Source organism: Hemiscyllium ocellatum, chromosome 30 (assembly GCF_020745735.1).
Source record: "Hemiscyllium ocellatum isolate sHemOce1 chromosome 30, sHemOce1.pat.X.cur, whole genome shotgun sequence".
In the NCBI taxonomy this organism is placed as follows: domain Eukaryota; kingdom Metazoa; phylum Chordata; class Chondrichthyes; order Orectolobiformes; family Hemiscylliidae; genus Hemiscyllium; species Hemiscyllium ocellatum.
Window position 1 is genome coordinate 39,804,345 of NC_083430.1, and position 288,358 is coordinate 40,092,702.

Consider the following 288,358-nt stretch of genomic DNA (forward strand, 5'->3'; position numbering starts at 1 on the left):
ATCTGTATAGAAGCATAGCTACATAAAGACAAATGTTGAATGTTTAGAGTTGCTGAATACTGCTAACAGCAAAGGAAAGGAATAATTAAACAAGTCACAGATGAAAACAGTGGCTAACATAATTAGCTAAAATTTTCCTCCCTGACTATTGGACAAAACTAAAAATGATATGTAGTAGAACTGTTAGCTTTTCCTGTTGCAACGGCAAATCTATGAAATGACAACAAACCAGAGCAGTTATGAGTAGCAACATTTTTATCTCTTTTGGAGAGAGAAATAAATGTGTTAACTCTAAATGCCTCACAGAACAAGGTAAAAACAGCAGAAATTTTGAAAGATTTAAAGACATGCTTTGAACCCCAAGTGAATATAACCTTTGAATGGTATGTGTTTAGTGTTGGGACCCAAGATTAAAAAAAGTGTCCATTGATCAAAATGAGACTGTGTAAATGCACCTCAAAGAACCCAGTGACTTTGTGCAATGAAAAACTTAATTAAAGTCTAGCTGTATTCGGCAAAAGCACCTTGACAGAAATTGAAGAAACCTACTCTCAGGAAAGCAGATGATGTGTGCAGAAGTGCTGAGAGTGTAAATCATAGGGACAGGATTTTATGGGAGAACAGATCAGACCTTGCATCATGCTAGTCCAGACTTCATAAGCAGAAATATTACCAAAAAAGAGCAGGTTGCAAATCTTGTGGAAGACATCACATAAAAGGAAAGAAGGTTTGTCCAGTCTGTGTAAGGAAATCAATGTTCTCTGTGCAAGAAGTTGATTGATTTTGCTGTCAATATTTGACCAGGAAGAAGCACAACAAGCAGGTACACATGGCACCTGAAGAGCTATCAACCAAAGACTCTGACAAATCTCTCTACACCACACAACAGTTGGTTCAGGAAAGGCAGGAAATGGCTTGTGACTATTGGAATGATGAACAATGTAGACCATCAAAAGTGAAGAGGGAGAGGGAGAGAGGTAAGGTCATCTACGATAATCCTCAACACTGGTGTCCATCAAGGCCATGTGGCTATGTAATCAGCCCTTATTATACTTCTTATACACTCATGACTGTGTGGCCACATTCAGCGCTAACTGCATTTACAATTTTGCTGATGATATCACCATAATGGCTCAGATCTCAAACAACAGTGAGACAGAATACAGGAAGCAGATAGAGAGCTTGGTGGCATAGTGTAAAGACAGCACTCCCTCCCTCAATGTCAACAAAACTAAGGAACTGGTCACTGACTTCAGAAAGTGGAGTAGAGGACATGTACCTTTTTGTGTCAATAGTGTTGAGGTGGAGATGGTCGAGAGCTTTAGGTTCCTAGGAATAAATATCACCAACAATCTGTCTTGGTCCATCCACATCAAAGCTAGAGTCAAGAAAGCACATCAATACCTCTATTCCACTAACAATCTGTCCTAGTCCATCCACATCAATGCTACAGTCAAGAAAGCACACCAACACCTCTATTTCCTTACAGAAAAAAAGGAAATTTGGCTTGCCAACAACGATTCTTGCCAATTTTTATAGATGCACCATATATAGCTTCCTATATGAATGCATCATAGCTTGGTATGGCAACTGCTGTGCCTAAGACCACAAGAAAGTAGACAGTTGTGAACGTAGCCCAGCCCATCATGAAAACCAGCCTTCCTTCCATTGATTCAATCAATACTTTCGAAAACATCAGGAAAGCAGCCAACATAATCAAAGACCCCTCCCATCCCAGTTATACGCTCTTCTACTGGATAAAAGAGAAAAATTTGAAAACATGTACCAACAGGTTCAAGAACAGCTTCTTCCCCACTGTTACCTGACTTCTGAACTGACCTCTCAAACATTAAAGTTGATCTTATGCTGCACCTTTTCTGTAGCTGTAAACTATATTCTGTATTCTGTTCTATTACTCTGATGTACTTATGTAAGGGATGGTTTTGCTGGATAGCACATAAAACAATACTTTACACTGTACTTTGGTACATGTGACAAGACTAAATTAAATCAAATCAAAAAGGGATTAAATAAAAATGAAGTTGGAGGAAGGAAATAAAGCACTGTATCCTCCACCGTGCCTGCCTTTCTCTAAAAACATTGAGATAATTGATAAACACTGTCCGTTCCCTCTCCAAGGGCATCCTGACATAAACATAACCATGGAAGAGAGGCAGACGGTTGACAGATATAACAACCTCTACAACCCACTGCCGGGATTGTTTATAGCCAGCCTCACAAGTTGCAGGAGCAGACCCGTGATGAAGTCGTAGAGTCATTGAGTCATTTGGCATGGCAACAGACCTTTCAGTCAAACTAGTCCATGCCGAACATAATTCCAAACTAAACTATTCTCACCTGCCTGCTCCTGGCCTGTATCCCTTCAAAACTTTTCTATTCATGTACTTATCTAAGTATCTTTTAAACATTTTAATTCACCACTTCCTGAGAAAGTTCATTCACATGTGAACCACACTGTGTAAAGAATTTTCCCATCATGTCTTTTTAAAATCTTTTTCCTGTCACCTTAAAAGCATGCCCCATAGTCTTGAGCTGGACACAGTACTCCAGAAGAGATCTCACCAATGTCCTGTACAACGTCAACATGACTTGCCAACTCCTATACTCAAATAGGACTGAGCAATGAAGGCAAGCCTGCTATGCCTTTGTAACCACATACCCACCTACACTGGATTCCTGAACATCAGGAATGTGTGGCTGAAGTGACACCAAAAACACACAACAAGTTTTCAAGTAACTAAACAGTGTCTGCTCTATTTTTGTTTCTTTTTCTGAGAACTGCTTTGACACACAGCTGAGTAAGTTTCCCACCATCTAAATCACCATGAATGATTCTGCTTTATCTCTTTTTTTTCATCCAGAAGTGCTATCATGCACAACTGAGTGACTTTCTGACTGCAAAATCACAGTGACTTTGTTTTTCTTTTGTAAATTAATAGCCACCACCAATAAAACACCCTTGTAACCAATTAAATATTTACATACAAAGCCTGCTGGTTTTGTTTTATTCTATTTTTCTAATCAACACGTTCAGAAATGTTATTACACACATCTTGGACTTGAACCCATGCCACCTATTCCAGCAGTATATATACTACTACAGAGCCACAAGAAAGCCCCAAGTATGGCTAAAATGAAAGGAGTACAATGCATTGGCTAATAAGGTGCTCAGTTGATGACTTCCAGCTGTGTAGGCCATTGCCTGTACTCGATGAGCTCCACATGGAGATTAATTAGTGATTCCCCATCCATCTCATAGGGGTTATCACATGACCTTTAAAAGGCCATTATTTGCCCACATAATTGGTATCTAGGTGAGAAAAGGAGAAAGTGAGGTCTGCAGATGCTGGAGAACAGAGCTGAAAATGTGTTGCTGGAAAAGTGCAGCAGGTCAGGCAGCATCCAAGGAACAGGAAATTCGACGTTTCGGGCTTATGCCCGAAACGTCGAATTTCCTGTTCCTTGGATGCTGCCTGACCTGCTGCGCTTTTCCAGCAACACATTTTCAGATCTAGGTGAGAACACATCAGGGAGAGACTGGAAGAAGGTAGGACCCCCTGTCCACCATTGCCCAACCTGACTATATGTGATTCATCCAGTACACTCTCTGTGGGGGAGGGCATTAAATATTGCTCAATGTTTCATGTCTGTGGCTTTTCACCAGCATCTAAATGCTGTCAGTCCTGCACAGAATTTCCTGCATTTCTGGTTACATCTCTGGAAGTACTTTCCATTTGGTCCCATTTTCTTGCTTTCCACCCATGTCATACATCTGATCTTTTGAAGGCAGTATTAATTTAATCTGATGTAATTCCCCCTACTCTTTTAATGTTTTCTCTTATCTGTTTACATTTTAAAAGTTACAACAAATTTTGCTTCTGCCACTGTTTTTTTTGGATATTCACTGTTTCAACACACTATCTTAAAAAAAATTCTTAACCTCTGTTATCATTATTTTCTTGATGATTTTGTAATGGATCAGGCCAGACGCCCTCAAAACATTTCAAAAAGGTAGCCCAGATGCTAACTTTTCTAGTTGTTTTAAGCAGGTGTTAGGTGGATATTCCAGGAGTGATGCAGGTGGCCCAACCACTTAGTTTTAAACAAAACAGAACTTATTTGCGAGATTACTGAATGAAACACACAAGAACACCAAATGAAAAAAACAATATAGAGTAACTGAACTATTTAAAAATGTCTTGCAAGAGAAATGTCAGAGAAAAATGGCAGAGAGAGTTAGCATAGAACCTCTTTCCACTGTAGCTGTTTCTTTGGATTCTCCAGTTTAAACTGACCAGCAGCTCTGAACAGCTAGACTGCTAAAACCAAAACCAAATCAAACTAGAGAAAACTGACCTGGGAGAACTGGCCACTGCCCTTTCATTGCACAAGTTTTTTTTTTAACTTGAAAACCTTTTATCTGAGGCAGTATCTGTTTACAGCTACAATCAAGTTGGCCTAAAAGCTATCCAAACCAGACACATCAGAACTTCTGCATTTATGACCCCTTTAAAAAACAATAAGGACAGAATAACCTTGTCAAAGGAGCAGCATAATCACATCTACCCCCTTCAAAAAAAAATGAACCGTCAATATCCAAATATGGCTTTATTTTAAAACCCCTTACTCTTACACTGTTAGTACATTACAACACCCATTTACACTGCATTGACTATAAACATGCAAACATGCACAGCTACATTCTGTTTCAGTCAGTTTACTCCTGCCACCGAATGCTTCCGTTTCTCATCCAAGTCTTGATAATGCATCGGCAATTATGTTTTCTTGTCTTCCACAAGCACAATTTTCAAATTGAATGGCCATTAGAACAAGTTGCATCTAAATGTTTGTCCTTAAATTTCACCAAAAACTTCAATGGGTTATGATCAGTGTATATGATTGTCTCAGATACATTACCGGTAACATAAATATTGAAATGTTGTAATACCAACACCAATTTCAAAGTCTCCTTCTCAACTGTTGAATATTTCTGTTGATGAATGTTCAATTTCCTGGAGAAACAGGTCTTTCTATTTTCTTGTTGTCTTCCTGTATGGGCACAGCACTGACACCCACATCACTCACATTGATAGCCACTATGAATGGCTTTGCGTAATTAGGTGTAGCTAATTAGGTGTGGTTAACACAGCTTTCAGGCTGTCAAATGCCTTCTGACAGTCCACTGTCCACTGAAACTTCTTGCATTTCTTTAGTAATTCAGTGAGTAGAGCAGCCACACAATTAAAATTTGGTACAAATTTCTGACAAAATCCATTCAGTCCCAGGAATCGTAGCACTGCTCTTTCTGTCAATGATATGGGAAACTCCCCAGTTACCTCTGTTTTTGCATTCTGTGGGGCCATCTGTCCATATCCAATAACATGGCCCAGGAAGGTGGCTTGGAGTTGGCAAATTGACTTTTAGCTCGGTTTATCACCAAACCTGCCTCCCAAAGATGATCGAACATTTCTGATAAATGTTGCAAATGTTTCTTTCAGTGAGACTAAAAATCACCAGGTCATCTGTATAGACAATACAATTGGGTAATCTGGAAATGATCTTATTGGTTAGTCTCTGAAATATGGCTGGTGCATTTTTCATACCAAATAACATGACTTTAATTTGATATAGTCTATTTGGCATTAAAAAAGCCAAAATTGTCTTCGCTGTTTTAGACAAAGGTACCTGCTAGTATCCTCTGAGCAAGTCCAGTTTAGGGATATAAGTTGCATGTCCCACTTTTTCAACACAGTCTTCCATATATGCAATCAGATATGCATCAGTCTTTGTAACTGCACTTACTTTGTGATAGCCCACACATAACCATTTTGTACCACCTGGTTTTGGCACCATTACTATGGCTGAGCTCCAGTCACTGTAACTCGCTTTGATTATGCCATCTTGGAGCATGTGTTCAATCTCCTTTTGAACATGTGCCAACTTTAGAGGGTTATGCCTATAAGGATGTTGCTTAATTGAAATAGCATTTACAATTCAATATCATGCATAATTTGGTCAGTACTTGCCAGCTTATTTCCACATTTCTCCCCACACAATAGCAATAACTCTTTCAGGTCATTTTGATTTTCCTCTGGAAGGTACCTCAATAATTAATCCCAAGTTTTGACAACTTACTCATTGTTCAACTTAATTTGAGGAATGTCCAATTCAGATTCTTCTGAACTTCTTCTTCACTCTGTGTTGTCACCAGTAACACAATCTCCTTTTGCTTTTCTTCCCTATCAAAATACCTTTTTGTCGGGAGTCCTTATCAAATAGTTCACCTCACTCAATCTCCTTTTGATTTGATTAGGTCCACTAAACCTTGCTCTGAAAGGTTCACCTAACACCGGAAGTAACACTAACATCTTATCCCCATAGCAAAATGGTGAGTTTTTGATTTCCTGTCCGCTTCCCATTTCATTGTGTGTTGTGATACTTTTAAATGCTACCTAGCTAACTCCCTCAGTTTATTTAATTGTTCACTAAAATCTGACACATAGTTCAAATATGTGGTCTCTGAATTATGGTTTACCAATTTCTCCTTCATTAATTTTAGTGGTCCTCTCATTTCATGCACAAAAACTAATTCAAATTGATTGAATTTGGTTGATTCATTTGGTGTATCTCTGTTGGCAGAAAGCACAAATGGAATTGTTTTATCCCAATCATGTGGACCGTCTTGACTATAAGCCTTTAATGTGGTCTTTAATATCTAATGGCATCTTTCCACTGCTCCCTGAGACTCTGGAAGGTATGTAGTAGATTTGAATTGTTTTGTTCCTAAGCTATCCATAACTTCCTTGAATAATTTTGTGGGGAGCCCTATCTAGTGAAAGATTTGAGTAACTCCTCTACAATCCTTTTGGCTCTGATATTGCATCATGGAATGGCAATATCTAGATATCTAGTGGATACATCCATTATTGTTAACAAATATTGATTCACACTTTTTGTTTTAGGTAGGGGTCCTACGCAATCAATTAAGACTCTTGTAAAAGGTTCCTCAAATGTAGAAGTAGGTATTTAAGGTGCAGATTTTACTACTGCCTTTGGTTTTCCAATTACCTGACATATATGAAATGTCTGGCAAAATTCAACTAAATCCTTGTGCAGTCATAGAACATGGAGAAAGGGAGGACTGCAGATGCTGGAGATCAGAGTTGAGAGTATAGTGCTGGAAATGCACAGCAGGTCAGGCTGTGGAGCAAGAGAATTGATGTTTTGGGCATAAGCCCTTCATCAGGAATCAGACCTGATGAAGGGCTTATGCCTGAATCGTCTCTTCCGATAGTTAGACTCCATAGTTAGGGGAACAGATAGGAGATTTTGTGGGTATGAGAGACACTCACAATTGGTGTGTTGCCTCCCAGGTGCCAGGGTTCATGATGTCTCTGATCATGTTTTTAGGATCCTTGAGGGTGGGGGGGAGCAGCCCCAAGTTGTGGTCCACATAGGCACCAACGACATAGGTAGGAAGAAAGGTGGGGATCTACAGCAGAAATTCAGGGACTTAGGGTGGAAGCTTAGAGCTAGAACAAACAGAGTTGTTACCTCTGGCTTGTTGCCCGTGCCACGTGCTTGTGAAGCGAAGAACAGGGAGACAGCAGAGCTGAACATTTGGCTGCAGGGAAGGTGCAGGAGGGAGGGTTTTAGATCCTTGGATGTTTGGAGTTCTTTCTGGTGAAGGTGGGACCTCTACAAACAGGATGGTCTTCACCTGAACCAGAGGGGTACCAATATCCTGGGGGTTTAAACTAATGCAGCAGATGGATGGGAACCTGAAATGTAGTTCCAGTGTACAGGAGTTCAGGGAAGTGAAGTCAGAGATCGGGTTGCAAGGTCGTGAGAGGGCACCAGCAATCAGGGTGTTGGTTTAAAATTTATGTACTTCAATGCCAGGAGCATCCGGAATAATGCAGCAGGGGTTGATACCTGGGATTTTGATGTTGTGGTCATTTCAGAGACATGTCGACAGGAGGGACAGGAATGGTTGTTGCAGATTCCCAGATTTAGATGCTTCAGCAAGAATAGAGAAGATGGTAAAAGAGGCGGGAGTGTGGCATGTTAATAAAGGGTAGTATTACAGTAGCTGAGATAATGTTTAAAGACTCATCCACTGAGGTAGTTTGGGCTGAGATTAGAAACAGGAAAGGAGAAGTCACCCTGTTGGGAGTTTTCTCTAGGCCTCCAAATTGTTCCAGAGATGTAGAGGAAAGGATAGCAAAGATGATTCTCGATAGGAGCGAGAGTAACAGGGTGGTTGTTATGGGGGATTTTAACTTCCCCAATATTAACTGGGAATACTATAGTTCAAATAGTTTAGATGGGTCAGTTTTTGTTCAATGTGTGCAGGAGGTTATTCTGACAGTCTGTAAACAGGCCACAAGGAGCAATGCCATATTGGATTTGGTACTGGGAATGAACCTGGTCAAGTGTTAGGTTTGGAGGTCGGTGAGCACTTTGGCAATAGTGACCATAATTTGGTTATGTTTACAATAGCAATGAGCAGGGATAGGTATATACTGCAAGGAAAGAGGAATAACTGGCAGAAAGGCAAGTATGATGCAATTAGGCAAGTTTTAGGATGCATAGCGTAGGGGAGGAAACTGCAGGAATGGACACTCTTGAAATGTGGAGCTTATTCAAGGAACTGCTACTGCAGGTTCTTGATAAGTATATACCTATCAGGCAGAGAGGAGTTGTCGAGAGATGGAGCCTTGGATCTTTAAAGAAGTTGAAGCTCTTATCAAGAGGAAGAGGAAAGCTTATGTGAGCATGAGGCTTGAAAGGTCAGTTAGGGGACTTGCCAGTTACATGTTAGCCAGAAAAGATCTAAAGAGAGTGCTAAGAAGAGCCAGGAGAGGACATGAAAAATTGTACGGATAGGATTAAGGAAAACCCTAAGGACTTCTATAGGTATATCAGGAATAAAAGAATGACTAGAGTAAGATAAGGGCCACTCAAAGATAGTAGTGGAAAGTTGTTTGTGGAATCTGAGGACATGGGGAAGCGCTTAATGAATACTTTTCATCAATATTCACATTGGAAAAAGGCAATGTTAGTGAGAATACGGAGATACAGGCTATAAGGTTGGATGGGATTAAGGTTGACAAAGAGGAGGTTTTAGCAATTTTGGAAGGCCTGAAAATAGATAAGACCCTGGGGCTGGAAGGGATTTATCCTCGGATTCTCTTGGAAGCCAGAGAGGAGACTACAAAGCTTTTGGCTTTGATCTTTATGTCATCATTGTCAACAGGACCAGTGCCAGAAGACTGGAGGACAGCAAATGTTGTTCCCTTGTTTAAGAAGGGGAGTCAGGACAACCCTGGTAATTATAGGCCAGTGAGCCTTACTTTGGTTAAAGAACAAAGAAAATTTACAGCCCAGAAATAGGCTTTTCAGCCCTCCAAGCCTGAGCTGATCCAAATCCACTGTCTAAACCTGTCGCCCAATTCCTAATCTGTACCCCTCTTATCCCCACCCACTCATGCATCTGTCCAGCCACATCTTAAATGAATCGACCGTACCTGTCTCTACTACCTCTGCTGGCAACGTGTTCCAGGCACCTACTACCCTCTGTGTAAAGTACTTGCTGTGTGTGCCCCCTTAAACTTTTCACCTCTCACCTTGAAAGCATGACCTCTTGTTATTGAATCCTTCACCCTGGGAAAAAGCTTATCTCTATCTACCCTGTCTATACCCTTCATGATTTTGTAGACCTCAATCAGGTCACCCTCAATCTCCTTTTTTCTAATGAAAACAACTCTAACCTACTCAACCTCTCTTCATAGCTAGCACCTTCCATACCAGGTAACATCCTCTGCACCCTCTCCAAAGAGTCCACATCCTTTTGGTAATGTGGTGACCAGAATTGTATACAGTATTCTAAATGCAGCTGAACCAATGTCTTGTATAATTTTAACATGATCTGCCAGCTCTTATACTCAATACCCCGTCCAATGAAGTCAAGCATACCATATGCCTTCTTGACCACTCTACCCACTTGTGTAGCAACCTTCAGGGTACAATGGACCTGCACTCCCAGATCATCTCTCTGCTTATCAACTTTTCCCAAGGGTCTTCTGTTTACAGTATAATTCGCTCTAGAATTAAACTGCCCAAAACGCATCACCTCACATTTGCCTGTATTGAACTCCATCTGCCACTTCTCCGCCCAACTTTCCTCTATCTATATTCTTCTGTATTCTTTGACAGTCTCCTATGCTTTCTGCTACTCCACCAATCTTATTGGCATTTGAAAACTTGCTGATCATACCAACAGTGCCCTCTTCCAGATCATTTATGTATATCACAAACAACAGCGGCCCCAGCACTGATCCCCGGAAAACCACTGGTTACCTTTCTCCATTTTGAGAAACTCCCTTCAACTACTACACTCTGTCTCCTGTTGCTCAACCAGTTCTTTATCCACCTAGCTAGAACACCATGCACACCATGTTGTGGGTAAGGTGATGGAAATGGTTATAAGAGATGGGATTTACAATCATCTGGAAAGGAATAATTGTGACAAAACAGGTGGATAAGGGTAAGGCGGTTGATGGGGTGTATATGGACTTCAGTAAGGCATTTGGTAAGGTTTCACATGGTACGCTATTGTGCAAAATAACAAGTTTTGGGATTGAAGGTGATTTAGCAGTTTGGATCAGAAGTTGGCTAGCTGAAAGGGGATAGAAGGTGTGGTTGATGGGAATAGTTCATCCTTGAGCTCAGTTACCAGTGGTGTGCCGCGAGGATCTGTTTTGGGGTCACTGCTGTTTGTCATTTTTATAAACGATCAGGAGGTGGGCGTAGAAGGATGGATTAGTAAATTTGCAGATGACACTAAGGTAGGCAGAGTTGTGGATACTGCCAAAGGATGTTGTGGTTTACAGAGGGACATAGAGAAGATGCAGAGCTGGGCTGAGAAGTGACAAATGGAATTTAATGCAGAAAAGAGTGATAGTTCAATTCGGAAGAAGTAACAGGAATGCAGAGTACTGGGCTAATGGTAAAAATCTTGGCAGTGTAGATGAACAGAGATCTCTGTGTCCAGGTGAATAAATCCCTGAACATTGCCACCCAAGTTGTTATTATGGTGTGTTGGCATTTATTGATCGCGGGATTGAGTTTCAGAGCCATGAGGTCATTCTTCAGCTGTACAAGATGTTGGTAAAGCCACACCAAGAGTATTGCATGCAGTTCTGGTCATCGCATTATAGGAAAGATGTGGAATCTTTGGAAAGGGTTCACAGGAGATTTACTATGATGTTGCCTGGTATGGAAGGAAGGTCTTACGAGGAAAGGCTGAGGGAACTGAGGTTGTTTTCATTGGAGAGAAGAAAGTTGAGAGATGACTTATATGAGACGTACAAGATAATCAGAGAGTCAGTGAGAGCCTTTTTCCTCGGATGGTGAAGGCTAACATGAGGGGACCTAGCTTTTAATTGAGGGGTGACAGATTTAGGACAGATATTAGGGTTAGTTTCTTTACTCAGAGAGTAGTAAGGGAGTGGAACGGCCTGCCTGCAACAGTAGTAGACTCGCCGATGTGTTAAGGGCATTTAAATATGCATTGGTCATGCATATGGATAATAATGGAACGGTGTAGATTAGATGGGCAACAGATTAATTTTGCAGGTCAGCGCAACATCAAGGGCCAAAGGATCTATACGGTGCTGTAAAGTTCTATGTTCTAAACTTTTATCTTCCTGCCGGGCCTCTGGTCCTCGCTATCACTCCTCCCACTCCAACTACTGCCAAATAGTAGTGAAGAACACTGAACTCCTGAAGTAAGCTTTTATATCTTTTAAGACTTTCCCTTCCTGTCGAGCCTCTGGTCCTCTTCGCTCCTCCCACTCCAACTGCCGCTGATAAAAAAATGAAGCTATTTACAGCGGCAGTTGGAACGGTAGAGTGACAGTCCAGGCCAGTAAAAACATTTTTCTATTTTAATGTTTGAGTTTTTCTTACCCCTAAATGACTCCATACTAGTTGTTCATGCACCACCTGCAACACCCCCTTTCTATAACCCATTGGCAATATGACTTGATGAATTTCTGCCCATTTCTCATCTGCCTGAATATGTGATGGTATCCGTTTCTTCATTAAGACATCATTTTTAAGGCAGTGGCACACTGGGACATATCTAGATTCTTCTTCCACATATGCTTTTTGATACAATTGATTTAGTTTTTCATCTTTTTGCTGTAACTCTGTTAATTTCTCTCAACTAAAGATGTCTACTTTGTCATCTATCCGTTCCTGTTTAGTGTCAACCATGTAATCAAACAGGGTCTCTGCTAATTCCACTTCAACTTGCTTATCTGTACTGTTTGATCTCTCCTGTTTCAACTAGTGATTTTGTGACTTCATTACCACACAGTCAGGAAAAATCCCAGGATATGCATCTTTTAATACTTCAATTGCCTGAGTTTCCACTTTTCAACCACAGTAGGCAGCACTCCTACTTGTGAACCAGCCTTAGAATTAGCAAGGACAAATTGTATTCCTGGAGTGGAGAGTTTGTCCTGTATTCCTACCATGACTTCTCCACTGTTCACTGGACACTCTAACTTCACTCTACATAATTGAGTGCTTCTTGTCTCACCATGATTTCCTATTACGAGCACTTTTTCTGGCAATTGTGCTTCAGAGGTACATATCTTTTCATCTTCCAAATCAAAGATTGATGGGATCCTGTATCTCTTAATACTGTAACCTCTTTACTTGCTGCTTCTCCTTCACAGGTATATGGTTGAAGAAGATCTGGCACTTCCTCCTTAAACAACCTCCAACCAGGTTGTACATTCTGGACGTTTGTACATTTTGCCCAACTGTGCTTTCCATTACCACACCAACAAAATTCACGGTCCTGGATTAGTGGTACTGGAAGAGCACAGCAGTTCAAGCAGCATCTAAGACGCAGCGAAATCGACGTTTCGGGCAAAAAGCCCTTCATCAGGAATTATTCCTGATGAAGGGCTTTTGCTCGAAACGTCGATTTCGCTGCACCTTGGATGCTGCCTGAACTGCTGTGCTCTTCCAGCACACTAATCCAGAATCTGGTTTCCAGCATCTGCAGTCATTGTTATTACCCCAACAAAATTCACAGGCCTATCCTGTTTTCCTATATCTGGCTTCTCAGTGCTTTTTCTACCAATACTATGATTTAATTTGGCCTACTTTATTGCAGTGAATACACTGGAGCTTTTTAACTTCTCTTTCCTCTTTTAAGGGTTTCCTTTTTAATTTGTGATATTATCTCTATGATCTTCACCAAAATCTACCTTTCCCTTACCATGTGAGGATTTCTCTTTTCCCCAGTTTCTATCCCTCATGGATTGAAATTGATTTTGGAAGCAAAACTTTGACTTATCGATCAACTCATAAACATCAGCCATTTCAGTTGTTAATCTTGTCGTTTTAACTCTCTGCTCCAACACATGAGTTCTCACTACCTTAGCAAGTGAATTTTTGAACTTCTCCAAAATAATTGTATCTTTAAGAACATCATAAGTTTGCTCCATTTTTAATACTCTTATCCACCTGTCAAAATTACTTTGTTTGATCCTTTCAAACTCAATGTAAGTTTGACCAGGGTCCTTAGATTCCTGAAACGCTGTTTGTAGGCTTCTGACACAAGCTCATATGCACTTAATTTGTCTTTCTTCACCTTCTCTTATGCCCCAGAAACTTCCTCTGATAGTAATACCTCATGTACTCTACCTACTGGGTTTTTTTTGGATCAATAGCACCCACATGGTCACTGGCCAATGCATTCTCAAATGAGATGAAAAACGCTTCCACATTTTTTTCCTCAAATTTAGGCAATGCCTGAATATACTTAAATAGATTCTCACCAAACCTTTGTCGGCCATGGGTTTGCTCACCTTCACTCTCTTCCTCATGAAGCTTACCTTCAGCCTTCATCTCCTTTCCTTTAAGCTGACTCTCCTCTCTAAGTGCGAATTTTAGAAGTTCAAACTCCCTAGCTTGCTTCCTTTCTTCTCTTTCTCTTTCTCTCTCTTCTCTCTTTTTGTTCTGCCAAAGCGATTTGTTCTTTTTCTCTTTCCTCTGCTTTTGATCGTAATTCAAACAGTTTCATTTCTTTTGCCCTTTCCTTTTCTTTTGCCTCTAACTCAAGCTGCTTCATTTTAAATTGAATTTTAGCCATTTCCAAAGATTATGATGGTGTTTCCAGCTATTTTAAATGCTGAGCTACTGCTGTAATTATCTCTTCCCACGGGAGGAGCAGCTTGGCTGTGAATTCCAGCAGCTTTTCCTTGTTCACCTTTTGTAAAGCCCCCAAAGTCACTTCTTCCACCCCCAGAAAGCTCTCAGTGACCGAAGGACCATAAGCTACCCCAAGCACTGCTTAAATCAACCAAAATCAATATCCAGAACAAAAGACACCAACACCTACCATTTGCTGCCTTCGAGTCCAACAACCCTAATCCCAAATTGGAACTAAAGAACGAATCCCACAAAGAACCCCCAAACTGTAATGAACCAGGCCAGACCATCTCAAAATATTTGAAGAAGGTCGCCCAGACCCTAACTTTTCTAATTGTTTTAAGCAGGTGTAAAGTGGATATTCCAGGACTGATGCTGCTGGCCCAACTGCTTAGTTTAAAAAAAATCATGTGGGCAGCACGGTGGATCAGTGGATAGCACTGCTGCCTCACAGCACCAGGGTCCCAGGTTTGATTCCACCCTTGGGTGACTGTTTGTGTGGAGTTTTCATATTCTCCCCTTGTCTGTGGGTTTCCTCCCACTGTCCAAAGATGTGCAGGTCAGGTGAATTGGCCATGCTAAATTGTCCATAGTGTTTGGTGCATTAGTCAGCGGGAAGTGGGTCTAGGTGGGTTACTCTTTGGAGGGTCATGTGGACTGGTTGGGCCGAAGGGCCTGTTTCCACACTGTAGGGAATCTAAATCTAAAAATCTATTTGCAAGAATACTGAATGAAACACAAATGAAAGAGAACAGTATATAGAATAATTTAACTATCTAAAAACTTAGTTGACTCTATCGCAACTTAATGATGCTGTTCCAAATACTTGCAATATTCCCCATAAACACTCCCTTGGCAAAAAGGTAAAATCAAACACAGGTTCTTACAGGAGAGATGTCAGAGAAAGATGGCAGAGAGAGTTAGCATGAAACCTCCTTCCATTGTAGCTGTTTCTTTGGATTTCCCCAGTTTAAACTGACCAAGAGTTCTAAATAGATAGACTGCTAAAACCAAAACCAAATCAATCAGAGAAAGGTTGAGCTGGGAAAAGTGACCACTCCACTTTCATTGTACAAGAGATCTTTTTAAAACTTGAAAGTCTTTTGCCTGTTAGCTATAATCAAATTTGCCCTAAAATCCATCCAAACCAGACACAATGGAACTTCTGCGTTTATGACCTGTCTCGAAAAAAAAACAAGGACAAAGTAACATTGTCAAAGGAGCAGTGTCGTCACAATTTTAAATTTAAATTTAGTTATTAATTGTTTGTCATTGGAAATACTTATTCGCAAATCAACTTATCAAAGACCATAAATATTGAACAGTTCTTTGTTCTAATTAAAACAGCCCCATAATTGAAACGTTTCACCTGCAATCTCATTGCATTAAATTTATTCTGTCTTCTGTCCATGGTGTTGATCTTCTTCTTAAAGCAAAACTGGATCCAATATTATAACCTTGCTTTGACCGATCATTTGTATAGATTGAGGGTTAGTATTTTGCCATTGAACTTCATACCTCTTGTTACAAATTTAAACTCTTAACAAGATATTCTCTCTAGCACGGTTTATTTTTACTGTCAAACATTGATATAAGACAGTGTGACCGAGGAGATTTAATGAAATTTCTCAATGTATGAACTAGATATGTAAAGGCAGTTCCAGCTGCCTTTCTTCCACTTTCTAGAAAGTGCAATAATGAGCACTGTCCGTAAATTAGGCCAACAAACTGGCTTGCATTTTTTCAATAATATATGAGCACAAAATCCCAGTGAATTTCAATGTATTTTGTAATTTTGTAAACATAAAACAACAAATATTATTTATGTTAGTGGGCTACCTTCTATTGACTAACAAATCTCTGAAGCTAATCAGTGCAAAACCTAAAGAGTGATTTAAACATGTTTAATGCAATATGTCTGCTTTTATACTCTATGCTTCTTTATAAAACAAAGGATCCAGGATATGTTTTAAACAGTCTTTTTCATTCCATCTTCAAAGGTTTGTGAACAAACTTCCTTTGTCCTATTCCACATTTAAAATTGTACCATTTAGTAGTGTATGTTGCCTTCCCCTTACTTCCAAAGGGTATTTTTCACATTTCACTGCATTCATTAATAAATCACTGTAAAGTCTGATTATCATGAGACATGTTTTCACACACAAACACCAACCAGATGTCAAATGAATATCAAATTAACTCAATGACTGATTCTTCCCTTTTAGTGACCTATCGATCAGTGTACTTTTTCACATCTACTTTCTATATTACTTTTCATTTTCCTATCAAATGAATAACTTGACACTTCTTTGCATTAAGTTGCATGTTTTGCACATGCCCATTTCACAATCTGTCTGAATTTTGTCACTAATCCCCTCACTGTTTATTATATTTCAGTGTTGTGTCATCTGCAAACTTCAAAATTGTGTCATACAACCTATTCCAAAGAACAGATCCTTAATTTCTTATTCATTCATAGGATGTGAGCATCGTTGTTTATGCCAGCATTTACTTCCCATCCGTATTTGCCCTTGAGAAGATGATGGTGAACTGATTTTTTTGAACTTCTGCAGTCTTTTAGGTTTGCGATCCCCCATAATGCTGTTATGAAGGGAATTCCAGGACTTTGACCCAGTGACATTGAAGGAATGTTGATATATTTCCAAGTCAGGGCGATGAGTGGCTTGGAGAGGAACTTGCACTAATGGTATTCCTAGATAACTGATGTCCTTATCTTTCTAAATGAAAGTGGTTGTAGGTTTGGAAAGTGATTTCTTCAGGTTCTTTGATGAATTTCTGCAGTACATCTTGGAGATTGTACACTCTACCACCAATACTCAGTAGCAGCAGAGGGAGAGAACATCTGCGAATGTGGTACAAGTCAAGTTGGTTCCTTTGTCCTGGATGGTGTCAAGTTTCTTGAGTATTGCATATATTATAAAGAGCAATAATCCTAATGTCCAACCAGGCAACCTTAGCTGTATACTCAATTCCATTCAGAAAGAAACAACTTCAATAGTACTGTGTAGTTAATTTGCCGAAGTCAAATTCAGTTTCACATTGTACCATCCCTTTAATTCCATGACTCAATTTTGCTAGCAAATGTGTTATGTGTACTTTATCAAATGCCTTTTGAAAGTTGACATAAACAACATCAATGCAGTATTATCATCAAACATCCCTGTTACTTCATCAAAGAACTCAATGAAGTTAATCAAATAAGTTTTATCTTCATCAAATCATGTTGGCTGTCAGTTATTAATGCATATTTTCACTGTGACAATTAATTTTGTCTGCAATTACTTTATTTAAAAGTTTCCCCAAGGCTTGTACTTTCCGATGACCTTCTAATTATTGGTTTTCTTTTTGTAAATACATTTATTCGCAAAAAAAATTTACAAAAATATAGTTACTAAAAATACAACCAGTAACAAATAGCAGTATAATAAAAAGAAAAAAACCCACAAATTACAAGACACCTACTGTCTACTAACCTACCCTACAATACAAAACAAAACCTATCACTGTGCAAAACAATGACTAATTGATCAAAAAATGAAAGAAAAACAAAAGAAAACACAAAAAAACCACAAAATAGCTGTGCTCGGCGCGAAGCTCCCAATCGAAAGAATGGGAGTGTTTTATATATATACCCGTATTAACTCAGGAGACCCCCTTCAGGGCCCAGGGCTCAACAAACCTAACTGTCCTGGCTAAACAAACGCCCTTGTTAAGATAACGGACAAATCTATACCTAAACAACATAAAAAGGACTGCCGTGTCCTATAAAAATGGTCTGTGTGTGGTGCACCATATTTGTAAATCAATCCAAAGGAATGTGCTCCATAATTAATTTCTGTCATCCAAACAAACCCGGCGGGTTTTCAGACACCCAGTTCGTCAGAATATTCTTCCATGCACAGTATGCAAGAATATTAAGTAGTTTCTTCCCATGCCCGTCTAAAGATGATAAATTTGGTAAACCTAAAAGGCGAGATATCAGGTCTACTTTAACTTCAGTCCTCAATACCCTCCTTATCTCTCCCCGCCACAGCACTCCAATAAACATGGAGCCTGTGGCATGTCCAGAAGTAAGGGGTAAGAGTACCTACACTTATTTTACATTTGGGGCACATTGAAGATGCCCCTTTTAAACTTTGCCAGACGGTCCAGTGCCAGATGAATCCTGTGAAACTTTTAACTGCATAGCGCATGTCCTATTACAGATTGAGGTCTTTCACACGTTCTACCAAGTGTTCTCCCAATTTTCAGAAAAGATCTCCACTCCTAGCTTTTGCTACCAGACCTCACATAACCAGTTAATATCCTGCCAGGCCCTGCCATTCAGGAGGCGATAGAGGGCACTAATCTAAAGGGTGCTTGTGGAATGTAGCAACAATCTTTCTGAATTGGGGTTATAGGGCTTGTAAGAAGCGTAGTCTTCTTCTGGATGAAATCACTAACCTGAAAAAAACAGAAAAGATCTCTGCTGGGCAACCCTTATTTAGTCAACATAACTTCCCCCTCAAACAAGTCTCCCGAGCTGGAAACTCTTCTCGCCGCCCATAGTTTGAATCCTGAGTCCATCACCTCTGGTCAGAACTCTGGCATACCAACGATAGGCATAAGTGGCAAAGTCTTGGATAAGTAACCCTCAGTCTGATGCATCACCCTCCATGCCTTGACTGTACTAATAACAATGGGGTTCTGGCAGTGGTCCCTAACTGTCCTCATTTTATCCATGAACAGCAGGTTAATAAGAGGGCACTTTTCCTGGGAGGCCTCGATATCCAGCCATATCGAGCTCGGATTGTTACCTGCCCAATTGCACACAAAGGACAACAGGGAACTCAGTTGATACCTCCTGATGTCTGGGAAATCAACTCCACCCCCTCCTGGAGGCAACTGCAATTTAGTAAGTTTGAATAGAGGCTGCCCACAATGCCAGACAATGGAACCAAACCAACCTATAAGTTTCTGCAAAGTTGACCTGGGAAACATTATAGGGAGCATATATATGGGATAAAGCAAACGAGGAAGAACATGCATCTTAATGAGAGATATTTGGCACAACCATGAAATTGGAAGAGCCTCCCATCTCTGGAGATCCCGCCTAATATTGTTGAGCAAGTGAGCAAAGTTAGTCCGAAATAACTGATCAAACTTGGGGGTAATAAAAATGCCTAGGTATCGGAACCCCGCCTGTGACTACTTAAAAGGGAACCCAGGGCGACCATCAACCTCTGGCACTTCTTTAAGTTTCCCCCAAAGGCATAGCCTCTGACTTTGCAAAGTTGATCTTATATCCTGAAACAGTCCCAAATTAATTGATACATTGTATCAGATGGGGTACGGAGGTCATCGGATTCGATAAAAACAGCAGGACATCATCCGCATACAGTGTAATCTTGTGTAGCCTCGATCCAACTTCCTGAGCGGTTATGTGGACATTCTGACGGATGGCCTCTGCCAGCTGTTCTATCACCAACATAAACAACAAGGTGAAAGGGGGCAGCCTTGACGACTACCCCTACCAATCCTTAAGTTCCCAGGCTTCACCCCGTTGGTGATGACTGCGGCCATAGGGTGGTGACATAAAACCTCCATCCACACCAACCCAAACCACTCTAAGACATCAAAAAGATACAGCCATTCCACCCTGTCAAATGCTTTCTCTGCATCTTAGGAAATCACCAACCTCTGAATTGATCGTTGCTGACAAGCTTAGACCATATTCAGCAACCCTGAAATATTATTAGAACTATGGCCCTTTATAAAATCTGTCTGGTCCTCTTTAACGATATGGGGCAAAACCTTTTCCAATCTCAACGCCAAGATCTTAGACAAAATCTTGAAACCTGAATTTAATAGCGAGATGGGTGTGTATGAGGCACAATCCTCAGGAACCTTCCCCTTCTTAAGAATTAAGGAAATATTAGCTTTTCTCAAAGATGGTGGTATGCATATAGGAGCGATTGTTCATCTCCAGCATTGGCCCTGACAGAATCCCTGTAAACTCCTTATAAAACTCACCCGGGAGAATTTCAGGGCCAGGCGTTTTCCCACTCTGAAGTTGCTTAGCTGCCTCCTATATTTCCTGAACTGTCAAGGGGGCATTAAGGAGAGAGGCCTGTTCCAAGGTTATCCTGGGAGGTCCAGGTTTTTAAAAAAGGTCCCCATTTTAGCCCACCTGTCCTAGAAACCTTCAGATTGATACAATTCAGAGTAAAAGCCTCAGTAATGCTTTGGTAAGGACCCCGGCGCTGTCTCTGATTGCAGTAAGGGATTGGCTAAATACTTCCTTGGCCTATCCCCATATTCGAACAGCCTTTGTCCAGCAAAAGCAAGTGCTTTTGTTGCGGTTTGTGTAGGTATTGAATTCAAGGCAGCCTGGAGGGCTGTGATCCGCTGTAGCTTAGTCACCAAAGGCCGCACAAAATGTGCCGCCTCGGTGGCTTTCAACCGCACCTCAATTAGACGCTGCTATTCCCCCTTCTGTTGTTTCCAGCGAGCCAAGTAGGAAATAGCTAATCCCCTAGCAAAGGCCTTAGCGATTCTCTCATAGCATAGACAGACTACTAGCCATGCCTGAGTTAATAGTCAAGAATTCCTGAAACTCTTTCAAAAAGTATTCCACAAATTTGGAATCCTTAAGGAGAAAATGATCCAGACACCAGTGCTGCAAACCTAGCCCCTCACTCTTGCCTTAACCTTCAAATATACCGCCACGTGATCAGAGATAGCTATGTTCCCAATTTTACAACCCACAATCGAATCCAGAAAGGACAAGGAAGCCAGAAAGAGATCAATCCTCCTGTGACATTTATGTGGGTTTGAAAAAATGAAGTCCCTGCTGGTAGGGTGAAGATGTCTCCAAATGTCCACCAGCCCCAACTCCTCACATAACTCAGTCATGTGCTTGGCCTGCGAATAAATAGTTGGGGGCCCACTAGGCATCCTTTCCACTGTTGGATCCAAAAGACAATTGAAATCCCCCCCTATAATAATGTGCCATGTTCCAAAGGCACTCAACTTAGAGAAGGCACGAATCAAAAATTTGAAACGATGTGCCGGAGGACAGTAAAGATTTAAAATGCCATATTCCTCCTCATGTATCAGGGCTTTAAGTATCACAAACTGCCCCTGCTCATATTTTACCTGCTCTAATAATGTAAACGGAAGATTTTTCTGAATAAGTACTATCAGTCCCCTACTTTTAATAGTAACGGATGAAAAGAATACGTGGTCATAACCCCCCTGTTGTAGCTTCAGGTCCTCCCCATCATCAAAATTGGTGTCCTGCAATAAAGCAATATCAAACGTTTCCCTCTCAAGGCTAGAAAGTACTCTTTTCTTTTAACAGGTGAATGACTTCCCTTGATGTTCCAGGTGCACTATTTAACAAGACACTTAGCTATATCCCCTTTCAGAGAACCTTGAACCCCTGGGAGGGAGAACCCCTACTTACAATGCGCTGAGCCCAAGTAAATAAAGACTCATAGAGTTATTGAGTCAGAGAGATGTACAGCATGGAAACAGACCCTGCGATCTAATCCATCCATGCCGACCAGATATCTCAATCCAATCTAGTCCCACCTGCTAGCACTTGGCCCATATCCCTCCAAACCCTTTCTATTCATATACCCATCCAAATGCCTTTTAAATGTTGCAATTGTACCAGCCTCCACCAATTCCTCTGGCAGCTCATTCCATACACGTACCACCCTCTGTGTGAAAAAGTTGCCCCTTAGGTCTCTTTTATATCTTTCCCCTCTCACCCTAAACCTGTGTATGCCCTCTAGTTCTGGACTCACCGGCCCCAGGGAAAAGACTTTGCCTATTTACCCTATCCATGCCCCTCATAATTTTGTAAACCTCTATAAGGTCACCCCTCCGACGCTTCAGGGAAAACAACCCCAGCCTGTTCAGCCTCTCCCTATAGCTCAAATCCTCCAACCCTGGCAACATCCTTGTAAATCTTTTCTGAACCCTTTCAGGTTTCACAACATCTTTGCGATGGGACGGAGACCAGAATTGCACACAATATTCCAACAATGTCCTGTACAGCCGCAACATGACCTTCCAACTCCTGTACTCAATACTCTGACCAATAAATGAAAGCATACCAAATCCCATCTTCACTATCCTATTTACCTGTGACTCCATTTTCAAGGAGCTGTGAACCTGCACTCCAAGGTCTCTTTGTTCAGCAACACTCCCTAGGACCTTACCATTAAGTGTATAAATTCTGCTAAGATTTGCTTTCCCAAAGTGCAGCACCTCACATTTATCAAAATTGAACTCCATCTGCTACGTCTCAGCCCATTAGCCCATCTGATCAAGGTCCTTGTAATCCGAGGTAACCCTCTTCGCTGTCCACTACACCTCCAATTTTGGTATCGTCTGCAAACTTACTAACTGTACCTCTTATGCTCGCATCCAAATCATGTAAATGACAAAAAGTAGAGGACCAGGCACCAATCCTTGTGGCACTCCACTGGTCACAGGCCTCCAGTCTGAAAAATAACCCTCTACCACCACCCTCTGTCTTCTATCTTTGAGCCAGTTCTGTATCCAAATGGCTAGTTCTCCCTGTATTCCGTGAGATCTAACCTTGCTAATCAGTCTCCCATGGGTAACCTTGACAAACACCTTATTGAAGTCCATATAGATTACATCTACCATTCTGCCCTCATCAATCCTTTTTGTCACTTCTTCAAAAAACTCAATAAAGTTTGTGAGACATGATTTCCCACACACAAAGCCATGTTGACTATCCCTAATCAGTCCTTGCCTTTCCAAATACATGAGCATCCTGTCCCTCAGGATTCCCTCCAACAACGTGCCCACTACTGGCATCAAGCTCACCGGTCTATAGTTCCCTGGCTTGTCCTTACCACCCTTCTTAAACAGTAGCACCATGTTAGCCAATTCCAGTCTTCTGGTACCTCACCTGTGACTATTGATGATACAAATATCTCAGCAAGAGGCCCAGCAATCACTTCTCTAGCTTCCTACAGAGTTCTGATCAGGTCCTGGGGATTTATCCAACTTTATGCATTTCAAGACATCCAGGACTTCCTCCTCTGTAATTTGGGCATTTTGCAAGATGTCACCATTTATTTCCCAACAATCTATATCTTCCATATCCTTTTCCACAGTAAATACTGATGCAAAATACTCATTTAGTATCTCCCTCATTTTCTGCAGCTCCACACAAAGGCCACCTTGCTGATCTTTGAGGAGCCCAATTCTCTCCCTAGTTACCCTTTTGTCCTTAATGTATTTATAAAAACCCTTTGGATTCTCCTTCATTGTATTTTCCAAAGCTATCTCATGTCCTCTTTTTGCCCTCTTGATTTCCCTCTTAAATGTACTCCTATTGCCTTTATAAGACCATAAGACCATAAGACATAGAAGTAAGGCCATTCAGCCCATCGAGTCCACTCCACAATTCAATCATGGCTGATGGGCATTTCAACTCCACTTACCTGCATTCTCCCCGTAGCCCTTAATTCCTCGAGACATCAAGAATCTATCAATTTCTGCCTTGAAGACATTTAGCGCCCCGGCCTCCACTGCACTCTGCGGCAATGAATTCCACAGGCCCACCACTCTCTGGCTGAAGAAATGTCTCCGCATTTCTGCTCTGAATTGACCCCCTCTAATTTTAAGGCTGTGTCCACGGGTCCTAGTCTCCTCGCCTAACGGAAAAAAATTTCCTAGCGCCACCCTTTCCAAGCCATGTATTATCTTGTAAGTTTCTATTAAGTCTCCCCTTAATCTTCTAAACTCCAATGAATACAATCCCAGGATCCTCAGCCGTTCCTCGTATGTTAGACCAAAAGTTTATACTCTTAAAAGGATTCACTTCATCTATTCTGTCTATACCTGACATATGCTTCCTTCTTTTTCTGAACTAAACCCTCAATTTCTTTAGTTATCCAGCATTCCCTATAACTACCAGCCTTTTCTTTCACCCTAACAGGAATATACTTTCTCTGGATTCTTGCTAACTCATTTCTGAAGGTTTCATATTTTCCAGCCGTACCTTTATCTGCGAACATCTGCCCCCAATCAGCTTTCGAATGTTCTTGCCTAATTGGCCTTTCTCCAATTTAGAACTTCAACTTTTGGATGTGGTCTATCCTTTTCCATCACTACTTTAAATCTAATAGAATTATGGTTGCTGGCCCCAAAGTTGTCCCCCACAGACACCTCAGTCTCCTGCCCTGCCTTATTTCCCAAGAGTAGATCAAGTTTTGCACTTTCTCTGGTAGGTACATCCACATATTGAATCGTTTGAAGAATTGTGCAAACAAACTACTCTATCATAACTACAAAGAACTATTGCTACCAAAAAACCACAAAGAAAACTAACTATAAAACCTTGAGCGGGACACTCTCTCCCCTGCCTATAGGGGCACTCACGTTACCCATCCCCCTCCTTCACAGCTCCTTCAATCCTGGATCATGCCCAGCCTTGGGGGAAAAACAAGAAGATGAGCCTTAAATGAACAAAAAAAAGACAAAGTCAGGATGAGCACTCTGCCCATCACTGGCTTCATGTCACCCCTACTTGTGACTAAAAGCGAGAGAGAAAGAAAAGAAAAAGGGAAAACACAGGGAATGAAGGAAAAGAGGATGAACATTAACTATATTCTTCAGACCAGTCTGTCTATTTTAAAGTGTCTACAAAGTTTTTAGCTTTATCTGCTGAGTCAAATGTATAAACTGAGTCCTCGTGGCTGCAATGGGCAATGTGGGGTATCTCATGGAGTACTGGATACCAAGATTCCTCAGCCTCTTTTTAACTTCATTGAAGGATTTCCTCTTTCGAATTGAAGTTGCTGAGATATTCTGAAAAACAGGACTTTTGACCCCTTGTGCAGCAGAGTCTGTGGGTCTTTTCCCAGTAATCTGGAGGCTTCTATTACTTTTTTGCTTGACCTTGTATGAGTGGAAGTGCACTAAGGCCGGGTAGAGGTGATGTACCGTCCCAGACCTGTGCACTGCGGTCCAATAAGCTCTTTCAATCTGCGGCCGGCTGCACTTGATTTGAAGGCCCAAAAACTTCGGCAGCCAGCTTTCAAAGAAGCTGACTGGCTACCCACCTTCTTCACCCTCAGGGTGCCTGACAATCTGAAGATTCATCCGCCGATCTCGATTTTCGAGGTCATCAACCTGGTCTCATAAGGCCGCACCTCTTGGTCTAGCACCTGGATCCAACCAGATGAGGACTCTATCGCTGCTTTTGAGGCCTTGGTTTGACCCTCCACTTCCTCCAGCCGCTCCCCGAGGTCCTGGATTTCCCATTTATGCTTCTGCAGCATGGACGCTGCAGCAATTACAGCCCCAAACTTCAAGTCTTTCCAACGCCGCTGCCAATTCCTGGGAATCTGTCAGGTCCTTGGGGGTGGGGGGGGGGGATGTCGGGAGAGGCTATTGCTGCTGTGGTCTCTGCTGTGCTCGGTGCTGCAGGGGACTGTCCTCCCTGCTGCTGTTTGCTCGCTCCCTTTCCCTTTGGCATCCTTCCCACTCCCAAATATTAACAAATATATGTTCTGTAAGGTTTTAAACAAATAATTTCTCCACATGGCCAGGGATGGCAAAAAACACCAATATGCCTTGGCTTTTAGGCAAAGCCGTCCACAGAATTGCCACCATCTTGCCGATTCTTAATTATTGGTTTTATTCCTTTCCCCTACTTTGAATAGGGTGGAACACTTGCACTAGTTTAGCTTTTTGGTGCTGCTCACGCTTTTAAGGAAGATTGAAAGATTATGTCTGATGGCTTTGCTATCACCACCCTTACTATTCTCAGTAAAGCAGGATACATCCCACCTGGATTAGGTGACAATTTTACTTTGAGCTTGGCTCATATTGCTAGTACCTCCTACTTATTTAGTTTGATGTTCCAATATTGCTGCTACCTTCTCATTCACTGTGGCTTAGTTGGTAGCATTCTAATCTCTGAAACAGAAGGTTGTGGTTTCAAGTTTCACTCCAGAATTTGAGTGAAACATCCAAAACTGACTGTACTGAGGAAATGCTGCACTGTCAGAGGTGTGCCGTGTTCACTTTTGTATGAAGATTTCAACTGAAGCCTTGTCCTCTCAAGTAGGCACAAATAATTCTCTGACATTATTTTATTGAAAGATCGAGGAATTACCTTTTCAAGGCTAATATTAATATTGGCAGCATCCTCTTCTCTTGAGAAGACAAATGCAAAATACTCATTTGTACCTCAGTCATGTCCTCTGCCAGAAGACTTCTATGGTTTCTGATCAGCTACACTCTTTCTTTAATTATCCCATTATTATTCAAATGTTTACAATAGACTTTTGGGTTTCCTTTTATGTATCTTCTCAACTAAGACAATACACTGTTTTGTCTTCCAATTTCCTCTCCCCTTGATTTTCTCCACAGTGTTTGTATTTAGCTTGGACCTTTATTTAGTTATGAATCTAATATTTGTCATAAGCCTTTCCTTTTTCATTTTAATCTCAATAGTTTTCATCATCTAGGGATTTGGATATCCTAACTTTGTCTAGTCTGCATCTAATGCGCTGTCCCTTTGAGAGCTTACATTGCTAATTTACTGTGTAATCAAACTTTGGGCACATTCCTTTTCAGCTCGTGAAATTAGCCTTCCTCTGGTTGAGTAATTTCACATTTGACTTTTCTTTGCTCTTTTCTATAATTCCTCTAAGCTAAATAATATTGCAATAATTGTTTTCCAAACACTTTGCCACTTTAATATACCTCATCTGAACCTGAGTCTTCATTCTTCTCATCGTTCCTCAAAATTAGGCCAACCATTGCTTCATCCCTTGGGTGGAAATTGTGCTGATGCCAAATATGTGAGATCAAGAAATATTGCAAATACTTAGCAGATCTGGTAACAGCTCTGGAGTGAGAACCAAAGTTAACATTTCAGGTAAATGATCTTTCACCAAAGAATTCTTTCTTGTTGGACTAGAAACATGCTATTCAAGAAAGTTCTCTAATACACATAGCAGTAACTACCTTTTTCTTTGCACTTTACTCTATTACTTCCTTGTTCTTTTTTCACTCATCTGTGGGATTGTGAATGGCAAGGCCAGCATTTGTTGCCTATCATATTTCATTCGAAAAGTTAAAGCCATAGAGTCATACAGCATGGAAAAACAAACCCTTTGGTCTCACCAGTTCATGCCAACCATGATCCCAACTAATCTAGTCCCACCTAAAAGTTTTAAAGGCTGTAGCCACACCTGCATCCACCATTTCCTCTGGAAATTCATTCCACACACAAACAGTGTAAAAAATTGCCCTCATTGTTTTTAAAAATAATTTCTCCTCTCACATTAAAATTATGTTCCCAATTGTTGGAATCTGCCACCCTAAAGAAAAGATACCTGCCAATCACCTTATCTATACCTATCATCACTATATAAACCTTACAAGGCCACCTCACCAACCTGCTATGCTCCAGTCAAAGAAGGATTCCTGAAGAAGGGCTTATGCCCGAAACGTCGATTCTCATGCTCCTTTGATGCTGCCTGCCCTGCTGTGCTTTTCCAGCAAACATTTTTCAGCTCTGATCTCCAGCATCTGCAGTCCTCACCTTTTCCATTCTGCTTCACAGGTCTTTGATCGATAAAGATACATTTAAGAGAGCAGATCTTTCTGCAAGCAGTCTGTCTAGTTGTTGGCGCTCGTTGCTCTTTGCCTCTCTGTCTGATATTTATACCCCAAAACATCAGATCATTTCATTGGTTTTAATATTGTCAAAATACTAAATTCAAACTTATTGGAGTTTGGTACCTTGGGGCATAATATAAACTGATTGGCTGTATTGAATTTTTTTCTTGTATCCAGGCAACACGACTCTTAGCTAGATGTTTCAACCAAATATTACATTGTTACCTTGTTTCGGACTCTCTGTGCTTGTCTAAGTCCTTGCTCGCTTTTCAAACCTCTTAAAGGTACAGTACCCCTACATCTCTATAATAATAGTAAGTGGCCATTTTGAATCATCTTGAGTGTATCAAAAGAGAATGTAACCATCTCTCTTTGACTCTTCACACTATTAACATTTCTGAATTCCTCATAATTGAGACGCTAGGTCAGGACTTCCCAAAATGGGGATTGGGATCCCAAAAGGGATCACAACATGAAATTTTAGGGTACAGAAATCTCGGGCAGCAATGGTTGCCAAGGAGCTCAACTATGTTATTAAGCTGTGCTTCTGATTTAACAGACACTAGCTCTCACAGGCTCCTCCTCCACTCCCACTTTCTCACTGAGTGGTTGCAACAATTTTCAATCTTGACATGGGGGTCGCAGTGGGAAAAGTTTGGGAGGCACTGTGTTGGTGGTGGAATTACCTTTGGCTACCACTCTGTTGATGGAGGGAACAAATAAACTAATGGAAAGGGTGCTGATCTAAAGGGCTGTTTGTCCTGGATGAGTACAGAGTATTTATCACGCTACTGATAAATGCCTTGTAGAATGTAAACAGGTGTTAGGGAGTCAGAAGTAAAGTTACTTGTAGTAGAACTCCCAACCCCACCAAGAATGGGTAGAGAAATTTTGACAATTATTTCCCTTCTGCACCTCTGAAATCCCACAGGTATTTATTTGCGATCCTATCATTTTCCTCATCGAAATGCTATCCATAGCAGACATCGATTGTAGGTCTAGGATTACCTTCCATGAGCACATTGATAATACCTCAGTGCAACCTCTCTTTTACCCATTTTATCCAACCATTGATGGACATGACTTCTGTGACCAGGCACCATTGGTCTGGCCTATATGTGACTCTGGGCCCAAATAAAGTGGATGACTCTGAAGAGCCTTAAGCAATGAGTTAACTGCATCAAACTGCTACTGCTACAGTTCAAGAAGAAAGCTTGCTACCACCTTACCAGGTGCAACCAGGCCTGGATATCAAATGCCAACCTTGTCATTGGTGCCTACATACCAGAAGTGAATAAAAAACATTCCCCTTTGCATTGGCTTGACAGGCAGGAAGTACAAATTGTGGACACAGAATCCATCTTCCAGATAACATGTCTTATGGTAATTGAAAAAGCAATAATCTCATTACATCAACTGATGCTACAAGTAAGCTTTGTTGGCTCAATAAAGCAGAAAAACAGAACATACAACATTATTTCCATTTTTATTCAGTAAAATGACATTACGTTATTATTAGGTTGAACAAGTTATACACTTCCTTCTAGATATTTCTAATCAACCTGTTCACATACGTTATGACACATGTCTGGACCTGACGAAAATTGAACCCAGATCTTCTGGATCAGAGTTGGGGTCAATACTATTGCACCACTAGACCACTTACAGTTCCTCCTCAAGCAATCGTAAACAACTAAACACCTAAAATTTTACATCCATTCACTCAGTATTAAAGTCTGATAAGACAATAATTAGTGTGATTGTAGTTATAGTGACCTACATTGGCTTCCTGTTACCCAAGCATTCAATATTTTGACCATCCAGGCCTGGAGGAAATATTCTTCAGAGAAATTTACCACAGATATTCTGAGAGTAACCTGTTTAAATGGCGACAGATAAAATTTCTGTTTGAGTGCTTGATGGTATGCAACATTTGTCAGAACAACATCATCCCTTCTTAGTAAGATTTAGCTTAATTCCATAATTAATGCAATTAAAGGATAACTGAAATATAATGGGATTACATGTGTCAGTACTGAATTCAGTGGAGCTTTCATATAGATTTAACAAAGCATAAAAGGATGACTGACTGGAGAACTATCAAGTGAAACCACTCTGCTCAAAAACATCCAGTGGCCATTGCTATATTTGTTTCAAAAGTAAGTAGAAATATTATCACCAACTGTTTCTCCACACCTGTGAAGTCATCAAGTGCCAATTCAATTCAATTCCAACTTGTGTTATCTATTTGATACTGACGATTTCTCAAAGGTTTCTAACCTCCATAGAAATTTACTTGCTATTTCAGCACCATTCCATTTGTGAAAATGATTTAACTATACGCAACACAATGCATTGTCCAGTTGTGCTTCAGCTTGAATCACTGCAGTTGAATCAATATAAACCTCTTCCAGAACAAAGCAAGATGTTCCAAGAGTAATTCAACTAAAAGATTCTCTCCAATACATCAAAACATATCAAAATTTCAATTATAACATTAAATTATAACATGAAAACAAACACTTTGCTCTTACCAGCCCATGTTGTCCGTTCCACACATGCAATGTCCAAATCCCATGGGCCCATCTTGTTTCAATATTCCCATGGTCCCATATTGTTTCAATATTCCTTCAACCAAGTGTCCACAGGGACTTAGCAGTTCTGAAGAAGTAGCATTGGATTTGAAAACTTAACTTTGATTCTTTCAACAGATGTTGCCAGATGTGCTGAGTTCCTCCAGCATTTTCTGTTTTTATTTCAAATCTTCAGTATTTGCAGTACTCTACTTCTATTGAATTAAATTCTAACTTGTTTTTAAATGTTGTCACAGTCTGTTGCAGCTGCTTTGTACTTTATGTGAACCTCACTTGGAACATTCTAGATACCTTTCCTTAGAACCTCTGGATTGTGGGTGTGTACAAATACACTCTTAGACGATGCTGGCTTTTACTAGATTACTAATTCCATGATCTCTAGCATCCCTAGTTCATCTTTTCCTTGAGTAAGATTCTCAGTGTCTTCAGTACTGCGACACTGTAGTGATCCCTCTCTCCTTGCACACTTCTTCTCAATTACTTTGTTCTTTTTTTGTTGTCAGAGTAACATTATCAGATACAGCATTGCGTTGTGCACATCAATTATACTTCAGCAATCACCAACTCTAGTGGACTCACAGTCACACAACTCTCCCTGTCAAAAACGATTTCTCCTGTTTCCTATCTTATTTTTGCCTGGCCAATCCAGATACTCAATCATTGGAAAATCTGTTTTCAACCACTTTGACCATTCCTTCATAACTTTAAACTACTAAATCAAATCAACCAGTAGTCTGCTCTGTTCTCATGAATACAGTCCCAACCTTTCCAATATTTCTATTTCATTTTCTCAAAGCAGAACAACACACTGGTGTATCTAAACTGTGTTCACTCTATTCAATATTTTTTGTGACAAATGTGGAACCCAAAATTGCATATAACATTCCAACCGTTGTTTATGAATGCTTTAGAAAGATAAAAATCATACAACACTAGGTGAGAGTCCAACAGGTTTATTTGGGAGCACTACTCCTTCATCAGGTGGTTGTGGAGTATAAGATTGCAAGACACAGAATATATAGCAAAAGTTTACAGTGTGTTGCAACTGAAATTATATATTAAAAAAGACCCGGATTCTTTGTTAAATCTCTCATCTTTTAGAATGACCCCATGTTGATTTCAGTTCTTTCCACAATTTTTTTTTAAAGTTACATTCTCAAGTGAACTTCAACAATAGGTGTCATTTAGCATTACATTTCAAAAGATTTACCATTACCTTCTGACTGTTCAATTTGATACATTTTAACAAAAAAATCTCAGATTCCATTGTTATAGCGACTTGAAGTGTCAATCTTATTGTCTCATGAACTTGAACGCCCAAATCCCACCACCCAACCCCTTCCCAATATGCATGTGAGAATCCCAAAGGAACTAAGATAGGAAATTGCAGGAAATCTGGCACAAATCTTCCAGGGATTGCTGATTACTGGAAAAGTAACTGAGGACAGTGAGAAGCATGTGTTGTTCCTCTTTAAAGAAAAAGCAGCAAAAAAAACCTGAGGAACTGTAAACTAGCAAGTTATATGTTATAGAAACTTTTATTACAGATTAAATCATGGAGCAGTTTAACAGAAATAAAATCATAAAAGATAGCCATAAAGGTATAGTTTCATGAAGAGGACAGCTTACAAGGTTTTTTGAGGTTGTGATAAAGAAGTTTGACAATGGTAATGCAGTGGATGTGCTGCACTTGGAATTGAGTAAGGTCTGTGATAAAGTTCCTCCAAAAAAGCGATATTGAAATCAAAGAAAGCAGAAGGATTGAAAATACTTGACAAAAAATATTTGGTTGTTTAATAGAACCCAAGGTTTGGTGAAACAGGGACTACCGTTAGCCTAGAAGATTTTACTTATGAGGTGCCATTATCACTTAGATCACAAGCTATAGTGGAGCAGAAAATTATTTATTTATTATTTATTAGGTGTTAGCATTATTAAAGGTGTTCTTTAATAGTGGGTATACCAGCATTTTCAGCCCATGATAAGTGACCTTCAGCACGAGGTGGTGGGCTCCCTCCTGGAACCACTGTAATTAGTGATGTAGATACACTCACAGTCCTGTTAAGAAGGGAGCACCAGCAACAATTAAGCTACAGGGTAATAGTGTTGTATAGGATGGGCTGATATTGATTATATTCTGACAGCTGCATGACCTTGAATGAGTCTGTGAACATTCCTATACATGCCAAAGATGGCATAATCAAACTTGCTTTCTGTACTGTTTTCTTTACTAGCTGTTTTGTTACACTGTAAAAGAGAGAGAATTTCAGTCTAAGTGGTCAGACTCGAGGCCAAGTTTCTGTGTTTATCAAGTGTACCGAGCCTTGTAGAAGTGTTAACTCTTTGTGGTCCAATTTGAATGCACTTTTGTTTGCTGGTTGCGAAATGTTGTCTTGTTCAATTTATGTCTTCTTAGAGAAAGAACAAGCAAAGTATGTTGTGCCTGAATCAAACAGAAATGTTTGACTTCAGTTTTAAAATATTATAAGATTATGTTCCATGGACTACAAATCTCTGGAATTAGATATGATGGTAAGAGTTAAGTTGCAAAATTGGATGAAATAAAGTAATTAACGGTGGAGACTGGTGGCAAAAGACAAAAAAAATTAGAATAATGGGTCGAAATGGCAATTGAAGTTTAAATGCATTTTAGTGAAAAAGAAGCTTAGATGAGAGCACTAAAATGATAGCTTTCTCTTGATGATGTTTGAGTCCCTGTGTTTCTTTTTAAGAAAGATTGACTTCGTAATGAAACCACTAACGAAGCATTGGGACCATATGTGGAGAGGTAAGTAAAACCTCATAGATCATTTGATGAGATCATGTGGGAGTCAAGAATGCGTGGCATGATCTTGAGACACCAATGTAAGTGTGCAAAAGTGAATGTTACCTCAGAGGTAACAAACATGAGGGAATACATGGTTAAAAATAACACTGAAGAATGGATCTCAGACATGCACACTGACTTGACAAAAGGATTAGTGAAAAGATAGTGACACAAAATCCATAGAAAAACCGACTTCAAAACAATGAAAGTAGTACTAGTGAACTGTACATAAGAAGAATTATGATAAAAATTAAAAGTTGTTTGGTTATTATGTCAAAATGTTACAGAAATGAAAGAATATGTCATACAGCCATACAGTCACGGAGATGCACAGCACGGAAACAGATCCTTCAGTCCAACTTGTCCATGCCAACCAGATATCCTACTCTAACCTAGTCTCAAATGCCAGCACTTGGTCCATATCCCTCTAAAATCTTTCTATTCATATACCCATTCAGATGCCTTTTAAATGTTGTAATTATACCAGCCTCCACCACTTTCTCTGGCAGCTCATTCCATACATGCACCACCCTCTGTGTGAAAAAGTTGTCCCTTAGGTCCCTTTTAAATCCTTACCCCTCTCACCCTAAACCTATGCTCTCGAGTTCTGGACTCCCCCACCCCAGGAAAAAGACCTTGTCTATTTATCCTATTCATGCTGCTCATGATTTTATAAACATCTATAAGGTCACCCCTCAGCCGCCGATGCTCTCCCTATAGCTCAAATCCTCCATCCCTGGCAACATCCTTGTAAATCTTTTCTGAACTCTTTCAAGTTTCACAACATCTTTCCGATAGGAAGGAGACCAGAATTGCACACAATATTCCAAAAGTAGCCTCACCAATGTTCTGTACAGCTCCAACATGACCTCCCAACTCTTGTACTCAATGCTCTGACCAATAAAGGAAAGCATACCAAACACTTTCTTCACTATCCTATCTACCTGCGACTCCATTTTCAAGGAAACATGAACCTGCACTCCAAGGTACCTTTGTTCAGCAATTCTCCCTAAGACCAGAGGAGTAATAGTGGATTGAGTGAAAGGGCCCATCGGATGATATACAGAACCCCACCCCCCCCCCCCCCAATCTGGAACACTTGTATGACTTGACCAATAAGTGAAATTGTAATGTGCTGGGACAGTTAGTATATGTGAAACAAGGCTGAGCTAAGACTCAGATATGTTGGTGTTTGTGGTAAAAGAACCCTGGGAAAAATAAAAGGCGAGAAGCATAAACTGAAGGTAAAGCCTGATGAATGTTAGAGCTGCATTGTTTGATATCGTGTATATTGTAGCTCACAGAGGGTACTTGTACATAGAGACAGTTACCACTCAATGATACAATCATTCATAAATTTGACAAGGAAAGAAACATACTGAAGAAGTATCCTCAAGATAAATACAGATGAAGAGAACTGGAGAAATTTTAAGTTGAGTTATTCTACTGTTATTGGGAGAAGTGATCTGTGGATAGGGAACTGGAGGATATAAAAAAACACAAATTAAGGAACCTGAATCTGGAATATCCTGAACTTTAGAGAAAATTATGTAAATAGACTAACTGAAAACAAATGTCGATAATATTCTGGTCACCCCAGTCTGGTAACATTATCGGAAATGAAAAAAAGGTTACTGTTCAAGGGATAAGACAAGACTCAGAACTATTTAACTATTGTTGGAAATTTGTAGAAAATTACAGTGAACTATCTGGACCCCTGCAAAAAGAGGTGTGGGCTAGGTCAGAGAAAATTGAATGGGGATCTGAGCAAGAGACATTCTTTGTCAAAATCAAACAGACATTGGCTTCACACCAGCACTAAGACTCCTGCAACAGCACTAGCACTCCCTGACGTGAAAAAGCCCTTTCACCCCTTTTGCAGTAAAAGCAAGAGCAATCAGTCTGCAGTAGTGCCACAGAGACACAGTGACAGGCTCAGGCCTGGGGGATACTATGCAAAATGGATCTGGTCATGATGGGTCAACATTTATGTGTTCAAGTCTTCCAATGTACTACCTAGTCAGTAATGACATCCGCCCCCTTGACACAATTGAGGGAGGATGTCCACTCCCCACATAGTACAGTTTAGCGATTGGAAAGTGGCAAACTGAGAAGTATTACAGACAGTTGGTGAGCCAATAGGGCAGCTACGCTGTTGCCAGGAGACAAGCACATGGAAGTGATTAAAGATAATTAAGAGAACCCAGCAAGCTATGTGAATCAGGAAGAAGAGACACCTGATTGTATCCCCCTCATGGAGCAGGAAGAAAAGACATGGGGTCAAGTTAAGAAAGAGCCATGAGAGGGGCCAGATGTAAAATGCATAATTGGGAGCAGAGGTACTATGATGGTGAGGCCCAGATGGGTGGGCCACGGTTAATTTGAAAGGGAAATTATTGGCAGGAGAGAGGATAGAAGGATGTCACTCCGCTCAAGTAGCCGAACTAAAAGTACTTACACACTCCAGCTAGGAAAAGAATAGTTAACATTTACACAGAGAGTAAAAGTGCCTTTAGTGTAGTCCATGACTGTATAATGGCATTAGCAAGACGAGGTTATCGAGTGGTAGTGTAGTTCAGCATGAGATCCTAGTGACATACCCAATAACAGCAGTAATTAAAATTAAAGCATACAGAAAGATCTAAACGCAAGAACAGAAAGGAACCGACGAGTAACCAGCTGGTCGGACACACTCCATTTTTTGCTCTGTCCCTCTTGTTCAGGATCCTCAGCAGAACAGGATCGTCAACCCCAGGACTGGAGCTGGAATAGATTAATTTGCTTGCATATATGCATGATGTAATTGCACGGCGACAGCAAATAAGGATATTACTGCTATTAACATAAGCATGAAAACGCTAATTTTCTATGGAATCCTCTCAATTTTGAGTTCATCGGAGGCAGACAGGTACGTGGCATGACGTGCTGATTCCATCATGGCCTTCACGTAGATCAGGAGTGGGATACACTTCGTAGTTGTTCCCCGAAGGCCGCTGCGATCATTTAACGATACACATATAGTTATATTATTCATAGTCATTATAGTTTTCAATGTAGTTTTAATCTTCTAGTGTAGGTTACATACTCATGCGGCTGTTGCTGGTTTGCATCTGCAGTTGTAATATATACTGCCAAATATCATAGGTGTGAATTGTATAGGATGGACTGAAGGGCTAGAATTGTTGGTAATATTTAACAGATGCAAGACTTTTAATTAGTCCTGTGAACATTCCTCTACATGCCAAATATGGCATTAAGAAACTTGTTTTCCGTATTGTTTTCTGTAGTAGCCGTTTCTAACACTGTATAAGAGAGAAAGTTTCGTTACAAGATTGGAATTACGAACGATGCCAGGAACAAACTTCCAGAGCAGTCTTCAATCGAGGGGTCCCTGACATGCAGGAGGGCGTGAGGCTCACTGGTTTCTTTTTCTTCCTTTTTTTTCATTTTTTAAAATTACTCAATAGATGGTCATGTTTCAGTCTTTCTCTCTTCCTTTTTTTAAAATAAATGTTCATATTTAAGCAAATTGCTATTGTTAAATCTTCTCTTAACTGAATCCGAGAAGAACCGCTTGGATGCAACCCTGTGGTCCAAGACAAGCGTCAAGATTATGTCTGGATTGGAGGGGATCTTGGAAGTGGCAGTATTTTGATGAAATCTGCTGCCTTTGTCCTCTTGGATGGTAGGGAGTTTGTCATGTCCATTGATTGTCATGGGAAATGGTTAGATAAAGTACCCTTTGTGAGTTCCTGCAATGCAATTTGTATTTAGTACATGCTGTTGCCACAATGCATTGGTAGTGGATGGAGGGAATATTTAAGACATAGTGCCAATCATGTGGTTTGCTTTGTCCTTGATGGTATTCAGCTTCTTGATTATTATTGGAGCTATACTTATTTAGGTAGTTAGAGGGTATTCCATGATATTCCTGACTTCTGCCTTGTAAATAGTTGTTATGCTTTTTTTGGTGGTGGTGGGGGCTGGAGGTGAGTTACTTTCCACTGAATTCCCAGCCTCAAACCTGCTCTTGTTGCCACAGTATTAATATGGCTGGTCCAGTTAAGCTAATGGTAACCCCTAGGGTGTTGATAGTGGGGATTCAAAGATGGTAATGACACTGATTTCATTTTATTCATTTATGGGATGAGAGTATTGCTGGCTAGTCCAGAATTTATTGTTTATCCTCAGTTGCCTTGAGAAAATGGGAGGGAGTTGCCTTCTTGAAGTGCTGCAGTCCCTGAGATGTAGGTCCACTCACTCATGCCTTTGCTGAGAAAGCAATTTCTGGATTTTGACCCAGTAACAGTGACGGGTAGTGATATAATTCCAAGTCAGGAAGATGTGAGGCTTGGAGGGAAATTGGAGTTGATAGTGTTCCCACATGTTTGCTGCTTTTGTTTTTCTGGATATTTGATGTTGTGGGTTTGAAAGGTACTGTCAAAAGAGTCACTGTGAGTTGATGCAGACCAACTTTAGATGGAACTTTCTCATGCCATTTTATGTCATTGGTACAGGAACTGAATATTGAAAGTGATGAATGGAATGTTAATCAAGTAGGCTGGTTTGTCTTGGATGGTATCAATCATCTTGAGTATTATTGAAGCTGCACCCATCCAAGCAAGTGGAGAATATCCTATTTAACTCCTGAATATAGATGATGAGGAGGTAAAGGGGAGACAGATGAGTCACTTGCATAGAATTCATAGTCTCTGCCTTGCTCTTGTAACCATAATATTTATATAGTTGGTTCAGTTCAGTTTATGATCAATGGTAACCCCCAAGATGTTAAAGTGGGGATTTAGTGATGGTATTCAAGTGCCATTGATTGTCATGGGAGATGATTAGACTCTCTTGTTTGAGATACTCATTACCTGGCACTTGTGTAGCACAAATGCTATTTGCCACTTATCAGCCCAAGGCTGGATGTTGTCCAGGTTTTGCTGAAAGTTGACACAGGCTGCATCAGTATCTGAGTAGTTGTGGATGGTGCTGAAAACTGGTAAATCATCAGTGAACATCTCCCCTTTTGACCTATAATTGTGAACATTGATGCAAATGCTTCAGTCTTGTCTTTTGCACTAATGTGCTGAATGGGGATAATTTGGAGAATCCTGCTCTGGTTTATTGTTTAATTCTTCACCACTATTCATAACTGGATACTTCAGAAAATCCTTTGTAAAGATACCACATGGTAGACTAATTAGTAAAGCTAGATCACTTAGGATTCAGGGTGAGCTTGCCCATTAGATACAAAATTGTCTTTAGAAGACAGAGTATGGTGGTGGACAGTTGTGTTTTGGACTGGAGGCCTGTGACCAGCGATGTTCCACAGGGATTGTATTAGGTCCACTTTTGTTTGTAACTTATATAAATTACTTGGATGTAAGTATTGAAGGTATGGTCAGTAAGTTTGTAGAAGGCACCAAAATTATCGGCATAATGAACAGTGAAGAAGGGTATCTAAGATTACAAAGAGATCTTGATCAATTGGGTCAGTTGACTGAGGAAGACGGAGTTTAATTTGGCTAAATGTGAGATATTGCATTTTAGTAACACAAACAAGATCAGAACTTATACAATTAATGGTAAGGCCTTGGGTTGTGTCGTAGAACAGAGAGACCAAGGAATTCAACTGCATAATTCTTTGAAATTTGCGAGAGAGAGAGAGGGAGACAGGGTAGTGAAGGTGTATAATACACTTGCCTTCCTTGCTCAGACCTCTGAGTATAAGAGTTGGGATGTCAGGTTGAGTATGTTGGTGAGGCCTCCTTTGGAGTACTGTGTGCAGTTTTCGTTGTCCTGTTGTAGAAAGGATATTATTAAACTAGAAGTGTTGAGAAAAAAACTTACCAGAATGTTACTAGGAATGGAGGATTTGAGATATAAAAATAGACTGGAAAGGCTGGGACTTTTTTCACTGAAACCTAGGAGGTTGGGGGGGGGGTGACCTTGTTGAGGTTTATGAGGGGCTTAGGTAAGATGAATCACAGGAGTCTTTTCCTGAAGGGTGGGGTAGTTCAAAACTAGGGGGCATATGTTTCAGGTGGAAGGGAAAGATTTGACAAGGACCCTGAGGACAACTTATCGACACAGAAAGTGATTTGTATGTGGAATGAACTGCCAGAAAAAATGGTGGATGCAGGTACATTTATAATATTTAAAACTTATTTGAATAAGTTCATGAATGGGAAAAGTTTGAAGGAAAATAGGCAAAACGCAAGTAGGTGAGACTAGTTTAGTTTGAGAACATGGTGTGTGATTTTTAACTTTTTACACTTCAGTCCAACACCGGCATCTCCATATCATGACAACATGAGGGGGAACTTATCAACAAGGATTGCCTACTCAAAGTTCTAGACCTGGGCTTGAAGACACACCACACTCAACATGCAAATATATGAACAGATCAATGGAACTCCTAAGAGCTCACCCATCTCTGGGCTCATAGCATAAGCAGTGATGCAAAGCTTTGAACAAACAGTCCTACCACAAATCCAACCCAAACTCTGGATCAGACATATAGATGACATTTTTGTTATCATTAAGAGAACAGAAATCGATAACACACACTGGATCGTCAACAACATACTCACAGGGATCAGATTTACATGAGAGGAGGAAACCAACAGTTGACTGCCATTCCTGGACAAGATGGTACAAAGAACACAGAATGGTGAATGCACCATAAAGTGTACAGGAAAGCCACACACTTCAAGCAGGACCTGAATTACAACAGCAACCATCCAAATGAGCGGTGGCACGGTGACTAGTGATTACCGTGTTTTTCATTGTATTCCATGAAAATCTGTTTTTCATTGTATTCCATGTGCTATTTCTATCAAATTCTTATATTTCCCCATTGTCCTAATTATGTACATATAAAAATACAAAAATGGTTAATTTTAACTCATAAGATTTGTAATATTAATTTCTGTTATAAAGTTAGTTATAAAGTTCAAGGTTTGAATAAAGATTTGTAGCTTGGGTATTGGTTGTTGTGGTTGTGGGTATATTCGCCAAGCTGGGAAGTTGATTGCAGATGTTCGATTTCGGGGTTCGATTCCAGTCTCAGGTGACTATCTGTGTGGAGTCTGTACATTCTCCCTGTGTTGCGTGGGTTTCATCCCACAATCCAAAGATATGCAGGTCAGGTGAATTGGCCATACTAAATTGTCCATCGTGTTAGGTGCATTAGTCAGGGGTAAATGTGGGGAATGGGTCTGGGTGGGTTACTCTCCATAGGGTCGGTGTGGATTTGTTGGGCTGAAGGATCTATTTCCATAACTGTAGGGAATCTAATCTAATCAAATACACACAAGAGAGGCTGCATTACCACCCTGTTCAAAAGGGCTACAACATGCTACTGCTCTCCAGATCTATGAAGGGAAGAAGAAGAAGAAGACCTTTACAGAGCATTCACCAAGAATGGATACTCCTGCAACTTCATCCGCAAATGCCTTAGAGACAAAAATGTAATAAGGACATGCCACAACCTAACTCACTCGCCATGCTATCTTACATTAAAAAAAGTCTTAGAATTGACAGCCAAGCTTCCTGACCACTGGGATTTGTGACAGCTCATAAACTGACAACCATGCTCAGACAACAACTCACCAGGACAAAAGACCCTATACCCATCATGTGCAAGACTAATGTAATTTACAAGATTCCATACAAAGATTGCATGAAACACTATATAGGGCAAATAGGCAGACAACTAACAATCTGCATTCACTAGCCACTAAACCCCATGACCAGCTGTCCCTAGTAGCCATACACACAGAATACAGAGATCACAAATTTGACTGGAACAACACAATGATCATAGGGCAAGCCAAATAGAAGACAGTCAGAGCATTCTTAGAAGCATAGCACTTATCTACGGACTCCATCAACAAGCACATAGACATGGACCCATTATACCGGCCACTACAACAAAAACAGGAACAAGCAACCGGAAGCAGCAGAAATGGAATCAAATAAATTCTAGAAGACACAGTATAGCTGCGCTTCACAGGAAGCTCCAAAGCACTGAAGATGTCATCTAGACAAGCAACAAACATCTGCAATCAACTTCCCAGCTCGGCGAATATACCCACAACCACAACAACCGATACCCAAGCTACAAATCTTTATTCAAACCTTGAACTTTATAACTAACTTTATAACAGAAATTAATATTACAAATCTTATATGAGTTAAAATTAACCGTTTTTGTATTTTTATATGTACATAATTAGGACAATGGGGAAATATAAGAATTTGATAGAAATAGCACATGGAATACAATGAAAGACAGAGTTCAAGCAGTTCTTAGAGATAAGTAAATCTGGGACACACCTGAATGAGTATAACCAGGAACTTTGGAATGCAAATTAATAGGATGCATAGAAAGATCCTAAGGCCTGGAGATTGCAATGTCTGTTAAACATCAAAAGAGCATGGAAATCTGGGGCTTTCCATAGGAATGGCCATCATTGATTAGGTGTTTCAGAGGATTGGGTGTATGGAATAAGGGGGAAGGACATAATGTTTGGCTCAGGTTGAAATAGTCACTAAGTGAATAGTCACATTTTCCCGTCAAGGCCAGATTTGGGGAAGATCCTTTGGACCTCTCATGCATTAACCAATTTTTGCTTGAATAAAAGTCTGCCACTTGATTGAATCCTGTCTGTCTCCTGAGTCTTTGTCCCCAGTCTTGTGGGGGGGGCAGTTACACGTTTACACCTGACAACATCCTTATAAATCTTCTCTGAATCCTCTCAAGTTTTGCAACATCTTTGCTATCTTTCCTATCGGCACTGTGCCACCGTGCCGCCGACATCAGTCCTGTGGGCGGCACGGTGGCACAGTGGTTAGCACTGCTGCCTCACAGTGTCTGAGACCCGGGTTCAATTCCCGACTCAGGCGACTGACTGTGTGGAGTTTGCACGTTCTCCCCATGTCTGCGTGGGTTTCCTCCCACAGTCCAAAGATGTGCGGGTCAGGGGAATTGGCCATGCTAAAATTGCCCTAGTGTTAGGTAAGGGATAAATGTATGGGTGGGTTGCGCTTCAGCGGGTCGGTGTGGACTTGTTGGGCCGAAGGGCCTGTTTCCACACTATAAGTAATCTAATCTAATCTAATTAGAATTGAACACAGTATTCTGAATGTGGCCTAACCAATGTCCTGTACAGCCACAATATAACCTCCCAACTTCTATACTCAATGCATTGACCAATAAAGGCAAACGTACCAAACGCCTTCTTCATTACCCTGTCTATCTGCAACTCCACTTTCAAGGAAATATGAACCTGCACCCCAAAATCTGTTTGCTTGGCAACACTCCCCAGGGCCCTACCATTAACTGTACAAATCCTGCCCTGATTTGACTTACCAAAGTGCAGTTACTTAAACTTCCCAGTTATATAAAGCTATTGAAGGTAGCAAACTGCAAAGCTAAATGGAATAAATTACAACAGGATTTGAATATAAATTGAACACCTTTTCTTTTGGACCTGTTTGGCAATAAATATGAGCTCTCGTACTAATATCTGTTCTTTCAACTGATAATTAAATGTTTCCTCCAACTCCTTCTGTCAATAAGATTTTTAAATTTTGGAGTCTGTGGTCATTGTTTATTAAGCATACACTCATGCAATAGAACCCAAAATACACTTAATAAGCCAAAGTAGTTAACCACAATCGGGTCTGGCAAGGATAGGCTACAGGTTTCAATTCATTACAGTCCTGAACTTAATTAGTATTTTAGGTCTTTTGATAGAATTTACAACAAGAAAATAGGCTACTTGGTCTTGCAAGTGTCAGATTTACACTTCATCCAATCTTCCACCTTTTATGCTATACTCATTTGGCCAAACTCAAGGCTGTCAAATTTCAAATGATCACAAACAAGTAATACTCAGGGAAAGATTGCTGAATGGTTGGAACATAGATGAGGCACTGTCACAAAGAAAGCAACGGGAAACTATCAACTCCTCAAGTCCCTGGATAAAATAAAAAGATGAAAGGCTTGAAGATATTCCTTTTGAAACAACTGTCTGATAAATGTATCACAAGGTAAAGAATCCAGGGAATGTGTAGATCAATATCTGGGGTTAGGAAGTTCAATAATATCCTCCAAAGCATTTCTATCTTCCTTGTTACTTCCCTCAATATGAATTTATATTTATATAGCACCTTTTATGTATGATTTGGAGATGTTGGACTGGTGTGGACAAAGTTAAAAATCACACAACACCAGGTTATAGTCCAACAGATTTAATTGGAAGCACACTAGCTTTTGGAGCACCGCTCCTTCATCAGGTGATAGTGGAGGATACAATTCTAAGGCACAGAATTTATAGCAAAAATCTACAGTGTGATGTAACTGAAATTATACCTTGATTGTCTGTTGAGACTGAACAGATAATCAAGGTATTTTTCAATGTATAACTTCAGTTACACCACACTGTAAATTTTTGCTATAAATTCTGTGCCTTAGAATTGTGTCCTCCACTATCACCTGATGAAGGAGCGGCGCTCTGAAAGCTAGTGTGCTTCCAATTAAACCTGTTGGGCTATAACCTGGTGTTGTGTGATTTTTAACCTTTTATATAATACTGCATTTTAAAACATTTCACAGGTGTGTCATAAAGCAAATTTCAATACCAAACCATATAAGGCAACAATTGGACATTAGGGACTGATCAGTCTATCCTGTTCTTATTTCTTATGATCTTTTTGGTTTGGAACTGTGAGTTAAAGTTGAGAATTAAATTTTTAACTTTGAACAGAAGCTTGTTTAAAAAGGAGTGAACAAAGGCAGATGTTATCTGTTAGGAACTAACCTAAAACATTAATGCAACTTAATTATTGATCCAAGGATGAATGGGCATTGAATTATTGCTCTCCTCATGGCTGGTAGCTGGTTGGATGTTAGTCAGTCGAGACTGAACCAGTTGTGGCTAGGTTGGCAGCTAGCAGTGTGATTTTTTTGAGACTTCCAGAGATGATGCTGATTGGTTTTGTTCTAGTTTCTCTTCAGTCATTGAATTGTTGAATGTTCTGAGAAAAGAATCCCAGTCTGTAAGAAGTACATAAATATTTCTAGAGGTCCGCTGAAACTGCATTGACTGGTGACTGGTGAACCTAGGCAAAGTATACAGTTCTACTTACCTGTCAACAATCTATTACCCAAGGATTTTTTGAAGGCCTTGTACCAATCATTTAAAACTTCTTTTTCTATTCACTCACGGGATGTGGGCATTATTGGCTGGTTACCATTTTTTATTCATCCCTAGTTGCTTTTGTGAAGGTGGTGATAAGCTCCCTTCTTGAACCACTGCAGTCCATGTGCAGTGCATATTTTATTGAACTGGCAAATTATAATTATTTATTGGCTTTTCAAAAAAAAATCCTTTACAGTGTATATTTGTAAGTAGGATTATGACTAAAGACGATTGTGCTTCAGACTGTCAATATTATCTTGTTGCCTTGATGTTTATCTGTATTCTGCTAAAGTTACATTATTCGATTCATAGAGATGTACAGCATGGAAACAGACCCAACTCATCAATGCCGACCAGATATCCTAAACTAATCTTGTCTCATTTGCCAGCACTTGGCCCATATCCTTCTAAACCTTTCCTATTCATTTACCCATCCAGATGCCTTTTAAATGTTGTAATTTTACCAGTCTCCACTACTAATAATAAATCATTAGCTTTTGTTTGTTCTAAACTTGATGTCCAAGATGTGTTATTTGCAAAAGCTGGCAGCTGAGCAATTTTGAAGATCATTGTATATTTTAATTTCACTCTGTTGCAAATCCAGTGATAGTGAGGCAGACTTTGGCTTGCTATTCTTGTGTCATATTAAGATGGGTTTTAAAGTAATTTATAAAGAAGGCAAGAGTTGTGCAGAGATTTAGAAATTTCAGAGATTAGGGCTGAGGCAATCATAGGAAATCAGGTATTTTGGAGGGCTCTGCATTTGGAGGAAATAATAAATTGAGGGGAAGAAAAAGCAATGGAGGAATAAGAATTATGGTTTGATTTTATGTAGGTCAGTAAGCACTGGAGTAATAGGTGAAAAAGGTCTTGATATAAATACACAGAGATGTGAGGATCTCAAGTTTCTAAGGAGTAGAATGTGGAAGCTTGACTCGAAGTACATTGAAACAGTCAAGTCTTGAGGCCTCAAAGGCATAGATGAAGGGTTTCAGCAGCAGATGACTTGAAAGCAGGAGAAATTAGATGTTGATTTGAAGGTGGAAATAGGCAGTCATGGCAATGAGGAGATGGCGAGAACTGCAGATGCTGGAGAAGTCAGAATCGATAAAGTGTGGCGCTGGAAACAGCACAGCAGAGGAGGAAGAGTGGGAGTTTTGGGTATAACCCTTCATCAGTACTGGGGAGGAAGAAGAGGGTTGAGAAATAAATTGGGGGTGGAGCTAGGTGAAAGGTAGGTGGGCAGAGGTAGGTAGGTGGGTAGAAGGTGATTGTGGTAGGTTGGTGGGAAGTGTGGAGTAGATAGGTGGGAAGGAAGACGGACAGGTAGGTCAGGTCAAGACGATGGAGCTCAGTCGGAGGGTTGGATCTCGGATGGGATGGGAGGAGGGAAGATTTGAAAACTGGTGAATTCAGTGTTGACACCAGTGGTTGTAGGCTCCCGATGTGGAAGATGGAGTGAAGGGCTTTTGCCCGAAACATCGATTTCACTGCACTTTGGATGCTGCCTGAATTGCTGTGCTCTTCCATCACCACTAATCCAGAATCTGGTTTCCAGCATCTGCAGTCATTGTTTTTACCTTGTTCCTTCACCAGTTTACAGGTGTCTTTGTTTAGGCAGTGGAGGAGGCCCAGAATGGACATGTCATCAGTGAAGTGGAAGGGGGAGTCGAAATGGATGGCCACAGGAAGGTTGGGTTGCTTGGTGTGTATGGACCAGAGATATTCCCTGAACTATTCTGTGAGTTTGTGCTCGGTCTCTGATGTAGAAGAGACCATATCGAGAGCAATGGATGCAATAAATGAGGTTCAAAGATATGCAAGTAAATCTCTGCCAGATTTGAAATGATCCTTTGAGACTCTGGGCAGAGGTAAGGGGGGAGGGAGGTGTGAGCACAGGTTTTGCGCATCTTACGGAGGCAGGGGAAGGTGCCAAGTGAGGAAAGTGGGCTGGTGGGGATTGCAGACCTAATGTGGAAATCTGGAGTAGTGGTGCTGGAAAAGCACAGCAGTTCAGGCAGCGCTGCCTGAACTGCTGTGCTCTTCCAGCACTACTAATCCAGAATCTGGTTTCCAGCATTTGCAGTCATTGTTTTTACCTAATGAGGAAATCGTAGAGGGAACGATCTCTACAGAATGCAGATATCACAATGACACAAATGTGTATTTGGAAGCTCATGTTGGGGTCAAATATGATTTCAAAAGTTGTGAATAGTTTGATTCAGCCAAACAGACCATTGGTAAATCGGGCAAGTAGGCAAGTAGTCTAACGATTTAGTGACAATGGAGTCACTGGTGAGGTAGAGTTGAGGATCATCAGCATGCACGTAAAATATGTGTAATTGTTGCCAAATTGCGGAATGCAGATGAAAATTGGAGGTGAGGCATGGGGCAAGTCTATATCCGTAGGAAACACCAGAACGTGTGAGAACAGGAATAGTAGCATTACTGGCGATACTCTGCCGTATATATATATATAAGCAAGAGCAGTTCTTAAGGAGCGTCACTGGACTCGAAAAGCTGACTCTATTTTCTCTCCACAGATGCTGCCAGACCCGCTGAATTTCTCCAGCAATTTCTATTTATATTTCAGATCTCCAGCACCTGCAGTTATTTGTTTTATTAAGTTCGAGCAGCTTAACCAACTAAACACGTTCAAGGTTTCGGAAAGGGATCGTGTCCCTTTGTCTCCGCCCCCTCCCTTTCTTTCATTTCATTTCATTCTTGCGACTTCTCTTTCCCACTTTCTGAAACACTGCTGTTTTCTTACCGCTGCGTATGGCTACGTTTAAACGTTTCCTTCCGTTTATACTCCAGCCCGGTAGTTACGAAAAACATTGGCATTTCAGATTTATTTTTCCGGGTACCTGACTACATTTCCGTGATCTGCTCGATTGACTGTATATTATCTGAACTGACAACAATGGTGACTAATGATGGAGGCGGGATTTCCGGCGCCGTGTGTGCGGGATTGTGACGGGAGAAAAACACGGCGCGAGCCGACTGAGGCCAACGGTCACTCGCGAGACAGCAGAGCGCGCGAGGGGATAGTGGGACTGTGCAGCTGGAGAGGAGTACCGAGTCTCTCACACACAGAGAGGGGGGTGGGTGAAACGGGTCGAGACTGGTGTGAAGGCAGTTCATTTTTTTTGAAGGGGTTGTCTTCGAAGAAGATCCCGTTGGGGTTTGGGACCCACCCTCGCTCTCAGTTGTTGCCTTGTTGTGCTGATGATCCGAAAGCTGTGTTCAGGGTCCGGGCTGGGGCTGGGCGGTCGCTTCGGGGGTGTTCGCCTCTCCAGGCGGTTCGTCTTCCTGATCTTGCTCAGTGCCTTGGTCACCGTGTGCTTCGGGGCCATATTCTTTCTGCCGGATTCCGTTCGCATCCGTCGCTTCTTCTTGCTGCCCTCCGAGCCGCAGCGTACGGACAGTGCAGGGAGTGGACTGGGGATGGCAGTGGGAGCGGAGTCGGGGGCCGCTGCGGGCTCCCGGTACAGGCAGACGGAAACGCGCGTTGGTCCCGCTCGGCGAAAACAGAAGGAAAAATTCGGCAAGGAGTCGGTGTCGCCGCAGATCCGCCGGGAGGTAACGGAAAGACAGCACAGCCTTCGGGATTCAGAGAACGGGGCAGAGGTACTGGATGCCAGCAACATCCGCTATCAGCCACTACCGGAGGCAGGAACAGAGCTGGCAGATCAAGACGTGAGGAGCCACCGGGAGAAAGTCAAAGAGGTGAGAATTGATCATATCCCAACCCTAAATCGGAACTAAAAGTGAACAGGGACGGAGTGGCTAACCAAACTACCGTTCAAAAATAAATTCCCCTGAAATTTTAGTTGGCTATCAATTTAGATCGAGGTTATACGCTGGAGTCGGCTCACATTGGGGAAAGTGAGGACTGCAGATGCTGGACATCAGTCGAAGAGTGTGGTACTGGAAAAGCACAGCTGGTCAGGCAACATCGAGGAGCAGGACAGTCGACGCTTCGAACTTCATCAGGAATGCAGAAACATCGACTGTCCTGCTCCTCCGATGCTGCCTTACTGGCTGTGCTTTTCCAGCACCACACTCTTCAACTCGCATTGGATTGTATTTACTATCCAGCTAGTTCTGGAGCTCTGGATGTCGTAGAGTTAGTATGGAAACAGACCCTTTCGTCAAACTTGTAGGCGCAGACCAGACGACCCAGTCTGACCTAGTCCCATTTTCTAGTATTTGGCCCAAATCCCTCATCCCTTTCTATTCTTATACCCATAGGTGCCTTTTAAATGTCGTAATTGTACCCATCTTCACCACAACAAGGCAGCCTGTTCCTTACATGCACCACCCTTTACATGAAAACGTTGTCCCCCAGGTCCATTTTAGACCTTTCCCTTCTCACTTTAAACTAATGCGATTTAGCTTTGGATTCACCTACCCTGGGAAAAAGACCTTGGCTATTCACTCTATTCATGCTGTCATGATTTTTATGACCCAAAATAAGATCACCCCCTCAGTCTCTGCTCTGGGGGAAAAAAAGCCTCAGCCTCTCCCTGTGGCTCAAACCCTCGAATTCTGGCAACATTCTTAAAAAGTTTTTCTGAACCGTTTCAAGTTTAACAGCACCTTTTCCAATAGCGGGGAGACCAAGAACTGCATAGACCATTCGAAAAGTAACTTCAGTAGTGTCCTGTACAGCCACAACATGATGTCTCAACTCCTATTCTCACCCCGTACAAATGGTTTTCTATTGGGAAACTGTATCAGATTAGTGTTGATACTTCAATAGGGATAATTGGATGTAACAAACTGGGAACATCAATTTGTTTCCAACAACAATTGGGAAAGAAACAAACAAATGGAATAATAATACAAGAACATTCAAAAACAGTGCCAAAATGCTAGTTGTTTTACTTCAGAGTTTCTATTATTTATAGGTTTTATTATTGGTTGGAATAACCTTCTCCTAAACTATAATCAATCCTTGATTATCCTGGGCCAAAAACAATCAAATGGTCCTTAATTTTCACACACCTAGTTGTAAACCCACACAATGCTAACAAACTCCCATGAACATTTCAGGGTTTCTTGCTATCTGATGACATTTACTGGATTAGATAGGTGTTCCAGAAGGACTGGCTAATCTGGTTCAAAAAAGGTTCTGAAGAAGTGTCACTGGAGATGAACAATTAACTTTGTTTTCACTCCATAGATGCTTCCAGACCTGCTGAATTTCTCTACTAATTACTGTTTTTGTTTCAAATTTCTCGTATCCACATTTCTTTGTCTTATTCATAACTTATCAAGTTTCTATTTTAAAAAATGCTTCACAAAAGTGAGCAGTAGTTTGAAATCCAATCCCTAAACATTGTGATTTATATGTGTTAACACAGCTTTCATCTTTGCATGATCTTCATGAGACAGTGTGATGACCATACCTTCCAATGATGTTATAAACAGATACATCTGCAACAAGTAGATTAAGGATGAGATCAAATAAATCATTCCCTTCTATTAGATCAGACGTGAATTGTTGATTTGGTTTATTATCTCGGTATATGTGACAATTTAGTGAAAAGTATTGTTTTGCATGCTAATCAGATACATTATACTTTACAAAAGTAAATCAGGGTAATAGAATAGGATGTTATAGCTACAGAGAAGGTGCATAGAAAGAGCAATTCTAATATGAGAGGTAAGTTGATAAGGCTGATAACTGCAGAAAGGAAGCTATTCTTGAATATGTTAAGTTTGAAAATATCTGTGTATCTTCTGCCTGATGGAAGAGAGCCTAACTGGAAGGGAGGGGTCATTGATTATATTGACGGATTTCTCAGGCACCAGGAACTGTAGATGGAGTCAGTGGAAGGAAGACTGGTTTTCAAGATGAGCTAGGATGCTTCACATCTGTCTGTAACCTTTTGCGATCTTGGGCAGAGCAGTTGCCATACCAAGCTGTGATGCATCTAGATAGGATGCTTTCCAAGATGCATTAATAAAGGTTTTTATGGACATGCTGAATTTTCTTAGCCTTCTCAGGAAGTAGAGGCATTGGTCTGCTTTCTTAACTGTAGCATTGACATGAAGGACCAAGACAGATTGTTGGGGATATTTACTCCGAGGCATCTGAAGCTCTCGACCACCTCCATATCAGCATCATTGATACAGACGGGCATGTTGTCACCCCGCTTCCTGAAGTCAGTGACCAGCAATGTTGTTTTGCTGACCTTGAGGGAGACAGTGTCTTTCCACCATGCCACTGAGCTCTCTATCCCTTTCCCTATACTCTGTCTCATTGTTGTTTGAGATCCAACCCACTACGGTGGCAATTGTAAATGAAGTTTCAGCAGAATTTGGCCACATGTTTGTGGAGGGTCTTAGTGCTTGACTGGGGACTCCATCAAGGCCAGTTGCTTTCGGTGGGTTCATTCTCAAATCTGATCTGATGTGTGTTAATGACAGCTGTGTTTTGTCGTTGTCTGCCAACTATATCAGTGGCTCTGTTAAGCCATTTTATGTGATCGACATTGACTTTTCTCCATTCAAATATATTGTGTCCTTGTATCCTGGTTATCTTCCAGGCGATACTCAATGTGGAGGTGTACTGAGGGAGAGTGATAGGTGTTAATAAACAGGAGGTTTAACCTGAAGGCATAAAATTTTGCAAGCTATGAATATACAAGGCTGCACTCACAGGACTGTACTACCATACCCTTACTCCTGTCTCACTTGTAGAGTCATATAGCATGGAAACAGACCTTTCGGTCCAACTCACTTGCTGACCCAGCTTCACAAATTAAATTAGTCCCATTTGCCTGTACTTGGCACATAACTCTCTAAACCTTTCCTACTTGTGTACCTATCAAAATGTCTTTTAAATGTTATAACTCTATCTTCATTCACGACTTCCTCTGACAGCTCATTCCATTCACGCACCTCCCTCTAGCTGGAAAACGTTGCCCCTGGGGTCCCTTTTGAATCTTTCTCCTCTTGCCTTAAAAATATGCTCTCTAGTTTTGAACTCCCCAACCCTAGGGAAAAGACCTTTGCTATTCACTTTATGTATGCCCCTCATGATTTTATAAACCTCCATAAGGTCACCCGTCAACCTTCTATGCTCCATTGGGAAAAAAAATGTCCAAGCCAGCCTGTCTTAATAACTCAAATTCTTCAATCCTGGTAACATCCTTGTCAATCTTTTCTGCATCTTGTCCAATTTGATAATATCTTTCCTATACTAGGGTGACCCTTTGGAAAGGGTATTCACTGCATTGGAAAACTTTCCATAATCTGTGGGACTTTTCCATCTTAAGTCTGTGTCCTCTTATTTTCGACCCATCCACGAATAGGAACAATTTTACTTTATCTCTACTTTGTCTACATCTATCAAGATTTTGAATTTCTCAATCTAATCTCTAATCTCTGAGCAGAACAATATCAGCTTCTCCAATCCACTCTCCAGACTTCTCATCACCCTCAGCCTTTCCCTCACCGGTCCCAGAGGTGGTGACCTCACCATGAAAAGCTACATGAGAAGGTCAATTTGGGATGACTTAAGAGCCTCAAATTGCCATTGTCACCATTTCCTGTCTTCCCAGTAGGTAAGAAAACTGGGTGGCGACTTGTCTACTAGATTTGTGCAGGGGGGTGTGGGGTAGTGGTGGGTTTCATATACCCAAATCTGGAGACAATCACTGGTATACATAATTTAAAAATCACACAACACCAGATTATAGTCCAACAGGTTTATTTGGATACTCTAGCTTTTGGAGTGCTGCTCCTTCATCGTGTGGTTGTGGAGCATAAGATCCTAAGATACAGAATGAAGGGGCAGTGCTCTGAAAGCTAGTGCTTCCACATAAACCTGTTGGACTATAACCTGGTGTTGTGTGATTTTTAACTTTGTACACTCCAGTCCAACATTAGTATACATGACAACAATGGGTGACCTCTGAAAGCCAGCCCCTGCCCAGGCTTTATTAGCTCCAAAGCACAAGAAGCAAATGAAAACCACTCATCATCTTGAAGTTGGATCCCCGATGAATTGGCCTCAACTGATGGCATTATGGATTTTTAATTGCATGGTAGCTTCTGGCAAGGCAGGACAACATTGGCAGGGCCTGAGATATGTCTGTGCTTCACAGACTCAGTTTTTAACTGGCATGTGATCTGGTAAGTATTTTCGGGACGAGGCCAGCAAGTCCGTCGCCACTAAGCAAACCTGCATCCAAATTTTGATTTTCTACAGAAATGGGTATGAAACCTTCCTTTAGGTGAGGAAGATTTTGAGACGATGGCTGATAGATATTCTGTGAATATCTCTGGCTGTTGTGTGACTGTTCTGTGGAACAGTGCTTTCAACATTAGTACCAGGTGTTAGTGAAGAAGACAGGTTGTGGGGCTTTGCTAGAAACTGCATTGTATCAGAGGGTAGTTGGTAATCAACTAAATCATGGTCCTGGAATCGCAAATATCCTGACCTAGCTTGGCCTGATGAATTTACTTCCCTAAAGGAAGTTTAGTGAATTAATTGGACTTTTATTATAATGTTGATAATTCAGTGATCACTTTTATTGATATCAGCTTTCTGTTTCAAACTTATTTATTTAGGTTTATTCTTTAAACTGAATTGAAATACATGAACTACTGTAGTAAGATTTGAATGTGGGTTCATTTCCCATCACTAGCTGAGGTTACCATGGTGGACTCCTCTTCTTAACCTCTCCCCTTGCATCAAGTTATGGTGTCCCTCAGGTTAAATCACCACCATCTGTTTACTGAGAGAGTAGCCCTATAGTCTAGTAAGACTATGGCAACAAAACACGTTCAGAAACAAACACTATGCTACTGTACCTATTTCAGTGAATCTGAAGTGTTAATTCTGCTTCTTTGTCTACAGGTGATGTTGTGAGTTTCCCACATCTAGGTTTTGGATGCATTTTTTAAAAAGTTTACTTATTTCTCTCACTAGTTCTTTTTTGTCTTTCACTAATAACTCTAATTTGACCATCTTCTGACCTCTATTTAATCACTGGTGTGGGAAAAATAATCAATGCCTATGGTTCTTTCACTCCTCACTCCATCCATTGGTTATGTGTATTTTCCTGGACATGGGTGTCGCAGGAAAATGGATTTTTCTCGGAGAGGGTGTTAACAGACATGGTTAAAAGACAGATAAATAGATTTGAGACAGAAGTCAATAATAATCACTGGAGTCATGGAGCAAGCTTGAGAGGCTCCTTAAGACGATAAAATGTAGGATCAGAAAGAGGTCAGTCAGCCCTTTGAAACTGCTCTGCCATTCAAAGAAATCATGACTGACCTGATAACACTGCACTCCAGATTCCAGCCTTTTTGCTATTATCCTTGATTCCTTTACTGATTAAGTATCTGTCAGTCTTGGCTTCCAAGCGTCTTATTTTTATTCATCTTTCCAGAGTGCATTTCATGAAGTATGTTGACCACTATTACTTGTCAACCGTGCTTTTTGGAAAAAAAGTGTAACAATTTTTTTGAAAATCCTTTGGTTTTTAAAAGAGTCCTTTTCCCAGTTTAATCTACAATAAAAAAATTAAAAAGGGTCTTCACACAATACTTTTCTCGTAGTATGGCATTATTTTGGGTTCAGGTGATGGAAGCAGTATGACTTGATAAAATCTTCAATGATTAGTTGAATCCATTTGTTGTCACCTAGTTCTCCTGCGGGAAAGGAAGTCACATAAACTTGTTTTTATTTATTGAAATCCAATGTTTTATTGCTATAGCCTTTTACCTTTAGTGTCGTCTTTGGTACAGTTTTGTCATCTCATCTTTATTTCAGATTTGTTCACCCTCAACTAAAGTCCTCTTTAGATTAGATTCCATACAGTACGAAACAGGCCCTTCGGCCCAACAAGTCCATATCGACCCTCTGAAGAGTAACCTACCCAGACCTATTTCCCTACCCTACATTTACCCCTGATTGATGCACCTAATACTATGGGCAATTTAGCATGGCCAATTCACCTCACCTGCACAACTTTAGATTATGGAAGGAAACCCACGCAGACGCAGGGAGAATGTGCAAACTCCACATAGTCATCCGAGACTGGAATCGAACCTGGGTCCCTGGCGCTGAGAGGCAGCACTGAGCCACCATGCCATCCTGAAATCCTGACTGGGAATCAAACCCTGGCAGTAGCAATGAAAGCACCACATCTTAATCACTAGACCACCAATGCTGCCAATTCAGCAGGAATTAAGTTGTGCTTTTGTGTGGCAGTTTCCCAGACTCTGTGATGTTGTAAGATTTTCTTTCATGATTCATTGGAATATAGTACCACAGGAAAATGAGTAGGCCATTCTGCCTCTTGACCCTCTTCTACCATTTAGTACGATCATGGCTCATCATATTCCTGCCTATGGCCCATATCCCTTAATATCTTTGCTTAACCAAAATTATCATCTTAGATTTAAAATTAACAATTGATCTGGTATCCTTTGCCATTTTTTGGAAGAGCATTCCAAACATCTCCCACCCTTTATGTATAGAAGTGCTTTCTAACATCTCTCCTGAATAGTCTGACCCTATTTATCAGAATATGTCCCTGGTTCTAGAATGCCCAACCAGTGCAAATTTTTATCTACCTTGTCTTTTTCTGATAACATTTTGAAGGGTAACCCACCCAGACTCATTTCCCTCTCACTTATGCACGTAACACTATGGAAAATTTAGCATGACCAATTCACCTGACCTGCACATTCTTTGGACTGTGGGAGGAAACCCACACAGCCACTGGGCGAATGTGCAAACTCCACACCCAAGACTGGAATTGAACCTGGGTCCTTGGTGCTGTGTGGCAGCGGTGCTAACCACTGAGCCACTGTACCAACATGTTTTGTTAAGCTTCTCATAGAGCAATTTTGACGTAGCAGATTCCAGCAGTAAAACACACTGAATAATTTCTATTTATTCAAATTCATTTTTCTATAAAGTGTGATCTCAAATTAAAAGTGTTTGACAAAGTTTAACTTTGAATTGTTTGAATTTTGAAATTCTTTTGTACCAAATTCTACTGTGTAGTGAACTGCTTGATTTCAGGGCCCTGGTATACTAAGCTGTTTTATTTTACAGGCAAAAGCACAGGGTTGCAGTCATAATCGAATTACAACTTGATCTGATGAAAGATAGTTGGCCTGAAACCTTATCCCTGCCTGACTGTCACCACGGATGGCACATGATCTACTGAGTGTTTCTAGTTTCAGTTCAGATTTCTAACATCTGCACTACTTTGCTTCCTGCTCATTTAGTGAAAAATGTAAAAACCTGCTATAGAATCTGTTCAAGGGTTCACACTGTATTTTGTACTTTGCTTTGTCTCTGATCTGACCATCTGCTTGTAGGCCTAACCAGTGTGCTCTCTTAAATTGGAAAATCTGTTTGCCATGAAGTGATGTGATATATTCCAGATATTAATGTTCCTACTTTAATACACAACTTTTTTTCCCCCACTCCACTCTCCCACCCACATGCTGCCATGGTAAATTTAATTATCTAAGGAGTGGATTTTAACTTGCAGGTAATATTTTTTATTTTAAATTACGTCAAGGTCCTATGTAACAAAATGGTCAGAAATTCTTTATACATTATTCGTTCAGGGCTGTTTCAGCCATCAGCTGAACTACTAGTACAAATACATGACTGGTACCTAATAGTTAAAGCCTGGTGGCCACAATTACATGGATGAATGAGAAGATATAAATAGATTATTGGCACTGGCAGAGTCAAAATATATGACCATTTTGACCAAAGATGCAGATTGTTAGAGTACTTTCAATTTTGCTAAAATTGGCTTCCATGAAAGCAGCTAACTTAAAAAATGAACTAAACACAATTAATGGATAATGTGGGATTTTGAATTACTGATTCTATGCAATATGAATATTTCCTTGATGTAATTTTCCTGAACGCAGTCAGCACATTTCAGGACCATGTGTTAATCGAATAAATAAATATTTTTATTCCATAATAAACATTTGATTTCACTAGCACAATGTCAAAGAATTATTGTTATTATGAGCACCTATTCTTAATTTGTTGCACTTAAAAGATTGTCTTAATTTCAGAGAGGTAACTGACCCAGTAGGAATTTGTTTTTGTTGGAAGTTTATTCTATATGTTCAGAACTATGATGAACCTTTTGTTTCAGATCTTATGTGAGCTTAATACTTGTGAAGGTCTGATCAGTAATTTTCGTAAATTGTTTATACTTAGATTATCCCCAATAGTCTTTCCTTTAAAGACATACTAAGGGATATCTAAACGACTTGTTTTGTTGTGCTCCATTAGGTAAAATTCTGAATCAGCATGTTCTGTTTCTGATTCTTAAAATATTTCAGAAATAATGCAGCAGGGATAGTATGCTGTTGGATGCGAATTGCAGAAGTATTCACTAGAAATTTAAACTCCTCCCTAGATATGGAAGCAGTCTCATAAAGCTGTAAGATTGTAATATTGCAGTTCAGAACGGTAGTGGGGAAACAAAAGTCTGGGGCTATATTTAATAGGCACTGGATAAGGGTATTAATCAAAACCAATACTGACCTGTTAAAGGTACATCATGCTTAATGTAAAGGTTTTGAGGTAACAGGGTTGATAAGGATAATGTGATTGTACTTTTGAGTTTCCAAAAGGCTTTTGCTAAAGTGCCATGCTGTAAACTTGTCAATAAAGTTGAGGTTTCTGGAATAGCATAGATAGCTGAAAATGTGTTGCTGGTTAAAGCACAGCAGGTTAGGCAGCATCTCAGGAATAGGGAATTCGATGTTTCGAGCATAAGCCCTTCATCCTGATGAAGGGCTTATGCTCGAAACATTGAATTCCCTATTCCTGAGATGCTGCCTAACCTGCTGTGCTTTAACCAGCAACACATTTTCAGCTGTGATCTCCAGCATCTGCAGACCTCATTTTTTACTCGGAATAGCATAGATAGGAAATTCATTGAATGACAGGAAATGGAATATGGGTGAACCATTTTGTAGACTGTTGGAAGGCATTTACACAGTTTCCCTGGAGTCAGCACTGAACCATTCCTTATATATTGGTTATACAGGATCTAGTTTCAAAATTTGCATATGATACTCTTACGACACAGGGTAAGCCCCTCTGCAAATTTAAACCTGACACACAGGAAACATGCATCCCGTGCTGTCATCTGTGAGAACTCAAAAGGCAAAGAACTACCCCAAAAGTCACTATTTTGAGTAAAAATTAACAACTTTATTCTCTGTTAGACTTTTAAAAAAATTAATGAATTAACAACTATTTGCAACTCATTTATCTAAACCTATCTTTTATCTCATCACCCCCCACCCACCCCCACCAACTATACTAGTCTGATAAAATCCCCAGTTAAGAATTACAGAAAAATTCAAATTTCAAAACCAGCTCGCTGTCAAATCTTCTTTTGGTATCTTCCTCTGTAGATTTGCTCTCCAAGTCAGTGTCGATCTTTTTCTTGTGCAGAATCCTTCTCCAGACAGGTACCTTTCAGAGTTCTTATGAGTAGCTACATCTTTGGTCTTTTGGCAATTATCACCCAACTGTTCAATTTTTTTTCTCTGGTTTTATACCCAAAAGCATCGGGTTGTTTCATTCATGTTAATATTGTCAAAATACTAAATTCAAACTTGATTGGAGTTTGGTATTTTGGGGCATAATTTAAACAGACTGGTTGAATTTGAATTTCTTTTTGTCTTCAGGCAACCCAGTTAATCTAGCTGTTCAACCAAATGTTACATTGTTACCTTGTTCAGAACACTTGGTGCTGTGTCAGGTAGTTCTGCTAGCTCTTAACACTCTTAAAGGTACAGTCCCCCTTACACCTTCATAACAATACGTAAGTGATATGAACTAGGAGGATAGTGATAGACTTAAGAGGGTCATTTTGGAATGAGAATGTTTAAGCATATATCGTCTATCCCTTGCTCTTTCTTCATATTCTATAGTGTTGGTGTTTTTGAAAATACAAATTAACAATTGAAACTTTAAATTTTGGATCTATATGGATTTGTATGAAATAGCAGACATTGTTATTCTGTTATATTCTTTGATATGTTTGTATTAACATGTTATACTATGTTGGATCAAGCTGAGTTGCTGCTTGTTTTTGATTTAAATCAGCTGATTTTTAATTATTCAATGAACACTTAATGGTATTTGTAAAAATTGGGGATTATCTGTGCTGCACAGAATATAAGCAAATTAAATAACAGTACAAAACAAAATACTAACCTTCCTCCATCATCAATTCATATATGGAATAAAATTCCCATTGATTTGAACTATTCTTGATAGCTGTAAGAAAGGATATCCTCAACATCTTTTATAAAACTAGAAATACTAACTGAATAGGCAAACCAAGGTTGGGGCTGATTTGGGACCAAAATGCAGCCATCTTGCAGAAGCAGAGGGCATAACTTCAGGACTAAATTAGTTGTTTGCATTTATTTTCACTAGCAAAGTGGATGTTGTCAGTATAGCCAAGTTAGGTTGCCATAGTCTTGCCAAACTATAGGGCTGTTCTCTCATTAGAGAGAGATGTTTGGTGGTAATTTAATCTGAGAGGCGCCATACCTCAGGCAAACAGGGAGATTTTGAAAAAGAGAGTCCTTTGTCTTAATCTCAGCTTGTGATGGGAATTGAACCCATGTTCTTGACGTCACACTGTTTTGCAAACCAACCATTCAGACAACTGAGCTAAACTGACCCCTGTCAGTATAGCAGTAAAGGTGGAAGTAGGCAGAAGTGGCATTGAATAGGTTGAAATAACTGAAGGTTGGGATACTCCAAAGAAGAAGGGCTTATGCCCGAAACATCGATACTCCTGCTCCTCGGATGCTGCCTGGCCTGCTGCGCTTTTCCAGCACCACACTTTTCAACTCTGGTCTCCAGCATCTGCAGTCCGCACGTTCTCCATACTTCAAAGATTGGCAGTCGTTAAGCTGAAAAGGGTTTGGAGCAGAGTGCTTGACCCATATATGGAGTTTTCAAAAAGATGTTTGTTGAAATATGAGTGACTTTAATTTTTCCAATATGCTTATGGGTCTGATGTTGAACAATGACAGTTCACGTATAAAATCGAAGTGTCACCAAGCAAAGAATAGTAACAGTTGAATTTGTAGTGGAGGGAGGTTTACATGGTGCTCCCCTACTGAACTTGAATACAATGAATATTTTCCAGCACCTCCAAATCGAGATTCAATAGGATCTATGTTGCCTTCACTGTTCGTCCCTATCTCCCATTTTCCTTGAATCTCTTGGCACTCAAGCCACTTGGTCTCAATCTTGAATATAGGCAATGACTGAGCAGTTGTAGTCCTTTGGGATCATATTCCAAAGATTTTGTATTCCTCTGAGTGAAGAAGTGTTTCCTTTTCAGACCTAAATGACTGAACCCCTCATCATCACTACTTGTGTATTCTGCACTCTCCAGCCAGAAGAAATAGCATGTAAGGATGTCTAGTCAATGTTGGTAGCTAGCCCATCCCTGGCAAAAGAAACCAAGGAAAGAATGAGTCAGAGAGCAGGTGAAGGTGAAAGCAGGATGGAAATTGATTTGATTTATTATAGCCATATGTACCGAGGTACAGTGAAAAGTTTTCTTTTGTGAGCAGTACAAGCAGATTGTAGCAAGCAATGACATACAGATCATAGAGTGCTTAGCCTGAGGCATGTAAGATTACAGCTGCACAGGACGTGCGCAAAGCAAGGTCAACATTAACTTCAAATAATGTTGATCTTGCTAGAGAGGTCCATTCAACAGTCTCAACACCAGGGAAGTAGCTGTTATTGAACCTGTTGGGTGCATGTGTTCAAGCTTGTGTATCTTCTACCTGATGGAAGAGAGCATTACCAGGGAAGGGTCTTGGATATTAGCCGCCTTTCTGCAGCAATGAGAAGTGTAAATGGAGTCTGTGGATGGGGAATTGGTTTCTGTGAGGCTCTGGACTGAGCGCACAACTTTCTGTAGTTTCTTAGGTCCTGGGCATAGCATTTGCCATCTCAGGCCGTAATACATCCAAATAGAACATGAGTGAAGTTGATAAACTTTTTCAGTTCTCCATGATAGGGAAGCAGCACCGTTTGATATCAATGTAGCAGAGAATGAGTTGTGGGTGTGGGCTGCTGTTGGTCTGAAACAAAGAATGTTCCATCTACACGCAGTCAGGTATAACTGGGGCCCATGTGGGTACCCACGGCCACACCTTTGACTTAAAGAAAGTGATAGGAATTAAAGAACAAGTTGTTCAAAGTGAGGACGAGCTCAGCCGCGCAGAGGAGGGTGGTGGTGGATGGAGGTGGTTCATGCCTTTTTTCTAGGAAGAGGCAGAGTACCCTCACTTCAGTACCAGTGCTGAAGATTGGGGAATTTCCACATGAAATTTATGCATATAATCTATTGAATTTCACTACATCCTCTTCATGATACTATCCTCAATCTTTCTAAATTTATCAAAATCTGGCCACCCTTCATAAAGAGCCAATAATCTTTTTTTGGAAAGAATTTAACAAATATATGTCCTAACCTTCATCTGCTGAAATCATCAGGCTCCAATTTCAAACAAATTACTACTTGCTCTATAACTGTATGATAACAAAAGTACCTAGCTGTACTGTTTTCTCTTTGGTAAAAAAGTAACCCAAGTTCACATTGAAACTTCATTTTTTTCACTAGTCATCAGGCTCGTTTGCAGAAAATTAGTCAGTAAACATTCTCCAAAACTTTACATTTTGACTCAACCATTCTTTGCTACCAGTGTTGTATACTAGAAGGTGATTATTTTAGGTATTTTCTAATCAACCTATTCAGAGATGTTAGAAATTAAGATGTTCTGACTCATCTCTGGAGCAGGTGGGACTTGAACCCAGGCATTTTGACTCCGAGGTATGGACAATATCACGGTGACACAAGAGTCCGAAAGCTGATTGTTTTAAACATCATCCAGCTTTGTTTCAGTCAACTGCACTTAATAAAATCCACATCCCATTGATTTCAGGCTCTCCATATCTATAAAACTAATTCAGAGCTAATTAATATATCTATCTCCTGATCCCACACTCCATTCAGTCTCCAGCATTCCTTCAGATAATAACATTTGATACACTAGTGGCATCATTACTCTGACAATTATAGCGGTGAATTGTAAACTTTGACTTCAAACTATTCCAAAAGAAATCAGACCCTGCTTCGGACTAGAATGGTTCAAGTGTTGATACCCAAACATTTTGGTTTTATTTCAAGTGTATTCAACTATTCTGCGTTTAGTATTGGTGTTCTTTTGGAGTTACACAATAAGATTTTTCAGTGCTGAGAAATGAAATGCTTCTATTTTTGATGTAACACACTTAGGGATTTTCAGCCAAATGTACAAGACTATTTGTTTCCTCAACGAGTCCTACCTTGAAGTTGCTTTCACTGCAATATCACATTTCTTTCTAAAGTGAGTGTGCATCGAATGCTGTGAAGTCTGATGGCAAGAAATTCTGAAGCTGCTGGATAAACACATCAACACTGTGTAAAGTTGAGTTAGTTCTTTACTGTAAATGACAGAGGTAAAACCTTGCAGAATCTTGTTTGCAGATATAATATTCTGAAATGCGAAGTTTTTTTAAAAAAAGATTTTTCTGATGTTTGTGATCACTTAGAGGACTTGCCAATTTTAGAAACAGGTATCTACAATTTTGATTCTGTGAGCATAGCTTTTCTTTGCTTTAATAGATATACGTATTAAAGCAGGAGGCTGGAAGAATGCAGCAAGCCAGGCAGCATCAGGAGGTGGAGAAGTTTCACCCGAAACATTGACTTCTCCACCTCTTGATGCTGCCTGGCTTGCTTTGTTTTTCTAGTCTCCTGCATCCAAGGAACAGGAAATTCGTTTTGGGCATAAACCCTTCATCAGGATTCCTTCCTCCCGAAACGTCGAATTTCCTGTTCCTTGGATGCTGCCTGACCTGCTGCGCTTTTCCAGCAACACATTTTCAACTCTGATACCCCAACATCTGCAGACCTCACTTTCTCTTCTAGTCTCCTGCTTGGCTAACTTGGATTCCACCATCTGCAGTTTTTTTTGTCTCTTACTGGATATAGGTCAACCAGTACGTTTGTCGAGCTCTGACAGCTGATTTACATGAATATGCCTATATAGTTGCTTATGTTATGGTTGCTTATCTAATTTTTTTCGTCCTTCCTAAGACTCGGCACAAGTTGAGGTACATTTATGTACCTGTTCTGACGTGCCAATGTTATGCTTGAAACTTAAGGAATTAATTAAACTTATTGTATATATCTGATTGGAAGTAGTGGAATCATCTGTACAAGTGTTCAAAACATCAGCATCAAAATCGCAAAAAAGTTTGTCTATCTTCTCCTATCGTTGTCGTACTTCGCAATGGTTTGAGATGATTTTTTTGTTTTTGACATGTTTTCTATATATGAATTTGAGACACTCTTGTGACTTTTGTTTAAAATAAAATCTAACTGCAGATGCATTTTGTGTTAATCTTCGCTCATTTGGGAGCATACAGTCACACCTGGATCTGAAGGTTGTGTATTCAAGCCCCTTTCTAAGAAATTAGTTCAACCATCTAAACTGACAAGTGTTGTACTGAGGACTGATGCACTCGAGTATTTTATTTCAGAAGAGATGTTAAATTGAAGCCTGCCTTCTTTTTAATATGGACCTAAAAGACCCATAATACTGTTTTGAAGATGACCAGGAGAATTATCCTTATGTCCTGGCCAATATTTAATTTTCAAGCCATATCACACAAACAGCTTATCCAACCTTATCACATTGCTGTTTGTGGAAGTTAGTGTGCAAATTAGCTGTCACACTTCCTCCAAGAGTGACTACACTTTAGTTGTGTTTCATTCTCCGTATGGTTGAGATGCCTATTGAGTGTGAAAGTCGATATTTTTCACTTGACTGCTTTTGCAGATTTTAACATTTGCGCATTTTATTGTTGCTCTTCATTGCAACTACTTCAGAATGTTACTTCTACACGTTAGATTACATATAGATGATACTAATGTCTCAGGTCCATTTGTGATGCACCTACCTGCATCATAGCATCTCTGAAAGAGTTGATTAGACAATATCTCCTATCTTGCAGCAAAGCCTTACTTGGCCAAATTTTATGGCATTTGGGTTCTTGTGGTCATCCCATATTTTTAGAAACTGTCCTTCATGGTATTTTTCACTTGGTACAACAAAATTTGAGGGCTGGATCATCTGGATCATGATGGTTGGCCCCAGCAATGACAGATCGGAGTGCCAAATTCCCAACCCAGTTTGGAAACTCAGGCACGTTGTGTGATGAGACTCTTCCTGAATGTAATGGTTGAATGCAAGCCAATGGAGAGCTTCAATCCAGCGTGTACAGGAAGGCCACCCACAAAGACTAAGTAATCAACTATTGCAGCAACCATTCCAACACCCACAAACGGAGCTGCATCAGATCACTGTTCAAGTGGGCTATAACATACTGCAGCTGGAGTTGTGCAAAGCAGAAGAACACCTATAAAGTCTTCACAAATGACAGGTACCCAAAAGGCCACCGATACCAACACAGCAGACCACAACAGGAAGACAACACATCTGGCCACACTAACATACATTAAGGACATATCAGAAATGACAACCAAACTATGCTGACCCCTGGGTCTCATGGTAGACCACAAATGAGCTACCACACTATGACAGCTGCTAACAAGTATAAAGGATCTCATACCCACAACCAACAGGATCCACGTTATATACAAAATATCATGTAAAGACTGCCAGAGGGCAAACTGGAAGAAAATTAGCCAACAGGGTACATGAGCACCAACTAGTCATGAAGAGACATAACCGGCTATCACTTATATCCATGCACATGGACAATGAAGGACACCAATTTGACTGAGAGAACGTATCCATCCGAGGACAAGTTAAACAAACTTGCACAGGAATTCCTGGAAGCTTGGTACTCAACCCAGAACTCTATTAACAAACCTGAAGAGTTGGACCCCAGATACCAACCACTCAGAAACGGAATCAGCAATAAAACAGAAATGACATCACCAATCCCAGCAGACTCAGAAAAGCGGGACAGACGTCAACGCTTCATTGGAGACACACTGATGTTACGTAGAATGGTGATGAAACATCTGTGAACAAACCTTCCAGTTCAGCAAGCAAGTCAACAACTGAGCTACAAATCTTCTTGAATACTCTGAACATTGTGAACTTACACATCATGTCTCATTTAAAGATGGTAATGGAAGGCCAGCAGAAGAAATAATTTATGATGTACCTTTTTCTGGAAGGGCATCTATAACATTAACAGTGCCTTCCAAAGTGGCCATGCCATCAAAAATGAGTTTATTGATAGGTCAGTTATTCTCCCATGAGATAAATACACAAGTCATGACTGCCTCTCTCATAAAGAAACAACGATTGTTAACAGCATATGTAATCTTATTTGAGGCAACAGGCCAAGGAAGGATTCAAAACATTTTCTTTCATAAATCTGTTTGAATGTGTTACAACACACACATTTCCCAGGGTGTGTTGAACTTTGATCATTTGGCCCAGAGGTACAGAAAAGTCCTCATGATCAGAACCACAATACAGATGCTTGCACTTGTTTACCTTCATGAAAAGTACTGTATGGCAAAGGTGTCCTCAACACCCATGCTATGACAGTACTTATCTAATCAACTATCAACATCCATCTGGCTTCCAAACAACAGCAGCAACATATGCCATGGTAAAATTAACATTGCAGGCCTCTGCCAAGACGATGACTCTTCTCCATCAATGCCTCATTGCCAATTTCCAGCCAATAAGAGTCATTGTCAATAGTGTCTTATGCCTAAAGCCATCTTAATGAGCATCTGATGAACAGAGTTTTAAAAATTAACCAGTGAGTTTATGGTGACGTTACAAGAAATAAGATTCAGAATTACAAGTAAACATTGAGAAAAGTGTTTTTTTTTTAATAGCAGTAATTTTAAGGATTTTCTTGATAATACTTGGATTGAAAAGTGGGTTGGTGTGGCCAGAGTCTTTGTTGAGATTTACAGGTAACGTGATGTTGTTTTACACCAGAAAGCTATGGAATTGATTCTAGGGTAAAGGTGAAAATTTCTTGAACAAAGTTACTGCAATGCATGTTATAAAATACTCTGCTACATTGTGTCTCTAGTACAGATATCTCCACATGAACATCTATGGATCAGGGAAATATGTTTTCTAAAATGGTACAAATATGTTTTATTAGTACCTTCTGAGTTTAAACATTCAAAGTGCCATATCATCAAGTATGTGATTGAGCTAATTGTGAAAAACTGCTAATAATTTAAGTCAATGAATCCTTTCTTAAATTGAGAAAATTAATGTGCTTTACTTAGCCCGAGCAATGCATTGTTTATTGTTCATTGTTTATACAGATGGCATTGATAAGATAATCAAATAATTAATACTGATGTGTCAGAACGCTGGTTTCTTTCAGGGCTTAATCCATTATAGTTGAATCACTGAAAGACAACTCAGCTGTGCCCGACACCATTGAAATGGAATTCTCGGACAAGCAATATTGAAACATTTAATAATGTCCTTTTGTTTTATTCTGGTGACGAGTATCCTTGCTGTGGAAGTGTACCTGTACAAATAGCTTTTCTGTCTCATCTGCTATGGTGCTGATCATAACTTAATTTATGATGCTAGATTAGACTGCTGAGGCAGGAATGGACATTTATTTGAGGGGGCAAACAAAAGGCCATTTCAAGTGGGAACATGTAGGTGAAGCATAAAGCTGGAGTGCATCTGACAAAGAAACCAAGTCAAACTCTGAGTGGAATTCTTGAAATCAGAGTGTTCTGAGTCAGAGGGCATAGGCCAATTCTCTTTTTGCAGCTTCTCCTTGGTATTTTAGCACCAGGTAGGTTCCTCCAACTCTGCCTTTGAGCACAGGCAGCGTGTAACACACAACCATTTGCCTTTTGCGCCCAAGGTGCCTTGGAAGAAATTGATTCTCTTCAGGTGGCAAAAGCAACATCCGCCATGTCCATCTCCAATTCAGAGGTAAGTTTAGTGCCTGACAAAGAGGGACAATCTACAGGTTCTGGAAGCCAGAAAGGCTATTTTGCTCCCACACAGTTCGAGTTTGCAGCTTTCTTATGGGCCATATATGTTTGTCGACTGTCGCACTTACCTGAACTTTGTATGTCTGTTATGGATCAGGCCAGATTCCCTCAAAGTCTAGATTAGAGTGGTGCTAGGCAGCATCCGAGGAGCAGGAAAAGCGACGTTTTGGGCAAAAGCCCTTCATCAGGAATGGTGGCAAGGAGCCTCCAGGGTGGAGAGATAAAATTGGGGGGGGAAGGTGGGTGCTGGGGATAAGGTAGCAAAGAGTCCAGTAGCTGAATGGGGGTGGAGATGGAGGTGATAGGTGGGAAGGGAAATTGGCAGGTAGCTGAAAATGTGTTGCTGGAAAAGCGCAGCAGGTCAGGCAGCATCCAAGGAGTAGGAGAGTCGACGTTTCGGGCATGAGCCCTTCTTCAGGAATCAGATTGGCAAGTAGGACAAGTCATGAGAATAATGCTGAGCTGGAAGTTTGGAACTGGGGTAAGGTGGGCGGGAGATGAAACTAGTGAAGTCCACATTGATGCCCTGGGGTTGATGTGTTCCAAGACGGAAGTTGAGGCATTCTTCCTCCAGGCGTCGGGTGGTGAGGGAGCGCCTCTGCGAGGAGGCGTCCAATCTCCTCAATGTAGAGGAGACCGCATCGGGAGCAATGGATATAATAAATGACATTGGTGGATGTGCAGGTGAAACTTTGGATGTAGAAGGCTCCTTTGGGGCCTTGGATGGAGGTGAGGGAGAAGGTGTGGGTGCAGGTTTTGCAATTCCTGCGGTGACAGGGTGCCAGGATGGGAGGATGTTGTTGGGGAGGCGTGGACCTGACCAGGTAGTCATGGAGGAGCGGTCTTTGCGGAAAGAGGTGGGAAGGGAAATATATTTCAGGTGGTGGGGTCCATTTGGAGGTGATGGAAATGTCGGTGAATGATGCAGTTTATGCGAAGTGTGGAAAGTGAGGACCGGGGGTTCTCTCTTTGTTACGGTTGGAGGGGTGGGGTTTGAGGATGGAGGTGCGGGATGTGGATAAGATGCGTTGGGGGCATCTTCAACCACATGGGAAGGGAAATTGCGGTCTCTAAAGAAGGAGGCCATCTGGCGTGTTCTGTGGTGGAAATGGCCCTCCTGGGAGTAGATATGGCGGAGGTGGAGGAATTGGGAATATGGGATGGCAGTTTTGCAGAAGGTAGGGTGGGAAGAGATGTAATCCAGGTAGCTGTGGGAGTTGGTGGGTTTGTAAAAAAAAGAAATCACTGTCAAGTCGGTTGTCATTAATGAAGATGGAGAGGTCCAGGAAGGGGAGGGAGGTGTCAGAGATGGTCCAGGTGCCCAGATCCCCTCAAAGCCTTTCAAGAAAGTAGCCCAGACCATAACTTTGCTAGTTGTTTCAGCAGGTGTAGAGTGGCTATTCGAGTAGTGATGCAGCTGGTCCAACCACTTAGTTTTAAACAAAGCATAATGTTTTTGCAAGATTACCAAATGAAACACCAACAAAAGAGGACAGAATGTAGAATAACTTAACCTACTGAAAACCCAACAGATTATCCCAATTTAATGATACTTCCAACAGTCCCCATAAACACCTCTCAGCAAAAATAGTTAAAATCAAACACAGGGTCTTAGAGAGATGGCAGAGAGATTCAGCATGGAACACCTTCTTCAATGTAGTTGTTTCTTAGATCAGCCGCCCCAATTCTGACTGCTTTCTAAAACCAAACTGAGAAAAACTGAGCTGGGAGAACTGGCCTCTTCCCATTCATTGTACAAATGTTTTTCTTTAAAACTTGAAGGCGTTTTATCTGAGGCAATGTCTGTTAGCCATAATCAAATTGGCCCTAAAACCCACCCAAGCCAAACCTCTCGGTAACTCTGTTTACGACCCTTCTGGAAAAAAACAAGAACAGAATAACCTTGTTAGAGGAGCAGCATCATTATCACGTGTCACTGGACCATGCACCTTATCTATGCAGGGCCCTTCTTGTGGTTCCTGTATCAAACTTCATTCCCTAAGGTAAATTGTCTCTCTTGCTTAGTGGAGTCTTCTGTCCAGCATCGGCTTCCTGATGCCGTTTGATCTCCCCATGAGTAACTCTGCTAGAGCGATTCCTGTATTTTCTTGAGGGGTGGTTCTTTAATCAAATAGGAACAAGGACAGTTTGGTTTTGAGTGAAGCTGTAGCTGTTCCTTTAAGCCTGCCGTCAAAGTTTAGACTGCTGTTTCTGCCACTGTTGGATGATTCATGGTATGGAGCTGTCCTTTTATATTGGACACCATTCGATTTTAGGAAATACTCAAATTCTCTGCTGGTTAACGATGGTCTGTCGTCTGTGACCAACACTTCAAGGAGTCAAGACATCTACAAGTGCTACTTGGCCTCTTGAATGATGTTAACATTTGTAATTACATCCACTTAGTATTAGAACCCACCGCTGAATTTGGCCTGATGCTACTGGCGGGACTGCCTTGTCTTGCTTAAGTAAACCTAGCAGGGATTTGTGGTCTCTTATTTCAAATTTACATCCGCAAAGGTATAGGTTGAATTTTCTGATTTCAACTAGTTCTGCCAAACTTGCCTTCTCGGTCTGAGTGTATTTATGCTGTATATTAGTCAAAGTCATGGAGGCATATGTTATTGGACACTCCTCTCTATTGACCTGACTTTGAGGTAATGCTACCCCAATGCCATATGATGTGGCATTGCATGTCAATACCAGATCTTGCTTAGGATCGTAGTGTGGCAACACTTTTGAGGGTGATAACTGTTTCTTTATTTCCCTGTCACCTGTGACTAGGCTACGCGACCATTTCCAAGGCTGATCCTTGCTTAAGAATTGATGCAAAGGAGCCAGGGTGGAAGCCAAGTAATGCCTGAACTTACCATAATAATTCATCAGCCTAAGGAAAGACCTAAACTCTGGTACGAGCATGGGAGCCAGGGCACATTTGATTGCCCTCAATTTAACTTCCAATGGATATAACCCGATCTTGTCAGCTTTGTATCCCAAGGAAGTCACTTGGGTGTCTAGATCACATGTTTTTCCCTTTTCAGGGAGAAACATCTAAGGACCATATTCAAATTCTCTAAGTGCTCCATATTCCCTGCTATTAGCACATTATCTCGCTAAGTGGCGACCTGGGGGGTAAACCTTATAAAATGTTACAAAGTTGGTTTGTGTAAAATTGTAAAATGAGGGAAAGCATTGCATGGTCCCTTTTAAAAGATAGCATTGTTTTCAGTGCTTAAAGTTAAAATGGATGTCTGAACAGCAGTTTAAAGTGCAGGTGCACAGAGAGCACCTGAATTGAAACATTTTTCTTATCAAACAACTGAGCAACATTTTTACCAAGACAACAAGTCTTTTAAAGTTTAGCCAATCAACTTAAATCAAATCCTTAGATATTTTTTAAAAATATAAATCTGATGGTTTTAACTACCTAGAACCAATCCTCTTATAACAAAATTGACAATCATCAAGGGTACATAAAAATGTTTTTGAAAATTGCTGAGAGTGCACTGCTATCTGAAGAGTAAATATCTGACTCTCTCAGAAATCTTAAAGCTCTGATTAAGTACCCTCCACAAGGTTTTACAGCACTCTTAACCAAGATTCCTGACACACGAATTTGACAGAGAGAGGCATTTCACTTATCAGAATTCAATGGAGAAAGGTGTTCCTAGTGGAGGATCATCGGAGAGGGTGAGGAGCATTCTGGAAGACTTATCCTAGCTGTAGTTTTGAGAGACTAAATTCTATTGTTTTGTTATTTAAGTGAGATTTGTATTTGATTAGAACAGCATACCATTAGAATTTCGTGTTAGTAGGGAATAGTTAGTAGATAGTGAGGATTTGGTCGGTTTGTTAGTAGTTCTGTTAAATTGTTCACTATTAGAGTTAGCTAAATAAATTGTTACTTGTTGGTTGTAGCATGAGTGAAAGAATTTCATTTCATTTAACCACCTATAACAGATTGAGACCAAGTGCTCCTTTTGGGCATTCAACTCTTAGCAGGGATGGGGGGGATGTGGATGGCGGTCAACCTGTGCTTTGTAACAAAAATGTTCTCCATTGTCTGCTTTAAAAAATTGACAATACCCAGAATGGCAGAATCATATATTGCTACAAATATTTATGGCTAATAATTTTAGCATACTTCTGGGGATCTTTATCTAACCACAGTTGCAAATAAGCAAGGCTCATATCCAGCTTAACGAAGATCATCCCCGCCCCCCCCCCCCCCCCCACGCCAGCTTTGTGTGTACATCCTCTATGTGAGGGATTTTGTAATTATCCAGTTGTGATTAGCATTTTACTGTTTTGTTTAAAATCCCCACAAAGGTGAACCAACCTAATAGCTTCAGTCAGTACTGTAAACTTGAGTACCCATTCTGCAAACTGGACTGGTGATGATTCCTTCACTTTCCAGCCTTCTGATTTTCTGCCTCCACTTTTGCCCCTAAGGCAAATAGCGTTGGGTGTGCCTTGCAGAATCATGGAGTTGCTTCCTGGTCAACATGCAAGGTGCCTTAGCTTCTTCACTAGTCCCTAGACCTTCCTGAAAAACATCCACGTATGTAATTAGGACTTCACTTGGACAGCTATCTTCTACTCAAAAAATGTTGATCCAGTCTAGATGAATCTTTTTCAACCAATTTCACTCCATCAAGCTTGGGTCCAAACCTTTTACTACAATCTGTAGTAATAGAACCAGCTGCTTCTCATTAGAGATTGATATCAAAGTTGTACCCTTAATCTGTCAAGGTTTCACAGTATAGATTCTCTATCTAGCTGTGGTCTTGCGCAAACCTAAGAATTGGAGTCCAGAGGGAAACTTATTAAAGACTGTTTCTGCGATTAACGAAATAGCCATGCCGATATCGATATCCATTAGAGCTGAGTGACCATTTAACCAGATGTTTATTTTGAATGTTGCGAAGCAATTTAACTGTTGCTGTAGACTGACCTAGAATCCCTTTGCTCAGGGTAGGTCCTGAGTGAGGCTATGTATGTGGTGTTCCCCTAAGCTTAGTCCGATTAGTGAGGGTGTCCACTTCCATGGGAATACCCTGCAACTCATATACTCATTCCACTTGCCACGAGGAGGTCTTCGGACTCATTGTATGAGGTCCACCTGGCTGACTTTGTTACAATCACTATAAAGGAGAAAGCGAGGACTGCAGATGCTGGAGATCAGAGCTTAAAAATGTGTTGCTGGAAAAGTGCAGCAGGTCAGGCAGCATCAAAGGAGCAGGAGAATCGACGTTTCGGGCACGAGCCCTTCTTCAGGAATGAGGAGGGTGTGCCAAGCAGGCTAAGATAAAAGGTCGGGAGGAGGGACTTGGGGGAGGGGTGTTGGGAATACGATAGGTGGAAGGAGGTTAAAGTGAGGGTGATAGGCCAAAGAGGAGATGGGGACAGAGAGGTTGGGAAGAAGATTGCAAGTCAAGAAGGTGGTGCTGAGTTGGAAGGTTGGGACTGAGAAAAGGTAGGGGGAAGGGAAATGAGAAAGCTAGAAACATCTGCAGTCCTCCCTTGTGGTTGGAGGGTTCCTAGGCGGAAGATGAGGCGCTCTTCGTCGAGGCGTTGTGTTGCCATGGTCTGGCGATAGAGGAGGCCAAGGACCTGCATGTTCTTGGCGGAGTGGGAGGGGGAGGTAAAGTGTTCAGCCACGGGGCGGTTGGGTTGTTTGGTGAAGGTGTCCTACAGGTGTTCTGCAAGTAGGCGGCCTGTCTCCCCAATGCACCCGATGTAGCCTCCTATACATTGGGGAGACAGGCCACCTACTTGTTTCAGAGAACACCTCTGGAACACCCGCACCAACCAACCCAACTGCCCCGTGGCTGAACACTTTAACTCCCCCTCCCACTCCGCCAAGGACATGCAGGTCCTTGGTCTTCTCCATTGCCAGACCATGGCAACACGACGGCTGGAGGAAGAGCGCCTCATCTTCTGCCTAGGAACCCTCCAACCACAAGGGATGAATGCAGATTTCTTCAGCTTTCTCATTTCCCCTCCCCCCACCTTTTCTCAGTCCCAACTCTCAGACTCAGCACCGCCTTCTTGACCTTCAATCATCTTCCTGACCTCTCCGCCCCACCCCCTCTCCGGCCTATCACCCTCACCTTAACCTCCTTCCACCTATCGTATTCCCAACGCTCCTCCCTACCTTTTATCTTAGCCTGCTTGGCACAACCTCCTCATTCCTGAAGAAGGGCTTATTCCCGAAACGTCAATTCTCCTGGTCCTTTGATGCTGCCTGACCTGCGCTTTTCCAACAACGCATTTTTAAGCACAATCACTACAAATCCAAGAGAAAAACTACTGGCTGCTTATGGGGCAAATTATGTTTGACTAACTGGATTGATGAGTTAACAGGATGAATAATGTGTATATGGAGTTTTCAAAACGGTAGATGAAATACCATAATAAGTTTGTTAACAAAAATTAAAACTCCTATAATAAAGTCTGCAGAAGCAGAATGGATACAAAATGAATTTAATGCCCAGAAAAAGTTAGCATTTGTAATGAATAACTGTTTTTCATGCAAATATGAAAGTAAGAGTTTAGCGGTTCTTGTGGGTCAGTCGTGTGTCCCTAGGCTAAAAATTCAGAGTTGAAGCCTATTCGTTGTGGTGTATCATAACATCTTAACAGGTCAATTAAAACTTGCTTAAAAAAATCACATTTTGCTGAATGCTTTTCTTGCATTCTTCAGAACAATTTGCAAAGAAATCGATTTAAGGAGAAAACCAACATTGCATTGAATGAGAATGCTGGTTCGTTTGCAAGTGGATTCTGATTGGTAGAGATATTGCCATGGAAAGTGCCTGGAGAGTAACTGTCAACCAGGAACTGGCACATTGTTTTAAGATTTTAAAAATTTATTTTATTCTTTGTTTTTGCTTGAAATTTTTGATCAAGGCACTTTGTTAATTTAAATTCTGTGCAGCACAACCTTAATTAACTTGCTCATAATCTAAATCATGGAGCATGGGTAGGTATCATTCTGATAAATCTACATTGCACTCACGTGCTAATACCTGCTGCTTAAAGTATGGCACTTCTTGAAGTACTCCCGCAGTTAATATAGATGTAGCATAATTTTTTTTGTCCTCCAAAGGTCAGTGTCCATTAACCTTCATGATTATTTTCTCTGTGCACTTGATATTTTGATGGTATGTACATGAAACTTTTAAGTCTGTTCTAGTTTATTTTGGAAAAATGCAATTGAATTTATATGATGTATACTCAATGAGTGGTTAAGGTTTGGCATGCATTGTCTGGTACGATGGATATTGTTTAAAACAATTCAATAGTGACCTTCAGTGGGGATTGGATAAATATTTCAAGAAGGAGAAATGACAAGAATTTGGTGAAAGAACAGAGGAGTGGAGCTAACTGGATTGTTTTTCAAAAGTGTCAGTGTAGACTTGATTAAATGGCCGCCTCTTGTGGTATAATACCTGTGACATTTGTGATGTGTGCATTCCTGTCTGCAAGCACTTGTCCACAATTGCAATGGAAACTGAATATCGTATTTTTTAAAAATGAGAATGCCGTTCATATGCCACAATGTGGAAAGTCAAATGTGAACATTTTATTGGAGTGTTTTATTGATGAGTCAATTTAAACATTATGCTATTTTTTTCCTGCAGCATTTGAAATTTCTAATGGATTACCAACATTTTAACCAAAATAAGATCAGTAAATTAAGCCATAATTCTCAGCAGCTGGAGACTTTGTAGTTGTATTATATTGGAAATTTGTTTGAACTGCCAGAAATTACTGAGCATTTCAGCACAATAGTTGGGGAGCATTTACACATTTGATCTTCATAGACCTTTGTTTTATGGAAAATAGGAATGTAGGGTTCACTTTTTCAAACTCTTACGTATTTTTAGAACGGTTGCAGTTGTAGTCTGAAACTGGATGATACCCAAAAATTGGATGCAACGAACTTCAACTTAAACCAGCAAATCAAATGTCAATTGAAATTATTTAATTTATGTTTCCCTTTGATCGTGCGGCTCATTTTCCAGCAGAAATGATGTGGTCATGCTTATAGAGCATAACATGGTAAACATTAAAAACTGAAGGTATCGGTTCTCTATAACTGAGTACATTTTAATTCTTTCTGCTCAGCGTCAAAAAAATGGCTTTTCATGAAAGCTGATCATATTTGAGAAGGGATCAAAAGTGTGGATGATGGTGAAAGAGTCAATCAATACTTCAAAGTGCAAAAAAATTGCTGAGGTTTCAAAACATTAGTTCAGTGCAATAGATAAACATAAACTAAGAGAGCCAAAAATGCCTTGGACAGAAAATTATTGACAACTGTTCAGGTTCAGGAACAATTGTGAAACTAAATTTACAAAATTATTTGCTGCATTGAACCTAGTAAATAGTAGGAGCTATATGTGAAAACTATATAGGAACCTTTCGTTAGAAGGAACACTGAATCCTTTGGGCTTCTTCAGCAATGTCTCTTTTTGTTTTAGAATTCTAACTAGTGTTCAATACACAATGTAGTTGCCAAATGTAATACTTGTGTTTGTAATTTGTTTGGTACCAAGTAAATGAATTTGTGCCTTTTAACTTTTGTATGTTGGACTATTTATTGGACTATTTCAGGAGTTATGAAAGACAACTTGCAAAATTCAAGTTTTTGCCTGAGACTATTGTTTTTGCCAAGAATGAGAACTTATAGCCAAAATATATTTCTAATCAGGAGAAATACACAGTTCCATAGGTTAAAGCATATGCATGTTAATGGAAGGACATGACATGCCTGAATTCTTGAGTGTAATTTTTTGATGATAGGCCACTTAAACTTTGGAATGAATCATTGAACTTTTTTGCTCAAAAGTTGATTTTCCTGCTCCTTTGATGCTGCCTGACCTGCTGTGATTTTCTAGCACCCCACACTCAACACCAGCCCTTCTATCCCAATTTCATATCTACCATTACAGAATATTTGCTTGCTGTTTGAACAGTATAATTGGTATTTTTCAGATATAATTAATGGATCATGGCATCATGTTATCGTTATTAGCGAAGGCAGTAAGGACTGCTTTTCCGATTAACCTTTTTGCAACTTTGGGTGTGAAACCAACAGATGACCTCTGCTCAAGCCCCAAAACTTAGCAATTCAAAGTTTCCTCAAATTATTTGAAGACCAGCCTTATAAGAGATGTGAAGTGTGCAGTCTTTGCATTGATGCCCGTATTTTCATTCAAACAGAAGAATTCAGGAATTATTTGATAGCATTTAATATTATAAAAGGAGAAACAGTAGATGGAAGCAAATTATATTTCCAGCAGTTGAATCTACAAGAGGAGACATGGACAAAAAATGAGACTTAAGATTTTTCACATTAAGGATCACGAGGCTATGGATTTCATTAGATTTGTTATTTAAAAAGAGGCCATACTAACATTTTTTAAAAGTTTAGATCGTTTCAGGTCTCCTGAAGCTTTGCTTGATTCTCAAAGAAAAAGCAAAAAATAATTCCCATATTTCCCCCTTTAATTTGCAGAAGATTTATTGTTCAGAAAATTGTTTGGTTAGGAAGAGATCATTGGTTTATGGTTGTAGGCTGTTCAACTCCTTGTGTCAAGCTGATAACCTATGGTATCCACAACCGGTCACAATTATTGTGCTGTTGCTGATTGAACTTGCTCTGCAAGCACACCCCTGTTCCATACCATCTTATCTCTCCTGTCCAACTGTTTGAAAAACAGCAGTGCAAATATGACTCTCGATGAGTTCCAGTAATTTGTTTTTAAAAGTGAAGCAATTCCTTTCATAGCCCTTGGTTTTAAAACCATTCTGTTCTTATTTGAGTTCACATTCAAAAATAAAGGAAAAATAAATAGATGTGGTCTTTACAGCCTGAACTGTAACCGCTGTCCCTCTTTGGGTAATCCCACTGATCTCTTTGTGTCTTGCCGGCATTCTCAAAGGAGCGTTTCGGTGTGCTTTCAATATTTTCTGCGAAGCAACAATTTTGCCCTCTCTTGTACTCATGCCCACTAAGCGCAATCACTTGGAGTTAATCTTCCTGACTGTTTTAGACTATACAGCTGATCAGCTATCGATACCTTTCCCCAATCCCCCAGAATGTCTGTTCACTTGAAAGTGTGGCCCTAAATTTTAGCTAATTTACATGCATTAACATCATTGTGAAATTGGAAACTTAGTACATGGGTGACAACCTGCACCTATGGACTCCTATTTTTGTGACCATACCTTCCACTACCAGGTCCACCCAAACTGTGGTGAAGTAATCCATGTCTTCTTTGGCCTGATCTAGCCCACCCCATCTCTGTAATCAACAATTCACTGAGAACTTTATATTGCTGCAACTCTGAATTCTTGTGATCTCCCACTTTCTTCATCCATGATTGGCAACCACGCTTTCAGCCAAGTAGGCCTTGAGGTTTGGGATTTGATCACTAAATCTCTCTGCCTCTCCTCCCTTAAGACCTTAAAATGCAGCTCTTCAATTAAGCTTTTGTGATCCTCCTAAAGTGGCATGCTTCTAATAGCTATGCACTAAATAGTGAAGTCAGTCTGGATCCTTGCAGCCAAGGGACACATGTGGCCAACTGTATCTCACTGGATGGCAGCAAAAAGGTCAGATTAGAGTTGAGAATAGCCCCACTGATTTCCTATTTCCCATTTCCTTATGTTGATGGAGGAAGCATTGTACATTTAAATTTGTTGTGGTATTTAAGGAAAAAGTGTAAGCAAAACATTTCCATTCATTTAAGTCTTGATGTTGGAATTCCTTACTGCCAAGGGAGTTGCCAAGAGTAAATCTGTCCAAGAATTGTAAATAATTACAGAATCAAGAAAGAACTAGTTTAAAATGCATTTTCCAGTCTCTGCTTCATTGATTCTTTGGAATTCACTTTTAGATCTGAGTTTGATTTCATTGTAGATCACTATTAATGCATTTCCAATATAAATGTTTATACCTACTGAAATTCACAATTACCTTTTGCATTTCTTCCATCATTTCTCGCCATGTTGTATATACCAAATACAGAGAAGGAATAACTATTTAATTGTTTTCTTGGTCCCTAGATGATGAAGTTTGCTTGGGATAACTACAGGCAATATGCATGGGGGACCAATGAGCTCAAACCATTGTCGAAGAGTGGACATGCAAGTGGCTTATTTGGTGAGTGATTTGTGAAATAATTACTCTGTAGCACAGATGTATTGTCAAAACAGTTGGTATGTTTATTAATGTAAGAAAATTGCAGTCAATTAAATAAAAGTTGAATATACATCAGTCCTTTTAGTGAAAAGCTTTGAAGATTATAATTCATAGTCAATCTGTTATATAATTTTCATGTTCAGTAAAGTGTACAGACTAAAGCAGGGGTAATATTAGAACTGGGCTCAGGTTGGGGACATAATTAAACCAATGTGGATGGGATGGGTGTGTATAATGGAATTATTGGGCAGGGGTAAGGTGATAATGGACCAGCATGTAGTATTGAGGATGAGTTAATGGAACCACTTTTTGGTTTGAAGAGAAAAATGCAATTACTAAAAGAATTAGAACTAAAATTATGATTTTAAAAATGAATTCCCAAATTTTGGAAGAAACCCAGTCCATCCTTTTGAGCAGTGTTTGTTAAAGGAGTCCAGCCCTCAGGTCTTGTCTTGCAAAACACTGTTAGAATAACAGTTTTGCTGTTTCTTTCAACCACATTTTTTAAGCAGTCTTAGTCACTGCTGTGCTGTTATTGCCTTGGCCAAATGTTGCATCCTGGTTTCTTGAGCCTTTCTTTCAAAAAGTAGATTCATCTCCAATCCAAGGGTCTCTTGTGCTTTCTTTAGTTTCAGAAGATTACATGGTTCTGCTTCTTCCATCGTCTTGCAAGCTGACCACTTTTTTGTAGTTTTACTGGCCTTTCAGAATCTATAATCTCAAATAGGCCCTTTCACTGAGCTGCTGGGTGTTGGAACAAGAAGCAAAACTCATTTGTCCTGATTGAACTCCCTTGCTGTGTGCTGTCTTTTATAATATATCCATTATTTTTCTGGGCCTTTTTTTTTCAAACATTCCCTTAGGAGTGACTACTTCTACTTCTCCCTTATTTTCAGGATGTGTTCCAGCACATTCCAAGAGGGCTAATGATTTCCTCTCATTCTTCCTTAACATCTAGAAGACCATGGGGTTGTTTCCCATAAGAAAGCTTCAAATGTGAAAATCCCCAGAGACCTGTGGAACTTTCTGAATTGCAAACATTACCTACGGTAATAAGACACCCCTGTTCTTGGCATCTTTTAAACATAGTTTTCAAAGTATTATTGAAACACTCTATCACTCTCATCAGTCAAGGAATGATGCACTGAGCTTCATTGAATAGTAATCTTGTCTTAATGCATACAGATCATAATTAATGTGAGACCTATGAAAATCTCTCCAAGAATTCCTACTCTGAAAAACACCTTTATGATTAATTGGCAATATTTTTGATGCCATATTATTTGAGGGATACCTAGTCATGTAATCAACTCTCAGGAGAATATACTTGCAATCTCCTAGCAAATCCTTCTCGAGACCCCACAAGGCTGATTGCAATTGTTGCAAATGGTAGATTGATTTATGGTTAAAGGGACTGATGGAGTGCAGAACTGAAGATTAAATCTTGCCAGTTGACATTCTGAATAAGAATTACAGTATGATTTGAGTTCTTTATAAATCCCTGGTCAAAATTTTTAGAAATATTTTCTGCAGATACTTTTCTATCCATAAGCTTATCTATCCAACAACCATTTATCGCTTCCTCATCAAAGAGATCGCAATCTCTATCACAGTTTCTTGCTGCACAGCAGAACTCCCTCCTAGAGTCTTGGAGAAGATTCCCGTTTTGATTGGGAATGATAGGGCATGGTGATGTACCGATATTGCCAATGGGCTAGCAGTACAGAAAACTAGACTAAATGCTCTTGGGGCATAGGTTCAAATCTCACCATGATGGATAGTGACATTTGAATGTAATTGATCAATCTGAAATTAAAAACTAACCCAGTAGTGACGATGAAATCATCGTGGATTTTCATTGAAAACCCATGTCATTCTAGTGGCATTTGGAGAAGGAAACTCTGCCATCCTTACTTACCTGGTCTGATTCGCATGTGACTCCAGGTGGCCTCGCGAGCCATTCAGTTGTATCTCACTGCTACAAAATCTGATAAAAGAAATGAAATTGGACGTACTATCCAGCATCAGTCATGGCATCAGCAATTATAATGGCACACACATTTTTGTCAACCCTGCAAAGTCCTGCTTTGTAACATTTGGGTGTTTGTGCCAAAATTAAGAGGACTGAATTACAGACTAATCAAGCAACAGTCTGACATAGATAATCTAAGACATTCTCAACCATAGCTGTCACACACAGACATTCAGTCCCACTGAGAGGGTAGAGCCGGCAGAGGCTGTGCTACAGTGGTATACCACAAGGAGAGAGTTGCTTTTGGAGTCACCCATTGGAATCTCATGCCATCTGTTCAAAAATGAGCAAGGAAACCTCCTGTTGATTAGCACCTATCACCCCAAGTCTGCTGTTGCATCTGATCTCCATGTTAAATGGCACTTGGAAGGATGTATTGAGGGTGGCAAGAATGTCCATCAGTATGGCTCAGTAGTGCCTCTACCAACCGACCTGGTCAATTCCTGAAGGATGTACTTGCTGAAGATATAGTCTAGTAGCTCTTGAGGGAACCATCAAAAGGGAAAATAGTACTTGACCTCATCCTCCCCAATCTAACTGCTGCAGATGCGTGGGTCCATATTATTTGTAGGAGTGGCAACCTTTATTAAGAAGATGTTCTGCCTTCCGCTGAAGGTACTCTTTAGGTATTTTTGAATGGTGTAGATTTAAAACAGATGTAACAACTCTAGACTGAACAGTCATGAAGTATTATGGGCTATCAGCAGCAGCAGCAGCAGAATTCAAACACAGATTGTAATTTAATTAACCAGCATATCCCCCATTCTATCATTATCATCAAGCTAGAGGATTAGTTGAAAGCAAAATATGGTGGATGCTGGAAATTTGTAATAAAAGCATAGTTGACATCCTGTTTTTAGGCGTGTCTGGTGCTGCTCCTGGCACATTATCCTGCACTCTTTATTGAACCAGGGTTGAAAAGCTGTCAAGGCCTTCCTGAGGCTGCAGAAGAGACTTACTGGAATAATAGCAGAAATAAAGAATGCAGCTACCAGTGGAGATGAGAGAAGTGAGGATTGTTTTTGTTAAATTGGTGAAGGTTAAAAGGAGATTTAATACAGAAGCTCAGAATCATGAAGGGTTTTGATAAAATTTAATATAGAGAAGCTATTTTTCATGGCGGAAGGATCAGAAACCAAGGGGAATTACAGTAATTGGTAAATTAACCATAAGCGAATTGAGGAGTCCTTGTTTTTAAATATTAAAAATTATGATATGGAATGCGCCATCTGAAAAAATTGTGTAAAAACTTGTAAACAAGTTCAAGAGGTATTTAGAAGGTAATTGATTCCATTGACTCCAAGGGCAGAAAACTAGAGGACTATTATTAGAAAGTAGGAGAATGAGATGAATTGGATAGCTCTTTCAAAGAGCCTGTGGCTGAATTTTGCATTTTATTTTTTGGCAGACTCCAAATTATGCCAGATTTTTGGGAGACTTTTTGTCACGTGGTCTAGTGAGCTTTCACACCACATCTGGCTGAAATCACTTCATTAAATACTCCACCCTTCTAGCATTCATTACATCTGATTTCAGTCCCTTTTTAACCATGTACCATTCCCAGAACAAGTTGCCACTTGGCAATACACCAAAGGACCCTTGTCCTTGCACCATTTTTTGAAAGGTTGCTGTGCAGCTGGGCAAATGTTAGCAATCTAACATCACCTCTTCCCAGCAATGTCAAAGCTTATCAGCCGCAAAGCTGCACTCCAATGGCGAGCACACAGCATGGCTGACTTCCCCTCACACATACAAGCCTCTTTTTTTTCTCACCGTTTGCTGTATAACCATTACATCACACACTATCTACCTGTAGCTTTATCTGTCTGAATATCTGTCTAAGTCAGCACTGCCCTATCCCCAATGCCCACTTGCAGTTTATCATTGTGTAGCAGAGGAATATCAAATGCAGGCAGGTAATTGGATGCATCAGTATGCAAATAAAATCAATAGAAAATGAAGTTTGCCCCAATAGTGCAAACCATGATCAATGAATATTTTTCAGTCCACAATTAGTGTGTTGCACCCAGTACTCATCTGTTGGAAGTCTGTGTCAGTGAGTTTCTTTCTGGCTTGCAGAGTATGGTGCCACTGAGCTCTGTCATGGATAATGACAGCCTCCTCTTCAACAGTGTCATAGAGATGTACAGCATGGAAGCAGACCCTTCGGTCCAACCTGTCCATGCCAACCAGATATCCCAACCCAATCTAGTCCCACCTGTCAGCACCCAGCCCATATCCTCCAAACCCTTCCTATTCATATTCCCATCCAAGTCCCATTAAATGATGCAATTGTACCAGCCTCCATCACATCTTCTGGCAGCTCATTCCATACACATAGCACTCGTTGCGTGAAAAGGTTGCCCCGTAGGTCTCTTTTATATCTTTCCCCTCACCCTAAACCTATGCCCTCTAGTTCTGCCTCATCCTCCTCCTCAGAAGACGTCCTCCAGTTTTTCTGGCACATCACCTCATTGTCTAATCGAGGTATGCAGAGTACAGCATACTAGGATTATGTGGCACACTCTGTACAGACTGGACTGGTTTTGGAGGGGATCTCCAGTACAAACAGTGGAACTGCATCTTCAACAGCCCTATCGTGTGCTTCATCACTGCCCTGGTCGAGGCATTGGTGGCATTAAACCTGCACTCCACATCAGTCAGGTATTGCACAATGCTGTTATGAGCCATAATTACTGTTGGTAGCTTTTGTTCCCCATAACCAGTCTTGTCAAACACCTGGACCCTCAAATGCACCAGATACTAGTGAATGCTTCAGAATGCAGGAGTTGTGGCAGCTGCCAGAGTAGCAGGCATACAAACCTGGGAAGTGATGAGTGATTATAGATCATGTGTAAATGGAGAGAAACATCTTCCTGTAGATAAGTTCGGCACATGTGATATAGCTTTCAGTGGCATGAGTGCAATTGATGGGACCTATACCTGGTGAACTCCACTATGTTCCTAGAGTCTGCTACCTAGCCTACAGCACTGGCATCATCATTAAAGAATAAAGTGAATCTGTGTGACTTTACACAGTTGACATCAGTCAGTGTCTTGATGCATTTGTGGGTGCATGACTGAAAAATCCCACATTGGTCATCTGTTGCTCATTGGAAGTAGCCAGTCGTGCAGAAGTTCAGAGTGGCAGTGACATTCACAGCCACTGGGAGAAACAATCCTCCAGCCCTCCAGCATTTGGCAGTATTCTGTCACAGTTCCATATGGAGCCAGTGTTGGTACTCCACTCGCACATTTCTAAGTAATTAAAGAAGGACTGAAAATCTATGGGCCTTCTGTACATTCCACATGTCCAGAGGGGTCCTGACAGATAATGACCTTCTCCTGAGTTAAGTGCTTCTTGTCTTTGCAGCTGCCTGGCTTTGCTCTTGGTCTAATATGCTCATAGGCACAGCATGGCAAGGTATGTAGCTAAAGGGATGCACGTTGATGTTAAGAAAGCAAGCAGGCATCCCTCAGAAGCAGTCTGCTCCCGTGCACAAAGTGTCCTTGCAACAGCTTTTCAACGCTAGTTGCAGTTGCTCCCTGCAGTTTGGCCCTGTGCCTCCTAAATGGTCATCCATTATGTTGGAGAAGTGTCATGATGGGGTTGAGTTCAACATGCTGGATGGACTTTGGGTGCATACAACTGATACCTGTGAATTGTGCCTCAAGTTGCAGTTTCGTTATTGACAGCTTAATTGTCGTTTGGACCAGGCAACAAGCTCTCTCAGCTAGGTATCTGCTCTTGTTTCTGTATTGCGTTTTCAGCTTGTTTGAATTTGTTAAGATAGAAACTCATATTAATGAATTGAGTTGGGCCATCAACAAGGCATTTAACAAACAATAACCCTTCCTGATTGGCAACTCACCATTGCCTATTGGGAAACTGCACATGCCGCTTGTGAAAAACATAAAAAGTGGAATGAGATGCTTCTGATGTCGAGATGGACTTTGCAGCACTAATCTAATTCTGTCTCAAATTTCACCATAGCCCATATTGCTCTGACTCCTGTAAGATTCTGTGTTATGATTCTAAAGATGAAACAATTTCTGGCATAAAGCAATGTATTCTCTAGTTAATAACTCTTGTCAGTAACTACAAGAGGAAGTTTTAGAAAATATAGCTGAAGTCATTACTCTATAAATTTTCTTATATTGTAATCTTTGCTTTTATAATGAGAACACTTGGGAGTTGTATCAATAGAGACAGGTGGCCTGATATGTATTTCTCCAAATGAGCATATAGAAGGAGCAAGGAAGGGATGTGTCAGATCTTTCAAATTAACCTCAAAACCTTGCCAAATCCAGACAATAGTTCATGACATCTTCGACTGTCTGTGAAGTATAAATCATTCAGGAGCTGGCCCAGCTGTGTGAAAATTACAGATAGGATATCTGCCTCTGCAGTGGGGCTAGATAGATTAGAAGTGTATGGTGTGTGCTTGCTATCTGCATTCTTATCCTATGCTGGTGAGACAAACTTGTCCCAATTATTATCTTTTTTCAGTTCTAACACTGACTGAGGAATGGAATTCTGGGCCTTTGCACCTCAGCGGTATATTTCATCTGGTTAAAGAGTCTTTTTGTTGCATGTCCGTTTCGACATATGCCATAGACCCCCTGTAAGGGAGTGCGCATAGATAAAGACAATAAATCAGAGACATCTCTTGAAAAACAAAAGTTTGTTCAGCTGTGAGCAAGATGAACTACATTGGATAACTAAAACCCAAAAGAACTGTGGATGCTGGAATTCAAAAACAAAAACAGAAATTGATGTATAAACTTAGCCGGTCTGGCAACATCTGTGGTGACAAAGTAGTGTTAACATTTCAGATCCAGTGACCCTTCTTCAAACTTGTTCTGTGTTGTATACTAGATAACTACTGACCAAGTGACAAGCAAAACTACCTGATCTTTAGTCCTGTTGGGTCCTTTACATTATTGTTGAGGAGATAGAGACTTTGGTTTCAGATTTCAGGCAGCAATTGTGACGTTGTAAACCTCTCTGCGCACTGCTTCAATGGTACTCCCTATGTACCATACTTTGCTCATTCAAGATTACCTCCTTTAGCACCTCAGAATTACTGCACCCAAGTGTCATATTTTGTAGAACGTTATAAAAGTCTGGGCTGGGATGAGGTTTTGGTAGAAGTCTGCAAAGCTAATCTCAGCATCTTGTTCATCTTTTATACTTTTCACAAGGGGTGTGGTGAGTTTGTCAGTAGGCAGTGACGAGTTGCTAATTAAGAGGGATTATTAGCTTAATTGCCTATTGACTGCCCAACTTGCCTTTATTAATATTTGACCTTCTGTCTTTGGAATTCACCAGTCTGGACATTGAGAAAGTTTGACATGGAATCCTAAGTAAAAACTTTGTGAATTGATCACACTGTTGCTCCATGTGGGGTACCAGGCCTTAAAATCTCTGAGCATGTTCAATGAGCACCAACCACATGGACCCAACTCTTTGGACACCAGCATCTGATATGTGCCAGCCTCTAAGAACGTTCATGGCACATCTCTCATCCACTCTCAGGATGCTTGTGCATTTCATTGCTGCACCAGCAACAATCACTGTAATGCAGCAGCAAGGACTATTATGAGTTCAGGGGTATGCACCAAGCTCATGGTCTGGACCAAGCTGCATCTCCAGGTTCTTTTTTGCTGTCATAGTCCTCATTGATTCTGAGCCTATCTAGATACAGTATCTTTGCCTTACATTGCTTTGCTTTTTTACACTGCCTGTTCAGTCAGAGATACCAGGCTCATTATTTCTGTCTTGTTTTGTGGTTTAGCTTGAACACAAGGGAAGGTTATCATGTTTGTTAGCAGTCCTCAGTAAAGTCAAGGGGGATAGCCTTTGGTCAGGGGGTCTCCGTACAATAAGTCAAGGGCAACCTCTGATATCATTCAAGGGAGTTGGAAGCAATCAAGCAGCCACTTGAGGTGGTTACAGCTAGGATGCTCTGCATGTAAATGGAAGAGAGCAAAATATGAGGCAGCCCATCACTCGTCTTTGGTTTTTGTACCCTATTGTGAGCCTGTTTTCCTCCTAGAATGAGAGGTAGGTAGGAATTAAGGCAGATAATAGTGGATGTCACAGCTGCTACATTTGGTGCAGGTGGGAATGTATTCAGAGTGAGTGATTAGGCAGCATAAAGGATGTTCAGTATTTGTGCTGTCAGGGATTGGGGTGGTTGAGAGCAAGTGGAGAACATTTTGCCTGCAATAATGTGCGGTATAGCATGGGTCTTGGCAGGAAATATGTACTGGAGCAGAGATAGTGATGTGAAGTATCAGATGATGGTGAGATTTAAGGCTGGTGGGGTGAAGAAGGTCATTGACATTTGTATAATAGTGGGCATTACTCCAAATGGCTGAAACTGTTCCAATCCATGTTGCATAATCTAGTGTTGAGGATTCCACTGTTGAACCCTGTGGAAGAGGAAGTCCAATCTCAAGGTTACCCAGACAGCAGAATCTTGAAATTCTTGCCCACACCACAGGTCTCCGATTTTTCTTTTTCCCCTCTGTGTACCATTTGCAGGACAGTTCTGGACTGACAGTGGCTGTCCAAATGCACAGCAGGTTTTTAGAGATGACACGGACGTATGGGAAGCCAGTGAGTTCAAGTATAACTGTGTGTTGAGTTGTTCTGGGAATGACATTTGTAAGATAGGGCAGGAATTGGACAGGAGAGGTGCCGTAGGGGCTGGGTGAATAGTTAATGTATTGTGTTTACTAAGATTTGGCGAGAAAACCTGCTAGGTCTCTCAGCAGAAATGATTAGCTTAGATTAGATTCCCTACAGTGTGGAAACAAGCCATTTGGCCCAACAAGTCCACGCCAACGCTCCGAAGAGTAACCCACCCAGACCCATTCCCCTACATTTACCCCTGACTAATGCACCTAACACTATGGCCAATTTAGCATGACCAATTTACCTGACCTGCACATCTTTTGGACTGTGGGAGGAAACCGGAGCAACCAGAGGAAACCCACGCAGTCACAGGGAAAGTGTGCAAGTTCCACACAAACAGTCGGCCAGGGCAGGAATTGAACCTGGGTCCCTGGCGCTGTGAGACAGCAGTGCTAACCACTGAGCCACCATGACGCCCTTCAATCCCTCAAATCCCTCCAAAATATTCAATATATCTTGTACTTAGCCAAAGGCGCAAGGATTCTACCCATAAACAAAAACTGAAATTGCTGGAGAAATTCAACAGATCTGGTAGCATCTGTGGAGAGATAACAGTTAATGTTTCAAGTCCAGTGACCCAACTTCAAAAGCTGCTCTGGAGCAGGGTAACTGGACTCAAAATGTTAACTCTACTGTTTTTGTTTGATTTTCAGTATTCACAGTTCTTTGTTCTATTTTAAAATTCTGTCCACTGTGTTTTGGACAGATGGTCATCAAATGTTATTCAGTCATCACTAATTACGTCAGATTTCATGGATTTATTTCAGTTTAAAATGTTCAGGGAAATCATGTTTAACTAACTTATTGGAATTTTTGAGGAAGTAACAAACATTAAGGATAAAGGGAACTTGTTTTGTACGTAGATGTCCAGAAGTCAAGGTGCCACATCAAAGAGTCCTTCACAATATGAATGCTTATGGCATGGGAGTAATGAATTATTTGGATTGCTTAGCTAACACAAAGCAGAGAAAATGCATAAATGATGCAAAACAGATTGATGAGAAATCTCAGCAGATCTGTCAGTGTCTGTGGAAAGAAATTAAAGTTAGCTATTGTATTCAGTGACCCTTCTTCAGAACTGGTGGTAGATAGGAAAATGTTTTTCATGCAGAAGAGGGGGTGGGAGGAGGGGGTAAGGAGTAAGGAATAGGTGAAGATGGAGCCCGAAGAGAGAAGAACAGTCAGCTGGATAAAAGAATAGATAATGGTCAGCCTCGGAAAATGAATAGCGACCACTGGAGACTATTAGTGGCTAACAGTGGCTCGTGTGTATTAGTGGACTGTGTGATAACAAAGTCTATGTGTGGTGGTTGGGTTAAGGGAATGGGAGAAAGTGGTTTAAGCCCTAAAATTGTTGAACTCAATATTGAATTCAGAGCCTGTAGAGTTCCCAAGTGGAAAATAAGGTGCTGTTCTTCCAGCACTGCAGCAAACCAGACAGATATTGTCCAGCGATGTGTGTTGAAGTGGTAGGCAACTGGAAGTTCAGGGTCTTTTTTAACAGTTTGTAGGTGTTCTGTGATGTGGTCAGATATACATACGTGGAATCATTTTCAAGATTGCATAATGAGATGAGGTTGCCGTAGGGAGGAATGCTTGGCCCGCAACTATTTGTAATTATATCATTGACTTAGTTGAAAGGACTTAAAGGCAGTCTTTTTAATCACCTTGTTCAGACATGTTATAAGAGATGTCTGGGGCAGCTGAGACTTTAATCCAGATCTTTTGCCCTGAGATAGGGACGTTACCACTATGCCACAAAAGCCATGATACCTCATTCCTTGACTGAAATTCTTGCATGAGGCAATGAGTATGCTGAATCCTAATACTGGACTACCAGGGAAGGTTTTTAAAGGGACAACACAGATGTCCCCAAGTGCACGTGTTCATTAAGCAAGTTGACATTGGTACAATTTGAACCTGGTTGTCCTTGGAGACTGGATCCTTAGTCTAGCACCTAAAACCATGTTTCCTTGCCTCCACATAATGGTTCTGTTCTGTTTTGAACCAAGGATGAATCACGTTTGAGGAATGTGATAACTGATACACTGCAGAATAACAGTGCTAGGGACCAAATATATTGTTGTGATGTTTGCTGATGAACAAAGGGATGTAAGAAAGAAGCTTGTCAAGAGAAGATGCTAGTCTGAAAAGGGATACAACTTAGGTGAATGAGTAAAAATTTGGAAGTTGAGTATAATGTGGGATAATGTGATCTCTTCCACTTTGACTGGGTAAATAGAAATAAAAAGTGTGCTTTATTTAAATGTGGAATTCTGAGGTACAGAGGGTTCTCATTGTCCTCATACATCAATCACAAAAGGTTGGTGTACAGTTACATCAAGTACTTAGGAAGGCAGTTGGACTGTTGGTGTTTATTGCAAAGGAAATATAAAAGTAGAGATGTCAACTCTGTTGCTCTTCATAGATGCTGCCAAACTTGCTGAGTTTATCCAGTATTTTTCATGTCTCTTTCAGGTTTCTACCAGCTGCAATATTTTGCTTTTATAAGAGTTTTTGTTGCAGTTGTATAGGGTAATGGCAAAACTACAAAGTACTATTGTGTAGAAATGATATATACACATAAGAGGCAGTTCAGAGAAGTTTCAATCAACTGATACCTAGAATAGGGAAGAAGTAGTTATCTCATGAGGAAATATTAGAAAGACTAGACCTGTGTCCATTGGAATTGAGAAGAATAAGAGATGATCTGATTGAGACATATATGATCCTGATGAAACTTGACTAGATATGTGCTGAAAAGATGTCCCCCTTGTGGGGGAGACTGGAACTAGAGAACATAGTTTAAAAATAAGGGGTCTTCTCATTTAAGACAAAGATGAGAATTTTCTTTCTTTTAGTTTCAAACATTATCAACTCTCACTCTTTCCCAGAGAGTAATGGGGGCAGAGTCATTAAATAATTTTAAAGTAAAGGTAGGTAGATTCTTGTTGAGCAAAGGAGTTGAAGGATGTCAAGGATAAATAGGAAAGTAGAGTTGAGGCCGCAGTCCAATCAACACGGTCTTGCCAGACCAAACTGCAAGTGGCCGAATGACTTACTCCTCCTTCTAATTTGTATGCTCATATGATTAGATTTCCTGTTTGCCTGCCTAATCATAATATCATCCACAACTATCATTCTTTCATATTCACTTAATTAGTACAAGTCCCTTAGAACTGCCACACACTCTCATGCTTATCAACTGGCTATATCATCATCATCAAATTTTTACAGGTATGACCCCGGGGATGTAAATTTAAAGCATGAAAGAAATTGTACCTGTCTCTTACCAAATTTGCATTTTTCTCCTCACTCTTTTGTGATGTCTTTCTATATTTAAAATGCTGAATTGTTTTCCTCTGTCAGTAATCTTGTGAGAATGTATTCCATCCTTTTTATAAAGTCCCATGCAAAGAAATTTCTATGAATTTGTCTTGACTTGTAAATTGGTGATTTCTTACCTATAGGATGCTGCTTTTACTTACTTCTCTACTCAAAATTTGTATTTTTTTTCAAGCTTTCATTTAATCTTATCTTCATATTCATTACTTATACAGTAGTTTACAATCCCTGGCAAAATCCCAATCTCTGCATGCTGTCAATAGCTTTTCTTATAGTTTGGATGCTCCAAATTGGGCATTAAGACTTCATTTTGCCTAACCAGCACTTTGTATGAATTTATCAATACTTCTTTACCCTTTTATTCTACAATGGTATTTATAAATCAACATTGTATAGGTCATTTTGATAGCATTATTGACCTGTGCTCATACCTGCAGGGAATTAGTTTTTTGATCTTTCTGCTCACCCATTGTAATAGTTAACATAACTTTACTAGATTTTAAAGCCTCTTCTGGATATGTCGTGGGACAAGGTACTTTGGAGGTGAAACGTGATAGAAAAATATATTATCCCAATTGCTCCAATTTCCCCTGGGGCCATGTGCTAGGAAGAGAGAACAAACTAAACATGTGCCACATCTGATATGAGCCTGCTTCTGTTTGTAGGCTAAAGATGTTTTAATGGCCTGGAAACTTGTAAATCATCCAAAGATAGAACCACCTTTATATCAGTGCCATATTGATTGAGAGAAGAGTCAGCTGTAATATTGGAACTACTACTGTAAATGTAGTCAGAAGGCAACCAATCGATCCTTAGTGCAGTTGTCCCTACTTATAGAACATAGCTGCAGTGAATTGGATCTATTGCATTTGGGACAATTTGAAATGGTTGCAGAAAAATGAGATGACAGAATTTTGAATGTGCCTTTCTATTTCATTTAAATGACTGAATCCAACTGTCCTCCCCTATGTTTTGAGAAAAACTGTTGTAATCTCAAAGTGACACAAAGAGCATGGTGACTGGATCTAACTGGTTTGTGATCCTGTTTCATGTGGTAGGCACCTAGGGAATAAGTGCTCTCTGAGCTCTAATCATAGAAATTAAAACTAATAATTTTATTGTACTTTGACATTATGCAATAACAGAGAAATATATTAACTATCATTTACAATGTTTAGCCTGATTAAGCAATAAGATACAAAGCTGACATAACATAAATGCAGGAAATCTGAAGTAAAATCATAAAATGTTGGAAGTACACCACAGATCTGCATCAGTGGAGAGATGAATAAAGTTAACAATTCAAAATGGTGACCTTGCATCAGAAATGAAAAAAGTTAAAGATGTGATATAGTTTGGGCAAACACAGAAAACAAGGAAAACTGGGAGAAAATAACCCGAGGGAAAGACAGTTATAAGTTGGAAGTTTGGAGTGATTTAGGCAAAACATTTTGGTTATTGGATGAGAAGCAGGATGGATGTGGGAGAGCTATAAATGGCAAAGATTCAGTTATTGCCAACAGCTGATAAAGGAATGATGGTTCTGTCTTGAAATTATTTAAGTTAATATTTAGTCTGGAATACTGTAGAGTATCTCATCAAAGGATTAAACCTCCATTCAGCTTCATCAAAACAGTGTAGATTGTCAAGAAAAGGGGGTTCGAATAGCACAGAATTACAGTATGTGACCAGAAGTCCAGGGTCACATTTTGAGGTTGAGCAAAGGTATTCTGCATTGCAATCATCCATTCTATTTCATCTCTGTAGTGTAGCAGAGATGATTATGTGTGGGAGATGGTTTATGGGAACAGGCTGTTCAAAGGCCTGGATGGTGGGAAAACTTTTGTACTTGCATGGAAAGTTGCGTTACAGACAGGAAGATGTGTTGGAGTGAACAAAGAATGGAGTAGAGGCAGAGAGAAGCCAGTGCTTTGAATGTTGAGAGGGGAACTAAACATATATTGTAATGTTGGAGCATAGTTTTATTTAACAAGAAGGCTGATGGAATAGATTGGGTCAGCCTGGAATTGCAAAATTGAGAAACAGCGGCTAAGCTTTTGCTTTGGCACTTTACAACCTTCCAGACTGAACATTTGAGTTCAACGCTTTCAGGTCATAAACACACTTTTGTGTTTAAAGAGAGCAGCTATCGATGATGATTCGGTGATTGCCATTTACAATTATTCATGAACCATTCTGGTTTTTTGCCCAGTCTGGCACTTCTTCAGAACTGTTCTGCAGAAGAGTCATACTGGACTTGAAACATTGATTTTGTTATCCTTATTGTACTTCAAAATATCGAGAGCAGTTCAATTTTGAGATGGTGAAAGATTGACAGTTGAATAGAGTTTGTGGTCAATTAAATTATACTGTATATTTCTGTCTTGTTTCTAGACTTAACCTATGCTATGCGCACTTTTATTGTCTAGTTTTTAAAAGTAAGATTCTGCTTGAACAGGGCATCTTATCTCGGTCCAAAGAGTTCCTTCCAACTGAAAGAAGACAGCTCATTTTTTAATTGAAGTTGCTTTTCTTTTTCTCTTTGTCAAATTTCCACTTCCCTGTTGCATTATCAATCTGATTATTTTTGAGGAAGGAATTATTCATTGGCAATTGGCTTGTTTTGATTTAATGTCAAAATGCATCGTCTATCTTAGAGATGAGAGATTTATGCTAAAAATTCAGTGTCAGCAATGGAATTATTTTGAGTTGTTGATGAACCCCAATTATTTTCTTATTGCAGGAGGGCTTCTGGGAGCTACAATTGTGGACTCTTTGGACACACTGTACATTATGGGTCTTCAGGAGGAGTTTGCAGAAGCCAGAGAATGGGTGGAAAACAACTTGGACTTTAATGTGGTGAGTTTGCTGAATTTGAAGCGGATCTCTCAGAAGAAATTCTAGTTTTCTTTCAGAATTTTATTATAGTATGGCAAAAGTGCCAATAAATTGCAAAATAATTTTTCTTTAAATGGAGGAAGGAGTAGGGCAGTTGACATACAGGTTGCATTATGACCAAGTTCTACAACTTTCTCATGTAAAAACTTATTATACTTTTCTATTATTTTTGCTGTGCTCATGTTTTCCCACATTATACACCCATTGCCAGGTATTTTGCTGTCTTCCTTAACTTCACCTATATCGCTTTGCAGACTCTGCTTCCTTTTGACAGCGTGCTTTCCTATTTATCTTGGTGTCATTAGCAAATTTAGGTACCCTGTGTTTGTTTCTTCATTGAAGTCATTGATGAAGTACCTGTAGTATTGTGTTCAGTTTTGATCACCTTGTTACAGGAAGGATGTTATTAAACTGGAAAGAGTGCAGAAGAAACTTACAAGGATATTGATTGGACTCAATGGTTTGAATTATGGGAAGAGGTTGGACAAGGTAGGACTTTTATCTTTAGAACACAGGACACTGAGGGCGGAACCTTTTACAGAAGTGTATAAGATCATGAGAGACATTGATAGGGTGAATGCACTGAGTTATTTTCCCAGGGTTGGGGAATCAAGGGCTAGAGGGGAAAGAATAAAAGGGGACCCAAGGGACAACTTTTAAAAAGCATTTGTATAAATACATGGATAGAAAATGGTTAGATTAGGTTCCCTACAATTATGGAAACACTCCCTTCGGCCCAACAAGTCAACACCGACCCTCCGAAGAGTAACCCACCCAGACCCATTCTCTACCCTATATTTATCTCTGACTAATGCACCTAATATTATGGGCAATTTAGCATGGCCAAGTCACCTGACCTGCACATCTTTGGATTGTGGGAGGAAATCCACGCAGACACTGGGAAAATGTGCAAGCTCCACACAGACAGTCAGCCGAGGCGGGAACTGAACCCAGGTCCCTGGCGCTGTGAGACAGCAGTGATTGCCACTGAGCCACCGTGCTGCCCGTTCAAAGGATATGGACCAAGTGCAGGGAAATGGGGTTAACATGGATGGACATTTTGGTCTATGGTAATTGTGCTCTTAACTTGTGTAATAATCTTTGCAGCGTTGCTTCAAAAATCATTTGGAAATCCAAGTACATAGTACATACAAGTTTCCCTATCCACCTTGCTTGTTACTTGCTAAATTTGTTCAACACATTTTTTCTTTCGCAAAGCCATGTTGACTCAACTAGGTTACACTATAATTTTGAGTATCCTGCTTTTACCGCCTAACTCGTATGTTGTAGCATTTCCTTATGACAGTTGGTAGCCAGCTTATTTTTCTTGCTGCTTTTCTCTATTCTTTCTTGAATGTAGATGTTAATTTAGTCTTTTTTCCCAGTCCCTGTGACCCTTCCAGAATCTAATGAGTTTTGGAAAATTATAACTAATGCATCTACCATCTTGAAAATTGATCTGAACAATTGGGAAACATCAGTGAATGTTCCATTCTTGACATTATAATTAAAGAAATTTAGTTGATATAGTAATTGATGCAAGTTGGTTAATGATGCTGTGGTAATGTCCTGGGCTGTGTTAATTGGCTTTTGATGGTTATACTGTTGTCATAGAGTCATGGACATGTACAGCATGCCCCCCCCCCACCCCGCAGCCCCGGCCCCAGTCCAACTTATCCATGCTGACGAGATAACTAAAATAACTTTCGTCCCATTTCGAAGTATTTGGTCCATGTCTCTCTAAGCACTCCCTAGTCATATACCAATCCAGATGATTTTTAAGTGTTATTATCATACCAACCTCCACCACTTCCTCTCGCAGTTCTTTCCATACACGCACCACCATCTGCATGAAAACGTTTCTCCCTTCAGTCCCTTTTAAATCTTTCCCCGCTCACCTTAAGCCTGTGCTCCCTGGTTTCAGACTCTCAATTTTGGGGAAAAGACTTTTTATCCTAAAAAGACTTTTTAGCCCTTCATGATTTTATAAACCTGAATAAGGTCACCCCTCAGCCTCCAATGATGCAGGGAAAATAGGTTCAGCCTATTCAGCATCTTTGTTATCAGATATTACACAAGACGCTGGACTGACTTCCCTTTAAATCCTATTGATCATTAGATTTGCTAAGGTCTCTTTAGTGTCAATTTTGGTTAGATGCTGTCTTGATATTGAGGACAGCTACTGTCTGATTTCCTCTGACATTTAGTCTGTTGTGTTCCTGTTTGGATCAAAACTGATGTTCTTGCAGAACATGATCCAACAGGCCGAGGAGTGACAGATAGAGCTCAATTTAAATAAATGTGAGGTGTTGCATTTTGGTAAGGCAAACCAGGGCAAGACTTATGCACTTAAATGGTAGGGTTCTGGGAAGTGTTGCCGAACAAAGAGACTTTGGGATGCAGGTTCATAGTTCCTTGAAATAGAATCTCAACCTTTTCCACACAAAAGGTGATGTGTACGTAGAATGAGCTGTCAGAGGAAGTGGTGGAGACTGGCACAGTTACAACATTTAAAAGGCATCTGTATGGGTGTATGAATAGGAAGGGTTTAGATAGATATCGGACAAATACTAGCAAATCGGGAGCAGATTAGGTTAGGATATCTGGTCAGCATGGACGAGTTGGACCGAAGGGTCTGTTTTCATGTTGTACAACTCTGACTGTATAACAAATGATGTTTTGGCAAGCATTTTCAGATGCACTGGTAGTAATTTTCCAAGAATCATTAATTCTGGAAAAGTTCCAGAGGGTTGGAATATTGCCAATGTAACACACTTGTTCAAAAAAAAGGGAGGGACACAAGAAACAAATTGGCCATTTAGCTTAACATCTGTCATTGGCAAATTATAAAGGATGTAACAGCAGAGCATTTAGAAGTATAAAATATAATTAGGCAGGGTGGGCGTGGCTTCATGAAGGGGCAATCATACCTGACAAATGTATTGTAATTCTTCTGAGGTAACAAGTGGAAGAGATAAAGGGTAACAAACACAGAAAATATTAGGTAAGTTCAGATCTGGCAACATCTTTGGAGATTTAATGTTTTAAATCTGATATAACCCATCCTCAACTGAAAAGGGTTGGAAAGAGATTAAGGTGGAGCCGGGGAACAGATGATGTGAAGCCCACTCAGAAAGTCAAAGAGGTTGCTGATAGGCATGAAAGAAAGGTAGAGTTGTAAAATGGGTGTAAAATAAGATGTGAAAGAGTGAAAACAGTCCTCTTGCCTGAGAGCAATGTAAGCAAGACAAACGTGTGCAAGGGGGAAATGTAAGAAAAATGGGAGACACATATCATGGGGTCAGATTCTGAAGTTACAGAGTTCATTATTGAGTCCTAAAGTCTGTAAAGAGCCTAAGCAGAAAATTAGATATTGATCAATGATCTTGGTTTTGAAAATTGTAGAAGATTTAGTCAGAGATTAGCATGGGAGAATCACATCAAAATCAAAACATTAACTGTTTCTCTCTCCACAGATGCTGCCAGACCTGAGTTTCTCCAGCAATTTCTGTTTGTTTCAGATTTTCAGCATCCACAATATTTTGCTTTTAATGTGAGCTAATCAGTTGTTGTAAATGTTTGGATTTCCAAAAGGTGTTAATAAGGTACTGCACCTAAGACTTCCTAATAAGTTAAGAACTCATCATGATAGTATATTAGCATAGCTAGGGGATTGGCCAACTGATGAAAGACAGAGTTGGAGCAAAGAGGACATTTTCAGGATGGTAACCGATAATTAGTGGAATCCCACAGGATTCAGTTCTGTAATTTACAATATACATTCATGACTGGCTGAGGAAAGTGAATGCACTATTTCCAAGTTTGGAGAAGACACAAAAATGCTGGGAAAGCAGTCGTGCAAATGATACAAAGAGTCTACAGAACGATATAGACAGGTTAAGTGAATGGGCAGAAACATGACATGGGATATAACGTAGGAAAATGTGATGTTATGCATTTTGGAAGAATGAAAGAGAGAGATTACCATTACTTAAATGGCAGAAAGCTGCAGCTCAGAGGGATTTGGGGAATCTTGTGCATGAATCACAAAAAGCTAACATCCAATTTCAATAGATGATGTGGAGGGCAAATGGTCTGTTGTCCTTTCATTGAAAGGGAATGAAATATAAAAATAGGAAGTCTTGCCAAAACTATGCAGCAGCTAGTTATATTACACCTGGAGTCCTGTGAAGTTTTGGTCCTGATCCAAAGAATGATATACTGGCATTGAAGGCATTCCAGAGAAGATTCACAAAGTTGATCCCGGGCATGGAAGAATTTTCTTATGAGGAGAAGTTGGGTAGGTTGTGTTTATACTTGTTAAGGTTTTGAGGATAAGAGGTGAGTTTACTGTTGCAAGACTCTTAGTGGGCTTGACAGTTTAGATACAAAACTTTATTTCCCTCTGGGACAGTTTAGGACCAAAGGACATAATCTCAGAATAAGGGGTCACCTACTTAAGACCTATGTAGAATATTTCCCTCTATTTCTGTCTTGGAGGGCCATGTATTGATGGAAGTATATTCAAGACTGTCATCAACAGATGTTTAATCAGGAAGGGAATAAAGGGTTTGGGGGAAAAGTAGAAATAAAGATGATTGATCAGCTGCGATTTAATTGAATGGCAGAACAGATTCGATGGACTAAATGGCCTACCTCTGCCCCACATCTTATAGTGTATTCTTAACCACATGCTGATGAATAGATTTTAGTGAGTATACTGTAGCGATTACTGTAGCCAGGTGGACCTCCTAGAATGAATTCCCTGATTGGGGCTGTTAGTGGTTCAATCAAGGAGCTTTGTCTGGCAGATATAAACAGGAATGTCAGAGGTTCTGTTCACTCAGAACTGGCTCTGAGGAAGCTGGATCAGTGTCTAGGACTCTCCATGTGTCAATAAAGAATGACTTGATACCAGCCTCTGGAGATTTTTCAGTGGTGATGAGATTGGGATTAATGAGGTAACCATGCAAAAGCAACTACTAGCTGAAGCCCAGCTGGACTTCAAATAGCACTACAACTGGCTTTGTCATTAGAAAATGTGACCAGTGTAGCATAGGAACTAGAGGGCACCCTAGTTGAAGTGGACACCCTCACCTGTCTCACTGAGCTTTAGAACATCACTTGAATGTAGGCAATTGCAATGCCTCACGCAGGACATAACCTGAGCAGAGGGACCCTAGGTTGGCCCACAGCAAAACCCCACAACAAAGCCGAGCCTCCGCTAAATGGCTTAAAAGTTCTTCAGGATCCAGGCCAGCAAGCCATTTTCAGTGCTGCTGATATGCGGACTCGAGACAGCAAAGGAGTCCTGTGAGGCCTGACCTGGGTAAAAGAATTGATGGGAGAGTGCACATCCTGGAAAGTCTATCTACACGTGGGTTGGAACAATTAAATTGTTTAGCAACTTCCCATTCAGAATCATTTAAAATTTTCTCCTCCTTGACCAGACCTAACCTGCCCATCGCCTATCTATTTCACCCTTCCCACTGATCAATCACAATAACCCTCCACCTGCATCTACCTATTACCATCCCATGTACTTATCCCCCAGCCTGAATCCTCTATTTATTTCTCCACTCCCTTTCTTCTCCCCAGTTCTGGTGAAGGGTCCCCATCCGACACGTCGACTTTCCTGCTCCTCCGATACTGCCTCATCTGTTGTTCCTTTTCTGGCTCCACTTTTTATCGACTCTGACTTCCAGCATCTATAGTCCTTACCATTTCCCTATAAATTCATGTCTGGTTATGTGGCCACCCACTTCTCATTGAAGTTGGGACCGGAACAGCTGTGTCAGTGGTTGCTGAACCAGTCTTTAACAAGATTTGTTCTGGATAAAACTCTTAAATTTGCGCAAGACCCTGGCCACACTGATAACGTACAAAGAGAAACCATTGCAGATTAATGATGTGGAAGTGCCAATGTTGGACTAGGGTGGTCAAAGTTAAAAATCTTAACATCAGATTATAATCGAACAGGTTAATTTGGAAATACAAGCTTTTGGAGTGCTGTTCCTTCCTAAGATAGTTAGCTGCCACTGTTACCACTGTTTGTATTAAGAGGCTCAGGCTCACTACTGGGGGAGAAATTGGTTGAGAAAGATTCGCCTAGATTGGCTCAACGTCTTTTGACTAGTAAATGACTGCCTGAGTGAAGTTTTTCAGGAAGGGCTACAGAGTAAATGTTGGAAGGCCTGCCCAATGCCATTTGCCTTATGGGCAAAAGTAGTCCATCAAACCAGAGCAGTTTGCAGAATGGGCAGCACCGGTCATGGTGATTGTGAAGCCTGATGTCTCAGTTTGCCTTTGTGGGGATTTTAAACAAATGATGAACTGCTTCTCGCAGCCAGATAAATCCCTCGCGTAGAGGGCTTGTGTGCAAAACTGCAGGGGTTTGATGTTTTCCAAGAAGCTGGACATGAGCCCTGCATACCTGCATTTGCAAATAGTTGAGGCCCAGAAGTACACCACATTAATACCTATATTAATGTACAAAACTGCTATTTGGGGTATCATCAGCCTGTGCCCTTTTCCAGCAGATGATGGAGAACATTTTTTGAGGGCAATCCCAGGGTGCCATTTATCTGAATGATGTGCTAATAACCAAGAAGACTTATAAAGAGCATTTGGAAAACTTGGACATAGTGCTTAACTGTTTCTCACAGGCAAATGTATGCCACACAAGGGGAAATGAGTTCCAGGTGACCTAAGTGATCTGCTTGGGCTACAGAGTCAACAAAACCAGGTTATATCCATTGGAAGATAAACTGAAGGCAATCAAAAGTGCTCGGGCTCCCACATCTGTTCCGGAGCCAGGTCTTTCCTTTGGTTGGTTAATTGTTATGGGAAATTCATACTTGGCTTCCATCATGGCACCCTTACACCTGCTATTAAAAATGTGTCAGTGTTGGAAATGGTCATGTAGACAAGAAGTAGCCTTTTGGGAAGTGAAAAAGCAGCTATCGCCAGCTAAGGAGTTGGCCTAGTTGGCAAGCAAGAGGTGGTGTTGACATGTGATATCTTTCAGTTTGATATTGAGGTAGTGTTGCCTCATCGGAGATGAATATCCAATAGCAAATGCTTGCTGGACTTTGGCTGATGCTGAGCACGCACGTGTGCACACACATATGAAAGGGTTGGCGATCATCTTTGGTGTGAGAAAGTTCCACCAGTACCTTTTATGGACATAATTTTGTCATAGTAATGGACCACAAACCCCTGTTAGGGCGACGTAAAGAAGAAAGGCTGTGCCGCCTATAGCTTCTGGTTGAATTCAACAATGGGCCCTTATTCTAACTTGTATGCACTGAGAACGCTTTCAGGAGACCAAGTAGCAAATGCCTTGAAATGCCTCTCACTGGCTACTCCACCAGTGGTACTTCCCCTGGAAGAGTCCATTCTAGTTTTTAAACTTTATGGACACACTTCCAGTCACCGCTGACAATATCTGACTCTGGGCACAAGAAGATCCTATCCTAGCAAAAATAAAACAGCTGGTGCTAATGGGGGAAATGGAAGGGCTAACACGATCAGGATGGAAACATATCTGGACCTGGTGAGACCAGATCACTGTAGAGGACTTAAGGAGGGAAGGATGTAATGATTAGAATCAGAGCCAGGTGGATCTTATTGAGCCAAAATAGAGTTAACTCTCAAGTCCACTGACCCTTCTTCAGATCTCAATGTTATTCATGTTTTCTGCCAGACTTGCTGAGTGTCTCTAGCAATTTCTGGTTCGTTAAAGAAAATGTCTTGCAACAATCAATTGTATTGAAGTTAGTTTAAAATATATTGCAGGCATCTCTATTTAGTCCCTGTGAATTGATACTGGAACTTTAGAGATATCCACTGTGGGATATTGGCCAGTCTAAGCTGGGGAAAAAATGGTTTAACTTTCTTGGGATCAAAATATTCGTGGCCTAATTTCGAGGGACATCTGTTTTAAACGTTTGAGTTGAGCAAAATGGAAATTCGGTGCAAATACAATTGAAAAGATAATTAAATAGTTACATCTCTGATCAGTAACATGTTGTACAATGTATTGTGAAAGTGAATGCCCATTAGGATCTTTAAAATTTACTCAACATTCACTTTCACTTCTAAAATATTGAATCAACAAACTAGTGTAGAGGAAATAAATTCCAGATAGCTGCAAATCCATTCAACATTGTGCATTCTTTGCATTTTTAATACAGAAATTTATTGGAATCTATAATTACAGATAGTGACTGAACACCAAGAATTTTCACCTGATTAGAAGGGATTTGTAGATCATAGCTGACAAATTTCAATTCATTTTTTGATAGTGATTAAAGCTGTGGCCATGTGAATGGTTGTGGATTTAGTTTTATGGATTTCCAGAAGGCACTTGCCAAAGTCCCTCATGAGAGATGAATGGCCAAAGTTAAAGTACATGGAATTGAAGGCACATTATTGACACAATTAGGAAATTGCCTGCAGCAAGAAATAAAGTAGGAATAATGGACAGATACTCTCTTAGTAGGATGGATGTGACTCAGTCATGTTTCATGAGATCTCCAGTGGGGTCTCAACATATGGAACATTTTGCAATTGTGCTGTCTTATCTACCGATAAAGTAAAACCCTATTTTAAAAGAAATTCAACACAAATATAAGGTAATATGACATGACATGACAGTATAATTTATTAAGAGTTAATAAGACTGAAAATAAATTCCCCAAACTCAAAATGTAACCACCAAGAAATTCTCAGAAGGAGCCCTTTTTGACCTTCTGAGCCCATATTTTATTGTGCACAGCTTGTATCAGCATTTGCATTGATCAGAAGCAAGAATTTCCTATCAGTCATTATTGATGTTGAACGTTTTTATGTCTGTTTTTTTGACAGCATCCATGAATATGAGGTTTTGTCACCTTGATAATTTCTTGCCATTGGCAATCCATGTATGCCATTTCACTGGGGATGCAGCACTCTTCTGTCCTGTGCACGTACCAAGCTAACAAAGCCACCTTTTCTTGATTAAAGCTGGCATGCTAGTCATGTACGTCCCTGAAAGGGCCACTTCGTTGGTAATTTTTGACTTTCCATGTGATATTGAGGATGCCTGGGATCTCCAGTGGAAAATAATTTGTCTTTTCATGAAGAATTCAGTGCATACATTGGAAAGTCAATTTTTGAGATTTTGGCTGACTAACAACATAGCTGTCGAACAACAAAAAAACTGGCCCAGAGGACCAAGATGTTAAGACCAGTATCCTCAGTAGATTGCTGGGTGGCAGTGAAGCCTGGACAACTCTGCCATCAGGGGTAGAAAAGGCACAAAACTTTCATGTCTGGTATCTTCAACACATGCTTGCATAATGTAGACTGTAATTCTTTATGCCCCCACATTACCCATTGCCAAGTATAGTTGTTGGATCAGTAAGTTCTGTTTTAATTTTCCAGCATTTCTCTTCCATTTTACAAATCGATTTGTAAAACCTATTTGTTGGTGAATTAGCTCATAGTTTGAGTTGTACTGGTTGAAAGAGGCCCTTGAAGTAGTGGAACAAGATTATTGCAAATGCTTTGGAATGACAATTCAAGCAAGTATTAATTTGATGTAAACCAATAGATCTTAGAACTGAGTGTGCACAAATGTTATGTTTATAAAATACAGTGACCAGAAAAGATTAATGCATTTAATGCAGTGTTTGAAAGCCAACATGAATTTAGCTCCTACGCTGACATGCTGGAAAGCTTGGCCCACATTCAGAGATAAAGATATTGAGCTCCAAAGATGCTTGAAAGATGTTTGATTCTTGAATGTATAAATGATGGGCCTACTGACTAATTCGATCATCTCATAAAAGTTGAGCATTGTAATAAGAACCAAACTGAACTTTCCAGAATGCTTTTAAAGAAATATTCCTGTAGAGAGGGGAGAAGCAGGAACCAAATCATTGTAGTCAGCCCCAAACATTCCAGGCCACTCCTGGAAAACCAAGTGATCCAAATATCCTTCCTGGAGGCAATATGATTGCAAGCAGTTTGTACAGAAAAGTCTGTATTAGATGGGCTAAGGGATGCTTTCTGCAAATTACCACACCCTCTCCCATTTGAGATGATGTCATGAAAGCAGTGAACATTCATCCATGGACTGATTTTCATTACCAGATTCTTCAAGGGTGTAAGCATTCTTGAACACATGAGGCAGTTTGGAAATTGCAGTCGCAAGTGTCCATTCAGCAGTGAGAAATTCCAACATTGTAATTTCTACTAAGAGGCAGTATTATTTTTTATTATGCAATTAATATAAATTTAACATTAGTGTAGGATTATATTTCTTTGTTCCAACTATCACTTGTTCCATTGCTCCGTGTGTAATGTTGGAGCAGAACTCGAAGAAGCATTTCATTGAATCTAGTGTTCTTCAGATCCTGTTCTTTCGCAATCCTATCAGTGATTATTATACATGGAAAATGAATATAAAGTTAAAAAAATAATTTTAAGTAACCAGACCCAATTTGTTTTGGTTTGCGGGTTACATTTTGGAAACTCCGTATACTGAGATTTTTTATAATTAATTAACTCAAATGATCAATTCCAAGTTAAAAGATGTAGCAATATACGTATATTAGATTAGATTGCTTACAGTGTGGAAACAGGCCCTTCGGTCCAATAAGTCCGCACTGACCCTCCGAAAAGCAACCCACCCTGACCCATTCCCCTATGTTTTACCCTTTCAACTAACACTATGGCAATTTAGCATAGCCAATTCACCTAAACTGCACATTTTTGAACTGTGGAAGGAAAACGGAGCACCCGGAGGAAACCAACGCAGACACGAGGAGAATGTGCAAACTCCTGCGGGAATTGAACCCGGGTCTCTGTGAGGCAGCAGTACTAACCACTGCGCCATTCTCCCGTCCATTCTCTTTAGTATTTGTGTCTTTACTTATTGACAGAAGGAAGTACTAAAAATGCAAATACACAAAGTAAGGTTACTATGTGACTGCATCAAATAATAAAGGATTTAGTGACATTAGTTAAGGAGCTCTGAATGCCAGAAACTAGTTCTCAGTTGCTACCAATGTTCTGCAGCCCCCAGCTGTTAGCGAAATTATCGTCCACCATCTCCAGTTGCTTACAACAGGGTAATATTGATCCAGTTCTTGCTATGTATGTTTGTAAATATGTTGCTTCTCTAGCATGCATCTCATCCTCTTTGTAGCTTTACCAGCATGAGACTTTGTTGGAGGTATGTCTGCCGCTGCTGTTCTGCATAACATCTTAAGCCAGGGTTGGCCAACTGGTTGATGCGAATAGAACTGGTTAATGCGATGTGAAGCATACATTTTATTTATAATACTTTTATATTAGGTAGGGCATATGCATCCAAGAACGTTCCATATAAAAGATTAGCATGTAAAATTAGAGTGCTTGGCATTGAGGGTGCTATACTATGGAACTGTCTGCCAGACACAAAACAAAGACCAAAACTGAAAACAAAAAGTGCTGGAGATCACAGCATCCAAAGAGAAAGAGAGCAAGTTAATGCTTAGAGTATAGATGACTCTTCATCAGAGCACTGAGTAATTTAGACTCTAAATGTTAGCTTGCTCTGTCTCCAAAGACAAGGAATAAATGGGTAATTTTCCAAGTGATGCCACAAGGATTGATGCTTAGATGCAGCTTTCACAATATTAATGGTTTAGATAAGGAACTAAATGTAATTTTTTGAAATTTGCAGATGACATGAAGCTGGGACGGTATTTTTAAGGAGGATGCAGAGATGCCTCAGTGTGATTTTAACACAGTAGACAAATGCATGGCAGATGAAGTATAATGTGAATAAATGTTAGGTTATCTACTTTGGCGGAAACAAAACAGGAAGGAGGATTGTTTTCTGAATGCATCTCCCCCTTTCCCAATCTATTGCCAATGTGACTTGGATGTCCTGGACCAGTCACTGAAAGTAAGCATGCAGATCAAGAAAATAAATAATGTGTTGGCCTTTGTAGCAAGAGGATTAAAAAAAGAAGCAGGGATGTCAGGCTGCAATTGTACAAGGCCTTGGTGCAGTTTGATGTCCATATCTGAGTATTCCTGGCAAAACTGACATATGAAGAGAGACTGGTTCAGTTAGGGCTATGTTTACTGGCGTTTAAAAGAATGGGGAGGGTGTTGGCATTGGTAGTTGTATCTCATAGAAATCTATAAAATTCTAACAGGGTAAACACAGGAAGGATGTGTCTCAGCCTAAGGGTATGAAGTAATCCATGTAGGACTGAGTCAAAGAGAAGCTTCTTCACCCAGCGAGTGGTGAGCTTGTGGAAAACAGTTGAGGCTAAAACAGGGAGGAAAGGTAGGAGCAGGGTGCTGAGTTGGATGATCATCCATGATCATGTTGAATGGTGGAGCAGGCTTGAAGGACTGAATAGTTTACTCCTGCTTTTATTTTCTATGTTTCTATGTATTCCTAGAGAATGTTGTACTTGGTAGCTTTTGCAAATTGTGAAAATAGTTAAAAATCACTCAACACCAGTTTATAGTCCAACAGGTTAATTGGAAGCACACTAGCTTTCAGAGCACCGCTCCTTCATCAGGTGATAGTGGAGGACACAATTTTAAGGCACAGAATTTATAGCAAAAATTTACAGTGTGATATAACTGAAATTATACATTCATCAATCAAGGTATTTTTCAGTCTTTCATCTGTTTGAATACCATGATAGTTTCACTTCTTTCATGTGTAAATCACAAAACCTTTATTTAAAAGTTGCATTCTCAGGTTAGCTGTAACAATGGGCGTTAGCTAGGCAATATGTTGAAGGTGTTCTCTGTCTATGCCATGATATTTAGATTGATTCTATTCTAAAAAGTGAGAAATCAGAGTTTTCCATGAATTCATGCAGTTTTTGAGCAAAGTATAATGTAACTCTGCAAGTACAAATTCACCCCACAAGATATATGTGTGCATGTGGGTCTTTGTCTGTCTGTTTGTGTGTGTGTGTCTCTGGGGTGGGGAGGGTTGGGAATGTCTGTGAGAGGGAGTGTGTGTGTGTGTCTGTCTGTTGTAGTTTGGGCAGGTGTGCACAATGGCACTCAGTTCCTAATCAAGGATATGCACATAGAGTAGATGTTGAAAACTAAAGCAAACTCCCATTCATGCCCCCAGTTCCACTGCAGTCTTCTCCCAACAACCTCTGTCACCCTCCACCCCAATATACACACAAGCACAGAAATCACTTAGATTTGGATTGAAATGTTGATTCCCAGTATTGTTTCTGGCAGTAACCACAGTCTTTAGCCTGTGGTACTGCTGAGCATAGATTGCTTTTGTTTGGAGTGGTCTCAGCTCCTAGAAACCTGATTTTCTTAAGTGCTCAGGCAGAAAACATGGCACATCTTCCTTCTAAGAGCCTGTGCAGGTATCTTGATATTTCTTCATACATCGCATGAGAGACCAAGAAGATATCACCCAGTTGTTGAATATAAAGGATCAGTAGAAGCAGTTTGAGACATTATGTAGGATGTATTTATTATAGATATTTTCCAATTAGATGTTATTTACAGCCTCAGGAACAGGTGGGACTTGAATCTGGGACTCATGTATTTATTGTATACTATAAACTTTGCACATTTTTGCACCTTTCAGAATGGAGAAGTGTCTGTCTTTGAGGTAACCATACGTTTTGTTGGCGGGCTGCTGTCAGCATATTACCTAACGGGCGATGAGGTGAGACATCACATTTCTTGATTCTGATAAATGCAACATCTTGGGAAAGAATTTTGTTAAATAGGTTAACATAAATTGTGCAAGGAAAGATATGTAACTATGAAATTGGTGCAGGTTTAATGGCTTAATTCATTAGCGCAGGCAAAAAACCCTGTAAACAGGCTCTGGGATTAGTTAATGAGATCTGCCATCGCCAAGGCAATTCCACCAAACGGGTAAAAACAATGACTGCAGATGCTGGAAACCAGATTCTGGATCAGTGGTGCTGGAAGAGCACAGCAGTTCAGGCAGCATCCAACGAGCAGCGAAATCAACGTTTCGGTCAAAAGCCCTTCATCAGGAATTCCACCAAACAATTCATGTTATGATTCATTCTCAAATAATTCTATTCAAATGTAATGCCCTCCCATATCTTATTGTCCTTTTGTAAACACTTCCTGTCTATCTAATCTTGAATTGTTTCTGCTTCAGCCACGAGCCATTGGAAGCAAATTCCATAACCAACTCTGGAGAAGCTTTTCTCTCTCTCTCTCTCTCTCTTTTTCTCTCGCGCTCTCTCTCTCTCTAAGCTGCTTACATTAAATTTTGTATCTATGGCCAGTTATCTAGACCTAACCGGTACTAGTGTATCTGGAATGTCACCGTTCTGCACGTCACTGTCACCAAATGAAGATTCAGAGTTGTTTGTATCTTTACCCACAGCATCTATGATTTGGATATTCGCTTCATCTTGCCTTTATTTCCGCGAGCAAAATGGTGAAAGTACAAGTAGCATGAATTAAAGATTTTCTCTGTCTAGAAATGAGAAGAAGTGTCAATTGTCAATGGATTGCTATTGCACAGAAGTGAGTTTGAATGGGTTATTTGGTGCAACTATTAGATTAGCGCACTTCAAATCTGCAAAAAGAAGCCTTATTATTTTCAAGAGTTAATGGCTTTATGGCTGCCTTCATACAGCTCTTCACACCCCACGTTCTGGAAGGACTCCATCCCAATCTCCCAGTTCCTTCGCCTACATCACGTCTGTTCAGATGATGCCACCTTCCAAAACAGTGCTGCTGACATAGCTTCCTCCTTCCATTGCTGTGGTTTCCTGCCCATTGTGGTTTACAGGACACACAACCACATCCGACTACCATCTGTGCTTCTGCCCTTGTCCCTTCCTATCATTCACAACAGCATTATCGGGTCCCTTTTGTCCTCACTTTTTATCCCACTAGCCTTCACATTCACATTTTCTCCCATTTCAGCCAACTCCAGCAGAATGCCACCATCAAATGCATCTTCCTCTTATTTCCCCTGCCTACATTTAGCAGGGATCATTCCCTTTAGGGCATCTTAGTCCATTCATCGACTACTAATACCAACCCCCTTTCCATGGCACTTTCCCATGTAACTGCAGAAGGTGCAACACGTGCCCGTTCACCACCTTGATGCACTCACCATCCAAGGGCCTAAAGAGTCTTTTCAGTTGAAGCAGCATTTCACCTGTACCTCCTGCAATCTTGTGTATTGAATTTGCTGCGCACAGTGTGGCCTACTCTACATTGGAGAAACCAAACGCAGACTGAGTGACCACTTTGCAGAACACCCCAGATCTGTGCGCAAGCAGGACCCTGACCTTCCCAAAGCTTTACTTGTCACATTTTCTGTCACCATGTTTTTCTCTCCCTCTCCCTCTCCCTCTCCCTATCCCAGAGGGATTGTCTATCCTTTCAAGTCTGGCAGTTAGACACACCATTGTTCTGCTAATCTTTCATTCTGATCCCAGCCTGAACCATCAACATCTTTTCTCCCTCAGCACTCTACAATCCAACCACACCACTCAAGTATATCATAAGTGTTGGCCCCTCCACACTGCACTTCAGCTCTGCTGAGGAATCACCTTGACTGGAAACATTAGTTTGCTGTCTCTGCATTGATGTTACCTTACCCACTATGATCTACCGCATATGTTGTTTTTAGTATCAGTTATTGTGTTCTCTATTTTGCAGTTATTCAAGATGAAAGCAATTGAATTGGGAGAGAAGCTATTACCGGCATTTAACACTCCAACAGGCATCCCCTGGGCCTTAATAAACCTCCGTAGGTAAGATGTTCTAGTTAATTTTAATTGATAGGTGAATTGTATTTATCAGAATAATAAGTAAAACCATAGCATCAGCCTGTAAAGACTTCTTAACATTTATATTTTTAAACTAGTAATAAAAAAAGAACTTTGTATGGATGATTGATGATGACACATCACTTGCTACTATTCAAGCAAAAGAAATAAGAGGGCCTATTGCATTACATTCCAACCATTCATACCAAATGTACAGGTGTTGCTGGGATTGTTTTTGCATTTTGTAGCAAAGACAGTAACAAAATATTTCTTGGTTACATCTGCCATTTCCTTATTACCTACCATTAACTCATTATTTTTACTCTGTGGAGGAACAACCCTAATTTTACTTATTCTTACTTTTTAGCTACACATATAGAAGCTCTTGCTATTTGTTTTTATATTTCAAGCTAGCTTCCTCTAATACTATAGTGTGTTTGTCCTCAGTAACATTTTGGTCATGCTCTGTGGTTCTTTATATTCTGACCAGTAATCTGACTGCCACTCAGCTTTTCCTTAAATTTTATGCTTTTTTTAAAACTTTATTTTTAACCATGGAAGACTCACCTCTTGCCTCCCTAATGCCAGCCCATCTACAAAGCACAGGTTAGGAGTGTGATGGAATACTCTGGACTTGTCTAGCAATCTTCAGCAACACTCAAGAAGCTCAACATCATTTAGGTCAAAGCAGTCCATATGATTGGTATCTTCACTATCTCCAATATTCACTATCTACACAGAGATGCAACGGATGTACCATCTATAAGATGCACTACAGCAGCAATTCACCAAACTCTTTAGGCAGCACATTCCAAACCCACGACCTCTACCAGCTGAAAAGGCAAGAGCAGTAGATGAACAGGAACATCATTCCCTGCAAGTCATACTCCATGTCTGTCAATATCCTGACTTGGCACTGTCACCATTCCTTCAAATTTGCTAAGCCAAATTCTTGGAATTTTTTCCAAATAGCACTGGGTGTCTTTTTATCAGAAGGACTACAGCAGTTTCATCTTCTCCAGTATAATTAGATAGGAGTAATAAATGCTGGCCCACACCTTTATGAACAAATTAAATACTAAAATACTTAGAATGCATTAAGAAGAAAGCTCCAATAAACAGATACAGCCAAGTCAGCAAAATGAGTAACTTTAAACTAGACACACAGTGACCTTTCTCTGAGGTTTGAGAATCTGTAAATTTGTTGAGGGTTAAATGGGTGAATATTTATTTCTGATATTTGTCATAAAAGTATTTGAAATAGTTCTTAATATAGAGTAAAGTAGATTTTTCCTTTTGTGTGTAATAAGCTTTGATATTATCATGTTAAAAGTTCATTGGCAGTCCCTTGTGAATTTGATCAGTGACTGACCACCATGATTAACTTAGCCTATCAAGCCAGGTTTCATTCTGGGATCTGATTTTTCCAGAATTATCATCAGCTGGGATCATAATATAAGTCTTTCATTCTCTTTATATATAGCTCATTCTCATCTCTGTTATAGTTGATGTTTTACTGTGCCTCTAGAATTTTTAAATTTAAAGATTAGATTCCGTACAGTGTGGAAACAGGCCCTTCGGCCCAACCAATCCACACCAACCTCTGAAGAGTAACCCACCCAGACCCATTTCCCTCTGACTAATGCACCTAACACTTTGGGCAATTTAGCATGGCCAATTCACCTGACTTGCACATCTTTGGACTGTGGGAGGAAACCGGAGCACCCGGAGGAAACCCACGCAGATACTGGGAGAATGTGCAAACTCCACACAGACAGTCGCCTGAGGCTGGAATCAAACCTGGGACCCTGACCATTGTGAGGCAGCAGTGCTAACCAATGAGCCACCGTGTCGCCCTTTGCTAATTCCTGTTATGGTTGCTGTCTATACAAGTGCTGCTTGTGGTGTTTGTGATCCTGCTAGCAAAGAAGAAAGATCAATAACCCCATTGAAAATAAAGTTACTTGTTTTTAACTGACTTCTAATCTGTTCAAGAATCTGAATGTTGTGATCTGGTAGATTTGTTCAGGTGGGTGCCTATTGCTAACGTTTTGTGCTGGCACAAGTTGAATCACAACTTCTTCCTAAATGGTGACATTGAAATTCTGGTATATGTGTTTTACAGTGGAGTTGGTCGGAACTGGGGCTGGGCCTCAGGAGGAAGTAGCATTCTAGCAGAGTTTGGCACTTTACACCTAGAGTTCGTGCACCTGAGTGAGGTGTCGGGCGATCCAAAGTTTGCTGAAAAGGTAAATAATGCCAAACTGGCAATTATAGGTCTTCAAAATTGATGGATTTTATTGCTGAGTTTGTGATTCAAATTCTGATTCTACTGTATATATCAAAACGTTTTCAACACCAATATTCTGGAGATGGAGGTTGGAGTTTTTCACCTCCTTTCACCAACTCTGAAGTTTACTGCTTATTTACTTTAATGGCTAGGAAATCTCAGGCTCTGGAGAAGTTAAAATTTAATGCCCAGCTGGTATTTCTAAATGCATTTTTTAAATTGAAAGTTGTAATGGTGTTTTGCTCCATGTAGTTTTGCTCTCAAGCAGCTATTGTTGCTTAGCCAAAAATGTTCCAAATGTTCCAAATGCAACCTTTATGCAAAGCAAGATTTTGAAGAACATGATAGGTTACAACAATATGTGATGTACTACAGAGGTACTCCAAACATTTTTAAGGAATTACATTATCCCCTTTTTCCCTATTGAAGGCATTCTATTAAAGATGGCAATCTGCCTCTTTTCAAACTTTAGGTTTAAGACCCCTAGCTACCCCCTGCAATTGACTTAATTGAAAAATTTGAGAAGCTGGATTGTGATGGTTGGAAATATCAATGATAATTTCAAGCATAATGCGTAAATGTGTAGGATCTTCATGTTGTCACACAACCCACATGTTCAGTGATTGAAATAATGGCAAATGATCTCAGATCTTAAAGATATCAGGAACTTCATTAAGATGTCCAATATCACTGCTGCTATGGTGTAATACAGTAGAAGCTAATTAGTACAGCTTAAAAGGAGTGCAAGGACAGAGATCTTGAGTGAAACTTCACAAATTTTTGTTGGCTGTTAAAAAAAGTTTTACAAATAGTGGCATAGATTACAAAGCAAGGAAATTATGCAGCTTTTCCAGGTAGTTTTTTTCAGTTATTTGAGGGTTCCTGAACCATGATTTATGCCATAATATTACTTAGGCACAGCAAGGAGACAATTACTGGAGGGTTGTTGTACTGTGGTTTATGTCTTGATTTTACCTTGGGGATATAAGGAGATGGTAAGTTTCAAGAATACCTCAACCTGAACTGGGATTAGACACTGTACCTTCACAATAATTCTCAATTTGTATTAATTGTCTATTGAGCTAACTATGGTCCTGAAATTATGCTAAACCTACCGAGTAGGTCCCTGCTAGACTATCTTGTCAATTCTAGGCACTGCATTTTAATGAGAAAAATGTCCATTTCTGTCATGTAATGGGTGACTTCAGAATGTATGAAAGCACTTCACAGCTGGTGGAGTACTTTTGAAGCCAGCAAAAACAGATTGTCAGAAAAACTCAGAGTAAACAGAGTTTCAGCATTTCAAGTTCTGAAGAATGATCACAGAACTCAATGTTAACTTTGTTTTCTGCTACCAGACCTGCAGAATTTCTTCAGCAAATTCTTTTTGTTTCAGATTTCCAGCATCCACAGTTCTGCGTTTTATTTTGAAGTATAGTCACTGCTGTAATGTAATAGGCCTTGAACTTGCAATTTTCTGACTCAACTGGGCCACAACTGATATAACAAAATGCTTCCTAAAATACAATGAGACTGTTACCAGGGATGAGATGTTGAGTTATGTGGAGAGACTAAATGAATTAGAATTATCTTCCTTGGGATACAGAGGTTTTCAGGCAGATTTGATTCAACTCGTGAAGACGTTTGATGGAGTAAATAATGAGAAATTGTTCCCAGAAGTGTCAATTACCAGAGAACATGAGATGAAAGTAATTAGCAAGAGACCTAGAGGCAGCATGAGGAGGAAACATGCAGTAAGGTGTGACCCAGAATGTACTGCCTGAAATTCCATCACAGATTCAATAATAACTTTCAAAGAGAAATTTAGTAATTCTTCCTCATAACCATGGAAATTAAGTGTGGAAGTTGGATAACGTGTTCACAGATCTAGCATAGGAATGAACTGAATGTTCCCCTTATGTGTTATGACATTCTATTGTTCTATGCCAAACTCTATCAATTCTGTATTCTCTTGTAATGTCCACCTTGACTGATGATAGGAATTGATTTGTGGCTGCTTACATCTTGTGTCATAAGAATTGAGTGCAGTCAGCACTATAATGGCCACTGACAAAATAGTACAGACACGATTGTGATTGTAGCTCCTCATAGTAATTGTCACTTTGAAGTACATATTTTATAACAGTTTCTCTTTGGTAAGGCTCTTTATATGATCGTGTTTATATAGTCTGTGAATAGGTAAAATATTCAGTGAAGTCCATCATCCCTTCAGTGCTCCCTGACACATTTTTGCTCTATCCTGTACAGCTTTTCTTTGTTTGTCATCATAATGGCACATAGAGATATTAGCAAATTTAACGGCATACTTGTTGAGAAGCTCTGACTGTGTGAGTGTGAAGGGTGAAAATTTCCCAGTGGTCTCTCATCAGAAGCACTGAGAAGCAAATCCAGGTGTGTGTGTAGGCAGGATGCCAAAATAACCACTGCAAAAAGATTTCCCAACTGCAAAAATTGCCTTTGCAGCTCTCTGCACTGTAAGGTTAGAGAATATTTGTAGATCAGGTTGTAAGTTTGCTTGCTGAGCTGGTAGACTTGTTCTGAGATGTTTTGTCACCATGCGAGGAAACATCATCAGTGAGCCTCCGATAAAGTGCTCATGTCCTGTCCCGCTTGGTATTTATATGTCTTTACTGTGTTGTGGTAGGTGACATCACTTCTGGTTCTTTTTCTGAGAAGTTGGTAAATGAGATCCAAATCAATAGGTTTGTTAGCGGAGTTTCGGTTTGAATGCTAGGCCTTTAGGAATTCCTGTGCGTGTCTTTGTCTTTGTTTAGCCTGTCCCAGAATAGATGTATTGTCGCAGTAAAACTGGTGTCCCTCTTCATCTGTGTGTATGGATACTAGTGATGGTTGGTGCTCATGTATCCTGGTGGCTAGTTTCCAGCCTGTCTGTCCAATGTAATGTTTTCAAAGTTTGGAAGAAGATTTGTAGCTCGGGTGCTCGTTGTTGTGGTTCTGTTCGCCGAGTTGGGAATTTGTGTTGCAGACGTTTCGTCCCCTGTCTAGGTGACATCCTCAGTGTTTGGGAGCCTCTTGTGAAGCAATTCTGTGATCTTTCCTCCAGCATTTGTATGGTTTGAATCTGCCGCTTCCGGTTATCAGTTCCAGCTGTCCGTTGCAGTAGTCGGTATATACGGACAGCTGGAACTGACAACCGGAAGCGGCAGATTCAAACCACTACAAATGCCGGAGGAAAGATCACAGAAGTGCTTCACAGGAGGCTCCCAAGCACTGAGGATGTCACCTGGACAGGGGCCGAAACGTCTGCAACACAAATTCCCAGCTCGGCAAACAGAACCATAACAATGTAATGTTTGTTGCAGTCCTTGCAGGGTATTTTGTATATGATGTTTGTCCTGCTGGTTTTTGGTACAAGGTCCTTTAAATTCATCAGGAGCTGTTGCAGTGTGGTGATAGGTTTGTGGACTACCATGATGCCTAGGGGCCGGAGTAGTCTGGTTGTCATCTTTGAAATGTCTTTCATGTATGGCATGGTGGCTAGAATCTCTGGGCGTGTTGTGTCGTCTTGTTTAGGTCTGTTGTGTAGGAATCGGCAGACTGCACATTTCGGGTACCCGTTGTTCCCAAATACATTATATAGGTGTTTTTCCTCAGCTGCTCATAGTTCCTGGGAGCTGCAGGGTGTTATGGTTCATTTAAATAATGCCCTGATGCAGCTCAGTTTTTGGGTGTTGGGATGATTTGCTCCTGTAGTTGAGTATTTGGTCAGTGTGTGTGGCTTTCCTGTCTTGTTCTCCTCCTCTTTGGTTAACTTTATACTAGTAAGGATATTGTTTATACATTTGTGGGTTTCTTCTAATTTGTTGCGGTTCACAAATACGAACGAGACATTTTGCGCCAAAAACCTGTGTACACTAACGTGACTGGCCATGAACGGACAAGTATGCTAGAACAAGCCCTGAACATTAAACAACAGTGGACCAAAACAAAGAAAGACCAGCCCTACAGGAAAAACTGACCAAGCTCATGCATAGCAGCAACACAGACAATTCAGAGACTTCGATAAAGAACTTGTTGTACCGACCACTCTCAGACATGGAAAAAGCTGTCCTAGTATGAGGGATGAATTTACTTCAACCTAAGGGACGCAGACAAAAAGGAATCCACCCTGAAAGATTTAAGAAGAAATCCAGCCCGCCATCAGTCAGACAGTAGCACGAACAGTAAGCAGAAATAAAGAAGGGAGCACCCTCAACACACTGGAAAGGAAAGCCCTGCAAGGACTTAGGAAAGTCAGAAATATCATAATCTTACGGGCCAAGGGCGCATGATACCGACACCTACCAACAGGTGGCGATGGACCCGACTCTACAGCTAGAAAACCGTATTATAGCATCCCTGAGGAAACTTCTCAAACCAGGTAAAATTACCAAGACAGACCTCCAAAGATTTATACCTGAAAGATCCAACACACCTCATTTCTACAAATTACCAAAGGTACATAAACAAACCCCCTCCTTGACCCATAGTCTCGTTTCCCAGTACACCGACATACAAACTCGCAAAGGAACTGCCACGCAAGCTGAAACACCTAGTAGAAGATTCAAGCCATTCCACCCAGGAATTCCTTAACATTATCAAAGACACCAAGGTAGAGGAAGACAATGTTATGGTTTTCTTCGATGTGACTACCCTATTCACATCATTAAATATCACCCTAGCCAAAGAAACAGTGTCCTCAGTGCTAGAAGAACCAAGGACACAAACACCTGACAGCACCAATTCCATCAGCAAGGATTGCATCTTCAAACTAGTGGACCTGTGCCACACAAGCCACTTCACCTTTGACGACAAGACCTATAAACAAATAAATGGGATCCCCAATATTAGAACTCTTAGCAGAAGCAGTTATGCGGAGGTTAGAACAAACAGCCTTTCCCACGATCCAGCCCAAGCTTACTATACCTTTTAAGAGAGTTAAAAGCTAGCAGTGACAGCACCAAGTCTTCTCAATAAGACACAATATGACTAGTGCTCCAGCTATTGGGGTAGCTGGTTGCCTGGAAATGATAAAAAAAATTCGAATTAGGCCAGTCAGTTTAAATTATATCCCAAAAAGTACCAATTTCCAATCAAGATTGAATTGAGTATATTGACAATCTTAAACGCCAGTAACGTAATCAGATGTTCTGGGGTACAAGACCGAGGAAAAATTGAACATTTGGAGGAGAACTACGTTTTTAATCAGTAACTTGTGAAGCAGAAATCCCTAAGAAGAAAAGAAGACACAGGAAGATTCAAATAAAAGAACCGAAAGCTGCCTTGCTTTGAGATAAGAAGTGTTGTTTTGCAAATCTTAATTGGGAGTTTTATCGGGCTGGTATTATCGAAGGGAACGTAAAAGATAGGTTAGAGTACAGACTTGTGAATAGTTGTTAGTCAATTATTCTATGTTATACTTTTAAGGAATAAAGTTGTAAATTTACATTGTTCTTGGCCATTCAAATTTTCACAGATTACTGCATGGGATAAATCCTTTTCTGTGTTGCTGGTTTTAAATTTAGCAGGAGGGTTTACGCTGATAGTAAACATGACCCACTTCAACTTTGATGACAAGACCTACAAACAAATCAATGGGATCCCAATATCAGGACTCTTAGCAGAAGCAGTTATGCAGAGGTTAGGGTGAACAGCCCTTCCATGATCCAGCCCAAGCTTTGGGTCTGCTATGTGGATGACACCTTTTTCATCATGAAACGTAACAAATTAGAACAAACCCACAAATGCAAACAATATCCTTACTGGTATAAAGTTCACCAAAGAGGAAGAGAGTCCCCTTCCTTGACGTCACTGTAGAACGAAAAGCCAATGGAGAGCTGCAGACCAGCATTTACAGGAAACCCACACACACTGACCAAGTACTCAACTACCAGAGCAATCATCCCAACACCCACAAACTGAGCTGCATCAGGACATGATTTAAATGAACACGCTGCAGCACCCAGGAACTACGAGCAGCGAGGAATAACACCTGTATAATGTATTCGGGAACAATGGGTACCCAATATGCGCAGTTGGCCGATTCCTATACAAACCTAAACAAGAAGACACAACACGCCCAGAAACTCTAACCACCCTGCCATACATTAAAGACATTTCAAAGATAACGACCAGACTAGTCTGGCCCATAGGCATCATGGTAGTCCACAAACCTACCACCACACTGAAACGGCCCCTGATGAATTTGAAGGACCCCATACCAACGACCAGTACAACAAATGTCACATACGAAATACCCTGCAAGGATTGCAACAAACATTACATTAGACAGGCAGGCAGGAAACTAGCCACCAGGATACGTGAGCACCAACCACCACTAGTATCCATACACACAGATGAAGAGGGACACCAGTTTGATTGGGACAATACATCCATCCTGGGACAGGCTAACAAAGACCCGCACGGGAATTCCTAAAGGCCTGGCATTCAAATCAGAATTCCATGAACAAACCTATCGATTTAGATCTCATTTATCAACCTCTCAGAAAAAGAACAAGAAGTAATATATAACACAACACAGCAAAGACGCATAAATACCAAGCGGGACAGAACACCAGTGCTTCATTGGAGGCTCACTAATGTTACCTAGCATGGTGACAAAATGTTTGAGAACACATCTACCAGCCCAGTGAGCAAACTTACAACCTGACTGCACTTTTCAGGTTCCAGATGGTTTTGGAAGCAATGTTATGATTTTCAGTCTAACTCGACTTTAGCACTTTGCAAAGATTAACCAAGAAGCTGGTGTCACTGGCTCTTATACTTTGAGTATTAGAATTTATGGGTCACTCACAGTTTGGTAGACCACTTGCAGGGAAGGGAAAGTAGTACAAAAATATATATTAGAACTGATTTTGGGCAAAAAAACTAGTGAAAACAGCTTCTGTCCTACTGGGCTGCCAAAAGAGGTTATGACACGGAACTTCTATCTCACTGTTTAAGCGTAGAAATTTACTTCATGGATTTTAAATAGTTGCAGTTCCATGCAAAGTCAGTGATCAAGTAAAAAGAAATTTCACATAATATATCAAATTGTCCCTTGCAGTGAGTTATACTGTTGGTAAGTGAGCAAATGTTCAAGCTAGTTTGTGCATAACAAGACATCCCATACATCAAGAAATTGAATGATCTATTTTCAGATGTGTTGACTGAGTGAAAAATATGGCTCAAGATAATTTTGATCTGCCTTTTCCTTTTTTGAATATTTATCCCAGGATCTTTAATGATTGATGCTCATTCTGTTGGTAAATGTGGATTTAAGTAAATTTGGAAAGTTTGTGCAGAATTTGAGATGTTGTATTAAAGATCTGCTAGGTCTAAATCTTATTGTAAAGCTAATAAAATAATCATTAAATTAATTTATAGTGTTAAATCAGATATCAAAGGTACATGGAGTACTGTTTATAATTTGGTCCCTTTGAGGAAGGATGTAATTGCATTGTAAGTTGTTTAGAGAAGGTATGCTGATTTAATTCAAAGATGAAAGGCTCACCTGAGGAGGAGAGATTGAGCAGTTTCTGCCTAGACTTATCCAAGTTTAGAAAGATGAGAGCAGATCTAATTTAGATCTACAAGATGCTAAAGGGGATTGACAAAGTAGACAGAGAGCAGATGATTCTCTCTGTGGGACAGTCCAGAATGAGATGTCATTGTTTTTGGTGAAAGGATAGCAGATTTAAAGCACAGATGAGTAATTAATTCACTGAAAGGGTCTTGAATCTGTGGAATTTGCTGCTCCAGAGGGCGGTACTCCCCAGAACACTGCATAAATGTAAGGAGGAGATAGATTTTTAATTTGTCATGGGTTAAGAGTCGTGTGCAAGAAAATGGAATTGAACTGAGATGAGATCAACCATGACTATATTAAATGGTGGGACAGGCTGGAAGGGCTAAGTTGCCTATTTGTGCTCCTAATTCTTATGTACATAAATTGAAGAGTCAGTGGCGAACCTTTGAAGTGGAATCTCTGTAACAAAGTGAAGGTATCATGGTGGCACAATGGTTCACACTGCTGTCTCACAGTGCCAGGGACCCAGATTCAATTCCAGCCTTGGGTGACAGTGTAGAGTTTGCATGTTCTCCCCATGTCAATGTGGGTTTCTGCTGGGTGCTGCAGTTTCCTCCCACGTTCCAAAGATGTGCAGGTTAGGTGGATTGGCCATGCTAAAATGCCCCATTGTGTTCAGGCAGGTGCAAGTTAGGTGGATTAGCTGTGGTAAATGCAAGGTTGTGGAATAGAGTGAGGGTCTGGTTGGGGTGCTGTTTGGAGTGTTGGTGCTTACTTGATTTGCACAGTATGGATTCTATGATTTAATAAAATATGGTGACCAGTTTATTCTCAGCAAAGTTGCAGGAACTGCAGAGATAAATTCCGAGATACTTTGTTATTGTTTGTTACCACGGTATGAAAATTGGATGTAAGGAAAGAAAGCGATATCCCAATTTCAGTTTTTGAGAGAATTCAGGAATGTTCTACCTGAGAAGGCAAACTAGATACATAGCTAATTTCTAATGCAAAAGACTGAGAGCTTAAGTTAGGTAGTTTAGCAGACATTTTTAGGTGTTCTACAGCCAACCAAAACATGTAAAGGGGGTCTGAGGCATGTGTATACATTTTCAATAGAAAGTATACAGGAGACCTTGTTAACAAAGGGCGTGTAATAGAATAGAATCCCTATGGTGAGAAAACAAGCCCTTCGGCCTAACAAGTCCATGCCAACCCTCTAAAGATTAACCTACCCAGATCCATTCCCCTACATTTTTACCTCTGACTACTGCACCTAACCTACAAATCCCTGAGCCCTACGAGTAATTTCCCACAGCAAATTCACCTAATCTGTATATTTTTTGGATTGTGGGAGGAAACCCATGGGGGAGAATGTGCAAACTCCAAACAGACAATTGGCTGAGGCTGGAATCGAGCCCAGGTCCATGGTGATGTGGGGCAGCAGTGCTTACCATTGAGCTACTGTGCCGCCCCAGGCATACTCAGCCGGGCTGGTGGCATGCAGAGCAGCAAAATAATAATGCAAATCAGTTGCAGCACTGATTTGAATCCAGTGTTGCCACTTTGGAAGACCACACTACAGACTTTGCCCTGCCTTAATCTCATGTAGTTTAATGTCTTGAAAGCATGCTTCTGGAAATGTAAACAATACTACTTAGTTTACAGCACACTATGTGATGGAAGGACGCCCCTCATGTATTTCATTGTACATCTAGCCTCATTTACCTCATTCCCTTTTGTCAGAGACAGTTAGGAGGAGTGCGTATAAGATGCAGTCGGTTCTGATATAACACGTATGCATATGCGGGATGCCATTGAGTGAACATACATTGCCTTGTCTGGCCCTTATCTGAGCACAGCCATTTTCATCAGTATAAAGGGGCTTTGCTTAATGAGTAGCTGTGCATCTACAGTAGAATAAATAGAGTAACTGTTTCAAAGGCTATAGGATCGATAACCAGGGGCACAGGTTTATGGTGACTGGGAAAAAGACTAGGGAAAATTAGGAAAATAATTTTTACACAAGAGTGGGAAGGATTTGAAGCCACATAGGATAGCGTCAACAGATTCAGTAGTAGTTTTCAAAAGGAAATTGGATAGATATTTGAAGGACAGTATTACAGAGATAATAGTAAAGACCGATGACTGGGACCAACTGGATTACACTTCAAAAGAGCCAGTGTGCATTCAGTGAAGCAAATAGGCACCCCCTATTTTATACCTCTTTTCGGATCTTTTCCTTGTCCTAACTTTGAGAAACTATTTTGAGTGCTGTGCTTGACACATCGGTGCCACCAGATCTCTGTTGTATAAACATGACTTTGTGCTCTTCGTGTTGACACGTTGCAACACCTCAATGTTTACGCTGGAACATAACGCCAGAGCTTCACCAGAGCTCACTGATGATGTTACCCAGTATGATGATGAAACATCTGAAACCAAACCCTCCATCTCAGTGAGCAAACTCACATCCAGAACCTCAACCTGAGCTTTTCAAAAATCTTTTCAAAACTCACTATCAACCATGGGCGCAACACGCTAAAACTAGCTGGAAGATGGGAAACCAAAGCCATCCGACAGAGCGCCACCCATGAACAGCTGTACTTCCGCATGAATGCCTAAGGGAACAAGTACTACTGAAATGAATTAAATACAAACCTCCTCTTAACACCCCACTTGCCAGAAAAATGCAGAACAGAACGGCTGTAGAATGCTTAGAGAAATAATTTAACAATGCCCACATTGATTCTGTAAGTACAAGCAGGAAATTTCGCACCAAAAATCTTCAATCACTAACATGGCAAACCATGAATGGACAGACACAGTGTAACAAACCATAGGTATTGGACATTGGCAAACACAGAACACAAAAAAACTAGACTTGCAGAAAAAAACTAGACAAACTTACACAAGAACAACACAAAAGCCTGGATAAAAAACTTATCGGACTGACCCCTAACAGGCACTGAAAAACTGTCTTAGTAAGAGGATTAAATTACAACTTCAGAGACGTGAACAGAAAGGATTTCTTAGCAGCATTAGAAGCAACACTGAAAGACAATGAACTCCGAGGAAACCCAGCAAACCATCAGACAGACAATTGCACTAACATTTAGCGGGGAAAAGGAAGGAAACACACTCGACACATAAGAAAGGAAAGCACTAGAAGGGCTCATACGATGACAAAACATCCTACCTTTGCAAAGACATGCCAGAGAATTCCTAGAGGCCTGGCACTCCAACCACAACGCCATAGACAAACATATAGATCTAGATGCCATCCATCAACCCCTCAGAAAACGAACAGGAAATGACATCACCACAAACCCCAGGAACCCCATCCAGGAGAAAGATATAAATAGAAAGCAGGAGACAACAGCTTCACTTGGAGGTCACCACTGATGATGTTACCTAGCCAGGTAATGAAATGTCTGGATATCAAACCTACAGCTCAATGAGCAAACCTACACCCTAACCCTCAACCTGAGCTACAAACCTTGCAAAAACACTAATATACAGGCTAGCCAAGGAACTCCACAAAAGACTAAAACACTTCACAGAGGACTCACACCACTCCATTCACTCCACCTAAAAATTCATGAAGACCATCAAAGACACCAAGATAGAAGAGAATGAAATAATGGTCTCCTTTGACATAACAGCCCTATTCACATCCATCAAAATCAACTTGGCCAAGGAAACACTGACTGCACTAATAGCGAACCAAAGACACAAGCACCAGACACCGCCAACTTCATCAGCAAAGACAACATAGTCAGACTAGTAGACCTATGCCTCACCACCCATTTCACTTTTAACAACAACACCTACATGCAAATCAACAGAACACCCATGGGATCACTGATATCAGGGTTCCTAGCAGAAGCAGTAATGCAGAGACTCAAACAAACATTTCCCAATCATCCAACCCAAACCTTGGTTCCGCTACATGGATGACACCTCTGTCATCACTAAACAAAACAATTTAGAGGAAACCTTCACAACCATCAATAATATCCTTACTGGCATGAAATTAACAAAAGAGGAAGAAAAGAACAACAAACTGCCATTCCTAAACGTCGCAGTAGTTCGAACACTCAGTGAGGAACTTCAAACCAGCATCTACCGGAAAACAACACATACGGACCAAATACTGAACTACAGAAGCAATTATCCTAACAAACGAAGCTGCATTTGGATATCATTTCAATGAGCCACCACACAGTGCAGCACCAAGGAACTATCAAGAGCAGAAGAAAATCACCTATACAGCATTTTCAAGAAGAACAGGTACCCAATAAACACAGTCTGCCAATTTCTCAGCAACAAACCCAAACAAGCAGACAAAACGCACCCAGAAACCCTAGCCACTTTACCCTACTCAAAGACATCTCAGATATGACTGCCAGACTACTCAGACCTCTTGGCATCATGGAAGCCTACAAACCCACCAACATATTTAAACAGGAGCTAATGAACTTCAAAGACCCATACAGACAACAAGCAAAACAAATGTCATTTACAAAATATCATGCAAGGACTGTAACAAACACTACATTGGACAGACAGGCAGAAAACTAGCCACCAGGGTACATGAACATCAACTAGCCACAAAAAGACATGACCTACTGTCACTAGTATCCTTACATACAGACGAGGAAGGACACCACTTTTTACTGGGTCAACACATCCATCCTAGGGCAAACCAACAGAGACATGCATGAGAATTCCTAGAAGCTTGGCATTCCAACCAGAACTCTATCAACAAACACATTGACCTGGATCCCATCTACCTTCCTCTGAGAAAAATAACCGGAAATGACATCACCAAACACCCAAAGAAACCTAAACGCATAAATAGAAAGCGGAACATAACACCAGCACTTCACCAGAAGCTCACTGATGATGTTACCTAGTATGGTGACGAAATGTCTGAACTGAACCTTCCAGCTCAGCGAGCAAACTCACATGCGGTTTACGCTTTTCCTGCGAGACTATTTGTATGCCATTTGTAAAATGTTTTTGTAAGTTTGGATGATTAAAAAGTCTTAAGGGCTGGATCTTCACTCCATCAGGATGTCACGGACACCAGAGAGATGATGAAATTCTTTGGCTAGTATTGAAGTTTTCAGTACAAATGAATTTATAAATTTGTGATTCAACTGTCTTGTTCAGCTATGAAGAAATGTGAAAGCTCTAATGATAGACAAGTGCTTGTATTTATATAGCACCCATAACATAATGAAATATGCTAAGACACTTCACAGAGGCATTAAAAAACAAAGTTAAAAATCACACAACACCAGGTTATAGACCAACAGGTTTAATTGGAAGCACTAGCTTTGGGAGCGCTGGTCCTTCATCAGGTGGTTGTGCAACCACCTGATGAAGGGGCGGCGCTCCGAAAGCTAGTGCTTCCAATTAAACCTGTTGGACTATAACCTGGTGATGTGTGATTTTTAACTTTGTACACCCCAGTCCAACACCGGCATCTCCAAATCATTAAAAAATGACATATGGAACCTAGCCACAGAAGGACATTTTAGGGCAAAGAACGAAAAGTTTGGTCCAAGAGTTTTTAGATTTTAAAATATGGTATTAGGGGGAGAGGTTTAGGAAGCTCAAAGCTGATAGAGATGAAGAAAATGGCATCATTTGTGGAGCAGTTAAAATTGAGGATCTCGGGAGGTCTGAATTAGAACTTTTCAGATGATGAAAAGGTACAGACCATAAGATCCATGAGGAGCAGAAGTAGGCCACTCAGCCCATTTAAGTTTGCTGTGCCATTCCATGAGATAATAGCTGAACTGATAATCCTCAATTCCATTTTTGTACTTTTTCCCCATAACTCTTGATTCCCTTGATTAAAAATGTCTTTATTTCAGCCTTGAGTAGACTTCGTGACCCAGCCTCAACAGCACTTTTTTGGTAAAGAACTTCCCAGATTCACTACCTTCTGAGAGAAAAACAAATTCTTCTTAACCTCTGACTTAAATGTATGACCCATTATTATAAGATACGCCTTCTGGTCTTAGACTGTTCCATAAGGGCAATTTACCTAGCAGGAGAAAATGAGGTCTGCAGATGCTGGAGATCAGAGCTGAAAATGTGTTGCTGGAAAAGCGCAACAGGTCAGGCAGCATCCAAGGAACAGGAAATTCGACGTTTCGGGTATAAGCCCTTCATCAGGAATGAGGAAAGTGTGTCCAGCAGGCTAAGATAAAAGGTAGGGAAGAGGGACTTGGGGGAGGGACGATGGAGATGTGATAGGTGGAAGGAGGTCAAGGTGAGGGTGATAGGCCAGAGTGGGGTGGGGGCGGAGAGGTCAGGAAGAAGATTACAGGTTAGGAGGGCGGTGCTGAGTTCGAGGGAATCGACTGAGACAAGGTGGGGGGAGGGGAAATGAGGAAACTGGAGAAATCTGAGTTCATCCCTTGTGGTTGGAGGGTTCCCAGGCGGAAGATGAGGCGCTCTTCCTCCAACCGTCGTGTTGTTATGTTCTGGCGATGGAGGAGTCCAAGGACCTGCATGTCCTTGGTGGAGTGGGAGGGGGAGTTAAAGTGCGCCCCCACTCCCAGCTCCAGTCCCACAGCAGGTCCTAACTCCCAGCCCTGCTGTGTTTTCACCATCCCTCCAGACCTCCCCCTCTCTAAGGATGAAAGATCAGTCCTCAGCAGAGGCCTCACCTTCATTCCCCTACGCCCTCGGATTAATGAGTTCAACACGTGGCGAGACATTGAACAATTCTTCCGCCGCCTTCGCCTCCGTGCCTACTTTTTCCAACCAAGACTCTCGCCCACCCTCTGATGACCCCTTCTCCCGCCTCCAACATACCCCATCCACCTGGACACCCTGTGCTGGCCTCTTACCCGCCCTCGATCTCTTTATAGCCAACTGCCGCCGCGACATTAACCGACTCAACCTGTCCACCCCTCTTACCCACTCCAACCTCTTACCCTCGGAACATGCAGCCCTCAACTCCCTCCAGTCCAACCCCAACCTCACCATCAAACCGGCAGACAAGGGAGACGCGGTAGTAGTTTGGCGCACCGACCTTTATACCGCTGAGGCCAAACGCCAGCTCGCAGACACCTCCTCCTACTGCCCCCTTGACCATGACCCCACCTCCCACCACCAAACCATCATCTCCCAGACCATCAATAACCTCATCACCTCAGGGGATCTCCCATCCACCGCCTCCAACCTCATAGTCCCACAACCCTGCACCACCCGTTTCTACCTCCTGCCCAAAATCCACAAACCAGACTGCCTCGGCTGACCCATTGTCTCAGCCTGCTCCTGCCCCACCGAACTCATCTCCGCATACCTCGACACGGTTCTATCCCCCTTAGTCCAAGAACTCCCCACCTATGTTCGGGACACCATCCACGCCCTCCACCTCCTCCATGACTTTCACTTCCCCGGTCCCCAACGCCTTATCTTCACGATGGACATCCAGTCCCTGTACACCTTCATCCCCCATCACGAAGGACTCAAAGCCCTCCGCTTCTTCCTTTCCCGCTGAACCAACCAGTACCCTTCCACTGACACCATCCTTCGACTGACTGAACTGGTCCTCACCCTGAACAACTTCTCTTTCCAATCCTCCCACTTCCTCCAAACTAAAGGAGTTGCCATGGGCACCCGCATGGGCCCCAGCTATGCCTTTCTCTTCGTAGGATATGTGGAACAGTCCATCTTCTGCAACCACACTGGCACCACCCCCCACCTTTTCCTCCGCTACATCGATGACTGTATCGGCGCTGCCTCGTGCTCCCACGAGGAGGTTGAACAGTTCATCCACTTTACCAACACCTTCCATCCTGACCTCAAATTTACCTGGACCGTCTCAGACTCCTCCCTCCCCTTCCTAGACCTTTCCATTTCTATCTCGGGCGACCGAATCAACACAGACATCTACTATAAACCGACTGACTCTCACAGCTACCTAGACTACACCTCCTCCCACCCTGCCCTCTGTAAAAACGCCATCCCATATTCCCAATTCCTTCGTTTCCGCCGCATCTGCTCCCAGGAGGACCAGTTCCAATACCGTACAGCCCAGATGGCCTCCTTCTTCAAGGACTGCAGATTTCCCCCAGACGTGATCGACGATGCCCTCCACCGCATCTCCTCCACTTCCCCCTCCTCCGCTCTTGAGCCCTGCCCCTCCAACCGCCACCAGGACAGAACGCCACTGGTTCTCACCTACCCCCCCACCAACCTCCGTATACAGCGTATCATCCGCTATCATTTCCGCCATCTCCAAACGGACCCCACCACCAGGGATATATTTCCCTCCCCTCCCCTATCAGCATTCCGAAAAGACCACTCCCTCCGTGACTCCCTCGTCAGGTCCACATGCCCCACCAACCCAACCTCCACTCCCGGCACCTTCCCCTGCAACCGCAAGAAATGCAAAACTTGCGCCCACACCTCCTCCCTTATTTCTCTCCAAGGCCCCAAGGGATCCTTCCATATCTGCCACAAATTCACCTGCACCTCCACACACATCATCTATTGCACCCGATGTGGCCTCCTCTATATTGGGGAGACAGGCCGCCTACTTGCGGAACGCTTCAGAGAACACCTCTGGGATACCCGGAACAACCAACCCAACCACCCCGTGGCTCAATACTTTAACTCCTCCTCCCACTCCACCAAGGACATGCAGGTCCTTGGACTCCTCCATTGCCAGAACATAACAACACAACGGTTGGAGGAAGAGCGCCTCATCTTCCGCCTGGGAACCCTCCAACCACAAGGGATGAACTCAGATTTCTCCAGTTTCCTCATTTCTCCTCCCCCACCTTGTCTCAGTCAATTCCCTCGAACTCAGCACCGCCCTCCTAAGCGACAATCTTCTTCCTGACCTCTCCGCCCCCACCCCACTCCAGCCTATCACCCTCACCTTGACCTCCTTCCACCTATCACATCTCCATCGCCCCTCCCCCAAGTCCCTCCTCCCTACCTTTTATCTTAGCCTACTGGACACACTTTCCTCATTCCTGATGAAGGGCTTATGCCCGAAACGTCGAATTTCCTGTTCCTTGGATGCTGCCTGACCTGTTGCGCTTTTCCAGCAACACATTTTCAGCAATTTACCTAGCACCCTAAGTATCTTATGTTTCAAAACGCTGATGTATCATTCTTCTAAATTGCTATGCATACTGGCCCAACCTAATCAATTTCTCCTCAAAAGGCAGTCCTTTCATACATTGTATCAGCCTGGTGAACTTTGGAGTGCCTCCAATGCCAGTACATCTTGCCTTATAGAAGGGGTCCAAAGCTGTTCACACTATTTCACTCGTGCTATGACTAGTGCTTGTGTAGTTTAGCAAGACCTTTACTTAAAAAGGCATAAAAATCTACAGCAAAGAAAAAGGCTGTTTGGCCTATTGCATCCATATTGATTAAAAACAATCACCTCACTATTCTAATCCCAGTTTCTAGCAAAACTGTCTGCCTTGGTATCACGTGCACATCTGAATTCTTGAATGTTATAAGGGGTTTTTGTCTCTACCACTCTGACAATGACTTGAGTTCCAGATTTCTACCACCCTCTGGATGACAAAGGTTCCCCCACACCTCCTTTAAACTTTCTGTCCCTTTGCTTAATTCTGTGATTGATCCTGGTCATTGATCCCTTTATCAAGGAGAATACTTTCTTCCTGTCTCCACTGTCTGTGCCCTTCATAATGTTGTGCGTTTCAGTCATGTCCCCCTAATCTCCTCTGTTCTAAGGAAAAAAGTTTGTCTGTTCAATTTCTCTTCGTAACTGAAACTCTCCAGCTCAGGTAACATCTAGGTAAATCTCCTCTGCACCTTCTCTAATGCTTTCATATCCCTCCTTTAATGCGGATTCTAGAACTGTGCATAATACTCGAGCTGTGGATTAACCAATGTTTTGTACAATTCCAGGATAACCTGCCTACTCCATTCCCTCTTGAAATGAAGAAGAAACATTTTATTTGCCTTCTCTATTACATGTTGAACTTTTTTGTAATTTCAAGTTGAGGAAATTCTCTTTCATAGTTTTCTGCGGTCTTTCTCTGTTTAAATAACATTCAGCCCTTCTCTGCATTTCACCAGATTGACTTCCATCTGCCAAGTCTTTTCCCCACTTGCCTAATCTGTCTCTATCCTGTGCAGACTATTTGTGTCATTCTTACCACTTCCTTCCCATTTATTTTGTGTATCCCACAAACCTGGCTACATTATATTCACTTTCCTCATCCAAGTCATTAATGTATATTGTAGATAATTATGGCTGCAATGTGGAGTTCAACTAGTTACAAGTTGCCATTCTAGAAATCCCCTCCTTATCCTAACTCTGTCTCCTTTTAGATAGCCCGTCCTCTCTTTGTGTAAATATACTACCTTTATCAGCATAGAATCTTGTCATAGAGTCATGGAAATGTACAGCATGGAAACAGACCCATCGGTCCAACACGTCCATGCCGACCAGATATCCCAACCCAATCTAGTCCCACCTGCCAGCACCTGGCCCATACCCCTCCAAACCCTTCCTATTCATATACCCATCCAGATATCTTTTAAATGTTGCAATTGTATCTTATTAAGTAGCTCAGTGTGTTTTTACATGTCTTGGAGGAAATTACAGATAAAGAGGGAGAAAGCCATAAAGAGATATGAAAACAAGGATGAGAATTTCAAAATTAAAGTTTTATTTTAATTGAGAATCTCTATAGATCAACAAGCACAAGAGTGATGTGTAAATATGTTTTGGTGTCTATTAGGAAATGGGCATTGGAGTTCAGGATTACCCTGGGTCTGCAGAGATTAGAACATGGAGGCTTACTAGGAATGTTAAAATAGTTAAGTCTTATAATGAAAAATTGATGACTATCATTGACGATACACTGTCGAGTTCTATAATTGTGCCATAGATTGCATTCATTTGTCATCAAGCAGTTGCAGCTCACTTATTTCTCAAATGTTATATGCAGAACAACCTTGATTATCCAAACTAAATGGGCAGGGAGTATTTTGTTCGGATAACACAGTTCAGATAATGGACTGTTCGGGTAACAGTGTTTTTATGCAACCCAGAGATCTTGTTCAGATAATCATAACTTTGGATAATTGATGTTTGGATAATTGAGGTTGTTCTGTACCTGTTCTTTTTGAATACTTTAGCTAGAAACATTGTGCTAGTACAAAAATAACAATCAATTAGGAAAGGCAATTCATATTGCGTGGTTGACACTTCTGATAAACTGACTGTATTGAACATCTGAATGTATGGAGTGCACATTGATTTCCTGTGGGAATGCTTTCAGGAAAGTTTCGGTACCTTTTCCTCTCATGTTTTCTATTACCATCACTGATACCTTCTGGATTTTGTAGGGATTAGTTGAGGACACAACCTCCAGATTTCACACGCCCGAGCATTCCTTTGCATCAGCTCCACATAGGTAGTATGACTGCAATGAAGTAATGTTTTATCTTTCCTGTCATCCCATTTCTTTAAACACCACTTCAATACCATATTTGTAAAAGAAATGACACAAAATCTCTAGTGCTAGATGCCCTATCCTTTAACCTGATAATGGCCTGGAATTTGTGAAGAGACTAAAATATTGTCCAGAATTGATTGGCTGGGAAGAGATACATGTGAATTTGAAAATATAAGTTCTTGATCAATTTGGACGACTGCAATTAGCATTACAAAAATGTTATTTCACCCTTAATGGAATGTGTCTGTGACTTCCATGAGGTTTCTACAATTGCATACTAGTAGCAAATCAAATGCATCGTGGAATGTTGTCTAGTGATTAAGTTTAAGTATCCTAATGACATAATTGCTAAAAGCCATTAGTTAACTTTTTGCTCATAGTGAACAATTAAACATTTTGAGTCTCAGTTCTTTTGGCTCTGAAATAGACTTTTTAAAATGTCATTTTTTAAAAATCTTACTTTCCCTATCTATTTGAAACCATTCTTAGTTTTCCAATTTTTTTTCTTTTTCTCGTCTGAGTTGGCATTGAATTCACCCCCATGAAAACGCTCTTTCCCATCTTTTGTCTGTTTATTTACCGTTATTAATATATTGATTTTAAAAAATATATACTTTTGTGTTGATCCAAACAATGCCTTCAGCCTGCTGTTCCTGCAACTTTGTGGGCAACATTGTTAAAATCTAAACTAGCATGTATTAATCGAACTAATGTGGTCATGAGAAATATGGAAAAGGAAGTCCCAACAATTTTTACCCAGCGTATTATCCAAGCAAGAAATCACATCAAACTGAAACTGCCAAGTCTATCTTTAAACTGCTCCAGACTTTAATAAATCTTTTGATATTTCTCCCAACAAATTAATGTTTCCCGGGTTTTGGATCCTACCTGACCCTACCACACAGTTTTGTTTAAATAAGTGCCCAAGCTGAATGAAAGGGACAGGTTCAGGTTGCTTCCAAGAGGAGTGTACATGTTCTAGGTTATGTGATGTTTTCTCACGATTGTATAGATGAGGAATATGATCACATCAGAGAGATTAGACTTTAGCTTTGTAATTTATTCTACAACAGAAATAACAAGTTTTTAATCTGACTGCTGATGGTGTTTCAAAATTGTAGTAAGTGTTCAAAAATACAACTTATAACATTATTTCATAGCCATGTATTCAATATTTACAATAAGTAAGTAGAGTATTAAGGCCTTAGAATTAAGCTACTGTATTAGTGTGCTGCTACCAATAAGCTTATGAAAATAAATTTTTCTAATATTTTAATGGATGCAATGACTTGGTTAAGATGAATTAACAGCAGTCATCTTTTTAAGTTTAATTACAAGGATTAGTTGAAAATGTAAACTGCTTTAAAAAAATTCATTTTCACTGGTGTCTCATTTCACTGTATTATCTTAGTTGCCTAATGGGCCTGGATTAAGGGCTCAGAGTTTAAATGAGGTGAGCACATTATTGGAGATCGATATCAGTTACTGAACTGTGGATGAAAGGCTTATATATCTTCTTCATAATTGCTTCAAATTATTTTCCTTATCATGAGAAGGACTATGATATCTCATTCTTGTTTGGGTAAAAAATATGCATGGCACATTAATCATGATCTTAAAGATTGGTTAATGTTTTATATGTAATGTTTTTATCGGAACTTTCATGCTAGAGTTTTCAAAGTGTTTTCAATTTCAGTTTTTCATCATCAGATTGTGCAGAAATGAAAGAAACAGCTGTTTACACCATTCCTGCTAATCTTAATGTTTAATTGTAAATTGGGGAAATGTTTGCCCAGAGCTGAAAATGTGTTGCTGGAAAAGCGCAGCAGGTAAGGCAGCATCCAAGGAGCAGTAGAATCGACGTTTCGGGCATGAGGCCTTCTTCAGGAATCATGCCCAGAAGATCAATTCTACTGCTTCTTGGATGCTGCCTGACCTGCTGCGCTTTTCCAGCAACACATTTTCAGCTCTGATCTCCAGCATCTGCAGTCCTCACTTTCTTCTAGAAATGTTTGCCCAGCCTGTTTTGCTTTTCAGTGATTCTTTGTGCATTTTTAGTTTATTTCAGTGAATGCCACTTATTTATTTATATTTCATCCATTTTCAATAATTATAAGAGGCAATATGAGTGTAATATAAATCATGATTAGCTGAATCGTGAGCACAATGTTGCTGATTTAATACAAAAACTTTTCAGAGAGCATCATAATTTGAACTGAGTCATAAAATGTTACTGTAAAAAGCCATTTGCTCTATTATCGTTGTCAGTAATATGTGCTTAAAAATGTGTTGCTGGAAAAGCGCAGCAGCTTAGGCAGCATCAAAGGAACAGGAGAATCGACATTTCGGGCATAAGTCCGTTTTCAGGAATCCTGATTCCTGAAGAAGGGCTTATGCCCGAAACGTCGATTCTCCTGTTCCTTTGATGCTGCCTGAGCTGCTGCGCTTTTCCAGCAACACATCTTTAAGCTCTGATCTCCAAAATCTGCAGTCCTCACTTTCTCCTAGTCAGTAATATGTGGTCAACTAGATTCATACTGAGATGAAAGAGTTGACTATTGAAGCAAGTTTGAGTGGATTGGGCCTAAATGCTCTGGGTTTCAGAAGATTGAGTTGTGATTTCATTGAAAAGTATATCATTTTTAGAATGGCTGGCAGGTTAGTTGCTAAAAGACTGCTCCCCCAGCTGCAGAGTCAAGAACCAGATTTCATAGTCTTGGAATGGGTCAGCTATGTAATATTGAAGTAATAAATGCTTTCATTACATGGGTTGTGAATCTTTGGAATTTTCTGACATAGGGACTCTGAATCCTTACGGTTCCACATCATATCCTCCTCCCATCAGTAATGAAAGTGGAGATGACCAATGATTTCGAAAAGAAATTGAATAGGCAGTTGAGGGAAATAAATTTGCAGGGCTGAGGAGATAGAATGGAGAAATGACACTGACTGAAATAGAGTTTGCATAGAATTGAAGGACCAAGTGGTTTCCCGTTGTGCCATTATGATTCCATTGTTCATATCTATTTGGTGTTCAGAAATAGATATTCTTCAATGATCTAGTAGAAACTGAGGACTGCAGATGAGAGTAGAAGAATGTAGTGCTGGAAAAGCACAGCTGGTCAGGCAGCATCCAAGGAGCAGGAAAGTCAATGTTTTGAGCATAAGCTCTTCATCAGGACCCTCCTCTGATGCTGCCTGACCGGCTGTGCTGTTCCAGCACCACACTCTTTGACTCAATGATGTTCTCCCTAGTAGCAGTGGTGTAGGACTTTAGATAAGAGTAGTTGAGGAGAAGTTGCTTCTACTGACTGGAAATTCAATAACTAGAATAAAAAAGATAACCAAAAAAAACCAGTGAGAATAAAGATAAATACTTTTACCCAGTGAGTAAGGCATCTGAAAGGCATTGCCTGAAAGTGTGATAGAATTAGATTCAACAATAATTTTTGATATACATAATTTGGAGAATTTTGATTCAGAGTAGTGCTGTAGAGGATTATGTGGACTTAATAGGAAGGTAAATGGTACAGTACCACACAGGAAGCTTGTTGAGTTGTAAACTGATGGAATTAATACGAAAGTAGTGGTATGCATATCCATTTGGTTCAGTGATAGGGGACAGATGATGTTTGGATGTTCTTCAGAATGGTTTGCAGTGGTCTACACAAGGGTCAGTTTTGGGCCCATTAACTTTTCAGTGTTAATAAACAACTGAAACTCTGGTATAGGGGTCTGCATTATATAATTGACAGAAAATTGTAAATATTGCAAAGCAGTAGCTAGTGATGGAAATAGTCATAGATTTCCAGATGAGAAGTGCAGAACCGTGCAATGATTAGAGTTATGGCAGATAAAATTCAAAGAAAGAAATGATGTGCTTTGGTAGAATTAAAATGGAGACATTATATGAAAGCTGACATGATTTTGAGAAGTGTAGGTGAGCAGAGAGATCTTGATGTCAATATACATTAAAGTTTAAATCTGCTATGACAAGGAGATAAGAATTGGAGTTAGTTACAAATAGAAGCATAGAATGCAAAAAAAAACAAATAAATTGCCCTTGAACTTTACGGTATTAGTTAGTATTCATTGCTGGTCTTGTGGCAGGGAAGAGATTTAAGGTCATAAGTCATACAAGCAAACCTTAGCAGGACTTATACACTTAAGGTAAGGTCTGAGGGAGTGTTGCTGAACAAAGAGACCTTGGAGTGCAGGTTTATAGCTCCTTAAAAGTAGAGGTGCAGGTAGATAGGATAGTGAAGAAGGTGTTTGGTATGCTTTCCTTTATTGGCCAGACTATTGAATGCAGGTATTTGGAGGTCATGTTGTGGCTGTACAGGACATTGGTTAGACCACTGTTGGAATATTGCATGCAGTTCTGGTCTCCTTCCTATCGGAAAGATGTTGTGAAATTTGAAAGGGTTCAGAAAAGATTTATAAGGGTGTTGCCAGGGTTGGAGGATTTGAGCTACAGGGAAAGACTGAACAGGCTGGAGCTGTTTTCCCTGCAGTGTCGGAGGCTGAAGGGTTTACAATCATGAGGTGCATGGATAGGATAAATATTCAAAGTCTTTTCCCTGGGGTGGTGGGGGTGTCCAGAACTAGAGGGCATGAGTTTAGGGTGAGAGTGGAAAGATATAAAAGAGACGTAAGGGGCAATTTCTTTATGCAGAGGGTGGTACATGTATGGAATGAGCTGCCAAAGGAAGTGGTGGAGGCTAGTACAATTGCAACATTTAAAAGGCTTCTGAATGGGAAAGGTTTGGAGGGATATGCGCTGGGTGCTGGCAGGTGGGATCAGATTGGTTTGGGATATATGGTCGGCATGGACGAGTTGGACTGAAGGGTCTGTTTCTGAAATGTACATCTCTATGACTCTACATAGAAACAGAATTTGGGACCATTTGACCATTGTGCTTTGCCATTCCATTGTGTCTGAAATGTTTCTCATCCCATTCTCTGCCTTCTCCCTGTAAGCCTTGACCCAGTCACTAATCAAGAACCTATCTATTGTTGTATTCAATGCATTCAGTGACTTGATCTCCACAGTCCTCTGTGGCAATGAGTTCTTCAGATTAAACGTCCTCTGGCTGAAGAAATTCCTCCTTATCTCAGTTGCAAAAGGTTGTCCCTTCATTTTGAGACTGCGCCCGCAGATCCTAGTTTCTCCAACTAGTGGAAATATCTTTTGCATGTCCACTCAATCCTGTTAGAGGCCTCAGTACTCTGAGTTTCAATGAGAACACCTCTCATCCTTCAAATCTTCTTTTGAGTACTGACCCAGAGTCCTCAACTGTTTCTTATATGACAAGCCAAACATTCCTGGGATTATTCTTGTAAATCTCACCTGGACTCCCTCCAATCTTTCCACATTCTTATTTAAACACGGCCCAAAACTGCCCACAATATTATACAGCCTCAGCAGTATATCTCTGCTGTAGTACTCTGGATCTCTTGAAATGAATACTAACGTTGCATATCCCTTCCAAACTGCCAACTGAACCTGCTTGTTAACTTTAAGAGAATCTTGAATTGGGGCCTCACATTTATGAAACTTTTCTCCAATTAGCAAATACTCTAGAGACCCTTTAATCTCTAAACTCTCACCAACAACTGATGTCAGGCTAATGGGCTTACAGTTTCCTGTCTTCTGCCTCCCTCCCTTCTTAAATGGGGTAATAGGTTAGCCATTTTCCAGTCCTCTGGGATCCTCCCTGACACAAATGATTCCTGAAAGATTACCACCTATGCACCTACAATCTCCTGAGCTATCTCCTTCAGATCTCTGGGTGTAGTCCATCTGATCTGGGTGATTTATTCACCTTCAGAATTTTCAGCTAACCCCACCACCATCTACCTAGTGATGGCCACTATCCTCACTTCTGATATGCAGCTGTGTCTTCCACTGAAAACTGATACAAAATACCTATTCCACTGCCATTTCTTTGCTTCCTATCACTACTTCTGTAGCTTCATTTTCCAGTGGTCTCTATCTCACCTTTTTATATATCTGAAATATAAATCCTTGCAATCTTCTAGCCAGTTTATCCTCATATTTCATCTTCTCTCCCCTTATTGCTGTTTTTAGTTATCTTTTGTCTGTTTTCAAAGGCTTCCCACTAATCATCACTACATTTTCCACTACTTCTTTGGTTTTTGCTGCCCCTGACTTTTGCTGTGTCCCTTATCAGCCATAATAGCCTCGTCCTTCCCTTAGTATGTTTCTTCCTGGGGTTTGAATTTCTGCTGTGCCTCCTGAATTATTCTGAAAAACGCCTGCCATTGCTGTTCCACTGCCTTCCCTGCTAGGCTCCCTTCCAACCTGCTGTGGCCTGATCCACCCTCATGTCTTTGTGGTTACCTTTTACTCAGTTGTAATACTGTTCCATTTGAATCCAGTTTTTCTAGGACTCCTTGAGTCTCCACCCTGCAGTTTGAAAGAATTCTATCATATTATGGTCACTTTAAGCTCCCTAATCAAGTCTGCTTCATTACATATATAAAATCCAGAATTGCCTGTTCCCTAATGGGCTCTATCACAAGCTGATCCAAAAACACCCATCTCAGACATTCCACAAATTCCTTTTCTGGAGATCAGCAACCAACTGTTTTTTTCCCCAGTCCACCAGCATATTGAGGTCCCCCAAGCTTATTGTAATAGTGCCTTTATTACATTTTTTTCTATCTCCTGATTAATTTTCTTCTCCCTATCCTTTTTACCGCTAGGAGGCCTATAATTCCCGTCATGATCTTTCTCCTCTGTGTTTCCGCAATTCTATTCAGATTCTATGCCTTCTAACTCTCTTATCAGTTCTTGATATCAATTTAATTTTTATTCCTTACTAACCAGGCAACCCCCCCGCTCTCTGCCCATCAACCTGTCCTTTTGATAAGATGTGTATTCTTGAATATTTAGTTCCCAACTCTGATCCCCTTGCAGTCACATCTCTGTGATTCCCACAACATCATATTCACTAATTTAATTATGTGCTACAAGCTCATTTACCTTATTTAATACACTGCATGCATTTAAGTTCAATACCCTCAATCTTATCTTGGAAAGTATCGAGCTTGAGTATGTTGCAGCTACACCCATCGGGAAGGTGCAGAAAATGGGACAGTTAGGAAAAGGAGCGAGTCAAACAGTCGGGGTAGGCAGGAACAAAGCAGAGAACAAGAGAGAACTGATAAATTAAACTGCATTTATTTCAATGCAAGGACCTAACAGGGAAGGCAGATGAACTCAGGGCATGGTTAGGAACATGGGACTGGGATATCATAGCAATTACAGAAGCCGTGGCTCAGGGATGGACAGGACTGGCAGCTTAATGTTTCAGTATACAAATGCTATAGGAAGGAGAGAAAGGGGGGCAAGAGAGGAGGGGAGTTGTGTTTTTGATTAGGGATAGCATTATGATTGTACTTAGGGAGGATATTCCTGGGAATACATACAGTGAAGTTACTTGGGTGGAACTGAGAAGTAGGAAAGGGATGATCGCCTTATTGGGATGGTATTATGGATCTCCAAATAGTCAGTGGGAAATTGAGAATCAAATTTGTAAGGAGATCTCAATTATCTGTATGAATAATAGGGTGGTTATGGTAGGGTACTTTAACTTTCAAAACATAGACAGGGACTGTCATAGTCTTAAGTGTGTACAAGAAAAGTTTCTTATTCAGTATGTGGATATATGTGGATGTGGATGTGGAAGGTGCAAAACTTGACCTACTCTTTGAAAAATAAGGCACAGCAAGTGACTGAGATATCAATGGGGGAGCACTTTGGGACCAGTGACCATAATTCTATTCAGTTTAAAATAGTGATGGAAAAGGATATACTGGATCTAAAAGTTGAAGTTCTAAATTGGAGGAAGGCGAATTTTGACAAAATTAGGCAAGAACTTTCAAAAGTTGTTTGGGGGCAGATGTTCGCAGGTAAAGAGGCAGCTGGAAAATGGGAAGCCTCCACAAATGAGAGAAGTAGAGTCCAGAGAAAATATATTCCTGTTAGGGTGAAAGGAAAGGCTGGTAGGTGTAGGGAATGCTGGATGACAAGAAAGTTGAGGGTTGGGTTAAGGAAACGAAGGAAGCATATGTCACTGTATCTCTCACAGGAGAGATAGAGTGAATCCTTAGAGTATAAAGGCAGTAGGAGTATACTTACGAGGGAAATCAGGAGGACAAAAGTGGGACATGAGATAGCTTTGGCAAATAGGGTTAAAGAGAATCCAAAGGGATTTTATGAATATATTAAGGACAAAAGGGTAGCTAGGGAGAGAAAAGATCAACAAGGCAGCCTATGTGTGGAACCACAGGAGATGGGGGAGATATTTAACAAATATTTTGCGTTAGTATTTACTGTGGAGAAGGACATGGAAAATGGAGAATGTGGGAAATAGATGGTGACATTTTGAAAAGTGTCTATGTTACAGAGGAGGGGGTGCTGGATATCTTAAAACACCGTAAAAGTGGATAAATCCCTAGGACCTGATCAAGTGTACCCTAGAACTCTATGGAAAGCTGGGGAAGTGATGGCTGCATCCTCTGCTGAGATATTTGTCATCGATAGTCACAGGTGAGGTGCCGGAAGACTGGAGGTTGACTAACATGGTGCTACTATTTAAGAAAGGTGGTAAGGAAAAGCCAGGGAACTATAGACTGGAGAGCCTGACATCAATCGTAGGCAGGTTGCTGGAGGGAATCCTGAGAGACAGGATTTACATTCATTTGGAAAGGCAAGGACTGATTAGGGAAAGTCAGCATGGCTTTGTACATGAGAGATCATGTGCCATGAACTTGTTTTTTGGAGAAGTAACAAAGAGGGTTGATGAGGCCAGAGTGGTGGATGTAATTTATATGGACTTCAGTAAAGTATTTGATAAGGTTCTTCATGATAGCAAGGTTAGACCTCATGGAATAAAGGGAGAATTAGCCATTTGGATACAGAATAGACTTGAAGGTAGAAGACAGAGGATGATGGTGGAAGGATTGCCTTTCAGACTGGAGGCTTGTAACCAATGGTGTGCCACAAGGGTTGATGCTAGGTCCACTGCTTTTCGTCATTTATATAAATGATTTGGATGTGAACATAGGACGTATGGTTAGTAAATTTGTAGACAACACCAAAATTGGAGGTATAGTGGACAGCAAAGAAGGTTACCTCAGAATACAACAGGATCTTGATCAGATGGGCCAGTGGGCAGAGGAGTGGCAGATGGAGTTTAATTTAGATAAATGCAAACTCCTGCATTTTGGAAAAGTAAATCAGGGCACCTGAATGGTAAGGTCCTGGGGAGTGTTGCTGAACAAAGAGACCTTGGAGTGCAGGTTCATAGTTCCTTGAAAGTGGAGTTGCATGTAGATAGGATAGTGAAGAAGGCATTTGGTATGCTTTCCTTTATTGGTCAGAGTATTGAGTACAGGAGTTGGGATGTCATGTTACGACTGTACAGGACATTGGTTAGACCACTTTTGGAATACTGTGTGCAATTCTGGTCTCCCTCCTTATCAGAAGGATGTTGTGAAACTTGAAAGGGGTCAGAAAAGATTTACAAGGATGTTGCCAGGGTTGGAGGTTTTGAGCTGTTGGGAAAAGCTGGATAGGCTGGGACTGTTTTGCCTGGAGTGTCAGAGGCTAAGGGGTGACCTTATAGAGGTTTATAAAATCATGAGGGTCATGGATAGGGTAAATAGACAAGGTCTTTTCTCTGGGGTGGGGGAGTCCAGAACTAGAGGGCATACATAGGTTTAGGGTGAGAGGGGCGAAATTTAAAAGGGACTTAAGGGGCAACCTTTTCATGCAATGGGTGGTGTGTGTATGAAATGAGCTGCCAGAGAAAGTGGTGGAGGCTGATACACTTACAGCGTTTAAAAGGCATTTGCGTGGGTATATGAATAGGAAGGGATTACAGGGATATGGGCCAAGTGCTGACAAATGGGACTAAATTACATTAGGATATCTGGTTGGCATGGACGAGTTTGACCAAAAGGTCTGTTTCCGTGCTGTACATATCTGTCTCTATGACTCAATGACCGAAGACTTGTACTATAGAATCTGCTCCCCTAGCCAAGCTCTTCCAGTGAAGTTATAATATTGGCAAGTACTTGACAATGTGGAAAATTGCTCAGATATGTCCTGGACACACAAAGCCGGACAAATCCAACCCAGACAGTTGCTGCCCAATTAGTCTACACCTGATCATTAGTAAAGCGATGGAAGGAACTATCAATAGTTATTCTGGGACTTCTCAACATTTACTCTGGACACCATGAAGTCTCACGTATCAGGTCAAACATGGGCATGGAAACTTTCTGCTCATTACCACGTACTGTCCTCTGTTGACAGATGACTGTTCCTCCATGTTGAACATTCTTGGAGAAGCACAGAAGGTACTCTGGGGATTTCAAAGTCCAAGAGTGGCTTGATAGTTGTACTGATTGAGCTGGTTGAGTTCAAAAGGACATTAATGCTAGGCTGGGTCTTCAGCAGATGGTGAGGAACCAACAAGAGGGAAGAAACACAGTTGGTCTCAGCCTTATCGATCTACCTTCTGCAGATCTATTTGTCTACGTACGACTGACCAACACACTGTCCTTTTGGAAACAATGTCCCACCAACACATCAATAATACCTTGTGCCGTATTGTGTGTCGCTATCACTGCTAAAGAACACAGAACAGTACGGCACACTGCTGGCCCTTTGGCCCTCAATGTTGTGCCGGCCTTTTATCCTAAGATCAGACTAGCCTACATGCTCTTCATTGTACTATTTTCCATGTACCTATCCAAGAGTCACTTAAATGTCCCAAATGTATCTGACTCTACTGTGCCTGCCAGCTCTGCATTCCACACACACACACACAGCCCCCCCACAACCACCACCCCGCCATTCTGTGTAAAGAGCTGACCTCTGACATCTCCCTTAAACCTTTCTCCAATTGCCTTAAAAGTATGTCTCCTGATGATAGACATTTCTGCCATGGGAAAAAAAGTCTCTGGCTATCCACTCTTTCTATGCCTCTCAACACCTCTACCAAATCATTTCTCATTCTTCTTCACTCCCATGAGAAAGGTCCAAGCTCCCTCAACTTTCATAAGACATGTGCTCCAGTCTAGGCAGCAACCTGGTAAATCTCCTCTGCACCCTCTCAAAAGCTTCCACATCTTTCCTATAATGAGGCGACCAGAACTGAACACAATATTCCAAGTTTGGTCTAACCAGGGCTCTATGATGCTGCAGCATAACCTCACGTCTTTTAAACTCAATCACCCTGCTAATGAAAGCCAACACACCATTTGCCTTCTTAACAGTCTTATCAACTTGGGTGGCAACTTTGAGGGATCTCTGGACATGGATCCCAAGATCCCTCTGTTCCTCCACACTGCCAAGAATCCTGTCTTTAACCTTGTATTCTGCATTCAAATTCAACTTTCTTAAAGTGAATGATTTCACGCTTTTCCAGGTTGAACTCCATCTGCCACTTATCAGCCCAGTTCTGCATCCTGTCAATGTCCTGTTGCAACCTATAACCAGCTCTCCACACTATCCACAACTCCACCTACCTTCATGTCATCACCAAACTTGCTAATCCTCCCTTCCATTTCCTCATCCAAGCCATTTATAAAAATCACCAAAGAGCAGAGGTCCCAGAACCGATCTCTGCGGAACCCCACTGATCACTGAGCTGCAGGCTGAATACTTTGCATCAACCACCACACAACTAGATTTCACTGTATCTCATGCCTCCTTACTTTCTGAATGAGCTTTATCAAAGGCCTTGCTAAAATCCATATACACCACATCCACTGCCCAACATTCATCAACGTGTTTTGTCACTTCCTCAAAAAATTCAGAAAAGTTTGTGAGGCATGACCTGTTCCTCCCAAAGCCATGCTGACTATCTCTAATCAAACTTTGATTTTCTAAGTAATTATAAATCCCGTCTCTCAAAATCTTCTCCAATATTTTGCCCACCACTGATGTAACACTGACTGATCTGTAATTCCCAGGGTTATCCCTATTCCCTTTCTTGAACAAGGGAATAACACTTGCCACCCTCCAATCATCTGGCATTAGTCCGGTGGACAGTGAGAATGCAAAGATCATAACCAAAGGCACAGCAATCTCTTCCCTCATTTCCTGTAGTAACCTAGGGTAATATCCCGTCTGGTCTAGAGGGTTTATCTATCCTTATGTTTTTCAAATTTTTTGGCACATCCTCCTTCCTGACATCAGCCTGTTCTAGTGTATCAGTTTGTTTCATGATGTTTCTGAGGACAACAAGGTCCCTCTCAATAGTGAATACTGAAGCAAAGCATTCATTCAGGACCTCCACTACTTCCTCTGACTCCAGGTGCAAGTTCTCTCCACTATCCTTGATTGGCCCTTCCCTCAACCTCGCCATCCTTTTGTTCCTTATATGAGTGTAGAACACCGTGGGGTTTTCCTTAATCCTACCTGCTTAACCTTTTTTCATGCCCCCTTCTTGCTGTTCTAAGTCCATTCAAGGATTGATAAGATGTGAAAATGCATAATGGGTTTGAAAGGATTACTTTTAAATTTGGATACTACAGAACCGCGTTTTTATGAATGAATGAAACCATTTTAAAGTATTAACTGGTTATTAAAGGGTTATGAATGAAAGAATGGGAGCAAAGTATTAATGAATATAGCGAGCAGGTGAATGAATTAATTAAGATAACGATAACACAATATCTCATGTTCATGGCCTGGCATAATCCTCATTATACTATTACCATCAAGTGAGAGGAACAAACATGGTTCAATGAGTGCAGGAGAGCATGCCAGGAACAGCACCAGGCATATCTAAAATTGAGGTATCAACCTGGGGAATCTATAAGATGAGCGTGACAAACAATTCCATACCAATGCATTAACTTAAATCTCTGCAGTCCTGCCACAAACAGTCAGGAATGGTGCTGAACACTCAAACAACTCACTGGAGTACAGCAGATCATGCAGCATCCGAGGAGCAGGAGAATCAATTTTTCAGGCATCGGGAATTCCTGATGAACGGCTTATGCCTGAAACGTCGATTTGGCTCCTCAGATGCTGCCTGACCTGCTGTGCTTTTCCAGCACCACACTCTCTATTCTGATCTCCAGCATCTGCAGGCCTCACTTTCTCTAATTCTTTAACTCACTGGAGTATAACAATTCCTCAAATATTCCCACCCTCCGTATGGGAAAGCCCAGCATGTCTGTGTAAATGATAAGACTGAAGCATTTGCAAAGTCTTCAGCCAGACATGCCTTGACATCCTCCGTAGGTCCCCAGCATCTCTGATGCCAGTCTTCAGCTAATTCAATTCACTTTGCATGATATCAAGGAACATTTGAGGCACTCTATATGGACGCTGACAACAGTCAAATGAGAGTGCTCCAGAGCTTGTTGGGGGCAAGCTTGCAACTCCTTAGATACTGAAGCAGTTCATGTCTAAATCCAACAGGAGATGCACCTTAAAAGTGGCAAGTAACATTTGTTCCACAGAAATGCCAGGCAGTGACCATTTCCAGTATGAAACAATCTAACCACTGCTTTGTGACATTGAATGGCATTGCCATCACTGAATCCCTTCTATCAACATCCTGAGGGTTACCATTGACCAGGAACTCAACTGGATTCACCATATAAATACAATGAATGCTAGAGCATTTCACAGGCAAAGAATAAAATCCCCATCTGTTTCCCCAAAGCTCTTGCACCATTTACAAGGCACAAGTCAAATAGTTTTAGGATAAGAGATATAATTTAAAACAGATAAGAAATTACTTCTCTCAAAGGGTTATGAATCTGTGAAATTCACAACTTCAGAATGGTGAATGCTGAGACATTGAGTAAATTTATGGATGAGAAAGATTTTTAATTAGTAGTGGGTTGAATGGTTTTGGGAAGCAGGCAGAAAAGTGGAGTTCAGACTGATTGAGGTCAACCATGATCATATTAAATGGTGGAGGAGATTTGAGGGGCTGAATTGCCTACTCCTGCCCCTAGTGTGATGTTCTCATATAAGCCAGGAATGTGATGGAATACTCCCACTTGCCTGAATGAGTGTAGCTCAAGGAACTTGACATCATCCAGGACAAAGCAGCCTGATGAATCGGCTCTATATCCACAAACATTTGGTCAACCCCCATGGACACTTGTAGCAGCAGTGTGTGCCATAAAAAAAAAATACACTGCAGAAGTTCAGCAAAGATTCTTAAACAGCACCTTCCAAACTCCCAACCAATTCCATCAAGAAAGGCAGGGCTGCAGATACATGGGAACTCTACCGTCTGCAAGTTCCCCTCCAAGCCGCTCACCATCCTGAATTGGAAACATATCATTGTACTTCAGTACAGAATCCTGGAATTTCCTCCAAATGGCATTGTGGATCAACCTACAACACATGGACTGCAGTGGTTCAAGAATGCACATCCTCAAGGGCAGTTATGATGTGAAATAAATGCTGGCCTGGCCAGTGATGCCCTTTACCACAACTGAATTTTTTAAAAGACTTCTTCTTTCCAGTTTATATTTCCAAATGAAATATGCATGGCCTGTTTCAATAGAAATTTTCAAGATGTTAAAGAGGTTTGTTGAATTCTCACGGTCATAGACTTCTATACATCAGTAAAACATCTGGAGAAGAGGGGGGAGAAAGATTTTCGCTCAGTTGTTTGGATCTGGAATGGTCTACCTGAAGGAGAAGCTAAATAATTTTAAAGCGAATCAAATAGGTTCCTGAGTTGAGAAACTTGGAGAGCTATGAACAAAGAATGAACTTGAAGGACTGAGTCGACTGCATTTGAAGAGCCAACACACAAAAGATTGGTTACTGGCCTCCCATTTCTCTACAGATCACACCATGTTATAAGGCAAAAACATTATTTGCCTAAACAGTCTAAATGACTGGAATTTAATGGGGCCTGAGAATTGGGCAAAAGTACCCACATTGGGAAAGCTGTCCAAATTAAGTTGTGGAGGAAAGGGCCATTAAAGGCAGAATTTCAATTAAACTCATTAATGAGCCACTTGTCACTAATTAACCTTGAGTCTCCCCAGTGGAGAACTCTCTACGCGGGAGTCCTCTCCCTTTTGCTTGGGGATCTGGGGTGGAGGATGCTGCATGCTGCAGTCCTCTGCAACCGCAGATTGCGCTGGTTCACGGAATCCCAGCCCAACTGCTTGTTCTGTAATGCTGTGGAGTCTGTGGACCATGTATATATTGGGTGTGGTCGCTTGCACTCCTTTTTTAGTTTTCTAGAGAACCTTTTCTTCTGTTTTTGGTTGCACTTCAGTCTCTTGCTCCTCATCTTTGGGCACCTGGTACGGAGAGGGGAGGGTAGGTCAGATGATCTTCTCATGGGTCTGCTCCTGAGCCTGGCCAAACTGGCCATAAACAGATCCAGGCAGTGGGCCATGAGGGTGTTGTTATAGTCAACTGCCTACCTCTCTTCCATGGCTACGTCTGAGCCTGGGTATCCCTGGAGAAGGAGCACATGGTGTCCACCAACTCACTTGAGCTGATCAGGGAGAGGTGGGCATCACAGGACGTGGAGTGCTTTATTTTCCCCTCCAACTCTATTTTGACATAATCCCTACCCTTCCCTTAACTTTTTTGATCACGCAGCATTGCTCGTTGATGAGAAGGGCATTGCTTGTCACTGGCTAACCTGGTGTTTTCCTTTCTTCCTGGTTGTGAAAATTGAATAAAGATTTGTACACCTGTTGTCTCTCACTGTGTCTCACATCTGCACACACAACTCATGGGTGCTGGGGAAAATATAAGCACAACTGCAGTTGGGGATAGTGTGGGGGTAAAAGAAAAAAAAATAAAAAAATATAACCAGGAGATTTGGAGGTTGAAAAAATTAACCTTGAGCCCACCAGAATTTAGTGCTGACAGGGTGATTTATGGCTTTTCAGTGGCACCTGAAATCTGCCAGCAAACCATTAGATTCATCTGCAACCTCCGTTGCGATGACTGTTTTTAACATTTCCTGATTAGTGGATCTGGTGTTGGGACTATGGAGATGTTAATGTATAGAACTTTGTAGGATCAAATGTACTGAGCCTGTCTTTATCACATGCCATGCCTAGATTGATGCTAGGTGATATGTTTTATTATTTGACTTTTCCATAAAGTTTTTGACTAACTGAGTGTCGTGTGCTTCCATCTGAAGTGGGTAAGGACAATTGATTTGGTTCCCCAAAGGAATTTATTGAACCAGATGGATTTTTACAACAGTTCAGAGGTTTCATACTGAGACAGCTATTTTACTTTATTGAATTTAAATTTCCCTAGCTGCTCTGATGCAATTCGAATTCATATTTCCAGAGCACCAATCCAAACTTCTGCAGTAAGATTACCAACATACTACTATATCAATGCAAGAAAATTATTCTATTTGACTTCTAAAACTTTCTAAATTTGAATTTATACATTTCAGGTGATGAAAATCCGGAAAGTTCTGAATCGGTTAGAAAAACCTCATGGGCTTTACCCCAACTATCTAAGCCCTGTTACTGGTCACTGGGGACAGCGTAAGTAGCAATTACAAGTTCGTCAGCACTGTCTTTCACTGTTATGATTGTTGAGAAAAGGGACTGCAGGCAGGGGGGATCTTAACTTGCCTTGTTGGCCCAGTGGAACCAGAACAGTATATAGTACTTGGGGGAGTCTTTCAGGATCTCTTCACATACTGAACTTTTTCTGACCTGTTCAAACTGACAGGACATGACAGATAATCAGATGGGAGTTACAATTGTAGCCACAAACTGTACATTTACTGAATGATCTCTCTGGCTTTAGGGAGGAGAAGGAAGAAGCTTAGTTGCCCCTCTATAAGTTTACATCAAAATTAAGTTGGCAGGATTTGTTCAATAATGACTTGGCAACATTAACAACCCACTTATCTGGTATTCCTCAGATGGGTAGAGACAAAATAATTCGTTCAGTGTTTGCTGATTGTAAACAAGGTTCAAGGTAACTTAACAATTGCCAAAACTGTAATAATTTATGAGAGTGCTGTTGATTCTGAATCTGTAATGCACACTGTACAGCAAATTTTCTATATTTAGTAGTGTAAACGTTAACCCCTTGAGTTTTGCCCACAGTATGCAGCAGTTTTTTCCATATAACTTGTATTGAAGTTGGTCCCAGATTTTCAAGAATCAAAGCACAAAAATTTAAATCATAGAATCCCTACAGTGTGGACACAGGACATTCGGTCCATCATGTCCACATTGACATTTCAAATAGCATCCCATTCAGACCCCCCCCCCCCCCCCCCCCACCCGCCTTCTAACCCTGTATTTCCCATGGCTAATACAAACCTAACCTATGTGTTTGTGGACTGTCGGAAGAAACCGGAGAACCCAGAAGAAACCCACGCACGGGCATGGGGTAAATGTGCAATCTCCACACAGTCACCTGAGGCTGGAGTTGAACCCAGGTCCCTGTTGCCATGAGGCAGCAGTGCAAACCATTGAGTCACCATGTTACCCCGAAGTAAACATTGCAAACTTAAAGTACCTTCCAGACAAGGGCCTGGGGTATATCACTAGCCACACTGATAGTGGTGGGATTTGAACCCATGATTCAATAGAGATTAGAATTTAAATCGGCCACATTACCATAATTTCATAACCAAAGTATAAACCAGAGAGTTTAAAGATTCAATTTCATTATAAATGTGTAAGTACTAAGAGCACTGCTATGTAATAATTTAAATGTTGATAATTCTTGATTTTAATACATTAGAATTATTAACTTAGTAAGCTTATGTCCCCGAGGGAAGGAAAGAAACTGCCATCCTAATTCGGTCTAGCCTTTTTGTGACTCATCCCACAGCAATGTGGTTGACTTTCAGCTGCCCTCTGGGCAGTTAGAGATGGGCAATAAATGCTTGCCTATGCAGCGACACTGTCATCCTGTGAATATTTTAAAAAAAATTATGAATGATAATTAGTATGAACAGTATTATCGTTGGTTTTTATTTTGTTTCATCAAATTTTTTTGGGATTTCACTTCAGTTCAAATCAAACATACATATCAACCTCTCAAAAACATTACTCAAGTAAAAGTTGACCCTATGACTTCTGGCCTATAAAATTCGTCTCTCAAAGTTGATTTTAATGTGAGTGTGTACGATTGTGATGTCAGAAAATGTAATCAGGCAATTTGGCTCAACTGTCCTCTTTGATGTTATCTTTGTACATGAGAGAATATTCATTAACACATTTATTTGTCCATAAGACTGTAAGATGAAGGCTTTTTTATTCCATTATCTACCTGCGCTGCTACCTCCAGTGGTGTGCATCTGCGCACCCAGGTCCTCTGCCTATCAGTACTCCGAAGGATTCTGCCATTCAGTATAATTTCCATCTGCACTTGACCTTCCAAAGTGCATCACCTCACATTGAGTGTATTAGACATGTGTGTATTAGAAATATTTTAAGAAGCTCTTTGTTTCCTAAAATGCATAACCTTTTGGAATCAAATGACCACCTTAAGTTCCAACTGCCCTCTTGTGCAAATATAAAAGTTCCATGATAGATCTTAGAAGAAGAATGAAAGTGTGTCCTTATGTCTTGTCCAATTCTTGTCTTTTAATTGAAATTATCCAGTTAGAAATCACATCGCAAACAGCAAATTGACTGTCATGTTTCCAAAACAAATGAATGCCACAGAAGTACTTCATTATCAGTTACTGACCTCATTATGGATCTTACATTCTCATGATTGACTCAGGCATTTTGGGAAGTCTGCACGTATTTTACTGATACTATTGTCATGCAGTGAGCGCTTTTCTCTTGTAGCCTGCTCATTTACCTCACAGGAAATCTGTAACTCTGCATTAAGGCATGTGAGGAACCAAACAGTCAGGGAGCTGCCATATGAGGTGATACTGTCAGAAAGTGAAGGATGAATTTGAAGGACTCGTGAAGGATATGTGTCTTTCATTCTAAACTCTGCCTATTTATAAAAGACATTTTAATCTAGCACCACATTTCTGGATGGTGGCCTGTAATCAGTAGGTTCCTACAAATACAGTATAATATTAATTGTCACTTTACTTTTATTTTGCTGTTCACAACACAGACAAATGTCCAAGTAACTTGCTAGCTGGTCTTGGCTTTTTCCTGTTGTTATTGTGATCTATTCTTTGCTGTGTGATGACTGCTTTTCCTTTAGATATGTTGGAGCATATCTAATTTAATATCAACCTTTTTCTTTTTTTACTGTATTGTGAATATGAAAGCTGATCTAGCTACAGATGATGTAAAACAAAGAGGACCAGGGATAGATTCATGAGGGGACACTGGAGATAATTCTGGGTGGTTGGGAAACAAAATCATCGCTGGAAATGTCCTGGCTCCAACAGATGGCTATAGGTAGAGTTAAGTAATACTGTTCCACTGAGCTAGATATTGGAAATCAGACTTTGGGGACACATGGTGTTATCCACCATGTCAAAAGCTGCACGTACAACCACAGAATTGTTATGGGGGAGAAGGAGACCATTAAATCCATCATGTCTGCACTGGCTGTCTGAGCATTTTACTTTTGTGCCAAATTGCCTTTTCCTCATAACCGAATGCTCTCTTGAAAGCCTCAGCTGAACCTGTTTTCACCACACATTCAGGAAGTGCATTCCAAACCCAGATCACTTGCTGTCTAAGCTTTTTTCTCCCCTCACATTTGCTTCTTATGCAAAACATACCAAAATTGTGCCTTTGATCTTTTATAAGTGGGAACAATTTCTCCCAATCCACTCTGTCTAGACCCCTCACGATTTTGAAAACCTTAATCAAATCTCCCCTCAGGCTTCCCGACTCAAAGAAACCAGTCCCAACTTTTCCACCCTTTACTCATAACCAAAATGCCTCATCCCTTGAACCATTCTCAAAAAACTCTTTTGCACTGCCTTTGGTGCATTCACGTCTTACCTAAAGTGGAGTGCCCTGAGCTGTACACAGTACTCTACCTGAGGTCTAACCAGTTACATGTAGGTTCAACATAATCTTTGTTCTCTGTGTTCCAGTTAATGAAGCCTACTATACCTTATGCTTTATAAACAGCTCCCTCTTTATATCCTGCCACCGTTAATGACATGCATAAAACACTCTTTAGAATAGTACCATTTACATGATACTGTCTTGACTCATGAAAATACATCAATCCATTCTTTTCCACATTGAACTTCATCAGCCACCTACCCTCCTACTCCAACAATCTGTTGACATCCGTTTGAAGCTCTACCCTCGTCTCGCAACTTACAATTCTCCCAAATTTATATTGTCTGCAATCATCGAAATTGTGCCATGTGCATCAATATCTGGATACTTTGTGTGTGTATTTACAAAGAACAGTACAGCACAGGAACAAGATTTCGGCCCTCCAAGTCTGTGCCGCTACATTTTGCCTTTCCATTCTAAAACTGTCTTCACATACAGGATCCATATCCCTCTATTCCCCTCCTATTCATGTACTCATCCAAGTGCTTCTTTAATGATGCTTTGTGTCTTCTTCCACCACCTCGTCTGACAACGCATTCTCAGCACTGACTATCCTTTGTGTGAAAAACTTGTTTCGCACATCTTTTGGAAACTCCCCCTCCACCCCTCACACTTTGAAACTGTGTCCCCTGGTAATTGAAACCTCCCACTCTGGGAAAAAGCCTCATACTTCCCACTGCATCCACACATTCACAATCTTATAAACTTCTATTAGTTTGCCACTCAACCTCCTGCATTCCAGTGAAAACAAATCCAGCCTATCCAACCTTTCCTCATAGCTCAAATCCCCCATATCAGACAGCATCCTGGTAAACCTTCACTGTACCCTCTCCAAAGTACCCACACCTTTCCGATAGTGTGGTGACTAGAACTGTATACGATATTCCAAGTGTGGCCTAACTAAAATTCTATTAAAGCTGCAGCATAACTTGTCTATTCTATACTCAGTGCCCCTTCCATAAGACTTTTTTTACTACATTATCTACCTGTGCTGCTAACTTCAGTGATCTGTGGGCCTGCACAACCAGATCCCTCTGTTTATTGGTACTTCTAAGGGTTCTGCCACTAACTATATAATTTTCACCTGTACTCAACCATCCAAAATGGATGACCTCACATTTGTCCAGATTAAGCTCCATCTGCCATTTTTCTACCATGCTTCCAACTGACCTATATCCTGCTGTATCCTCCAACTAGCCTTCAGACTATCCACAGCTCCACCAATCTTTGTACCGTCTGCAAACTTACTAATTAAACCAGCTGCATTTTCCTCCATATTATTTATGTAGACTACAAACAGCAGAGGTCCCAGCACTGATCCCTGTGGAACACCACCAGTCACAATCTTCCATTCCGAAAAGCATCCTTCTACTGGTTCTATCTGTCTCCTATGACTAAGCCAGTTCTGTATCCATCTTGCCGACTCATCCCTGATACCATGTGACTTCACCTTTTGTACCAATCTGCCATTAGGGACCTTGCCAAAGGCTTTACTGAACTCCATGTAGACAACATCAACTGCTTTTCCCTCATCAATCATCTTCATTACCTTCTCAAAAAACTCGATCAAGTTAATCAGCCATGCCCTTCCCAACACAAAACCATCCTGTCTATCGCTAGTAAGTCCATTTGCTTCTAAATGCGTGTAGATCAATGAAAACCTTCCCTTAGTCCATTAAACATTATCTCTGTTTTCCAGCTGATTTTGTATCCACATTGCTACTGTCCTTTTTATTCCACAGTGTATCACTTCCATTGCAAGTGTATGTGGCATGGTATCGAATACTCTTTGGAAATCCATGAACACCTCACAAACAGTCTTGTCCTCATCAAAGAAATCCAGCAAGTTAGTTAGTCGCAATTCACTCTTAATATATCCAAGCTAATTCCTTTTCTGAGTTTATGCACAGTATTATAACATGACAATTAATTCTATCCTGAATAATTATTTTTAAACGTTTCTCCATCACTGAAGTTAAACTTGCAGGCCCATCATTGTTTATGTCATTGTTCAAAACAGTTCCATTCTGTGCAGTTCTCCAGTGCTTGGGCACTGCCCCTGAACTAGGCAAGATTGAGAGATTATTACCAAGGCTTCTGTCTTCCTTGGATGCATCTCACTTCAGGCATTGTCTTATAAACTTTAAGTACCGACAATATATCCCCTCATTAATTTTAAACATTTCCAGTTACAGAGTTTCCTCCTCTGTCACCATTACCTGGGCCACATCTGCTTTGCAGGCAAAGATAAGTCCAAAGATTCATTTCACACCTCAGCTATGCCTCCCGCCTCTATGTGTAAATCCTCCTTTTGGTCCCTAATCAGGTCTATTCTTTCTTTTGACCACAATATGGTTGCAGAAAACTTCAGAATTTCCCTTTGTGTTGGCTGCCAGTTTTTTTTTACTAACTCGTCTTTGCTTCTCTCATTTGCTTTTTAATCTCTTTTCAAACCTTCTGTATTCTCCTGTCATAAACACATTTTTTTTTCTTCTTTTAACTTGATTTCTATCTCTTTTGTTATTGAGGGAACTCTGAATTTGTTTTCTCCTACCTTTCCCTTTTGAGGGAATGTACTGGACTGTGTCTAAACCGTATCATCTTTGAAGTTAACTCATCATTCAGCTACACATTTTTTGCCAAACTTGGTTTCCAGTTTGTTTGGCCCAATTCTATTCTTATTCCTTGCAGTCATCTCTGCCAGTTGATTGTTAATCCAGATTAAGTATGTTGTTTTCCGCCATTATCCAAATCTGGATGTACGTTTGCTCACTGAGCTGGAAGGTTCATTTTCAGATGTTTTGTCACCATACTAGGTAACATCATCAGTGAGCCTCCAGTGAAGCACTGGTGTTAGTGACTTGCTTTCTATTTATGTGTTCAGGTTCCTTGGATTGGTGATGTCATTTCCTGTTCTTCTTCTCAGGGGGTGTAAATGGGGTCCAAGTCAATGTGTTTGTTGATAGGGTACCATGCTTCAAGGAATTCTCGTGTGTGTCTCTATTTGGCTTGTTCTAGGATGGATGTGTTATCCCAGTCAAAGTGATGTCCTACCTCATCTGTATATAAGGATACTAATGAGAGTGGATCATGTCTTTTTGTGGCTAGTTGATGTACATGTATCCTGGTGGCTAGTATTTAGCCTGTCTGTCCAATGTAGTGTTTGTTACAGTTCTTGAAAGGTATTCTATAAATGACATTGGTTTTGCTTGTCTATATGGGGTCTTTCAAGTTCATTATTTGCTGATTTAGTGTGTTGGTGGGTTTGTGGGCCACCATGATGCAAAGAGGTCTGAGTAGTCTAGCAGTCATTTCTGATGTCTTTGATGTAGGGGAAAGTGGCTAGGGTTTCCGGACATATTTTGTCTGCTTGTTTGGATTTGTTGCTGAGAAATTGGCGGACTGTGTTCTTTGGGTACCCGTTCTTTTTGAATACACTGTATGGGTGATTTTCCTCTGCTCTTCGTAGTTCCTTGGCACTGCAGTGTGTAGTGGCTCATTGAAGTAATGTAATACAGCTTCGTTTGTGGGTGTTGGGATGATTGCTTCTGTAGTTCAGTATTTGATTTGTATGCGTTGTTTTCCTGTAGACGCTGGTTTGAAGCTCCCCATTGGCTGTTCACTCCACTGTGACACCTAGGAATGGCAGTTTGTTTTTTGCTTTCCTCCTCTTTAGTGAATTTTATGCCAATAAGGATATTTTTGATGGTCTTGAATGTTTCCTCTATTTTGTTTCGTTTAGAGATGTACTGCACGGAAACAGACCAGTTGGTCCAACTCGTCCATGCCGACCAGATATCCCAACCCAATCTAATCCCACCTGCCAGCACCCAGCCCATATCCCTCCAAGCCCTTCCTATTCATATACCCATGCCTTTTAAATAATGCAATTGTACCAGCCTCCAACACTTCCTGTGGCATCTCATTCCATACAACACCCTCTGCATGAAAACGTTGCCCTTTAGGTCCCTTTTATACCTTTCCCCACTCACCCTAAACCTCTACATTTGTCTTTTTATCCTTTCCATGCCCCTCATGGTTTTATAAACCTCTGTAAGGTCACTCCTTAGCCTCCAGCATTCCTGGAAAAACAGCCCCAACCTATTGCTCAAATCCTCCAACCCTGGCGGCATCCTTGTAAGTCCTTTCTGAATCCTTTCAAGTTTCACAGCATCCTTGGAAGAAGACTAGAATTGCACAGTGTTCCAAAAGTGGCCTAACCAACGGCCTGTACAGCCGCAACATGACCTCCTAACTCTTATATGCAATGTTCTGACCACTAAAGGAATGCATACCAGACGCCTTCTTTCCTAACTTATCTATCTGTGACTGTACTTTCAAGGAACTATGAAGCTGCACTCCAAGGTCTCTTTGTTCAGCAACACTCCCTTGGACCTTACCATTAAGTGTATAAGAATTGCTTTCCCAAAATGTAGCACCTCGATTTATCGAAATTAGATTCCGTCTGCCACCCCTCAGCACATTGGCCCATCTGATCAAGATTCTGCTGTACTCTGAGGTAACCTTCTTCGCTGTCCAGTACACCTCCAATTTTGGCGTCATCTGCAAACTTACTAACTATAACTGCAATGTACACATCCAAATCACTTATATAAATGGCAAAAAGTAGTGGACCCAGCACCGATCTTTGTGGCACTCCACTGGTCACAGGCCTCTAGTAAAGCAACCCTCCATCACCACCCTCTGTCTTCTACCTTTGAGCCAGTTTTGTATCCAAATGGCTAGTTCTTTGTGTATCCCATGAGGTCTAACCTTGCTAACCAATCTCCCATGGGGGACCTTGTCGAACGCCTTACTGAAGTCCATGTAGATCATGTCTACCTCTCTGCCCTCATCAATCCTCTTTGTTACTTCTTCAAAAAACTCAATCAAGTCGTGAGACATGATTTCCCACGCACAAAGCCATGTTGACTATCCCTAATCAGTCCTTACCTTCCAAATCCATGTAAGTCTTGTCATTCAGGAATCCCTCCAACAACTTGCCCACCACCGACGTTAGGCTCACTGGTCTATAGTTCCCTGGCTTGTCCTTACCACATTTCTGAAATAGTAGCACTACGTTAGCCAACCTCCTGTCTTCTAGCACCTCACCTGTGACTATCGATGATACAAATATCTCAGCAAGGGGACCAAGCAGTCACTTCTCTACCTTTCCACAGAGTTCTGGGGTACACCTGATCAGGTTCTGGGGATTTATCCACCTTTATGCATTTCAAGACCTCCAACACTTCTTCCTCTGTGATATGGACATTTTCAAGATGTCACCATCTATTTCCCTCCATTCTATATCTTCCACGTCCTTCTCCACAGTAAACACTGATGCAAAATACTCGTTTAGTATCTCCCCCATCTCCTGCAGCACCACACAAAGGTCGCCTTGCTGATCTTTGGGCCCTATTCTCTTCCTCATTACCCTTTTGTCCTTAATGTATTTGTAAATACCCTTTGGATTCTCCTTAACCCTATTTGCCAAAACTATCTCATGTCCCCCTTTTGCCCTACTGTTTTCCTTCTTAAGAATATTCTTACTGCCTTCATATTCTTCCATGGATTCACTCAATCTCTTCTGTTTATACCTGACATATGCTTTCTTTTTGTTGACTAAACCTTCAATTTCTCTAGTCATCCAGCATTCCCTATACCTACCAGCCTTTCCATTCACCCTGACAGGAATATACTTTCTCTGGAGTCTTGTTATCTCATATCTGGAGGCTTCCCATTTTCCAGCCGTCCCTTTACCTGTAAACATCTGTGCCCAATCAGCTTTTGAAAGTTCTTGCCTAATACCATCAAAATTAGCCTTCCTACAATTTAGAACTTCAATCCTTTTCCATTACTATTTTAAAACAAATAGAATTATGGTCGCTGACCCCAAAGCACTCCTCCATGACACCTCAGTCGTCTGCCCTGCCTTATTTCCAAAAAGTAGGTCAAGTTTTGCATCTTCTCTAGTAGGTACATTGACATACTGAATCAGAAAATGTTCTTGTGCACACTTAACAAATTCGTCTCCATCTGAACCCTTAACGCTATGGCAGTCCCAGTCTATGTTTGGAAATTTAAAATCCCCTACCATAACCACCCTATTGTTCTTACAGATCTTCTACAATTTGGAACATTTTCCTTAAAATACTATTCCATTTACCTTCTTGTTTTTATTTTCTCCTAAAAAAAATGTGAATGTCAAGTTTTGTGATTAAAGCTTATAATACCATATGTGCTGAGGGTGAAAGAACTGAAGATAGTGCTTGGGTTGCAGTCTTCCAGTATGTTGTATGGCAGAATGTCATTGCAAAGAGACCTGTTTCTTGGAGTTACTTGTTTTATTTGTTCATAGTTATGACATGAAAAGGTAAAAACCTACTTCCTTATTTATTGTTTAATTTTAATGTGTATACTAGAGTGATAGTGAAATAATATTCCAACACATGATATATGACTCTTTTTAACTTTGTTTTCTAGATCATGTTTCCATTGGTGGGCTTGGGGACAGCTTCTATGAATATTTGATCAAAACCTGGCTTATGTCTGACAAAACAGACGAGGAGGCCAAAACTATGTATTATGAGGCTTTACAGGTACTGTACAATCTTGCACAAGTATTTGAAATATCATTTAGATCTTAGTACATTTCGTGCTCAAAATATAAAAGTTGAAGGCTGGAGAAGGACGGATATTTTGTGTAATTATTCCACCGTCATCAACATTTTCTTTCAGATCATGTTAGAATGCTTACAATTGCAAGATTTCTCTGAGTGAGGCAGTGGACTAAATGGGCAAAACTGTCATTATGAATTATGGACAAATTTAGTGATACATTGAAGGAGTGCATTATGGTTGAATTAAAGTAAAGTAGCATGGCTTGAACATTGTTTCAGGCACGTAGTTATAAAGAGGCTAAGTAGTGATTGTGTTCAACCCATAAGACCATAAGATATAGGAGCAGAAATTAGTCCATTCAGCCCATCGAGCCCATCATGTCTGCTCCGCCATTCAATCATGAGTGATACGTTTCTCAACCCCATTCTCTCACTTTCTCCCCATAACACTTGATGACACAGTGATGATGTAGGAACAATTATATAGCTCAAATCAGGATGGGTGTGTGACTTGGAGGTGGATATGAAGATGATGTTTCCTTGTGTCATAACTCTTGTGCTTAGGAAGTAGAGATTGTTGGTCGAGATGGTGTTATCAAAGGAGCCAATCAAATATACAAAATAGGAACTGAAGTAGGCTGTTTGGCTCCTCGTTACGCTGCCATTGAGTAAGATCATAGCTGTGCATTTTTGAATTCCAAATTGCATTATAAGTGTATCAATGTCAGATGTGCTGCAGTAGTTCAAGAAGGCAACTTACCACCTCGTTCTGGAGGGCACTTAAGGATGAGCAACAAATGCTGGCCTTTCCAGAGATGTTCACATTCCAAAAAGGAATAAAAAATGCCCTCAATTAGCTCTCTTAACTTCTCTGCTCAATGGAGAAAAACTCAACTTTTTTACATAGCTTAAATTTACCTTTCCTGGTGTCATTCTGGTCCGGTAAACCTTCTCTGCAGCCTTTTCAAAACCTTGATGCTTTGATATCCTTCTTTAAAACATGGTACTCAGAATTGTGCACAATATTTCATATGAGCTTAATCAAAAATTTGGGAGGTCTTCTGGCATAATGGTAGTGTCCCACCCTCTGAACCAGAAGATGTTTCTGAGTTCAAACCTTATTTGTGGACCTGATGATCATGGAAAGTGTGTCATAAGATAGCCAAACAGTGTGATTATCAGTTTGGAAGTCTTTCTCATCCACAGGTGATAAGAACAGGAGAGTTTTCTGGTCAGCCAGAGCCATGTGGTAGCTGCAGCAAAACAGCCTAATCATGTTAAAAGACAGGTGCAAGTTCTTGCAGTCAGCCTTAATTCAATCAACAACTAATGCTTTTTAATAATTTGTCATCACTTTGTGGTTAGCAAGTTTTGAGAAGATTTGTAGCTCAGGTTGAGATTCTGGATATAGGTTTGCTCGCTGAGCCAGAAGGTACATTTTCAGAAGTTTTGTCACCATACTAGGTAACATCTTCGAAGCACTGCTGGCTTTTCATGTTTCCTATTTATATATTTGGGTTTCTTTGGGTTGGTGATGCCATTTCCTGTGATGATGTCATTTCCTAGGATGATGGTATCTCCTGTTCTTTTTCTCAGGGATTTGAAAATGGGATCCAAGACAATGTGTTTGTTGATAAAGATCCGGTTGGAATGCCATGTTTCTAGGAATTCTCGTGCGTGTCTCTATTTGGCTTGTCCTGGAATGGATGTGTTGTCCCAGTCGAAATGGTGTCCTTCCTTATCTGTATGTAAGGATACTAGTGAGAAAGGGTCATGTCGTTTTGTAGCTCGTTGATGTTCATGTATCCTGGTAGCTAGCTTTCTGCCTGTTTGTCCAATGTCGTGTTTGTTACAGTTCTTGCATGGTATTTTGTAAATGATATTAGTTTTGCTTGTTGTCTGTATAGGGTCTTGAGTTCATTAGCTGCTGTTTTAGTGTGTTGGTGGGCTTCTTTGTGGTTCATATAAAGGAATCCAAAGCCAGTCTGAATGCCAATATTTACTTGTCTCTTGCCTTTCAAAGGTATAGAACTGGAGAAAAGCAACTGGTTTGGCTGCATCTGTGGCAAGAGAAACACAGTCGATGTTTTGAGTGTTTGCTTCTGTCTTCACAGATACTGCATGACTAGTTAAGTTTCTCCAGCACTTGCTGGTTTTATTTCAGATATTCAACATTCTTGGTATTTTGCTTTTATTTTTAAGACTTGTGTTGCTTTATCATCCTTTTGACTAAAGTGGATAATTTCTCACTTCCTTATGTGTTATTTTTTTTCCCTAGTCCTTGAGTGGATCTATATATATGTCTTTGTGCCACTTGCCAGCTTTACAATTTATCTTTAACCTTAATCCTTCAGTGTGTCTCAGTAATAAAATCTTTGAATGAAATGACACCTTAAACACTGCAAAACATCTCAACAAGGGTTAACAAACAATTTGATCAGGGATGATAGTACAGAAAACCAAATAATATAGTTAAAGAAATAGCATGATGTGGAGGTGCCGGTGTTGTTACTGGGGTGGACAAAGTTAAAAGTCACAGAAGACCAGGTTATGGTCCAACAGGTTTATTTGGAAGTACTAGCTTTCGGAGTGCTCCCCTTCATCAGGTAGCTGTGGAGCAGGATCATAAGCCACAGACTTTATAGCAAAAGATCACAGTGTCATGCATATAACTGATACAATATATTGAACAAACCTAGATTGCTAGGAGAAAGTGAGAACTGCAGATTCTGGAAATCAGTGTTGAGAGTGGAGTGCCGGAAAACGACAGCAGGTCAGGCAACATCCAAGGAGCAGGAGAATCGATGTTTTGGGCAAGAGCCCTTCACCAGGAATGAAGCTTGTGACCCAAGGGGTTGGAGAGATAAATGAGAGGGGGCTGGGGCTGGGGGGATGGTGGCTGAGTATGCGATAGGTGGAGGGGCGTGGGCGTAAAGGTGATAGGTCAGAGAGGAGGGTGGAATGGATAGGTGGAGAGGTCATGAGGGTGGTGCCTAGTTGGATGGTTGGAACTGGAATAAGGTGGGGGGGGAGGGTTCACCAGTTTCCTAATTTCCCCTCCCCCAATGTCATCTCAGTTCCAGCCTTCCAACTCGGCGCTGCCCTCATGACCTGTCGTATCTGTCTACCTTCCTTCCCACCTATCCACTCCATCCTCATCTCCAACCTATCACCTTTACCCACACCTTCCTCTATATATCGCACACTCAGCCACCTTCCCCCCCCAGCTCCATCCCCCCCTCAGTCATCTTTCCACCCTCTCGGCTCATAAGCCTCATTCCTGATGAAGGGCTCTTGTCCGAAACATTGATTCTCCTGCTCCTCAGATTCTGTCTGACCTTCTGTGCTTTCCCAGCACCCTAAACCTAGATTGCTGTTAAGTCTTTAATCTTTTAAAATGGGTTGCAGGTTTCAGTTCATTAATATGTAAATCCCAGAACTTCTTTCAAGTTACATTCTCGAAATAACTTAAAATTTTGTAAAAAGTGACATAGCAGCTCAGACAATGCATTAAAGGTGTGAGGTTAGATTCTGTCTGTATGGCAATCTTGAGTCAGACTGGTTCTGTTTCCAAAGTAGGAATTTATCAAGTATTGACAGCCTGCAGATTTTGTGTTTTTTGAACAAATTAGAATGTTAATGCAACTACAATTTTGCAAATGCAAGTTCATCCCATAGACTTATATGTGTGTGTGCACATGCGTGTAGGGAGAGAATGTGAGTATGTGCATGTGAATGTGAGAGAGTGCGTTTGTGTGTGTGCCCCTCTCAGGGTGTCTCTGTGTTTGTGTCTGATAGAGAGCCTGTGTATGAGAGAGGGTCTGCGAGAGTGTGTGAGTATGTAAGAGTGTGCGTGTATTTGTATGTGTGTGAGTGTGTGTTTGTGAGATTGTATAGTGTAGTGGGGTCACCAGAGTGTGACATGAACTCAAGGTTCCAGTTGAGGCCATCCTCATGGGTACTGAACATGGCTATCAGCCTCTGCATGGCTACTCTGCATTGTGTATCCTGAAATCCGCCTTGGAGGATGGTTACTTGAAGGTCTGAGGCTGAATATCCCTGATTGCTGAACTGTTCCCTGAAGTAGCAGTTTAAAAGGAGGAAAGAGACAAGGAAATAAAGGAAGGGAGTTCTGAACCTTAAGAGTAATCAACAGCTCATGGTACAGATGCCAATGTCGAATGCTTAAAATCAGAGATGAATGAGAAGCTAGAATTGTGGCAGTGCAGATACCACAGGCATTGTAGGACTGGATGAGGTCATGGAATATGAAATTGAAAACAAGGATGAAAAATCCAAAAATTACGGCTATATAGATTGTGGCCAATTAATAGTTAACTTTGTTTACATTTAAGATTCTTGTTTTGAAATTAACCACATCACTCTAAAACATAATATAAAATGCTTTATTTTTAAGGCTTTATTTCCCAAGAGGATATTTTACTACATTAATAACACTGACTTATTACACAAGTCTATATATACCATAGCCAATTAGTTGACATATTGTTTCATTGCATGTATTGCATGAACTTGTCTTCGAAACTACTTTTGCTAATTTGATTTGATTCATCCATATAAAGAGTAAATTCGTTTAAGATTATTATAGTACTGTTATTTCTTGCTCCTCCAGTCTCATGATGTACTCACTCTGATTACCTTAAAGGTGTTAAAAACTCCTTTTAGCAATATTATCTAGCCATTTTTATTTATTAGTTCCACTCGTAATGAGTCTGTATCATAATTTTCTCAGTTAAGAACATTTTTAACTGATGCATTCAACATATTATCATCAGGCTACTCTACATTAATGTTCTTTTTGTTAGTTTTGTGCTTGAAAGTTATGTATTCTGGAATATAAATGGAAAATACTGAAAGAATGCGGGTCGGGCAACATTTGTGGAGATAAACACAATGGTCTTTCATCAGAATGAGAGTATTTAGTTCCCAACTCTGGTCATCCTGCAGCCACATCTGGGTTAAATCCATTTACACCTTTGTTCTATTCATTCTTTTTTGTAACTAATGTCATTTGTGTTTGCTTATAGTATCTATAAACTTCATCTTTCTTATGAGCATCTGGAACATCAGATCTAAACTTTGTGATATTTCTCTCATCTGTTTAAGTCTCCCTTTATCACCACTGCCATTACTTCTAATACCCCACCTTCCCATAAGCTGTAACTTAAACACCTCATCATTGCACATCCCATCAGATGTCTTTGTCCTGATATGACTGTGGAAGGTAAATTGAGTGAGTATTCCTTTCCTATATATCTGTCATCTTATGTGTAATTCGTACTGAAAATTTTGTACCTCGGAACCTTTGTGTCTAAGATGGCGCCTTAAGTGGTGACTTGTAAGCTTTTCACTATACTCATTTGAGGACATATGACAAAGATAATTCTAATTCCACCTTTAGTTACAAGAAATCTAAAATTAAAATAACCTATCCTAATGTTTCCTCTCAGAATGTGCTGAATTTTATACAGCATCATGGTCTTCTCCCCTAATTCTCTTCCCTGAGCTAAAAGGTCAGGGAACCTGCCAACAATCTTGACAGCTGCTACAATAGAAGTAGTATTAATTGCTTTAAAGCAAAACAGTTGTGTTTATCTTAGTAGAAAGTCTCTCCTTGGAGAGCTGTTGGGTACTATGATGGCTGACCACTTTGTTCTTCCAACATTACCAGCCAGGAGCAGTGCTGGCACTAAAATATGACCTTGAGGAATCCATTTAAGTTCAGTTAGCAGTCTTAGAGAGATGGGTTCAGGAGGCCAGGAAAATGATTAGAAAGAGGAATAACCTTTGGGGCAGTGCTCTTGATGAGGCTTGAGGATCCACAAATGAGATCCAGCCTGCCCTCCTGAACCCAGCCCATACAACAAATGCTGCAGGCCTGCATTTCCCTGCCATGTGTAACAGACTAGATGAGACCTTTTGGGTGGCCATTAATCAGCTATTTGAGGGCATCAATAGACCTGAGCATTGACAGGTCATCTTCAGTTCCCTCACTGCTGTAAAATTTCAGAGGTAGGTAGCTGACAGAGAGAGGACCTGTTGGAGTATGTGTGCCCCTCCGCCTTCATATTGGTGGGGGGGGGGGCTCATAATCCTAAACTTTCCAATTGGTCTAAACATATGAAAACATTTTTTTCTTTCTCCTTTGTGCAAAGATATATTTTTAAAATCCATTTGTTGAGGTGGAAGTTGCTGACTAAGGGCAGCATTTATTGTCCATCCTAAATTGCCAATAGGATAGTTGCTGTGGACCTGGAGTCAAATGTGTGCCAGATCGGTAAGGATGGCAGATTTCTTTCCCGAGAGGATATTAGGGAACCAGATGAACTTTTATGACAATTGGCAGTGATTGCATGTCACCATCTTTATTCCACATTTTATTGCATTCAATTTCACTTCTGCCGTAGTGGAATTCGAACCCAAGTCCCAAGAACATTGGTTGGGGGTTCTAGATTGGTAGTTAAGTGACATTACCATTACGCCATCAGCTCTCTGAGGTGTTAGTATTCAATAAGCTGCTGATGTTTTGCAAAAGGAGTTTGGGGCAGAAGTGTTCCTTGTATTATGGCAGTTTTGCCCTGAACAGGAGCCACTGATGCTCAAAGGGCAGTTGCTTTGGGTAGCCCAGTATCATCCCTTAATTGCAACTGGTGCAGTTTAAGATGGAGAAGAATGGAAGCCTTGCAACTGTTATTGTTTATGAGAAATAGAAGCCACAGTGAGGTTACTCAAGCCATCGATACTGTATTGGACTCTGAACCTGTATGTTCACTGCTGAGCCAGCCCAATTGCCTAATGACAGTTATTGGATTCCGAAAGCGAATATGTAGGTCCTGTCTTATCCAGACCCAGTGCCATCAGGAGTCTATGTTTTCATGAAGTCAGAGCCACCAACTAATCCCAGACTCAGTGAAGATTTTTAGAATGAGTAGAACTTTCAAGGCATGTTCATAAATGAGGCACCACACACAAATTAATTGTATAAGAGTAGATGTGTGAACAGCAAGCAAATGATGCCAAGATTGGTATTGAGCAAATTTGGTGCTCAGCCATGTGTGGCAGAAGCTGTTCTATGTTATTTGGTTTATTAGCTACTCATGATCATCTGTATTGCTATCATTGTAAGAAAAAAACATTCTTCCCTATTTCTGATTCTCAACATCATCTTCCTAATCTTCATTATTCTCTGCCCCCAGTTGTTGTAATGCATTTTCAAGAAAGGACAGGATAAGTTAAGGATGGGTGAACAAAAGCCCCTTGGGATTAAGGAATTAGAGAAGGGTATGAAAGATTCAGTAATTTTCTGTTTCATAGTGATACCATGGTGGCTAGTTGTGTCTGTATCCACTAACCTGCACTGTTCTGATGATATCTGTGTCTCCCATGACTTAAATAGGGTATTTCCCTACCTGCTGTTTTCACAGGGTGAGTTTTCTGATCATCGAATCATGCAGCACAGAATATAGTTCTGTTTACCATGTCTGTCCTGGTTGTTTGAAAGAGTGATCCAATTAGTCCCATTCCACTACCCATGTCCTGATACGCTTGTCAATTATTCAGTCAGGTATTCATAAAATTAATTTTTTGAAAGTTATTGATTCAGCTACTTTTTTAGGCAGTGTAAACTCATTCCTAGTTACATATGGATTGCCTGTGGAGCTATGTTTTTGCAAGATTGACAGATCCATTTTGTTTTGCCATAATTGACAGGTCCCAACAAATTCTTTGCAGGTGACATAGAATTTCTACAAGCATGCTATCTGCAGTTTTGTGTTACCTGTGGAGGCGAGGGAGGGGGTAGATCTGTGCTGCTAACTCCCAAGGTTAAAGAGGATTTGATGAAATTCAGATCATTAATAGCTTGCAAAAAAAATTTGCTTATGTCACTTCTGATTCCTTAGCTAGTTAATTTAAGCCAGTTCTCCTCTTGTTATTGATCATTCTGGCAGTAGAAGCAATTTCTTCTGACTTTCTCTGCTGAAACTCCTCTTGATTTTGAGCACCTCATTTAAATCCCTGCTTGACTTTCTGTGCTATACAAGAACAACCCCATCTTTTATAGTCTCTTGAAGTATTAAATAATTGAAGTATTGCAGTTTGTGCCATTTCAGTAAATCTGCTCCACACCTTCTCTAAGGCCATCACATCATTTCTATTGTGATGCTCTGAATAATAGTTCTCTAGCTGGGGCCTAACCAGTAATTTATATTGTTATTTAACATAACTTCTTTACCTTTGTGATATGTCTCAGTTTGGAAATTTGGATCTTGTATGTTATTTTAATAGACTTTTGAACTTGTCCATTTTGTAAGATTTGTATAAATACACATTTAATATCTCTAATTTTACCATTTGGCATTGCATCTCCTTATTTTTCTTACCAAAATGCATCAATTCACAATTCTCTACGTTAGATTCTATCTGTTATGCAACTAACTTGTCTTTGCCCTCCTTAAGTAGCAGTTGCATTTAGCCATGGTCTCTCTTCTCAAATTTTGTCCTTCCATACACTTTCTTAATCCTAAAGTATATGTATTATATAAAAGGAAACAGAAGACAGGAGAGTGACTGTTATGGAATACCACAGGTTATACCATCCAGTTTGTGAGACCTCAATTAGCAACTATTCTGTTTTCTTCTCTTTTCTTTTTTTACCAACTTCTTATCCTATTAAATAACACTTCCTTTATTCCCTGAGCCTTAATATTATCAACAAGTTTCTTCATAGAACCTTTCCAAACATCTTTTGAAAGTCTAAATAACCACTGTATTTATTTTATCCACAAATTCTTTTAAATTATGTTCTTAGAAAAAATTGCCAGAGCCTCATCAAATTCCACAATTTCACACTGCTGCCCTGAATTAGATTGTATATTCCTAGGTGTATATCAATTTTACCATGATTCTCGCTTCCAGAAGTTCACCGGTACATATATTTCTTTCTTGATTACAGTTTTACTTCCTCACAATGTTTTTTTAAAATTCATTTGTGGGATGTGGGCATTGCTGGCTGGCCAGCATTCGTTGCCCACCCCTAGTTGCCCTTGAGAAGGTGGTGGTGAGCTGCTTTCTTGAACTGCTGCAGTCAACTTGCCGTGGGTTGACCCACAATGTCATTAGGGAGGGAATGCCAGGATTTTGATTCAACATAGAAATATATCACCATTCCTTCAAAGTCAGGACGGTGAGTGGCTTGTTGGGTAACTTGAAGATGGTGGTGTTCCCGTATATCTACTGCCTTTGTCCTTCCAGATGGAAGTGGTCATGGGTTTGGAAGGTGCTGTCTGAGGATCTTTGGTGAATTTCTGCAGTGCATCTTATAAGTAGTATACATTGCTGCTACCGAGCATTGGCGGAGGAAGGCGTGGATGCTTGTGGATGTAGTGCCAATTAAGCAGGCTGCATTATCCTGCATTGTGTAAAGCTTCTTGAGTGTTGTTGAAGCTGCACTCATTCAGGTAAGTGGGGAGTATTCCATCACACTCCTGACTTGTGCCTTGTAGATAGTGGACAGGCTCTGAGAAGTCAGGAGCTGAGTTATTCGCCACAGTATTCCCCTAGCCTCTGACCTGCTCTTTTAGCTACTGTGTTTATATCGTGAGTCCAGGTGAGCTTCTGGTCAATGATACACCCCAGGATGTTAACAACGGGGAATTCAATGATTGTAACACCATTAAATGTTAAGGGGCAGTGGTTGGATTGTTCTTATTGGTGATGGTCGTAGTCTGGCATTTGTGTGGCATGAATGTTACTTGCCAGTTGTCAGCCCAAGCCTGGATATTGTCTAGATCTTGTTCCATTTGAACATGGATTGCTTCAGTATCTGAAGAGTCGCGAATGGTGCTGAACATTGTGCAATCATCAGTAAACATCCCTACTTCTATCCTTATGATGGAGGGAAGGTCATTGATGAAGTAGCTGAAGTGCCCTGAGAGACTGCTCCAGAAATGTTCTGGAGCTGAGATGACTGATCTCCAACAACCATGACCAGCTGCTTATGTGTCAGGTATGACTCTAACCACCAGAGAGTTTGCCTCTTGTAATCCATTGATTCCAGTTTTGCTAGGTCAGTTCATTTAAATGTCACCTCTGGAATTCAGTTCTTTTGTCCATGTTTGAACCAAGGTGTAATGAGGTCAAGAGCTGAGTAGCTCTCGTGGAGCCCAAATGGGGGATCAATGAGCAAGTTATTGCTGAGCAGTGCTGCTTGATAGCACTATTATCACTTTACTGATGAGCAAGAATAGACTGGTGGGGCAGTAATTAGCCTGGTTGGCTATGCTCTGCTTTTTGTGTTCAGGATGTACCTAGGCAAGTTTCCACATTGTTGGGCAGATACTAGTGTTGTAACTATACTGGAACAGCTTAGCTAGCAGAGTAGCAAGTTCTGGAGCACAAGTCATAGAGATGTACAATAAGGAAATAGACCTATCTGAATTAATATCAGAATGCCACATAATACAACATAAACTAAAATATTCTGTCTTTTTGTGCACCCACAGGCTATAGAGACAAATCTAGTAAGAAAATCTGCCAGTGGTCTGACATATATTGCAGAATGGAGGGGTGGGATACTGGACCATAAGATGGGTCACTTGGCCTGTTTTTCTGGAGGGATGTTAGCAATGGGAGCTGATGATGCACCAGCAGACCTGTCTAAACATTACATGGAATTAGCAGCAGAAATCACCATCACTTGCCATGAGTCATACAAGCGTTCAGGTAAGAGACATATTCCTCAAAATAGCATTGCAAATAGATTAACAGATATTTTACTATTTAACAACTTTAGATGCCTTTGTCAAATAGTGAGTGAAGAAATTTCTTACAAATCCATTACTGCAACTATTGAGAATTCTTTCAAAGCTTCTCATGTTTTTTGCTCATATTACATTGTAACTTTATAAAAATGTATTATTGCATGTAGCCTGGCAACACGTGTACAGAGTTGTTAGTGTCTGAGCTTTATGCAGTCAATGGAGTAGTAATATAATTTAATTTATATAGTCAGTCATGTCAATTTATACTGTCAGTCTTAATTTTTCCTCATGTTTTTCAATCACACCTTCTAGAAATGCATTGAATTGTCTCCTAACCCATGGAAATGCAGAATCTATAACACCTTAAGTCATGTGCTTCAGTTGATCTGTGCTGATGTTTCGGCTTCACATAAACCACATAACATTTTAATTACCTCATTCCACCCTATCCTCACAGGAATTTCTGCTTCATTTGTTTATCAATCCTCTGCTTAAATATGCCAGTGTTATCATCTTCAGTCACTCCATGTGGCAGCAATTTCCACAATTTCTGAACTCTGTAATAACATTCCTCCCAAATTCTTTGCTACTCCATTCTAGACTCACTCACACAGGAAAACAATTTCTTCACATCCATTCAAGTAAATACCTTCATAATTTTAAAATATTTATCTCCTCTAAGTCTTTTTCTTCTGGAATTAACAACGCCAACCTCCTTAATATTCCTGATTGTTAGTTATTTTTATGGTCCCAGTTGATAATACCGAACAAGTCAAATCCCAGTGTGATATCAAAACTTAATTTTTATAGTTGCTTACCATGGTGGTTAAGCATTGGAAATATTTAACAAGATAGTTTAGAAAGACATTAGTACACACAGCAAAATGACCTGTTTACTAGCAATTTTCTTAGCATATGCTCAATCCCAACAGAGTGGTACTTTTACCTTAGCTCTTTAATTTCTTAACTGACCCTTTCCAGGTGTGATGGCCTAGAGACTCCTTTCCATTCTAATGACCTGAACCATTTTCATTTCTGACAGCTGAAAAATTCTACACGAAATTATGTAGTTTAGAGACTTCACAAACTAAAAACCTTTGTTCTTGAGTGAAAATGTGCTCCTGAACTGGAATCTGATTCTGAACAAAACTGAAACCACTACTGGTGTAAACATTACATCAATTACCAGCATAGGTATCTGGCTAGGCACCTAAGAAACCACACGCTTTCTTAGAAATAACATACTTGGGTAATTTTTCCCAATGACTTTCAGACCTCTTTTTATTTAACAATAAGTCAGTTTCACAAAACTGGGGTACATCCAAAGTATTGTACACAATGCTGTATCTGTGCTCAGATATGATTTGGAGATGCCAGTGTTGGATTGGGGTGTACAAAGTTAAAAATCACACAACACCAGGTTATAGTCCAACAGGTTTAATTGGAAGCACACTAACTTTCGGAGTGCCACTCCTTCAACCACCTGATGAAGGAGCAGCGCTCCAAAAGCTAGTGTGCTTCTAAATAAACCTGTTGGACTATAACCTGGTGTTGTGTGATTTTTAACTTTGTGCTCAGGTAGTGTAGGAAGTGAATGCTTAAGATAGCAAATTGGGTGCCAATCAAACGAGCTGCATTGTCCTAAATGATGTTGAGCTCCTTGAATGTTGTTGGAGTTGCACTCATCCATTTAAGTGAAGAGTATTCCATCGCACTTTATCTTGAGTTTTATTGGCAGTGAGAGACTTGATAAGTGAATTGTCAACCACAGAATTCCCAATCTCTGACCTATAAGTATTTGTATGACTGATCCAGCATCTGATCATTGGTAATCCACAGGATGTTGATGATGAGGCATTCAGCAATGGTAATGCTGCTGGATTCAAGGGGAGATTATTACATTCACTCATTATCTGGCAGTTGTGTGGTGTCATTTTTACTTATCAGCCCAAGCCTGAGTGTTCTGAGAGTCTTCCTGCATCTGAACACAGACTGCTTCTGAATCGGAAGAGACCTAAATGGTACTGAACACTTCGTGGTCATCAGTGAACCTCGCCCACATATGGTTTTTAATGGAGAAATGTTTGTTGATGAATTCGCTAAATATGATCAGGCCTTGGATACTACTCATGCAGCTTGTCCTGGGGGTCAGATGTTTGGTTTTCAACAATCAGAGTCATCTTCCTTTGTGCTAGATATGACTTTAACCAGCTAAAAGTTTGTCCCCTGGTTTACATTAACCTAGGTTTCTGAAGGCATCTTGATTCAGTCAGCTGCTGGTTAATATTCAACTCATCTCTCGAGTTCAGATGTTTTGACCAAAGCTGAGTTGAAGTCTAGAACCAAGTAGTCCTGTTGGATCCCAAACTGACCATGTTATTGCTGCATCAATTATGGTTTTTAACATTTGTTGACGATCAAGAAAGGATGGTACGTGGCCATATTGGATTTCACTTTTTTTGTGTGCAGAACATACATTGTTTTCCACATTGTTGGGTAGTGTTGTAGCTGTACTAGAACAACATAGCTAGGGATATGACGAATGTGAAGCATGGATCTCAATAAGTTACTGGCTCTGAAGTCTGGGAAGCTTCTTCTAACTCTTCCCCTGTATTTTATGTTTTTCAGTCATCTTTCAATCCCCCGACTCCAAATAGCCTGACTTTTGTCATGAGTCTGTTATTGAAAGGTTAATGCTTTGGCCTTTATGGCTTTGGACATGTTGCAGGTACCTTGGAGCACTAGAAATAGCTCTATGTAATTGTTATTTTTTTTCCAATTTTATGACTGACAGCTGGGTGAGCCAGAATTTATATTCAAGAGGAAAATACTGCAGTTGCTGGAGGTCTGAAATAAAAACAAGTGCTATAGAAAATTAATAGACCTTGTATCAATTGTGGAGAGAAAAGTCAATTGGACTGAAAAATGTTAATTCTGTTTCTGCTCCACATTTGCTGCTAGATCTGCTTAGCTTCTCTACCATTTTCAGTTTTTATTCCAATTAATAGGGTGAGTGGGGAAAAATATACAAGGGACCCAAGGGGCAATGTTTTCACGCAGAGGGTGGTGCGTGTATGGAAGCTGCCAGAGGTAGTGATGGACGCTGGTATAATTGCAGCATTTAGAAGGCATCTGGATGGATATATGAATAGGAAGGGTTTAGAGAGATCTGAGCCAAATGCTGGCAAATGGGACTAGATTAGCTTAGGATAATTGGCCAGTATGGACGAATTGGACCGAAGGGTCTGTTTCTGTGCTGCACATCTCTGACTGTGAGACTATAATAGCCCGTTGTTTCTAGAGGTTGGAAATTAAAGGTGCACATGCAAAAATGCACCGTAAATATCTGAATGTCAAAAAGACATGTTCATCATGCAGCATGATATAGAAATACTGCGATATTATTTTGTTAAAAAAGTGTGAAAGGTTTGAATTCTCCTTGAAGAAATATTCCTTAAAGTGTGACTTTTCATGAGATGCACAGAACAAGCTGTAGGCTTGGCTAGGTGAGTAGTGCAGTTGATGCTTTTCCTTTGTCAGATTTTTCTAAGTGCATTGTCTTTTTCTCCATATGGTCCCAAATTCTACAGGTAAATGCAGTTCATATTTATTACATACCCTGGTAACTTCTGGGAAAAATGCTGTGAGGCACCTTGTTTGGGAAATTTGCTTGCCTCCCACACCTAACAAAGCTGCATTTCCACGACTCATCAGTAAAATGGGTTTACTCCTTCACTTGCTCATAGAGTCAGTTTAGTGCTCACATTGGGAATTTTTTCACTCCACTTCTCTCCATTTTCTTAACAGCTCCAGATAATTAGCTTTATTCATAATTTGGTAAGAGCTGAAATAAAGATCTCCCTCCACATGTAAATACTTACCTTTAAGTATGCACATCCTTTGAAATTGAAGGCCAGAAATTCTGCTTCCCTTGTGATAGTGCTTTTTGCATAGAAACTGCATTATAACATGTTTAATCATTCGTAAAAGCGGGTGCAGAAATTTCAGGGCAGCCAGTGCACTGTTCAATCTCAGTTTGTGCAGTCATTGCAAAAATAAACCCCGTGTTACACCAGAAGCCGAATTTCATACTGTTCTTTATTAGATAGAATTTCAGAAGACTGAAATGATCCTGAAGTTAATTTTAAAGAATACTCTTTCTTTTTGAATGTACAAATACTTATTGATCTTTAGCCACCAGACTTGGTCCTGAAGCATTTCGTTTCGATGGTGGTGCAGATGCTGTTGCAACAAGAATGAATGATAAGTATTACATCCTGCGACCTGAAGTGGTTGAAACCTACATGCACATGTGGAGATTTACCCATGACCCCAGATATAGAGAATGGGGCTGGGAGGCAGTGCAGGTAGGTGAAAACTGTTCACAGTTTTATCATAAAAATGTCCTTTGAGACATGTTTGATAATACAGGGATGTAGTTTAAACAGAAATATCATTTTAGGGGACTGCCTCTTTTACATCAACTGTTACCATCAACATTGAACCAAAGTATCTCTACCAGTGGATTATTTTCCTATTCCTACGCTGTCATCATGAGACTATCCTAAGCTCCCTCCTCTTCTTTAAAATACTGACCTTTAACAACAGCTACAAATTCAGGTGTTGCATTAATATCTTCATGTGTTTGATGGTGTCAGTCATTTCATGCATATGAGGTCGTATTTTTGCACCATTTGGTTGCAGTATCCTACTTGTAGGGCAGCATAATCCATAAGCTGCTTTGTTCCATTGCAAAGCAATCTTTATAATCACGTTTACTTTATCCCATCAGTATAACTTGATTGCATTGTTGACAGAAAAATAATGAACAGGCTTTAGTACTTGAGTGGAGTGAAGATACAAAATGTGATTGTTGATTTTACAATCCGATGCCTGTGACTTCTATTGACTGAAAAGGTTTTAAAAAAGAGACTAAAATACTGCCACAGGAAACAGTTGAGGCCAGAACATAGAGTGTTTTCAAGAAGGCGTTAAATATAGTTCAAAAGCTAAGGGGATCAATGGATATGGAGAGAAAGTGGGAACAGGGTAATGAATTGGATGATCAGCCATGGTCATATCGAAAAGTGGAGCAGGCTCGAAGGGTGAATGGCCCACTTCTGGTCCTATTTTCTGTTTCTGTGTTTAAAATAGCCACAGGGATCTCTTAGCTCACACAGATTTGTCAAGTTTCATGAAACCAATGTGAATTATATCAAAAGCAATGTAAGGTAAGATTAACATTTTACCTAAAGACAATGAAACCAATCAGCCAGGATTCCTGCGTAGCATGAGAGGGCCCTCATCTATTTGCTTTACCATTATGAGAATCTTAATACGTTAGAGTTAAAACTGCTGCACAGTTAGTAAGCCTGAAAATATAATCTCTGCAGGAATGAAATGTAAAAATAGGTTGCTATTTCAGAGGGCTATTTTGCAGAACAGAAGCAGTGGAACCATCAATGCAAAACTGAAAACGGGCTGAGAAAGATCTCACTCTCTCAAAAATAAGTAAGATGCCTGATTCACCAGCACTGATTGGAAAGAAACACCAGAGAACCAAGAACTTAAAAGATAACTGCAATATACGCTACTACTAGCAGTCCAAGAAACTGACTAATTAACCATGAATCCTCACCACTGTTAAAACCTCAAAGAGACCATAGGACACTAAACTGTATATTCTGTTTATCTTCATTTATATTGGACACTATCCCCTTTTGATTTGCAGTCCAAGCGACTGCCCAAAGGGTGTGTGCTTGATGTCATTGTCTTTATTATTTTTCTCAGGGTTAGCAGGTGATAAATTTGTTCTTTCTTTAACAAAAACCTTGTGATTGACTCCTTGTTTCTTATAGTGAAAATTGGTGGAATATATTTTGAGGATAGGTATAATGTTGTGCTGGAAAGACTTAAACTCTCATTACAATCCATAAAGTTGAAAAGAGAGATGTTGATTCACCCATTCAAACCCTGGTCATAATATTGAACTATCTTGTCTGACTTAGTGTTAATTTCCTGAATCTCTTCTCTTACATTCTCAGAACTCTTTGGTATCTACTCTCCACATGTTTTTTTTTAACCTCTTTCCCATCTCAACAGGAAATTGAGACTTGCTCCCTGATTCTTCCTTTCGGTTTGACAAGAAGAATTACTTAAACAAAACTGCTACTGTATTTTAATTTTGAGAGAAAATTCATGGGAAGCTGAATTTAAAGGGACATTTTTACCTCCCACTCAATCTGGAACTGTCTGAAGCCCCAAGATATGTTCATGCCTTTCTAATTTTTTTTCAAATCATTCTGGGTAATAGTATTATCTGGCTTCATTATGCATATAGCAAATAACTGCATAGTGTGATCTTTCTTTATCAATCTACAAATGTTTGCTCTTTTTAAACCTTAAGACTTCAGTTGATTTTTTTCTTTTGTAAATCCTATCTATGGAAGATGGTCAAAGTACCCTGTATTGTCACAGTGACCCAATGGGGTGGGTTTCATATGTTTTCAGATGACATGCAGCCTTTCTTTGCACCATCTTTCTCAACCCCTGCACTGCATGCTAAGCTAAGCAATAGAAAGATCAAAACTGTCATCTTCAGCCAAAATCTCTGGATCCTTATCACTGATTCCATTCCTCTATGTACCCCTTCTCTCATGTTGTTGCCAACACTATCCCTATCTAATTCACTCTCCTACCTATATTCACAGCTGTCCATTCAACTTCACTATCTCCTAATGGTTCTCCACTCCTGTGGGTTTCTGTTGTTGACAAGATGAATACGGAACAGTTTATTGAATCGCTAACCATTCATGTTTCCATACCTTTCCTAATTCTCATTTATCTCTGCTTCTGCAAAAGTTACCCTCCAAGTTATTCACAGTCACAGTCTCAAATTCTAAGATGTTTTGCATTAATTTTCTTTTTCATATTACATAAATGCTCACTGAGAAATGACTCTAGAAAAGGACATAATCTTCTGGGAACATGTAAAGAAAAAAGCAGACTGGGTCAAAACCAGAAGCAACCTTGGAGCGACATTGGTTACTGTTGTCATAACATGCTGGAAAGCAGCATTTACCCTATCATACTCCACAGCAGAGTACTATGCATCTGACTGACAAAGCTAATTATATACACATCTTGTTGACAGTTGAGTACAACAATACGCATCATAACTGAAACCCTCTCTTGGCTTCCTGACCTTTTAAGCATTACTCCAACTGATGAAAAAACACAAGTTGGTTGAAAACATCCATGCTACATCTCAGTTACTACTTCATGATGACCTATGCAGGCCACTGACTGACCACATTGCATTACTGTACCACATATGGAGCAAGATCCTGAGCAAGATCTAAAAGCAAACATCTTTTGGATCAAGGAATAGGAAGCATGAGAAGTCAGTAACAAGTTTCTTGTGTAAAACCCATCTGTCAAATGGTAACTTTTGAACTGCCATGACAAGTGTCTTCCTAGCTAAATTGGTTTAGCACATGCAGAGCCCCTGCACATCCATTCTCTGCTGCTGGGGCCTTCATACAAACCCTTCAAACACTTCTGGAGGGATACGAACTGCTGCACACTACTAAGGAGAACTCCCTCTACAGTGTAAGTGGCAGACCCATCTCCATAAACTTAACAAATGAGTAGGCTATTGCTTGGCTTTGAAGATTTGCATTCACTAAGTAAAAATAAATCTGCTCAACCACTCCCAAATTTTCTCTTGATACCCTTTTGATGTAAACCATTGATAGTCTCTTGTCCATTTGTTGCCCATACATGAATCCCTATGTTTATGCCTTGAACTCCAAGTGGTATAAACTTGAGCATGTTTGTCACATGTTTACTTAACCATCCATTGCCAGAACTGGCCAGAGCACCTTGAGCTCTACTGAGCTACATTCTCATCTTTCCCCTGGTTCACTGCATATTGGGATAATCCTGAAGGGCAAAAATAACTATCAACTGCATTCTACAATGCTTGCTGCTTGCACTCACCTCTCGCACCAAACGGAAGGAGTTTATGGATTACTTTGTCTCCAAGATAGATACCATAGGTTCAATTGCCTCCTCTTTCTGTTGTACATTAAATCAAATCTCCACTAATCCTGTCTATAAAATAAGCTCTTGTTATCTAGGAGACTGACCAATTAGTCTCAAAATTCAATTCCCACTAAAAGCCTTTTCATTCACCCTCTCTTGCAGGTCCCCATTTTAGCCACTATTACAAATAATACTGTCTCTGTGTCATCTTCAGTTTCCTTCCTCAGAAATCCTGCATTTAACTTCTGTCGCCTCATTATTTTACTGATCCAATTTCTTAATTCCAGAATATGTTGTTGCCTTTTCCTTGGGAGTTCCATCAGGCCCCTGAAAGGATAAAATAAAGGACTGACATCAGAGGCTGCACTTGACTTACAGTGCCGAACTCCCTGACTGAAGTGTGTTTTCTTTAACTTGACTGAGAACCACTCCCCTTGGACTTTGAGACATGAATATTTGGTTGAAGCACATGCATGGTGCACTTGACCATTTACTTGGCTGTCACATAGTGCAAGTGTGACACTAATGTAGCATGGTGACATATAGGAACATATCCACATCCTTGATACTTAATTTCTAACAACCGTGACAAACTGCCTGACTTTATGCGAAAAGGCAAGTTGAGACAGAACTATTGTGAGCATTTAAGGTATGGCTGAGGGGGCAAAGCACAAAAAGGCAAAGCAAGTGGAGGCGGGGTGGGGGGGGTTGTGGGTAGAGGGGGTAGTGGGAATGTGGATGGATTAAGGGCAATCCCTGAGCTGTTGGTGCCTGGTGTAAAAAGATGGAAGTCCAGAGGATCAAGCCGTGATTCACTCCATCTCTACCTGATGACTGCCTGAGACTAAAGAAAACTATTTGCAACCTTGGTGTTATATCTGACCCAGAGATAGAATCACAGGTAATCATTTTGACTTTCATGTCAGGAGCTGTCACTGTCTAGTTTCTATCCAGCTCATGGGAGAATGGGAAACTGGATATTAATGAGACAACATTAGGTAACAATTAAATGTTAATACATGCCAGTGCATGTAAATTGGCCTCTTGCTGCTCATTGACAATAATCTCATTTTGGTATTTAACACTTAGTTGGAAAATAGGACTTTTTCTCCTGATGTTCAGAAACTTTTCATTGACCATTTTATGTGATTTGCCTAACTTTCTTGCTGATGCCCATGTTCTTCAATGCCTGGGAAGATTCCATCCAAAAACTTGCAAGTGTTTAGGAGATTCGTGGAAATCCCATGGAATGTCAATGCTAAGTCAATAAACATAATGTACTAATTATATAATCTGCCTATTACAACCTGTATTTATACAGCACCTCTGGTATCCTAAATAGCTTCTGTGAACTCACATTTTAAAACAAAATATGACATCTGTGTCACTTAGGAAGATATTATGTCGGATGACCAAAAACTTGATCATGAAGATAGAATTTGAGGAGTGTCTAAAAGGTGGAAAACAAGGAAAAAAGGCAGAGAGGTATAGAGAAGGAATTTCAGATCTTAGATTCACAGAATCCCTACAGTGTGGAAACAGGCCATTTGGCCCAACAAGTCCACACTGACTCTCCAAAGAGTATCCCAGACCCATTCCCCTACCCTAACCATTCACCCAGACAAAACCAACACAGACATGGGGAGAATGTGCAAACTCCACGCAGTTGCCCATGGCTGCGATCCAACCTGCGTCCCTTGTGCTGTGAGGCAGCAGTCTAACCACTGAGACACCATGCCAGCGCAAGCCAACTGAAGGCAGCCAACAATACTGGAGTGAATAAAATTAGGATATGTAAGAGGCCATAATTCAGTGAGCTCAGATATTTCAGAGGATGGTAGATCTTGAGGAGATTACAAAAATAGGGAGGGACAGTGACATGGAGAGATTTAAAGCAAGAGCGAGGATTTTAAAATCAAGGCCAGGAGCCAGTGTAATCCAGCAAACAAATGTGAATGGAACTCAGTACAAGTTAGTTCATAGGCAGCAGTGTTTTGTATGATTTCGCAGTTAGAAAGGGTAAAATGTGTAAGACCAAGCAAATGTTCATTAATTCGTCAAATCCTGAGATATCAAAGGCACAAATGAGGGTTTGAGCAGCAAATAAGCTGAGGCAGGGATGAAATCAGGCAGTACTATGGAGCTGGAAATGGGAAGTCTTAGTGATAGTATGAATCTATGACATACCTCTGGGTCAGATATAACACCAAGGTTGTGAATAGTCTTGTCAGGCAGTCAGCAGGTAGAGAGATGGAGTCGCTAACTAGGAAATGATATTTGGTGTGAGGACCAAAGACAATGGTTTCAATCTCCCCAATACTTAATGTAAGAAGTCTGATAATTTAATCAAAAGGTAAAGGTCAGTTAGATGCCATCACTGAGCATGTGTAAACCAGCCCCTATGCTTTTGGATGATGTTACCAGGTGCAGCATGTAAATGAGAAAATTGGAGAGGGTTGAGGATTGATCTTTCTGGGGTACAAAAGGAAAGGCTGCAGCAGCAGGAAGAGAAACATTGCAAGTGATACTTTGACTTCAGTTAGGTAGATGAAAATGGAACCAAGTGAAAGCATCCCCACTGAGTTGATTGACAGTGGAAAGGTGCTAGGGGAGATGGTGTGATCAACCATGTCCTGCAACCAAAAGCTGCAGACAAATTAAGGATGTGAGATAATTTGAAACATTTATAAGAGCCACTTTGGTGTTGTAGCAAAGGTAGATATCTGATTGGAAGGATTCAAACTAAGAATTCCAGGAAAATGGGCAAGAGATAACTGTTAATAATATTGGCTAAGAGGGGAACTGGAAGGGAAATTTCAGTCATACTGTGGGAATGGGTCAAAGGAGCGTGAGGTATGTTTAATGAATAAGATTAGCTTGAAATGTTCATTGGAGAGAAATACTAGTAAAAGGTCTGAGTTCTGAGGTCAAGCAGAGTAGAGTTTTTGAAGAAGTGCAACAAGCTAAATTTCGCACCAATTTTCTATTTGCACAGGCTCTGGAGCAGCACTGTCGAGTAGATGCAGGATTTTCTGGGATAAGAGATGTGTACAACACCTTGCCACACCATGATGACGTACAGCAGAGCTTTTTTCTTGCAGAGACATTAAAGTAGGTATTAAAGTGAAAGAAAAATATTCAAATACCCAATTAAAAGCAAAATGCGATGGATGCTGGAAATCTGAAACAAATAGAAAATGCTGGAGAAACTCAGCAGGTCTGGCACATCTCTGGAGGGAGCAACAGAGTTAACGTTTCAAATCCGTAATGACTCCTCTTCAGACTTGAAACATTAATTCTCCTTATCTCTACACAGATGCTATCAAATCTGCTGAGTTTCTCAAGTACTTCTTATGTTTGTTACTAATGTTATCGCTACTGATATATTCCGATAAGCTACATGGAATACTAAAACAATTGGCTAGATAATATGCACTTCCCTCCACTTATCTACGTGGTTCTATCTTGAAATTTTGTGGGGCATATTTGCAGGCAAGATGTCAGGCAGTCAACCTACCCTATGCCCTAATGAATTCCTTAGTAGCTGCTTCTTGGGCCATAGCAATGGCTCTCAGCAGCACCTAATTTCCAAATGTTGGTCCTTAATCAGGCACTGTGTGCCTTTAAACAAGAACTCCCACTCCCCCGGGTGGTTTGTTTTTCAGGCTTCCATATGGAATGTCCCTTACCTGCCACATTGTAAGTACCAACAGGGGTAGGAAGACCTAAAACAGGCATTAATTGACAACTTAACACTTTAGTTGATGGTGGGATGCGTAGGTCATGAAGGAGATCTTCATGCCATGGACATATCATCTGTCTCTCCTGCCTGATCCTTCCCCATATCAAACTCAGCTGGAGAGTGAAATAATATGATTGTTCTTCATTTTCATTACTTCAGGTGGTGCATTAATCCTTTTTTTCCCATTTATCTCCTAAAACAAGGTACCTTTATGTGCTGTTCTCTGAAGATGAACTGCTGTCTCCAGAACACTGGGTATTTAACACAGAGGCCCATCCTCTGCCTGTGATACAAAAGAACACACAGGAACAAGTGATCACACATGATCAGTAAACAGATATACCCTGAAGAAGGGTTAACCTTTATCAGTCTTTTGGGTTGAGATGCATTTCCTTTCCAGTAAAGGACTTTTATCGATTTAGATAGAAATGGGTTAAGAGTCAGCAGTGTAATCGATGTGTTGTGGTATTTGATCTGTCTGGACACATTGATTTCCTCTGTGAGGAGATGAGTAGCCCTTTTGGCTGCTTGTAGTGGGCCACATTTGAAAGTAAATTCTCAAATATATTACCTGTCCACAAGGCTTGATTGAGGGAGAATGCAAAGATCAATTTGAGACTCTTCTTTCTGACCAAAGGATTAAAATTCATAAGTGTAAAGGCTGTTACTTTACTTCTCATTTTTATGAAAAAAATGTGTAAAGCAAAGTAAATGCATATTTAGTTGTTTATATGAGTAATTAAACTAGCATCTCTCTGGTACTACGACCAAATATTGCATTGACATCATGATCTGGAGATCCTGAGGTTCCATTATTCATTGACTAGGCCTTTCATTTTCTTGGGTCATTGATTGGTGTAATTGTATAAAATCTTTCTGTGTGGTACCTTAACTTGTTTATTAATTATTAACTTTAAATAAGTTAACAAGTGTGCTAAACAATGAGGATAAGAGTACAATAAAATTAGTCAATTGTATGAAGAAAGAATACAGGAAACAAAATATTGACAACTGGAAATTCATCTTGAGTAGTAGCTGTTTTGAATTTCCATTTACACTATTGCCCAAGGCAAATTTCACAATTTAAATGTTATTTTTTATATTCCATAATCAAATACTTTTCAATCTATACAGACTGAACGAAAATATCCTGAAATATGGATAGTGAAATTGGGCAATGCCAGCAGCGTGAAATGGGCTCTGAATAAATTAGCAACAAAAGTTTCACCTTTCTTGATTTTCTTTACACTAAGGTTCACAGAACAAGAGTTTAGACACTTGTTTTGGAGATTGATTTCCATGTCCCACTTGGCTTTTACTTGGTTTGTAATTCAATAACTTCACAATATTTTCCAAGTTTACAGAAATTTTAAAATTGGCACAGTGAAGAAAATCATCGTGAATTTGCTGCAAACCATTTTTTGCATTGCTGGCATACACCAGTTTCGCTCCCATTTTGTTTTAAGTCAGCAGTTTTTTTTGATAATTATAGTCAAGAAAAAATTCATTTTGTGTAGTGCTATTCTGATCTCAAACAAATTTACACATAATCATGTAATTTCTAATCAAAGTACCCATCGTAGCCATAGCTGTGATGTAATATACACTTACATCAATCGCATTTACATTCATTCTGTCTCATTTACAATTTTACTTATGCAATTATGATACTTATTTTGTTGTTGATCGTTTTACATTATTCTGATTCTGATCAAGTCATATATTTATACTGTTTATGCCTAAGCTCAGTTATACATTAAGGTCAATTATGTAATATTTATACACAGTTTGATTCCAATGTACATTAAAATAATTATTAACATGAAAATGACAGTTAGGAAAAGACTTGAAAGTCTATATAGCTTGTTCCCCACCTTATGCAACACAGTATGTTCACTTCACACCACCAACTTAGTGTCATATCTCTTTGGAGAGGTAAAAGCAAAACTAAAAACCCAAGCCTATCATAGAGACATCTGAAAATTTCCTCTCTGAGCCCCTTCAGCAATCAAAATTACTACAGGAGATCACATTGTCCTGAGCTACATTATACAATAGTCTGCTCTTTGTTTAATTATTCTGATTAAAAAATTACATGGCTCAAGCAAAGAATTCTCAGTCTGTTGGGCTAGTGTTTGTGCTCACTTATGCACATCAACTTTTGTATCATTTTATATTCTTACTATTCAAATGCATTTCAAAATCCCCTTTAAATGATGCCTGAGTCAACACACATGAATCATTACATCTGCTAATAGTAATTGTGAAAATTATTTACCACTTGCCCTCCTTATGTTAATTCTGAGTTTGTGTCCCTTGCAACTAGTTCACCAACCAGTGAAAACAACTTTTATTACTCTGTAATGTTCATAATTTTGTTCAGACCTGTTAATTAAATTTGTCTGTTCCAGTGGAAAAATAACCATTTTTCATGACATTCTTATACTGTATATAAGTTCTCATTCCAAATGACATTCAAGTAGACCTTCACTGTGTCTTTCCATGACTCACCCTTCCTATAAACAAAAGTCCATACTGCACTTTAACTATAGCCCAGTGTTTTGAAAAACTTCAACATCATTTCAGTCTTTATACGTGGTATTGCTCTGTAAAAACCCCCAGAATCTTTTATTAGAATGTAATATCTAGGGAGATGAGAGGATGACTTGTTTATAGTGGTGCATATTGAAGGGCATACATGGTATACTCACTTTTTATCATTCCAAGGTCATGTCTCTAAAAGCACAAAGTAGTAAATCAAGCAAGGATAAGATGATGTAGACCAGTTATACTTTGGCAAATCCTTTAAGACTATGTGACAGCTGATATTACAGTTTTATTTGGACTAATTGCTATTATATTAATAGTGATTCCGTATGAAATAAAAGTTTTGGAAATTGCCATCGGTGATCTTTGTGGAAAAATATATCATTATAACAGCCATAAGTAGGAATATATTTAACACCAATTTTTCTACATCGCTAGCTTAAGGGATAAGTTTATTTTGTTTTAAAAGGCTATCTGAATATCCCTGATTCATTTACAGATTTTGGTCCAGGTTATTGAGTGTATTCTCACATTTTAAGCAGTATATATGACATTTGTATCATAATCTAGTAAAAATCTTGCAACATAATATAACTTCCTTTTCAAATTAGTTCATGCAATGCTTTCCTTCTCACACCCTAGCTTACTTAATGACAATGTCTCCCACACTCAAAGATAAATTAGTATGTAAGAAATCAACACCAAACTAATTGCTGGACAATGCACCAAATAGTGTCAAACGTCTAAATTTCTTTAAGGGGATATTCTCAGAATATTCTTCTGATGTAGATCTCAGGTGTATATCATATGTTCACTTTTAGAATTCGCATAATGATCTTTTCAACATTTTCTTAAGTTTCTTAGTTTCCTTATATGTTAAGAATCTTACCATCATAAGGAATAATGCCGTTCCTATCTCTGTAAAATTTACATCTTCACAGTTTTTTCTTTTAAATTGTAGTTGCCATCTATCTGCCCACTTCCTAGTCATAGGGAAGTCTTGCTAAAACTACACAACTATACTAGTCAGACCACAGCTGGAATATTGTGAACAGTTTTGAGCCATTTATCTAAGGAAAGATATGCTGGCATTGGCAGTAGTCCAGCAAATGATCACGAGGTGGGTTCTGGGTATGGAGGGATTATCATATGAGGAGAGATTGAGGAGGTCAGTCTTGTACTGACTGGAGTTTAAAAGAACAAGAGGTGACCTTATTGAAACATATAAGATTCTTAAGGAATTTGACAGGGTAGATGTTGGTTCCCCTGGTGGGAGAGTCTAAGACCAGAGGGCATAATCTCAGAATAAGGGGTTGCCACTTAAGACAGAAACGAGGAGGAATTTCTTCTCTCAGATGACAGTTAATTTATGGAGTTGTTTACCACAGAGTGTTGTAGAGGTTGGGTTGTTAGCATATTCAAATCTGAAATAGACATTTTTAATCAATAAAAGAATCAAAGGTTATAGGGGAAAGGCAGGAAAGTGGATTTAAGGATTATCAAATCAATCGTGATCTCATCAACTTGATGGGCTGAATTGTCTGCTTCTACTCCTACGTCTTACTTTTTTTTTCTCTCTCCATAAGTTAGCCCTTCACTGATTATAATCCATAAATTTCAACAGAATTATCTTGTGCCTATATCCAATGTATTTTTATAACTGGAGAAACAAAAATGTTTACACCAGTACTAACATCCTTACAAACTGAGGAATATCTATTTGTTCCTTGCATTCTATATCCTCACCACCTCACTGCCTATTTATATAACATTCCTTTTAACACTATGTGCCTTAATGTTCATAACAAGCCTTTTAAATGGCACCCTATCAAACATCCTTTGAAAGTCCAATGCACAACATTCTCTAGATTTCCTTCAACTGTAAATTCTTTAAATTAGTTAATTTAAAGTTGAGTGCATGCCATAGTTGACAGCTGCTCCTAACTTCATTTCTTTTTAATCCTTCATTCCCATTTTATGAATCCCAGTATTTTATCAATAACTGAGGCATAACTGATTAGCCTATAATCTCCTGCTTTGTCCTATTTCCCTGCGTTTTTACCTCTTCTGATATATATATTTTATATAGAGTATGCCTTTAAACACTGGCAATTGTGCCATTTACTAATGCACAATCTGGTTAATGTAACAAAGATCATTGAGTTAAGCACATAGTAACTAGATTAAATAATTACAAATCCTTGTATTGTGTGATTTTGTGCATTAACCTGAAAGGGAATTGAGTACTTGTTTTATTCAAGTTCCTTTGATGTTTAAAAGCATGAATACGGTGTAGTTTTTATTGAGCACAAGGTAGAGACAAAGTCTTTAATATTGCAACACAGATTTTTTTAAACATGCCGAATACTAATGCTACTGGACCAGGAATCTCCACTTCAAAGAATTCTGCCATAAATTGAATTATATAATGTCATTGTTATTAGCTTGGATATGCTCTGTCCATCTAAATATTTTGAATGTTAATCCAGTTTCTGAAAATGTACTGCTACTGTAGTTATAACAATAACATGCTCAACTCCATATATATCATAATCTTAAAATGCTGAAGTCTGTTGAGATGTCCTGTTCCTTTTTTCTATTAGTTGCCCACTTAACTTCCCAGGTTCAGAGTCCTCCTTATCTGACTCTTCAACAAATTATAATACTGGGTACCCATTAATTTTTCTTCTGAATGCACTTAAAAACCTTTTATACTATTCCTTTCAGTATCTGCTGATATTCTTTCCCCAGGCATTCTTGACCTACCTTCTTACTGATATTTAATGCCCCCCTCACTGAGTAACTCAGTGCACTTTAATAGTCTACCTTCTAGTAGGAAACTTTTCTCTTCACATCCTGAGCAAAGACCACTCATTGTGGATCCCAACTCTTTTTCATTCCATGCAGGAAACATTTTGGGTTAGTTCAGTGCACCTCAATCCCCCTTTTACCTGGACTCAGTGCAATAACATTGTGCTTATGTGGTCTCTGCTTCTTAACACACAGCTTGCATAGTTTCTATGCTTTAACACTATGCTTATCTGATCTTGGTGCATTCATGCTCCACTTACTAGGTCTGTCACTTTGATATTCCCCTCAGCTGGGTACTAGTGTGGTTTAATAGTCTGCTCACTTGGCCAGCGCACTTTATTAATCTTCCGCTCTCTGTTCCTTGGTTTTAGTGCAGTTCAGTACTCTGCCTACTTGGTCAATGTGGTTTAATACTCTTCACAACTGGTCAGTGCACTTCAATAAACTTTATACTACGTCTTGGAGCTCTTAAGGCTTTCCCTTCATGCAACAAATTACTGCGATATATATTAAAGCATTTTCTTTCTCCTCTTGCCCAGTCTGACCAGAGTACACATCACTCAAACTGGTGTCAGAAATGATTTCTTCAGCAGATTGACTGTATTTGCTGAAAGAACATGGAGTCATAGAGATGTGCAGCACGGAAACAGACCCTGCGGTCCAATTCATCCATGCTGACCAGATATCCCACCCAATCCAGTCCCACCTGCCAGCACCCGGCCCATATCCCTCTAAATCCTTCCTATTCATATACCCGTCCCACAGCCCCGGGATAAGTTAGCTTTTGATTTTCTGCTTCCAAGTGGATGTCTAACCCATGCTCTGCACTTTGCTGGGCATTGCTTCTCAGTTAGAGAACTGAAAAGAGTGAGGATCAAACAGTCATCTGTTCTTAAATGGACATTGCTTTGTGTTCCTCCCATTTTACAAAACAGAGTCATGGAGATGTACAGCACAGAAACACCTTTCGGTTCAACTCATCCATACCAACCAGATATCCTAATCTAATCTAGTCCTATTTGTCAGCACTTGACCCCATATCCCTCTAAACCCTTCCAAATCATATACCTATATGCCTTTTAAATGGTGTAATTGTAACAGCCTCTGCCACTTCCTCTGACAGCACATTCCATACACACGTCACTCTCTAACGTTGCCATTTAGGTCCCTTTTATATCTTTCCCCTCTCACACTAAACCTATGCCCTCTAGTTCTTGACTCCCCCACCCCAAAGAAAAGACCTTGACTATTTATCATATCCATGTTGCTCATGATTTTATAAACCTCTATAAGATCATCCTTCAGCCTCTAACACTCCAGGGAAAACAACCTCAGCCTGTACAGCCACTCTCTATAGCTCAAATCCTTCAAACCTGGCAACATCCTTGTAAATCTTTTCTGAACCCTTTCAAGTTTCACAACATCCTTCTGAAAGGAATGAGTCCAGAATTGCACGCTTTATTTCAAAAGTGGCCTAACCAATGTCCTGTAACATGACCTCCCACCTCCTATACTCAATGCTCTGACCAATAAAGGAACGCATACCAAACGCCTTCTTCACTATCCTAGCTACCTGTGATTCCTATTTCAAGGAACTATGAACTGTACTCCAAGGTTTCTTTGTTCAGCAACACTCCCCAGGACCTTCCCATTAAATGTATAAGTCCTGCTAAGATTTGCTTTTCCAAAATGCTGCACCTCGCATTTATCTAAATTAAACTCCATCTGCCACTCCTCAGCCCATTGGCCCATTTGAGCAAGATCCCGTTGTACTCTGAGGGTAACCTTCTTCACTGTCCACTACACCTCCAATTTTGGTGTCATCTGCAAACTTACTATACCTCCTACGTTCACATCCAAATCATTTATATAAATAATGAAAAGTAGCGGGCCTAGCACCGATCCTTGTGGCACTCCACTGGTCACAGGCCTTCAGTCTGAAAAGCAACCCTCCACCACCACCCTCTGTCTTTTAACGTTGAACCAGTTCTGTATCCACTTGGCTAGTTCTCCCTGTCTTACGAGAGACCTAACACTGCTAACCAGTCTCCCATGGGGAATCTTGTCGAACGCCTTACTGAAGTCCATATACATTACGCCTATTGCTCTGCTTCATCAATCCTCTTTGTTACTTCTTCAAAAAACTCAATCAAATTCGTGAAACGTGATTTCCCACACAAAAAGCTATGCTGACTATCCCTAATCAGTCCTTGCCTTTCTAAATAAATGTAAATGCTGCCCCTCAGGATTTTCTCCAACAACATGCCCACCAGCAATGTCAGGCTCACCGGTCTATAATTCCCTGGCTTTTTCTTACCCTCTTCCTTAAATAGTGACAACACATTAGCATCTGGCATCCGTTATCAGAATGGACCCGTCATATTGATTTGATGCTCATTAGATATTTCAGGCAGTTGCCTGATAAAAGAACCCTTCGTCAAATTACTCTGTCCATTTTTGAAACATCTTGTGCTTAACCTGTCCAACAGTTCAAAATGTCAACAGTTCAAAATGTGAACAGTTGACGAGGAACTTCCACAAACATTTAAAGGAATTCTCAACTCCAATAAATTAAGCATCTGATTAGCTATATTACCCTAACAAGCTTTTGGCTTCTTTGGCTACAATTACGATGTAAAATGCTTCGAAAGAAAGAGTTTTTGGAGCTCCTGAACACTTTTTCACATTTTACTTAATATTGACACTCCCAGATTCGAAGATGAGTAGAAAAACCTGCAGAAACTGCAAGATGAGGGTGTAAGAAACAATGCTACCTTTTGTGAGATGACAGTAGTTTATCACCTTGTTAATGTGGGTGCGAACAATAAGCAGGGAGAGGGCATCACGATTTGCCTAGTTTTCTGGATTCTAGTTCATTCATAGACTGCACAGCATAGTTTATGCCCACCACCCACACATCACAAACTAGCTCTGTATTGGAAGAGGAAGTACTTCCATTCACTCAATGTTCAATTTATTTGTTATCATAAATAGCATGTCAGGCAGGTTTATGCTTGTTTTCCTATGTTAGTTATTTGTTCCCATACTGCACCAGTTCCTGTTTTCCCCTTAGTTACAAATGAACTCACAAATAGCAGAATGCTTTCTGTAGGATAGAAGCTATTTCATATCTACTGCTCATAATTCCTGTAAGAGCCCTTAGCACTGATATCAAGTGTAGATTAATTAGATTGAGAAAACATTAACCTGAAACAGTGGATGGAATTTAGTGCCTTTTGAAAGTTTTGTGCTGAGAGGATTAATTAGGTGAAGAGTGGTGCATGGAGTGGTGCATGGGGACCCTGCCTCAAGGTTGGGAAAGTCCATGGACAGCCTTTTTTTTAGATTAGATTAGATTAGATTACTTACAGTGTGGAAACAGGCCCTTCAGCCCAACAAGTCCCTTCGGCCGAAGCGCAACCCACCCATACCCCTACATTTACCCCTTACCTAACACTACGGGCAATTTAGCATGGCCAATTCACCTGACCCGCACATCTTTGGAAACCGGAGCACCCGGAGGAAACCCACGCAGACACGGGGAGAACGTGCAAACTCCACACAGTCAGTCGCCTGAGTCGGGAATTGAACCCGGGACTCAGGTGCTGTGAGGCAGCAGTGCTAGCCACCGTGCCGCTATTTTGATCCTGCCAACAGTTGATACCCTTACCATTTGAACTAAGAGCAGGAGTTGACCATTCAAGCCCTTTGAGCCTGCTCTGCCATTCGATAAAATCATGGCTAATCTGATTGTGCCCTTAACTCCACTTATCTGCCTGATTCCGTTTTACTCTCTCATTAGTCAAGTCATTGAATGGGAAATTAATAGCCTCTTGCCAAGTTGCTTACAGGTCTTAGGATTGGGGGAAACTCCGTACCTGATTGCGAGACCCAAAATCATGAAGGGGGGACATCCTCTCAAAGTTATTCCAAAATCTTTGCTGGCAACCCTTCCTTCTTCTGTGACTTCCTCCTCTGCTATTTTTCACCTATGGTCTGAGATCCTGCAACAATATTAGTCCTCAGTTGTTTGTTGTACCAGACCATGCCTCCTCAGTAGCACAGCCTTCCGATAGAATGGTCACTCTCTGATCAATTTGTAGCTCCTGGTGGGCAGGACTTACACCCCCAGGGTGTTAAATTCTGGGAAATATCTGCCATTATTCACTTAAGTTCCCGAGATTAGCGGGCATTCCATTAAAGAAGCCATGTGCTCTTGCTAATTCTCTAGCAAGAGGACAAGACCCCTGTCATTTTCATTAAGTGCCACTCAAGGTTTTGTTGCCTGAATAGAAGTCATTTAATACAGCCCAGAACAAAAGTCAATTTTCAGAATTGTTTGCAGTTCCATAATTTTGCAGTAGAAATGAAACTGCTTTGATAATTCCAAAGAAGGAAAACTTGGATGTGAAAAATTAAGTTGAGATTGAGGAACCAGAGGATGTATAGCATGATTTTGCAGAACTGCAACTTGACAACACTTAAAGCAGAAATTATTGTTGAGAGATTCTTCTAAATCTTTGTTTCCTTTCCACTGAGCACTAACATTTCCCCTCCCATTTGATCCAAAGCTGACGCAATCGTAGCCCTCAAACTGGGCACCTTCATAGGCATTACATGAGGATTACAAAGATCAACATCAAACTTTAAAAAATTGCATTTTGCTATTCCAAAAGACTCCAACCATAATTTGATAGATGGTTACATGATTGCTTATTTAAGATCACTCATGTAAAAGCAAAGTTTCTGACGTTTGTACTTGCTTACCTACTCTAGTACCTTTAATGAGGTATTTCCTGGTGGCAGGTTGAGAAATGAAGCTGCTCAACTTGCACAGAGGGCATTTGAAATATGTTATAGATGACCTTGGGGTTCTGGGTGTTAAAGGGTCAACTGTCAACTTCGAGTCAGCTGGGAACTCAGCTTCATGCAGATCCATGTGTCTTCAATTTGTTTGGCAGCAACAAAGGAACTGGTTGAGAGTATGTTGAGGGAGCAGGTGTATTGAGTTAAGGCAGAATATGCCTCCCCATGATGCTAACACCACTAACTTATGGCACTGACACTACTCGCTGCAAGTTCACTGTGTATGTTATGAGGTTTGGGATTCAAGTAAGAAAATTTTAAAAGGTGGAAACCCTTGTAGGACTAGTCCTTCAGTGTTTTCAAATGCCATGTTCTTGGTATTGCCTCCAGTGTGGAGAAAACAATATAAGATTTGATTCTCCTCTGACTGTTGTCTTTTTTTGTGTGTAAGGTTTGTCCTGCAAGAAGGAAAGCAGTGTTTGACTTATGAGAAGTTCTGACAAGGTGCATGCCAGATAGAACAATGTTGTTTTTGTGTTAAAGAGGAGGTGGGTGTCTTAATAATGGTGAGAGAATCAACTGTAGAATGCTGCCATCGGAGCAGAAGAACCATGATCTGCAGAGAGAGATAGAAAGTGCAAAATTAAGCAAAGAATATTGAGATATGAAGTAGAAGACATCTTTACTAGCCATGTGAGGTCAGTGCACTATTGTCTTAGGGACACAACTGTTTAAATATGGGGATCAGTTATGTCCATGTGATTAGGTACATCCTTCCAAAGTGAAACCCATTCTATACATTTTGGGAGTTACATTAGGCAGTATTCACAGTATGACTCATATCACCTTCATCCAGCTTTCCATAACTTCAATATCCCCAATCTTAGAACATACACCAAACTACATTTTACGAGAGAGAAACTTTAGGCACTGATATATGTACAAATGAACATGAGATTAGCGCTCCGCACTTAATATTAGCCCACATAAGGCAGGGTTGTTGTGGTACACTGGTAGTTTCCATACCTCTAAGCCAAGAGGCCCTTGAACTTCAAACAAAGAAAACCCTTATGTAAAATAATAGCCAGGACGAGTCATGAATTTCATTAGCAATAGGTTAAAAATGATGGGAAAACTCAAGGCAGAGCCAGGATGGAATTGAAAAATTTAAAAATGTATTTCAATTTAAAGGATTTTTTGATGTGCTGATGAGCCTAGCTTCCTGTGCAGTGACCTGCTATTACTCACCCTTTCTTCAGCTATTAGGAAAACCAAAGAAACCAAAGTCTATGAAGTTGATCTGAAGTTCTTTAACTTATTTCATATGATTAAAACAGGATCAGCTGCTTCTGCTACATTTAGCAATGATTAAGATCGAAGGAATACAATTTGCAACAGTTGACATTATCCATGCTAATTCTTGAATTAGCATGATCAAGTGGTGACACATTTGCCCTTTTGGACCTTTCCCAAATGAGGAATTTTAAGTCCAACATCTGTGAAGCACACAAACTGCATGAGATAAACTCAAATTTATTTCTAAGAAGTTAGATTATCTCTAGAAACTGAGAAATATATATGTTATTTCTGAGATAGGAGATATCCTGTAGTCTATCAGGACTTGCATAGCTCAGTTAGCAGGATAGCTGGTTTGAAATGCAGAGTGATCCCAATTGCGCCAGGTTGGCTTAAGTTCCTGTACTGCCTAATGTTACCATGAAGCTCCCCATCTCAACTTCACCATTGCCTAAGATATCATGAGCCTTTTATTAAACCACCACCAGTCATCTCTTTCTTTACTGAGTTTTTTGGAACTATGGCAGCTTTAAGTTGTAGACTGCATTTCTGAAAAAAAAAATACAATTCAGGAAATTGTAATCCACTTAGATGGTGATATTATCAATTCATCTATTTTCTCTGCCCCACAATATTATTTGTGCCACCCCATTCCTCAAGCTTTTCACTGCTAATTATTAGTTTTCTTAAGTTGCAATCCTTATTAATGTATGTTCATCTCATTTCTTTGGTTTTTGTTAATATTGAATAGAAAAGGTGTGATTCACTGTTTCATGTCCATTATTTTGCTTTAAGCAAATATTAGATAAGGTCATGCATGAGATTCACCTCAAGACCATTATTTTATTTTCAATCAATATTAAATCAAACAAGTTATTAATGGTAGTGTTCAGAATAAATGTTACTCAAAGAAAATCTGTATAGGTATTTGTTCAAAAGGAAGTAACTTCCTCCAGAAGCTGAATGCATAAATGTGCTCTGCATCACAAATGATAATGGATCTTTTACTGTGTTTGACCCAGGGTACTGCAGACTCGTATTTGGATCAGTGAACCCAAAATGGACTGGGGATCAAACTAACATCTTATTTGTTGCATGGTTCAGTTTCACACTAAAATCATTGAATAGTTTAGTCCAGACAAGGGCCGTTTAGCTCTTCCATATCGCTGAATTCCACTCAGTCCTACTCACATGCTGTTTTCCCATATCTCTGCAATTTTAATACCTTGAAGTATTTATCCAACTTCCCTTTAAAAGCTACTTTTGAATGGTTCCACCAATACATTACAAATTTAACTAACCATTATATTAAAAAGAAACTCGTGTTGCCTGTTTATTTCCCAATCACCTTAAATCTGTGCCTTCTGAATTTTGATCTTTCAGCTTCATTTTATGCACCTTTTAAATCTCTGTCAAAGTTCTTAGCCTTGGTCCTTGCGACAAGGAAAACAACTCCAACTTTTCCAGGCTGTCCAAGTAACTGTAATCTCTCGTTCCTGGAATAATTCTGGTAAATCTTTTCCACACTGTCTCAAAGCCTTCATTCACTTCCTAAGGTGCAGCACCCAGAATTGGACACATTATTCCTGCGACGGCATAATTAATATTTTGGATAGGTATACTTTAACTTCTTTTGTAAATTTTGCTTCTAAAAAGCCTCAGGGTACTAGAGTTCTTGATTAACAACTTTTTAAACCTGTCCTTTCACCTTCAAAGATCTGTGCACAAATTCCCTCAGGTTTCTGTCTTCTTGCACCCTTTTTAAAATTGAACCATTTCACTTGTATTGTCTGTCCTCATTCTTCCCACCAAAATTAGCCTTGCTCCAGTTAAATATTTTTATCCTAGATTGTTCTTTCTCCTTCTTCACAACTGACTTAACCTTTATAATGTTATGCTCATGATTCTCAAGAAACAAAGTCACTGGAACTTTTCTACCTATCCCACTTGATTTCCTCAGAAGTAGATCCAGCAATACCAGCTTCTGTATTGAACAAGAACCACACTGATCAAGGAAGTTTCTCTCAACGCACTTTGGACATGCCTTTTCTTCGCTTTTGTTAACACAATTATTATACCAGTTCAGCAACAGCAAATTGTATTTAAAGAGCACATTCAGAGTATACGGTTTTTGCATATGTCAATTCCTTTGCAAATGTTCTTTTCTATCTCCTTCCTACTGAATATTTTGTGGCTTATAAAATATCATGAATAACATTATTGGGACCAGGTTAGAAAGTAAAATTAGTGTAGAAGTTCAGCCATAATCTTATTGAATGTTGGAGCACACGAGGCCATGGAATCTATTGCTTTACTTTCTTCTGTTTTATTCTTAGTAGCTCATCTATTGTTTCTTACCTCCAAGCAAATGGATTTTGTCTCAAACACTTTCGTTCTGGTACTGTAATATCTTCCAACATAGAAACTGCTAGCAAAGCAGTCTGTTTATGATTCAACTTTTTTTGAAAACAAGTTCTTTTTTAAAAATGCATTCTGTAAGCAGAGTTTAGTCTGAAATTTTGTTAATTGTTTTATCTAATATTGATTGACAATAAAATAGCTGTACAACAGTAAATCTCACAGATGATTGCCATGTTTATTCTCTTTTAAATATAATATAATTATAGAATCATTGAATTAAGAAGGCCTTTAAAGTATCTATTAAGTAATTTTCTTTTAAACTAATCAGTTAAGTAGAATCTTGAGCCCACAATGTCATTTTTAAAATATGGAAATAATGTGTAGATTTCTGTCATCTTACACAAATGCTTCAGTATCAACAAGTTACATTGACCCACATTGATATATTAATATGTCAGAATAATTGCTGACCGAACAAGTGCATGTATTGATTCATTGATATCAGTAATAATTGTTGTTTGTGTGCATTTTGCATTCATTCCTTAAATGTAAGGTCCACAACAGGTTAATGTTTACATAGTAAAGAATAAGCAATAATCTGAAGCACATGGAATGCGCATTCATAGCTATGAGGCATGCAAAGCAGAAAAATTAAAATATTTTCCTTTCAGCAGCAATTATTTTGCTATTAACATTTGGGGTTAAGTGTCCAATTGTCCTCCAATCATTTCATGTTTTAGATTTCATAAGTCTCCAGCAAGTTGACATACATTAAATTTAAATCCATTGCGCTTGATTCCAATTGAAATATTTGTGAGCTACAATTGTTGGAACCTTTTTGCTTTGGATTATATGTTTACAGCATCTGAATCAAGTGTGCATGGGATTTGTATTAGTGCTGTGTCACCTTAGCAATGTGTACGTCATTCAGTTCTCTTTGATATATGCCTTGTTAAAATCTGCACTTGTAAGTGCTGCCATATTAAAAATATGTTTCCTGGTTTAGTCATTGTTAAATAAAGTGATTCTGTTGAGGAGTAGTAAATCTTTACTGTATAATTCACATATTATACATAGCCAGTATGTTCTCTTAAGAAAAGCAACCAATTTCATTTTACTATCCTGATAATTAGCAAAAGCTTTTTGCACTAGGTCACTTGTACAATTCATTGTATAATTCTGAAGACTGAGTGCAATATAGTGCATATGAACTGAATTATGTGATTTATACAGTTAAGAAAATTACTAAATATAGTTTTGCAAATTGCAAGATGGAAGAGTTGAATGAACTGAAGAAATTGATTGTACTTGATTGCTGTTGTGACTTTATGACAAGGTATTCAAGCTGGAATAAAGAGAGGGCGCAACATTTTATGTTGTGCGTACTTTAAATTTCTTGGCATACTTATATATTATTTTCCTTTACTATATATATATAGTTTGCTTTTGGATTTGTATTGAAAACAATTGTGATTTAATTTTATCTTAAAATTGTAATGAAAGCTGTCTGCAAGATTGCAGTTACACAATGGATGCAAAACTGATGTGAACTTTTTCTAGTTGTTTAATATATGTAATTTTTTCAAGTCATTAAAGACCAAAATATGTAATAAATTTGGTATAATTAATAATATCCTTTATAATTAAAGATTGATATATTATCAACTGTGTAATCAAACTCTGTTCTGGTATCAGATAACTAAACCTTTTTATCTATGATTTTTTTACTTTCTTAGCTGTAATACCTGTTTAAATCAATACCACCCTACTTTTCTGTAATTTTTAATCATTGCTATATTTTGCATGGGGCAAAGAACAAATCTGGTTTCTTCATAGTTTTTAACTGTAAACTAAGTTAAATTTTTATAACAATGATGCACACCAGTCAAAGGGAGAGAGTGAGAAGTCAGAGGTTGTTCCACACATTGTAAGAATGACATAGGTAGAGAAAGGGTTAATGATTTGTCGTGTGAATATAGAAAGGTAGGAGGTTAAAAAGCAGAACCTCAAAAGATAGTAATCTCTGGACTACGTCTCGTGCCAGGTGCTAGTAAGAGTAGGAATAATAAGATAGGGCAGATAAATCAGTGGTTGAGGGGATGATGCAGTGGGTAGGGATTCAGATTTTTGGATCATTGGGTTTTCTTCTGGGGCAGAAGAGGCCTGTTCAAAAGGCATGGGTTTTATCTGAACTGGAGTAGCTTCAATATCCTGGCGGGAGCTTTGCTATTCCTGCTGGGATCCTTTAAACTAGTATAAAGGGGGAATGGGGGGAGCGGAATCCTAAGTAATAGTGAAAATAGAGAGACAGGAGAATGGTTCAGAAGTTAAAGAAAGCAAGTTAATTCAACAAAACAGGCAAGAGCAAATCAGAGAATGAGGTATCTCTGAAGAACTAAACTGCATTTATTTCAGTGCAAAGCACTGACAGGTAAGGCAGATAAACTTGGGGCATGTATAGAAACAAGGGACTGGAACATCATAGCTGTTACAGAAACATGGCTGAGGGAGGGACAGGACAGGACAATGTTCTGGGGTTTAGATGCTGCAAGAAGGGAGGTAACAGAGGAGGGACGTGGCATTTTACATTAGGGAAAATATTACTGCTGTAATTCAGACATTCTGAGGCTTTGTCCAATGAACCAAATGGGTGGAACCCAAAAATACGGAGATAATCATAATGATGGGATTTTACTGTAGGCCACACCGGGAAACTGAGGAAGCAAATATGTAAAGAGATCTTGAATATATGTGAGAATAATAGGGTTGTAATAATAGGAGATTTTAACTTTCCAAACATAGACTGGGACTGCCATAGTGTTAAGGGCTTGATTGGAGAGGAATTTGTTAAATGTGTTCAAGAAAATTTTCTTTATCAATATTGTTGATGTACCTACTAGAGAAGAAGCAAAATGTGACCTTCTCTTTGGAAATAAGGCAGTGCAAGTGATTGAAGTGTTAGTGGGGGAGCACCTTTGGACCAGTGATCATATTTCTATTAGCTGTAATATAGTTATCGATAAGAATAGGCTTGTTAAAAATGTGTTAGTTCTTAATTGGAGTAAGATGAAATTAGATGATATGAGACAGGTACTTAGAAAAGTGAATTGGAATAGACTATTTGCAGATCAAAGGATGACTGGCAAGTTGGAGGCTTTCAAAATTGAGATAACAAGTTCAGAGGCATTATGTCCCTATTAAGAGTGAAAGGTAAGGCTGGTGGGAGTAGGGAACAATGGATGAATAAAGATATTGAGGTTCTGGTCAAGAATAAGAAGGAATCATATATTAGGTATAGTAAATTAGGATCAAATGAATCTTTCAAAGAAGACAAGGGGTATAGGGGTATTCTTAAGAGGGAAATCAGGAGGGCAAGAAGGGGATATGAGATAGACTTGAAGGATAAGGTTAAGGATACTCTAAAGAGATCCTTCAAGTTCATTAAGAGCAATTAGGGAGAGAATAGGCTCCCTTAAAGATCAACGATGTCATCCATGTGTGGAACCACAGGAGATGCAGGAGATAATGAATATTTCACATCAGTATTTACTGTGAAGAAAGACATGAAGGCTAGGGAACTTGGGGAAATAAATATTGATGTCTTGAAAACAGTCCACATTACAGAAGAGACATGCTAGAGGTCTTAAAAAAACATCAAGGTGGATAAAACTCTGGCATCTGTTTATGTATCCCAGGACATTGTGGGAAGCTAAGGAAAAACTTGTGGGGCCCTAGCAGATATACTTGTATTGTCTAAAGCCAGAGGATTGGGGGGTGGCTAATGTCATGCTTTTATTTCTGTAAGGAGAAGCCTGAGAACGATAGACCTGTGAGCCTGACATCAGTGGTGGTATGTTGTTGGAGAGGATTCTGAGAGATAGGATTTACATGTATTTGGAGAGACAAGTTCTCATTAGGTATAGTCAGCATGGCTTTGTGAATGAGAAATCGTGTCTCAAACTTGATTGAGTTTTTTGAGGACGTGACCAAAAAAAAGATGAGGAAAGAGTGGTAGACGTTGTTTACATGAACTTTAGTAAAGTGTTTGACAAGGTTTTGAATGGCAGACTGGTTAGTAAAGTTAGATCAGACAGGTGAGTGTGCCAATTGGATACAAAATTGGTTTGTCAGTCAGAGATGGTGGTGGAAGATTGTTTTCTCAGACTGGGAGCCTGTGACCAATGGTGTTCTACAGGGATCGGATGACATCAAAATTGGTGATATAATGAACAGTGAACAAGGTTATAATCAACTGGGAGAAAGTGAGAAATGATGAAGACCTTATGCTTGAAACGTCGATTCTCCTATTCCTCAGTTGCTGCCTGACTGACTATGCTTTTCCAGCACCACACTCTTCAACAGTGAAGAAGTTTATCTAAGATTACAGAGGGATCTTGATTACTTGGGCCATGAGCCAAGGAGTGGCAGACGGAGTTTGATTTGGATAAATGCTAGGTGTTGCATTTTGGTAAGATAAACAAGGGCAGGACTTAGATTAGACTCCCTACAGTATGGAAACAGGCCCTTTGGCCCAACAGGTCCACTCCGACCCTGCAAAGATTAACCCTGTATTTACCCCTGACTAATGCACCTAACACACACCATTTAGCATGGCCAATTCACCTGACCTGTGGGAGGAAGCCAGAGCACCCAGAGGAAACCCACACAGACACTGGGAGAATGTGCAAACTCCACACAGACTTAAACAGTTAATGGTACACCCCTGAATAGCATTGTTTAACAGAGAGACCCAGAGGTTCAGGTACATAATACTTAGAAAGTTGCATCACAGGTAGATAGGTTGGTAAAGAAGGCATTTATCATGCTTGCCTTCATTACTCAGACCATTGAGGTGAGGAGCTGGGACATGATATTGTGGTCACTTTTGGAGTACAGTGTACAGTTCTGGTCACCTTGATATTGGAAGGATATTAGTAAATTGAAGAGGGATTAGAAAGATTTACAAGGATTTTGCAGGAGTGTTCATAAGGAGAATCGAGAGTGTGGTGCTGTTTGTAAGGACAGACTGGATAGGCTGGGACTTTTTTCACTCGAGCAGAGGAGGCTGAGGTGTGATCTTATAGAGGTTTATAAAATCATGATGGACATAGATGAAGGGAATAGCAAAATCTTTTCCTTAGGGTAGGGGAATTCCAAAGCAGAGAGCATATTTTTAAGGTGAGAGGAGAAAGATTCAAAAGGGACCTGAGGGTCAACTTTTCTACACTGAGGGTGGTTCATATGTGAAATGAACTGCCAGAAGAAGTTGTAGATGCAAGTACAGTTACGTTTCAAAGACATTTGGATAGGTATATGAATAAGAAAGATTTAAGAGGAATATGGGCCAGATGTTGGCAAGTGGGACTATTTAGTTTGGAGAAACTTGGTCGGCATGGACAAGTTGGAACAGAAGGTCTATCTCTGTGCTGTGTGCCTTTATGACTTGATGACTCCATAAAATAAACCATATTTAAACAAAATATCAAATTACAGAACTGGTTATAAAAACTCTATATTTATTCAAATAACTGCACCACTTCCCACTTAAATTGTTCCATATGATCAGCCTCTCAGGACAATCTATTCCCCATATTCGCTACCCTGAATCAGTTCTGGGTGGTTTATTATCCCCTCCATCATGTCTTCTAATAGCATACAGCCAGACCCAGAAAATATTCAGATATGGATTGATAAATCACAAGTGGAAAGTAATGACAATCTCCAACAATAAAATCTAAATATCTTTCTTTGACATTACATTTCAGTACTGTCACTGAATGTCCCACCGTTAATATCATGGAGATTGTAATGACCAGAAAATTAATTGCAATAAACATATAAATATGGTGGCTACAGGAACAGGTGAGAGGTTCTGTGACAAGTAACTCTCCAAAGATTTTCTACAATGCTCAAGTTTAGACTGAGCTGAAATTCTGCATCCAAATTATTAAAAACCACTTAATTTCTACCACATTTACCTCACTCCCTCCAAAGTACAGATTCTATCTACAAGATTCTGTTCCATCTACAAGATACACCACCAATTTGCCAAGTTTCCTTTGACAACACATTATAAATCTACATCCTAGAAGAATAAGAACAGCAGACAGGTAGGGGAAACAACAGCTGTAAGTTCCCCTTTACATCATCTACCATCCTGACTTGGAAATATTGTTGTTCCTTCACTGTCACTGGGTCAAAATCCTGGAACTCCCTCCCTTCTGGTACTATGAGTGCACCTGATCACATGATTGCAATAGTTTTAGAAGGTAGTACTCCATCTCAAATGCAATTAGGGCCAGGGATTAAGTGGCTGGGATTTTAAAAAAATTGAGTGCTTTTGAGAATTTCTGAAGGTCTACAGTTTGTTTTCCAATGACCACCTTTTGGTTTCCAGGGACTCATTTTTAATTCTAATCAGCTCCATCATTTGGTACATTTGCCTAATATCGTTATCATTAGTGGCTCAATTGAATTTTATTTAAGAATTCTTTAAAGTAGCAGAAATAGCAAAATATATGTTTTATATATTATATACAGAAAAATCTTTGAATTAGAAAAGCTGCTGAAAATCTCATTCAAACTTTCATTATCTCTTAGACTATTATTCCAAAGCACTTTAGTATGGCCTCCCACATTCTACTCTTATTAGTCTTGAGATCATCCAAAACTCTACTGCCTGTGCCTTAATTCACAGCATTCCATTGCCCTATCATCCACATACCCATTGACCTGGATTGCTTAAATATCTTCAGATGCAGCCACCAGGGAGATTACCATCCCAGACGATCCTGTTTTTAAGCCATTTGTCCTGAGCTGTCTACATCCAGGGTGTTGTTTGTCCTATGCTCTGAACTACTGGTCTTTGCACTTGCATATGGCATATTCCTCCCCGTTGCCTGCTCCATTACTTTCAGGTTTGCCAGCAACTCCTCCTTCTTGCATAACCAACCCCCCCCCCCCCCCCCCCAGTCTTACAGCTTCACTGGCATCACCTGGATTGCAATGCCACCACAACCATTAATATCACCCTGACAGCCAGACCAAACTAGATAAATTGTTGCTTCTTCATCACGGACAGAAAATTGCTTGTACTAAATTTGCTAGGAGCACCACAGCAGACTATTTAGACAATGTTTTCTGTTTGTGCCCGTAACTCTATTTATACTGCTTCAAGGTGACCTGTGATAAACTCTGCACTTTTCCTTTTGCAATGAATACAAGTATTTCCCAACATATACAATTTAAAATCACAAGGAAAGTATGTGCAATTTATTGTGCATTGAATAGAACTTATTTTTTCAAAATGAATTGCCATCTCTCAAAACAAATTAAGAACATGCCATTCTTTTTTCCATGTCTCTAAATTCACACAAACAGATTCAATGAAGATCCCTGGTCAGCAATGTGAAATATATTGTGATCTGTTGGGTTTGTCAAAAATATCAATTGATTTTGTTGTGGACCAGGCCAGACCCCCTCAAAACATTTCAAGAAAGTAGCCCAGACACTAAGTTTACTAGTTGTTTTAAGCAGGTGTAACGCGGATATTCGAGGAGGGTTGCAGATGATTAAGCCACTTAGTTTTAAACAAAACAGAATTTATTTACAAGATTACTGAATGAAACGCAAACAAAAGAGAACAGAATACAGAATAACTTAACCTATCCAAAAACCCAGCAGATTATATGAGCTTAATGATGCGGTTCCTAATACTTGCAACAATCCCCATAAACACCCCTTGGCATAAAAGTTAAAATCAAACACTGTCTTATAGGAGAGAGAGAGATATGGCAGCATGGAACACCTTCTTCCATGTTTCTTGGATCAAAAATAGTCTAACTGCTTTCAGTGAATAGCCAGACTGCCAAAAAAAATCAAACCAGAGAAAAGCTGAGCTTAGAGAACTGGCCACACACCTTTCATTGCAGAAGTTTTTTTTTAACTTGAAAGCCTTTTGTCTGAGAGAGTATCTGTTAGCTATAATCAAATTGGCACTAAAACCCTTCAAATGCAGACTTTTTGGAACCTATGTTTTTACAAGCTCTTAAAAAAAAGCACAGCATAACCTTGTTCAAGGAACAGCATCATCACCATCTTCTTTTCATGAAGTAGGCAATGCACAAGTTTTAAAAAAAAGACTTTGTTGCACTCACAGTACATTAAGGATAAAGTCCCATTCATAAGTGCACAGAACACCTACAATACCCATATCATTCATGAAATGGAGAAGAAATTAATAAATATACAAAGTTTTATATTTTTCTGTGTACTAGGTTATTGTATGTTCACCAATGTTGTGTCAACTTAATGAAAATTCAAAGCAGAAGTAGGCACTCAACCCCATGAGCCTGCTATGCCATTCAATAGGATCATGGTTAATTTGCTATATTGAAAACAGAAGAAAAAGCTACATTTAAGAATTTGGGACCTACAATATTTTTCTGGTTAGCAGGGTTAGATCTCATGAAATACAAGGAGAACTAGCCATTTGGATACAGAACTGCTCAAAGGTAGAAGACAGAACGTGATGGTGGAGGGTTGTTTTTGAGTCTGGGGGCCTGTGACCAGTGGAGTGCCACAAGATCGGTGCTGGGTCTTCTACTTTTTGTCATTTACATAAATGATTTGGATGCAAGCATAAGAGGTACAGTTAGTAAGTTTGCAAATGACACCAATATTGGAGGTGTAGTGGACAGTGAAGAAGATTACCTCAGATTACAACAGGATCTTGACCAGATTGGTTAATGGGCTGAGAAGTGGTACATGGAGTTCAATTCAGATAAATGCGAGGTGGTGCATTTTGGGAAAGCAAATCTTAGCAGGACTTATATACTTAATGGTAAGGTCCTAGGGAGTGTTGCTGAACAAAGAAACTTTGGAGTGCACGTTCATAGCTCTTTGAAAATGGAGTAGCAGGTAGATAGGATAGTGAAGAAGGCATTTGGTATGCTTTCCTTTATTGGTCAGAGTATTGAGTACAGGAGTTGGGAGATCATATTGCGGCTGTACAGGATATTGGTTAGGCCACTGTTGGAATATTGAATGCAATTCTGGTCTCCTTCCTATCGGAAAGATGTCGTGAAACTTGAAAGGGTTCAGAAAAGATTCACAAGGATGTTGCCAGGGTTGGAGGATTTGAGATTTAGGGAGAGGCTGAACAGGTTGGGGCTATTTTCCCTGGAGCATTGGAGGCTGAGAGGTGACCTTGTAGAGGTTTACAAAATTATATAGGGCATGGATAGGATGAATAGACAAAGTCTTTTCCCTGAGGTAGGGGAGTCCAGAACTTGAAGACACAGGTTTAGGGTGAGAGTGGAGAGATATAAAAGAGACCTAAGGGACAACTTTTTCACACAGAGGGTGGTACGTGTATGGAATGAGCTGCCAAAGGAAATGGTGGAGGCTGGTAAATTGCAACATTTAAAAGGCATTTGGTGGGTACATGAATAGGAAAGGTTTGGAGGGATATGGGCCGGGTGCTGGCAGGTGGGACTAGATTGGGTTGAGATATCTGTCGGCATGGACGGGTTGGACTGAAGGGTCTGTTTCCATGCTGTACATCTCATGACTCTAAATCCCCAAGGTTCGGCTATTTTCCCATTCATTGGACATTCCTAGCTCATGAAGCCTCATACCAGGAGTGTGCATTTATAAAATACAATGCCTTTTTTGAACCACCAGAACCTTCATTCACTGCCTCACTAAACAAGGTGTATCAATTGGACTGCACAAATTTCTCCTTGATAATGGTATGCTGCTTATTGACAAATTGACTTCGCTTGAGGAACTACATTTACTGGTGAGCTGTAAGTACAGAGATTGATGAAAAAGAACAGCATTAAATAGTAAAGTCAACGTTGGTCTGTGTGCCCAAGTCACATTTTTTTCACAAATGTTTGCTGAGCAAAGAATTTACTTGATCTCTTACTGCTCCTCCAATCGCAGATTCTGTTCCTGGAGAAACAGAATCAAGCCCAAGAGAGACAGATTCTGTGACCAGAGGAAAAATGCATCACAGATTCTGATTCTGCCAAGTGTAGGAGTGACATTATTCTCCTTTGTCATCCTGTGACTGAATTTTCCAAGACTTTTGTGGTTTTCAAAAATGAATTCTCCCTTTAGTTCCATGTATTTGAACTCTGTACTTTTCGTCTGTGAAAACAAATGTAAAGGCCTAAATGTTTATGTCCATCATGGCAAAAGTTCCAGAAGAAATCAGGAATTACAGATCTTGCCCCCAAACCTCTCTTATTTTTATGGAGGCAGTCCGTAATTCATACATATGTGATGATATTGTTTCTTGGGTCAAACACCACTGCCAGTAAAATATGGTCTGAATCCTGCCCTTTGTTAGCTCAGCAACATATACCTCAGCAACACTCAACAATGACTGAGTTCTTGTTGAGACAAAGTTAAAAATCACAAAACACCAGGTTATAGTCCAACAAGTTTAATTGGAAGCACTAGCTTTCAGAGCGGTGCTCCTTCATCCGGTGATAGTGGAGGACACAATTCTCAGGCACAGAATTTATAACAAAAATTTACAGTGTGATGTAACAGAAATTATACATTGAAAAATACCTTGATTGTTGAGTCTTTCATCTGTTCGAATACCATGATAGTTTCACTTATTTCATGTGTAAATCACAAAACCTTTTTTTAAAAGTTGCATTCTCAATTTAGCTGTAACAATGGGCGTTAGCTAGACAATATGTTGAAGGTGTTAGCCCCCTGTGTTCTCTGTCTATGCCATGATGTTTAGATTGATTCTAATCTAAAAAGTGAGAAAACAGAGTTTTACATGAATTCATGCAGTTTTTGAGCTCAGTGTTACATGAATTCATGCAGTTTTTGAGCAAAGTACAACGTAACTCTGCAAGTACAAATTCACCCCATAAAATATATGTGTGCATGCAGGTCTGTGTCTGTCTGTGTGTGCATGTCTGGGGTGGGGGATTGTGAGTGTCTGCGAGAGAGAGTGTATATGTGTGTGCATGAGTGTAGAGTGGTCTAAGTCTCTGAGAGGATGCCTGTGTGGGTGTGGGAGTGTGTGTGTCTGTAAGGGTGTGTGTGCGTGTCTGTGTATATGTGTGTCCCTGTGTGTGTCCGTGTATGAGTGACTGTGTGTGTATAGTGCAATGGTGGTCACCTGTAATGTGACATGACCCCAAGGTCCCGGTTAAGGCCCTCCATATGGGTACCGAACTTAGGTATCAGCCTCTGCTCGGCCACTTTTCGCTGCTGCCTGTCTGGATGTCCACCTTGGAGGATGGTCCCCGAAGGTCCGAGATCAAATGTCCTGGACCACTGAAGTGTTCCCCAACTGCGAGGGAATACTCCTGTTTGCTGATTGTTGTGCGGTGCCCATTCATCTGTTGTCGTTGCCTTTGCTTGGTTTACCCAATGTACATGCGTCGGGGCATCCTTGCCTGCAATGTATAAGATAGACAACGTTGGCTGAGTCACATGAGTACCTGCCACAGACAAAGTGGGAGGTGTCCCCACGTGTAATGGTGGTATCTATTCTGTGCCTTAGAATTGTGTCCTCCACCATTACCTGATAAAGGAGCGGTGTTCTGAAAGTTAGTGTGCTTCCAATTAAACCTGTTGGACTATAACCTGGTGTTGTGTGATTTTTAACTTTGTACTACCCAGGCCAACACCAGCATCTCCAAATCAATTGTTGAGACAGGTGTCTTGAAGTTTATTTTCAATACTAATTAATTACACTTCTTATATCCCAGACTTTCATTATCAGAACTGACTGTGGTAATGCACTAGAAATCAAACCCTATCTAAAGTCTCTTAATTTACCTGACTGACAAACTTAGGTTAAAAGAAGATGCTCACCAAGTTTCTGTACTTTAGCAGAAGTTAACTGTTTGCTACAAATAAATTGTTTTTAAACCAGTGGCAATCAGGAAATACAAATTGCTAACTTAAAACTCTTCCATGACTTAATCCTATCCCTTTGTAAATCTCCCCTTGGTCTCCTTCACAAACAAACAGACAAAGACAGAAAAGAAGTGTGAAAAAGAAAATAAAACCAGGAAGACAGTTCAATCGCATCAAACTGGGCCACAGGGCTTGATAAGTTTTCTTCCTTTTCCTTTCACTCCTTTTACTTATGTTTCAATGAGATGAGGTTGTTGCACACCAATGCTGTAGAACATAGAACATAGCGCAGTACAAGCCCTTTGGCCCTCGATGTTGCGCCGATCCAAGCCCACCTAACCTACACTAGCCCACTTTCCTCCATATGCCTATCCAATGCCCGTTTAAATGCCCATAAAGAGGGAGAGTCCACCATTGTTACAGGCAGGGCATTCCATGAACTCACGACTCGCTGAGTAAAGAATCTACCCCTAACATCAGTCCTATACCTACCACCCCTTAATTTAAAGCTATGCCCCCTCGTAATATCTGACTCCATACGTGGAAAAAGGTTCTCATGGTCAACCCTATCTAAACCCCTAAGCATCTTGTACACCTATATCAAGTCAACCCTAAACCTTCTTTTCTCCAATGAAAACAGCCCGAAGTGCCTTAGCCTTTCCTTATACGATCTTCCTACCATACCAGGCAACATCCTGGTAAACCTCCTTTGCACCCGTTCCAGTGCCTCCACATCCTTCCTATAGTATGGCAACCAAAACTGCACACAATACTCCAGATGCAGCCACACCAGAGTCTTATACAACTGCAACATGACCTCAGGACTCCGGAACTCAATTCCTCTACCAATTAAAGCCAGTAAGCCATATGCCTTCTTCACAGCACTATTTACCTATGTGGCAACTTTCAGAGATCTGTGTACATGGACACCAAGATCCCTTTGCTCATCCACACTTCATTTACTGATTGAAGATTTGCCCTTTCAAGTTCTTTAAAGATCATTTTCAAATTTTTTAGCATGGGATTTGCATACAGAAGTGATTTAAAGAAAGCTCGCTGTTACTGGACATTTTCTGGTACCTCCCATAGGAGAGAGAAAGAAACTTTATGATGCTTTCTATTTGCAGTCTAGGTGCATCTCTGCTGCGCTGGGCCCAAGCAAGTTATGATCATTTGGTCAGGAACTAATCAAAGACTTGTTGTCAAGCTGTTATCCCTTAGTTCAGAATCCTGTGGTGCTTATTTTCTGCCTGTCACTGTCCCAGGAAAATACAACATTGTATACAACTCGCAATGTGCTCCAGTACACACAATGTTTAAAACAATAGTTATTTCTTTGCACAGTCACCTTGGTTTAAAGCAATAGTTTCCTTTTTTAGTCCACAGTCCAAAATTAAAGGAAATAAAAAGATGTGGACTTTACAAGGTGTAGCCTGAGTTCTGTATTTACTGACTATTATTACCACATTACATATGCATTACTGACAGATTGAACATCCACAGGCTCCATTGCACCAAAAACCTGACTGGAAGGAGAGATAGGCACTGAAAACATTATTACTTGCCTGGTCTGGAACCTACAGTCAGTTCTGCTATAACACGGTAGTTCCGTTCTCGAGCAATCCCATGTCATAAGAAAATCACATAATAGCAGCACCATTTATACTAATAGGGCTGGAATCGCATTATAACCAATATGTGCTTTAAAATTTTGTGCTTGAGAAACAGTTTCCCCAATCATCAATCAAATTTTCGTACATTCATGTTAACAAAATGCACGCTATGGCAGAATGACCTGTATATCATGATACAATAACTCTCTTTCCTTTTAAAGGATGGAAACACTTCTCTGATCATTTGCTATAATGTGTAGAGATAATTTGTTTGTATACATTTAGGCAAAACTTTGGTGGGCAACTGTGCCACAAAAGCCCTAACCCCTCTTTTCCATATTGGGTAAGGGTCTGTTTGGTTAACTCTGGTAGAGTATGAAACATAAATGAGCCTTACCGAAAAGAGACACTTGTCTGAACAAGAAAGTGTAGCTTATTTCAATAACAGCTACAGATAAAAATAAAAACTGAAAGAACTCTGGATGCTGGAAACAAAAACAGATATTGCTGGAAATATTTGGCAGGTCAGGCAGCATCTGTGGAGAAAAATCAGAGTTAATGTTTCAGGTGCAGCGACCTTTCCTCAGAACACAGGTAAAAATACATAATTTTAATTAGAACAAAGAACAATACTAAGGAACAGGCCCTTCAGCCCTCCAAGCCTGCACCAACATATTTTGCCCTTCCATACTAGAACTATTTTCATTTACAGGATCTGTAACCCTCTGTTGCCATCCTACTTGTGTTCATCCAGGCGCTTCATGAATGCTGCTGTTGTGTTTGCTTCCACCACCTTCTTTGGCAGCTGATTCCAGGCACTCTCTGCCCTTTGTGTGAAAAACTTGCCTTGCACATCTCATTGCCCCCACCACACCGTTGCTTCCTTTTTCTTTCTAACCAAGACTTTGCAACGAGACTTCGGTATCACGGTCATCTTTTAGGTATTTCTCCTGGTATCAGTTGTCACATGTAGATATTTGTACATTTCAGCGAGTGTGGTGAATTTTCTGGGTTACAGCTATTCTCCTCTCAATTGTTTGCCCCATTTCAGGATTGTGTTAATATGTTTTCAATTTATTTTCATGTTATCTTCTAGGTTGCTTTTGTTGACTTTATGCAAATGGTAATAGTCAATGGGTGCTTTGTGACAGGAATTCTGCTGCCAGTGAGATTCTATAGGTATCAGTATTAGGATTCCTTGCTATTTGTGGTAGAAATCAATAATGTAGAGTAAATGTAGAACACATGATTAAGTTATTTTCTGATGATACAAAAATTAATTATTTGGTTAATAGTAAGGAAAAATGCTGAAAAATCAATGAAACATGTTATTCGTAGGCTGCTTGGGTGTCCAGAAAAATGGCAAATGGAATTCGAGGAAAGGAACAAAACAAGGGAATACATAACAAATGGGAGGGTACAGAGACATGCAGACAAATAGATGGACATGGTGTGCATGTCTACTGGATCCCTGAGTGTAGCAGGACAGTAGATAAGGTAGTTAAGAAGACATACAGGATACTTTGCTTTAATAGCAAAAGCCTAGATAGAAATGTAAGAATGTATTTTTTTCCCCCCCCCGAGTCATATGCTTATTGAAGGTGAAAATGGTAAGTAACTGAAGGGGAATGTCAAAGACTAGAAGGCTTGAAGACATAATAAAAGGACATGTTCTTAGTTGATCATTATATTAAAAGCATTGAGGTAACACTAGAACTATACAAAACACTATTCTGGATTAGAGGTGCTGGAAAAGCACAGCAGTTCAGGCAGCATCCGAGGAGCAGTAAAATCGATGTTTTGGACAAAAGCCCTTCATCAGGAATACAGGTTCCTGATGAAGGGCTTTTGCCCGAAACGTTGATAGGCAACCAATACATTGTTCGAACTGGAGAATTTTTGCATGAACTAAGATTGGATAGGCTGGTGGTGTTTTCTGTGGTACAGAGGAGACACTTAATTGAGATATATTACTTACAATCATCTGATGAAGGAGCAGCACTCCAAAAGCTAGTGCTTCCAAATAAACCTGTTGGGACTATAACCTGGTGTTGTGTGATTTTTAACATTAAATTATATGTGGTATAGATAGAATGGATAGGAAGGACCTATTTCATGTAGTAGAGGTAAATAACTGCTATAAAAATTAAGAAGTGAGGAAGAATGTTCTTTACCCAGGAGGTGATGGAACTCCCTGCCCTAAAGGATGGTAAAGATTCAAGCCCTCATTGTATTTAGAAAGCACTGAGGGATGAAGTGCTAGGGCTAAAATTTGATTGTAACATTAGACTGGATAGCTGTCCTGTGGTTAGCACAGACATAATGAGCAAAATGGCCTTACTCAGTGCTGTAACTTTCTATAATTTTGTCCCCTCCCCTCACCAAAACAGATTTGAATCAGGGGTCATTAAAGGGTTTATTTTATGTTTTAGAACACAGCACTTTTTTTGTAATTGCTACAGCACACTCTACTGGTGCAGCCAGGTTTTCACGGGTTTGTTTGGAATGGTCTTCCCAGTCTACAGCTCAGGAAGGGAGTAGGGCTTGGATATCAATTACAGAACTGCCTATCAGTATGCTGAAATTTTTAGTATAAAGTTTCACGTTAATTTTACTGGGAATTTCATGGGAGCCGTGTTAAAGAACTCATGCGTAACTGTTTCTTACAAGAGTTAACACAGACAATGATGGGCCAATTGGCACCTCTCTATGATTCATGTCATTCTCAAAGATTAGTTTCCGCAGGTAGCAGAGTAATTATTTCATGTTTGTACAAAAAACCTTTTATTAACCGGCACCTCAGAGACAATGATGTGCCAGTTAATCAAATATTCCGATTGATCAAGAAGTTAACATAATCAATGTGAAAATACATTTCAGTAATACTGGGGGCGTGTTATACTTTACTTACAGCATAACTCACTTAAATCATATTGCAGCCTTGTCTTAAATAAACCTTTGCAGCAGAGAATCTTCCTACTCTCTACCATTAACTAACTGTGGTAGATGGACATGGTAGAGATCGTGATAATAGTCCATTTCTGGTATTTCAAGCGTATTTTTTTTGTTGCCGGTTTATCGAGAGACCCTTTTTTATATTTAAAATGCTGGTTAAGACAAAGTTTTTTTTGTATTTTCGTTTTTCTCATTTTCAGATATAGTGTTCGCCGCATTAGTTTAGCTCATGCTTTTTATTGGTTTTAGTTCATTTTTACTTGCCATTCTCTCCGCTTATCTGGGATTCATTTTAAACTGTGACCAATTTAGGATTCTTTGTTCTGTGTGTGAAGTTTATTTAGGGTTCGTGTATGGTTGTAGTGAGACTTGTGGTTCGAGACAAATGTTGGTACTGTGAGGATTTATTTAAGATCATGATAGGAATCATATTTCAGTAGAAATTCAGGTTGAGGATTTTAGGTTAATTCTGGGTTTAGGTCAGAGTTTGGGTGGTCTGAATTGGAAAAGGATCTAAGACAGTAGCTAAGATTAGGGGTGGCATTTTAAAAACTTACTTACATGATATGGGCATCTCTAGCTGGGCCAGCATTCACTGCCCATTTCTTGTTGCATTTGAGAAGAGGTGGTGAGTTGTCTCCTTAAACCACTGCAGACTGTGTTGTAGTTAGACCATCAATGCTGTTGGTGGGGGGACGTTTCTGGATTTTGATCCAGCAACTCTGAAGGAACAGCCATATTTTTCCAAGTCTGGTTGAATGATTGCCAGTGTATACTGGAGCAGCTCTGGATACAATAAGCTCTGGAGCATGTCTTCAGGATTCATCACCTTTGCAATATCCAGTGCCTACAACCATTATGTGGTCTGGCTTAATATTACAAGCCCAGGCTGATCAAGATTAGGAACATGGGTAGGCGATTTTAGTTCAGTTTAGGGACAGTATAGATGTTAGAGTCCAGATTAGTTGGACTCTGGTCAGTATTAAACATAGTTGTAAAACCTGGTGTTAACTCTATCAATGAAATATTAGGCTAAAGGATAACAGATGTGAATTACTGGAAGGAGGATAACCTATTTATGATGACAAACAAGAAATGGGTATATAAATTCAGTTGACATATGATGTGTTAGTGGAATAGTTAACCCTAAGGGAGTTGATACTCCAGTCTTTTTAGAAATAAATGCAGGGAAATAAAACAAACAGACTGTAGAAATTTGATTATTGGGAGTGGTGTTGATGTTATTTCAGTAGTGTACAAGAGCAAATGGGTTAAGAAAAATTTGTACGTAAAAGTAGTTATTGAGCTGTTTCATCTTCTTCCCCCTTCAACATACTGATGGTGAATTTCCTACTTCAAATCCACAATCTGGGAGTTGTTACTTCAGAGTACAATGGGCTAAGGGGTGGCAGATGGAGTTTAATTTAGATAAATGTGAGGTGCTGCATTTTGGAAAAGCAAATCAGGGCAGGACTTATACACTTAATGGTGAGGTCCTGGGGAGTGTTGTTGAACCAGAGACCTTGGAGTGCAAGTTCATAACTCCTTGAAAGTGGAGTTGCAAGTAGATAGGATAGTGAAGGCGGCATGTGGTATGTGCTCCTGTGTTGGTCAATGCATAGAGTATAGGAGTTGGGAGGTTATGTTCCACCTGTACAGGAGATTGGTTAGGCCACTTTTGGAATACTGTGTGCAAATCTTGTCTCCCTGTTAAAGAAAGGATATTGTGAAACTTGAAAGGGTTCAGGAAAGATTTATAAAGATGTTGCCAGGATTTGACCTATAGGGTTTATAAAATTTTGAGGGGCCTGTATATAGTGAATAAACAAGGTCTTTTCCTGTGGTTGGAGGAGTTCAAAACTAAAGGGCATTGGTTTAAAGTGAAGGAGAAAGATTTAAAAGGGTCCTAAGGGGCAATGTTTTCACACAGAGGGCAGTGCATATATGAGGGAGGGTTCTGCCCAAAAAATCAACTCCCTTGCTCCTTTGATGCTGTCTGACCTGCTGTACTTTTCCAGCTCCACATTTTATCAACTCTGACTCTCCAGCTGCTGTGGTCCTCACTTTCTCCTATGGAATGAGCTGCCAGAGGAAGTGGTGGAGTTTGATATAATTACAACATTTAAAAGGCATCTGGATGGGTGTATGAATAGGAAGGGCTTTGAGGGATATGGGCCAAATGCTGGCAAATGGGACTAAATTAATTTAGGATATCTGGTCAACATGCATAAGTTGGACTAAAGGGTCTGTTTCCAGGCTGTATAGCTCTATGACTCTATATTCCTAAATGAAATGTTTGCCATTGATGTGATGTGGCAGAGATCATTATTATTCCCCTCTGAGATCAAAGATTTAAACTGGAGAGCAATACAGGGGTAATGTGACAACCATGGTAGTGAGATTTGTTTCACATTGTTGCAGTAGTTGCTGACACATACAGTGGCCTCCTTTGGTGTTCAATCCTAAGCAATTCTATAATACAATTGATTATTTTATGGACTCCAAACACTGACCACAGAGAAAAGCAACATTCTCCCTGTTTGATTTAGAACAGACCACAAAATGAAGATTCCACATATCTTCTCCACCAATGGGTCTTGGTCAATGATCAGCAGTACATTACCAGTATTTACTTACTTCCCCTCACTATCAAAAACATTCAGATCAATCCTTGTTTTAAAAGATCGAATTTAACTGGAGCACAACACGTTCAGACTCAGTGATGTCTACAGCTTGTTTATGAATCTGCATTTGCTATCTGAAACAGTGGGATCTTGCTGCACTTTTCATTAAATGACATGAATGTATTCATTTAGATATAGGATGGTGATGTGAGAATCTACCACACTGCACCTGCAGCAATTTAACAACAGCGAAGATTAACTCCAAACAGTTAACACAATCCTTCAGTCCCTTTCATAACAGCCAGAGCAATGATGCACAAGGTGAATAAAAACGAGTCAATGAGGTGTAAGAATTAAAGTCAGACAATTTGCTTTATTTTTTTTCATATTTACATTAAGCAATAACAAAGTGGTAGTTTTAAAATAACAAAAAACTGCTCTGATCACAGATTCTTGCTTGCACTGTTATTATGTGCTTGTGGCACTGTGGTAGGATCAGGGAGTTGAAGAACCTGTAGCTGTGCATGTTTTGCAAGGAGTGACAGTTCATGAATAATTAAATAAAACTCCACTAAAAAGGTATTTTGCAATGTTATTCCCCACTACCTTGGAGACACTGACTTGCTAGAGTGTGGCTCCACAAGACACCAGACCTAGTCAAGTTGCTCCTGGTGTGAACCTACATACTCAGATGTCAGCACTCAGTAAGCTGTCCCACCCTGAACTCATTTGAGAACGACACATGTAAACTTTCTAGAAAGAGTCAATTAACAACATTCAGAAGAGAGAATTCTGCCTGATTTGAGATAGTTTGGGGTGCTAAGAGCAATTCCAGTATTACTATTGCTTCCCAAGTGAAATTAACCCAGAGGAAACAAAAAGCTGGACTAGTTAAACACTCCAGCAAGCACTGCTGCTGTCTACTCCATTAGAACAGAGTTCTCTCTTGGTTTTAAAGGAGACCGTATTTAAAGCAATGTAATATCCACTGTAGCATTTAATAAATCAGAAAAATACAATTACAATTTAGTTTGGTTCAAAACATTATAAATTAAAGATTTGATAGGTTTTGTCCATTTCATCTTTTAACCTTATGACATTCACCATGAAATATATGCAAACAGAAATCATATTTAAAATAGAAGAGGCTGATTTGAGACAGTAAGGTGCCCTGATCAGTGTCAAGTTATTATTGTAGTGTGACAATCAATGCCCAGATAGCTAAATTGGAATATTCTGAATTGTGATAGCCACTAAAGTATGTACATTAGGCTCTTACACTCTCTCACTAGCAGTAGAGTGGTCCTTGGAAAACTATAGTGCAAAAAAAGTCACAAGTACATTCCAGGTTGTTAAAAGGCATTTCAGGCATTGAGACATTTTTCGGACTGTCAAACGCGTTCAGTCGAAACAGGGTTTCTTGCTCTAATCACCCAAACAGAATGAAGAATTTTAATGGGTGGAGTTTGGAAATCCATGCTAACTGGGAGGTACTATTAAACCATCCTAAAATACAAAGTGACATGGATCAAAACAAGTCGCAATGAGACTTCCATTTGTTCCAGTTTCTCTGAGACAGGTATTCCTGTTTTGTTCCCCTCAAAAAAAGCTAAAATCTACAGCTGCCTGGATGTTTGCAGTTGAGACCAGTTTATACCAGTACAACTGACTTTGTACTGACAACACTATCTTTTTAGATGTACGTACAAAGCTTGAAGTAAGAGTTGAAAATCCAAATTAAAAGACTAGTTTCATTGTACTCATTTGGTATGCAACCACATTGAGACATGGCATCCTGCATGTCAGAACCCACACAGATCCTAAATGTGGTGACTGGTATATTCTTGTAAAATTATTTGTTTGGAATGCATGTTTTACAACTCAGAAAGGGCAGGGCTCCACATCAACCAGCATCTAGCAAAACTTCACATTTGGGATGATCAAGAACAATTTGGAAATGTCCATCATCCCTGTAGGACTGAGACTTCTTTTGCTGGAGAAGAATTCTGAGAAAGAAACAGTTCTGCTTAAATTCATGCAAAAGTAACAGTGGAAGTGCTAACAGGTTTCACAAAAAATAATTAAAATCTTTATTTACTACATCAAAAATGTGATTGTGCAATGAAATTGTGTACATTTAAGCACATTATATTGAGACATCAAATACAATATAATTCCATAGGCTGAAAAGTAAGGTGCATGTTGTGTGTTGATGAATTATGTGAGGGTTGTAAGTTTAAACGTAGTATACAGTCACTGTTGGCTGCCCATCTTTGTCAAACACGTATTCCTTTTGTTCATCAACATCACCATCCACACTCTCATCATTTAAGAGCTTGACATCTGAAGCAGCGATCTCCAACTGGCTGCTATTCACTGGACTGGGTGAATCACATTCATCGTAACTAATGTCAGGCACATCATCTGACTGAGTGTCTGTGCTATCTTCATCACTTCTTATGCTTTCTGGTTGGGCAAGAGTTACATCGCAGGGTTTACTTGTGATGCAGTCTCTGTGGTCACTATTGGAAGAGTTGGCCTTCTCGTCACAGCACAGTCCCTCCACTGACTGAGTGTGGATATGAAGTGATTCATCAATGCTGCTACCACTGGTTAAACAAAGGTGGCTGGGTTTGGTTTCAATGTCAACTTGCACTTCTAGATTATTGCACTCCCTGTATTGAAAACAGAAATGAATTAGCTTAGCATGAAGCCCTCAATTACATATTTAGATTTTGCCATAGTTACCATCTCATTTATAGGCAGTCCTACAGCTGTGTTCAGAATGCTGAATAGAAGACGAGATGAATTATTAGCTGTTTTTTAATCCAAAACTGAAGTTTTGTTCAATCTGCATAATCATGCAAACTAATGAAAATGATGCATTCCCTCATCACAAGTGGCCATTCTGCTTTGATTTGAATAAGTTAATTCCTAATTATTTTCTGTGACCTTTTTCAGACCCTGATATAACCCTACTCTTGCAGCTCAGTTTTAAAATTGGACCAAACTAACCAACTGTGCTTCTACTTTTATCATGGTTCATCACCAGAAGTGAAGACCAACCAGACAAGTCTTGGTGAATGGGTGAAACAGAGACTTCTCCACCACAGTGAAAAATGTTTCGCCAAAAGACTGGGAGAAATTAGGCTCATCTTTTGCAGCCTTTAAAAGGAAAAGTCCATGTTGCCTCTAACATTTAATAGTTTTGTTCTAAAGATGATACAATATGTTTGAAAAGACATTGTTAAAATAGAGTTTTTCCAATTTATTCTTTAAACAGTTCCTAAACATGTAAGTCAGAGTCAAATTTAGGCACAGCACTTTGACTTTCCTGGAGACTGCTGAATTATTGCAGATTTAACTTCCTAACGTAACTGCTCCCCAAATAGTGAAGAATTTCAATATTAAATGGAATTATGCATCCAGTGGATTTTTGGCAGAAGATGATCATGTTAGATGATGATTCTAGTTCTTTCAGCCTGGTACACGGTATTCATTGATAACGAGCAGGCTTTTCTATATTAGGGACAGATTGCATGATTTCTTTGTACAGCACCTTCATTCAGTCCACAATCATGATCCCAAGCTTCAAAGTGCTTGTTCTTTTAATTCTCCCCCATTTGACTTTGCCTCCTGTAGTGTTCTAATTAAGTTGAACAGAACCCAGAGAGAACAGTGCCCAATTTCTTGTTTAGATACTTTGCAGCCTTCTGAAATTGATGATGAGTTCAAAAATTTCCACTCATAACCACAATTCCCACTTCTTTGGCCAACAGCTGACAATAATAATACTGTCAATGTCATTTACAGTTCCACAAAACCATCTTTTGTTTCTCTCATCCCATTGCCATGCTCTTTTGCCTTGCACCATCTATTTTGATATTTAATCATTCTTACCTTCTACTAGGTCTTAGATATTTCTGGTTTGTTCTTTCCTGCTCCTGTTCTTGCTCAAAACCTGTTCCAAGTCTAACTTTTTCCAGTTCTAACAAGACCTGTTTCACTTTCCCCATGGGCTGCCTGACCTGCTGGGTATCCCTGGCACTTGTTGCTTGATGTTGCTATTTTCTGAATGAAATGATTAATCAATAAGGTAGTATTAAATATAAAGCTTTACAAAAATGGAAGAGTAAGATCTTCCAAGACAAGAGGGTGAAAAAATGCAAATGTAAGAACTGTGCATAAAGGATTTTCTTTTGGCATAAACTCCCTTTTTATTTTCAATCATTCTTGAGCCTCAACTAGCTCAGACCAGCTATGACTGGAAAGATTAGAAAACAACATGCTCCCAGGCTCTGACAATCCTCGTGACAAGCTGAAGTTAAAGAAATGAACTGTATTGCCTTCATGAAATTAAAATTAGATTTAGAATATGACCTACTTTGGGAATATGTGGATCAATCTAATCAAATCTAAAGAATGAAGCAATTTCCAAACTTTAATAGTTACTGGCTGGAGGTTTCCTCAGTAAAAGTTGCAGTTTACTGGTTATCCATTCTGTAACAGCCTGGCATGTTTCTTATCTCACCTGTCATGTGGATTGTACGAGCTGATGATTGAACCTGCCATAGCCCTAGTGCTGGCATTATCACTGGTTGCTCCAAGGCTGATGGAATCTTTATTCAAACTGTAGCCTTTTTTAATATCGGTCTGAATCTCCAACCTGTGAAACATATTGAAAAACATCATACTTGGGTTTGTTATCAAAATCAAGTTCTCACTTCAATATGGCACTCCAAACCTGAAACAGTTCCCCTCACATTTCTTCATCGTATTCAGCAAAGGATACCCAGTTTTACAGGGGAATGTATTACTGTATCATGAGCGATAGCAGCCACTCCCCCACATTCTTCACTGTCCCAAGTTTCCTAGTCTATTCAATCCAGATCTTCAATTTGATACTGCAATCTCTTCCTCAAAATAATTAGGTCCGGTCTATCCTATGTTCTGTAAATCTTACTACGTATTGTAGAAAGATAGGTCTACTGAAAACATCTCTTTAGTTGAATTAATGCACAACCTTACCAAATGATAGATAAGTAGCACATGAAATTTCATAATGGCAGAATAAGATTTATACTTCAGCTTTGTCACTAACTAATTGTAACTAATTCCAGATTGAAAGAACTGATATAAAGTTTCCTCCCCTCCTTATTGCAAGCTCTGCACTTTAATCAAGAGTAGAAGCCAGGTTTGTATTTTGTACTTTTAATCAATGAGATTGATAAGTTCATCCGAAGTTTGCTGTAGACTTATCATCCTTTGGATGTGATTATTGCTATTGTAGCACAAATGAAAATATTGATGCAATTTGACATGGGTCTTTTATCTTATACAACATGCACATGATGGCATAGGTGTTAAAGTATGCAATTGTTTTGTCATTGTCACACGGTATCTTCAAAACAATACAAGAGAGAAAGGAGATCATCTTTTCCAGAGTGAATTTCAACAATGTCAGAACCAAGCTCTGTTCCACTCTTAATTGGATGTTTTTATTCTTTAATGAGATGTAGGCATTTCTGGCAAGGATGGCATTTGTCATCGTCCCTAACTGTCCTCATATGGAGTGGCACGCCTTTCTAATTTAGATGCAGTCAGGAGTCAACTGCATTGCTGTGGATCTGGAGTCACATACAGACCAGACCGGGTAGGGATGGCAGATTTCCTTCCCTAAAGCACATTGGTGAACCAGGTGTCTTTTTTACCCCCTTTTACAGCAAGCAACAATAGTTATATTCCAGAATTTAAATTCCACCTGTCCCCTATTTCTTTAACACCTTTACAGAAAAAAAATGGAGTTAATATTTACCTGCCGTTCTGTCCATTGCTCCCTGACAGTGCCCCTCCAGTCAGCGTGCCCCCTGATAAAGCTGCAAAGCTGGCAGTCTCACTGTAGTTGCTCTGCATTACACTCACACCATCTAAGGGGCTGCCACTGGAACTCAGAACACTGGTCAATCCCTCGACACTACTCTCTCCAATGCTGGGGTTCTTCAGAGCATGCCAAGCATCAGCAACTGAAAGATCACAGAAAGATTAGGAGGAGAGAGAAAGATAAAGATAAGGCAGAGAGAGTGGAAGAGACAGATAAAGACAGACCCATATCAGAGAATAATGTTAAAAACTCTCCTCATGATTATTTAATGTTCATTTACTGGTCATCTGTCTCCTACAGGAATATAAAATACCACTAAATCTCAAGGTTAAATTTTAACCTGTGTGAATATCTGAAACAATTAACACATTTAAATTCCCATTTATATTATTTTTCTGAAACAGAATTGTCACCTTTTTACAAACTCAGGATTTAATAAGTTTACTTCAAATTCACAGTGGCATTTATTGGATGGAAATAATAGGTAGTTTCTGAAAAAAAATAAATTACATTTCTGAGTTGAAGTTCAGGCTCGATTGGGGGATTGAGTTTTTAAAAGACCTCTTCCCATAGAATAGAATACCACAGAATTCTTACAGTGAGAGAACAGGCCATTCAGCCCAACATGTCCACAGCAACTAACTGAAGAGAATCCCAACCAGACTCTATCCCTATAACTGTGCATTTTTCCCATGGCTAATGCACCTAACCTACACATCCTTAATACTATGGGCAGTTTACTTTGGCCAATCCAGCTAACCTGCACAGCTTTGAACTGTGAGATGAAACTGGAGCACCCGGTGGAAACCCACCCACACATGGGGAGAATGTGCAAACTCCACACAGTCGCCTGAGGCTGGAATCGAACCCAGGTCCCTGGCGCTGTGAAGCAGCAGTGCTAACCACTGAGCCATGGTGCCGCAGTGGAGGCTTCAATTCGGTGGAATGGTACATTCTCACTTCCTCCAGAATCAAGTTGGGGCAGGACAATTTGTGGATGGGTACCCACCACACTGTCAACTGAAGCTTTTAAGTCAGCAATTAATAACCTCCTCTCAGATGGCAGGACACACCATACACAAGAGGGAAAACAAGTAGTGATCTTCCAATGGGGGAATGGGGCGGAAGAGTCCCCTGTTCAAAAGGCACTAAGTGCCTGATCAAAGGTCACCACAGTCGCTCCCTTCGGACTCTCTTCTCATGACCTCCCCTCAACAAAACCTTAAAGCCTGGCGTAGTGTACCTGTGCCAAGGTACACTATAACCCCAAGGCATTTTATGCGTATGTGAGAAACATGAGAATGACGAGAACGAGGGTAGGTCCAATCAAGGACAGTAGTGGGAGATTGTGTATTGAGTCGGAAGAGATAGGAGAGGTCTTGAATGAGTACTTTTCTTCAGTATTTACGGAAGAGAGGGACCGTATTGTTGAAGAGGAGAGTGTGAAACGGACTGGTAAGCTAGAAGAGATACTTGTTAGGAAGGAAGATGTGTTGGACATTTTGAACAACTTGAGGATAGACAAGTCCCCCGGGCCTGACGGGATATATCCTAGGATTATGTGGGAAGCAAGAGAGGAAATTGCAGTACCGTTGGCAATGATCTTTTCGTCTTCACTGTCAACGGGGGTGGTACCAGGGGACTGGAGAGTAGCGAATGTTGTGCCCCTGTTCAAAAAAGGGAATAGGGATAACCCCGGGAATTACAGGCCAGTTAGTCTTACTTCTGTGGTAGGCAAAGTAATGGAAAGGGTACTGAGGGATAGGATTTATGAGTATCTGGAAAGACACTGCTTGATTAGGGACAGCCAGCACGGATTTGTGAAGGGTAGGTCTTGCCTTACAAGTCTTATTGAATTCTTCGAGGAGGTAACCAAGCATGTGGATGAGGGTAGAGCAGTGGATGTAGTGTACATGGATTTTAGTAAGGCATTTGATAAGGTTCCCCATGGTAGGCTTATGTGGAGTCAGGAGGCATGGGATAGAGGGAAATTTGGCCAATTGGATAGAAAACTGGCTAACCGGTCGAAGTCAGAGAGTGGTGGTAGATGGTAAATATTCATCCTGGAGCCCTGTTACCAGTGGAGTTCCGCAGGGATCAGTTCTGGGTCCTCTGCTGTTTGTAATTTTTATTAATGACTTGGATGAGGGAGTCGAAGGGTGGGTCAGTAAATTTGCAGATGATACGAAGATTGGTGGAGTTGTGGACAGTGAGGAGGGCTGTTGTCGGCTGCAAAGGGACTTAGATATGATGCAGAGCTGGGCTGAGGAGTGGCAGATGGAGTTCAATCCTGCCAAGTGTGAGGTTGTCCATTTTGGAAGAACAAATAAGAATGCGGAATAAAGGGTTAATGGTAGGGTTCTTAGTCAGGTGGAGGAACAGAGGAATCTTGGGGTCTATGTGCATAGATCTTTGAAAGTTGCCACTCAGGTGGATAGAGCTTGTAAGAAGGCCTATGGTGTATTAGCGTTCATTAGCAGAGGGATTGAATTCAAGAGTCGTGAGGTGATGTTGCAGCTGTACAGGACTTTGGTTAGGCCACATTTGGAGTACTGTGCGCAGTTCTGGTCGCCTCACTTTAGGAAAGATGTGGAAGCTTTGGAGAGGGTGCAGAGAAGATTTACCAGGATGTTGCCTGGAATGGAGAATAGGTCGTACGAGGATAGGTTGAGAGTTCTCGGCCTTTTCTCGTTGGAACGGCGAAGGATGAGGGGTGACTTGATAGAGGTTTATAAGATGATCAGAGGAATAGATAGAGTAGACAGTCAGAAACTTTTTTCCCGGGTACAGAGTGTTACAAGGGGACATAAATTTAAGGTGAAGGGTGGAAGGTATAGGGGAGATGTCAGGGGTGGGTTCTTTACCCAGAGAGTGGTGGGGGCATGGAATGCGCTGCCCGTGGGAGTGGTAGAGTCAGAATCATTGGCGACCTTTAAGCAGCAATTGGATAGGTACATGGATGGGTGCTTAATCTAGGATAGATGTTCAGCACAACATCGTGGGCCGAAGGGCCTGTTCTGTGCTGTATTGTTCTATGTTCTATGTGCCCCTTCCCCAAGCCCACTGGTCAATCCTCTGGTAACCCTCACTCCAGCCACAGCCTCCCGAATGACACAGCAAATCACAGGAGCTTCCATTTGGCCAGTAGCTCTCATCAGACGTCTTCTCCATCCTTGCGGTCCCACCATTGGCTCCTTAAGTGAGGATCAGTTAACCAGTGGGACATCCTGAAGGAGGCAAATGTGTGTTTCTTGCTAAACAAAAAAAGCCAGAAGTTGCTGGAAAAACCTAAGCAGTCTGGCAGCATCTATGGAGACAAAGCAGAGGTCCAGAGGGTTCAGTGGAGCCAAAACATTAACTCTGCTTTGTCACCACAGATGCTGCCAGACCTGCTGCATCTCCCCAGTCATTTCAGGTGTATGTGTGCGCCCAAGCAGGCATGACCTCCCTACTGCCACTATCAAATCCAGCCCCTTGTAAATGGGAATGCTGGGGAATACTATCAGACAAACCACCGGACCCGAAATGTTGACTCTGCTTTCTCTCTGCTGATGCTCCCACAACTGTGGAGTTTCTCCAATTACTGTTTTGTTACTGCATCAGATTTGTTCTACTGTGCACCTGTTGCAGTCATTTCCAATACATGGTTCCATTTTCAGTACATTTACAGATTTTGCAGGTAGGTACATGTGTAGACAGTAGTGAGAACTTGCTATATGTAAACAGACATACAGGTGAGAAGAGACGTCTATATAAGATAGAAAAAGATGCGACTAAACATGTACATATGTGGGTAAACAGGCTTTGGATACACAAACACATATGCACATACAAGCATATGTGTAAGCAAACATATACACATCCTCAGGTAAATAAGCAAATACACTGGGTGAACAAATGGATGCACCAGTGATCGGGAGATAGTCTACAAAACGGAATAAGACATATACGTAGCTCGGTGGCAAAATACACACTTACACAATATACCCTTCTGATAGAACTGCAAAGTATCCTGGGATACAATTAGCTATAAATTTCTAATGCATGCTTAATGTAGCCCTTTTAAAGTGACTCTCAGATTTGTGTCTGATAGTTACCAGTAATTGGTCCATCATCTTCATCAAATTCAATTTTCACTCCTTTTCCATTGGCTGTACTAACTCCACATCCACCGCCACGGCAAAGTGATACTGGGACTACGCCATAAACATATGCCAACATGATGGGAACTCCAATTCCTTAGAGAAAAGCAGACCTGACCTTAGTAATGTTTTGCTGAGAAACAAACAATACAGCCAGCTCCCAATGTTCCATCCCTCTGAAATGTGCATTAACAACTATAACCAATTACAGCAGCACTGATTTTACTCGTTAATTATTTATACAAAAGAAAACTAATTTACTGTAGGCACCTAAATAATACTCGTATCAGAGAAACATTCATAAGACATCTTCAAAAAATTAGTTGACCAGCTAAGATATCCAGTTGTAATGTTTTTTCAGGGTAAGGCAGGGTCACTGTTAACAATTTTTTTATTGTACCTCTTTAAAGAAAAGATTTATGCAAAAATAAAAGGCCATTGACTGCAGGAATTGAATTTCTACTAAAGCCAATTTTACAGCTTGCCATCTAATTCAAATGAAAATGACAATAGTCAGTTGATTCAGCCCAGACTTACGTTAGGAGAATTCCTTCAGCAACAGAGACAGCTGGTTCCTTGAGAACTTCATGCCGAGGGGCAAGTTACCTACTTATTGACTTGGATCTCAATCAAAAAACTCACCTGAAGAAGTTTAGCAAGCTTGCCAGTAAAGATGGTCTTGGCAAAGGGTCTGTCTTGTTTTTAAAAATGGCCCTTTTGTTATTTGAACCAAGGTGAGATTTAATTATGTCTACCTTCTGCAGAGCAATACAGAATAATCAAGCAGATTAACAAGTTGTTTCTGACCTTGTCTCACTAGTATTTACAACCACTATATGAAAGATTTAGGATTGCATATGAGACACATGATTCAGTTTCAGCCTCAAAGGATCCCATTGTTAATGCCTGGGTTATACTATTGTGTAGTTAGATGTTGGACAGTGTGAGACTGAGATTGCTTGTAGGAGTGATTAGCATTACTGCATTTAAAAATATAGATTCAGATCAAAGATCCATCATGGATTGTGACTAACATGCAATGAAAGGATTGGTGTTGCCCCTTATTTCTCTCACAGTAACAATGACACTCACCATCAATAACAGCAAAAACACTTGAGGAAGACAATGAGATTCCTCAAGAGGGTGAAGAGATCCTAAATGTCAAGATGAGTTTGGATACAGCCAAACAAAACCAAGAGGTTTATTAAATGAGCATTGTTAGAGCTGATGGGTCCATAGTTCAGACAAGGAGTTCTGTATATGCAATCAGAGTATTAGACAACAAATAAAATCTTGAAAAAACAGAATTCTTGCTCCTCCAACTTGAAAACTGAGCCAAGGCAGTAAACTTTATTTTAACAGAAGGTTAGTCATTCTGTGGATATTGTGTTTGTTGTGAGATCCAATCTCCAGTCAGAAATTCAGAGCTTACCTACACTGACTGCAGCTATCACAGGAGAAGCAATAACAGATAAGGTAACTGCACCAGTAATTGCCAGATTCCTTTTGTGCTTTGAAGTCTTCTTTCCCTTGTAGCGACTGTGAATCTGTGAAAAGCCAGAATTAGTTAAGACATTTGAGTAAAAAGTGAGGTCTGCAGATGCTGGAGATCAGAGCTGAAAATGTGTTGCTGGTTAAAGCACAGCAGGTCAGGCAGCATCCAAGGAACAGGAAATTCGACGTTTCGGGCCAGAGCCCTTCATCAGGAATGAGGAGAGGGTGCCAGGCAGGCTAAGATAAAAGGTAGGGAGGAGGAACTTGGGGGAGGGGCGATGGAGATGTGATAGGTGGAAGGAGGTCAAGGTGAGGGTGATAGGCCGGAGTGGGGTGGGGGCGGAGAGGTCAGGAAGAGGATTGCAGGTTAGGAGGGCGGTGCTGAGTTCTAGGGAATCGACTGAGACAAGGTGGGGGGGGGAGGGGAAATGAGGGAACTGGAAAAATCTGAGTTCATCCCTTGTGGCTGGAGGGTTCCCAGGCGGAAGATGAGGCGCTCTTCCTCCAACCGTCGTGTTGTTATGTTCTGCCGATGGAGGAGTCCAAGGACCTGCATGTCTTCGGTGGAGTGGGAGGGAGAGTTAAAGTGTTGAGCCACGGGGTGGTTGGGTTGGTTGGTCCAGGCGTCCCAGAGGTGTTCCCTGAAGAGTTCTGCAAGCAGGCGCCCTGTCTCCCCAATATAGAGGAGGCCACATCGGGTGCAGCGGATGCAATAGATGTGGGTGGAGGTGCAGGTGAATTTGTGGCGGATATGGAAGGATCCCTTGGGGCCTTGGAGAGAAGTAAGGGAGGAGGTGTGGGCGCAAGTTTTGCATTTCCTGCGGTTGCAGGGGAAGGTGCCGGGAGTGGAGGTTGGGTTGGTGGGGGGTGTGGACCTGACGAGGGAGTCACGAAGGGAGTGGTCTTTGCGGAATGCTGATAGGGGAGGGGAGGGAAATATATCCCTGGTGGTGGGGTCCGTTTGGAGTTGGCGGAAATGACGGCGGATGATACGCTGTATACGGAGGTTGGTGGGGTGGTAGGTGAGAACCAGTGGGGTTCTGTCTTGGTGGCGGTTGGAGGGGCGGGGCTCAAGGGCGGAGGAGCAGGAAGTGGAGGAGATGCGGTGGAGGGCATCGTCGATCACATCTGGGGGGAATCTGCGGTCCTTGAAGAAGGAGGCCACCTGGACTGTAAGGTATCGGAACTGGTCCTCCTGGGAGCAGATGCGGCGGAGACGAAGGAATTGGGAATATGGGATGGAGTTTTTACAGGGGGCAGGGTGGGAGGAGGTGTAGTCCAGGTAGCTGTGGGAGTCAGTCGGTTTATAGTAGATGTCTGTGTTGAGTCGGTCGCCCGAGATAGAAATGGAAAGGTCTAGGAAGGGGAGGGAGGAGTCTGAGACAATCCAGGTGAATTTGAGGTCGGGATGGAAGGTGTTGGTAAAGTTGATGAACTGTTCAACCTCCTCGTGGGAGCACGAGGCAGCGCCGATACAGTCATCGATGTAGCGGAGGAAAAGGTGGGAGGTGGTGCCAGTGTAGTTGCGGAAGATAGACAGTTCCAGAGACAGGCATAGCTGGGGCCCACGCGGGTGCCCATGGCAACTCCTTTAGTTTGGAGGAAGTGGGAGGGTTGGAAAGAGAAGTTATCTCTTCCGCAACTACACTGGCACCACCCCCCACCTTTTCTTCCGCTACATCGATGACTGTATCGGCGCTGCCTCGTGCTCCCACAAGGAGGTTGAACAGTTCATCAACTTTACCAACACCTTCCATCCCGACCTCAAATTCACCTGGACTGTCTCAGACTCCTCCCTTCCCTTCCTAGACCTTTCCATTTCTATCTCGGGCGACCGACTCAACACAGACATCTACTATAAACAGACTGACTCCCACAGCTACCTGGACTACACCTCCTCCCACCCTGCCCCCTGTAAAAACTCCATCCCATATTCCCAATTCCTTCGTCTCCGCCGCGTCTGCTCCCAGGAGGACCAGTTCCGATACCTTACAGTCCAGGTGGCCTCCTTCTTCAAGGACCGCAGATTCCCCCCAGACGTGATCGACGATGCCCTCCACCGCATCTCCTCCACTTCCCGCTCCTCCGCCCTTGAGCCCCGCCCCTCCAACCGCCACCAAGACAGAACCCCACTGGTTCTCACCTACCACCCCACCAACCTCCGTATAAAGCGTATCATCCGCCGTCATTTCCGCCAATTCCAAACGGACCCCACTACCAGGGATATATTTCCCTCCCCTCCCCTATCAGCGTTCCGCAAAGACCACTCCATCCGTGACTCCCTCGTCAGGTCCACACCCCCCACCAACCCAACCTCCACTCCCGGCACCTTCCCCTGCAACCGCAGGAAATGCAAAACTTGCGCCCACACCTCCTCCCTTACTTCTCTCCAAGGCCCCAAGGGATCCTTCCATATCCGCCACAAATTCACCTGCACCTCCACACACATCATCTAATGCATCCACTGCACCCGATGTGGCCTCCTCTATATTGGGGAGACAGGGCGCCTGCTTGCAGAACTCTTCAGGAAACACCTCTGGGACGCCTGGACCAACCAACCCAACCATCCCGTGGCTCAACACTTTAACTCTCCCTCCCACTCCACCGAGGACATGCAGGTCCTTGGACTCCTCCATCGCCAGAACATAACAACACGACGGTTGGAGGAAGAGCGCCTCATCTTCCGCCTGGGAACCCTCCAGCCACAAGGGATGAACTCAGATTTCTCCAGTTTCCTCATTTCCCCTCCCTCCACCTTGTCTCAGTCGATTCCCTTGAACTCAGCACCGCCCTCCTAACCTGCAATCCTCTTCCTGACCTCTCCGCCCCCACCCCACTCCGGCCTATCACCCTCACCTTGACCTCCTTCCACCTATCACATCTCCATCGCCCCTCCCCCAAGTTCCTCCTCCCTACCTTTTATCTTAGCCTGCCTGGCACCCTCTCCTCATTCCTGATGAAGGGCTCTGGCCCGAAACGTCGAATTTCCTGTTCCTTGGACGCTGCCTAACCTGCTGTGCCTTAACCAGCAACACATTTTCAGCTTAGTTAAGACATTTACAAATTCAAAAGAAAACCTTCAAAGAGAACAGGAACATTTTTTTTCGTTTGCATCCTACATATGCCAACTTTCTTCAATCTGAACAATACTCCTGAAATTGACAGGTTTACATGATAGTGCATAGGTTACATGGAGGGGTAAATGTCTAACGTGTTTCCATGCTTGGTGTTGGTTTTAAATTTGCTTTACAGCGAATGGTAAAGAACTTATTCCCTTTTCTTCATTGCAAAATAGACAGTGCAACCATTTCAAGTTTAAAAAAAAATCAGGGTAGAGATAAAACTACCATTGTCCTAGCAGGCAGCAGGGCTACTCTGGTATTAGAGAGAGAGCGAGAGAAAGAGCGAGAGCAAGAGAGAGAGAGAGAGAGAGAGCGCGAGAGAGAGAGAGAGCTCTGACTGGAAGTGTTTAACTTCCGGAGAAGGGAGAGGTTGAGAAGGATATTCCTTCATTGTAACTCCAGCTGCTGTGGGAATTGAACCCATGCTGTTAACAGTAGCTTGGCATTACAAGCCAGCTACCTAGCCAACTGAGCTAACTCACCCACCTCCCCCCCCCCCCCCCCCCTCCTCCTACCAGAGTAAATCAATGTTACAATGCCATTTCGCTACTGGAAATGAATGAAAGTTTAGTTTCCGAAACTATCATAAACTAAAATGCTAATATAAATTTTCATTCAAAACCAAATTGATCAATCACTAATCTGTGGCTGAACTCAGACAGAATTACCTTCTTAGTGTTTGGGTTGGACAAACTGTAGAGGATTTAGGAGAGTAACAATCATTCAATCCAACCTTTAAGCCTATCATTCTATGGCTCTGTCAGTCACTCATATACTCATCGAGTTCCCTTTTGAAAGCATCAAAGCCAGTTGCCTCAGCTAGTTGGCTCAAGCACTTCCTGTGGTACTGAGTTCTACTTTCTAATCACTCCAAGCAAACACAGTTAAAAAAACAAATCAAACAACACCAGGTCATAGACCAACAGGTTTAACTGGAAGCACACTAGCTTTCGGAGCAACGCTCCTTCATCAGGTGGTTGTTGAGATTGTCTACAACCACCTGATGAAGGAGCGTCGCTCCAAAAGCTAGTGTGCTTCCAATTAAACCGGTTGGACTATAACCTGGTGTGGTGTGATTTTTATCTTTGTACATCCCAGTCCAACACCGGCATCTCCGAATCAAGTAAACACATTTTGCTTTAGATGTAAATCTGGAACTTAGTTTTTAACATCTTTTCCAATCTGCTTTTATTGATGTTATATACATCTCCAGATCCTTCTTCTATTTTATACAGCTCAATTTCTTATTTTCTGAAGGTGTTACACAGCAAACTTGTTACCCATTGACCCTTTGCAACTGCATGTATGTGGGGAACCTCAGCCATCAAGTTCAAGATAGAGATTTCTAGTTACTAACGACATCAAGGAATATGGGGATAGCACAGGAATATGTTAAGGGACAAGATCAACCACATTCTAGAATGAAAGAGCAAATTTGAGGGACTGAATGGCCTACTCTAATATTCCTTCAACTAGGATATACCCAGCAATTGACTATTTTGATGATGTGAAACACTTGTATTTAAACAAGAACAATGACGAGTTTGGGACAGAAACAGAAAACGCTGGTCAGGCAGCAGCCCTAGCGAAAAAAAAACAGAGTAAAGGTTTTGAATCCAGTGACCCTTTGTCAGAGCTCTTTGTCTGGGATGTTGCTAGAGAACGATCTGCATTTTTACACCAACAAAAATACAATTTCAGGTACCAGGTTGGAAAGAAACCCCACTTCATGAGCAATAATCACAAAAAAATGCCTTATTTTAGGGCTTATTAGCATTAAAATAATACTCAGAATGATCATAGTAAACCATGTCTCCTAAGGTGAATCTATTAAAATGGTAAAGAATCCAAATTAGCATTCAGATCCACAAGATGAAATATAACAATTATTATTCTTCTGTCCAACTTCACAATTTACTGCATGCTTATTGTTTTCAGCAAGAAGACAAGCTGTGATCATATTAAATGTTGGAGCTGACTCAAAGGGCTGAATTGTCAGCCTTACTCCTATTGCTTATGTTATCAGAGGACATTAAAACAATATGCTACAAACAAAGGGGCAGATGTACTTCATTATTTTTCTTTACCTTCCGACCAACATAAACTGGGATGCCGATAATCATAGCTGGCACAGCAATTCCAGCGATGAGAGAAATGCCCACTGGAGCACCAATCAATGTGCCAAGCTGCCAAAGAATTTTTTTCTTCTTGCTCCATGGCTTCTTTCCCCAAAATGTACAGCCAGAGGGACTAGAGATGGCAACAGAAGAAAGGGATTTTTTTCACGAAGATAAAAGCATCAACATTTGCCCAGATGCCAACATATCACCGAACACAATTAAGAAAACACAGAGTCATGGAGTCATATAGCATGGAAACAGACCCTTTGGTCTTATCTCCCTGCAATTGGTCCATATCTCTGATCACCAGACGCCTGGAGGAGGAATGCCATATCTTCCACCTTAGGACCCTCCAAACCCACGGCATCAATGTGATTTTCATCAGTTTTCTCATTTCCCCTCCTTCCCCCCCCCCCCCCAAACTTATCTCCGTTCCAACCTTCCAACTCAGCACTGCCCTCATTACCTGTCCATCTTCCTTCCCACCTATGCGCTCCACCGTCCTCTCTGACCTATCACCTTTACCCCCACCTCCATCTACCTACTGCACTCTCAGCTATCTTCCCTCAGCCCTATCCCCCTCCCATTTAACTCACCACCCTCTCGGCTCACCGTTTCATTCCTGAAGAAGGGCTTTTGCCCAAAAGGTCAATTCTCCTGTTCCTTGGATGCTGCCTGACCTGCTGTGCCTTTCCTGCACCACACTCTCGACTCTAAACTCCAGCATATGCAGTCCTCACTTTAGCCATATCCCTCTAAACCTTTCTTATTCATGTACCGATCCAAATGGCTTTTCATGTATTTGGTTCTATGTAAAATAGATTCATCTCTCACAGCTAGATGGCAATATTGCTGTAGCTGAAAGGCTGTGAACCATGACTAAGTACATTTAAACAGGCAACAAACATTTCTGAAAAAGGCAAAATGCTGCACGTTGGAAATCTGAAACAGAAAAAAAATCCTCAAAATACTTGGATCAGCATGTGCACAGGGAGAAACAGAGTATTTTATGTCGATGAGCTCAAAAGGTAGAAGACAGAGGCTAGTGATGGAGGGTTGTTTTTCAGACTGGAGGCCTGTGACCAGTGGAGTGCCACAAGGATCGGTGTTGGGCCCTCTACTTTTTGTCATTTATATAAATGACTTGGATGTGAGTATAACAGGTTAGTAAGTTTGCAGGTGACACCAAAATTGGAGGCATAGTGGACAGTGAAGAAGGTTACCTCATTTTACAACGGGATTTTGATCAGATGGGCCAATGGACTGAGAAGTGGGAGATGGAGTTTAATTTAGATAAATGTGAGATGCTGCATTTTGGGAAAGCAAATCTTAGCAGGACTTACACACTTAATGCAAGGTCCTAGGAAGTGTTGCTGAACAAAGAGACCTTGGAGTGCAGATTCATAGCTCCTTGAAAGTGGAGTTGCAAGTAGACAGGATAGTGAAGCTATTTGGTATGCTTTTATTTATTGGTCGGAGTATTGAGTACAGGAGTTGGGAGGTCATGTTGCGGCTGTACAGGACATTGGTTAGGCCACCGTTGGAATATTGCATGCAATTCTGGTCTCATTCCTATTGGAAAGATGTTGTGAAACTTGTAAGGGTTCACAAAAGATTTGCAACGATTGGAAGATTCAAGCCATAGGGAGAGGATGAACAGGCTGGGGCTGTTTTCCTTGGAGCATCAGAGGCTGAGGGGTGACCTTATAGAGGTTTACAAAATCATGAGGTGCATGGATAGGGTAAATAGGCAAAGTCTTTTCTCTGGGGTGGGGGAGTCCAGAACTAGAGGGCATAGGTTTAGAGTGAGAGGGGAAAAGATATAAAAAGAGTCCTAAGGGGCAATGTTTTCACAGAGGGTGGTGTGTGTATGGAATGAACCACCAGAGGGAGTGGTAGAGGCTAGTACAATTGCAACACTTAAAAGGCATCTGGATAGGTCTATGAATAGAACCGGTTTGGAGGGATATGAGCTGGATGCTGTCAGTTGGGACTAGATTGGGTTGGGATATCTAGTCGGCATGGACAAGTTGGACCGAAGGGTCTGTTTCCGTGCTGTACATCTCTATGACTCTATGATCTTTTGTCATAATGTGCATTTTCTTTGCTTGATCAGAACATGAGAGTTTAGGCTATGTAAATACACAATAGAAAAGCTGAGTTATTTTACAACAAATGCATTTCTACGGATTGTAAAAAGTATAGTCCAGCAGAAATGTAAAGTGATACAGGAAATTACCTCCTAACCTTCAAGGCGGAAAAACAGGCTTCAAGTTATATGGAATTAAATTAGAGCTACTTTACACTTTTAGGCAAGAGACTTGGGAAAAAAGAATTTTTTTAAAAAAATTGGACTGATACTTACAGCATTCCACTAAACATTTGATACCAGCACAGTTCAGAAATTAGTGTGATACTAGTGCCATAATGAAATAAAAACGATGCGAAGATTTTATCACCTTCCCATTGTACTCCTGATTTGGAATCTGGCTACTCGAGCTTTTCTCCAGGCATTGGCTTACAGGCTTCTACAGTTCCAATGGCAATCTTTACGCATGAGCTTGACAATAAATATTAAGGGTTTATTAAAATAGAAGACAGGTTATTGCACAGAAATTAATTTCCAGCAATAGTGAGAGATCAAGAACATTGGTTTCCTCTGAAGTCCACGAGCAGAGTCCATTGTAATTTGCTGGAAGGTAGAAGGCAGAGCATAGGATAAAGGGAACTCCCTCCGGCTAGGGGAATGTGATATATGATGTCTCTCAGGAATTAGTACTGGGCTACACACTTATTTGGATGAAGAAATCCAAGAGTTGCTTATCCAAATTCACAGAAGGAATCAAATTAAGAGACACAGTAAATTGGACAAATGGGACCAGAAAACTACAATGGAAAGGACTAAAGAATGGATTCAGTAATTGGGGAAAAAAAAAGTGGCAGATGAACTTCAATGTACAGAAGCACATGGTCATCCACTTAAGATCCAAGAATGATGAAGAAGAATTATGTCTAATTGCAAGAAACTAGGACTTATGGAAGATGAAAAGGATTTGCGTGTTGACATATACAAACCATTAAACACTAGCACATTGGTACAAACTGTAGTCAAGTAAGTCTATATGCATTGACCTTTATCTCAAAAGAGCTGTAATACAAGGTAGTGGAGTTATGCTTCAGTTATAGAGCGCTTTGGTCAGACATCATCTGGGGTACTGGATGCTTTTCTTTGTATTACACTTTCTGATGCATTTTACATAAAATAACAGCTTTCACTCACCAGCTCATCAAATGAGCAAGTTAATGTATCATTGCTTGCAAGATCATATTTTTATCCAAAAATAAGCAAAGTTTTATTTAAAAAATCTAATAGTGATTGCTTCTCTCCCTCCAGTGTTGCAAGTCCAAGAACACAACTTCTAACCATTAAAAGATGCTGTCTCTTACCTGAGATAATGGAGGTCAGAAATCTCCTTCATGCAAAGCCAGCAGAACTCACAGCCACAAACAGCACATGTCATGTGATTACAGCTCCCATCATTCATTTTAATGATGTAAGCCCCACATCGTGGGCATGGCTTGATATCATCTGCTATTGAGACAGAAGTGAATGATTGGGCTGTGAATGGCTGATTTAATCCATAGAGAATAAATGGCATGCTATCTACCATAACTAAGTTTCATCTGGATATAGCTAATAAAAATAAAGCTATTTCAAAATACCATGTATTATTAAAATACATTGAACATTACTTGTATCTAAGTTAGATAAGAATAAACAATTGAAGTGAACATGGAGAAGTGGAATAATATTTCATTTACCAACAGTGAAATCCATGCATATTGATCAATACAAACCCATGACAAATATGGAAAGTAGGCAGTACACTGGTGGATATTGGCTATTTGGAACTGTAAGCCCTGTATGAACTGTGACTGTGTAGACACTGACCACATACCATTGCCTGATTCCTGGCCATAGTTCAGGCCTGACGTTTGTTTAGTACGAATTCGAAGACTTTGGGCCCTCTGTTGACGAGCATTGTCACAGGTTTGATTTGGGTGCCACAGCTGTTTGCAGTGATAGCAAAACTCTGTGCCACAACCATCTCTCCCACAGGTAATCTTCGGACAGCTTGCACATCCATAGGCAATGACAGCATATCTGGAAAAATGCAACAATTTATTCAATTGAAAATTTAAATAATAAATCAGCATTGTTCCTTATCTCATTTCACTGTTCTTTGTAATTTTATTTTTCAAATTCTTCAGCAGTTATTTGAATGACACAACTGAATCCAAATTGAAAATGTTATTTTTCACTCCTTTTAAGAAACGAACGTAGATCACCAACACCACTCCCCTCAACCACCACAGTGGGCAGTTAGCGCTATAAAAGTCCTGTTCGATAACTAGCAAAGCCTCAAGGTCAACGTCTAGTTTAATTTCCTTCTGTACACTATGTCCTGCACTTCATATTGAAGGCCTGGTCAAAGTCAAGAATTCACTGTGTAGGGTAACAACCCATATCCTGTGGTTCAATACAACACACTCAAAGTACAACATAAAACTGCACACGAGCTCCTGTGCCAATGGAATGATCCTGCTTATGGGTCAATAGGCCTGGGTTCAAGTCTCACCTGCTCTACAGGTCTGTCATAACAAATGTGAACAAGTTGATTAAAAAGATGTTAAAATGCAGACTGTATAGCATCATTAGCAAATATATACTATCATTACCAAGCTGTTGGTGGTGAAAATTGGAAAGTTCTCACTTGTGTAGAAGAGGGCTCTTTCTAACAGTAGTGAAAGTGCTGCAGCAAAGTAATAACAATCATTCCCCCATCTCGTGATGACTGGGAAATGGTTCCTTGCTAACAATCCAGCACCACCATCCTGATCTACACACTACAACTGACTGAAACAAATTATTGCATCAGGATTTCTGCCATGTTGGTGGGATTTTATTGAACTACAAACAAAATAGAGATTTCATTCTTCCTTAATTATAACAACTGCATTTCAAATGCACTTCATTAGTTGTGAGGTACTTTGTGACATCCTGACAGGATGGAAGATGCTATATAAATCCAAGTTCTGTCTTCTCTTTATATACTGGATCAACACATCAGCACACAAGGAAATCATCAAATCATCTCAGTAAAAATTAAAATAGTGAGAGAGTCGTGATCTTATAAACAATCACAAAGAAAAACACATCAAGCTACATTTGACTTTGAGAACCACAGTGAGGATATCACCATTCACAACCTCTAAGTCATAATTGGACAGTAACTTGTGGTATCTGTTTACATGCAGCTAAATGTGAATTCAGGAAGTTCTGGTCCAATTCTCCCTGCTCCTTTGCAGGTGGTACTCCATCAGTACCTTATCAATAGAGTCTGTGTTAAAATGCACAGAGAACATGAAGGAGCTACACTTATCCAATAAGCATGACAGAAAATTACAGTTTGTCCATTCAAGAATAATTGAATTTTAAAACAATATGACAAATCTTAATTACTGCCAAACAACTCTCTGATACTGAAAATGTATCATTATAAAAATTTCCAAAAAGACATTGCATAAAACATTGTGTCTCCCCTCTCTCTCTCTCAATCCCATCTTTCTTTCCCTCTCTTTTATGTTCTTTACATGATTTTAGAACTAAATATTGTAATTATACCTCCTGACTTAAAACACATTTCTCATGTGAGGTCCTTCAATCTGATTGGTCGAGGAGAAACATTATTGTATGCCTACTCACATATGCTATAAATGGAAGGTGTTGAACTGAAAAAGATTTCCAAACATTGAAAGATGCCTTTCAAAACTGGGGGAAAAAAAAATCTGTGTATGCACAAATGTACAGCTGAATAGTATTCCTTCACTGCCACCTGCAAAATTCAGGCCAAAGCCTTTGGATGTAGAAGCAGAAAATGAAGTCCCATTAATCACAAGTTAAATACAGGAAGAGGTGGTTATTTGTCCCACTCAGAAAGACTTCAGTGTACCCAGTTTATGGCATTCTCCTGCTTTTGAGATTATTGAAGGATCTTCATCTTTACAGTCCTACTCCATCTGGAAGCATAATTCCATCTCCTGAACACTGTATTTATCACGGCAAACTCCAAGGGCATCTTTTCCTGCAACTAACTCTGCACTCCTTTCAGAGTTTAGGATTAAACTACATTCCATCCTACATTTCCAAATTGCTTACTATTCTGCACTTTTCCAAAGATAAGACAATGAACAATTTAGTAATAAATTTATTAATACATACATTTATCCTATATTACTGTATTCAGTCCTCTCTACCAGTTATTGCGTTTCAAAACGGTTTAGATTTTGGCTCTGGTTTTCACATCTTATACTCTGGCCAGAAGGACCATGACTAATACATTCCATTTGAAATAAAACAGTTTAAACATTTTGGAGTTAATACTATAGTTAATGTGTGTCTGAAGGTACGATCGCCATAGTCTTACCAGACCACAGGGCTGCTGTTTCAGAGAGAGACAACTGGTGGTGGTTTAAACTGAGGGCCCAGACAAGTTGAGGAGAGTCCTTTGTGGTAATTTCACTCAATGCAGGAACTGAAACCACGCTGTTGCCATCTTTCTGCATTGCAAACCAGCTGCCCAGCCAACTGAGCTAACCAAACCTCAATAGTTTAAGATGGACTGCAAGTTTACTTCAACTGCAGCATCATATTCTAAACCTGTCCAACCAAAGTAAGGTCTTAACAAGACCAGAAAGTAAACAAAGATCAATTCCTGTAATAAAACATGACTGTAGGTGGGATGGGATCCAAACAGAGATGATTCAGCTGCTGCAACAATACAATACCTGGGAAAATCATTTCATGGCCATGGGAAGTTTTCTTCAGGAAAGAAAGGTCAATTCTGACTCATAACTCATTTCAGATTTGTTATGTTTTGATTTTAATAGTTGTGTAGAATGTCCAACCATTAGTACGTGCCTATTTTGAGTTGCTTTCAAAACTAAGCAAAAAATTGTTGGACAATTCTATACTAGTTCCAACCAAGTAACTCATTGTAAGATAAATAAAAATAATTTACTGTGTGACACCAGAAAAATGTTGACAAGAAGGCCTATGTCTACTTAATACAATGGAATCATTTTACACAATATCTAAAAGGTCAATTTATTTCTCTCATGATGTGGAGGTGCCAGTGTTGGACTGGAGTGGACAAAGTCAAAAATCACATGACACCAGGTTATAGTCCAACAGGTTTATTTGAAATCACAAGCTTACGGAGTGCAGTCCCTTGCACCTGTCGAAGGAGCAGCGCTCCGTAAGTTTGTGATTTCAAATAAACCTGTTGGACTATAAGCCGGTATCGTGCAATTTTTAGAAAAAATATTTTTATCGCAAAAGATTTCCCAAATATTCTCCCATGTCTCAGAGGAGATCTCAACCCCCAACTCTCTCTCCCAGACCTCACAAAGCTGCTCAGTTTTGTCCACGGGGCCACTCTCCAACAGGTGATAAACAGTGCTGACAGAGAATGTGTTCTTAGCACTAAACACCCTCTTTCTCTCTGTTGGATCTGTAAGGGTTGATTAAACATGTGATTCTTTTTTGAATAAAATCCCTGATCTGAAAAAAGCGGAAAAGGTCTCGACTAGATAGTCTGCACTTACGAGTTATTTGATCAAAAGGACATCATTGTTTCTCCCCCAAATAAGTCACCCAAGACAGACCCCTAGCTGCCCACAGTTTAAACTCGGAATCCATTATCCCCGGTATGTAACCCAGTATACCAATTATAGGGGTAAGAAACGAGGTTTTGGCTAAATCGCCCTCGCTCTGCCGTATTGCCTTCTATGTTTTAACAGTATTGATAATTATTGGGTTATGACAATACTCCATAACCGCCCTCATTTTGTCTAAGAACAGCAGACTAATAAAGAGGGCACTTTACCCGAGAAGCTTCAATACCTAAGCATATTGACACCGGCTCCTCACAGGCCCAGTCACTAACATAGGATAAAAGCGAGCTCAACATCCGGGAGATCTACTCCCCCCCAGTCTATGGGGCAGTTGCAATTTGGTTAGCTTGATAAGGGGCCACTTATAAGAAAGCTGAACCAGCTATCAAGGCTCCTGAATGTCTGTCTGGGAAAGATCAAAGGAAGTATTTGTAAGGGGTATAGCAAACGAGGGAGGTCACCATTTTAATAAGGGCTATCCAGCCTTGCCAGGATGTTGGAAGTGCCTCCCATCTTCGAAAGTCTTGTTTAATTTTGTCAAACGAGTGGACAAAGTTTGCCTCAAATCGATGATCAAAGATGAGAGTAACAAATATACCGAAATAAAGAAAACCCCCCACGCGACCATTTAAAAGGAAATTGGGACACACCCTTGGCATCAGGTGTTTCCCTATGACCTCTGATTTTGTAAAATTAATCTTATAGCCCGAAAAAGCACCAAACAAATTGAAACTACTGGGTTTGACAGAAAGATAAGGATATCATCTGCATACAATGTAATCTGAAAATTACAATGCTGAAGATCCAGTTGTTGTGGTCCACGTTGGTGCTGACAACATAGGCAAGGCTAGGAAGGAGTCATAGATTCATAGAGATGTACAACATGGAAACAGACTCTTTGGTCCAACCCGTCCATGCCAACCAGATATCCCAACCCAATCTAGTCCCGGAGGACCTGTTTGGGAATTATCAAACACTAGGAAGGAAATTGAAGAACAAGTCCTCGAGGGTCCTGCCAAAGATGAGTCCCCGAGCCACATGCTAATTGGCATAGGGATAAGAAAATTAGGGAAGTAAACACATGGCTAAGAGATAGGTATGGGAAAGAGGGATTCTATTTCATGGGACGTTGGCATCAGTTTTGGAACCGGCACGATCTGTACCGATGGGACGGTCTCCACCTGAACTGATCTGGAACCAGTATTCTGGCGAAAAGGATAAATAAGGAGTCACTAGGACTTTAAACTTGTTAGTTGGAGGGAAAAGAAAGAGAAAGCAACAGGGAATATGGAGTCAAGTAGAAAGATAAGTAGCAGGTTAGCATGGGTGCAGGGTTTAAGCTCAAGGCAAACTAGGAATGAAGCAAAAGAGAAGGGGGGGGTTGGTGAGGGGGGTTGGGAGTGCGCTCTTTTTCCTGGCAAGATACGCTAAATACTTGCCCGGCCTTCTGTCATGCAAAAGCTAGTTCCTTCTCAGCTATCTGTGTGAGCATGGAATTCAATGATCATGGAAACGCTGTGATCCTCTGTAGCTTAGCTACTGAGGGTCTATAAAAGTATGCCCGCTCAGCTGCCCTCAAACATGCCTCAAGCAAGCATTGCCGCTCTCCCTTCTGCTGCCTCCTACTGGCAGAGTAAGAAATAATTACCGCCTTGGCATAAGCCTTAACAGTTTCCCAAAGAATGGATGGGTTAATGGCTGAATCTGAATTAATGGCTAAGAAAGGTCTGAATTGATTAGAAAAATACTCAATGAACTTCCTATCCTTAAGAATAAAGGGATCCATTCGCCAGTGTCCCAAACCTGTTATATTGCCCTTAATCTTAACCAATAAGTATACTGCTGCATGATCAGAGATAATAATATTCCCAATTATGCAAGATGCCACTGAATCTAAGAATACTGCAGGGTAAGGAAGAGATCAATCCTAATGTGGCACTTGTGCACGTTAAAGAAAGTAAAATCCCTACCTGTGGGGTGGAGTTGCCTCCAGACATCCACCAGTCCTAGTTCTGCACACAAATCCACTAATTGCGTAGATTGCAAAGATGATATTGGGGGGGGGGGACTTTGGATATTCTGTCTACTGTGGGAACCACAGGACAATTGAAATCTCTCCCAATGATAATGTGCTATGATGCGAGGTTACTCAATTTGGAAAATACATTTACCAGGAATTTAAGGGGGTGCGCTGGGGACAATAAACATTCAAAACACCATATTCTTCGCCATATATCAATGCTTTGAAGATTATGAACTTGCTGTGAATGGTCTTTAATATAATCTGGCAATTTAAATGGGAGATTTTTCCTAACAAGTACTCCAAGTGAGAAATAAACCCGATCAAACCCACCCTGCTGTCACTTCAAATGCTCCTTGTCATCAAAGTGCATCTCCTGCAATAGGACAATATCCACCCCCTCCTTTTTAAGACTAGAAAGAACCTTTTTCCTCTTGACTGGTGAATGGTTCCCCTTACTGTTCCAGGTACACCATTTAAGCACATCATTAGCCATAACACTGTGACAACATTTGAACTCAAGACAAGACAGGAAGAACTCTAATTACAAAATCACTGAGCATCAACGAAAGAAGGCTCAGAGCCTAAAAACTACACAAATTATTACAACTAACAAACTCTCAAAACTTTCAAAATCTATGTACATAAAGAACCAAAAAAATGAAATAAGATACAAAGCGCCAATGGCACTCAATAGGGGAAGTTACTCCCATCCACTGGAGACACTTACACATCCCAAAACCTTGTCTTCTGCCCCATTACCGATATGGCAACCAGGGCAATTAAACACAAAACCAGCCTTTAGTCATCACAACCACCTTCGTAACTCTCTCCAGCTTGAGCCGCACCCCAGACACAAGCAAAAAAAAAAGAGAAATTTAGTAATGTTAACAAAGAATTAAAAGCAAGTATTCTACTCATCCCCAACTATAAGTTAACAGTGGTTAATACCAGAAAAATCCAACCAACTTTCTTTAAGAAAACAAACATGATTATCTATATTCATTAAATCATCAAGCCTACTTTAACATGTCCACAAAGTTTTTTCACTATCCCTGGAGAGTCAAATGTGTGCATGGATCCATTGAAAACAATACAGATACCTTAAAGAATACTGAATCAGAGTTCCCTTAGTCTTCTCCTGATATCATCATAGACTTCTTTTTCTGAATCACCGCTGCTGAAAAGTCCTGAAAGAACATAATTCTGGAGCTCTTGTGAATCAAAGCCATTGGATCTCTCCCTGGGTTCTGGAGGCTGCTATAACTCTTTTGCTCATCCCCGTAATTATGAAACCGCACAAGGATGGGGCGAGGGCGCTGTCCGAACCTGACCTGTGCATTGTAGCCCCATGAGTTCTCTCAATCTTCACCTGCCCCACTTTAGCCTCTATGCGAAGGAACCGCGGCAGCTAGTTCTCAAAACAACTCACTGGCTGAGTGCCTTCCATCCCCTACAGCAGACCAACGATATGAACATTCTTCCTCCTGTCCCTATTCAAGTTCGTCAACTTGTTCAATTCAGGTATAGACCTGTTTATCAAGGGCTTGGATCTGCTCTTTAGAGGAATCAATCGCGATCTCTGCCACTGCAGTTCAGCGCTCTACCTCGTCTGTTCTCTTTCCAAGGCTTTCAAGTTGCTGCTCATGTTTTTGAAGCAAGGCGGAGAGTGGGTCCAAACTACTGCTGAACATTTCTTCAATCATAGCCTCAATCATTTCACACAACTTTGCAAACTCCACGACCAGGGCCTGGGGAGTGACCAGGTCAGAGAGGGTCGCAGTTGCAGCCGTGCTCGATGCTTCCGGTGTTGGTCGGAACCTACCCGATCCTTTCCTGTGCTTTGTCATTTTCACTCGACAAAATGGGATTAGTAAAGATTCTATACCTATTTTAGTGTTGAACTTTAAGTAAATGGCTTAGGTGAGGTGGGTTAGAGCACTCCTTCGCTTGTGCTGTGATGCAGAGCCCAGCAAAGCAGACCTTTCAGATCACCACCATCTTGAATCCCCTGCTGTGTGATTTTTGACCTTATTATTCTCATTTCAATAGGGTTAAATTTTCTGACTCGGCCAGAAATTACTGGACAAGCAATAATGTGTGTAAGAATTAATAGCAAAATCAGTCAACAGATTCAGGGAATTAAGATACTAGCCAAGAGTTATAGATTTCCAGATTTCACTGGTTAATGCATGCCTTGCTTTTCACAAGCAACACCTTGTCCACAATCTGTTATTTTTGAGAAATTTTTGGATTTGCACAGTGATTGTCCATTAAATATGCTGCAGAAAATGAATAGTACAGGTTATTGCTTTTAAAAAAAAATTAACTGTTAACTCATTGCCAATTAATCACATTGGCCAGAAAGAGAATAATTTTGACTGTTTAATCTAAGTAATGAATGTAATAAGTTGTTGTTAGAGCTTAGAAATGTTGAAATTTTTCTTAACTTTTTTTATTTTCCTTTGTGTTTCTTTTCTCTCTTCATTCTAACTTATTATTCATTCATTCACAGGATCTGAACATAGGACAGAGAACATAGAACAATACAGCGAAGAATAGGCCCCTCAGCACCCTACACTATCCCATCATCATCCATGTGCTTATCCAAGGATTGTTTAAATCTCCCTAATGTGGCTGAGTTAACTACATTGGCAGGCAGGCCATTCCATGCCCTTACCACTCTGAGTAAAGAACCTGCCTCTGACATCTGTCTTAAATCTTTCACCCCTCAATTTGCAGCTATGTCCCCTCATACAGGCCGACATCATCATCTTCAGAAAAAGACTCTCACTGTCCACTATAACTAATCTTCTGATCATCTTATATGTCTCTATTAAATCCCCTCTTAGTCTTCTTCTCTCTGATGAGAACAGACCCAAGTCCCTCAGCCTTTCCTTGTAAGGCCTTCCCTCTAGACCAGGCAACATCCTGGTAAATCTCCTCTGCACCTTTTCCAGTGTTTCCTGTAATGGGTGACCAGAACTGTACACAATACTCCAAGTGATGCTGCACTAGTATTTTGTACAGTTGCAGCATGACATCACAGCTCCAGAACTCAATTCCTCTATCAATAAAACCTAACACACCGTATGCCTTCCTAACAGCACTATCAACCTGGGTGGCAACTTTCAGGGGTCTGTGTACATGGAGTCCAAGATCCCTCTGCACATCCACACTACCAAGAATCTTTCTACTGACCCAGTATTCTACCTTCCTGTTGTTCTTCCCAAAGTGAATCACCTCACATTTATCTGCATTCAACTCCATTTGCCCCCTCTCAGCCCAATTCTGCAGTTTATCCAAGTCCCCCTGCAACATTCTTCCACGCTGTCCACCACTCCACCAACTTTAGTGCCATTTGCAAACTTACTGGCCCATCCACCTATGCCTGCGTCCAAGCAGTTTATAAAAATGACAAACAGCATGTTCCCAAAACAGATCCTTGTGACACACCACTAGTAACCGGACTTCAAACTAAATACTTTCCATCAACCACCAGAAAGCCAGTTTCAAATTCAAACTGCTAAATCACCCTCAATCCCATGCCTCCACATTTCCTGCAAATGCCTACCATGTGGAACCTTATCAAAGGCTTGACTGAAGTCCATGTACACCATGTCAACTGCCCTACCCTCATCCACATGCTTGGTCACCTTCTCGAAACATTCAATGAGGTTTGTGAGACATGACCTGCCCTTGACGGAACCATGTTGACTATCTACAATCAAATTGTTGCTTGCTAGATGATTAGAAATCCTATCTCTCATAATCCTTTCCAAAAAATGTTTCCTACAACAGACATAAGGCTCAATGGTCTATAATTACCTGGGTCATCTCTACGTGCCCATTTTGAACAAGGGCACAACATTTGCAATCTTCCAGTTCTCTGGTACTAAACTTGTAGACAATGATGACTCAAAGATCAAGGCCAAAGGCTTTGCCGTCTCCTCCCTAGCTTCCCAAAGAATCCTCTGATAAATCCCATCCTGCCCAGGGGACTTATCTACTTTCACAGCTTTTAGAATTGATAACACCTCTTCCTTACTAACCTCAATCCTTTCTAATCTAAAAGCCCGTATCTCAGTCTTCTCTTCTACAATATTTTGCTTTGCCTGAGTGAAAACAAATGAGAAATATTTGCTTAGCACCTCTCCAATCTCCACAGTGTCCACACACAACTTCCCACTTCTGTCCTTGATTGGTCCTATTCCTACCCTAGTCATCCTTCTATTCTTCACATATGTATAGAAAGCTTTAGGGTTCTCCTTTATTCTATCTGCTAAAGACTGCTCATGTCCCCTCCTTGCTCTTCTTAACTCTCTCTTAAAATCCTTCCTAGCTAATCTGTAACTCTCCATTGCGTCATCTGAACCATCTCGTCTCAACGTCGCATAAGCCTCCCTCTTCCGCTTAACAAGAGATACAATTTCTTTCGGTTCCCTTACCTTATCATTTCCTCTGCCTGACAGGGACATACCTATCAGGGACACGCAATATCTGTTCCTTAAACCAGCTCCACATTTTAACTGTCCCCATCCCCTGCATTTTGTTATCCCATTCTATGCCTCCTAAGTCTTGCCTAATCACATTATAATTGCCCTTCCCCCATCTATAACTGTCGCCTGTGGCATGTACCTATCCCTTTCCATCCCTAAACTAAAGGTAACCGAATTGTGGTCACTCTCCAAAGTGCTCACCTACCACTAAATCAAACACCTGGCCTGGTTCATTACCAAGTACCAGATCCAGTGCAGTCTCCCCTCTTGTTGGCCCTTCGACATATTGTGTCAGGAAACCCTCCTGTACACATTGGACAAAAACTGATCCATCCGACGTACTGGAGTTATAACATTTCCAGTCAATGTTGAGGAAGTTAACTATCCCCTCATAATGACCCAGGTGTTCCTTTCACTCCTACCCTGAATCGTTTTGCCAATCCTCTACTCCATATCCTGGGAACATTGCGGAGGTCTATAAAAAACTCCCAGCAGTGTCACCTCTCCTCTCCTGTTTCTAACCTCAGCCCATACCACCTGAGGAAACGAGTCCTAGTTAGAAGCCCTTTCAGACGCCATTATACTGTCCTTGACTAACAAAGCCGCACCTCCCCTCTTTGATCACCTTCCCTGATCATAATGAAATATCTAAACACTGGAACCTGCAACATCCATTCCTGACCCTGCTCTCTCCATGTCTCCAAAATGGCCACAACATCGAAGTCCCAGGTCCCTATCCATGTTGCAAGCTCACCTACCTTATTCCAGATACTCCTGGCATTGAAGTAGACACACCTCAAACCAGCTTGCTGTCTGCCAGCACTCTCCTGTGACCGTGAAATCCTGTCCATATTCTCCCTACTCACATCCTCCTGTGTACTGGAACTACACCACAGGTTCCCATCCCCCTGCTGCCTGTGAACAGGCAACACGGTGGTACAGTGGTTAGCACTTTCACCTCACAGCACCAGGAATCCAGGTTCAATTCCAGCCTCGGGTGACTGTCTATGTGGAGTTTGCACGTTCTCCCACTGTCTGCATGGTTTCCATCGGGTGCTCCAGTTTCCTCCCACAGTCCAAAGATGTGCAGGTTAGGTGGACTGGCCAAGCTAAATTGTTAGACAGAAGTGGGTACTGCAGATGCTGGAGAAGCACAGCAGGTCAGGCAGCATCTGAGTAGCAGGGAAAAAAAAAAATCGATGTTGCAGGCAAAATGCCCTTCATCAGGAATTACTTTAAATTCCAGTCAACGTGTCAGGATGGAGTCTCTTCCCTCTTTACAGATGCTGTGTCGTCTGCAGATTATGGCTAATATTGTGTGTGTTCTTTACATGGGTCAATTTTAAATCAAGTTTTGTTGATCTGAGGAGGTTCACCAGGATATTGCCTGGTATGGAGGGCACTAGCTATGAAGAGAGGTTGAGTAGATTAGGATTATTTTCATTAGAAAGATGGAGGTTGAGGGGTGACCTGACAGAGATCTACAAAACCCCAATGATAGGAAGCTTTGACAATCAAAAGTCTAAAGTCACCTTGTCCTGCATGGTACACTTATCATAAGTCATGTCTCCAATTGCTCAGATTACATCTCAAATTATTATTTTGCAAGAAATGAGTTATTATAATTATCTTTACTAAGTCACTCACAAGCGCATTTCCATTCATTCATAACTTGGTTGTTTTGTAATACATTTTACTCTTGCAAGATAAACTGAATAAAACATCCCTTTCTAGGTTGTCAACCCATTACTGTTTCTTTAGACTTTCAATATTTATCGGACCCATATTGCAAAAGCAACCCATTGAATCTGAAGTCAATTTCACAGATCGTCCAACCAAAATTGTTGCATAATAAAGGAGGGGTTAGTCCTTTTGTTTTTACAATTAGTAATGTTAGTAGAAATACCAAACCTATATGATCTAAGTAACACAGACCTGTCCCTGAATAAGTATTAACTTTGTAATCTGCTCAGAACAATGCCATCTCCGTCATCACTCAAAATGATGGAAAGATTATAATATTAATTAGTCCTTAGTAACAGTCTCTTGTGACTTGAATAGGCTGTAGGACATCAAAAAGTTTCTTCCTATAATCTGCTGCTTTTTATCTCTTCGAAATTTCTTTATGCACCACCTATTTCTATAACGCTGTATTAACTTTTACTTAGGTCTGCTATCTTGCACTAATGTATGGATTTATCATTTTAAATACATATTATATAGGGCCACTACCCCCTTTAAGAAACTCAATAAATGAATGTGTTGAAACTGTCAAAACCAGCTATGGCAGATTAGATTAGACTTACAGTGTGGAAACAGGCCCTTCGGCCCAACAAGTCCACACCGACCCGCCGAAGCGCAACCCTTACATACCCCTACATTTACCCCTTACCTAACACTACGGGCAATTTAGCATGGCCAATTCACCTGACCCGCACATCTTTGGACTGTGGGAGGAAACCGGAGCACCGATGACTTCTCATGACCCAGCTCCAGGAGATCAGTTTAATATCTTCTACTTTTTTTTATTTAGAACACATAGGATTTCTCACTTATTTAGATCATATAGGTCTGGTATTTCTACTAACATTACTAACTGTCAAGACAAAAGGACTAACACCTCTTAATTATGCAAGCTCAGACCGGGCAGACATTCTAATCCCATAGAAATAACAGCTGCATTAAGTAAGTGCTTAAACTATCTCCTGATTCCCCAGGATAGATGTCATGCAAACAGGTGTACAATAGATACAACTATATGACACTATAGTGCTAAAATTTTAATGTATATAAAACAGTGTATAAAAGAGGATATTTAAAAGCTGTACTTTGGATTCCATCACTACCTCAAACTGTGTCATAGAGGCTCAATAAAGAGGCTATTTTCACCACACACTAATCTCAGTCATTACTGTCCACGATCCCACTTCTACATTTGAAATAAAAGTGTTTCCTACCATCCACCCCTGAGGAAGCCTGAATCATGGATTGATCCTCAGACTGCAGGAAACCTGGCAGCTAAAAGGAGGCAAGGATTGTTGCACAGAACAGGTATATACCTTATCAACACTGCTCCAGACCACGAAAATTGCTTCCTCCTTTACCCACTAAGCATATCCATTAAACCCTCCAGAAATCCCAGGTTCCAACCACTTGGGAACCAATTAGGAGAAAGTGAGGACTGCAGATGCTGGAGATCAGAGCTGAAAAATGTGTTGCTGGAAAAGTGCAGCAGGTCAGGCAGCATCCAAGGAGCAGGAGAATCGACATTTTGGGCATAAGCCCTTCTTCAGGAATGAGGAAGGTGTGCCAAGCAGGCTAAGATAAAAGATAGGGAGGAGGGAGTTGGGGGAGGGGCGTTGGGAATGCGATAGGTAGAAGGACATTAAGGGGAGGGCGATAGGCTGGAGAGGGGATGGGGGCGGAGAGGTTTCAGGGCAGAGGAAATGACCTGAGGGGTGCAATGAGAGAGAAACTCACTGAATTTTGAGGGTAGAGGAGATGACCTGGGAGGTTCCTCATCTTCCGCCTAGGAACCCTCCAACCACGTGGGATGAATGCAGATTTCTCCAGCTTCGTCATTTCCCCTCCCCCCACCTTATCTCAGTCCCAACCCTCGGACTCAGCACCGCCTTCTTGACCTGCAATCTTCTTCCCGACCTCTCCGGCCCCACCCCCTCTCCGGCCTATCACCCTCACCTTAACCTCCTTCCATCTATCGCATTCCCAACACCCTTCTCCCAAGTCCCTCCTGGACCTTTATTCTTAGCCTGCTTGGCACACCTTCCTCATTCCTGAAGAAGGGCTTCTGTCCGAAACATTGATTCTCCTGCTCCTTGGATGCTGCCTGACCTGCTGCACTTTTCCAGCAACACATTTTTCAGCACTTGGGAACTAATGACTTCCACAGACTCCCTGGATTCAGCACCAGCCTTCCCCCTCCATTTCTCTGGTCTCCTGTGGTCATCTTTCACAATGCCTAGACCCTTCAGGTATTAAACTCCTTTGCTTATTGATCTGGCTGCTCCATCAATGGCTTCCCAGACCTTAAATTCTTAAAAGAGTTTCCAAATTATGTGCCAACCCAACCCTTCCTGCTATCCTGTCACCCACCTTCTAAATTATTCATCTCTCCTTCCTGTCTTCACTGACTGCAGCCTGCTCTCAAACAGACCTACATGTGCCTTTCCTGGCATCTACATGAAAAATGTTTCTATTTGAGGAGACACCAAGCTTATTTCACAAAAGGTGCCTTTAAATTATTGGCCAACTCCCAAAGGCCGCCTTACATTCAGACCTGTAACTACGTCCGTCAGAGCTCGGTTGGATCAATAAGTGGGAAGTCTCTTAGCAATGGAATCAGAGGTAGGCATGTGGGCAGAGGGAAGATTAGTTATCTTGGTGTCACTCCATAAACAGCTGCTGTAAAAGCAATGCTTTTGGAAGTTTTCAGCAGTTTCACAGATGCACTTGAAAGGCTTTGAAGCTTCCGGTTAAATGTTCCACTGTGAGCAGGTACATGCACAAGATTAACGAATCGCCCACACAGTTATGCTATTATTCTTCTACTGTGTTTATGTCAGACCAACATGAAAAACCAGACTTAAAACATATGAAACTATCTGGATTCATTCCTTTCCCAAGGGAAACAGGGTGATTTAAATGAATCAAAATAAGATACAAGCACACTATCTATCCAACCCCCTACCATACTATAGTATTAGTAATCTTTCTTACACACAGTTTTTCTTCAATTCATTCATGGGATGTGGGCATCACTGGCTTGGTCAGCAATTATTCCCCATCCCTAGTTGCCCTTGAGAAAGTGATGGCAAGCTGTCTTTTTGAACTGCTCCAGTCCATTTGGTGTAGGTAGACTCACAAATGCTGTTAAGGAACGGCAATATATTTCCAAGTCCAAGGCATGGGAGGGGGTGGTGTGTGTGTGTGTGTGTGTGTGTGTGTGTGTGTGTGTGTGTGTGTGTGTGTGTGTGTGTGTGTGAGAGAGAGAGAGAGAGTGAGAGAGAGAGAGAGAGAGAGAGAGAGAGAGAGAGAGAGAGAGATGGAGGTAGTGGTAGTGGTGGAGCAAAGAGACTTGCAGCTGATGGTGTTCCCATGTTTGGTGTTTTTGTTGCCCTTGTTTTTCTAGCTGGTAGTGGTCATGGGTTCTGAAAGATTCTGTCTATAGAAACTTGGTGAATTTCTGCAGCTCATCTTATAGATTTGACACACTGCTGCTACTGAGCATCAGTTGGGGAGCAAGTGAATGTAGTGCCAAATCAAACAGGCTAATTTGACCGGGATAGTGTCAAGCCTCAAGTGTTATTGGAGCTTCACTCATTCAGGCAAATAGGAATATTGTATCACACATCTGACTTGTGCCGGTGGATGGTGGTCAGGCTATAGAGAGGCAGGAGAGGAGTTACCCACTGTAGGATTCCTAGCCCCTGACCCACTCTAGTAGTCACAATATTTATATTGTGACAGTGACAGTAATGTCATTGAAAGTCACCTCTTGTCGGAAATGTCACTGCCTGGTACTTGTTTGAAACAAATGTGACTTGCCGCTTGTAAGCCCAGTCCTTGATATTGTACAGGGCTTGCTACAATTGACTGGTTCTGTATTGAAGGAGCCTTAAATCAGGCAGAACATTAGTGAAGTTGCCCACTTCTGACCTAATAATGGAGGGAAGGTCATTGGTGAAGCAGTTAAAGATGGTTGGGCTAAGGACATTACCTCAAGGAATTGTTGCAGAGATGTCCTGCAGCTGACAGGAGTGATCTCCAACAACCAGAACGATCTTACTTTATGCCAGGTATGAATCCAACCGTCAGAGAGATTCCCTGTGGTTTCCCATTGACTTCAGTTTTTGTGGGAGCTCCTTAAATCTGAGTTCACCTCTGGAATTCAGCCCTTTTGATGATGTTTGTACCGAGACTGTAATGAGGTCAGGAGCTGAGTGGCCCTGGCAGAATCCAAACTGGGCATCACTGAGTAGGTTATTGCTGAGATGCAGCTGCTAGATAGCACTGTTGAAGACACCTTCCATCACATTACTGATGATCGAGAGCAGACTGATTGGGGAAGTCATTGACTAGGTTGAATTTGTCCTACTTTCTGGGTACAGGACATACCTGGGCAATTTGCTACATTATGAGGTAGGTGCCAAGGTTGCAGCTGTACTGGAACAGCGTGGCTATGGGCACAGCTGGTACTGCAGCATGTCTTTATTATTATTATTACTTGAATGTTGTCAGGGCGCCTAGCTTTTGCAGGATCCAATGCCTCCAAGTGTTTCTTGACATCATTTGGAGTGATTCAAATTGATTGGAGATGAGTATCTGTGATACTGGGGCTTTCTGAAAGAGGTGGAGGTAGATCATCCACTTGGCATTTCTGACTGAAGTCTGTTTTAGATGCTTCAGCAGTACAGTTTGGACTGATGTGCTGGGCTCTCCCATTGAAGATGAGGATATTTGTGGACTCTATTCCTCCAGTGAGTTGTTTAATTGTCCATCACCATCTATGACTGGATGTGGCAGGACTGCAGAGCTTAGATCTGATCCATTTGTTGTGGACTCACTTTGCACTTTCATTACTTGCTGTTTGTACTGTTTGGCATGGAAGTCGTCCCGTTTTGTCGTTTCACCAGATTGTCATCTAATTTTGATATCCGTAGAGTTCCTCCTGGATGCTTCACTGCTCTTCATTCTGAATAGAAGCATCTTTTTGATTTTTAAAATCAGTCATGATTTATCATGAGATTAACATAAATTGCATTCCAAAAGTTAAGCTCTGACCAACTGACCCACTGCTTCAACTAGCATTCTTTCTTTGATTTCACTCCCTTTTTAAAGGTTTAATATTCAAATAAATTATCAATATCTTTTGGATGTCACAGACTGAATCTCATTAAACGTTTTTCCCATTTGACAGTTTTTTCTTCTTATTTTTACATGCTTTCATCTTTTCACTTCCCGTTGTCTCTTAACTTTTATTTTTGTCATCCAAGATTGTTTTTTTGTCTTGGAAAATAGAGTTCTTGTTCCCAAGGATATAAACAATTCTGAACGATGTCAAATTATTTTTTTAACATCTCCCTCTAGCCTTCTGCCAGTTTACCTGTTACTGCTCAGGATTCTGGGTTAAAAGTGAGCTAACAACCAAGTGTGGATTAGTGGGCTATGAATGTCACAGCTTTGAGAACAGCCATTAAACATCCCTACTGCAGGTGAAGAAAGGAAGGGTCAAAATGTCTATCACTCTCAGTGCTGCCAGCAAGCAACTGTTGAAAGAAACCAGGACAGAAGAATTTCAATTGGATCTCAATCCAAGAATCACAAAATCAACTATTCATTCAACTACCAACATTAACACTACCAGTAACAACCACTGTAATGGCTACAATGCCTTTCCAACTACTCTTCACAAACTACTCAGTGTCCCACTTTTTGTTTTAAACCTTTATCTTTTTGCTTGAAACCGCTTCTTATTCCTAATGTGCGTATGCGTGTTGTGTTGTTATTTCTTATGTTCATTACCAATATACTTACTCTTTTGTGAATTCAAGAAAGCCTGGTTAAATCAGCTCCTTTCAAAACCAAAATTCCTTTGTCTTGGAAACGAGGCATGTTCAAGGGAAAAGATCCAATTTAAATTAACCTTGTTGTGAACAACTGAGGAGGCAGTCGAATAAAAGGAGGAGAACCGGTTCATCCTTCGTCACCTGAGAGCTTGACAATCTCACCTGGTTACTAGTTTGTAATAACATTTATTTATGGATAACTCATTTCCATATGGTTTATTGTTTTTTTACTCAACTACTCCGCTAATAATAAACACAATCACTATCCGCTAAAAAAAGCCAAACACAAACAAATTAAATACATATTCTATAACATTCTGGCCACTCCATGCTCTCTGCTAACTGTGATTTCACTTTGAGTTTTAACAAACTTTTCCAATAACAATTTCACTAACAATTTTTGAGAAATAGAATGCAAACTTTTCCATGTTTATGCCCTTGTGGCTGGTTCACCAACAGGAGCAATCAATCTATTGTTACTTTCCCTTAAAAAGTTTCCATGATTCTGTTAGATTCCCTTACCCCTTCTTGGTTCCAGTCAAAAAAAGTTCAAATTTTTCAAAGCCTGCCTCATAATTATAACTTCTTTTCTGGTGTCATTCTAGTGTACCCTCCATAGGATCTGCCATACCTCCAACAAAATCTTCTCTCTTTCGGTAATTATCCAATTCTCTTTGGAAAGCCAGAATTGAATTTGTCTCTTCCACATGCTTTGGCATGTTAAAAATCACACAACATCAGGTTTTAGTCCAACAGATTTATTTGGAAACACGAGCTTTCGGAGCGCCGTTCCTTCATCAGGTGGTTCATCAGCAGCAGTCCAAAAGCTAGTACTTCCAAATAAACCTGTTGGACTATAACCTGGTGTTGTGTGATTTTTAACTTGGTCCACCCCAATCCAACACCCGCACCTCTAAGCCATGCTTTGGCATGGTATTCCAGATCCTAAACGTTCACTGAGTGAAATAAAGGGTTCTCCTCATCTCACTTCTAACTTTTCTGCCAATCACTTTAAAACTGGTTCTTAATATTTCCACCTCATCCAGTCTGCCTAGGTACCTTCAATGAGTTTGAACACATCGGTCAATTGCAGCAATTAAATTATGTGGTCAGTAAACAGATGGTCTTTTTAAAACAGGAACACACACGTACCCACAGTCTGGGGCAGGACACCATCGACAGTCAGGGTCAGAAGCCAGATACCGACGTAACATAAATTCCTCATATTTCTCCATCAGCGCCTGATCGTTCAATATCATCCGGATATCATATGGATTTAGCCGCTCGGAGCATTCGGGGCAGCTGATATTCACGCGGCTCTCTGTGATTTCAATGCGCAGGTACTGCCGCAAACAGTCAAGGCAGGATCGGTGGTGGCACGTCATAATTTCAGGCACATTCTCCTTTGGATGACGCACTAAGCAGAGGGGACATTCCAGAAAGCCGGACAACACCTTGAACAAGAACAAACATGAGATCATCAGTTGTCACAAATTCTTTATTGTTTCTGTCTGCTAATAGGTTTCTCTGTGAGTTCAATCATAAATAGACAGAAGAATTGAACTAAAGCGAACAAAAAGATCCAGTGTTTCAGCTGCATTGTTCAGTTCATTCATTTTAGTCACAGCCACCTGAAGGGTGTTATAATTGGTGACATCGTCTATGGTGGAAAAAGAACTCTGCCATGATTCCTACTCCTGATCAGCTGATAATGATACCTACTTCAAAAAGATGCTCGTGGGTCAATACCAGGTACAGTAACCCCAAGTCCTGGCTGTGATTTTCCCCTCGAGTCCAGTAAGCCCTTCCTCTCTCTGTCCATGGTTACACTTGAAGAATTTAGCCCCACAATGTCATAGACTGGCTGCTTGAAGAACAGAAGAGGACAGAAAACTAGAGAAAGAAAACTGTTCACTAGCTGATGCACAAAAACCGTCTTCAGACACAACTAACCTCAGAAGCCAGATTTCTTCAGTTCCATCTTCAGTGTAATCATTCAACACACTCAAAGTACACTACAACACCTACTAAAATTTAGTATCTTCTTATTTAACAAATGTGGGGTAAAGAACATAAATAATGAACAGGGTGACTCATTCAATGCCAGAGTTGCAGACACTGCTTCCAGACATTCATTGCTAATTTGTAACGTTATGTTGAGGTATCAGTTATCAAGACCAGTGCAGCTCTGACCTCAAATTCACCAACCTTTTCTAACATGGTAACAAATGATGATGATGGTGGTGACACCAAATGAGCATCAACCTGTGCTGCAAAAATATGCACCTGAAGAGATGCTCTGGCTGTGCTTGATATGAATTAACATTACTCTCCAATTCTATTGTTCATAAACTAATGTCAGATATGTGCACATTTCCACATAACTTTCATTTGCCCAGACATAAAACCAAAATAAGTTATTAATCCAAATTAAGAAAAAAAGATTCTATACATTTTATGAAGTAAGAACAATTAGGAGACATAACAGAATCCTGGCCTGTTAGGTCTTACCCATCTGGTTGTCAGGTACCAGCTTCATAGGTTTTAAGAGCTCCAGAACTCTTTGTATCAATAATTCACTGTCGAATAGCTCCTTAATGTTGGCGGCTGTATTGAAGCAACTCATTGATAGTAGATGGTGCACGATTCAACAGGGAGGCCTCCTAGTTATTCATGGTTCTGTAACCACATGCCTTTTCCCTTCTCCTTTCACACCTCTCCCCAAAATTTGCTCCCATGTATTGATGCTGGGCCCAATCATCAACAGTTGTTCAACTCAACCCAACTCTCTGTGAGAAGCTTCTGTCTAGTCCAATTCACACCTCACCACAGTGATATAGCAGCTCTTTAAATGGACAAGTACAGGTGTGATGCAGGGTCACAGATACTTGCTGGATTGATTTCGGAGAGGTTTCACTATGGGTACCTCCTTCCTTTAAATGCTCTATGGCCACACTCCCAGATGATTTGATTGGTAGAAGGCCCATCTGATGAAAATGAGATCACACCTGATCAGAAAACCTCACCAAAGCAGGAAGCAAACTGATTAGATACAAAGTCCAACTGTTGATGTGAGACTTACTTAAATAGCAATTTAAAGAACACAGTAACCGGTGGTGCAGATGGTTGTTTAATTCCTGGCAATTTTGGAGAATACAGGTCTGATGGGACCATTTTGAGCTAATTTTTGAAACTGGGATCAGAGTTAACCATAAGAGCTTTCTTCTGGAATAACTCAGCTTATGGGCAGCTGCAACACCATACTGCCTGGTACAAATTTCTCTTGACCTCTATCTCCATTCCCAGTCAGTGTCTCAGATTGTTTAAAACCTTAGTTAGTCAGAGGCTGGGTATCCTCCACTGAGCAACTCCCCTCCTGTCTCCCCAGAGCCTGTCCACCTTCTACAAGGTACAAGTCAAGAGTGAGATGGACTTGTCTCCATTTGCCTGAATGAGTCCAGCTTCAACAACACTCAATAATCTCAAAGCCATTCAGGAGAAAGCAGGTGGCTTGATTAGCATCACATCTAACACCTTCACCATTCACACCCTAACTTGGATGACACAGTGGCAGTAGTGCATTTTACCTACAAAACGCACAGCAGCAACTCATCATGGTTTGTCTAACAGCATTTACCAAACTGGTAATCCCTATCACCCTGGAAGGACAAGGTGGCAGCAGATGTACAAGGACATTGTCACCTGCAGGTTTCCCTCCTCACTACACATCTTGACTTGGAACCTTATCTTTCCTGATCATTCTAATCCTGAGCCTGGTCTTCTGTTCTTTTCCCTTCCCACCACTGAACAGTTTTCCAGTCTATTCACTAAGACACCCTCCTAACATCTCTCTCACCAAGTTCTTCCTTAAATCCAACATGTTTTATGAGACTTTCAGTAACCCCTTTGAACCTACCTAACCTGACCTGACTGCAGACCAGAATTCAGTAAATGGACTAAACCCCCTTAAAATATATTAAGATAATAGCCTTTTTCTTATTGTTAAAAGGTAAATGTAAGGCATTGCATTCCAGATGCAAATCAATTGGTCAAACGACGACTTTAAGCAAAACATATTTTATATTTTAACTAGTGTAAAAATAGACAAAAACTGGCTTAACTGTAACTCTATGCAAATGCTTAACAAAATAATATATACATTAACTCCTAATTAACTGTTCCGATATAGTAACATTCCATAAACACACCCTTGGCAAAGAAAAATTCAGTAAAATAGATTGTCTTGCATGCAATTCTAGCAGCAAGAAGAGAACCCCAGCTTTTAGCTGTAACAGAGAGAGGAATAATACCTTCCACATCCAACTTTAAGATCCCAGCAAAGATTGAAAACTAAAACTAGAAATCCTGGTTTAATGGGAACTTGACCCCACACATTCAGCCTGCTTTTATTGTTCTAACTTTTAAAAAAACCCCAAGGTCTCACAAGTTGTTTACCTTATTGGCTACTCGCTACCACTATCTCAATCTTCATAAAACAAAAGGACAAAATACACCCATAGTATTGTCATAATAGGAAACAAATTTCAAAGGGCCTTTGAACCTTTCTTTATATTGTAGGCAATGTGTCTGAAGCAAGTTGTTGGAGTTATGTATTTAAGTGTTAAAGTTAACAAAAAGGTTCTGAAGCTTTATTGTCCAAAGTGTGACAATTTGATTCAAGAGCACGGACTCATTTTTGAAAGTTCCTGATTGGTCATTTTCAGCTTACTTATTAAGGAAATGGTGTTGGTAAAAGATTGGGGACAGTCTAATTTTCAATAAAAACTGCATCTAAAGTTTGTCCACCATGTCTCAAACAATAAAACAAAAGCTGCTTATGGTGGAGCAGTGTTTAACTCGGCTCCTGACCTTCTGGAGATTTCCCAAGGTTGATTTAAGGTTGATTGTTCACAATTCATTTTACTTTTAAATTTGAATTTCGTTTGGAAGGCATGTGTTTTTTAAAATAAAAAAGTTGGAATTTGAGCCATTCTTTGTTATTCTAATTCAAGCAATGAGAATATGCAACTACTACCTTGTCCACGTTTGCAGTTATATAAACTAAGACCCACTACCTATCAGTTCCATTGCATTTCGGTTATGGAGCCAGACAGCAGCAAAACAGACCCTTCGGTCCAACCCATCCATGCCGACCAAGTTTCCCAAACAAAATTAGCCCCATTTGCCTGCATTGGGTTGATATCCCTCTAAACCTTTCCTATTTGTGTACCTGTCCAAATAGCTTTTAAATAATGTAACTGAACCTGCATCTAACATTTTATATTTTAAAAACATTCAGTTGAATATTGGAAAAAGCAGGCTTGAAACAGCAATAAATACATTTTTTTGTTTTTATATATAAAAATGTATCAGAATACATAGTCTTTGTTTTTGAAAGGAAATACGACCAGTCCTGTTTTTTTGATACACTGCTGTGACTGTATAATACTCCTACCTAGAAGCCCAGTTGGAAACAGAAAAACATTATTGTTGAGTTCAGCCAAAGTCTGGAATTGAACTTATTGCTGCTAATTGGGAACCAAGCCAGTGTTCTACAGCAGGAGCAATACAATTGCCACACCCTTCCCAAGTTCAATTAAATTCACAAATATGGCTTTTCAAAAGGTTTAACTTGCACGTTTGTAACTCCCATTGCCACTGTTTAATCATTAAAGAAAGTTAAATGTGTTACTAGGTATCCTCTGAAATAATTTGAACTTTCAGAAAGTACAGTAACAACTCAACAGGACTAACCATACGTAATCACTTAATGTTCTGTCTCAGAATGAAAAAGAATGCAAAAACAACTGACTAATTGCAGCTAGATTATTGTAACATGTCATGGTATTACAACAACCTACCCATTCACTTTAAACCAACTTAATTAATTTCACTTATAATGCAATTTATCTTCATATAATTTAAAAATCTCTGGACAGATCAAGAAAAATATTTAAAATAGGTCGACATTGTATTAAAACATACTCAAAGAGAGCACAGTAACTCTACCCTGACCTCGGAGCAGTTTAATTTCCATGTAGTTTGCAAAATCTGTGGGATTTTGTTCCGAGAACACTACAGGAATAGCAAAACTGGTTATCTCAATTGCTGTTCTTCAACTGACTTATTTCACCCGTCTTCACCACATAAAAATATTAAAGTTCTCAAAATGTTAAACTCCACATAATTAGGTCTTATCACTGCAACCAGGCAACAATTACAATGCTGTAATTTTCCAACAACCCTCTGCATGTTAAGTTATCTGGAATATGCATTCTTTCTGACTGTCTGATTACTCTTTGCATTGCACTTCCTTCTCAAATTATACACAAATAGATCAGTGTCCTTTGTCTGCTTGACGTGGCATTTTGTCTCCATTAGTTGCTGTAACTGATGACCTGTCTCATTTCTTCAACGCAATGAAGGGTGGGAAGAATCAAAATGGAAATTATAAAATTAAACTGTACTTCACATGTAGGTCAATCATTAGCCTGTAATACTGTTGCTGAAGCTTTTTATACATCAGATAGTGCAGTAATGTGAAGAATTCCTAGTCATTGCTAAATCATCAGGGTAAATTCCATAGGCAAGGAAGGATATGGACTGACAAAATCAGCCAGGATGCTCTCATGGAGCAATGAGGGGCTAAATAATCAATGGCATGGTTTAAAACGTATGACCAAGTCACTTGTCAGTTCCTTCATCAGAAAAACATTGTGCAACAGGGAGAGATTTAAAACAGGGAATGGAAGAGGATACTGTATTTGTATTCAAAACCTATGTTAGATAGAGCAGTCCCTTTCCATAAAATTTCACCTTGTCCTCTATTATGGTGTTCACAGCATTTTCCATATAACTCATACATGGGAACCATCCTTGACCAGAATCATTATCTCACACATCTATTAAATGTGTATGCAACAGAAAAAGGACAAGAGATTCTTAAGATGGCTGGGGTTGGAAACTGCAAAGAGAATTGCGTGTGAGGCTTCTATACAAGAGAACACAGAGGAATGATGCTAACCACTATATTAGGAAGCATAACACGGCAGGAATGACAATGGAAGTTTGTGAGAATAACTGTTGACATATGTTTCAGTGCCCATAAGGTTGATCAGTAATACAATTTATCATAGAATAAACATCTCTTTGATGTCTGGCAGTACTAGTGGCTAGATAGCAACAATTGTTTTTAAACTATATGTTAAGCAGACAAAAAATATTTTTTCTGAAGAAACATAAAGAAAAAAATCTATACAATTAAACTTCGGGAATATACCCATTAATAATTTTCAACAATTTATCAAGTGACCTTTTTTAAAAAAAGATGAACTTTAGTTATTTGTAAGATATATTCCACTTTTCAATAGAGCCCACAGTTCCCAACATATGTCCTCAACTATACTTAACAGGTTCAGTTACTTTCATTATTTTTGACAATTAATTTTTCACACTATTCCTTCTGCTCCACAGTGCCCCCAGCCTCTGACAATCCAAAGCAGGGCTAAGGCACTAGTTGTCATATCCTAACAAGCGTAATTATAGATTGTGTTCCCAAACTTGGAAAAAAAATGGACTAAGCTGGCAATGTAGCAGTCTGATCACCTTGTACAAGAATTTTAGATTGGGATGCTAGATCAAATCAGAATGCTGCTGCTGGGTTTAGTGGTTTTAAATGCCTTTCACAGGCAGACAGATTGCCTCCTACTCTCCTGTTCCTTCGTTGTCCCTAAACTCTCCTTGTTGCTCATGCTCTCCACCTGGTAACCCAGCAAAGATCCACAAACCACTGTTTACGTAATCCCAGGTGTAAATGTATGCACAGGTGGATTCATAAGCCGCTTCTGCAGTTTAATAATCATGTTTGAGTTAACACCCAGGGGCACTAGTTCATGTCAACATGTCGGCAGTGATGTTGTATGACTAAATGTCTTCCAATATCATCTTTAGCAGGTCTAGGCAAATTAATCATTTGTGTAATTTTTGAGATAAATTATGTCTTGTTACCCCCTTGCATCATAATCCCCCTGATAATTGCTAGAGCATATTTGAATTAAGTTTAAAAAATACATCACGAGCAGAACGCTGCAGTATCAATGCACTTTCCCAGGGATATAAAAGTGTGTCTTTAGGAAATGTAAATAATTTATTTTGATAGGCTCAGTCTGTTCCCTGCTTGTTATATCAGATAGGGTCTAGTCCCATATGCAGTCTTGGCCATCTAATCTTAGCAGGTTTATCAATATTAATTTGAGAAAGATGTGAGCAGCAGAAGTCAACCCAGGGTTCAGGAACTTCAAGGGAAAATATCCTTTGATCCTTTCGATTTTTTAAAAAGGGAAGTGAACGGAATCATTCTCTTGAAAAATGTTAAAGCATTTGAGAAAATCTGACAATCCTTCATTTTAGACAGAATTTGGGGTTTATTTCCAACACATTAATTGGGTTAGATGTACATGGATTGGAATCACTAATGCACTAGTAGATTCCTTGACATAAATAATTGATCAGTTTTGAAGAATTTGTACATTTTGAAGTTAGCTAAAATTAAGATTTAGGAATTATGAAAGGAATGGGCAAAATTGATTGAATGTTTGAAGGGCACAGGGCAAAACATTAAAAATGAAAATGAGTTGGTTATATTTTAAATCAGAAAAAAAAAGAATATGAACAAATTGGCCTTCGAAGCAGACAATACAAATGGTAAGGAAATCAGATGTATTTCTGAAAACAGAAGGGAATGAAGGTAACATTGAGAAGGCAGAGGGTTTGAATTAACTTATCAAAAGGAGTCCAAATAGCTCTTTTTTTGTCCCTGAAAATGATAATGTCAAATAACACAAAAGATGCAAAACTGGACAGGATTTTGTTCCTGGAGAAATCATGAACACCTTATGTATTTTGAGTGTTTGGAGGTTCAAAACAATGACGTAACTCATTTTTTTCTAAAATTATTTAACGAAGCATCAAATTGATGAAGTGCGTGTAAACAAATTTGCCAAGAGGCAAGTGAATGAACATTAATCTTGAATGTGTATGGTCATCATGAGAAAAAAAACTTTTGATGTTGGAGTTGCCAGCAGACTGTTTTGCCAAACACTTTTCTCAAAAACAACACACCTTTGAAAACCACTTGTTTGAACGATGTGTCTTTTAAATGACAGATCCGAGTTGCTCAAGCTAGAATGATTCCTTGGTTTATGGGAGAGTCATGATGACCTATTGCCAAGCCTTTACAGCAGAACATTTCAGGAGTATGCAGAGGTATAGAGTCAGAACTAACAATGAGGTTATATCTTTCTAATGCTATAATTTCATGCATTAAAATTATATATCTGGTGCATACAAATGCTTTTGTGGCATTGGCAGTTAGTAAATTGTGCAGTACAGTAATCTAAGCTAAAAACACCAGTAAACTACCCAACTACTGAAGGCATTATATAAAGTTAGCTATAATTTGTTCTGGAAATGCAACTCTCCTTGAGCAGGGTACAGATATATATTATGGTCATAGCTCTGTTCTATAGTGGTCATTATTTCTTATGGCCATTGGGGAGGGGATTGGGTAAACTTTGACCATTAGGTCTCATAGCATCTACACCATGCAACTGATCAGTATATAAATATTACACTTTAAAAACACACAAATAATCCTGTATTTATTAAAATAACATTTACTGGGGAATCTTCATCTGCCTATGATAATCTGACCCCCCCTGTCAGTCATGATACAATAAGATGGGAGTTAGGCCACTAATCCTGAGTTACAAGTTTCCAATATCCACATATATTTTGGTTTTACCACAGCTGCTTAAGTAGTACTAACAGTGAAGGTGCACGCTATATTTTATTTTAAAAAGCTGTAATTTGTGGTCAGATTACACAATTCTAAAGCCTAATCACATTTAATGGTAAATAGATTCCAACCTTCCTTGCTGAATCTGAAGATGTTAATGTTGTCCTGCTGTCAGACGCGTGCAGTTTCTTTTCAGTCTCTGCCACTTCAGTGTGAATGCTTTCGATGCTGGCAACAGATACTTCCTGCTTCTCTTTTGCTTTGGATTTGCCATTAAATATGCTCTGGAAAGAAATCCTTCTTCTCTTTGCCGGGCATTTGGGATTTGGAGTTGCATTAACTGAGGAGTGGGGGGAATCTGAACGCATTTTGTCTTTTCGGTGTTCGGGAAGTGGTTGAAATTATTTCCTTGAGGATCTCTCTCTCTCTCCGCGGTGTTACTAAAGCAGTTTCAGTCAATAATGGCAGGGAGAGTCGAACAGTCTCAACCAGCTGAGGTACAGCACAGCTGGATATAAAAGATCGGCTCCACAAAGGTGCCCCAGCCCGTCCTGAGTCTGTCCCCTTCGGTAGCAGCTTCACCAGTCCACCGCTTTGCCCCGCCTCCGCCTCCTCCGTCCCTTCCTCTCCTCCTGCTCGAAGCTGCAACATAAAACAAGAGGAAATGAGCAAGTCCGTTTTTACTCAGGCTTGTGAGAGTTGTGTCATCATGAAGGCATGACAGAGCATGCTCAGGAAAAGTGCCTCACCTACTGCTCTTGAAACGGAGTGAACAGAAAATTACAGCGTGTGGGATGGAAACTGCGTCATGGTCAATAATTCGATCATTTCAGAGACACTTGCTAACAACAAAAAAACACCACTATCAGTCAGTAGTCTCAGTTTGACAACATAATGTTTAACTCCTCACAGGTTCCTGATCTGGACACTACACAGAAATGATTGACTTTCACTTTTGCTACTTCGTCGATGAATCATTTTAACTCTTTAACAACCATTCACAAATTTAAGGGGTGGGGAGACGACTCATTTATTTAATTCAGCAATAAAATTCCGTAAACAGTATCAGGATCCATTTTAAAAATCATTTAGCTTAGCTGTGAGGATTGTATTTATTTAATTTTATCTTAAAAACATAGTGTCTTTGCTCGACCAGCAGCACACTGACAGAAAAGTTGCTCATCTTGTCATTTGTTAATTGAGCCTGATCCTCTTGCAAGCTCTGCGTGTTCTGAAAAAGACGTGCAACCAGTCAAGTAGGAAATTCAGACATATGTCACGGGATCTCTATAAATGTTGTTAAAACTGAAGTTACTCTGTAAAAATAACGAAAACTAGTTTTAGCATTCAGTTTCCATGTTTTATTTAAGCAAGAAAACATCCTAAAATACTTGAGAGGTGAAGAAAATAGTCTGAATCCTGAGGGAGTGTGGGACAGAATTTATTTTGGACACAATTGCGAGGTTGTTAACAAAATATATTCAAAATTGTGCTGGTTATCTTTCTGATAAGAATAACACTGTCCCTGAACAAACATAATAGGGCAGTGTAACAAGATGCAAGTAATATGTTCTTCCATTATTAGTATTAATTGATCAATGTAAAAATGGCTACTGCTCCAGCTTGACCAATACAGTAGAGATGGTGTGGTACTGCAGCTGAATTTGAAGTGTAGGCTAATGCTGAGGAAACCTAGGGTTCGAATGCCCATCAAGGAAGGTCATGGAATTTGAACTGAAATATTCAATAAAATTTGAATATTAAGGTACTGTCAGTGATAGTGATCATGAAATTATCATCAGTTGTTCTAAACCCATCTGGTTCATTAGTGTCCTTAAGAGAAGGAAATCTGCCATCCTGAAATGGTCTGGCCTACATGTGATTCCAGACCCATAGCAACGGAGTTGACTGTCCTCTGAAATGACTTTGTAAACCACTCCATTCAATAACAATTAGGGATAGGTGGCAAATGCTAGCCTTGCCAACAATTATCCACAGCCATAAATGGATTTTTTTTAAAAAAAGCATTTGCAATAAGTATGCAATATATCACCTAAGGGTAGCTGAATTTAAAAACTGAAAATTAGTTTTTAAAAAACACCTATGCTGAACCATGAAGGGCAGCATGGTGGCTCAGTGGTTAGCACTGCTGTCTTATAGTTCCAGGGACTCAGATTTGATTCAACCTCTGTGAAGTTTGCACAATCTCCCCAAGTCTTCATGGGTTTCCTCCAGGTGCTTTGGTTTCCTCCCACAGTCTTAAAATATGCAGGTTAGGTGGATTGTTCATGCTAAAGTGCCTATAGTGTCCAGGGATGTGCAGGCTAGGTGGTTTAGCCATGGGAAATACAGGGTTACACGGATAGGGTGGTGGGGGGGGGGGGGGGGGGGGGGGGGGGCGGCGAATGGATCTGGGTGGGCTGCTGTCCAGAGGGTTGATATGAACTGGATGGGCCAAATGGTCTGCTTTCACACTGTAGAGATCCTATTAATCATTCACTCCTTTAATCAGTGCATATTGATTGGTTTCTTAGTAAGTTAAACTTTTTCCACACCATTAACAGGCTTTGCATGTAAGTTATTCAATTGGAAATGGGTGATTTACAGCTGGTGGCAGTTAACAGATGAAGAAAAATATGATGGATGATTTGGTTATGGGAAATAAAAATATTCAGTTGTGTACAAGAGCACTTCTGGATATTAAAGGAGAAATTCAGCAGGTCTGGCAGCATTTGTGGAGAGAAAAGGCATTTTGAGTCCAACATGACATTTTCAAAATTGGATTTTCTTTCAATTCTGAAGAATCATGTTGGATTCTAAACATTACCTGTATCTCTCTCTCCAGAGATGCTGCCAGACCTGCTTGACTTTCTCCAGCATTCTCTGCTTGTTACAAACAAAATAGAGTTGCTTTGTCTTTGCAATCTCAACCACAAGTGCTGGTGATCATATTTAGTCTCCAGACTGTACTCTAGACCTCCCTACTATAGGTGGATTTCGTAAATTGACATAGTAATGTAGAAAATAAACGGGACGGATGACAATGATAGGCAGTGAGGAGTGGAGACCAAATTTGAGGTGTATTACTTCCTTTAACCATACTACCCTGTAATCAAATATTCTCAACTGAAATTTGAATTTTATGAGGTATACCACAGGCCACAGGTATACCACTGCACAATAATATAATGATTATACTTTTGGAACAGAAAACAAGAGGTTAAGAGGTCAAATCCTACTATAGTAAATATTCAAATTGAAGTCAATAAATCTACAAATTTGCGAGTGATCTTGATAGTTGTCAAATTGATGTAAAATCCCAACTGGATCACTCATATTTTTCTGGGAAGAAAAGATTTGATGCTAGTCAACAATGCAATTGGATCTTAATTACCTCGATGTAAAAGAATCACCACTCCACATTCTGAGGTAAGAAATCTAGCCTAGTTAGCATTGTCCACATCCCAAAGTTTTTTTAAAAAGCTCAATCTTCTCCTCACTGGATAGGACACAACTTTTCGTGGGCATCATTAGGTAGCAGTCAATAATGCAAACCTTTATATCACCTTCCTCCCTAAAGAAAAATGCTAAAGTGGCCTTCACTACAACCAACCTGACTTCAATCATTTACCACAGAACAGTGATCAAACGTGGGAACTACCCAGTTAGCTTTAACCATTACGACAGTGAATTGTGAATTAGTTCAGACAGTTCCCAGTCCGTTAGATCTTTGGCGTCATCTATTCAGTCATACTCCAATTAAGACACTCCCAGCTTGTGTTATGAAAAGATTAATTAAGTTAAGCATAAGTAGGCAGGTGAAGTCCATTAAAGCACCTCACTGGTTTTGTTAGAATTTATTTGAAAACTCTGTCTTGCCTGATGTTTGTCAAACATTACAGCAGAACAACATTATTTGCATGAAACACATTCCAAAAATGGGTCAGTCATATCTGACACCCTCCTTCTCTAAACAACTGAGATGTCAGAGCATCTTCAACTGAATAAAAAATTGAACTTTATAATACCAAATTGGTTTTAAAAGACAAAGTGTTGCACTAGTGGTCTAATAGATATAACAATTGGCTTTATGCAGCTAATCTCACATCAGGCATTAAATGAAATGCCACTTTTTTTTGCCCATGAGATGTAGACATTGCTGACTGGGCCAGCATTTATTTCTTATCCCTAATTGCTGTCAAGGAAGTGGTGGTTGTGGTGAACTGCCTTTTCAAACTGTTGCAGTCTATGAGGCAATAGGAACCCACAGTGCCTTTAGCTAGAGAGTTCCAGGATTTTAAACCAGCAAGTGTGAAGGGATGGCAAGATAGTTCCAGTTTAGAAGGTCTGGAGCTTGAAGGGGAACTTATAGGTGATGGTGTTTCCATGTATCTGCTGCTCTTGATTCCTGTGGTAAAGGTCAAGGTTTAGATGGTGCTATCTACACAGCCTGAGTTGCCGCGGTGCGTTTTGTACCTGGACATATTGCTGTCACAGTTCTATTAGTGGTGGAGTGATTAAGTGATGAAGGTGCTGGATGGGGTGCCAGTCAAGAAAGTTGCTTTGACGTGAATCGTATTGAACATTTTTAATGTTCATAAAAGAGGAAAAAAGTGAGAAAACAAGAGAATAAGTATTTCTGTTTGATCACTATCCAATGGCCCCACCGGAAAATTATGTAGATGTTAGATGAGACAGAATCAGCCTTAGCTTTAATTTTTCTTCCACCCCTCACAAATCATTCTCCATGATTTAATGCCCTGTGTCACAAATCACGAATATTACTAAGGGCAAGGTAATTAAAGTTCTTCCTACTCATTGGACTATATCTCAAGAGGAAAGATGAAGATTTATTTTTTCTCAGGCAGTCGACCATCTTTGGAACTCTCTGCCTAGAATGTGGTGGGAGGTTGTTGAATTTTTTTAAGGCAGTTGTAAATAGATTCTTGATGAGCATGGGAAACAAAGGTTATCGGGGTAGGTGGGGATGTGGAACTTGAAACAAAAACAGATCAGCCATGATCTTATTAAATGAGAGAGTAGGCAGAATGGGCTAAATGGTCTACTTCTTTCATATGATTGTAAGGCACAGCACCTTCGGAATAGCAGAGCAGAGGTGAAAACCATGGAGTGGGTAAGAATAGCTGCATTTTCTTTATCGTTATTGTCTGAAGATCACAGTCAATGATCCAGGAGTAGCAGACAAATGCACCCATTTGCAGTGTGATAGGGATAATTCAGTCAAATAAATTTTTTGGTTGTGCTACTACTTCACAGTTCAGATATAAATCAGCTTATTCACAGATGAAGAATGAACACTTTTATGAAGAATGCTTATTTCTGGTGATAAACCCACTTACAATTGTGTTAATTAAACTGTACCAACTTATCACTCTTAAATCCATAAAGAGATATTGTTATTTGACAGAAAAAAAACTATTCTGTACCATTATGTTAACCAATTCTCTCATTCATGGATGATTTTAAATTTATGATTATGCAAAATAATTTAAGCAAAATTTTGAATGTTGCCCTAACCAGCATAACTTCAAATATATATTTTGAGTATAACCTTCCTGATTGCCCTAAAGCAAAAACTCTACCTTATTATTTAGAAATTTGGCAAGTCACACAGACCTCACTTTATCTAATGGTTATCCACCATCTGTCATATGTACAGAACACTCAAAAGGCTATACACCTGTAACCTTGTTACTTATTTGTTTTGCATTGGCTTTTAAGAAAAGAGAGAATGTTTGCCAGCCCAATCAATCAATGTGATATGTTATGTCTTGAAGTGGAAAGATGCAGATCTATGTATGTGATTGATCGCATATGGGAAGGCTAGTTAAACTCTGATGCCAAATTTCACGTCATCTATCATAGAATCCCTACAGTGTGGGAAACAGACCCAACAAGTCCACACCAATCCTTCAAAGAGTAACCCATCCAGACCCATTCCCTTATCCTATTACTCTACATTCACCCTGACTAATGCACCTAGCCTGCACATCTTTGGACTGTGGGAGCAAACTGGAGCACCCAGAGGAAATCCACACAGATGCTGGGAGAATGTGCAAACTCCACACAGTCACCTGGGGCTGGAATTAAATCCAGGTCCCTGACACTGTTAGGCAACAGTGCTAACCACTGAGCCACCGTGCCACCCACTTCTTTACTGAGACCATGCCCTCTGGTTGGACACTCTCCCAGCATTTACCCTATCTGACAACCTGAGTATTCATTCATTGAAGTGTTAACAATTTTAGGCATACTAATCAGTGAAGTGGAATTTCAGTCAATGCACAAAGAGCTTTATGAAGGGCAGTATTTACATAAAAAGTGATTTACCTTTTTGTAGATTAAAAATTTAGATTAGATTTCTTACTTTCAAAAAGCCTTTATTATATTTTGTTAGCCATGTAATGAAAGGAGCAGGTGGCAGTTCATGTGGATACAAACACTGTAGGGATTGGAACCAGGACTAGGTGGATCTCACTGACTATGACTTCCTGATTGGGGTTGTTAACCGAGGCCAATCTGGGAGCCCTGGCTGACAGCTGTAAACACAAGATTCAGAATGTCTCCTCGGTCTAGAGACTGGCTTTGAGCTGGCTACTCAGAGCCCTTGTACAGTATACATGTAAGTAAAGGGTATCTTGGTAATGGATTACTGGCCTTTGTGCAGTTATTTCAAGAACTAAATAGGTTGAAGGGTATGGCCCTAGACACAGATGAGTAGCTGATAGGAATGGTGGGGGGGGGGGAACGATGGTGTGGTGTCAAAATGAAGCCATTCAGCCCCTCATGCCTCTACCACCATTCTGTTCAATTGTGACTCATTTGTACCTTAAATCCATCCACCCACCTTGATTCAGTTATTCTTAACTTGATTGGCAAATAATATCACTTTTGAAAATTTCAAATTACCTTGGGGTCACAATGTTTAAAGGTGAAAGGTCAGATTTGCATGACCTTTTGTGTGAAGAAGTGCTTTTTGATATCACCCCCAAGACCTAAAGCTCATTTAAAGTTTATGCGCCTTCTTCTAGAAATTGTTTTCCTTTATGTGATCTATAAACTGCTTTGATAAACTTAAAATTATTTTTTAAATTATACTTTAATCTTTTACGTTTATGGGAACACAATCCACTTTGCAGCCTGTCCTCCTTATTTAATCAGTATAATTCCAGTAAATCAGTGTTATACACCCTTCAAAGCCAGTCTATCCTTCAGGTGTGATTCCCAGAATCAAATGCAATACTGAAGTTGGAGTCTAGCCAGGCCTTTGAGCAGCTGTAACATAAACCTCCATCTCTTTGTAAGCAGCCCTTTTGAGATAACGGCCAACATTTCATTAGCTTTTTACATGGCATGCTTTAGACCTGTCTGCAGAACACAGATGACTTTTTTACCAGTATATTTGGTCTACATAATGTTCTTTATACAAAACCTAATACAGGCAGGTCCCAGGTTTCAAATGGGTTCTGTTCATGAGTCCATTCACAACCTGATATGTAGGCAAGTCAGAACACAGTGCAGAACTCTATAAAATAGCCATTCATAAGTACAGGAAATGCTCAAATGTCAGATTTTTAAAATTATACCCTATATGGGATTGCGTTCGTTAAGTACGAGTGTTCACAAGAGGGACGTTCATAAACCAGGGAGCACCCGTACTCCAATTAATTGTACTTTAATAAAAAGAGAAAGAGCTGGAGAAACTCAGCAAGACTGGCAACATCTGTGGAGAGAGAAACCAAGTTAATGTTTCAAGTCATGTTAACTGTGAGTAGTTATTATTTCTGTTCAGCTGAAAGTGGGAGTTGAAAAGCCCACAAGCAGTACAGCTTGATGCATCTCAGCAAGATTAGAATCAGAGCATTGTTACAGTATTAAAGGAGACCATTCAACCCATGGCAGATGGAGTACAATGTGGGTAAGTGTGAGGTCATGCACTTTGGTAAGAAGAATAGCGGCATGGTCTATTTTCTAAATGAAGAGAAAATTCAGAAGTCTGAAGTGCAAAGAGACTTGAGAGTTCTAGTCCAGGATTCTCTCACGGTAAACTTGCAGACTGAATCAGTAGTTAGGAAGGCAAATGCAATGATGACATTTATTTTGACAGGACTTGAATATAAAAGCAGGGATATACTTATGAGGCTCTCTAAGGCTCTGGTCAGACATTTAGAGTATTGTACGCAGTTTTCAGCCTCATACCTCAGGAAGAATGTTTTTGCCTCAGAGAATGTTCAAAGGAGGTTCACGAGAATGGTCCCAGGAATGAAAAACTTAACGTATGAGGAACATTTGAGGACTCTGGGTCCAAACTCAATGGAGTTTAGAAGGATGAAAGGTGGATCTAATTGAAACATACAAAATACTAAATGGCATGGATACAGTGGATGTTGAGAAGATGTTTCCATTGGTAGGAGAGACTAGGATCTGAGGGCATAGCCTTAGAGTAAAAGGAAGACCTTTTAGAACGGAATTAAGGAAAAACCTCTTCAGCCAGAGTGTGGTGAATTGGTGAAATTCATTGCCACTGAAGGCTGTGGAAGCCAGGTCATTGAGTCATAGAGTCATAGAGATGTACAGCATGGAAACAGACCCTTTGGTCCAACCCATCCATGCCGACCAGATATCCGAACCCAATCTAGTCTCACCTGCCAGCACTCAGCCCATATCCCTCCAAACCCTTCCTATTCATATACCCATCCAAATGCCTCTTAAATGTTGCAATTGTACCAGCCTCCATCACATTCTCTGGCAGCTCATTCCATACACGTACCACCCTCTGCATGAAAAAGTTGCCCCTTAGGTCTCTTTTATATCTTTCCCCTCTCACCCTAAACCTATGCCCTTTAGTTCTGGACTCCCCGATCCCAGGCAAAAGACTTTGTCTATTTATCCTATCCATGCCCCTCATAATTTTGTAAACCTCTATAAGGTCACCCCTCAGCCTCCAAAGCTCCAGGGAAAACAGCCCCAGCCTGTTCAGCCTTTCCCTGTAGCTCAGATCCTCCAACCCTGGCAACATCCTTGTAAAGCTTTTCTGAACCCTTTCAAGTTTCCCGACAGCTTTCCGATAGGAAGGAGACCAGAATTGCACACAATATTCTAACAGTGGCCTAACCAATGTCCTGTACAGCCGCAACATGATCTCCCAACTCCTGTACTCAATACTCTGACCAATAAACGAAAGCATACCAAGTGTCCTCTTCACTATCCTATCTACCTGCGACTCCACTTTCAAGGAGTTATGAACCTGCACTCCAAGGTCTCTTTGTTCAGCAATATTCCCTAGGACCTTACCATGAAGTGTATAAGTCCTGCTAAGATTTGCTTTCCCACCTTGCATTTATCTGAATTAAACTCCATCTGCCACTTCTCAGCCCATTGGCTCATCTGGTCCAGATCCTGTTGTAATCTGAGGTAACCCTCTTCACTGTCCACTACACTTCCAATTTTGGTGTCATCTGCAAACTTACTAACTGTACCTCTTATGCTTGCATCCAAATCATTTATGTAAATGACAAAAAGTAGAGGGCCCAGCACCGATCCTTGTGGCATTCCACTGGTCACAGGCCTCCAGTCTGAAAAACAACCCTCCACTACCACCCTTTGTCTTCAACCTTTGAGCCTGTTCTGTATCCAAATGGCTAGTTCTCCCTGTATTCCATGAGATCTAAACTTGCTAATCAGTTTCCCATGGGGAACCTTGACGAACACTTTACTGAAGTCCATATAGATCACATCTACTGCTCTGCCCTCATCAATCTTCTTTGTTACTTCTTCAAAAAACTCAATCAGGTTTGTGAGACATGATTTCCCACGCACAAAGCTATGTTGACTATCCCGAATCAGTCCTTGCTTTTCCAAATACATGTACATCCTGTCCCTCAAGATTCCCTCCAACAACTTTCCCACCACTGAGGTCAGGCTCATCGTTCTATAGTTCCGTGGCTTGTCTTTACCGCCCTTCTTAAACAGTGGCACCACGTTTGCCCACCTCCAGTCTTCTGGCACCTCACCTGTGACTATCGATGACATAAATATCTCAGCAAGAGGCCCAGCAATCATTTCTCTAGCTTCCCACAGAGTTCTCGGGTACACCTGATCAGGTCCTGGGGATTTATCCACCTTTAACCGTTTCAAGACATCCAGCACTTCCTCCTCTGTAATCTGGACATTTTGCAAGATGTCACCATCTATTTCACTACAGTCTATATCTTCCATATCCTTTTCCACAGCAAATACTGATGCAAAATATTCATTTAGTATCTCCGTCATTTTCTGTGGCTCCACACAAAGGCCACCTTGCTGATCTTTGAGGAGCCCTATTCTCTCCCCAGTTATCCTTTTGTCCTTATATTTGAGATGGAGATAGATAATTTCTTGAATATCAAGGGGATCAAGGGTTATGGGGAGAAAGCGGGAATATGGGGTTGAGAAAATTATCAGCCATGATTGAATGGCAGAGCAGACTTAATGGGCTGAATGGTCTAATTCCTGCTCCTATATCTTATGGTCTTATTTGTACACTGGCTCTCTGAATGGGAAATATGACTGAGAACTGTTCACCTGTCATTTTCCTGTAGCCTTGTACATTTATTTGAATAGAAACAATTATATGATAATTAACTTCAAAAAGAAAATAGTAACTCAGAGCTCAAAAAGAAAATTGAGGAATGATACTGGCTTGGTGACGCTTACTGTCTGTAAAAAGTTGGTGTTGCACCTGTGTTTAAATGTGGAATGCAGTTTCCCAGAATCCAGAGAAGCAGAGACCTAGGAAAGGAAAATGAACTTCCAGAATGTAAGCAGTCATTGTGCTGTCCAAAGTGGCTTTTGAAGTAAATCCTAGACCTTTGCAAGAAAAGAATTGGAAGTTATTTTGAAATGTTCATGAGATTTGATGACCCACCGTGTCATTAATGGCTGGAAGGCTGCTGTGAAATTCATCAGGGCTGTTTTGACTGCATTTGCTATGATGTGCTCTGTGGAAAGTTTGACCATGGTTTGTCTGTTACCCACTGGCACCTCAGGTTAATTCTAGTCAGAAACAAGTTGTAACTACACAATAATCAAAGCCCCCTCCCATCCCGGTTATACTCTCCTCCACTCTATTCTGTCAGGCAGAAAATACAAAAGTTTGAAAACATGTACTAACAGATTCAAGAACAGCTTCTTCCCCACTGTTTATCAGATTATGAACAGACCTCCTGAATATTAGAGTTGATTTTCCTCTGCACCTTCTCTATACATTCTGCATTTTGTTCCATAACCCTGATGTACTTATGTAAAGTATGATTTGTCTAGTTAGCGTGCAACACAATATCTTTCACTGTATCTCAGTACATGGGACAATAATAAATCAAGTTAAAATCAACTCAAATATAATAGATTGTTTCACCGTTCGAATTCTGTAATAATTACATTTTTATTAGTGCTCGTTCACAACCTTGAAATCTTATGGCTCTAATCTCTTAATAAGTACCTCGGATCTCACCCTTTGTCAAAATTTACAAAATACATTACTGGTCCCAAGCTAGATTGTAACAGAAAATTGGCAGTCAGTCTTGGGATGGTAACAATCTACACACCTCAATTTAGATACTTAAAGGTGTGCCTACCAAAAACACTAAACTTTGAGGAAGGGTTACTGAACCTGATACATTAAGTCTGATTTCTCATCAGAGATTCTGCCAGACCTACTGAGCTTTTCCAGCAATTTCTGCTTTCGTTTCTGATTTACAGCATCCACAGGTCTTTCTTTTTTTAAAAGTTAGATAAGAGGACAGGTACAATGGACAGAATTTTCTTTTTCTGTATATATTCATCTTCATGTACAAATTGCTCAATTTTTATGGGCAGGAACCCACTTCAACCATATGGGTTCCAATATCACATTTGAAAAGGTACCCAACAAAATTTTGTTCTCGGTGGCACAGTGGTTAGCACTGCTGCCTCACAGCGCCTGAAGACCCGGGTTCAATTCCCGACTCAGGCGACTGACTGTGTGGAGTTTGCACGTTCTCCCCGTGTCTGCGTGGGTTTCCTCCGGGTGCTCCGGTTTCCTCCCACAGTCCAAAGATGTGCGGGTCAGGTGAATTGGCCATGCTAAATTGCCCGTAGTGTTAGGTAAGGGGTAATGTAGGGGTATGGGTGGGTTTCGCTTCGGCGGGTCGGTGTGGACTTGTTGGGCCGAAGGGCCTGTTTCCACACTGTAAGTCTAATCTAAAAAAACACTCAACATCTGCCCACCATTCCCACCAACCCCCAGAGATGTCAGAGACCAGGCAGAAAGTGGCACTGCCTTTAGTGATGCCTCTCTAGAGATTCTCCTAAAGACTTAGCAGGAAAGAAGAGGGCAACTTATCCTTATGGATGACAACTGAAGATCAAGTGATTAAGCCTTGTTGGACAGAGGTGGCTGTGGGGGCTCATACTCATGAGAACCGGGCCCAGTTCTACAAGAGGATGAATAATCTTCTGTTATCTGTCTGGATGTGTACTTCTGTCTTTATACTTCATGCTCCAAGATCGAGAGTTAACATGGTACATTTTCTACTGCAGAGGCCTATCAGACACAAGGTTGTGTGTCAAGCCTCTCCTGTCAAATCCATCATGAGCAATCGATGTCTGTCACTTCATTCTAGTTACCATGTAGCCCTACTGGTATCACTGTGGTACTGCCTCTCACACAAAGTCCAACTCATCCATGCCAACCAGATATCCTAAATTAATCAAGTCCCACTTGCCAGCATTTGGCCCACACCCCGCTAAATCTTTCTTTTTCATGCACCGATCCAGATGCCTCTTAAATATTGTAATTGTACCAGCCTCCACCACTTCCTCTGGCAGCTCATTCCATACACACACCACCCTCTGTGTGAAAAAGTTGCCTTTTAGGTCCCTTTAAAATCTTTTTCCTCTCACTCTAAACCTATGGCTTCTAGTTTTGGACTCCCCTACCCTGGGAAAAGGCCTTGATTTTCACCCTATCCATGCCCCTCATGATTTTATACATGTCTATAAGGTCAAAATACCCCAGGAAAAAACAGCCCCAGTCTAATCAGCCTCTACCTGTAGCTCAAACCACCCAATCTTGGCAACATCCTTGTAAATCTTTACTGAACCCTTTCAAGTTTAACAGGGAACAGAGTATTTCAAAAATAGCCTCGCCAATGTCCTGTACTGAGCAATATGACCTCCCAACTCTTATCTGCCAGAGTTCACTCTGAAAACATGACAATAATTAACAACTCATGCCCCATTAATTCATGGATCATCATAAGTAGGCGAGCATACAGGTTTGAAAGTATCTCCCCAAAGCCTTGCATGGAACACGGACTTAATTTAGTCTTTTGAGCTCTGCTTGCTTGTCCTGATGAGGTTTGCTGGTATCAGCCACTGTGGCTGCCTCACATGGACAGATTTGTTGATTCACTCAGCCTTCATCCCTAACACTGTCTGACAATGAGCAACATTGCACTGACTGAGGCTTCTACTGAGCTGGTTGATTCTGACAGATCTCACCCCCTACCTTGTTCGTGTTTTGCACTATGGTTATGAAGGAGCGACATTACTGAACAAGTTTGTGCTCATTGGAACCTCAGGAAGAAGTTTACTTTACCAGATATTCACCTCATTTATAGAATTGAGATTGTGAGCACGCCTCCCATTTTTTTGCCCATCAACATTCACAACCTTGAACATAATTCCAATGGGATGGGCATTAATGATTATTCATGAAACACTAATTAATGCAAAGCAGATGATTGGGAATCTGAAAGGTACAGAGAATTTAATAGCAAAAGTTTGACCTGTTTCTGGAATTCTGCTTTTTTGAATTGAAGTCTCCCACCTGCCCTCCTTAAAGCTCTGTGCAGACGTGGAAAATTCTTCCCAATCTCTCAAATACAGCTGTCCAAAAGTTAGAATTGTTCAAAACCTACAGACTTTCATAATGTCCCATGCATCAATTTTAATCAAAATTTCAAAAAATAATTACCCCCCCCCAGACAATATGGGCAGCAGCTGCCATGGTGACATATCCGATGCTCCAAATGACCCTTGACTCCACATAACCAGGGGCTTTATCTGACATTGCTACATCCCAAATCTGACCAAAATTTGGCCTGGGTGATATGGTGGCTCAGTGGTTAGCACTGCTATCTCACAGAGCCAGGGATCTGGGTTTGATTCCAGCCTTGGACGACAGTCTGTGTGGATATTCTCTTGCATATTCTCCCTGTGTCTGTGTGGACTTCATCCGGGTGCTATGGTTTTCTCCCACAGTCGAAAGATGTGCAGGTTCGGTGAATTGGCCATGCTAAATTGTCCTATTGTGTCCAGGGATTTGCAGGTTAAGTGGAGTAATCATGGGAAATGTAGGGTTACAGAGATGGGGTGCATCTGGATGGGATGGTCTTCACAGAGTTGGTGTGAACTCAATGGGCTGAATGGCCTGTTTCTGCACTATAGGGATTCTTTGCTCTGCCCTGAGATTGCCGGGTTTGAGGTGTCTTATCTGAGCTTTTCACCATTTTTGTTGATCTGGGGACAGCATGTTTTTCACGTGGTTCTTTCTACGTAGGATGCAGGGGAAAACTACAAAGGCTTGAAAAAAGTACGTGATACATGAGCATTTAGTGCTGTACTCCACGTCCCTTGGAGACCTACAGGCATGACGTCCCTGGTCTTCTAGACTGCTCTGTCAAGTAATAACTCAGAGTGGCAGATTTTAATTAGTTCTCTTTTGTGGACGTACACACACTACAGCGAGATGGAAACCTCGCTTAAGAAAACAAAGTACCTTAAAACAAAACTTTAGCATTGCTGCAAGAAGCCTTTTTCCCAGCGCTGACTGTAAGCCTGTGCCAAAGCCACACCTTTCCATCTGAGTGACAGGATTCAGTGAACCAAAAGTATAAAGGTGACACCTGATAAGATATCATTAAATTATCAAATAAACCAATTTATAAATCAGAATTATGTATGTTTTGACCTGATTATATTTAGGCAGTGTTTCAGTGCTGGTTTTAGATGTTGACAAACTTCAAAATATAAATTAATTTTGCAATCTTGTTGTAAAGACGTGGATAAAACTCTTAGGAACAATGTCAGCCATAAAAAAAAATCCATTAGTTTGCCAAATGCTTTCAAAATATGATGAATATTCTCCAACTTGGACAACACTGGACAAAATAAATCAACTTTTGGAATCTAATAATTCTTTGAATAATACCTTGAAACACTAACAAAAGAAAATATATTAACTAAGCGAGCACCATAAATTTGAAACTACTCAATGGCTTCATAAAATACAGGGTCAGCTTAAACTGCAGCAATTATCAAGAACCACATACATTGATGTTATGGCAAAAACTTCTTTTTCTCCAACCATTTATTCGCTGTTGCTTTCCATTGTTTCGCGTTCCACACTGTAGCCTGAATGATGGGTAGATCAGTAACATATGCACAGACTTCTCTCAATCCAATCTGCAGCTAGGCCAAGAGGTAGTAAATAGAAGCATTTAATTTCTGAACTGTGTTCTCCCCTGATGTATCAGTGTGAGATGAAAATCAGTGTAAACTCCAATGAGATGTAAGTCCAGCAGTTTCACATATTGATATACTGCACTATCTGGTTGATATAACCTAAGGGCTTAAGCTATTTCAAACATGGTGGGCCGAAGGGCCTGTTTGTGTGCTGTACTGTTCTATGTACTATATCTTTCCTCAGTTTTATAAGAGAGCAGGTTCAAATTAAATCTGGATATGTCCTCAAAGGTATTGTTGGTGGAGAAGAAGATGATAATTGTGACTGGAAGATCAAAATTTGTTTCTGTGCTTTACAATCAAAAATCAATCCATTCACAAACTCTGTCCCACAACAACAACAACAATTTGGATCTTTTTAGCACTTTTAATGTCATTTAGTGTCCCTAGATCATTCACTGAAGAGTTATCAACTTGATGAAAACACTAAGCTACAAAACCAGTTGTAGTGGAGATGACTGACAGCTTGGTCACAGCAACATTTTATGGAGGGTCATAAAGAGGTTAGAGAAACAAAGGGGGTTGGTACGCAACTCCCCGTCAAGAGCATGGTGCTGGAAAAGCACGGCAGGTCAGGCAATATCCAAGGAGCAGGAGAGTTGATGCTTCGGGCATAAGCCAATTCCATGGCATTGGACCTGGGAAACTGAAGGCATGGTCACTCCGGAGGGGGGGGGGGGGGGGGGGGGGTGTTCATAATTGAGAATGTTCAAGAAGCTTTAATTGGAGTACAACTGGTATCTCTAAAGGCTGGAGGATATTATAGAGATGGGAAGGAAGGAGTGAGGACTTGGAAGGATTTTAACAGGACCTGGTGTGATTAGGGTGTGGGTAGCAGAGTTTTACATGACGAAGTTTACAGAAGATGGAGAATGGGAAGTTGGGCAAATTTATGTTGGATTAAACATAGATCATACATAGAATATTACAGTGCAGTACAGGCCCTTGGGCCCTCGATGTGGCACTGACCTGTGAAACCAATCTGAAGCCCATCTAACCTAGACTATTCCATTATCATCCATATATTTATCCAATGACTATTTAAATGTCCTTAAAGCTGGCGAGTCTACAACTGTTGCAGGCAGGGCATTCCATGCCCTTACTGCTCTCTGAGTAAAGAACCTATCTCTGACATCTGCCCTATATCTATCAACCCTCAATTTAAAACTGTGTTCCCTCGTGCTAGCCATCAACATCTGAGGAAAAAGCTCTCACTGTCCACACTATCTAATCCTCTGATCATTTTGTATGCCTTTATTAAGTCACCTCTCAACCTTCTTCTAACGAAAATAGCCTCAAATCCTTCAGCCTTTCCTCATAAGACCTTCCCTCCATACCAGGCAACATCTTGGTAAATTTTCCCTGCAGCGTTTCCAGTGCTTCCACATCCTTCCTATAATGCAGTGACCAGAACTGTACACAATACTCCAAGTGTGGCTGCACCAGAGTTTTATACAGCTGCAGCATGACCTCATGGTTCCGAAATGCAATCCCTCTACCAATAAAAGCTCACACACCGTATTCCTTCTTAACAACCCTATCAACCTTGGTGGCAACTTTCAAGGATCTATGCACTTGGACACCAAGATCTCTCTGCTCATTCGTACTACCAAGAATCTTACCATGAGTCCAATGTTCTATATTCCTGTTACTAACTTCCAAAGTGAATCATTTCACACTTGACCGCAATAAACTCCATTTACCACCTCTTGGCCTAGCTGTGTAGCTCACCTATGTCCCTCGGTAACCTGCAACATCATTCCATACAGTTCACAATTCCACCCAACTTAGTGTCATCCACAAATTTACTAAACCATTCTTCTACTCCCTCATCCAGGTCATTTATGAAAATGACAAACAGCAGTGGCCCCAAAACAGATCCTTGTGGTACACCACTAGTAACTGAACTCCAGGATGAACATTTCCCATCAACTACCACCCTTTGTCTTCTTATAACTAGCCAATTTCTGATCCAAGCCACTAAATCACCCTCAATCCCATACCTCCGTATTTTCTGCAATAGCTTACCATGGAGAACCTTATCAAATGCCTTATCGAAATCCATTTACACCAAATCAACCACTTTACCCTCATCCACCTGTTTGATCACCTTCTCAAAGAACTCAATAAGGTTTGTGAGGCACAACCTACCCTTCACAAAACCGTGTTGACTATCCCTAATCAAAATATTCCTTTCTAGATAATTATAAATCCTATCTCTTATAATCCTTTCCAACACTTTCCCCACAACTGAAGTTAGGTTCACTGTTCTATAATTACCAGGGTTGCCTCTACACAGTATCCTCCAATCTTCTGGCACTATTCTTGGAGACAATGACGACATCGTGGGCGGCACGGTGGTACAGTGGTTAGCACTGCTGCCTCACAGCGCCTGAGACCCGGGTTCAATTCCTGACTCAGGTGACTGACTGTGTGGAGTTTGCACGTTCTCCCTGTGTCTGCGTGGGTTTCCTCCGGGTGCTCCGGTTTCCTCCCACAATCCAAAGATGTGCGGGTCAGGTGAATTGGCCATGCTAAATTGCCCGTAGTGTTAGGTAAAGGGTAAATGTAAGGGTATGGGTGGGTTGCGCTTCGGCGGGTCGGTGTGGACTTGTTGGGCTGAAGGGCCTGTTTCCACACTGTAAGTAATCTAATAAAGATCAAAGCCAACAACCTTCCACTACTGTCCTTGGCCTGCCTAATTCTTACTCCAGTTATTCTTTTACTCCTGACATACCTATAAAAAGCTTTAGGGTTTTCCTTGATCCTACCTGCCAAAGACTTCTCGAGTCCCTCCTGGCTCTTCTTAGCTCTCTCTTTAAGTCCTTCCAGGCTAACTTGTAACTCTCAAGCGCCCTAACTGAGCCTTCACATCTCATCTTTACATAAGCCTCCTTCTTCCTCTTTACAAAGCTTCAACTTCTTTGGTAAACCATGGTTTCCTCACTCAACCACTTCCTCTCTGCCTGACAGGTACAGTAGCTGTTCCTTGAACAAGCTTCACATTTCAATTGTGCCCATCCTCTGCAATTTCTTTCCCATCCTATGCATCCTAAATCTTGCCTAATCACATCAAAATTGCCTTTCCCCCAGCTATAACTCTTGCTCTGCATACCTATACCTATCTCTTTCCATCACTAAAGTAAACATGGCCGAATTATGGTCACTATCACCAAAGTGCTCACCTACCTCCAAATGTAACACCTGGCCTGCTTCATTACCCAGTCCCAAATCCAATGTAGTCTCACCTTTTGTTGGCCTATCTTCATACTGTGTCAGGAAACCCTCCTTCGCACATTGGACAAAAACTGACCCATCTAAAGTACTTGAACTATTGTGTTTCCAGTCAACATTTGGAAAGTTAAAGTCCCCCATAATAACTACCCTGTTACTTTCGCTCCTATCCAGAATCATCTTTGCAATCCTTTCATCTACATCTCTGGAATTTTTCAGAGGCCTATAGAAATCTCCAAAAGGGTGCTTCTACTTTTCTGTTTCTAACCTCAGCTCATACTACCTCAGTAGATGAGTCCTTATCAAACATTCTTTCTGTCACTATAATACTGTCCTTGACTAACAATGCCACACCTCCCCCTCTTTCAGCACCTGTTCTTACTGAAACATCTAAACCTGGGAACCTGCAACAACCATTCCTGTCCCTGCTCTATCATTGTCTCCGAAATGGCCATAACATCCAAGTCTCAAGTACCAACCCATGCTGCAAGTTCACCCAACCTATTCCAGATGCTTCTGGCGTTGAAGTAAACACACTTCAAACCACCTTCCTGCCTGTTGGTACACTCCTGCAACCTTGAAATCTTACTTAAGACCTCACTACTCTCAACCTCGTGTACAATGGAGCTATAATTCAGGTTCCCATCCCCTGTTAAATCAGTTTAAACATTCCCAGAGAACATTAGCAAACTTCCCCCCCACAGGATATTGATACCCCTCTGGTTCAGGTGTAGACCATCCTGTAGATGATCCCACCTACTCTAGAATGAGCTCCAATTATCCAGGTATCTGAATCCCTCCCTCCTGCACCACCCCTGTAGCCACATATTGAGCTGCTTTCTCTCCTCGTTTCGCTAGCATGTGGCACAGGTAACAAACCAGAGATAAAAACTCTGTTTGTTCTAGCTCTAAGCTTCCACCCTAGCTCCCTGAATTTCTGCCTTACATCCCCATCCCTTTTCCTACCTAATTCATTGGTGCCTATGTGGACCATGGCTTGGGGCTGCTCCCCCTCCCCCTTAAGGATCCTGAAAACATGATCCGAGACATCATGATCCCTGGCACCTGGGAGGCAACACACCAACTGCGAGTCTCTCTCGTTCCCACAGAACCTCCTATCTGTCCCCCTCCAATGACTAACTCTGTACTACTCTCTCCACATCCCTTCTGATCAACAGAGACAGACTCTGTACCCCATGCCAGAGACCTGTATCCCATGGTTTATCCCTGCAAAGTCGTCCCCCCAAACAGTATCCAAAACAGTATACTTGTTATTGAGGGGAGAAGCCACAGGGGATCGCTGCCTGTTCCCCTTCCATCCCCTAAGTGTAATCCATCTACCTTTTTCCTGTACCTGAGGTGTGACTGCCTCCCTGTAACTCCTCTCAATTACCCCCTCCACCTCCTGAATGATCCTAAGTTCATCCAGCTCCAGTTCCCTAACGCTGTTTTCAAGGACTGGAGTTGGGTGCACTTCCCGCAGATGAAGTCAGTGGGGACACTAGTGGTGACCCTTACCTCTCGCATTCTACAGGAGGAGCATTCACTGCCCTAACATCCATTCCCACTGTTCTAATTTCCAAAGAGACTATTGAGAAAAAAAACTCGTAACTTTACCCATCTGGTGCACATAACCATTTTTTTCCATCAAGCTTCCACAATGGTTGGATAAAATTTGCTGAGACAGGGGCAGAGATGGATTATGTTATATAGGTAGAAACAGGCAGCAAAGAGATGTTGGTTCAGTCTGAGACAGTGGCCAGGAAGAGGGATGGAGTCAGCACATGGGAAACAGAGTTTCTGACAGGGGCTACAGGCAGTGGTCAAAAATTGGCAGATTAACATCTAAATCGATGGTGTTTAATACACATGTTCTTCAGAGAAGAATCAGTTGTACTGATCCCCTAATCTGCCATTTAACCTTGAGTGCCATATGTTCGTGAAATAACATAGTGAGCACTGCAAGTTATTTAAAATGTGTGCACAGCATACTGCAGCACCAGTGCACTGTATGGTGGGATGTGGTTTAGCACCTACAGTCTTTGCAGGTTTAGCTAAAGGTTTCAGTCACATCTCCAAACATTAATAAATCATCAAATACCAGGCATTTCCCTTCAGGGGTGGTGAGGTCAGTAAGGAGAAATGATCTCACATGCTCTGCATATCTCATGATAGAAGAGCATTGGTAGGAACTGAGAAACCGATCATTGGTCATCATTGGCTGTTTGGAAATTCAGCTCGTTTTACAGTGAGAAGGTTTTTGATGGAAAAACACCCATGCTGTCAATCTTCTGCTTAAATTCAAGCCAGTGGACTCTGTTTAGTCAATGTATTGCCATGGCAAAGTGTGCTAAGGAAAGGATGTCCTCCAATATTTTATTTAGTTGAAAAATGTGGACATAGGCCCCTGAGCTTTGGAAACAGAAAGACTATGTTAACTATATGTATCTTTTAGCACATGTGAGTGAGCCATATTTTGAACCCAACTGATAATTTTAAATTGGTTCTCAGTGTAATTCGTAGCACAATTGGAATTAGTTAACATTGTCTGATCACGGAATTGTATCTAATGTTGGATCCTGTGTTTTGAGTTTTCCAGTGTGGGTAGTAGAGTATATTCTTGTTGCGAAAAGCCAAAGAGACAGGCAGTTTGATATGATTTTCTGGTTATTGAGATGCACAGATTGAGTACCTGACATCACACAGGCATTGAAATGTATATGTCACATTAACTCATTGGTGTGGTAGACAGAATGTCCTTTTGGTTTGATGATAGCATCTTGTTAGTGGCTAAGGCCAGGGTGTTCTTTTTAGGTATTTTAGTCAGTGAATAGTTGACCCACATTTGATGGCTCAGATCTCATCAATGCCCTTGCCTGTATAACTGTTCTCAGGTATGGTAAGTGTCTCATCACATTGGAGAGGGACCCAGTCGATCTCAGCTCAGAGACCATCTATTTCTGACAATTCCAATCATTTCTAACTCTATTGTTACACCATTATGATGTGTAGGATATGTTTCTTTAATTGCTTCAGTACTTCAGTACCTTCTCTCTGTACAAAATTGCAACTCTTGAAACCTGCTAATGGACACAGCACTGCTGTCAATGTGTTTATTTAACATTGTTTTTCACTAACATGGTGCTACAGGAAGTATACACATCTCTATATCACAGTGATCTACACACAACACTACAGTCTGAGTTTACTCATTGAACAGTTTAAAGACACTGTATATGCAAATAGACATCATTGCCGCATGGAATCTCCCCATGACCACCTCTCAATAACATCTTACTTGCGTTCCATGAAAAACACATGAATGGAAATATCAACTAACCTCCTATCCTTTGCGCATTTCCAATGAATTGATGATGCATTTGCTAGACGTGAATCTCCAGCAGTATATAATTTGCTTCCACATCTTAATTGGCTCCATCCTGTGCTCATATTAGCCTTTGAAAAGTCAAACAAGCTCCTTTTCATGACATGCTCATTAAGAAAACTGTTAGTTTTTTAATCTGCACTGGTCAATATTTATGTTAGGAGTCCTACAGTTCCATATGCCGTACAGTTGACCTATTGACTTCCTCATTAATAGGGAATGTGTTGGGGGGTTGCTCATCTGCAAGCTTGATACTGAAATAGAATGTATCAAAGGCGTCCTGTGAGATAGTGGCTCCCCTGGTAGGATCATTTCTTGTTGTGTACTGTATAACCTCAGAAATGGACCAAGGCCTTTGGGTTTGAAAAGTGCCCAGTCTACCTCAGATTAATGGTAAGGTCTCCCAGACGTTTGACTAACTGGTGTTAGTTTAAAGATTTAAGATCATTCCCAATCAAGGAGCTAGCTGTATCACACTCCTGCTATACAATAACAATAGGAGTTGTATTCTCCACTAACAAGATGCTATCATCAAACCAAAAGGACGTTCTGTCTACCACACCAATGAGTAATGTGACATATACATTTCAATGCCTGTGTGACATCAGGTACTCAATCTGTGCATCTCAATAACCAGAAAATCATATCAAACTGCCTGTCTCTTTGGCTTTTCGCAACAAGAATATACTCTACTACTCACACTGGAAAACTCAAAACACAGGATCCAACATTAGATACAATTCCGTGATCAGACAATGTTAACTAATTCCAATTGTGCTACGAATTACACTGAGAATCAATTTAAAATTATCAGTTGGGTTCAAAATATGGCTCACTCACATGTGCTAAAAGACACATATAGTTAACATAGGCCCCTGAGTTTTGGAAACAGAAAGACTATGTCCACATTTTTCAACTAAATAAATTATTGGAGGACATCCTTTCCTTAGCACACTTTGCTATGGCAATACATTGACTAAACAGAGTCCACTGGCTTGAATTTAAGCAGAAGATTGACAGCATGGGTGTTTTTCCATCAAAAACCTTCTCACTGTAAAACGAGCTGAATTTCCAAACAGCCAAAATCGTGACTGGGACTGATCGCAGTGAAACTGGCTCAGACCCCTACTCTTCTGTGTTTACATCAATGTCCTGGTGTAAAGTAATAACTGATGCAGCAAGTGGCCGCCTGCTCATGCAGACTTATCGTAAGATAGTATGATATTGAATGTATGAGATTCGAACTCACATATTTCCACAGTTAACTTCATGGAACTGCTGGCCATGAAGAAGTCCTGCCAACAACAAGAAGACAATGCTGCTAGGACTAGTTGAGGCCATTTAAACATTTACTGTTTAGCACAGAATGAGTCATTGATCTTGAGATCATCGATTGGCTCTCCAATAGCAGTTCCCCTTAATGGAACCAAATAGTTTTCACTCCCTCTGGGTTGCTATCCTGTCTACATAGTTGCAAACAGAAGTGTTAGAATCATAGAAGGATACAGCGCAGAAAGAGGCCATTCTGCCCACAATACCTGAACGGCCTCTTCAGTAAAACTATTTAATTAATCCCATTCCTCTGACCTTACCTGGTTTGGTTTAAATATTTTTCCTCATTGTCTGCTGCCAAATGTTACTGAATCTGCAACAATTCTGATCTCGCTGCCCTCTGCTTCAAAGGACATAGCTAAACTAGTCAAAATCCCAGTTCAAACCCATCAAATCAGGCTGACCCTGGGGATTTTGCCAAGGTCAGTATCAGTGCTGCCAGATCAGGCGTGTTCTTTTTTAAAATTATTTTTTAAAAATTCAAACACGTGCCTAATTTTCAGGTGGATTTACGTTGCTTGTGAAACATCCACATCAGGTGGTCTGAACCACATGCTCAATCCTCATTCATTCACAGATCTGTATCCCGAAACCACCCCCCTCCCCCCGAACAGAACCTTGGGATACCATTAGCCTGAAGTTTCTATCTCTTTATCCAACTGGAGACCACAATAGGAGCTGTGTGGAAATCTAATGCCCAATGAAACTGAATGGAGTTTTGTGAAGATTTAATTTTGTTTTGTACACAGATTTGTTAGATATTACAAGCCATTATCTGAACTTAGGTAACTCTAAGTTACTTTGTATGATTTTAGTGCAAAGATTTATTGTATTGAATAAAAATATAAGTGCAGACTTACTTGTCTCTTAAACCAGCAAAATATTACTGCTTCCTTTGAATATCTTTTATTGATTTGATTTGGTATATTGTGTCATGTGCCTATGTGCAGTGAAAAGCTTTGTTGTTGCTCCTTCATGAGGTAGATAGTCAAGTAGCTAGACAAAGGAACAGCACTCTGAAAGCTTGTACTTCGAAATAAATCTGTTGGACTATAACTTGGTTTTGTGGGATTTTTAACTTTGTCCACCCCAGTCCAACACCAACACCTCCACATCATGGCTACATCATTTTGGAAAGCTGGGATTTTGCCCATCACTCGATGTGACAGGACATTACTGAGGAAAACTGCAATATGTGTTTACAGGCAGAGCCCTTCCATTAAATAAAACCACTTTAATACACCTGATGTTAATAAATTCTAATGCACAAGTCTCATGATCCCAGATTTAATTTGTCAAATTTGTCCAAACCAGACAATGAAAATTTGAATTTAGGTTCACCATTTGATGTGTGAAACAAATGAACACACAAATTATGAGCAGGAATAGACCGCCTGCCTGCTCTGCCATTCAATATGTTCATGGATAGTCTGACTGTGCCCTCATATCCACATTGCTGCCTTCCTCAATAATCTCTGACTCCTAGTTTAGTTAAGAATCCATATCTACCTTAAAAATATTTAATGACCCTGCTTCCACCAGCATCTAGTGAAGATAGTTCCACAGACTCATACTCCTGAGACAGGAAGATCCACCTTACCTCGAACTGAAATGGAAGGCCCATTAATTTTAAACTGTGTTTGCTGTACATCTCTGTGACTCTGTAACTCTTGTCTCTCCCACAAGGGGTAACATTCTTTCAACATCTACTCATCAAGTCCTCTCAGGATCTTATATGTTTCAGGAGAAAGTGAGGACTGCAGATGCTGGAGATCAGAGCTGAAAATGTGTTGCTGGAAAAGCGCAGCAGGTCAGGCAGCATCCAAGGAGCAGGAGAATCGATGTTTCGGACATAAGCCCTTCTTTAGGAAATGGGGGCTTATGCCCAAAAAGGGCTTATGCCTGAAACATCAATTCTCCTGCTCCTTGGATGCTGCCTGACCTGCTGCGCTTTTCCAGCAACACATTTTTCAGCTCTTACATGTTTCAGTATGATCACCTCTCATTCTTCAAAACTCTAAATGATACAGGCCCAGCCTGCCCACTCTTTCCTCAAAACATAATTCCCAGCCCACCACGACCACCATCCACCGCAGCTACCCATCTCAGGTACCAATCAAGTTGACCTTCTCTGTACTGTCAAATGTAAAATGCAGCAATGTCCTGTGAATGGCACTTCATGACATTTTACTCAGGTTGCCTGGAATTGATCATGTGAAAACTTCTATCTTGCCTGAAGGTGCAAGCTAAGCCAACAGGTTTAACAACCTCTCTGCTGAATACTTTTACTATCAGACACCTCCCTCAAAGCCTCTGTTGGAATGATGCCATTCCAGATGGAACACTCCACCCTCCAGCCTCCTCACTGATCCAGTGTTTGAGAATTCCATTCCTCCTCCTCGGATGTCCATGAACCTTTTGGATCCGAAAAATTGCTGACACTTATGTGTAGCATTTCGAAGGGCAGTGGGGACAGCACTAGTAATTGGGATTACTGATGGCACATGGACAGCCTGCACATATCCTATCAACTGGTCGGGTCAAATTCACAGTATCCCACAGATTCCTTCCAAAGTCCCTACAGACCCTCAGTTTGATAACCATCAGTACATCATAAATAAAGTAACACTGGTGGTAAGTGTTCTCCCTCAGAGCCAGGAGGCATGGGTTCAAGTCCCACATGCTCCAGATGTGTGTCATAGCATCCATGAACAGGTTGATGTGGAATATACCTGCAGAACTCCTACAAAGATGTCCTGAGACTATGAAATCTGGCCTCCAACAATCAGAGCCATTTTCCTTTGTGCCAAGTATGATTCCAACTAGTGGATAGTTCTCACTCCGATTCAATTGATTTTGGTTTTTATAGGGCTCCTAGCTGTCACACTTGGTCAAATTATGCCTTGATGTCAAGAGCAGTCATTTTCACCTAACCTCTGGAGCTCAACTGTTTGGGTAAAGTGAGTTCAGGAGCTGAGTAGCCATGCAGAATTCAAATCAAATATCCCATGAGCAGGTTATTTCTTTGTCAAAGCTGCTTGATCTCAGTGATGACACCTTCCAAGTTTTTCCTAATGATTGATAGAATGATAGGGCAGTAATTTATCTTACTTTTTGTGGACAGGAAATACTGGGTAGATGCCAGTGTTAGAGAGGCACTCTCATGACCATTTATCTGTGCTATAAGGAGAAGAATTATTCAGACCTACTCCCAATTACTACAAAGGCTCCTATTGTGAAATGTACTGTATGGAGTTTAGTTGATCGTATGTTTACAGTCAAATGTATTTTCTTTCTATGACACATCAATACACTAACATGTGAGAAATTGTAATTTATGCCAGGTACTGGCGGCTGTCAAACTGTTCACTGAGGCTAGTGGCTCTGGTGGGGAGAATAGCTGACCTTGTTTTGAAGCATGTTATACCTCAAGCCTTTACTGAGTCACACTCAACAGCCTAAAGGCAATGCAGATTGTCTTCAGTAAGTTTAGATGTTGCCAATAGTTCTTGTCAACATATTGATAGAAATACAACTTCTGAACCAGCAGGTAAGGTGCAGTGCAAAAGAAGAGTCCTGGATGTCAACTTTGGATTTGCAATTAGAGTCATAGATGAATACAGCATGGAAACAAACCCTTTGGTCCAACCCATCCACGCCGACCAGATATCCCAACCCAATCTAGTCCCACCTGCCAGCACCTGGCCCATATCCCTTCCTATTCATATACCCATCCAAATGCCTCTTAAATGTTGCAATTGTACCAGCCTCCACCACTTCCTCTGGCAGCTCATTCCATACATGTACCACCCTCTGCGTGAAAAAGTTGCCCCTTAGGTCTCTTTTATATCTTTCCCCTCTCACCCTAAACCTATGCCCTCTAGTCCGGGCTCACTGATCCCAGGGAAATGACTTTGTCTATTTATCCTATCCATGCCCCTCATAATTTTGTAAACCTCTATAAGGTCACCCCTCAGCCTCCAAAGCTCCAGGGAAAACAGCCCCAGCCTGTACAGCCTCTGCCTGTAACTCAAATCCTCCAACCCTAGCAACATCCTTGTAAATCTTTTCTGAACCCTTTTGAGTTTCACCACATTTTTCCGATAGGAAGGAGACCAGAATTGCATGCAATATTCCAACAGTATCCTAATCAATGTCCTGTACAGCCGCAACATGACCTCCCAACTCCTGTACTCAATATTCTGACCAAAAAAGGAAAGCATACCAAACGCCTTCTTCACTATCCTATCTACCTGCGACTCTACTTTCAAGGAGA

General features: G+C 40.5%; 2 protein-coding genes across 6 annotated transcripts; one reads left to right on the plus strand and one right to left on the minus strand.

Annotated features, from left to right (window-relative positions):
- The first annotated feature begins 47,508 nt into the window (after window positions 1-47,508).
- LOC132830126 (mannosyl-oligosaccharide 1,2-alpha-mannosidase IA-like) lies at window positions 47,509-179,913 on the plus strand. Of its 3 annotated transcripts, none has more exons than XM_060847626.1 (12): window positions 47,509-48,305; window positions 77,801-77,897; window positions 92,760-92,875; window positions 106,536-106,616; window positions 108,611-108,705; window positions 110,846-110,969; window positions 146,497-146,590; window positions 156,551-156,666; window positions 167,211-167,430; window positions 171,663-171,835; window positions 178,510-178,625; window positions 179,460-179,913. In XM_060847626.1, exons 1-12 carry the CDS (start codon window positions 47,805-47,807, stop codon window positions 179,587-179,589), a joined length of 1,863 nt encoding a protein of 620 aa, XP_060703609.1. In that variant the 5' UTR covers window positions 47,509-47,804; the 3' UTR covers window positions 179,590-179,913. The 3 variants fall into 3 exon arrangements, with proteins under 3 accessions (XP_060703609.1, XP_060703610.1, XP_060703611.1); XM_060847627.1 differs by having other exon boundaries at window positions 92,760-92,872; XM_060847628.1 differs by lacking the exon at window positions 171,663-171,835 and having other exon boundaries at window positions 179,460-179,547.
- Window positions 179,914-212,520: 32,607 nt separating this feature from the next.
- Window positions 212,521-261,179, minus strand: rnf19b (ring finger protein 19B). 3 transcript variants are annotated; one of them, XM_060847411.1, is made up of 10 exons: window positions 260,696-261,179; window positions 251,921-252,222; window positions 232,886-233,091; window positions 232,374-232,515; window positions 228,894-229,056; window positions 223,623-223,737; window positions 222,146-222,286; window positions 217,983-218,190; window positions 216,699-216,833; window positions 212,521-214,842 (listed from the first exon to the last, which is right to left on the minus strand). In XM_060847411.1, the coding sequence occupies exons 1-10, from the start codon at window positions 260,930-260,932 to the stop codon at window positions 214,404-214,406; spliced, it is 2,088 nt and encodes a 695-aa protein (XP_060703394.1). In that variant the 5' UTR covers window positions 260,933-261,179; the 3' UTR covers window positions 212,521-214,403. The 3 variants fall into 3 exon arrangements, with proteins under 3 accessions (XP_060703394.1, XP_060703393.1, XP_060703395.1); XM_060847410.1 differs by having other exon boundaries at window positions 232,374-232,518; XM_060847412.1 differs by lacking the exon at window positions 212,521-214,842 and having other exon boundaries at window positions 216,695-216,833.
- Window positions 261,180-288,358: the final 27,179 nt, after the last annotated feature.

Bases quoted from the DNA above. Each gene is read 5' to 3' on its own strand.
- LOC132830126 (XM_060847626.1), top strand. From the start codon at position 47,805: ATGATCCGAAAGCTGTGTTCAGGGTCCGGGCTGGGGCTGGGCGGTCGC. The intron at 77,898-92,759 runs GTGAGTGATTTG...TTCTTATTGCAG, and splicing joins ACATGCAAGTGGCTTATTTG to GAGGGCTTCTGGGAGCTACA. The intron at 167,431-171,662 runs GTAAGAGACATA...ATTGATCTTTAG, and splicing joins TGAGTCATACAAGCGTTCAG to CCACCAGACTTGGTCCTGAA.
- rnf19b (XM_060847410.1), bottom strand. From the start codon at position 260,932: ATGCGTTCAGATTCCCCCCACTCCTCAGTTAATGCAACTCCAAATCCC. The intron at 252,223-260,695 runs GTTGGAATCTAT...TTCTTGTTCAAG, and splicing joins CTTCAGATTCAGCAAGGAAG to GTGTTGTCCGGCTTTCTGGA. The intron at 214,843-216,698 runs GTGAGATAAGAA...TTTTCAATACAG, and splicing joins TCGTACAATCCACATGACAG to GGAGTGCAATAATCTAGAAG.